Raw genomic sequence first — 227107 nt, 5'->3', positions numbered from 1 at the left:
GTGTGTGTGCTGCTGCTAATCTCATGCACAAAACAGCAGGGTGCTCTGCTCGAAACATTTATCAGATCAGACAGTCAGTAGACCAGAACAAAATTAGACTCGCACACATACACACACGCGCGCACAGGACTGATTACAATTGATTAATCTGATGATGATGACGTCGCCGCCGCCTGTAAAAACACATCAGTGTTTTTGTCAGAACGCGTCGATAGTTCCTTTGAAGAGACAGAGGTGGTGGTGACAGCTACACCACAGCTCCTGGTTGGTCCTCCGCCCCCCACCCCCCAAAAAGCTGTGGTGAGAACTTCATCCACACGTGCTCATTAGGGTTTGGGGCGTCGGCCACAAAGTCCTTATATAGACGTGACTTCCTGTGCTGCCGAAAAACACCCATTCATCAAGCGGACACATCGACCACAACGCCATTGTTCCCCGTTGTGACTCACATTCACTTGTGTCCTGTTTTGTTCTTATTGTTTGACATCTCAACTGGGACTCTTTGCTCCATTTGTGAATTTCTCTGCTGCTGTTTTAGTGTCTAATTTTTAATTTTTCTATTTTTTTTTTTTTTTTTTTTTGTGGCTTGACTCCGACCCGACGCATGAGCTAAAAAAAAATCGCTCTTGGAAAATATTTGGAAAAAACTTGGCAGGTGATTGGACGAGACATCTCTGGATCACGTACAGCACAGCCGATTGGAAAATCGAACTCTCGCTGAGGTCAGCAGGGGGAAGAGCAGAAACATATTTTCCATCATCACTTTTGCTCAATGAAATACACTCTTTTTCAAACCAGCTAGAGTCGCATCTATGCTAACCTGGTCACTGGCAGTTCCTCTTTGGACACTGATTTTGGACACTGTTTGGTGAATTCCATGGATTCTTGCATGAGCTTGTCTTTGGTCCATCACTTTAGTCCAGACAGAATTATCTGAACAAATATTGGACAGACTGCCATGAAATGTCATGCCCCCCTGAGGATGAACCCAGTGAAATATCTCAACATCTACTACATGGATTGGCTCAAAATGTTTGTAGTAACGTCCATGGTTCCCAGATGTTGTATTCTAATGTCTTTTAGCACCAAAATGAGGTGGACATTTATGTTTTGTACTAAAACATCTCAACAACTGTTCAATAGATGTTTGACTTGAGATTTTAGTACAGACATTCATGGTACCCAGAGGATGAGCCCTTCCAATTTTGATGATTTCTTGACTTTAATCTTTAGCAGCACCTTGAGGTTGACATTTACAATTCTTGCTAAATTGTCTCAATAACTCTCAGATAGGTTGTCGTGAAATTTCGTACAGACATTCATGGTATCCAGAGGATCAACCCTACTGACTTTGACTTTTCTTTAAGAACTACAGTGAGGTTGAAATTTGTGTTTGTCACTCAAATATCTTCACAACTGTGGGACGGATTGCTGATATTTTGTTCAAACATTCATGGTCCCCAGAGGATACATCCCACTCACTTAGGTCATTTCTTGACTTTTCCCGTTGCACCACTTACAGGTTGTTTTTGTTTCACGATGAAATGTCTGAACAACTCTGGGATTGCCATTCAATTGTATACAGACATTTATATTTTCCAAGGGATAAATACAGTCCAGATGTTTCTTTCAGTGCTAGTGTGCTTGACATTTTTGTTTTTATTGAAACACGACAACTCTTGGATGGATTGCCATGGATTTTTTAGAACAAAGAGTCATGATCCTCAGAGGATGATTGATTACTTTGAAATATTTAAAGCGCAAGATAAAAAAAATCAGGGGTCCAATTTGTCCTAAATTTTGGATTATGACCAAATACTTTGACAACTTGCGATACTCCCTTAGCAACATTTAATGCTAATTAGCAAATGCAATGAAATCTAAAATAAAGGTGAACATGATAAACATTTCCCTGCTGGACATAAACATGCTACAGCAGCTGATAGGACAGCGAGTCCTGCTAGCATACAGGAGGTCACATCAGGGGCCCATCAGTCAATATGAAGCCGACAGCTAGAACATGCCTCCTTCATGCCCTCTACCTCCTCCTCTTCATCACCCTCCCATGTCTGTTTACCCAAACAACCCTCCAGGCCTGTCATTAGCGCCAGATAAGCAACAGAAACACACAAGCAAGGACATAAAGGCAATCATTTCACATGGATTAGGAAAGAAAACCAGCCTTCGAAACATCTTATCTGAACACAAACAGACACACACGCAAGTCGCCAACTCCTGCATGCAACAGCGTCCCATCCTCCACATACTTCCCCTAATTATCCCGCGATAAAAACTCCCAATAGGGAACGATTTTGAAACTGCTGACAGAACTGTCTGCTCATCTTCGGTAAACACACCTCGGTGGCTGCGCTGAAGGTTGTTCAGCATTTACATGTCTGCGGGAAACACCCTTCCAAATTACCACGTGTCAATGTCTCACGCTCACACAGTCAGGAAACGTAATCACTGCACAACTCCTTGAAAACACCAAATTAACACTGCGGTCTGGAGCTGTTACTATAAGTGCAGCATGTGGGCTTTTGTCTGTGTCTGAGGAAGACAATGTGCCAACGTACTGGGGAGCGAGTCGGGTATAGAATTAGAAAGATGATCCACAATGGAGGCTTCCAGGAGGAACATCGGGCCACCAGTGTGCTTCAGAAAGGCAACTTCAAGAGCTTACAAGGCCCTTTTTCAAATGATACTAAATATAAATGATGTTTAACCATGAGTTCAATACAGTTTTACATCTGTTTCTGGATTCATGTGAGCAGATATAAAATATAAACCAAGATTTAACTGCACAGTGAAACAAAAGAATTGATTGTGTTTAAAAAAAAAAAAGAAAAGTTTATAACAAACTGTAATGTAGTTATAAAAAAAATATGAAGACAGTTTTAAAGGAACAGTTCACCCAAAATGAACAATTAAATATTTATCAGCTCACCATCATGCTGATGGAAAGTGAAAGTGAGTTTCACAGCAAAAACAGTGTTGCAGTATGCTCCTAAATAACTGAAGTAGATATGGACTGTGTAAGACCCCATACTGATTTAAACAACATGTTATTAACATCCTTTTTTAAGCAGAAATCTGTTTGCATCAATGTCTTCTCAAATTCAATTTGGGGTCTCTGGTTTTCTGGAGACTTTTGTTGGACAAGCTGAATGGATCCATTTTATGTTTTTTTTTTTTTTTTTCCAGTCGATTTTTACTTTATTTCAAGTCCACATCTACTTCTGTCAAGCTGCAACACTCTTTTGCTGTGAAACTCCAGAAATGTTTTGTGGACGACGAAACTTCCCTCAACTTTCCATCAGCGTGAGGGTCAAAGGATGATGACTGACTTTTCACTTTTGGGTGAACTGTTCCTTTAAACATTCTTTGTTGTTGTAATTTTACTACATAAATCCAATGTAAAGACTCACACATATGCAGAGTCTAAATGAAAAATGAATGCAGACTTTTTCCATTATGATGTGGAACTTCTACATTAACATAAACTGTTAATATTCAATTATACATGAAAGTAATGCATTTCAAATGGGTTATTCTGTCTCCTGAGATAAATCACACATCCAGTTATTTAATTTATTCACACCGACTCAACATGACAGAGAAACTTTGCATTAAATGTGACCTTTTACACAGAATTAGATGCATTTAAAACACTTTTCTAGGGCTCTTTAGAAACATCTGATATTTATCCTTGATTATATCATCTCCTCAAAGACACATTTTATATAACAGTAATGCCATATTTTTTGACAAACACATAGAAAACTGGATCGTCTGTGTGAATCGTCTCTCCGTTTGCATGCTCGCCTGCTCAAGACGTCCTTTAAGGAACAAAGAATGTATTTTGAGTTGAGGTGTGACTGTTTGTGTATCAACATGTGTTACTGTTGATCTGCCCAGGATGTATCCTATGTCCTGGGATGGGTATGTGCAGCAAAGCTGTTTCAGAAAATCCCCACAGTGACCTTTTCAGTCGCTCCCGTTACTATAGGTGAGGTCGTTTTCTGCTCCAGCGCCTTGACGAAACTACAATATGACGATTCAGTTAATGAGACAAGAACAAAGTGTTTGATTAAGAGCGCTTCAATTAAATTAGACCTTTATTCCACAGTTTTGACAAAAAAAAACAAAAACACAGACAGTGATAGGCCAAGAGAAATAAAAACTAAATTTACACTCATTCATTTTCCCACTACAATACCCGGGGAGGAGAAAAGACACTTGACTTGACTGAATAATGTGCAGGACACGCCGACGGAGGCAGTTCTCTTTAATACATTAATGTTAGGTAGTTTCGTTTATTTGCCAACATAGATGTGGAGTCCCAAGATTAAAATATTGCCATGCAATCGCTGATAAAATGAAGGCTTTTTTTTTTTTTTTTAAAGTCCAAAGATGGCTTGGATTCATTTTGTTCTTTCTGCAGCACAACAAACGCCAAAACAGACACAGAAACCTGACTGTTGTTCCATCAAACCATCAAAACCCTTCAGAAACACACAAGTACAGAGGACCGAATCTGCCAAAATCAAGAATATATATATATATATATATATATATATATATATATATATATATATATATATATATATATATATATATATATATATATATATATATATATATACTGTACTCAGGACACATTAAAATGCACCAAAAATAATACTAAAAATAAATTTAGGCATTAATCCTTTTTTAAAATGTGCTTTTCCATTTTATTTATTAATTTCTTGATGATTTGTTATTTGCTGGCGAGCCTGAGAGTTGATCTATGAACTTTGATCGATCAACCAATAGGTGACTTTGAGTGACAGCCCCATCGTCTGCATAAAGAAGCAGGAATGTCAAGAGAAAGTGAGGAAATAAATAAGCTTCAGGAAATAAATAAATAAAAGAGGGATAAGCCAGAAAGAATAATTACAACCTGACTGATGCGATAACTGGCCGATTTTGGTCTAGCAACACAAATATGAAGACAAACACTTTTGTTTTATGACTGCAATGCAGAAAAAGTCACTCAAGAGTAATTATTATTTATTAAAGTCCGGGCAAAGTTTACTGTTAGAGTGCGTTGATGTCATCTCAGACAATAAAGTTTATTGTTAAAATGTAAAACATCCCGCCTCTGTTACAAACGTTTATAAAATGGAAACTTAAATGTGATTTTTTTTGTCACATTTAACAAATTAATTAATACCCACATTCATTTCAAAATTATTTCTTTGTGCATTTAATTAAATTTTTATTTATTGAGTCTCTAATTCAGTTGTGTGTGTATATTTTGGTTTTGGCTGTCTCGGTCCTCCGTATATCACGGGTATGAAGACTTGTAAAGATTGTGCAGTCTTTGTAAACAGTCACGTGGGACAGTGCTTTACAGCAAGTGCATTCTTTGTATATCGTATATGTGCTTTTGTGTGTACGGTGGCAACAAGGTGGAAGTCAGTTGTTTATTTATTTTTTTCCCTGTCGGTCCAGTAAAGCCTTAAAAAGCAGAGAAACATTCTGCTCCACAGTTTCCAGAAACAGGGCAGCACTTCTGGGTAATGTAGTCCTTTTTATCCTGCATGTTCACAGTTTAGTGGTCCACGCGTGTCGGACACGCCCGGAGAGAAAGACTCTCAGTCCACACGAGGAATCGTTTCATTCAGTGTTTGTAAAAGTCTACCGCGCCGTGACCATCCACAGGCCCAGAGCCACGTTGGCTGCCAGCAGGGCGCTGCCCGCCAGCAGCAGGAAGAAACCAATCAGCTCGCGCTTCTGTCGGTCCGTTACCACGGTGACCAGCGTGGCCTCCAGCAGGGCGTTCAGCATCCACTGACCGTCGAGAGCGAAGCACGGCACTGAGTTTACTACTGCCAACGCCCCGGAGAGGGACACCACATACCTGGGAGGCAGGAGGTTAAAGAGAATATTGATTACACACATCACACACACACACACACACACTTTACTGATCACCCATCGACTTAGAGCTCATTCACACACGTTTTCTGCTGAAACAAAAACATCAGGCAGAATCAGGCGACTGGTATCGATGAGTGAGTACAATCTGATTCCTTGTCTGTCAGGCTTCACACTGGATTAGGGCTTGATTGAATTAAAGGGGGACTGTTGGGCCTTGGTGGAGGTATGCACTCTACTGGATGCCACTGTAGTTATACATTAGCGGGTATTAGGGCCGTCAGGATATCAGTTTCACTACACGATTTGTCAAATGAAATCAATCTCTAACGATGATTGCTGTGTGTTACGTTGCATTCAGTGACTTTTTTCTGTATCAGTACTGTTTTCTTTTTGCCTTGTGATTGAAAAAGAATCTAGTACCAATTTTCAAATGTTATCTATTATTGCCTTAAAGTCTTCTTAGTAAACCGTTTATCGTTTGGACCAGCCGATCACAAACTCTTGTGGGGCCCATCCAAACGTTTAAGGACACTCTTGACCCCGTCACTGATGCGGAGTAAGATGTGTGTTGACTTTTGTGTCAGAGTCGTCCTCCTGTTAGTATTGCGCCTCCCAGAATAACCTTTAGCTGCACCACAGGATGCAGGTGAAGGTCAGTATAAAGTGTCAACACAACACCAGAAGACAAAACGGGTCAGACCAACGAAGGAAAACACAAATTAACTACCTTGTTCCATCAGCTCTGATCACAAGGTGAGTGGAGATAGAGTTCATCAGCTGATACATACACAGTCTCACCCTAAAATGTAACTTTGTTTGCTTAAATCCTTAATAAATGACTTTGACAGAAGACCAGCGTTCATTTGTAATTCCTCACTCCGTCATCTGATCACAACCGGAGCCCTTTAACCATGAAAGGATACTTGCAGAAGGTCTCTAAGAAGATGGGCAGATCCAGGTGGAGGAAACCAAGACGGGGCACGAAGTTGGTGAGACTCACTGGGGAGAGAACAAAAAACACAGGAGGTGTCAGAGTCACACTGCAGGGATTCATTACGAACATTGTGTGGTTGTGCGGTTCATCATTGTAGACAGATAACTGTCGAATCAGCAGCAGACACGACAACAAGCCTCTTCCTGCACATTTATCGTACGTCAGTGAGGACTGGAGAGTCAGCTCGACACTGTAAACAGTAATTATATGAATAATCCCAGGGGGGAGCTGCTGCAACTCACTGAAATTATGTGCAGTTTTTGCTTTAATATTTCCAAAAAAGAAATAATACGAACATTATTTCTGACTTTATAGGAAAAATTAGGATTCTTTTACAGTCATTCAAATCAAATTTACCTCAAAATGCCTGATAAACTTCTGCTTCAGCGTGCGTTTTCTTTCATTTTCAAATTTCTCAACAACAATAAACACTGATGCGAACACAGAACCACGACATCCCGTACGTACCAGAGTACTGAAGGTGAGGCGGGTAACCCACAAACAGCATGTGGGTGTTGGGCGGGTGCGTGACCCGGATGAAGCGAGTCTGGTTCTCCAGAGACGGCGTGACGCAAACGCTGGGCGCGTTGGAGTGCGCGGCGCAGTCGGCGTCGCTGCGACACACTCGCGTCCCCGTCACCATCTTGCGCACCGGCATACAGGCGTACTGCGGCCCGGAGGGAAAGGAGAAGTCAGAAACAGGAAGCAGTTTATAGTTTCAGATGTTGTTTTCTTTTTTGTTTTTGCCTCCTTGTCCATCCATCTCTTTGTTCCTTGAGGATTTGCGTTATCTTGTTTTCTTTTTCATGCAACTTTATTCATGATAACCCACTTTTAATGTCGCACTTGTTATTCTTGTGTCCATTTGTGACGTCGGTTATCTTGCCGGCTTGTCTTTTTTTCTACGACCCTGACCCGTTCCCAAAGCCATACAAACAAATACATCTATAAAAGACTAATAAAATAAATTATCAACTGTAAAGAGAAATAAATAAAATGAGAAAATAAAAAACATAATACTAAGTAAAATGTGAAAAGCAAGAGAGATGAAACAAATATCATTTTATAAAAATAAGTATATCAAAGTATTTTCAATGCAAAATAAAAAAATAACCATGTTTTTAAAAATATATGTAAACAGACAAATAAATAAATGCATGCAAAAACAAAAGGGAAATGCATTAAATTATTATTTATTGTTCTTTGTCTTCATATTTCAACATTTTCTAATTTACTTGTTTTTTTCTTTTCTTTTTTCCTGTATATTTCCACATTTGTGTTATTCTGTACACATTTATTATTTCTTAATGGCACTTCAATGCCTCCATAAAATGGACAATGATGAGCGTGCGTGCGTGCGTGCGTGCGTGTGTGTGTCACCTCTCTCTCTCTGCCGTTCCTGCTCTGTGGTTTCATGTAGGAGAAGCAGAGGTCTGTCAGGCTGTTGTTGCTGCAGCAGTCCATTGTTCCATCCAGACGCTTGAAAGCTTTGAAAGATAAAATTAAAAAGAGGACACAGAGTCACCGGGTGATTAGATTTGTGTGTGTCAGGCTGGAACAAAGAGTATCACAAAAAGACAACTCGCGTCACGTCGGACACATGAAGACGGATCACGCTGAGGTTTAATCGTTTGACTCTCAGCTGGTGAATCTACTCGCACGATTAGACAAAGAACGGCGTATCAGACGGTTTATGACATAACGGAGGTGATCCTGCTGACTCCTCGTACGTCACCAGGACCTCCGGCTGTGGACTCACACAACTCTGCTGTTTATATATTAATGTGCACAAAAAATTAGTGTGCAGCAAATCCTGAGAAGTTAATGAAATTATATCAATTTGGTAGTTGCTGTGGTGAAAATGCTTAACGTGGTGAGGTAATGAAGGGAAGATGAGAGATTCTGTCTTTAATTTAGTTCAGCAAAATATGTCATTTCTACCTCACGGGGTCTTGGAAACATTTAGGATAATGCAGGCACACAAATCAACAATATATAAAACAATGGTCTGCTCGTTTTAGACATTTTAATGCAGAAACTATACGCATTATACCTTTAAGATCAAATCAGGGCTGCAGCTCATTATATAACACATAACACAAGTTCTGCTCTCAATGTTGTATCAATTATTCCCCTGTGGTATTGAACACTGTCTCAAATATCAAAAATAAATATTTTTTAAGTATTTTTTTGTCATTAGAACCACTTTGAACCCACAGCACTCGATGTATATTGTCACTTTGTTTATTTTAACAAAAGACTTTTGGTTTACATGAGTGATTGTGTAGATTAATAACTACAAAATGTTAAAATCAAGCTTTTTTTTTTTTTTTAGGAATATATTCGCATTCAAGCATTTTCTTAATCTTGAAAAGAAAACGGTTCAAATTCAGGCTTAAAACATACCTGGTAATAATAATAATTAGTCCGATGTGCCACTGGAATAATTACAGAGCACATAGAAGCAACAGGAGCTCTGATTGGCCAGCTGTTGCTCTCACCTCACACATCATTAACTCAGTTAACAGCTGGCCAATCACAGCCCCCGTTGCAGCTCTGTTGGTTTGACCTGATTTCATTTTAAGGTGGTAACCAATTAAATGTTGAAGCAGGGCAGAGGGTAATTGATTTTGACAGTGAGATTTTAATGAATTAATCAATGAAAAGTATCAATTTATGAGCTGATTATGATGCACACGGCTGAGTCTTGATTGAACTTGGAGAATAATCAGTGGGTGTCGTCGATGAAGCGCCCTCACCTCGCCCGTGGGCCCAGCTGGGCTGCAGGCTGGACACTGGGACACAGTAACCCGTCTGTGGGGTGTGAGAGAGGTGAGACAGGCAGCTGCTCCAGTCCTCCACCCCCCTGACGGGACAATCCTCCAGCCCCGTCACGATGTCTCCGACTGACAGACCCCGCTGACCGTCGGCCGCTGAGCCCTGCGCCAAAGACAAAAGATATTAAAGACGAGGATATTAAAGATAAATAATTGGTCTTGCTCCGGGTGGAGACGTAGATTGAGAAAAACACTTCCCCTCACCAGCTACAGCCAACGAGTTCACACCAAACTACTTCAGCGACCAATCGTAGCTGATTTACTACAATGATGACAAATCATTTCATGCCCTGTCGAACCAGGGCGGATAAATAAAGTCATTTATTACGACATTGGAAAAAATGCTGCAGTGACTTCCATAATGACAGATAAGAGTCAATCTGAAATTAAATGTTCCTCCACAAACACACACACACACACATATATATATACACGGATGAACAAGATGCAAAGCAAACTCTGAGATCAAAACTGAGATCATTTGAATATCGCAATGATTGTAATGATATCAATACACCTGCGTCACTGACCTGGACGACCTCGGTGACCAGCGCGCCGGCACCGGTGTAGTAAACAGGAAACAGCAGGATGGGCAGCAGGAAGAGGAAGGCCAGCGCTGCCACACACAGAACAAAGTTGTGCCAAACTCCTACAGAGAGGAAACAGAAACATCACTTCCTTTTACAATATTACATTTAACTAATTTACACTCATGATGTGAAATTAACTAATGAACCTAAGAAAACACACACTGTTCATTGAGTACTAAGTATTAATCATTAACTATCTAGTCTGCACAGCCTCAATAGATCGGCCAGTGCCTTCAGTGGAAAAATATTATTCCTTAAATGTACAAATATTTGGAGGACTGAAAGAAAAACATTAATCAATATGTCATTGAATGCACCTAGAATATTCAAAAAAATATTGTTGCTTTACTTAACTTATAAAATGGGACTTAACTGATATTTCTGTTTTAATCTGCTTCTGTATTTATTCATTTTTTTATTTTCCCACTGAACTTTCTGCTAAACTTCTTCTTGTATTACCTTATTTTTGCATTTTTCTCCATATTCATTTATTTCTGGGTCGTCGTTTTACATTTCACATCCTGTTTTCTACCTACTGTGCACTCTAACATCTGATAGCAACAAGCTAATGTTTTTTTAATGGCGACTCGGGGTGTCACAGTACTCTGGTATTGACAGTACCTGTGATATTTAAAAATAAAACACTATTGTCATGTAAATAATACATCCCCGCTTTGTCTTAGTAGGTGGTGGTAATGCACCTTAACGCTGGTTGCCATGAAACTTAAGTGTAATTGTGCTTTTTGTACGTTACTTATTTATTATTTTTGATTTTGACAGTGTCAGTCCTCCATACAAACAAAAGCTTCAAATGTCACAAATATAACTCTGAAAACTTTAAAAAGCATGAACCTTTCCAACGTGTAAGACTGAATCTACTGAAACAATCTTGTTTTCCACATGTCGTAGGAGTGTAGGATGTCGTGGCAGAGCAGAAACCACGGCTGACTAAAAATAACTCTCTATACCATCCGTCTCACAAAAACCACATGAGGAAAATGTCTCATTCCTTGATGAGGCCAAGGCACAACTTTAAGGTCCTATTTTTCCTGAAACTTAAAAAAAAACAAAAACAAAAAAAAAACAAGCACAGCCATCCATCAAACGTGGCGACAGCAGCATCAAGAGACAGGAAACATGAAAATGAATAGCTGAAGTTTCGAGGAAATTTTTTTTCTCTTGGGAAAAAAAATGTGACGTCTGAAAAAGTGTCGGCATTACTGGTTACTACGTCCACATTAAAGTGAGGAAAACGTCTCTAATTTTAGGCCTGGAGGGTGCGTACGTTTCCCAATCGGACTTAATTCGGTAAACAAACTATTAAAAGTTTGCGTCACCTCCCTCTGCAGGAATAAATAATAAACATGTTATGTGAGAGAAACCTGCTGCGACCTCCACTGTGGGGAGAGAGAGAGGCAGATAAATAAACACAGCATGCTCTTATGTCACCTCTCCCCTGATGGGAACAGCATCTCTCTCTACCCCCCCTCACTCTCTCTCTCTCTCGTCTGAGCAGCTGATTGGACGTCTGAGTTCGCTGCCTGCCGTCGCCCACTCCCGTAATTTTCTCGTCACATTCAGAAGAGGAGGAATTTTTTTAACCTGGTCAAGATATAATACTGTATATGTTGTTTGTTTTGTTTTTTTACAGCAGCTCTTTGCTGCCCTCTAAAGGCTCCCAGGCAGAAGAACCTTTCAGTGTACGTTCATGCTCTCACACACTTTGACAGCTGATGAACACATTAGTACGAGTCGGGAGTTTAGCCACCAAATCGTCCTGACATCAACCTGTTTTTTGCATTTCCCCCTTTCATGGCTGTTACCCAGCTTCTCATCAACAGAAACATTAATAGACCAAAATTAGCAGCTCAATGGAGGATTTTTAAACTGTTTTTTATAGCTTTTACTTTAGTCTCACTTCAAATTCAACTCCTACTGAATGATGTCTGAGTGATGCTTGAATAGAAAACTAATTCCGCTTTGATGTAAAAAAAAAAGTGGCAAAAATTAGTTTTGCTTTTCCATCTTTCATGAGCTGAAGCCGAAAAAAAACCCAAAAAACTCCTGACTGCTGAAGAGTCATTTGACCAGGAAGTGAATGCCCATCGTATCTTTTCTCACTGAAGGCAAATCCAGATGTTAGGTGTGGATTTTGCTGTCTGGTGTGAAAGGGGTAGTGTTAAAGAAAAAAAAAACAGTATTGGAGGCAAATGACTACAAAAATCATCAACTGACTACAAAAGCAGACCACTGAAAGTCATTAGCAACAGTAAAACTGACAGAAATCAGTAAAAACAACATCACACCAGCTTAAATGATCTTGATCTGATGTCTACGCAGCATGTTGGTTCTTGTCACGGTTCATTTCATCGCACTATTACACCAAACCCCAGCAAATAAGTGCTAAATGTGCACCTGCTGTGATAATATAACTTCCTCTGTAATTACTCAGAGAAAGAGAGAAACTGTCTCTTTTCTCTAAATGATCTTAATAATAATAATAATAATATTGTTTCAGCACCAACTCATATCATGAAGCATTTCTCTGCTGCCCTCTCGACCGCTTTCTAATAAAAAAACAAAAACAAAACTGAACATTCTTCTCGCACAGACCGCGCTGAAAAATAATCAGGCTTTAGCTGGCTCCCTACGGTGGCTCGCAGGAGACATCAGTCACATTCATGCGTGAATAGCTGCTGGCTCCACCATCAATTCATTAAAATCTAATTTTCTTAATTGCAGAGTGAAATGATTTGATGTGAAGCAGCTGTCTGGCGTTCAGATATAAAAGACTTTAGAGTGACCTTTACTGACAAAACACAAACACAGTATTTAACGAAAACGCTTGAAATAACTGTGATTAATAGCGGTGATCACATTAGCCGGCAAAATAATCAGGATTACGATCTTACCGGCGCAGAAGATGCGGAGCTGCTGAGTGGGTGAAATGAGGTTGAGGTGTGTGGTGAAGAGGTCCACGAACGCACCGGGATACACCACGAACACAAACATGCCGAAGCCGTTCACTCTCACCTGCTCCCTGCCAGGAGCAGAAAAACATGACAAGAGGTCAAAGACGTCAGAGAGAGAGATATTAAAAACTTATTTTCCCAGTGAGCGTCTTACTGTTGGGGTCCTGAATGAACACATCGTGTTTGGTTTGTATTTCACAACAGAGTGATGAAGGAGGTCAAAGTCAATTAGTTTTTTTAATGGATTTTTTTTCAGTTGAGTGCCTGAAAGAAGGTCTGAGTTCACCACAGGCTTAAGAGATTTACACATTTTGTTCTACAACATAAAATAAGTCATTAAATTTCCCACAATTTGATGATTAAGCACTTACATGTCTTAAAAATGGCAGTTGCTAACAAGAGTCTACATGAGACGACGTTAAACCGCTCTATATAAAGATTTATTTCACTGTGCTCTTCTGACTGGTTTGTACTTAATGTTACAGATATATCAGAAGCTGTTTGTGCTGTTCTAGGCCCCCAACCGAAGACTACCCTCACTGTGGATTAATTAATTATTTCCACCACCACTGAATCCCTTTATTGGTCTATAAAGTGTCAGAAAATGGTGAAAAATGTCATTTAAAAAGCTGTGAGTCAGAGAGGTTTCACTTTTTTTCCTCTTAAAAATACTTTACACACTGCAGTCTTCTCACTGGTTTGTAGTGTGTGGTGTAGTTAATGTTCTTAGAGATATTAGAAGCCACCTTATTGGTCAGTTACAGCCACTCAAACTCAGATAAAACACCTGTCTTAAGCTTAATAAAGAACAAACAGGAGGAGCGAGATGAGATGGAAACCCGTTAACCTCCTTGTGAGTTTACATGAGCTCGCGTCGGTTGCCTCCCACTTTTCCTCCTGTCTGAACAGCCATTGGATGCTCTTCGCTCTGCCGGTTGTCATGGTAACAGATGTGTGTTATGGCAACGTGCGTTTCGTCTCACCTCAATGCTGCCACGGCGTGGCCCAGCTCATGTATAACTCCGCTGAGCAGCAGGGCGCTGAAGAAGTAGGCCAGCTGACTGGTGGGCAGATTGACACCAGGGACCTGACGACAGAAAAAAGAGGAGCAACCACTGAAACAGCAACACAACCGGGTGTCATATCAGCTGGTTTATCCCTATTTTAATCCTGTTTTAGGTGAAAATGTCAGTAAACTGTGGTGTAATAAATCTGTGCCTCGCATTTCTCACTGAGATGTATCCGAAACCTCCTCCCTGCTCTTTTCTTTTTTTGTTTCCTTCCTCGTGTCGATTGCTTCACGTTCTGCTGAGGCGGTGCTTTTCTGTGTGGTCCGTTTGCTGCGTGATGCATTTTGTGCCGCTCCAGGCTGAATACGCAGTTATAAATGGCCCCCTAATAGCTTCCCATGAATCACCTGCAGTGGTCCACTGGGGATAGCGCTCACATTAATGCACGGCTATCTGACACCTCAATGAATAAAAAAGGAACAGGAGAAAAATGCTAAATAAGAGCCCTTCTCGTAATGAGAGGACGTTTGTTGACCCTCATTTGAATAACAAAGGTTTTGTATGAACTTTCAAGGACATTTATGCTCCCAACTCGATTTAATCTCCAACCCTGTGTAACAACAAGATACACAGTACTTTAAATCTAATTTAATGGAATATTTAAGTGAATACTTGATTTATCTCACATCAGGAGTCTGAAACACATTTCAATGTTGTCAAGGACACTGAAACTTGAAGAAAAATCATCCTTAATCTGTGTAATTCCCCCTGCTGTGAATTTCATTATAAAAGCTCCCAAGTTCGGTGTGTACGTACCACCACCTGCAGGGTCTGCTGACCTCCCATCCGAGGGTTGTCTGTGGTCATCTGCGCGAGCGTCTGCTGCAGCGTCTTGACAAGCAGCACCACAGATCCCAGCATGGCAACTATACCGAACACTAGGCCACTGCTGAACCTGCGAGAGATCACGTCGATACCACAGAGAAATCATTTTCAAGCGAGGAGGTTTGGCCCTACTTTGTGATGAAAAACGGCACAGTGTGACAGCCTAACTGTGGTGAAAGGATAAATCAAGATTTTGGACCACTTGCCCACTTGTCCATTAAGTAATGAGAACAGGCCCACAAAAAAATCCTCACTTCAGCAAACATTATGTTGAGTGATGGCTGAATACTGACAATTTGTCATAGTTGAGGAAATTAACGTTGGAGCAGCTCTACAGTTAATCGCAAAGTGATATTTCAAGAAGTGTAATTTCAACTGGGAAATTGTCTTTGACAGCTGGGAACCAATCAAATCATGTCGGTAAAGGTACTTTTGGCATTGATCCTGGTTCTAAAGTAATATTTACAGAGAGCAGGGACATGTAAGGCTGAGTGAGGAAAGTACAGTTAATTAATTAATATAACATTAGTTCTCACCACAGGTAGAGGGCTCGGGGGTTGATGCGGGCGCAGTATGCAAACAGTCGGTTGAACATGGTGGTCTGCCATCTCAAGTGGAACGGAGACAACATGAGCCCTCGACTCGCCAGCCATGACTCGTAGCTGATCCGATGTGTCACTGATGTCTGTGGGAGTCAACGGAGGAGATGAGGCAAGTAATAAACCGTGTTTTTACTTCTGATAATACCAATACTGATATTTGTGGGTATATAATAGCAACAACATTCATTCTATTCACACATTTTTGCTCAGAATCTATTAAATCTGGTTGTTAAAGGATAGTGACAAAGATGTTGGCCTGGGAGATGAAATGATGGCGATTAGTATCGGCAATAGATAATGTAATTGATAGGAAAAAGAAAATGGTCCATCACATCCCTTGATAATGGAGCGAGCTACAAGTGACATGCAAAACAGCTGCGACAGCCAACTGTCATACATGATCCAAACACTAATTTGTAGACTAACAGATCATGGACCATTACACAGTACAACATTAATTGTGGAAACCTGGCTGAGTCATGGCCTTTCTGTGAAGTTTGCATGTTCTTCCCTGGTACTCCGACTTCCTCCCACGATCCAAAGACATGCAAAAAAGTTAATTGGTTACTCTAAATTATCCGTGTAAATGCGAGTGTGAATGGTTGTTTGTCTCTATATGTCAGCCCTGTGACTTATCCAGGGTGTACTCTGCCATCACTCAATATCAGCTGGGATCACCTACAGCCCCCCTGTGACCCTGAAAATGATAAGCAGTTTCAGATAATGAATGGATGGATGGATGGAAGTCAAAACTGGCCATATTTCTTATTTACGTTTTTCTTCTTCTCCTTGTTCTTCTTGAATATGAGTCCAATTTCATCTATTTGCTGTAACTGATATTATTTTCCAAAGCGATTATTGGTCCAGTCAAAAAGCAGGGAAATGCACAGATTTATACTACAGACTTCAAAATGTTGACGATGGATGGATGGATGGGGGCATGACCTCAGTATTTCTAAAATCCTGGCTGCAACCCTGGTTTGGACTTATTTCATATACAAATTACTGAAGTATACTTTTTATGGAAATTTAGTGTAGATCTTTCACTCGTGATATTTGTTTCTTGCACTTATTTTGCATGGAAAGAAAATGTCACAAACTGGACAGTTAAGCGAGGCTAATTATACTACTTTTTTATCCAATATATCTATTTTACATTCCATTCCAACAAGTCTTTGTCTTATTATTTATCCAATACTGCTGCACAGATTCACACCTGCTACTCAGGTCTTTTACAGATGTGGTAAGCTAGCTACACAGCTAAACACGTCCAGTGGTGTTCAGCTGTGTAGCTAGCTGTAGTTTTGTGCCTCTCATGGATCACTTACACCGTTAAATTGTGAGCCACAACAACTGCAGGAACAAAGAGGGAGTATCAGCCTCCATCAACACGTCGTGATGTTGTTATGGTGCACCGAGCTAACTGCTAGCTAACATAACGGTGTTTCTAAGTCTGTTAACGTTCATTTATCGCCACATGTGAGCAGACATCTGACTAAACACCAAGTGAAAGGAGCATATATTTACCCTGAGCAGTGTGTCGGCGAGATAGACAGCACACCAGGCTGCCATCACACACACCAGAAGAGGCACAGGGATCATGGTGCTGCATCAACAGACCCTCCGGGGACAGAATGAAGCTAAGTGCGCCGCCTCCATCACTCCGTCCGCCGGCTGTTTATCACGCAGCTAGCCGCAAGTGTGACCCATGAGCAACACTATAAAAATCTAAATGTTATTTAGAAAATATGAAGAGGTGACGGGTTGGTTTCAGAAATGATGTGAGTGAAACGAATCGTCAGCACTGTGCGACACACTTCCGGGTTGCTCTTCTTCGTCGTCTTTATTTAAGGTCAGACGAACGGAGCACTTCCGCCGCCACGTGTTGAACTTGAGAACTTCATTTCTTTGGCTGGCTCAAAAAGTTTTATAGTAATCTTATTTAATGTATTCACTTATTAAAACAAGCAGTTAGATAAAATACGCTATGTTCAATTTTTAATCTAATTTTCAAAGACGTTTATTAGCATAGAAAAATACGTTTACATATACACATTTCAAAGTAAATGAAAGAAACAATAACAAAGACAAAAAGTACATTGCCAAAATCAGTGAAAATTAAAAAATAAAAATATATATTGCCACATATAAGCGTTAATAAATTGAAATGTATGTTGCCAAATGTAAGTGTAAAAAAAAGGAAAACACAAAAATATACATGATCAGAAGAAATGTGGTTTCATTCTGAAAAATATGTGAAGGCTACATGACAGACATAACAATTTGCATTAATGCTTTCCCACTAAATACATATAAATTCTAATTGTCACGTTTATTTTATTAATCAGGCATATTCAGCTGCACCAGAGCTGTCAAGTATGCTATGTTCAATTGCTATGGGAAATGTGATAACTATGACTTGAAAGCTGAAGATTCTTCTTCTGCAATATTTTGTCCTCCATGATGCATGTGATATAAAGCATGATCATCAAGGTATAATCCCAATATAAAATTCAAGAAGGCTAAGTTGATCTACATGCCTTTGTGGAGAGATAAATCTCTGTGGTGTGCATTTAAAATGTCAAGTTTGGTAAATTAAATTATATTACACTGCATTTAAGGGGCCCTGTGAAGCTGTGAAGACAATGCTTGAACAATATCTATAAGAAGAAAATGCTAAAATGAAAAGGAGAATCTGAGACACAAAGTGTGAGTGAAACAGTTAAAATGTAGGAATCAAATATATGAAATAAGAAAGAAAGAAATCTTTGCGACAGGACCTCCAAAGAGAACATTAAAGCAGCACCAGCCCCGTAAATGGAGCACTGAAAAATCGATAGCGGCTCGCGGAGCTGCTTTAGATGAGCTGCGGCAATAAAAAATGAAAGTGTGAGTCTGGATATTCGATTTCCTCCTACCCAAAAGGTCAGGAAAGTAAATGGACACCAATAAATGTCGATGGCCTGACTCAGACGCAACAAGGAAACCAGCTCCCGGTCTGACTCATTAAGCCATAAATGTGACCGAGGGAACATTAAACTACTTGTGGTGGAGGGAAGCCTTGTCTGAGGATGTTTCTCACATCGATATCTCTACAGTTCAGAGCCTCCAGCCTCTCAGTATAAATGTTTTGTTTCAGTTATGTGAAGGGAGATTCACTGAAAGTGAAAGACACCAAAACCAAGTTACTCAAATCAGTCAATCAGGAAAATGCTCACAACAAAAGTCAAATATTTGTGTCTGTTCTCTGCTGCTGTGCTGTGACAACATGAGCAGCTTGTGCAGACAATCAGGACAGATGCCCTGATCTACATACAGCCGTCATTTTCCCCTTTTCCTGCCAACTGAAAAGCTGCTTCTATCATCTGAATGATCATCACACAGCAGAAGGAGCGCTGGTCAGTCAGCTGACTTCATTCACTACTTTTCTGACTCTTCTTAATTCTATAGATATCCAAAAATGAAAACTTAAAAACACAGATTGTAAAAAAGAAATGGTTTAAAATGTCCTCAGTGAGGGGAAGTCTATGTAGAAAATGAAAAGACAGAAAGAAACATGGACAACGTGTGTAAAAATGAGAATGATTCCATTTAAAATCAAAATAAATAAGATTAAAAGTGAATTTTCAATTAAACGCAGGGATGAAACCAGTAGAGAAAAATATATATATATATATATACATATACATTTCCTTAGGTGGAGTGCACTTATTGTATATATACTAAGATTATTTTTCCTCAAGGTTTTTCTGTTATTGAATTATTTATTCTGATTTTGACATTACTCTCTCCTCTGTTCGGGGAGCCACCTGACTTTTTATCGGACCGTACCAACTTCGATCTAGCAGAGGTCTCAAACCCAGTGTGAGTTTCAATGGATTTAATGCTCATTGTGGGACAGATGTTGCTCTGTGTTGTAGTTTCATTATCTATACATTGTAAACTTACATAACTTTTACATCATTTTTTGTAGTTGTTGTTTTGTTTTCTTTTATTTTGGGTCCATTTTGGCAGATTCTGCCGTGTTTACCATCCCATGTTTGTACCCAGGCATCATGTACAATGTACAGACTACACGTGTGTTTCATTATACTTTGTCCTCATCCTTCCTTATAGATTAACTGCCAGTTCACATCTGTACATCATGAGGAAGTGCACATAAAAACATCTCCCACACACACCTACCTTTAAACTTCAATGCAGCCTCGCCTTCACATCTATGAAGTTTGGCCTCTTCGTACTGCAGAACATCAGCGTGATATTCATCCTCCATCATGCTGTTAAACACAATAAACACACTCGGTGATGAAGGTGTTTATCAGTAATAGGTAAAGGGCTGCCCTTGCTAACAGGTGAGGCCAGTGTGTGCCTGTGGGTTGTATTTGCATAGTCAGAAATATAAAACAAGCCCCATAGTTTGTGTCTGTTCATTTTACTGCCTGCACCCAAAGTAAAATTAGTTTCACAGGTGGGACTGGTTGCTGTAAGCAGCTGAGGCGGACGACTCCATGTGAGGAAAAGGTGAGCTGAAGCATATAAAAACACACCTATATACAGAAACACTCACTCACACATACAGAGAGAGAGAGAGAGAGGCTGAAAACTCATTCTACTGCTCTAATGATGGGTCGGATTCTGCCATGGGAGGAGTTTTATGTGTCTCCGAGCCAATCAGGACGAGCGGAAACAGGTCAGGTAGCCGAAGAGGACCTCAGAGAGAGCGCAGGCAGGGCAGAGCAGCCACGCACGGCAGGAGGTAAGACAGCACACACACATTTACACACACACATGCACACACACACCTTTAACTCTCAGAGATCACACTTCCCCTCAGGGCCTGTGGATGTGCATCGGCGTATAAATGTAGATATACCAGCCTTACGACTGTGTATGTGTGTGTGTAAGGGGGTGTGTGTGAGTTTGAGTGAGTGTCAGAGCAGAAATAGGCCAGAGCCATTTTAGTGACTAAGATTAGAAGGAGTGTTTTGAGGACTCAAGTGTCAGAGTTTGATGAAGATGCACCAAAAGTGACCTTATTTGGCGTTCTAAACATCTGTGAATGTCATATACGTAGGCAGGCTTCAGCTGGAGTGAGTCATGCTTAAATGTTCAACTTTTTGAATGAAGTTTGGTCTTGCAGGTAAACTATTTCCTTTGCTGAAACATTTTATTATAATTATAGATGAAAAACTTTAATAATATGTTGAAATTCAGGAGGAAACTTCTTATTATAAACATTTGTGGATATTGTACATGCAGACAGTTTTGTGCTTAAATGTTAATTTTTTTGAATGAAGTTTGGTCTTGCAGGTAAATCATTAACTTTGCTGCAACATCTTACTTTAATTAAAGCTGACAAACCTTAAAATATATTTAAATCAGGGACTGTCCTTAGCATTATAAATACTTGTTATTATCATATATTTAGACAGATTACAGCATGAGAGTGTGTAGAGTGTTTCAGGCTTAAATGGACAATTTTTTGAATGAAGTTTGGTGCTGTAGGTAAATCATTTTCTCTAACATTTAAATGTAATTTTAGCCTAAAAACCTTTATGAAGATGTTGAAATCAGGGAACATACTTATCATTATTAATGTTTGTGAATATCATCTGAGCAGATAGGTTTGTGTTTGAGTGGGTCACTCTTAAATGCTCAATTTTCTGAATGAGGTTTGGTCTTGCATGTGAGTTATTTTCTTTACTGGAGAATTTTACTGTTTTTATAGCCTAAAAACCTTAAAGCAATATTTTAAATAAGGGACCACTCTTCATTATAAATATTTGTGAATACAATATAAGCAGACTGTTTTGAGCTGGACTGCTTCTTGCTTAAATGTGCAGAATTTTGAATGAAGTTTGGTGCTGAGGAAATAATTTCACTCACTTGCAGATTTTACTGTAATTATCGCTGAAAAGATGTGATAATAAACTTTTCATCATAGACATTTGTCAATATAATACGTGCAGACACTTTTGTGTTACATGATTAAATGTTGTATTTTTGGAATGAGGTTTGGTCTTGCAGTTATTTTAGTAATAACATTTTGCTGTATTTCTAGTGTAAAAATCTTTAAAAGGTGCTGCTGTTTGACAATGTTTTGGTCCGTCACTGTGTGTGTGTGTGTGTGTGTGTGTGTGTGTGTGTGTGTGTGTGTGTGTGTGTGTGTGTGTCCATGTGCTTCTATAAGAGTGTGTGTGAGAGTGTGTGTGGATAGAAAGCAGGTCCCTTCTGTGTATCACTCTTCTATTTATAGTGAGAACAAATCCCAGATATGAGAGGAATCCTTCTACCACTTACGAGGCGTGAGAGAGAGAAAGAAAGAGGGCGGAGAGGAGAGTGGAAAGAGAAAGAAAAAGAAAAGAGATGGACAGTCGTGAGGGAAACAAGTGTGTGACAGATGAATAGAAAGTTTAAGTGAACCAAAAAGAGACGTCGAATTGTGCTTAGATCCGAGCAGTAGGCGATAAACAGAAGCGCGTCAACAACAGGTACGTTACGTCTGATTTATGTTTGCGTAGGTGTGTTTTTAATAGCAGGTATCTTGAAGCATTACTGTAGTTTTATTCCTCTTTGTACAAAAAGTAACTTTAATTCTTAAAGTTGGCCGGTACTTCTGTATGTCCTTCTCTTGTCTGTGGGACTCAGTCCCAGCGCTCACTGGTTCCTGAAGAGTAAATATTTAAGGATATTGTTAGCCTAGCATAGCACACTGTGGCAATGCTTGGCTTCCAGGATATACATTTATAAAACCACAACTTGTTTTCAGACTAAACTAAGGAGATAAAACATGTTAATACAGTGCCAGCTGTTTCCCGCTCTTTCCATTCTTTATGCTAAGCTAAGCTAAGCTAATCGTCTGCTGGCTGTATTCTCATACTTAAGAGTTGTATCAATATTGTCATCTAAATTTGGCAAGACAGAAAAAAAGGTTATAAGGCCTTGGCTATACAATTACCCTTGTTAGCTGCTATGAGAAGCTGTGCTGAAAATAGATGCTAGCATGTGAACATGCTAATGTTTAGCAGAATATATTACATTTTTACAACCATTTTTTAGCCTGTTAGCATGCTAACATGCACGTTTTAACAATAACACCAACTACTAGGCTACAGCTGAGGCTAATTGTTTTTAGTTTACCAAAACACATCGAAACATTGACTGAATAATGTTGCTGGATAAAAATTTAAAGCTTGCGTTGTTGTTGTTTTAGCTAATTTCCCGTCCTGGTTGGATAAAGTTGGCTATCTAACACTGATATTTATAAGAAAATATATCAGAGCAGCTTTAAGTCAAGATGTTTCACTCCGAACCAAAAATATCAACCTCATGGTGGCGCCAGAGAAAAGATCAAAGTCAGTAGGTTTCATCCTCTGAGTGCCATCTGTGTAAAAACTAAATTTAAATGCAATCCCTCCAACAGATTATGAGATATTCTGAGCTGACAGCTGCCTATTTGTTTTAGATTCAAGCTACTGTACATGCAGCTGCAGCTCTCTAAACAGCCCTGTGTCAGAAGTACAGTAATAATTAACACACACACACACACACACACACACACACACACACAGGACCATAATCACAGGTACAATAATTCCTCATGCTTTAAATAATTCAAATCTTGAAACATCAAAACATTCAGCGCAGACACCATACAAAAAGGCCCTTTGAGGTACAGAGTGTGTGTGTGTGTGTGTGTGTGTGTGTGTGTGTGTGTGTGTGTGTGTGTGTGTGTGTGTGTGTGTGTGTGCGCGAGCTCATACAGAATGTGTGAAACTGAAAGGGCTCGTCAGGCTTTGCAAGTGTGGCGTCAGAGGGCAGCTGCTTCTCGTGGCCAACATAAATATCATCTCCCCAGTGTAAGCATGAGCCTGTGTGTGTGTGTGTGTGTGTGTGTGTGTGTGTGTGTGTGTGTGTGTGTGTGTGTGTGTGTGTGTATTTTAGGGTGTCCAGGCTTTTGCTCTTATGTCAAGGACAGCAGAGCTCTCACTGTGTGTTGTTGCACAAACAGCACCCTGGAAACGGTGCGTAAGCGCTGCCATCGATGGCGGCGGCAGCAGCAGCAGCAGGCGGAGGGCCGGGGACTCACTCTCTGGTCTCCTCCACTCTGAGCCACTCGTAGATAAGATAAATAGGCCATGGAAACTTCTACGATTAGCAAACCACTTGGGTCAGTGTTGATCTGCGAAACGGCAAAAGGGGACAGAGGAAGTCGAAAAATAAAACACAAGAGGCTGAGATGAAACGAGGAGAAACCCACAGAATACAGACATCAGAAACACAGCAGAGATTCTACTCACCGTTGTTTATCATTTTTGGAACAACTGGTTGTTAAATTCAGACAGAGGAGGACAAAATCAGGCTTCACATGTAGCCAGGAACCTTTGATTTTGCAGAAGAAACTTTGAAAACCAACCTTGAAGTTAATTTTATCAGAAAATGATCATGTGAAATGCTGAAGTAAAACATTTGTAGTTGTAAAAAACATCACTGAATTGGTGAAAGACGACATGAGGACAAGATATTAAGGGGAACAGACAGGAGATTTGAGTGAGATGTGGTCAGCTATCATATATTTCAGTTTAATTCGAATGTTACCAGGGAAAAAATGAAACACTGTCTCTGGCTGACCTTTTAATATCCCCTTCAGACCCTTTTTAAAACAAGCATGTTGTAGCATCGGTCTTAAATACGCTCTTGATGGTCACATTTTGTGATAACACGAAGTTTTATGTCCCATGTGAAGAGTCAGACATTCACATGACAACATTTATATCTTCTTATATCTGTCTCCTCTAGAAATTATGTTTTTTTTTTTTTTTTTTGTTAATCTAATTGGGTTGTAGTGACTCGTGTAATCGCTCCCCGTGGCTCTGCCAGAAGTTTCTTCCATTTATTTCCTTTTAAAAGTTGTTTGTTTTTAACCAGAATCAAGGTGCTGAGGACAGAGGGTGTGTTTATGACGTACAGATCATAATTCGACTCAAGTTGAGCTCAATGTGAACATTTTTCACCACAAACAATACATTATTTAACAGCGTCTCCTCATTATATTGAGTTAAAAACGAACTCATTTGCATTTCCTTCAAAACACATTTTCTGTAACAAATGAGTTGAATGCGAATATCGTTTCTCGAGCCCGGGGTGATATTTTTCTTATTGTCAACAGATCCCATAAACAAATACATAATTTAATTTAAAAATATCAAAAAATGACACTCAAAAATCTATTTTTCTAACAAACAGCCCCTTCAAATAACTAAATAAAATGTATACCGCACTCCTCTAACAAAGATGTTGTTGACGTTCTGTTTGGTGACTGAGCCTTTATATTGTTAAATCAAACTATATATTTGTGACCCAGCTTTTAAAGGTTCTGGTCTTAAGGTGGAATCACTGGTCTTAATTCACATTTCCTTCCAGCTTCACACACTTTGCTGCAAATTAAGGGTGCTTTTATTTTGACGGTCCAGGCTGGACCATCTCTCTGCCTCCCTCTCATGAATGATTCAGAGCACAGTTCCTCTACCTGCTTCTTCTCTGTGCGAGTCGCTAAGCAACTGAAATGCTACCCCGGGCCTGCAAAACCACAGAAACAGAGTCCCAGTGCCCCCAATGTGCACACACACACACACACACACACACACTGAACTACACACAGCTGAATGTGTGTGATCTGTGCTTCCTGCAGGTCAGTGGACTCACCGGGGGGATTATGTCCAAGCCTTCGTCCAACGTTAAGGCCCTTCAGGTAAAAGAAAAAAAGCTTTAAACTTTATTTGACTCCTTTAAAAACATCAGGTTGAAGTTTTGTGACTGTACTGCTGCGACAGTAACGCTGCCAGGAGTTTGATTTCCAACCCGGACAGCCACATAAACAAGAATAACTCCAGACTACAGACGACAGGTGTTTCCACATTTAAGTATTTATTGGCAAAGGCAGATACAGACTGTGCATATACAGTATCAAGGCGTTTGTTAGTGCAGAGTTGTAGCGAGGCAAAGGATGAGGAGTCGTCTGTATCACTGTGTGTGTGTGTGTGTTTCAGGTATAATGGCTTCGTGAGTGCATGTCAGAGAGGGTTTTTTCCTCCATCGTCTCTTCTTCATTGTGCTCATTGTCATGTCTAACCATGGGATAGGCATCTGGACGGAGGAGTTTGTTTTAAAACACCAGTACAGTACAAACGTGAGGTTCTCCATTTCGTCTCCCCGTCTCAACATGGCGTCAGCACTTTAAATTATCACAAACAAACAGCAGCAGCGCGGCTATACATCGTAAATAATCTACATTTTCATTTTTAAAAAAAACTCATAAGTTTCACGTCAGCAGGCCAATTTGTATTTGTTCCACGTTTTCTGTCTCACAGGCCGTCTTCATCACACAAACAATCATACAGGTTGACTGTGAAAGCAGCTTGTTACGACCCAAAGTTATGTTTCTTGTTAGGCAGCGACCTCTAGTGGCTGCAGTAGTTATTGTAGCAGCAAAGCAGGAAGTCGTGTGAAGTAATATAAACATGTCCACATAGGGAGAAGGCGGTGTTCAGTGTGACCAAAAATCAATGGTGTGTAGGGAAGTTACATCACATATGTAAATACAGTAAATACAGTAGTTATTTTAACACCAACCACATTGTTTTTCTAAACCTAACCACTTTCATGTTTTGCCTAAACCTGAGCCAACTTCAAGCGTTTCGCCAAAAGGTGTCTTGTTTTGGAAATCACTGGCGATCGACCTGTTCTGTCATTTAGGTGTCAGAATGTGTTGCTTGGTTAAGTTGAGTTTTTATCATCCAGACAGCTGTAGACCTCCATTTAATCACTACAAAGTAAAAGTAAACCCTCCCTGTCTGTGTTTAATGTAGCTGCAAAATACAATTATTAACATTAACATTTTTAACAGCTGTTTCCATCAAGCAAGGAGATTATAACGACCCATTTTTAAGTTTCCTGTTGGGCAGCGACCTGTTGTGGTTGAAGTAATTATGACGGGAGCAAAGGAGGAAGTCAGGTGACAAAGCATTAAAAAGTGTCTCTATATTGGGGAGGTCAGGGTGAATGTTTGAGTCATGTGTGAAACCAGAACTTAACATGAACTTGAAATTACATATTTAAGTTATAGTAAATCAGGGACACAACGTAACTGATGTTAGCATATCTATTTTTACATTTTACAAGTTATTTTTTATTTTATTTTGGCCCTAAACTTAAACAAACTGCAATTTTACAATCTTAACCACAGAATTATGAAGGTCCGGTTCGCCTGTCACTGGTCTTCCTGTTCCTTTCTGTATTATGTCATTTAGGTATGAGGAAGTTTTGGTTTTGTGGGTTTTCCACACTGATTGTATCAGGAGCTGGCTGATGTTCAAATACTGGATGCTGCTGTGTTCGTAACAGCATCATGAAGTGCACCACGCAGCAACAATTGGACAATATGTACATGCTTATTATACAGATATGAAACTACACACCAGGAATGATATCAGTATTTTGTAATGTGAGAGTCAGATTCTACTCTTTACTCCCTTTTAAATGACGTGTATTTACTTAATTTTGGCTTTGTGAGGCAGGAGAGTACAACATTAGCTCTAGTGGGTGGAAGTACAGGTGCTGATAAGGGACATTAAACATGAATATTACATTTTTCAAGAAATGCATGTCTGGAGAGTAGGAAACTAATTAAAAACTGACTTTCTGACTTGTGGTTACATTTTGCACAAACACCAACATGGACCTTTAAAAACAAATGATCTGTTTCTGGCCACAGAGGATAATCGCTCCCATGATACAGGACGTTGTGTTTTATACCCAACAACTATAAAATATGAAAACCACAAACCGGATAGTGTCGCTGCTGTAATGGACCAAACCAACACGGTTAATGATCGAAGGTGTTCGGAGTCTCACGTCTCAGACATAAAAGTGATCAGGAGACCCTGCTGACCGTGAAGTTTTTAGTCTTCCGTCCTTATCAAGCTTTAAAGAATAAGTTCACCTTCAACGTACAACCAGTCGCACCCTGTTGCTCCATCTCCTTCTGTTATAGCTCCAAAAATCTAATACAAATGTCTCCGAACAGCTTGTGCAGCACAATTGAAGCATTTTGAGTCCAAATGTTTCCTGTATGGGTCCAATATTTACATCTCTAATGCAAATCTGTCAGTCATATTGCTCCGGCTGCATACTTTGTGCTGCCAGTGTAGGAAAGCAGGGTTTTATTATCCTTATATTATGTTATTATATCGCTAAAATATTAGTTTGCTTTAGCATTGGAAAGCGTAAAGATGATAAATAAGTACATTTTAGGCCCTCCGTGCGGATGTTTGTGCTGCACGGGCTGTTTGGAGAAGATTATGTAGACTTTATAGCTGCTTGAGACATTTAAAAGTCGATTTTTCCACCGTTTCATCCATTTGTTTCCATTCATGTCAGACTCTGAATGAGTTATCCATCGAGTCTGCAAACATTCTCGTCAGAGTCACACGATCTTCCAGTTTTACTTTGCATTTAAAGGGGCTCTCTGTAACCATTTGTACTCCTTTATCACGTCCTTTATCAGCCATATGTGGGCGGATTGTTATGTAACGTGAAAGAATGAGACCTTCCCCCGTCTCTCTCTCTCTTAGTCGCCTGTGGACAATTTGTTTAAGTTGTTTAGAGCTGCTGGATTTTTTTTGGATGTGACACCTCGTCCTAGAGCCTCTCTCTCCGTTAGCGACAGCAGCTAACAATGTTCCACAGAGCCCTTTAACATTTACAGTAGCATATTTTCCCAGACTTTATAGTGCAACACTGTAGAATAACTAAAGCTTGCAGAAACACCGGTATGGCCCTTTAATCACGGCTCATGTGGTGTTCAGGGGCTGTTTCAGTGTGCGTGTCTTTTTCTGTAAATCGACTTTGAACAGAGTCATAGGAAGAGTTCAGCTCGCCTGGTTTTGTCTGATTAAACGCACAAGTAGGATTTCATAAAACCTCGGATGGACAAAACAGTTTCGTACTGCTTTAATTTGTCTCTATGTGGCGGACGCTGCCATTTTTCTAGCTTCAAACTGGGTTGTTCTGGGGCCTTATTTTCCTTGTTTATTAATTTATGGAAGAAATAAATATTTTTACCTCAAATTCTGAGGTTGAATTTCTTCTACAAAACCACACAACGCCCCTTTAACAGACAGCTATGAGAGCGGTATCAGTTTTTTTCATCTTAACGACACTAAAGCGAGTTAGCCTGTTCCCTGAAATGTCAAACAATGATTGAATTTTCAATTGATAGTGAAATATTCCTTTAACCTTTGGGTGGAATGTCAGAAGATGATTGCTAACAGCACGCCAAGCATAAGACGGTAAACAACAATCTCCAGCCAAAGCAACAGTACAGTGATACAAAATCGGAGCAAACATGCTGCGAATGAGGCGATTTTTCTCCCAGAAACACATCTCGCCCCGTCTTTAACACTTCGTCTGCGGGGGGAAATAAATAAAATAAATAAAACCGATCTTCTGTGACACACACACCACACTCCCTCTCTGTACAGCTGTACAATATGAGCATATATACAATACATTACAGTACGGTACAATGCAAAAACACATCAAATCCAAAGTGACAGGACGTCGGAGGGCAGGCAGCGGTAGAACATCGAGTTAGCAGGCAGATCTCTGAGCTCCGTGTGTGTGTGTGTGTGTGTGTGTGTGTGTGTGTGTGTGTGTGTGTGTGTGTGTGCGTCCCAATTTTCATAAAGACACACCGCTCTTTCAGGGAAGTGGAGACAACCAGGAAGTAGAGGTCATAATCAAAACAAGGGGTTTTTGAGGAAACATGAGTCGATACTAACAACCGCACACTCACACACACACACACACACACACGTGTAGAGACACAGAGAGAGGAAACTTAATTTGTTGTGAGTGTTGAAAGTATCTGATTGGCTGTTCTCACTGTCCGTCAGGCTAATTTGAACATCCCGATGGGAGCTCTGCGTCCAGGGGCGGGACATCCTGTCAAGAGGAGAGAGGAGACAGTAGAAACAGAAGAGGTAAGACACAAACAAACAAGCACTTCTACTCATAGCACCTATTAGCGTAGCTTAGCATAGAGCCGGGAAGCAGGTGGAGGCGGCTAACTTGGCTAAGTCCAGTGTTTAAAACGTGTCATGTACGGATCAAACGAACAAGTATGACACATTAATTACAGAGTTTTTAAAAGGTGCTTATTAAAATGAAATATTGATATAAAATTTTAATATAAAATATTAAAACTTTGGACGAAGTCATGCTAGCTGCTCTTCTGAAGGAATGATACTGCCCCACGAAAGAGTAGTGATTGATTAGCTAGTTTAACTAGCTCGCTAAATTTAGCTTAGCTGCTCTTTGCTTTTTTGTTCTACATCATGGTTAACATCGTTTATCTAGACCTACTCCTCATTCATAATTCACATGGGATGATTAGCTTCATAACTAAACTGTTGGATGATAGAAACTGATTTTTCAACTGAAGTAAACTGGTAGAAAAGAGCGGGAAAATATAGTTTAACAAAGGCTAGTTGTGGCTATCTGACCAGCTAGCTTTGTGTTTGTTAGCCGTATGCGTCGTCGCTTTGTTTTGTTGTTTCCAAAACTCGAATTTACTCAATAATTATACAATTTTACGGCATAATTATATTTTATTAGGGTAAAACAAATGTCACAAAGTCAGATTTAGGCCACTTTTGACTCCAATCTGACTGAATGTGTAGCAGTTGTAGCTAGCTGCTTAGTGGGGAGGAACTTTATGTTGCTAAAATTACTTTTGATTAACTTAAAAACATTTTTCACATGGTCAAAGAAGACTAATCCCCACGTGGCTCGCACACAGGTTCTACCTCTGTTCGTATTATTGTTATTTTCAGGCTCAGTCACCGGTTCAGCCGTGTGCTGCAGCCCAGACGCCGGAGGAGAAGAAGGCGTTGCCGGGCGCGGTGAAGCTGCCCGGCCCTGCTGTCAACCTATCAGAGCTGCAGAACGTCAAGAGCGAACTACGATGGGTCACCAAGGATTAACATGTAGGTGACCACCAGTCGTATGAACACCCCAGAATATCCTCCTCCTCATTGTTTTGGGGTGTCATTTCTGTTCCTTTAAAACACAAACTTTAAGAAGCACATCCTTCCCTTCCCTTGGCTACAAACTGAGCTTGCAAATTATCATAAAGCGTCGTTATTTTACAGTGAATTAGTAAATATTTTAATAAATTTCTCATGTGTTGTGCTATATAGGACCTTTATTTATGTTTCAGGCCAGCTGTACCCCACAGCGGTCTAAATTTCTGTTAAATGTCTTATGAACCATACATAAAAAAATCAAATCTTAGTTATAAAGTATTAAACAAATGTTAAAAAAACGTTGTCTGTCTTTGCAGCTGTCCAAAAAGAGAAATTTGGGCTCGAATGAAAAGAATTTTAGACATAAACAGGAGAAAAACATGTTGAATTTCTTGTTCTTGGTTAAGTAACGGACATCAGAACATATTAACTTAACACTAGTGTTATTCCCGGATGTGCTGCTGTATTTCATTTGCCTGCGTCGAGTCAGCAGGTATTTTGAAAGTCTTATTTGAACACACCAAACGTTCCACACCGACCTCCTGTCACAACAACTCTTGTGACTGTCGTGCAGCGCGGACGTAGTCGGGAATAAAGGGTCCAAAGACAAAAATTCAAATCAGAATCAAAGTGTGATGTGAAAGCAAAATGAAAGTTGGGCTTTTCAAACTGAGTCACCGGGTCCCTGTGAATGATGCAAATTTGTTTAACCCTACAAATGTGGGTCAGTGTATACAAATGAAGCTTTTGTGCTGCTGCGGAGGAGCTACAGGTGAACTGCATCCGTGTGTCGGTGGCATTTTATGGTTGTAGTTGTAGTTTTTGTTGTATGTTAGACATCTCAGGCAACGAATAACTGGTAAATATTTTCATAATTGTAAGTGATTAAATTAATTTTTCCAAATTAACATGCCAAATATTTGATATTTATAATATTTATCCGTCAGGATAAATGTGGCAGAAGATTGAGGATCTTTGGGGTTTGGACTGTTCGTGGGATGAAAGTTACCAAAACAGATCAACTTGGGCTGGATTTTTCACAATTTCGGGACATTTAACAGACAAAACAATGAATGGATTAATGGAGAAGGTGTTAGTTGCCGTACCAGATTAAGCAGTTTGCTGTAGCTAACATGAGTTTTAGAAGTATTTAGAGCCGTGTGTTCACAGTTTTGTCTATAAACATGAGAGCGAAACAAGCTTGTATGTTGAATTCTGGTGGCGTGAGAACAAAAAGATCCTAGAAAGTCCTTCTGTTCATGAATATAAGACATGATAAAGTCTTAAAACTGTTGGAAAAAAGAGCAGTGACTTTTACTTTGTGTTTCCAGAAGAATATTTACAGTAAGTTAAAATATATCTCTGTTATTTTGCTAAAAACATGCAGAAGAGGTGTTTCATCCCCACAAACTCTCCAGCAGTCTCTCGGTACCTTGTTTGCGGTCTTGCACTCAAAACTCGGGGCTTCAATAACGTGACAAAACACTCACTGCTGCTCGGCGAAAGCAACTCAGACGAGTGTGTCGACATTTTTACAGTCAGAGCCTTTGTCATGAGAGATTTATCTCTTCTAGTTTCTAGTTCTCAGATCTGAGTCACTTTGACTTTATTACTCAAAACAATGAGCCGACACGTGGAGCTGAAAACAGGAACACCGACTTCATTTCTACGTCTGTATATTTCACTTAAAGTTTATCTCTTCCTGTAACATCTCTCAAAAGACACAAGAATCAATCAAAGACAAAAAAATTAAACAGTGATGCAAACACATCAAATCATCAAGTATCAGATAATCTTAAACAGAGGAAACTAAAATACTCAGCTTAACATTATTATGAGCACAATAACCAATTTTATCCTAATTTTCTCATTTTCCAGATCGCCTGGAGTAAAAGCTGACAACTATTAGTGTGCAACAGGAGACGCTGCTGGATTTTTAAAAAGCTTTGAGAAGAAATGAATTGAAAATGTTGACCTGCACTGAATTGGGGCGGCAGCCGAAATCTTAATCCTGTGGCGTTGTTTTATTTGTGCCTCAACCCCGCAGCATAATGTGATGGCAGATTCTGAGTAATTTAGTTTGAGCCGATGGAAATCAAGTTTATGAAGTTTTTTGTCCATTTATTTGAATACATTCAGTCAGCGCAAACTTGATTTTCTAAATGATTCTCTGCATGATAATAACATCTCTCAAAGCTTTAAGTCATGAAGTTGGAAAAAGTATTTTTCTGTGACCACGATTAAAAACACAAACTGCATAAAAACCAGGACAAATTGGACCAAAATCGGAAGCCTACATGTGTTTCAGTCGTTCAATAAGTCCCTAAAATTAACGGTGTTAATAAAATGCTGAGATTTTCCTTGTAATGACTGATGAGGCTGCAGTGGCGGCAGCTCACCACTGGGGGTCAGTGTGTGCTGCACGCTCTCTGTTTAGGTCAAGCGGCTGTGTGTGTTGATGCGTCTGTGTGTGTGTGTGTGTGTGTGTGTGTGTGTGTGTGTGTGTGTGTGGGCTGGAGAGGTTGAGTCAGGCTCTATATTTATACTCTATGAAAGTGTGTGTGTTTGCAGAAAGTGTGTGTGAGCGTTGAGGGGCAGTCTGTGCTGTGACTTTCTCAGCGGGACGCAAAAAAAAAAAAACAAAACATGAAATCCAAACACAGTGAAGCGCTGCTCCGCCCTGCCCGAAACAATGTGGGTGAGTTGTGTAGGAGATGAACCAGAGAGAGGAGAAGAAGAAGCTGGTTTGACGTTGGGTTACGTAGACGTTTCTGTGATACTACGTGATGTTTCTGAGCAGGTTCAGAGTGTTCACGTCGGGAAAGTGACAAAATAACTCAGCAGCAGCTGACCACAGCCGTCTGACCTTTGATCGACACTCTTTGTCCCACAATGCAATGCAGAAGGAAAACAAAAACACATTCGTACACTGCATGTACCTGAGACATTAATTAACCCCTCAAAGTGTCCCATTGGTTGAGTTCACTGTGCTTCAACATATCAACACTGACTTACAGAAGAAAACATAACGATAACGTTCAGGCAGTTGGCGCAAAAATTACAAAAAATAACAGCCATCATATTTTTATACTTCAGCAGACTGATTCGCGGAATCTTTACTAATATTTAGGCCCCATTGAAACCCTGACAGCAACAAGCTGAAGGAATATTTTGGTTTCTTAAAAGCAGTTCAGACTAAAGCTGCATTTCTAAGAAAGAAAAGCTCTATTACTCTTAACAACACACGTGTAGCAGTTTATTACAGCGAAGAAATTAATGAAAGGCTGCAGGTAGCAAGACAGAAGCCTGCTGCAAAAGCAGGAAGTGGAATCACACTTCAGAGCTGAGGACGAGACGACTGGTTGTTCCGTCTGGCCAATCAGAGGGCTGCAGTGATTAACTCCTGGATCAGTGGCACCTCAACAGAAAGGTGACTGTATAAACTCACTCACAGGCTTGATGCCGCCAAGTGTTTGAAACCTCGCTGCAGAGATTTTGTTGGGTCCAACATGTTGGTTGGTCCCAAATATGTTGAACGGAGTTGAGGTTAGGGCTCCGTGCAGGCCAGTCAAGTCCTTCACCAACAAACTGGGAAATATTTATTACTATAATTAATTAACGGACCTGAGTCTGTGTAAGCTCGTCTCATGAATTATTCTTTGTTGTAGCATTAATAGATCATAACGAGGTCCAGCCCGAACGATGACATAGATAAAAAGTAACGCGTGAGAGAGGAGTTTATTTATTTATGGTTTTTTTTCAATGCAAAGTCCTCTTCTTCATTTTATTAGCTTCTCTCTGATCTCTCTCACTTTTACTTTTACTTCAGTGTAACATCACTTAACCAGCAACGACCGCAGCTCCGCGCCTCCATCCACTGATGGTTAACCTGAAGCCCGAACAGAAGTGCTTGTGTGACTAAAACTCGAGTCTTTGAGATGGAAATAAACAGGAAAAAAAAAAAAAGTGTCAGGCTGAGAAGAAGATCAAGACACAGAGAGAGGCAGAAATGGGAAAAGGTCAAGAGAGAGATAAGTGCGTGGAGAAAACGGGTGATGGATCAATCACAGCCGATATTTCCTCACGGTGAACGCGGTGACCCGGCCTTCTCCTCGTCGTCCTGGCCTCTCCTGAGCCGCTGATAGCACGCGGTGAAAATCCCTCACAGGTTCTTTATCTGTCTTTCTTTCTTTCTTTCTCTCTTATTTTTTTCTCCCTGCAGGATCCCGAGCCAGACGGAGAGGAAGGCAGATAATCTTCACACACACAGACTCGCCCACTGCCACCGACAACTCGCACAAACAACAGTCCAGTCCCGAAACGTTCGGAGACATTAACCGCTTTCTGTGAAGCCAACGTCCAACCACCAGGAAACACAGGCGACCATAAACTCTCTCTCAGTCAGAACTCTAATAGAAACACTGGTCAGGTCTATATTTATCTTGCCATGTCAGTCAAGATTGATCTCTCTTTAAATCCAAATCATAATTTGTACAAAAAAAAAAGTTAAACACTGTTGAGATTAAGTGTTCTGACTTGTTCCTGCTGCAGATAAAACTCCACTTTACTTGGACTTTTAGAAGTAAACGAGTTGTATTTTTCTTTTGCTTTCTTTTATTTTAAGTCTGAAATCGCTGGTTCAGAGGGATTTTTTTTTTTTTTCGCTGACGACTCTCCATCGTGACCAACTTGAAGACACGTCTTTTCCATTCTGTCAAGACTCGAACGATTGAGCACTGATTTATACCGATGCTTTCTATTTAATGATTCGTTTTTCGATGGCGTCTACGTTGGACTGTGTGAGCCTCTTTTCTTCTTCGGGTGGGGGGGGGGGGGTTGTAATGTTTTTGTTGTTTCATTGTTTTAATTCCCAGAAACTCTTCAGAAAAATGTTGCAATAAATCAAGATGGTTCTAAAAACGGCAGACTGTTTGTATTTATTACTGAATGCTGTTAAAGAAACGCAGAAGAGTGGTTGGATAGTTTTAATTTTGACCGAATCATCCTCCCGCTGTTACAAAAATGACAGGCTGCCAGTAGCGCTGCCATCTTGGCGTGGGTTGCGGTGGGGTATCAAGTTCCCGCCCAAACACCCGCCTGATTCAATGACTGGCAGAGCTCATGTCTCGAACATTTTCTCACACCAGCTTTTTATAGCATCAAAAAACATTTAGTGTGATTCAGCGTGATGACAGCAACCTCAAATATCAGAAACCATCTTTGGGAGAAAAGTATTTGATGTTTTTTTTGTTTGGCCCGTGTAGCATTACATCGTCACGTGACGCAATGTGGCCCAAAAATACTTTTTCCCGTAAGCTAACTGTGTGAAAAAATTGTTTTTGAGTGTCACAACCCCTAAAATTATTCATATTCATTAGTCATAAATGAAGCAATTCGGTCCAATAACATTTGGAAATTAGAAGAGTTGCAAGATTAAATAATTTCAACCCTACTCAAGTTAGCTGGGCGCTAAAGGTAAGTTAGCCGATTTTGTTGGCAGAAGTTTCTCGAGCGCTGACTCTATGGGCCTCTCAAGACAGAACATCCGGTATTTTAGAGCTATTTACGCGTCAAAACGCCACTGAGCAGCTTTGAACCGACACTGAATCCAGATTTAATCGAACATCTTTACATCCAGTCAATGGGACAGCCATGTTGTTCAGTTGGTTGGTCCACCACTTTGGTCCAGACTGACATATCTCAACAATGATGGTATAGGTTACGAGGACCAATGTCAGTGGTTAGGTCCGGCAACACCAAAAGGTCAAACTTGCCATCTATCAAGTGTAATATCTCAACATCTACAAGATGAAGAGATTCATGCTTCCTGGATGATGTATCCTGAATTTTGAATTCATCGTAGCGCTGGATAGGATATCGCTCAAAAAACTCCCAGTTGGAGAAACGCTACTGTGCATATAACCAGGAAGTTAACCAGAATCTGGGGAACATTTTGGGCTAATGTGCTGAAGTCATTTGGTTATCATGGTAAACATTATTCCTGTTAAAGATCAACATGATTGCTTTTTCACTGCCAGCGCGTTAGCATGCTATTGTTAGCCTTTAGCTCAAAGCACCTCTGTGCTTTACATTGACAGAATCACTGTGACCTTGTGCTGACAACAGCACCATGAAATTGGTCAACTTTATATATCTGTTGTTATTTTTATCCATAACTTTAACATTTAAAGATATACAGTGAAATACGGGGGTCTGACCTATATTTCATGTAGCATGTTGCTTTGCTAGCATCTTTGGTATCCTCCCAACAGCGACTTCTTGGACTAACTGGCACTTTAGTGAAAATGTCCGCCAAAACATGCAGAAATTAGATGCATGTACATTATGTATAAGCTAGAGTGTTTGTTTTTGTAAACATACACTGTTTTCCTTGTCATGTTTTTGTCCCCTCTTGCTGGTGAAGTCAACAGTCGGCTGTGTCAGACTCCCCAAATTAGACGGCGGGGCGTGACTGTTCAGTTTTTGAGGTGACACGTTGAAACGCAGAGACTTTCCTCCTCTCCTGAGGGCGTCAGGAGACTGACAGGAAACAGAGCGCGACATAATGTATGCGCTGATCGAAAAAAAAAAAAAACCCACTCCTGAGTACTCTGACAAAAGCTAATTAAAAGTGTGTGTTCGCTGTGATGGAAAACTTAACTCGGAGACTCACTTAGTGTCAGTTTTCACACGACTGATCCCCGATCAATCTGGCTGTTACGATCTCGTGTTCCACGCATATTCAATGAGAATCACCGGGTCTTAGGTTCGGAGTCAGGGGGCGTCACTTTGATCCGGACCTAAACCTCCAAATCCAAACCCCCTCTACATTACAACACAGATCCATCACATCACCACATCACATGTCCTCTTGCACACACACACACACACACACACACACACACAGAGCAGCTGTAGCTAAGTTTAGCCTCCATCAGGTCACGGAGGAATATTCAGCCTCGAGAGAAACACTGCTGGTGTTTTAACAACCATACGGGAGGATTTGACATCGTGTGGGTACAGATTAAAAAACACTCTCCGGTTTCCAAAAAGGCGTGAGTCTGTTTTTTGTTTCTTTTTTTTTTTTTTTTGCGAGTAGCCTGTGAGATGAATTCTGAACTAGTGTAACTCTAAAACAAACACACCCACACACACAAACGCACGCACACACACTTATCTCTGAGTGCGAGCCAGCATCCTCTCGGAGATCATAACTCACTGCAAAATGCGGAGAATGCTGCAAGAACTTGTAAGGGCGCAATAAAGCGGTGCTGTTTGCATATTGATGTGTGTGTGTGTGTGTGTCAGGCAGACAGTAGCGCTCGACATTAATCAGACGCCTGTAAACACGTCCGACAACTCGGAGCCTGATACCGAAAACAAATCCTCTCCTTTTATTATTTCTCTCTCGCCCACGCCGCCTCCTCCTATCTCTGCATAAAAATAATAACGTGACATCAATCTGCATGATTTTGAAGCAGGTCGCTACGAGGTTAACTGCCTCCCAAAAGGGCACGGCTCGCTGCTTAGCTCCTGCTTTTGACACTTGTAACATCTTTGACAGCTTGGCAAAACTTCCTCGGGTTTGACACGAACCTCCGCTGTGTCTGTGTTTCTATTCTCGGACACAGATAGGTGCCCTGGAATCTTGAATCGCAGACTATAGCAGCTGTATTTACCCATGAGTTCATCCGCCGGGATAGACACTGAAAAGCCCTGCCAGGCTGGCCCGGTCGGTGCGCGTGGATGTTGGATGCATATATTTGGGTAATACTCCCTCCCGGACGGAGGGAGGGAAAGGGCAGCCGACTAACACAAAGCCAGGACATCATAGGAACAGACAGGAGGCTTGGATGGAGCAAGGGCCAAAAAAAAAAGGGGGGGGAGGTTCAGGGGAATGTGAGTGTGTGTGGATGGATGTCGGGGGGTGGTTGTTAACCTTCCTGTCGTCCTGTCACATGCAGACAGAGCAGGACAACAACACAGATGGACAGACCACGACTGAGGACGCACTTTACTCTTCTTCTCACTTAGTTTCCTGCTTCTGTCATCGTCTTCTCTGACTCTACTTGTCAAACGTTCTCTTGTGCACCTTGTTCGTTTTTACTTCCTGCCTCGCTGCTGGTTCATCGCAGCTTGCCGACAAAGCTTTTTTTTCTCTGCAGCTAATCCTCTTTCCTTTTCTCTTCAATCTCCTGTCTTCTCCCTCTTATCTTTTGGATGGATACCTACTCGCTCCTCTACAGTTCCTCCCAGAGAACTGGACTTCTCTCTGGCTTCCAGCGGCTGCGCTCCCAGAGAAAGATGTGTGATGTCGTCCTCGAGGCCGGCGGCGTATCCTTCCCGTGTCATCGCGCCCTTTTGGCCAGCTCCAGCGAGTATTTTTGGGCTCTGTTCGGAGAGACTACCGTGGAGAGATCAGCAGACTCCATTAGCCTTCCGGCGCTAACACCTGAGGGTTTAGATGCCATTCTGGACTTCCTGTATTCGGGCTGGCTCAGCGTGTCACCGCAGACACTTCCTGTCGTCTTGGAGGCAGCGAGGTACTTGCAGGTGGAGCCGGCTGTGTCGATATGCGAGCAGTTTATCACTGATGGTTTGAGCGCCGAGAACTGCTGTTGCTACGCTAACCTAGCCGAGCATCACGCCCTCGCAGACGCACTTGAAGCTGCCAATCAAACCATCGGCATGGAGATGGGGACGCTGCTACAAGAGAGCAGGGACGACCTCCTCAGGCTGAATATCCAGTCACTGATGGCGGTGCTCGATGCTGACGAGATACCAGGTATCAAGGAGGTGCAGCTCATAAAGCTGGCTCTGGATTGGCTCAATGAGAACGGGCCCCTCCCTCTCCTGAAATCAAATCTTCTACTGAGTCGTCTGCGGTTCGGATTGGTCGCCCCGTCGGACCTCGCAGATCTCAGTCGCGCCCACAAAGCCATGGCCACACCTCTGATCAGAAGTCAGCTGACACGAGCGCTGGAGTACCACGAACTGGGTTCAGCTCAGCCAATCAGACAGAGCAGACAGACCACGCTCAGGGCGTCGCCCAATCGTGTGCTGCTCGTTGGCGGAGGATCCAGCCCTGATTGGCCCGAACAGCAGATGCTGGCGTTTGATCCTCGGAGCAGAAAGTTTTCATCCCTGTGCTCGAGTCTCCCGCTGCGACTGAGAAATCACTGCGTGTGCTCAGTGGGAGGTTTCCTCTTTGTGATCGGAGGCGAACAAGTAAAAGACGGAGAGGAGGACGGGAAAAAGTCTGTCACCGTTGAAACGTCCAACCAGGTGTGGCGATACGATCCTCGCTTCAACTGCTGGGTGAAGGTGGAGTCCATGCTGGAGAGGCGGGCGCAGTTCACCTGCTGCGTGGTCGAGGACGTCATTTACGCCATCGGGGGTCGACACGCACGAAAAGACACCAACACACAAACCTCTGTAGCTTCTGTTGAGTTTTACGACATGGCGTCAGCAGCGTGGAGGAGAGGAGCGACGATGCCTCACCCTCTTTACGGCCACGCTTCAACCATGCTTGACAACAACATCTATGTGTCCGGAGGTCTGCCAGGAAACATCCACGAAAGTAACCAAAGTGAAAACCAGGGTGACCGCAGACAGAGCAGCAGGGAAGTCATATCCTGGGATCTGAAAGGAAGAGCGTGGGAAAAGCGAGCGTCCATGTCCATCGCCAGGTTCAGCCACCGCCTCGCAACCGCCCACGGACACATCTACGCCCTGTTGGGAATGTTCGAGCCCTTCTGCGACATCGAACGGTACGACTCACGGGCAGACCACTGGACCCGCCTTCGACCCCTTCTCACCGGCTCCTTCAACTACGCGATGGCGTCAATGCCGTCTGGGAATCTGTTGACCTTCGGAGGGAGGAGATGGAGCGACGGGCAGGAAGTGATAGTGAAGAGCGTGTTGGAGTACGATACGAAACGAGATCGCTGGAGGGAGATCTGTCAGCTCCCCAGACCTCTCACCGGGACGGAGTGCACTCTGCTGCCTCTGCCCGACTAAAGGGCACCTATTTTAAGAAAGTCTTGACATGAGTGAGACAATTTCACAATAGAGTCTCAGAATAGTTGATGGCGTGACAACATCGTGAATTGCACCCCTCGATTTTAACGTGTTTGTCACATAAACAAATGTTAAGTTTAGGAGTCTAACACTTTTGGATTCAGCCATGAAAGACGAAAAAGGAGGAAAACAACCATCCCAGTATAAAGCTTTTCCTTTTAGAATTGTTCCTTTTAGATGGAGCCAAGCTAGCTGTTTACCCTGTTTCCAGTCTTTATGCTAAGCTAAGCTAATGTGCCAGTGGTTCTAGCTGACGGAGAGAGTGGTGGAGATCTACTCATCTAAGTCTTGGCAAGAAAGTGAAAAAGCAAAGTGACAAAAGGTTGGAAAATTCATTAAGAAACTCATCTAAACAAAACTACACAGGTTAAAAGGGTTTTTAATTGTTTTTGTTGTAGTTTTTTTTGAGTATTTGATCAAAAACACCTACAGATTGTTGAAAAGAATGGACAAAGAAAAAGATTTAGTCTTCAATTTTTGGTAAAACATTTGGCAAGCCGGTTGTTACGTGATAACAGTAGAATAAGCTTAAAGTCCCATTACCACTTGTGAGAGGTGAGATATGTGGCGTTTTGTGATTGATATGCCTGTGACCGAATGTGGCAAAAGAGGAGAAATCAAACAAGAGCTAAGGACGGAGATAAAAAAAAAAAAAGGGGGGGGATTTTTGAGAACAAGTAGAGGAGCGGTAAAGAGATTTAGTGGGCAGAAGGTAATTCCTGCGCAGATTAAATTTGGTGAAGAGGCTGAGCCAGACTGTGGAGGAGGCTATCACACATAAGAGGGAACAGAGAAGAGGTCGAAACAGGAGATAAGGTGAGGAAGATGGAGGAGGACATCTTTCAGAACGAAAAACAAAAGAAAAGCCAAGTTTAATATTTCATAGAAGTTGTAGGTAAAAGTTCGATGCATGTGACATTCCTGTTGATCGACTAGCGATGAATAATTTAAGTATTCTAAAAGATAGAGAAACAGAAGCAACCCAAAGACACTGAGTGACCTTTTACTTGTCTTGTTTTTTCTTGTTTCATCCATTTTCATCCGCGCTGACAACCAAATGGAGAAAATAGGTTGGAGCTGCTGCATAGTAGAAGAAGCATTAGCAGGAAATCATATGCATGATTTGTGGGTAATAGCGAGGTAACCGGCTAGGAGTTCATTATTCATGGACTACTTCCATTTAATCCTGAATGCGTCCTTGTGCTGTTGGCATACACATTATTTATTTAACAGGTTTGGAGCTGATGTGGGATTTAAAATTAATTGGGTGTCTCACTATATCCGGAAGTGATTTCTTGTTCTGGTCTCGGGAAGAACAGAAGTTATACGTACAGATCAGGCACCTTCAGATAGCTTATATACAAATCAAACAGTTTCTCAGTTGACTATTATTGTAAAAGCACTGATTGATTTTTTTGCAGCAGCAGCAGTTTACAATTAAACATTCCGATTGGTATGTATGTATCACAAATTTTGAACATGAACCACTGAAAACAATTCTGATAATGCATTTATTCAATTGTTATTAGAAACCAATAAAACTAAACTGTTAAAGTGATTAGCGCTGGTGTCTTTTTACCTGATCGACATTTGTATAATTGAAACAAAATAGAATCTAGCTCAAGTTTTCTGTGTTACTTTACGAGCTGCTTTATCATGGAAAAGGACAGAATTCGGTTAGCTTACGTTAGCTAACGTTTATGATGTTTAGATTAGCTAAGACAAGGTAACCATGCTGCTGCATTAGGCCTGTGTGTGTTTTGATGACAATGTAAGTCTTTGAGATCACATTTAATTAATTCCCACTGCTTCTCTCCACATTTCATTTGATCTTTTCTAGAATAGAACTCATCAATCATAAATGTCTTGTGTTAAACGTCACTAACATCAATATGGCCGCCAACTCTGCACAGAAAAGGAGGACATGATGATTCAAAACAACGTAGAAAACGTGATAAAAAATTGCCTTTTCCACGTGTTTCATGTATGAATTTAGGGGAACGATACGGCCTCCTTGTTGCTCCATATGGATCAGATGCCATTTATGTTCACGCTGCTTACTCAGGAAATCTGTTTGCGTTGTTGTGTTTTGGTTTTTATCCACCTCAGCCGAGTGGAAACAACAAATTCAATGTGTTTCTGAATTTACAGTGTTTCCGATCCGCTGTTATTTTAAAGTGGGAACTGGAAATGTGCATAAAACAGGTGGATGTAAAACACCAAATGTGACAAACGCTGCAACAGAAAAAAAGACCCGACTGAAACCAACTGCAGCTGTCAGATTATCCTCCTGCAGGAGAGTTGTTTGAGTTTTTCCTCAGCTGTGACTGTAGCGTGAAGGCACACGGGCAGGGATTAGAACCGGTCAGCTGGGAGACGGAACGTGGACTGTCTCTGTTGACAGAGACGGTGCTGCAGCTGTTACCGGCGCTCATCATCCCTCCCCGTCCCATCAGCCTCGTCTCCTCTCTCCCCACCGAAAAAAACAAACCAAAAAAAAAAACCACAAACACACCTTCATCCAAATGACCACACTTTATTGATCCAACCCCCTCTGTCTTCCGAAAACAGAACACACAGAATGATCACGTAAAATAAATACCGTCATTTTTGTTAATAACCATAATTTATAGATCGAACATTAAACAATCTTTACTCCAAAAAAAAAAGGGAAAAAACCTGATAGAATTAGAGAACATTATCCGAGACACTTAGTATGCACTCTGTAAAGAGAGATCTACTGTATCTAAAGATTTTCAAACACAAAAACAGAAAAAAGGAATATTGTGTTTATCTACAACAAAGACATGCTACTACAACCAACCACGGGCGGCAGCATAGAAAGAGCATCCAAAAACTGTGTTTGCTGTTCGGTGTTTATTGGTCGTGTGTGCGTGTGTGTGTGTCTGTATCTGTGTGTACGATTGCTTTCATAGATTTGTGCAGTGTGTCTCTGAGTATTAAGTCATTTGCCAGCAGCGTACAAATAACAAACTAATATATCTTTATTAGATCCATATTTCAAATCTTATGTAAATATTTCCTCATATTCTCTATGTGGCATGCAGGATACAGAGAGCCTCCGAGGGAAGAATCCACCCCGAGAAAACTTTTAACACCGTTTTCATAAAAGGTAATCAATCAAGGACGTTCGGGGAGAGTTGTTGTGTGGAGCCTCTCTCTCTCTCTCTCTCTCTCTCTCTCTCTCTCTCTCTCTATGAGGACCAGAACAACCTTTACTGTAGTTGCCATGGCGACCAGGTGACTGCGAGTAAAAGTCAAAGGGGGGGAAAATGGAAAACAGGTGAAGAAACAGAAGTATGGAGGGCCGTGAGTGCCAAAAATTAAGAATAAATAAATAAATAAATGAATGAATTGCTCCATAAATAAATGACAAGCTGTTAAAAGCACAAAAAATTATGATAATAGTAAATGTAGGCATACATTAATTTATAAAACGTGACATTATGTGATAATTCTGTTTTGATTTGATTCTGTATTTGCCTTTGAATCTATTTATTGCCCCATTTTATTCATACATCTATCGATTCATTTACTTATGTATTCATTTCTAGTTAGTTTTGTATTTTTTTCGATGTCACATGTGAGTAAATATGTAAATACATATGCAAATAGATACAAATTAATAAATTGTAAAACAAATTAAATAAATAGGGGGAATGAAAAAAAGGTAAACAGATACAGAGGCATATTAAAAAACAGACATATGTATTAATGCCACATTTTGTCAATGCCTACATTTATTTTCAGTATTCTTTGGTGCATTTAATGGCGTTTAAACTGCGAGACAAGAGTCCGACAGTAGTACGGATGTTGTCTCCTGGTGAAAATGAAGTAAGGACATGACAGAGAAACTCAGTTTTGTGCAAATATAACAAAAAAAATACCACAACCTGGGCTCGCTATAGCTGTTTGAAAACAGTGTTAAAGTCTTTTTTTTAGGGTGGACTTTTCCTTTAAACCGGTCCTGTATTCCAGGTGTGTGCATGCTTCAGGTCCAGCCCAGCACAGTACGTAATTCTACCAAACCAGCACGAACAAAAGTCTCTAAAACTAGATAGAAACTGAGACTAGTTGTGTTTAAAAAAAAAAAAAAAAAAAAAAAAAAGACTTGTGCTAATTGTTCTCTGCTGTAACACCAACTGTACAGAAAATATCATCATAGACATCAAGTATAAGGCTTGATAGGATACAATATGTTGGCTATTAGGCTGTCTATGAGACACTGTGCAGTCAGTATAAACATGGCACAACAAGCAGGATGAGATGCTGTTAATGAAGATACTATTCTGAGACCTCTGTCCATGTGACGGAGGGAGCACGCTGATGTCCGACGGAGGTTTTGTGGCGTATCAAAGAGCACAAAAGCTGACATGTAATACTTAAGAATCGGAGCATCGTCCGCCCCCGAGCCCGCTGGAGTGGCATAACCAATCGGCTCGTAGATCGATGTGACATGATAGCCACAGCGGGCATCTCCTCAGAAAGCTGTCACGTTGCACTTGTACACAGCGGCTGCTGAAAGCGTTATCGGGATGAGGAGTCAAGTCGTCCATCACTGATCGCAACCGACTCTTTCCTAGAACCAGGAGAGCAACTTAAGCGTGTGTGTGAGTGAGTGAGTGACTGAGTGAGCGATTGAGAGTGTGTTTTCGTCAGACGTGGGTCTCGATGTAGGAGTGTGTGTGAGAGAGCGAGGGGGTGAGGGGGGGCGGGCCGGGGTCGGGTTCAGAGGTCGAGTCTGGCTCCTGAGAGAACAGCTCCTGATAGGCTCTTTTCCACTCCTGGAAGTCTGCCGACGACAGCTGGGGATTGGCCAACAGCCTGTCAATCAGCGCTAGCTCCCCCTCCCTGTCCTATGAGGGATGCAGAAACACAGGAGGGTCTCCGTCACTTCTTTAGTTATTTTTTTTTTATTTTTTTAGAAATTTTAAACAACTAAGCTTTCAGGACGCAGACACACGAGAAGCAAGACACACACTTAAGGGGATACACTAAGTTTTTTGGGGGAGAGATTTCACTCCTGTCGTTGTTCCTGGTGGATTATTTGTTCCGGTTTTTAAGACATAAATCAAACAGGTTGACTCTTACAACTTCTCTAACACTTAATTTTAAGTAAGGACACTTTTATAAAGGGTTCAGAAGTAGTAGCACATGGCATTATGAAGATATGAAGCATTAATACGAACAATGTTGGGTTGCCAGGTTGTAAAAAATGCCCTTGGGTGTTCGAGCAAAGACTGTTTGATCTCATTCTGGAAAACGGCCAAAAGCCATTAAAATGTTAAATGGACTGAATTTATGCAGCACTTTCTTGGTCTTATCGACTGCTCAGAGTGCTTTACAACACGACACGACTGTTAACAACACACAAACATTTAGAAATAATTTGATTGACTTACTAAACCTTTGAGCCTTTATTAAAATATTTTGTTAAGAAATGCTACATCTTGCCCGCTAATCAACTCTAAAAATTCCACATTTGGGGATTTGGATTCTTTTTTTTTTAATAATAAAAGTTTATTTTGTGGGTTCCTAAATGTACTTAACTATTCAAAACTGAAACTAAAACAGGGCTGCTCTCTGGAACATGACAAACTGACATTTTGGAGATACAAACATGGTTTTCACAGGACAGCAGATAGTCAAGACTTATAAAAGCCTATTTCCACCAATGTGATCAGAGAAGAAACAAATATTTTTAGAAACTAAGTCATTAATTTGAGTTCAAATTTGAGATACTAGGTCATAATTTTGGCACACTAAATTATTATGCTGAGATACATAAAACAACATTTTAGGGATAGTAAGTCATTAATTTGAGAAACTTAGCCCTTATGTTTAGATACTAACGCGTCATTCTGGATACTTGTTGGAACTCGTTATTTTGAGACAGAAAGTCATTAATTTTTGGGGATATGAAGTCATTGATTTAAGAAAGTAAGTCATTATTCTGAGATAGAAAGTCATTAATGTGGGATGCTAATCATTTTGATGAACAGCATCCTGTTTTTTAGATATTTTGTCAAAAAAATCATTATTTCAATACAAAGTCATTATTTTAAAATACTAAGTATTTAGTATAATAATAAGTATATGATGATAAGTCATAAGTCAATATAGTATAATAATAAGTCATTTATTTCAAGAAACTTTCTCATCCTAATAATTAACATGATATTTTTTTTTAGTCATCACATTGGCACAAATGGGCTTCCATACAGATCGTATGGGTTGTTAGGTAGTAAGAAACACACTGTTAATTAATGACTTACTATAAGTGCAGACTTGATGGCTTGAGTTGTTCTTCATGGCTTATTATTGATCTATGAAGCATAAGTAAGAATTAGCAAATTATAAAACTGACCATTAATAATTATAAACAGTGTCTTAAGAGTGAAGTTGAATATGAAATATGTCCTTTATTTTCTCGAGAACTGAGAGTTAATGTGACATCTCTGTCTGAAACAGTCAGATTTACACTATTGATATTTCAAGGCTGCATTATGTGAAAAATCAATACGCTTGGACTAATAAAATGTGAGTTTTCTAACTTTGAGAAGCTAATTGGTCTTATTGGATCGACCAAAAATAAAAATGATTTAATATGCTGCATCGGGCAAATTCTGCATCGCCACTGCTGATAAAGAGCTCGGTACACGTCTACGTTTGTCGTCTCGGCTGTGGCTCGTTTCAGAACAATTCTGATGCATAAAGATACAGAGGAAATATCAGTGTCTTTGTTGTTTCCACAGCAACCGCTGCAGATGAGTCGCTGCTGCCTGAACTCAAACACAAATACAACCTGATTTAAGGTCCACCGAGGTCACGGGGATGGATTTGATGTCTACTGAGTGCTCTCATGTTTTGACAGAGAGGTACATTCCATCCAAACCCCACCCCCTCCCCAAAAAAAGAAAATAAAACCTGGTGTATTCCTTTAAGTAAGACGCCAGACAGAGAACAAACATGTAAGCTCCTCCACCAAATCTGTAAACCAGCAGACACGGGCAGCCAAAAGCCAACAAGACCTTTTTTTTTCCGATAACAAGCTAGAAGAAGCGACCCCGACGCCCTCGCCAACCATCCCCGCCCACCAACACGGAGGAAGCAACAAAGATACAAACTCCAAAGAGACAAAAACAAAAACAAAAACAAAAACAGCCACAGCAAAAGAGCCATTCACAGGCGACCAGCCCAGAGACATAACCACTGCTCACACAGCGAACAGCCACAGATGGCTGCTTAACAGAGCTCAAACCAAAACCGAGGAGACAGACTGGGACAGATGACGGCACTCAAACTAACAAGACAGAGACAGTTTTCCAAGCGTGTGTGTGTGTGTGTGTGTGTGTATGTGTTTATGATTTCAAGGTGTATCGGAGTGAAAAGATGTTCAAAGTCTCCCTCCGGAAAAATAATTAGCAGTTAACGTTTCATCCATTTCACCCGCGCTCACCTTTAATGTGGCGAGGGGGCATTCATGTGTGGATGTGATTATTGTAACCCAATGGGCCAAGACAAAAAAATACACCGTGAGAAAGGTCATTCTTTCAGTCCACGGCGGACGAGAAGAAACTAGAGGATTTTCATCTGAAAAAGTGGCGTTCGGCAAATGTTAGCAACACCAAGTGAAGCTGTACGAGAAAATGCCAACCTCATCCAGACTAAAGCATTTATTACTCTAAAGGTTGGACGAATGGTTTGTGAAAATTGCACCACGTTGGTCTAAAAGAATGAGTACAGCAGCGTGATATCAGAGTTATGACTCAGGTATACTGCGATTTAAAGTTACAGTCCTTAATATTTTCATGAAATCAAGTCCTGTTTTTGTTTTCTGTGGTAGGCGTTGACCAGAGTGGCTTTTTCAGAGATGATACCGATAAAGATGATTGGAAATCAAGACGACTGAAAACATATTTGGGATTGATATTTGTTTGCTGTAAAAATGAAAATCTTAGTGTCAAAATATCTGTGTTTATAGGCTATCAATGGTAACGTGTTATCCGATCAGACTGTGTTGTGGGCAGGACGTTGTGTGAGAGGATGCTGACAGATCACTGCTGCAGTCGGGCTGATAAACAGGAGTGAAGATAAATCCACATTTTATTCCCAAAAGTTAAAAAGTCATCTCTGAGCTCCGGCTTCATATCAGAGGAGGATTTGATGGGACGATGTTTTTTGTTTTGTTTTGATAGAGAGCCCCATGGTGGCAGAAGTTAGATATTAGAGTAAATTTAAATAAACAGGAGATCTAAAGCGTTAAAAAGAAGGCCATTTTTCATTTCATCTTGATTTTATAAGCGTCAATCTGGTGAAACATGATTGTTTTCTGTCCAAAGAACTCAGGAATTGCTTTATATTTGTTGCCAAGGCTGGCGCTGACAGCAATTGTTCATCCAAAATTGTGTCTACGAAGCTCGACAACTATGATTTACTGCTCAGCTTTGAATATTAAAGCAGGTAATGAAAGAAGAAGGAGCCGCCACTTCCAACTCATCCTCCTGTTAGCGCGTCCTTCGCTTGTCATCATTTTTGACCGGCTTCTTTATTTTAAAAAAAAGTATGTTTGTTTTGCTGAATTATGATACACCAGCTGCTCGTCTATGTCTGACAAGAGCTTTGCTGTAGTTTGAAACCTCACTTGGTGTCACCAAATCATCCAGGACGAAAATGTTGAGGATTATAACTTTGACAAAAAAACAAACAAATTTGCAATGAAAAATGTGCTGAAATGCGCATGTGTCATATCGATGTGTATGTGCTTTTATGTGCTCACATTTATGCCGACATTTTTCCTCTATGTGCGTCTCTGTGTGGACAAACCTTCAGCGTGGACGTCAGTATGCGGAGGCGGTGCAGGCGGTCGTTGAGCTGAGGGTCGGCGGCCCGTCGCAGGAAGGACTGCCTGAACTCGGACTGATCTTTGCCCTCCGACCCGCGGCCGAGAGGACACACCCCGCCCTGCTCGCAGGCCCGGAACAGGTCGCCCAGAGACGCACCCTCGCTGCCACCTTCACACAGCCGGGGAGAAAACACAGTCGCGCAGTTAATGATGATTTAAAACCCTCGTACACTCTGAAGATATGAAGTAAAAGAGCTGTCAGACAGTTGAGTTACCACTGGAGGACAGCAGCGCACACACCTCAACACGTGTGCGATACCGGATAATGACTCCTATTAGTCACAAGGAGATTATTAATGATGATAAAGTCCTGCTCGCTCTTTCCTGTCAGCCCCGGGGAAACTTCTCCACTCTGGCAGTTTTATTTCCTTCCGACGAAATTAAAAGAGAACTGACGTGATGATTATTCTCACACTTCATTGTTGGACGTCTTTGTCTATCCCTCTCTTGTTTACTATTTCAGTTTGTCACTTTCCTGTCTGGACACCGCTGGGCTCACCTTGGCAACCAGCGCACCACATCGTCTCATTAGCCTCATTTGACGACTGTTCAGCTGGAGTGTGTGTGTGTGTGTATGTGTGTGTGTGTGTGAGAGACTTTTAACCGCCGATGACTTAAATGGAAATGTGTCTGCCTGAGAGCGTTTTTTTATTTCTGGCACATGTACTGACGTCAACGTCTTCACCTCGAACGGAGACAATCTTTTTTTATTTTTTGTATTCTGGTCTCTGGTGGCTGTCATTCAGTGTGAGCCACATTTCTTCCTCCCTGCTCTTACCTAACATCCAACATCCATCCATCCACCCACCCACGCACACACACACACACACATCACAATGCAACATGTATCCGCTGCTCTGCGCCGTTTCACCTCTCGCCCGTGTCCACGTGTTTTCTTCACGCGTGTTCCTGGCTTGAAACTCACCGTTGCGTGTTTGCTGTTCTTCTTTCGCAGGGGGCGTGAGGAGTGTGTGTAGGTTGCTGTCTCGTGGCAGTGTGAAGCTGCGGGGTTTCCCTCCCTGGGTTGCCATAGGAATCAGCCTCTGCATCGCCATGGGCAACGGGACATTCCTCTGAGCAGGAAGAGTGTAGACGGCACCGGCCATCATGGTACCGCCGCCTGGACCGGGCTCGGCGAAGACGGCGTCCTCTGTAGCGATGAGAGAGCGCAAGACGAGGGAGAACAAACATCTGGTGACTTCAATACATCACTCATTTTAACAGATCATCAAGATATTCAGCGTCCAACCTCTCCAGCAACTATGATTGGTCTTTAACTGCCAATTATTATTATTATTATTTTGATATTTGTCTCATATTTCCTGATTCCAGCATCTTAAATTTAAAGATTTGTGTTTCTTTATCCCTTATAAATACAAAAGAAGAGTTACTTTTACATTTTATAGTTGCATCACTTTGTTTGGAAACATCTTCACAAAAGTGGTAAAAACTGTGAAACAATCTGAGCTCCTCGCAGAGTATTCATGTAAAAAAAACTGTGGTTCTGTGTCCGATTCGCTGTCTGTTACCGAGTGGTCCGGTTTGAAGGTAGTGCAGTCCGGCCTCGGTCAGCGGTGTCTCGATCAGGTCCTGCCAGGAGCGTCTCTGCGACGAGGAAGAGCGTCCAGGAGACCCCGTCTCACTACTGCCCCCCGCAGGACTGGAGCGGTACTACAGGTGACAACATACGACAAAACAGAAGCATCTTTCAGCAAAATCACTCTTTCGTTTATGGTTTTTTGGAGGGTGAACAAAGGAGAGAAGAGCCTTAGCCATCCTCAGAAAGTAAAACATCTCCTGGCCTGACAGATATGAGTTGTAAATGCTCAGGCCTGTGACAGCTGACCAGTCAGAGCAGACTGGGCTTATCAAGAAGGGGGATTTTAAGAGACCAGCAAAATTAACATAACACAGTATAATTGGACCTTTAGTTGTTGAGATATCTTGCTTTGAACTGACACTTACCTCCACAGGATCACATCTGTACTGCACGTCACTGCTGCTGCTGCCCCCTGGCTTCCTCCCGCTGTGCGTGGTGCCTCCCCCTAGAGGACCGGGGTGGTACTGCGGCTCCGCGGCCACCATAGGGGGGTCGCCACAGAGGAAGTCCTCCTGGGATGAGCGAGAGCGAGATGTCTCCGTAGAGGACAGACGAGTGGTCCGGCCCTCCATGTAGGCACTCATCTGACAGGGAGAGGAGAGAGTGAAAGCCTGGCAGACGTGGAACTGATCTACCGGTCTCATACTGAGGTGACTGCTGAATAAAGATGTGAGAGAAAAGGAAGAAGAAGAGTGTTCGGGAACGAGTGTTCGTCGAAAACACAGGAGACTCTTCATTACGAGGACTATTATCTTAACAAGTTAGCAGCCTGAGAAAGGTGTTGTACAAGCTGTTGTTGTTCTCGCTTTTTCATCTCTATCAAAGACAAAGACATTTAATGTGGAGCAAAGCAGCATGAGGGACGATTATAGCATCAATTATACCAATTTTAGCCCGGCCGCTCCCTGTAGGCTAAATTGGCGATAACTTTAACTGCTGAAATGGACTGCGGAGGAGCACACAGCATGATTCTCTGCCTTCATGAGTGTGTGATACAGTCATGTGTGTGTGTGTGTGAGTGTGACTCACTGATGGAGGCCGTGGGTAGGTATCGTATGGAGGTGGGGGACTGTCCTGTTTGGGGCTGGAGGTCGTGTCATCCTCATGCTCACTCTCACTCCAGTAATCTGCAGGAAACCCACACAGAGACGGTCAGAAACCACTGAATCTATCTATGAATACAAAAAGGAACGTGAATGTCAGCACGTTCGGTAATCGGAGGATAATAGTCTCCCGGCAAACCGCTCACCCTGCTCTTGGCGTATCCTCTCTCGCTCGGCGTAGCCCACGGCGGCCATGTTGAGACGACTCAGCCATCTAGCAGGAGGGGAGGATTCGTATTTATGGTTTCACGACATTAAACACAAAACAAGTGGAGAAAAAAAAGGAAAGGAATGAAGACACGCACAGCAACACAAATGAACCACGCACTCCCTCCAGATATCACGACCGACCCGAAGGAAATACATAATGAAAAAACAGCACGACATCACCGCTGAGCACATTAAGGGAAAATGTCTTGAATTCACAGATTTGATTGCACTCCTACGAATTTATCAGTCACCGTGGACAGATACAAAGAAATAATTAATGAAAATTAATGCAGAGGAACCGGAGATACCATTTTTCCTCCCTGTCAAAACCTGGTGCCTACATTACCCACAATGCACCTCACCCCACAACAGTTCCATTGAAGATTTAGTGTAAATTGTGCGAGTAGCGGCTAATGTAGCCTCAAGCTGTTAAGACACAGAGATGCGGCATCAGGTCAGGAAGGTTTTGTTAAGGTAACTTCTTTCTATTTCCACAATGACAGATGTTTTTTTTTATTTTAAACTTGTAGTACTCAGCCACAGAGTGATGTGTCACCGAAAGCTAAGCTGACGAAGCGTCCAGTGTCCACATTTGTAACCAGCATACAAGCAGGCAGTTTCATGTTATCAGTACAAAAACAATCCTCGCTGCCCACGGATCATAATCCACGCTCTCGTTGTAAATCCGCGCACAAACAACCTGGACTGTTTAAATCGCGTCAATCTGTGTCCAGTCTCATTTGTGTGATCATGTAGCGCGTGACGCCCTGTCGCTGATCAGCCATGTAGTGTGGAAGCCACGACAGCAAGACTCCCGAATACAAGACAGGAAGTTGAGACGCCTGAACAGTACAGCGATCCGACAACTCTGAAAGTCGTGTAGTGTGACCGAGGCACAAGGCTTTGTGTGTCACCATCGCTGTGTGTTACAGGTTTTACTTTTCTTTTCAACACCTCAATCAAAAATTGGGAAAATTAGATTATTTGCTGCCTTGCAAAGAGTTAGATGACAAGATTGATACCACTGTTATCTGTCTAGCTTAGCTTAGCTTAGCATAAAAGCTAGACAACATGTACTAGCCTGGCTCTGTGTGAAGGTGATATCTTGTTAATCACCTCTGCCGAGGTCACTGTTTGTTTGTTCGTCAACAGGATTACACAAAAACTATGGAACGGATTTCCATGAAACTTGAGTAGAGGATGAGTCTTAGTCCAGAATAGACTCCATTAACTAATTCATCTTTCTCTGATGTCAGTCTTCATGCTAAGCTAAGCTAACTGGCTGCATCTTCGCATTCAACTCTTGGCAATTTTTCCCCCAAATTCTCAAACGCATTCCTTCATAAGTATTTAAGAAAATGTCATAAGGACTTATTTCTTCTTTTTGCCACTTCAATACAAACAATTACAGGATATCTTAATATTTTCATGATTTCAACTCATTACAAGTGAAATCATCTATATCAAAGGGATGATTATGTGAAGAACAACTCAGCTTGAGGAGCCTTCGCACAGGTTGAAATTGAAACCACGACAGAAATATCTCACAAATGATGTTCTTCCTTCGCATCACTTTGCCAGATAAAAGCAGGCCTTTCTCTGTCTTATCACATAAAAACATATTTGTTTTGTGCCTGGGGACAATAAACAGGAAGCTGCACTCTCGCCACCCAACAGGGAGCTTGCCCTCCTGCATAACCTTCATCAGTGTTGAGCACACGCTGCTTTACCTGTTCATGTCATCCACTCCATCTGCCGCGAAGTAGAAACTCTTGACCTTGGGGTGACACGCTTTGAAAGCACTACAGATACACGAGGGGGAAACAGAGGGAGTTATTTTTGCAGCCAAACATTTATTCGCGAGAGCATCTACGCCGCACATGCATGAGCTTCCACACATAAACGTGCAATAGGCTGCTTTCGTCGTGCACTTACTACTTCTTGCGACATTCACTGGCCCGGTCGATCTTAAACTCTGGAAGACTGACGAATCCTTCCGCCTTCTCATCCTGAAAGGAAAGACAAACAATATCATGAGCTAATGAAAACTGCTGGAATGGAAAATGTTGGTTTATTTCAGTCTGGTGTATTTCCCGTAAATGTGTCTGCTGTGACTCTTACTGTGTTCCAAATAAACATCATATCAAACATCCTTTGTTTTTGCTGTATTAAACCAAACTTTAAAGTGTGAAATCGAAGCCCAGGTAAGTGCGCCTGGAGATTTGTCATAGCAGGTAAATTGTGACATAACTTCATGTAACACACACTGGCCCAAAAGAAGTATTTCGCCCATAAACATTGTGAAAGAATCGTCTGTAAAAATAGTGAATAAATTTTTTTCAGGACCACAAAATGACTCTCAGCATTTGAGCCACTGGGTCAAAAAAAACATCTGTAAAGTCAAGAGGAGCCACACGATTAAATTGTTTTATCCCCGTTCAAGTTAGACGAAGGCTAAACTGGAAGCTGGGAGCTCACCAGCTGGAAGTCTCCAGTGCACACGCTCTGTGGGCGGCACAATGTGGAAGCTACGTGGAACATCTGGGTACTTTTATAACCTCTAAGCAGAACTTTGTTTGTCTTCATGCACCACTGAGCAGCTTTTATAGGAATTAAAGGGCCCAGGCTCGCTGCTATGACAACATCATCATCCAAAATCATGTCAGAGATGAAGGATGAGAGTGAGACACCATAACATAATATACTGTGACAGAACGCGCAGGTTAAATCATCCCAATGGTCACCATCTTAGTTTAGCGGGTTAACATGCTAACATCTTCTCAATGAGCACTAAAGACAAATTTCAACAGTAAAGAATTGACATTAGCTGTTTGCCAAACCAACATCACTGAATCAGTTTTATTAGCGTGGATAAAAACTATGAAGTTCTTTGAGGACTTTAAAATACTCCAAAGACACAGAAGTCTCATCAGTCCAACTGGGAAAATCAGACACACCTCACCAACCCTGACTGCAAAATCAAGGATGCTCCACTTGTTTATATGTGTGCATTTGTTGTCATCAAGTTGCATTGCTAACAGCTAACCTGGCATCTGATTTTGTTGCTATGGAATGACGACAGCTCTGGTACTGTGATGCTCCAGCTCCAATTTCTGAGGTAAATGGTATGTACAATTATTTTATATAATTTTAAGCTTCCTGTCCGTGATATTGTTGCACAAAGCTCGACTTCCACACAGCGTTTCTCTCCCTTTGCCTTTGTCTCTGTAGCAGAGTTATTTCAGAGCTCCCTTTAAATCGCATCCAGAACTGATTATGTTAAATTTCCTCATTTGTTTTCCGACTTCTACTTTACGGCTTCTTAAACACTATGAAATATGTTACACATTTTGGTAAACTGCCACTTGAAATACTTTCACATAATTTCAGATTAGGAGGCTGGAAAATTAAGACGACAAGAATAGAAAGCGACTCGCCTCCTCGTTGATGTACCAGTACAGGCAGTTGTCCTTCAGAACGAACCAGTATTTCTTCCACTTCTGAGAAAAGTAACCCTTCGCATCTCTCTTTCTCCACAGCCAGCCCTCGCAGTCTCCTCTGCCCAACGCCTTGCAGGAAACACGCCTCCGACTCAGGGAGGCCAAACTCCGTCCTGGAACGACACGAAAGAAACATGAAGGCGGTGTTGACAAACAGAGAATATAAATCAGAAGAGCTGAAGGAAAGTTGGGTGGAAAACAAGAAGAGCTGTCAGTCAGACGGCGGAGCCTCGTGCTAATGCCGCTTGTAAGCGCTCACTCTTTCATCATAGTGTGAAATAAAAGCGTTCACAAAGTGCCACATCCTGATGTAGCAATAATTCTTGGCGGGAGTTCAGCCTCCGGATTTGACAGAACGCTGCAGCACTGCAGTAAAGGTAAGGGGTGTTTAATAAAGATTCCCTTTTATTTATTTTTTTTTTTTTCCCCCCTTCCTTCTGGCATAAAAAGCCCCGTAACATTTTCACAGCAGGCTCCTCATTAGAGATTACCAGGCAAACTTTAGCTCCCAGTCGAGGGACCGCCAAGAAACTTCTTTTGTGCTGCATCAAAAGTCTGGCAACTTTAAAGACGCGGATAAAATTCAATATTCCATTTATGCAGTGCAGTCTTTCTTTAAACGAAACATCTTTCTTCCACTGAACAAGAAAACTACAGTTCAAACATGCAGCGTGAGAAAGGTCTGAAAATATCCTGAAAATCTGTAAGAACTGAGCTCAAATGTTATATAAATTAATGACCAATTATAACTGAGAAACATGTTAAAATGAAGTCATAAACAGCCTCAGTCCTCATTCAAAAAGTGACCATTTAGTTTGATGTTTCTTGTTAGGCAGTGACCTCTAGTGGCCATAGCAGTTATTACAGTGGCAAAGGAGGAAGTCAGGTTGAAAGATATAAAGAGCAACAAAATCAGAATAAGGAGGAAGCTTTGGTGAACGGTTGGGTTACACAAACACAGGACTTTCACGTAGGCCAGGGCGATAAAAAGAAGGCAATATGTATCGGCAATAGATGCTTTCTTAATCCCCGAAGGAAAATTAGGTTAAACAACAATAACAGTCTAAAACCACGCTTGATGCTAACGACACCATGCTAACACATACAGATTTCTTCATATAGCTAAATCTGTACAACTGAAGCTAAAAGGATGTTTAAGTCAATAAATTGTTGATTGGTTTAATGTGTCACTCTCTGCTCTCGTAACGTAACGTAACATAACGTAAATTAAGAACATTATCACCTGTGTACAACAAGATGAGACAGAAGACCAGAGCCTCGGCTTTTCTCTTCCTATGATGGATTTTATTTTACTTTGACTGTACATATAGTTTGGCAGAGAGGACATTTTACATCCTGAAGTTCGCTCCTTTTACTTTTAATTTAATTTCTCAGCAGCAGCTCCACTGAACGGCCTGATACCATCACCAATTTGAGTTCTGGCTTCAGGACGGACCCGTAACTAATACTTCATTAGGTCTCTGATGAGGCTGCAGAGCTTTTAGAAAGTCATTACATAATTTTAGTACCAGAATAATTCTTGGTTTTCTTTAAATGTGAGACTGAAATTGTGGGAGTCTGCTTTCCTTTTAACCTGTTATTGATTATGGAGATGAAGGCAAGAGATTAAAAATGAAAATGACTCATTATTATCGCATTCATTTTCAAACTTTGGTTTAATTGCGGTAAACAAACAAAGCCTGAGAGAAAGTGCAGACGGAGCTTAAGCTTTTTTTCAGAGCCTTGCGCGATGGCAGATGGTGAAAGGAGCGACAGAATCACTTCCAACATGTTGATCCTCGTTAGTGTGGTGAGAGGAAGAGAGAAGCTTCGGTCAAAGAGGAGGACAAACTGATACCAGAGAGACACAGAGAGTGCAATCATCTGAACCAGAGGAAAACAAAAGGATTTTTAAGGATATATGATGTAGCTTTTAACTTTATAATACACTCTTAATGCCATTTTAAGTCGTTTTCAGCTCTACTGTCCTGTCCTATATAAAGAAGTGCTGAATCACTGCATTTCCATATGTAAATGTTGATGTGGACTAAGTGCAGAGTGTATAGCTAACAGACTGGAAACTGCCTCGCCTGCAGTCCAGTCCGAAAATCTGCAAAATCATCATGATGTGTTAAAATGCAAATACAGTCGTCTCTCGGCACAAGACGGGAGGAAATGTGTTTTTTTAAACCTACTGTTTGTGGGGACTCGGCTTCAAGCAGCTGTTAATTTGGCAACTCCAGTCGGATAAATTCCCAATGTACAGAAGAGATGGGTTATATATTTATATATTGACAGATGAAGTAAACAAGAGGAAGATGTGGGTTTGATTGGGTGACCGAACGGCATCTTTTCACTGACACAGCATAAATATCAATAAATGACCAACACAGCACTGAAACGACTGCTAATCTCAAAAATGTATATTAAAAAAATGGATAAAAATCATTATTTTCAGGCTGAATCTTGAAAATACGTGACAAATAGAATCATCACTTACTTCAGTAAAAAGTTAAAAGTTAATATTCACCTTATTTTCAGCGATTGTTTTCAACCTAACTTTCAGATCAGCAGGTTTGAGGGGATGTCAGGGATGAGACTGAGACTGTGTTTTGACATTTGTAAGCATGAAACAACTCAGATTTTTGAGACAAACTCGTGTTTGTGGCAAGAAAACCAGCTGTTCACAGCAGAACCTCCTGACATTTTCAGCCCCTTTTGTGGCGACCAAAACAGGTGTTTTAAAACAAATCACGATCTTTTTCTAAACCTAGCCAAGTGGATTATTTGTGCCAAAAACCTAGACAGAGCATAAGCACAGTGTTTTTACCACAGAAAAAGTAAACAAAGCACAAAGAAATGCTTAGTTTCAACATATTTCTCTCTTTTTTAATGCAGAAACATACCAATATGTATTCTGTGCTTTTCCAGATAAATTCATAGGAAAGTTCCTGGAAAGGAAATGATGCAGCCGCTGTGTTCAGCGATGCTTCTCTAATTATTTGCTCCTAATTAGCTGCGACCATTAGAGAGTCCTCTCTGAGTGCACAGCAGCTGCTAATATAAAAATATTAAGGTTTCCTGCTACTTCACAGGGAAGCTTGAGCATCACTGTGCAGAGTTTCACGCTGATGTTGATGCAGATTCTGATCACGGTGCTGCGGCTGGACGATTCTGATGATGTCTTATAAATTCAGAGTGTTCTGCCGGTTGTACTTTATTCAAGGTGATGGCAGGATAGTCAGAATTGTATTGTTTGTGTTTCTGTCCTGATGATTATGCTTGTTGTCGCGTGATGCTACGCCTTTAAGCCTACAGTTTGTACCCTATGTTCGATGAAGAGAGGAAAGTTTCTCTCTCTCGCCTTTAATCTCAGTTTTAAGACATACGAGACGGTTTTGTATCATCACAGCTAGTTTGTGAGCCAGTCATGCGGCTCCACATGCCGTGTGGAAACTTTTAAAAACCTGCGGCGCACATCCAGTGAAAATGGGCTTTTCATCGAGGTGGAAGATATCCTGCTGTCTGCAGAGATGAAATGAAACAATATCTGCATAATTCTGAGCACAGAAATCATATCAGCCTCAAATGATGACACAAACGAGAATGTTGTGTTGTCTTGAATCTCGTCTAGAAGGGAAATCCCTCCACAGGTGAGCATAGAATTGGTTATCGAGTGTGTTTGTGTTGTTATTTCATTAATTTCCTGATCTTTCTGTACTGGCCTTGTTTAAATTCGTTGTTGTTGTTGTTGTTTTGTGACTGACAGTGACTAAACACCCCGGGAAGACTAGCAACTGCTCTGTGAAACCTAATTCAGTTCCATTAAAGATTCATTTGGGTGAAAATTGATGGAAATTGCTCTGAAAATGACAAACTGTCTGTAAACACAACCTAACTAATTAAAGTCTCACCATTTTGTTTCTATTCTAATGAAAAATACATGTTCTTTGCGTAGATTTTCAAGGATATTGTCAGCCGATTATAGACCTGCAAATTAAAGTGTAACTGAGATAATGGGTTCGATGGAAGCAGCAGCTGTTCTCGCGTTTTTGTACACCGTCCATTAGCTTGACGTCCCTCAGAGAGCGAGGGAACGAATGAACGGCCGCGGCAGGGCGAGTGTGACGGCAGCTCCTGCCGGAAAAAAACAAAACAAAATTTGAAGAGGTGGCGTCTCTGCTTACCTCGATTCTTCTTCCTGGTCTTTGACTGCAGAGAGGAGGACTGTTGGTATGTCTGAGAGCATGTTGGAAACCAAAAAAAAAGGAAAGAGAAGGAGAGGGAGGGTGAGCAGGCTGTCAGGATGAATCAGTGGCCTTTTGTTTGCTGCAAAGAATCCTGGGATATAAAAGATGACAGATCACAGGGAGCAGAGCAGTGGAGGCGGCAGGCGCACGGATTCGGAGGGAAACTCGCTCATTATCTCTTTCTCACACGCCGGGTTGGAAAAGTCAACCTCGTGGAGGACTTCAGCAGCGATCACACCTCTAAACATAGAACAGAGGGACAGGATGGGAAGGGAGGGAGCGGTGGCACAATAGGACGTCCAGGTGACGAGGAAGTGAGGGGAAAATAGAGCGCAGGTGCCTCGTGGGATTAAACTGAATCTTCAGTAAGCAAAACATGAAGGACAAACATCTAGCAGAGAGGTTTCAAGGTCTGATGCTCAGTCTGTTAGTTAGCTGTGAACTACAAAGCCTGCGTTTGTTTACATGTTGGTGACTGACACCTTTGACAGTAACGCCGAATTAATCATCAGCACTTCCTGTTTGAAATGCAGCCACTGATGTACAGACATCTGTCACTGGATCACTGGGATGCTGACGAAAACGTAAAAACATGATTTTTCTAAGGCAAGTTCTGCAGTCATGGGACGCATCTTTTCTTTTCTACAGTTTCCAGAAGGGGGACGAAGCTGATTACATTCACTGAAGTCGTGTACATAGGCACACATTTGAGGTACTTGAGAATCTTCTTCAAAAGCCACTTCGCAGATTCAGACTTCTGAACACAAAACATATAAAAATGTACAAAAAACAGCTAATACAGTTAAGACCTGTGCTCCAAAATTGCCGCGGAGTAAGTACGCGTCCATGTTGTGAGCTTTGGAGGTTTGTTTGACTATTCAGAGCAAACGTAGTTTATTAAAACAGGATGATAATACAGACCGATTCACAAGAAGACCATTGATCATGATCTTGTCTGAATATCTGCAGATCCAGGTGAAATAGTACTTTTAAACATGTAGACTGGACCTTAGAACATAAATCAGCAGCTCAATCCATTATAATATTAATCATTAGTTGCAGTCCAGAAAAACACGCAAATAGCTCAAAATTATCTCCACTTCCACCAACTTCAACAATAAAATCCTGCTTTTACATTAATGCATGAGTAATAAAAACTCTAATGGTATAATATATAATAGTAAAAAAGTTACACAGGACATTTTTCTGCATTTAGTACTTTTACTTGTACTACTTTCAGCACATTTTCCTGATTAATTCAGCACATTTTGACTTAAAGCTACAGGAGGGCTCAGAGGATATGTGCTGTTGTTGATTTTGGCGACCCCTGTGGACAGAAGTGGTAGTGTTTCCACCGTTAGAGCACAAAATATAATCGTTAATCTACTCACCCGTGTTCTTTTTTGTCTATGTAGATCATAAGAGGCATCGTTATTCAATTGAGACTGATTCACAACCAGTTAAAACTCTGATCCAAACACTGACACTAATGATTTCCGAGCTGATTTATGGGTGTTTATTTCAAGATCGCAGTACTTTCACCTCGTGTTCGCTCCACCTTAAACCTCTCACAAAACCTCTGAGCTACATCATTCACCTCCGGCCAGCATATGTGATGAGATGTGACCTCTGTCGACAGGTCAGACGGGGCCGACACACCGGCTCTGATGTCACGATATTACACATGTCAGAGCCTGGAGCTCGGCCACTCACAGCCCCACGCTCAGCAAGACAGATGACATGGTCCCGCCCACACCCACTGACACGCCATCTGCCATCGCAGCAGCCATGCACACTGTAAACACTCGCGCAAACACAGGCATGCACACACACACACACACACACACACACATGCAAACACATTTAATTTACAAAGAGACGCTGTCAGGACGTATAAGGTCGCCGCCGGCCAGGCCGACTGTCTGGACGTGCGAGCGGCGAGCTCAGACGGACAGCCAGGGCAGACAGATGTCATGGAAGTGACAGGGGGGTAATAAGGAGTCAGCATTCGCTCGGATCACACTCCACTGCTGCGCTTTTTCACCAGGGGGTTGAAGCTCAAATGGTTTCTCTTTTCCCCTCAAATCTCTGAGTATCAAAACAAATCAGAGAGGAGGCTCATCGTTACGTCATTCGACTTGTCTTCACTCTGAGGAGGCAGCTGAGGGGAGATGTCAAGAAGACGAGTTTCATAACCTGGTTTGATCACAATTATGCAACTACATAACGCAATGTGGAAGCTAAAACCTGCAACTACAGGCAGAATTAACTTCAACTTTCAAATGCTGGAACTTCTGTCTTTATCGGCTTTAGCAACATGGATGCTAAGACCTCACTGCTGTGCATTTAAAAACACACTAAAACACCAAAACTTATCTTAAAAGCTAGTTTGACAGTTTGCTTTCTTGGCAAGAATTAGATGAAAAGATTGATACCGCTCTTACATTTGTGATGCAGCAATAAACCTGAAAAAGCTGCCGTTAGCTTAGCATATCTTGGTTAGGCTTAACGACTGGGAATAGAAAGGAGCAGATTGCTACCAATATTATATCAGTATTCTTGAAAGATGGAAAAGCAGCTGTTAGCTTATCTTAGCTTAGCTTGGCCCAAAGACTGGAAACAGGGAAGAACAGCTGTCCTTAGTTCACTTAACATATTTAATCTGACAAATCATGATCAAATCATAATGTCTGCTTACGTTAGCTGTTGTTTCACTGTCACTCCAATGCTAACGACTCATTCAATATATTGATTTAGGTTAGCATACATTAGCTAACAAAAGCTAATTAATCAGGATGCTGTAACCTGATGATTTGTCAGATTAAATACAAAAAAAATGTCCGTCATGTGAACATTAATTGACTCACATGATAAATGGAGGCGGGATCTCTCGGCGGAGAATCTCTCTGACTCGTCTGGAGGACATAGTGGGAGGGGCTTTGGCTGTGGTGGCTCCGCCTCTTGGCGCGTTTGGCCGTGTCATTGGACCGTTTGCCCGGGCGAGCTGTGTGGGAGGAGTAGTCGTCAGGGCCGGTCCGGTCGTCAATGGTGGACAGTCCCACGTAACGCATCAGTGATGCTTCTGTAGAATATATAAACACATTCAAAATGATGTTTTTTTCTACAGCATTGATCTTAATCTCAGTGCTACAGAAGTTTTTTTTAATGTCGTTTAGGTTTTTCTTGGGTTTATATGAGACTAAAATTAAGAAATATATTCCTATAAAACACAAGGCAAAAAGGTCACTTCACTCAAAGATTCATTCAAATCAGACCAGTGGTGTTAAAAATAATATATAGTCATTAAGTTACAGACTTTGACCTTTAATCACAGCATCATTATTGAACTAATCAGTCATTAGGAGCAAGTAAGCATGGACACAATCACGAAATAATTGAAAATATTTTGAAAATCATAATAAATGTTTTTAATATAACTTTTGTTTGTGAAACAGTGACACACTCTACATACACACACAGAAAGTATGCTGCTAGCTAGTTAGCCCAGTTTGTGTCAGCTCATGTGTTAGCCGAGCATACATTCAGTTCAGTTCGGTTTAAAAAGAATTCTGTCTGCTGAATGCTTAAAAAGCTTTTAAACACTTTTCCCCAAACGAAACTCTAGAAGTTCTGATAGTAAAATGAGAGACCTAAACTAACGTTGAATCCACTGGTTGGTTGCAGAATGAAGTCCGATTGGATGTAGGCTTATGAGAAAACAACCCTTCTTCCAACTTGATTTATTACCTCAGTGAACAGTTTAATAATGCGTTTATGGTCTTAATCTCTGTGTTCAAGTCGTCTTCAACACAGCATGATGTCCATTTTGTAAATTATAGCTAACATCCATTATACTGAATATCCTCCCCAGCGCTGTGTTGCGTTCTTGCTCAATCGTGAAAACTCACAACGCCATGTCAGCTCCATCCAATATTTATCACACAGCCTCTAAATTGACTGACAGACGTATTCCAGCACCTTCTGTTACGGCGTCCAGGACAATAACCTAGTTTTGGGGGGGTTTTTTGTGAGTGTGTTTATTGGATTAGTTCAGGTTCACGCTCTCGGCATCTCTTCCCACCAACTTCCTCTTTTGTACCGCTCCACCTCGGGAGGAAACTCAGGTCTCACTCCCTTCTCCTCCGCCCTTGTCCTCCCCTGGTTGCTAGGCAGCGGCCGGAGGAAAGTGAGACACCGAGAAGAGCTGCTGTCAGCGTCGCCATGGCAACTGCGTGAGTGATTCAGGTGGAGGTCAGGGAGAATAGTCTTTTTTTTCTCTCTCTCTCTCTCTCTCTCCCTGCTCCTCCCTCCTCCTCCTCCTCCCTCCCTCCCTCCTCTCTTCCTCTCCTTTCCAACGCTTTTATTCTTCCTCCCTTTCATTTTCTCTGCCTTTGTGCCAACTGTCTACCTTTTTTTTTTTTTTTCTCCCCCTCTCATCCCCTCTTATTTCGTTTCTCTGTGATGCTAATCAGAGAGAGAATTACAGAAAAGGAATGGAGGCGCATTGATCTCTCTCTCTCTCTCGCACACACACACACACACACACACTCCAACACACACTGATCTGGTCTTAATACAGAGCGAAGGGAACATTTAACTGAATCTAACAGGCTCTTCGGGAGGTGCGCACACACACATATGCACTCCACACGCCGGCACTCACCTCTGCGGCTTTCTCTGTTAAGCTTGGCTGGGTCTTCATAGTCGCCCACCCAGTTACACTCCACAGGCATGGAGATGGGCCTCAGCCTGCCTACAAGTACAAACACACACACATAATTATAAAACTTAATATTCTCCTTGGAGAGGATTAGGTTTTGCTGGCTCCATTTTTAGCCTCTGAAATGTGAGATTTAGGGATTGTTGCACAGTTTTTGTTTACTTCATCCATGATTTATAGAGTTCCATTAATAGCAATAACAAAACGGTGCATTGGTTTCACCGTATTGCGTTAAATGAACACCGTGAATGCACTTAATGGACACACACACACACACACAGACTGGCTCATAAACAACCTGTCAAATTTTAGAGCTGCAACACTTAATCAGTTATTAAATTACTCTCCAGCTTTTTTAATATGAAATAGTCAGAAACAGGTGCTAAGGTGGGAAAACAGACAGTAGGTCTCATGCCTACACAATCAGTTTTCCGCTGTTGTGGGCTCTATAGGTCACAGGTTGATGACAGTCTTAGTATCCATTAAATCTCTATTAATAACAATAAGAAATGTGTTTATCAGTTTTATTTTATTGCGTTTAATGAGCACCATAACAGACCCATATAAAAAGCCCATCAAGTCCAGATTTGCCACAATGAATTCACAAGTAGTCAGCAATTAAATTCACCTCCATTCCAGCTTGTGGCATCAGAAAAGTAGTGCACAACTTGAGGAACTTGGTAATAAAAAGGACAAATTAGCTGGCAAGTATGGCAGAAAAAATAAATAAATAGATATTTCATATTTTTCCTCCTACCTGTAGTGCTGTTTATCTTCTAGATTGTGAGTTGCTGAGTTTTAGAGATAACGGCCACAGAGATGTCTGACTTCTCTTGAACATAATGGAACTAGACTACACTCAGCTTGTGGTGCTGAAAGGAGCAGAAACTACTTGAGAAAAACTCAACAGGAATGTCTTTTCTCATAAAATCATGACCTGTTTACTCAAGATAATCCACTTTTATCACCAGTAAATTTAATTGTAGTTGAGTAATACTTCAGTAATGTAACTGTACTCGTACTTGAGTACGGACTTTCAGTACTCTTTCCATCATTGGTCATTCGATTAGCAGGTGTAGTTCGATGGAGAGAAAATAGTTCCTACATGAAACTACTCACAACAAGTGATGATTTCTGCAAAGAGACACTGCTATCGAGTTTTTCAAATGCTTTCTTTGAAACTCTGAGCACCAGAAACCGAGAGCCATCCAGCTCCATTATATTCAGGAGGAGGCAGACGTCACCACGGCTGATATCTCCAAAACTCTGCAACTCACACCAAAACAATCTGGAAACATAAATAGCAGGAGAGAGGTGGAATATGTTGCGTTGATTTTAGGGTGAACTCGCACTTATTTTATCGCTTCAGGCACTTCAGCTTTCCAGAGGCTTGCCACATGAAGTCAGTCACGACCTACATCTGACTCACAGAGAGCCAATGATAGAGAGGTTCAATTATTACCTGTGTGTTTTTAATGAATAAAGTTGTTAAATTCAGCCTTTTTTTTTCCCAGAGTTGCAATAAAAACAGGTCATTACACGTATTAATATGGACTCAAATGAAATCTTTCATCTGTATACATTCTTCAGCTCTATCACCGAGCTCTCCTCCATCACCCTCTAAAACTTTTCTATCAGCAGCCTTGGGGCGGCAGGTGGACTCTCAGGCCCCTGATTGTTTTTTGTGAAGTGGTTCAATACAACAGAATGAGACTGAACTCAGTTCTCCCCCTTATTTCCTCTCACACACACACACACACACACACACACACACTTTAATCACAATGGCGTACCATATGTCGGCGTGGTGCAGTACACGGACTCGTCCTCTTCTCGCCGGTGAGACTCTTGATCCAGGAAGGAGTTTGGTGACTCAGAGCGCTTAGCGACGCTGACGCCACCGTGGTTACGTGATGCCTCATCTCCAGACAAGGCTCCTGTCTCATCCCTATGGCAACAGCAGAGGCGGCAAACGAATAGTCGTCAAGAGTCAGAGCCCCTCTTTGCTGTCACCAGTTTTTACTTTTCTTATCAGCTACCAGTTTTTGTTTTTTTTTTCCCCCAAAGGAAGACACTGTACCTGGGTGTGTATGGCTCAGCAGGTGGAGGGGGGATGTGGAGGTCCTGGAGGGCGGAGTTCTTGGTGGGTGTGCCTGAGGGTGTGGCCGAGCCGCTGCCAGGACTTCTGGTTGGCTGAAGAAAGGATCAGGTACGGACAGCTTTTAAATACATACTTTTTTTTTTTTTACAGGTTTCTGACATCTTTTAGAAATAATCCCATGTATTTGCCATCACTTGTTGGTTGTTGTAGGCTCTAGGGTGGGCATAGAAGCTCTGTCTGGTCAAGTGAGGTGTCAATCCATATTTCACAGGTTGCAGACTATCTTAGTATTACTCATACTAATGGATAATGCCGTTACAGAGTGGAAAGAGCTGTTTGTTGGCTGTTGTAGGCTCTTGGGTGGGCATAGAAGCTCACGTCTGGTCAAATGAGATATCAAACAAAAGCTCAGCAGTCAGTGTTCATCTTAGTATTACTTATACTACTGAATAAAGGCATTATAGAGTGCGATGGAAGGAGTTTTGGACAGAAAAATGGATAGGTTGGGGCATTGGTCACTATTTCTGGATGTAATAATGTGATTTTGCGATCCCACCATTACATGAGCTGTCATTTGAGGAAGTATTCACTCTCTTTTAGCTCGTTTTTTGGTCTCCTCCACTGACAAAATCTGTGCAAAAATGTGACTGGAACATCTGTTGCAGGTCAACATATCTGCAGGCAGGAATTACATTTCCAAAGACTATTAAAAGCAAATTAGTTATATAGCCCGTAGACATGATTTCTAGTCATAACTTTAAGTGTTCCCCTAAAATCAACACAGTGATGGAGGGAAGAGAAAGCTGTTTTGCTTTGTGCTTCCTCCTGATTGTGGAGATAATCAGTGTTAATTAGGGAGATGTATTTCATAATTTGCTGGAGCAGTGGGAATGTGGGTGGATGGTGCCATCAATTCTCCCTTCCAGTCATTCCAGTTTGTCTCAGCTGGCAAACAAAACCCTGCTGAGCCACAGTACCCTGACCTAATTATACGCTTTGGCTGCAGTCGTGGAGGGAGTGTGGGAATGCCGTGGGGAATTATGTGGGCCAGTGCAGTGTTTTAATAAAGTCTATAAAAGGTAGAGCCGGTCCCACCTGCAGAGCGAGGGGTTTCCAGCGCATGTTCTTCAGCAGAGCGGGGGCGGAGCTGAGCGTGCTCTGGGGACGCTTCTTCAGGGTCAGGGACACGACACCTTTATCGGCCCTCAGCGAGCCGACCAGGTTACGTAACTGCCAGCCCACCTGTGGACGAGAGACGCCAGAGGGTCAGAGTGTCCGCTGACCCGCTGGTGTGTTATCATCATCTGTTTAATGAACAATCAGTGCATCACATTTATATTCAGCCCGTAGTTTGAATTCGGTCCACGTCGTGATTGGACCTCGCTTGTTGAGCCTTCTGTGCAAAGGCAAGTGGGTGTGGAGGTGGTAAGTCTATCTATAGAGCTTTCATGTGATGTAACCTGCCCTCAATTTCAAAACAAATGCATCTTATCATACATCTCGCTACATTTTTAGCCACTGTTTTTCACAAAACTCTGCCAGGACATTTGTGAACACAAACGGCTACTATCCGCTCACCAGAACTTTATTTTCTCTTGTTGCTCGAGCCTCTTTTCCTCTGTGCTCATTTTCTAATTAAGGCAAACACACTATCTTAATTGCATTTAGTGGATTGACCTGAGATCTGATCGTAATGCAAGAGGAGGTGCAGGATCTGATTACACTAATTGCGATGCAAGCTGCGTTCATTTTGCACCTTGTAAAAGTGTTGCACAGTCTGCAGTAAGGTTGTAAACAGACGGGTCGTCCTGCTACTAAGATTCAAGACACATAATTACAACTGGCTTGAACTCCTAATTCAATTGAGAGGTCTTATAATATTAGCCACACCCAGTGTAAACATGATGGTGAATCCCACTGGGCTTCTCCTGATGTCAAGTCAAATTAATGCAGTTTTAATTATAAAGCCCTAAATCACAAATCACATTGCTTCAGTGGGATTTATAATCTGTACAGAGTATAACACCTTCTGTCCTCAGACCCTCGATTAAAGTGAGGAAAAACAACACAAATTAAGCTTAAGATAAACACAAAATCATACTGAAAAGTTACTGTTCATACTGTTTTTTTGGTGACTTGTATCCTCATATTTCCATTTTTAAGTTGGCATGGCAAACTTGTTACTGACATTACAAATATAGGTCAAGTAAAAAATCTCTTTTTGCTCTGTTTTTGGTCTCTACCACCTTATGCACAAACTTTGGAATTTGCAGTTTATCTGTCTTCTCTATTAAATGCTCCACTATATTCACCAGCTAGATACTGTCTGTCTGATGTTTGGTGCTGAGCAGGTAGAGTACAGTTGGGTTTTCCAAGCTGTTTTTGTATTTTCTTTGCTTTAAACAGCAGAAAATGTTGCAGCAACATGAGTGGTGAGACTGGACCAGAACTGTAAAGTTGCAAGTCAATCACTTAAGTTAAAGTTTTAAAGTTCTGCAAACCAAATTTCTTTGTGTTGCAACTTTAAGCTTGTTTGAGTTTGTTTGTGTCCAAAACACACTTGGTTAGGGTTCGAAAAAAAAGATGTTGTTTTTGTTTTAAACACCTGCTTTGGTCGCCAAATCACATCTGGAAACTGTTTCCAACTTCTCTCCCAAAAAAAAAAAAAAAGGCTGTTGTTATTGCTACAAACAAAGCTAGAAAATATCCCAAGACCTCCTTAAAAATATTCAGTTGTTTCACACCTACAAATACTGAAACACCTGGGTGGAGGGTGGAGGTGGAGTGGGGGTGGAGTCACCTGGGACTGTATAACCACCCTCCACATATGAAAGTCAGCTAATAACTTTTAATGTGAACCTGATGACTGGATTTGGGCCTGACAGTCAAAACAATGAGCTGAAAGAGCCTGAAATAATCAGAAGAGCTGATCTGTGGATTCATCGCCATGAGTAACCTCTTCCATATCAAACATTGTCATCTGATCTATCTTTATCTCAAAAATTCTAGTTGTTTTAAATGTTTGTTTACATCTATGATTTCAATTTCATATTATTAAATCATTTTAGAAATGTGCAAAATAAAATTTTTAGTTATATAAGGTTGCTACACAGGGTTTAAAAAAACAAACTGGTGCTTTAACATGCATTCTAACCAATCCAGTTCAGAAATTTGAAATCACTCTTAATTTAGACTAATTTCAAGAAGATATAAGTACATTTTCCCGCTCTCACACACAAAATCTATATATAAACACCTGAATACACACAAGACGATATATTTAGCACATATAGAAAAGCACACACACACACACGCAGACAGAGTAAGAAACCCACCACAGTCTGGTGATTGACTTGAATGACTTCATCTCCTGCATGGATCTTCTTACAGCGGTCAGCTGGAGACTACAGAGACAGCGAAGAAGAGACAGAAAGAAAAACAGAAGACTATGAATTGATCTGAGTTTATCGACCGCCTGTACACCGGTGCAGGCGAGTGGTCCAGCAAACTGTACGCGAATACAAAGGGAGAGTCGTGCGGAGTCATCCCTACGGAATCGGATACTCTGCTATAGATCTGTTGTGTTCTGAGTAAGGGCTTTTTCTTTAACCCACACCGCTCGGCTACAATTTAGTGTGTGAATGCTCGGAAATGATTTTTACCCCTTCAGTTGTTCCAGTGATCACATGTAGGCCGTCGTAGGTCGACTTGATGTACATTCCCTGATGGAGAGAGGGAAGGAAAAAAAGTCAGTTTCAAATCCAGTAATGCTTTTCAACAACAGCAAGTGACTAAAAAACTACAACTCCCATGAGTCTTATCACCTTTTTTTTGGCTGATAAGTCAGAAACACTACAGTTTTCACTGGCAGCCTAATTAATGTTGATAACCTGAAAATGGGATGAGCAGCAGAATATGTGAAATGTTAATTAAATTAAATCTGTCACTTTAAACTAAAAGCTGTAGCCGTCTGTATATCAGGAGCTTCTTACTCCCCTCATTCACAAAAATTAAGAAAATGTCGAAAATGACTCGAGGTCACAAAAATCTTTTGGCAGAGCACAGGCACCAGATGCACCGAGCACAATAACCAGACAGCAAGCCAAACTTTGCTTGAGACGGTCTAAAAATGTTAATGTCATAATTCTGGTCTCTCGCAGCAGCCTGACAGCAGAGAGCGAGAGCGTGACTGATAGACGAGCTCCAGTAATGTGGCTTTTTGAATTCTGTTTAAATGGCTTTCACTTTAACGACACAAAAGGCTTCAGGGATGAAGACTCTCTCATCTTTAAATTGTCTCCAAACTTTCCCCTCATGATTGATGAAATGTCTTCAAAGAGTCGTTTTCAAAAAAACAGCTGTAGAAGAAAAGAGACTCGTTTTACAATCAGGCTGAAAGGATACTTCAGACCCGGGTAATATGCATGTAATCGTTATGAGTGGAGGGAGAGCACAGAGGTTTTATTTAAGTATCGAGTGCAGAGCCGGATCTCCTGGAGGAATTAACACCCAGAGTCACACTCAGAGAGAGAGAGAGAGAGCTCAGAGGTTTTTCTAAACATTAGCGATTAAAACAGTGGATTTATCTTCACTCCTGTTTATCAACCTGACTGCAGCAGCAATGTTTTTAGTTTGTGTTAAATTTAGGCTCGTTCGCTGACTTCACTATCCTGCAAGTAGCGACAGGTGACCGAATGAGACTTAAGGATTCAGCTTTGGAAACTGGAAAAGTGTTTTTGGGAACCAATCCCCAAGAAAATCACAAATTGAAAAAAACATTCTGCCCCCCCAACAAAGTGTTTTCCTCTCAGTCTCACACTTGAAAAAACACATTCCTTCTCCTGCAAAAAACATGTTTTTACAGATTATTCTGGCAAAACTGTTTCCTCACCAGTTCTCAATCATTACTCTTCCAACACTGAAGCGAAAACAACTTAGATTAGATCTCATTTGTCATTTGTCCCTCTGGGCTTCCGTATTTCACTGTTTATAGCAGCATAAAATGAGCTAGTACCTCAAAACTGCACTGTACCTGAGTAGATGTACTGAGCTAGAAATCATACCGCTGTACAAGTTGAAAGATTTCCAGAACGACTGACACTTCAACCTCACATACACCCATGCACACAAACAAAAGAACAGGTACCAACACACACACACAGAGTCATTACCAGGCCTTCAGAGGGTTTGATGTTGGTGAGGTGAACCAGCTCGAGGTGGGCCGACTGAGATACCAGCGGGTCCGATGACACACAAACAATGTGCTCACACACCTCCGACAGAGTTTTGCACTACAGAGAGAAAAACGGGAGAGGACGAATAATAACACACACACAGCTTTTATAGAGCAGGTTCACCTGTGGAAGCACAGAAAACAGATGAAACCAAAAGAGAAAACAACCCGCGCTCCGTGTGTGTCAGCTTTGTGCTGCTGCTTTTGTCTTTTATTAGAGCTTTTTCAGTAAGAAAACCAACAGATTTCCCCTCCAGATGTTTAATAGTACGGTTCAGAACGGACGTCGTTAGAAGCTGCAAACGTTAACACACCTCTGTGGCTTCCTGACTCACTTTAAAGGGTCAGTTCACATAAATGACTACTAGAGAACATATTAGCTCACTCACCTCAGGGAGCGTCCATGCAGATCATTTTTTGGTTTATTTGTCGAGGGTCTCTAAACGATCTGCCTCCACACCGATATAATGGAGGTGGTGAATTTAATTTGTGGGTCCACAGCTTTCACAAATTCAATTAAAAAGTGAATGGAGGGCAGCAAGAACAGAAGACTCCAGGCAACACGCCATCAACAGTTTTAGCGGGGAGAAAATAATACTAAAAGCATGTTTTCTGGACGTCTACTGAACATTTACAGAAGACGTAAAGATTCCTGCTTCACATTCTGACAGCATGAGAAGCGTCAACGTATTTTGTCAGACCTGGAGAGCACTTTTCTTTCACGGAGGACATTTCCACATGTCATAGCAGGTAAAGCACAGGTGGAACTAATAACATTAATGTCACTGAAAGCTGCGTTCCAGCAATTACTGCGATGGCGTGCAGCAATTAGCAGATGTATTAGCAACACTCGTGTTTGACAAGTCAAAATCGCCTGCTGGGAAAACGGTCAATTAAACCGTAGCAGCCCTTCAGTTCGGGAGCAGCTGATCCAGATCTTTTTTCTTTTTTTTTCTGGAAGGAGATGTTGCTGCTGAATTATTAATTTTCTTTGGATGCTGTGAGCACATTGGAAGTAAATTGGACCAACCTTTTTAAAAGGATCTTTCCAAGAGTTGGATGAAAAGATTACAACTCCTCTCATGTCTGTGACCTCAGTGAACCATTATTACAAGCAAAAAAAAACCATTAACATCAACCTCCAAGTTGTAATTAGGAGTCAGAGAGTCTCTGACAGAACATCACTGGTGCTGTGGCTGCATTTATATTCATGTTTAACTGTTTTTATTAGGAGCATTTTAGATTTTGAAACTTCTTGGTGAACGATATGAATTGTTGATGACTCATCCTGTACTCGGAGGCGTATGATAATTTTTTGTTCAATAAATGTTATTTTAATCTTTATAACGCTGCCGTGGATGAATAAAGAGAAGGACATGGGGTTCATTTCATGCATTACTATGCAAAAAAAAACACTATCAGCTTGTAGAAAGTCAAGCTCTTGTGTTGAATAATAGGCCAGAACATTTTTTGCAGGATATCATGGCAGTTATTGTTTGAATTCTTGAGTAATGGACTGAAATGTGTTTTGTGAGGTCACAGTGACCTTGACCTCTGATACTTAATTCTATTCTGATATTTGAGGAGCTGAAAGCAGGAAATTTTGCACATCTTTGCTTGAAAAGGGCCGATTAATGGATTATCAAAATAGTTATTCTCGGCCTGACGACTAATCATTGCAGCTCCATTGCGTTGACACTCCCAAGTCAGAATAACAGGTAGTTTTTCCTTTTCCTCCCCGGGTGAACATGGTGTGAACGCAGCATGTAAGTATGGAGCTTGAGGCAGGATGCAACTAGCCTAGCTTAGCATAAAGACTGGAAGACTGCTAGCCTACCAGCACCTGTACAGGTTTGAAATGGACACATATTTTGTTTTTATTACTCAGTACACAAACAAAAAACAAACAAAAATGGAAAAACATCATTTTTGGTGTCGGGATGTTACTGTGCTTTGCTGAAATTTGTGTTTTTGAACTTTGGACAGAGCCAGGTGAGTTGTTTCATTTGCCTCCTGTCTTTATGCTAAAATATGCTAATCACTTGTTGGCTGGCAGCTTTGTATTCAACAGACAGATATCTTTTCATCTCTTGGCAAGAACGCAACATGCACACTTACAAACATATTGCAGGATGTGCTGTGGTGATTTATTATTATCATCCTTTAATTTCTGTGTTTGTGGAGCAGTGTGTGAGCTCAATGAAGGGATAAAGACACACACACAAAAAAAAAGGATGCTACCCATCAATACAGAACAAATACGCGACAGCTGGACGAGGGAAGCAGGACTCACCACATGAAGGATTTTGTTCTCCGTCTCAAACACCGTACAGTCCTGAGGGAGAAGCAGAATTTAATGTAGCGCGAGCAGAACATCCTGTCTTGCAAAAAAATAAATAAATAAATAAACTCAAAAAAACACACACAGCATTCCCAGTGTCTGGGCCTCACATTACTGAACCCAGCACCTGCAACAGCGTATATACCCTCGCAGATATGAAGCACGCCAACGCATGCAGACACATTTATCTTTTATTTACACACACATCAGTCATACAGAAGACAGACTGTAAGGACGCAAATAGCAAAGAAATCGAGTCTCGCTCAAAGACGCAGAGAGCAGAGTTGCTGCATCCCACCCACACACACACACACACACAGTTTCTTAGGGGGATATGACAACCATGGCAGAAAACAAGCTTTCACATAAACACACACACACGCAAACAATTCAACACACCTGCTGTACAATGGTGGTGAGCTCCAGGCAGAGCTGAATGACATTATTTCGGGTTACTGAGTAGTCTGCCACTGCAGCAAAGGGAGACCTGGGAGGAACAGATAACACACAGCGGCACGTCTTAAAATGTTCCTGCTGCATTAGATAATGTACAGAGGAGATGGACAGCAGCATTGTTACAGACACAGACACTGTGTGTGTGTGTGTGTGTGTGTGTGTGTGTGTGTGTGTGTACACAGGTAAAAACATTTTCAGGAAGCACGTTCGAGGCTCAATCTGCAGTATAACGTATATAATTTGTGTGGAGTGACACAAAAATGATGGTAATGTAATTTCCGTTTAGATTTGTATTGTTTTTGTATTGTTTTTTGCTCATAAAACAGGTGACCACATAAAACAATTTACATCATCTTAATATCTATTTCCAGCCAACAACACAACAATCTTAAAGAGCAGAATAAAAAAATGCTATGAAGCTGAGAAATATGATTAAAAAAACTCTATTTTTATGGTTAATGAAGCAGGCGATCCATATAGAGCTGATTGTTTTACATTATCTATCAATTAATATTGCTCTGATTGATTGTTTACTCTGTCAATATGTCAGTAAAGGTGAAAATCCTTGTCAGACATTCCCAGTAGGGTCTTTGTTTTTTCCATCCATCGGTTGTCACAGCAACAGGTTGTAATCTGTCACTGATTGGTTGCTAAATGCCAAGAAGGCGGGTCTCATCTTACAGATCATAACCCTGTTCCCTGAAGTATGTTTGATTTAGTGTCTCAGGTAAATCCATGTAAATCACAGCGTGTACCGTCCCTTATCTACAATATTGATTCTTACTGAAATTAAAAAGAATAAAGCATCTACTCAACCAATCAATGATTATCTATCTGTTAAAATCTGTTTGTAAACACAAATCAATTGAAATCAATGCCGATCTTTTCTTGTTGCCACCCCGAGGCATTTAGATGTCGCCGTCTGTGCTGTGACATTGAGGGTATTCAATTTCCAGACATGCACTGCAGCTCTGGGTTCATCCAGAGTTTACCCAGAGGAGCCGTGAGCGTGAAAACAAACATCTGCATTATTGGCCTCAGATTCTACCCTGCCAGCTCCCCAGTCCTAAATCCAGGTGAGCCACATGTGTGTGAATAGAGCCGACAACTGTGCTGGTGCAGGTTTAATAAGCTGTTACACAAACAAAAATGGCATTTAAAGTGCTCATCATCAAAGTTTTGAGAAACATCAGCCCAGAAGATTTCCCCGCTGGTATCTCGGTTCTAGGACTGGAGCTGCTTCTCTACGTGCCTGTATCGTTCTCTTCACCGTTTAATATGATACAACTGATATCAGCGCAAAAACAGTCTGTAGCCTCCTACCCTGCCTCGCCCTAACCATACAGATCATTACCATCATGTGTGAACATGGACAATCTCCTGATCTGTTTCTTTATATATTGTCCAGAGCTCATGTTGAACGGGTCCGTGTTTGGACCGTGTCTGATCCACCACGGCAGTCCGGACCCGGATTCTGTTATCATCGTAGGAACTCCTCTGTCTTGCAACTCTAGCCGTCCGGTAGCACTACGCCGTACTGCACTCAAAACACAGTCGGTGTTTCGAGGAAGCACAAAGCAAAACCACAGCAGAGCCGTTCCGCAACGCACATGCAAAACCAGTGGCATTCCGCTGTAAGTGTGCAGACTTTCTGAAAAGTTGTTACTGACTGATCAACTGTGAAAGTCCAAACACCTCTCAAATCCAGGCATTAAAGCATCCTGTAGTTAATTTTGCAGAGAGAGGGAGAAAGAGAACGGTTTGTTGTTCTGCAAGGTTGAGAACTGGCTCAGAAAGAAGAAAACACTGTGTACGGACACAAACTAGCTCAGAAATCCAAACCAGTACAGGTGCGTTCAGGGGACGCTGGAGAAAACTTGCCCATGACGTCAGGCTTCCTTAATATACATCTCCACAGAGGAAAGAGCTCACAGCTCCAGTGGACGGATGAATGAAGCTGCGTTAGAGAACAAGGTAAATAGGCCATTGTGCTCCGAGTGCACCAGTTTACACACCGCACACCGACTACTTGTCATTTCAGTCCAGGCTCAACAAACAAACGGAGAGAAAAGGCAGTTTAAAGCTTGTTGTTCTCTTAAAACAACTGTGTGAGGAGGGTTATTAGACCACTGTGGGTTTATTATGCCACCGCAATCAAGTCTCCCACATGTTTTTGTGCATAATCAGAGTTTCCACAGAAATGAGCTCATTCTGCTGTCAAGTTTGTTTTATGAAAGCCTTTATTTTCAGTGAGGAGAGGGTCTTTAAAGCCCCTTTTGTGCAAACACAATGTTTATAAATGAGGCCCGCGGTGTACTGTAACATAACGGACTGCTCAGGTGTGAACGAGGTGTTGATGATGATGAGGAACATGCTGCAGCTAATGGGGTGCTAATGACTGCAGACAGACACAAAGAGAGACCCGAACCACCGCTCACATACAGCAAAGTCATTATAATAACGTGCACACACACGCCATTACTTCGCTTCATTGTTCTAAAGACCCAGATTAAAATCCGGCCACAGCCTCTAGTGGATGATGTATCTGTGGTGTGTGTGTGATTTGGGTCATCAGTATTGAGGCTGTGTGCTATATATACGCAGCACCTAAGGCTACACAGACTGTTTGCTAACCGTCAGGCTCCAACACTCAAACGACGCTCACGAAACATTTTTTTTTTCAAGCTCAGACTCAAATTGTGGCAATTAAGAAAGTTTAAGGCGCTAACAACTTCTCAGAGTTATAATTCAGTCAAACGTGACGACACAGACGTGAGACAGATATTTTTAGATTCAGTCTGACTTAGAATTTCTTGAGAAACAACAACATTACAAGATAACTCAAACGGACAAACAGATCGAGGCAATGGTAAACAGCCAAATGCTCTGCAACGTTAAATTAATGTTTTTGTCAATGGAGTCTGGTGGATGCCTGGTGCAAAGTGATTTCAATGTATGTAAGCTTATGAGAAAATGACCCTACGTCTTACTCGCTTTATCGCCACAGCTAAGTTGGTAAAGAAGATTTTACGGTCTCAATATGTAAATTAAATTCTTCCTCAACTCAGCATGATGCTCATTTTGTAAATGATGTTTCCATTTAGAGTAAAATCGCAGAGAAGGAGGGGTATGCTTAAGGGCATGGCTACACAAAAACTAAGTGCCTGAGGCAGCTGTAGACCAGCAACAAGTGGTCTTGGAGGTAAACGTCTACTCATTCACTCCTTTGGTTAAAAATAGAAATGCAACAGAAGGAAAGACTCACCACTGCGTTTTTAGGCTATCAGCAAAATACATCACATAAACTGTGGTCTCTGAGGCCGTTTTATTAATTCATGGGTAAGGTACTTCCAAATGTGCATATAAAGAGGAAATGAGGAGTTCAAAGAGGGAGAAATACTGCAAATTTCAGTGACCGTTGGATAATAATTTCCCTTTTTTTTTTTCCCCACTGACAGATTCAAAGGGGAATAGCTCAGCTCCTGTGCCATGTGTCAGTGTGATGAAAATGGTGTTTGTCGCCTCAGACAAAGAGAAAAGTGTTGTCGGAGGCAGGAAAAAAAAGATGATCCATGCCGAACCCACGCTGAAAAGGTTGCAGATTTGTCTTCACAAGTCGTTTACAGAGGAAAACTACAAAGTGCTTTACATTTGCTGCCTGAGCGCTGAACCGATGTTGCGCTACTCCTCCGTCGCCAAGAGGTCTAATAACTCACAACCCAAGTTCAGTTCTTAACATGATTCATGCTAATTTGGAAACCTTTTAGGTAAGGAGTCATCTGGCGGGTACGAGTACAAGACAGAGCGAAGCCAAACACCGCTCGGGAAACGTAACCTTTTCCACATCGTTAGGGTCTACTAATGAATTCAACACATCATCCACCACGCAGCCTGTTTTTACACGCTCATTTGTTATTCAGACGACGATATTTCCCTGAAATAAAAGCTCTACTGGGATCATATGCATGTCAAATTTATCAGCGTGGCCTCACACAACTGGAAAATGGCTCTTTCTTTCATGTCGGCTGTGCAGGATAAAGGCATGAAAGGGAGTGTTTGACAATGCCTCAACGCCGAGTTATGTCTCGAAGACGGAGAATATAGAGAGCGTGAAGCGCCCGGCTCTGCTGAGTCTATCCCTTCCTCAATGTCGCTTTGCCATTTACAGTTGCATCATCGCGCGTGGGCGAACGTGCTTTGCATAAGTGTGTGTGTGTCAGTGCGTGCGGACGTGGGCGTGTGTCTGCCAGTGTGTGTTTGTGCGAGCGCGTGGGCGTTCTCTACGGGTCTGAGCTCTATATGCTTCGGCGTGTCTGGATGGCCTCGGGACAGATGTGGGTGGCCGGCATTTTCAAAGACGCGCATGTCAGAGACCTTCGGTTGCGTCTTGTGATGTGTGTTTGTGTCGTGTGCGGGAGATCGAGTCGAGTCATGAATAAGTGAAGTGACAGGGAGGACAAGAGAGCGAGAGGCGGCGAAACATTGACATTATCCCGCTGGAAAAAAAAAACAAAACACAGATTTCTGAAAAGATGGCGACGACCGACGGCTGCGGCAAAGAGAACGGTTTGCAGATTGGAGCTTCTGTTCTGCAAAATGGAGAAAAATAGAAAAGAAAACATTTACAGGCGACTATTTTATCAGTCTCACCTGTCTGATGTGTCTGAGGTGCTCATCTTCTCTACTTTTGTTGCTATCCTGCCATCTTTGTTATCTAAGCTACGGCGACATCTCGGTCTGACTGCTAGTTTGGATTAAACTCTTGTTTGTCTTCATGTTTTATGTTTCTTGCCCTCCTGCACAATTTCACTGCACATTTTATCTGAGGTGCACTAACGTTGATCTCTCTCTTCTCCTCAAGTGTTAAATGTTCTAAAACATTAAGAAAAGAGCCAGAAGGGGCCGAGGCGACCTTCACTCAGACTTAACCTCTTAAACATTTTAAAGCGTCTGTTGTTTCATGTTTTGTGGCTTTATTTCAGGTTTATAAAACTTTCCATCTGAAGTTGTTGCTTTTTAACTTCCCAATTAATATGTACTGAATGTATTCTCTTTCTTTCTTTTGATCTACTGTGTATTTTTTTTACCCTTATGTTCAATAAATAAAAGAAACCAAAAATTAATTGCCGTCATTTTCTTCACTCCGTGCACCAACAGGTACATTCGGCCTCTGAACTAATGTTAGTGAAGTTGTTGAATCAGATATAAAAGCATCAGACATGTGTGAGATGAATCAGATGTACACAAAAAAGAAACATCATTAAAAAACAACAATTAAAGCCTAATGGCGGAGTTTTCTCCACAGAAGTTACTGTAGGCGACACTGTTTCCCACACATATACTTACACTTAGGTATATTCACAGCCAAGCACATTTGGCAAGCCCATTTTAGCACTTTATACTTATACCAAGAGAAAGATGCCATCGACAGTCGACTGACTAAGTGACAGTCTGTCCTCGCTCTTCCCCTCCCGTCACCTGTCAATCACGCGTTCTGCAGCGATAGACTCGCTCTCAGGTGTGACATCCCTCCTGTTAACACAGTGATTCTGATGCAACCGCTCTTATTTAATGGAGGCCTACTTGTGTCTATAATTTTAGGTGTTTTTCCTGAAAAAAAAATAGACTTGAACGATGTCATTCTTACAGTTTACTTCCGACAGTTGAGTTGAGTTTTGAGTTTAATTTGCTTTTGTGCAGTTTCTTTTTTCTATTTCTCTTTATATCTTTTGTTTTTTATGTACTTCTGACTAGTTATAACTTTTCTTTATTCATCTGTATAGATGTCTGTTTTTGTAAATGAAGCCTTATTGTATCTTCAGTGATTAATTAATGATTGCAAAATTGTTGCCAAAACATTTCACCATTCATATTCACTTTTGTTAATTGACTGTTATATTTATATGTAATCAAATACACATATTAAGACTAATACATCTAATTTAGCTCATTTAACAGAAGATGACAACTGTTTATATCTGGTTTCACTTGTTAATGACCCATCTCAGAATATAAAAAAACAAGAAGGAGCTCGGTCAGTCTGTTCTGATACGACTGAAATAACTCTGTGTCAGACCAGCGGGAGGTCTTCGTGTCCCTCGTTTCTGAACGCAGCCGATGATTTCTTCCTGTAATTATTTGTTCCTGTAATCGGTCTTTTCTCACGGAAGACATTTTGTCATGTCACAGTCGAGACAGTCACACAGAGAAACAGAGAGCATCTCAGAGGAAGAGAGTCGGAGGGCTGAACACATTACCTGTCCAGCCAGGCGAGCAGGCTCTTGGCGGCTGTGATGAGGTCGACCACGGAGGTCAGCAGGTCATTGGGGAGCCGCCGCGAGGACCTGCTCTCTGACTGGCTGCTGCGGCGCCGGCCGGAAATGAAGTTCTGCAGGTTCTTGGCCGAGGCGCCGAGTTTGTGCGCCAGAGTCCGGACGCTCTCCGTCTCCAGACCTGAGTTCTGCACACACACACACACACACACACACACACACACACAGAGGTAAACAAAGATTAGCCCACAGACGGTGAAACACCATGAATACTAAACAGCATCTTAATTGTCAACGTGTTTATCAGATTTTCGTGAAGGACTCTGGTGTATGTTAATTAATCATGTCACAGGGTTGGTTGAGAGAAGATCATCAAGCTGTTTGAACGCCTTGACTGTTCATTATTTATTCATAGGGTTAAGGTTTATTCATTAAATCCCTTTTTAAGAGTTTGAAGTTAAATTAAAGGACTTTTACAGCTCGTCCTCATCAGGAAAAAAACAAATAAAGGTCCGACTGTGCAAGCATTATTATTATGAGCAATACTTGTGTTTTTTGTTAGGCAGCGACCTCTAGTGGCCATAGTATAATTACCGTAGCAAAGGAGGAAGTCAGGTAAAGTAGCATAAAGAGTCCACATTTGGTGAATGTTTTGGTGAGAACAGCACACGACTTTAATCCATCCATTGTTTGTTGCTGAGGTTATGTAGGAAATGTAGTTATTTCAACGCAAAATTAGGGTTTAAAACATTATTGTTTACTGCGGCTCTATAACGAAAACACAACTATTTTAGGTCCAGGTGATTATACTCTAAATAAACCATAACTATGAATATCATATTACATTTCTGCCTGTAAATTTCTACACTCTACCTCTAAAGTGTTTCCCTATTTGAGAAGTTGCATTCTTACATTTCAACCGAGACCTTTAATTTCCTTTCGTTTACATTTCTTATATTCCCCAGAGTTACACGCAATTAAGACTTGATTCAATTATCTTTAATCCCAAACCAAGTGCTTTTGTTTTATGAGCGAGGGAAAACAATAAATCACATTCAGCAAATATTCAACTTTATGCGACGGGGTGTAGTTTGTTTACGCTCCGACAGTCGCCAATAACTCTTCTTCTGTCTCCCTGCAGACCATTTAGTCATTTCAACTTCACGGTGCCAGCCACTTAAGGAATTTAAGAAGTGTCTTTCATAATACTTCTGTTATTACAACTGGAGAGAGATTTAAAGTGCCATTTTGAAACTACTTTCTTACTTTGTGACTGTGACAAGGCCACGAAGATGAGATGAGATGAGATGCAGCGAAGTGACAATTTACTGCATATCTATTATATTGTGCACCGGAGCGGAACATGAATACATTAACAGCTGCAGTCGTAACGACGGCTGATGAGAGTCTAGCACCACACACAAACACACACACACACACACACACACACACACACAGACTCACCAGAGCACAGAGCAAGTCCACAGCCTCCAGAATGAGCTCCTGGTGCCCGATGCGAGAAACTCCCAGCTCCTCCAGCTCGGCGTGGCTAATCCTCAGCAGCCTCTCGCCGCACACACCTCCGCGCTCAAACACACACACGTATTGCTGCAAGCAGTCGTCCAGACCTGCAGCAAACACACACATATTATGAGGGTTACTCACAGTAAATAATCTCAGAGTGAAGAATCGTTTTTTTTTTCTTTCTTCTTCGGGGGCTGTGTGTACAGTGCACTGGGTAGATGCTTCATCATCAACATTTATCCTCACAGCAAACATTTAACAAGTTATTCCATCTATAATGTAGTTAAAACATATTTTCAGTTTTCAAGACATGCTGAAGGACAACTGTCAAAAAAATTAAGTCTTTGGCTGCTGATTTAGAATCAAGAAAATACTTTGAAACACCTTTTTTCATTCCTTAACTGGCAGGTTTCAAGAAAATAACACTTTAAATCTGTTAATACTTCAGATTTTTGCCAATCTGGGGAGGAAAGAGACGATCTTAGAACACAACACTGGACTGCTATCACCACTTACTCTAAGTTAACGTGTTGTTTACACATCCAGCAACATTAGCATTAATTTAGCATTTGGTTTGTGTCCACTGGATGAATATAAGTCCAGTATTCGCTCTCTTTTAGCTCTGGTTTTGGTCTCCACCAACTCCATGATGCATTAAGTAACTAAATCAGGGCTGAAGAGAAGCGACATCCCATTTTCCTGTGGAGGACAGCAAAAGACTCTGTGACACTAATTTTCTGGATTTACATGGTGTAACTATCACTCAAGCATCTTATGCTGTTTTCATAGCTGCTTTCACTGGCTGGCTAGTTAATACAAGCTAGTGTCTTTTCCTTGATAATGCTACATTGTGAGCAACAACTCTGTGTATGAAACAACAGGAGGAGAGCAAGTTAGCTGTTCGCAGCCAGCTGGGAAGGTGTGTTAGGCTAATGGAGCTAACAGCTAACAGAACCACTTTTGTTGTTCTGGTAAAAATGAGGGACTTTTGGGAGTAACTGACAATCGACCTACGAGAGCTCGTTTGATGTCCTGCTGTTTGGCTAACAGAGCTAACAGCTAACGGAACTACCTCACAGCGGAGCTAAGGTCCGTGATGTCATTTTGGCGCTCAACCTATTCAGTCGTCTCGGTATGCAGATGTGTTGACATTTTCTCTATTTCGTCTGATTGTTGACCAACATACAATAACGGTAAAAAGTCCTGCGGTGCATTTAGGTAGCTGAGCTAACAGCTAACAGAGCTATCTCACTTGTGACCCCTTTTACGTTGCGTGTAGCCATTTGAATTATTGCTAATGTAGAAATATTAAGTGGCGCGGCTTTAAGGACAAAAACAAACGACTTAGAAATGGAGATTAACTGCAGCAAACTTATTTGTCAGCAAACTTTATCTCATACTATCTTTTAAGAGTCATTCAGTACCATGAGGGATTTCTTTTATTATTGCACCGCTAAATCAAGGTAAACTGTTGGTGGAAGGTGTTAATCTTCATACCGCTTCTAATCATATCTGTTTTTTTATGGCAGCTATGAAAGTATACACAAGGTAGAAAGAAATAATTAGACCCCGGGCACAGGAGGAGAATTTCATCCCAACAGCACCATCACTCCTCCTGACCTGTCCACCGCCAACACTCTCTTCAACGCGCTCAGTCCACTGATCGATGACCGCAAACGACCCTTATCGAAATTATAGGTATCGGGCTGCACTCCAGAAGAACTAATTAGCTTTCCTCGTCATACTTTTCACCGGCGGTTTCCCCCCCTCTTCAAAGTCAGCCTATAGGGAGAACAGATTTCTTTTTTTAGTCTGCACAGGGGGAAAAAAATGCAAAACACATTTTTACTTATTCCTGTTTGTCTCGGATAATCCCACGGCTGCTGTGTTGCGTTTTTCCAGACGTTGCCGCTTGTTTGCAGTTTATGTAGAATTCAGCACGACGTTTCAAAAACCCTCGGTAGCGTACAAGTACAAAACACAGTTTGTTTTGAGAGAGACGACTGAGGGCCAACGAGGAATTCAGGTGTCGTGTTTTTTTCCCTTTTGCATATTTTTTTTTGACATAAGGCAGAAAACATTTTGTTTCCATCCATTTGTGAGCTAAATGTTCGACCCCGTGACCTGTTTCTGCATGAAATGAGTGTGAATAGAGAGGAAAATTTAAAAAAAGAAAAGACAGACTGTTTTTCTCTCTCCTACGGTGTGAAAGGGAGAGATGATCAACAATATCTGGACTTGTATCGCGGCCAGAAAGCGCTTCAACCCACAAGTGTAACAAAGCTCTCAGCACCACTTCAGAGGAGCGTGCCAGCGTGTTTTGCGAATTTTAGCACATAGCTGCAAAATCGTGTGTTTCTCGACACCGTTTTCAAACTGGTTTACACGATGGACAAGCACTGTATTTTTTCAACACGGGGAAATCAACTTGTGGTGCTCTTGTAAATCCACTGCAGTCAACAATCCGCTGGCAGTAAACGTGTCGAGCTTTTTATTGTCATTGCATGCTAAGTGAGAGCTCTGCATTGCATTACCTTTTGAACAACGATGTTAAGTACACTGGGATGGATTACACATGCTGATTATTCTTTACTCTGGGGACAAATGAGTGTCCTCAAAAGTGAACAACAAAACCTGTTGCTTGTCAGAGAGCTGAAGAATCGACCGCACGGGACGGAAAAACTTTGTATGGTGGTGAACACAGAGAGACAAATAATCTTTCATGACATACATGTGATGTTTGTCAATTTAAAAGATAAACTTTCACGTCAATAAAGTAACAGTTTGTCATAAAACCAATGAAATGTAAGTGAAAATAGGTAATTAAGAAGACTTAACAGCCAACAGACACATTGGTGACGTCGTCTCGTTGAACGGTCGCCAAATCCGTGGAATAAACCTTGTAGAGATGCTCACAAACCTGACGAACGACCCTTTCACATAACTTTATTTGTCAATATGATCAGTTTTATTGTGATCTTGATCTGCTTAAGCACCTTTTCCGTGCCGTGTTGGCGGCCATGTTGGTGTGACAATGTACTTAACAGACGGTTTGACACAAAACAACGTGATATTTTAACTGTGACTTTCTTGACTTGCAAAATGATCTTTTATATTGACCAAAATATGTGAATCATGCCACGATTAAAATGAGAAGAAAAAAAAAAATCACTCTCCGTTCACAATCTCTGATATAAATGTCCCATGCGCTCTTTATAAAGTACGTTAGCTTCCGTCCAGCACTCTCCAGACAGCTCGCTGCTGGTAAATGGCACAAATGTGTGGGTCACAGTCCACCACGGCAGAACTCAGCATGAAAGATTAGTGTAAAATCTACTCTCCAAAGGACCTAATACAAACTCTGTTACCTGAAACAAGAGTCAAGAGACTGGAATGAAGGAGGTAATGGATGGGCAATCAAGCAGCCACCCAGGTAAAACTTCAGCCTCTGCTGGATTGTGTAACGTCTGTGTTGTGAGTGGGACGGTCTCTCTAGATCTGAGTGTGTGAGCGTACGAGTGGGTGGGTGCGTGCATTGTTAATGTGTGTGTGTGTGTGTGTGTGTGTGTGTGTGTGTGTGTGTGTGTGTGTGTGTGTGTGTGCGCGTGCTGTCTGGCCTGGCCGGGTTTGCTGAGTCAAAGGAAAGCAGATCAAGACAGAGCTGCTCAGCTGCAGCCCCTGGCTCCCAAAACAATGAATGTATCCAGCTTCTAACCTCTTAACAAACAGCCAACTGGCAAACACACACTCCAAGCACACACACACACACACACACACACACCTCTGAGGAATGGGCATTGATTTCCCCCGCTTCAAGTCCCAGCGTTATAATACACTCATCTATCATAACCACACCAACAAAGATGGGGAGAAGAAGGAAAAAAAAAAGAAACAAAGGATGGGAAGAGTGCGGAGGAGGAAAAGAGGAAGAAGGCAAAGGGACCTCATGAGCCAGCTGCTAAATTGCATTCGAACTATTTAAAACACGCTCACACACACACACACACACACACACACACACACACTAATTCCGTCTCTAGTCATTGACGAGCAAACAGCATTTGTCGCTTTCTGCACCCTCGCGTTGCTTCCTCCCCTCCCTCACCCGCTACGTCTAAGTCTAAAAGAAGCGTTCGGCTCCAAAATTGCCATAAATCCAGCGTGGAAAAATAAGACGTGCGTAACAATTTTAACACATCAATTAATCATCTAAAACTTAAATAAACAAGTCTAAATTAAATACAAGTGCTAATTTCTAAAGAGGAGGAGGCGTCGTCTTTTTAACCGTTATCTGATGTCGGAGGGGGGAAACCAGACAAATTGATTCCACTATCTGGACCCCAAAACACTTCAAGTCGATGAGCGATATCTCGCCTCACAGCTTCCACTCACAGGCATGAAAGGACTCGATAAGAATAAAAAGACATCAACACGTTCAGATGTGATTTGTGTGGACTTTGTCCGCAGGAGGTCTCTTAGGGACACAGATGGATCTTGGGTCTTTGTCGAGAGGACACACGCACATGTACAGCACGTCCACTTTATGTTGGTAGGGATTAATAACAACACGACACACAATCACATGCTTAAAGAAATGTGGAAGAGGCTGACAGGCCTGTACAGAGATTCCTGACTTCCACCCACTCTAACACCCACCGTGAGCCTCATCACCCAGCATCAATGGCCGACTCCCCTGTAAAAGCTCTCATGGCTGAATGGGATCAAGTCCCAGCAGCCAGGTTACAAAATTTTATCACCGGGAGCCTGAGTCGGTGGCGGCTACAGCAGCAGATAACACTCACGGTTTTGGAGTAAGACGTTCGGCAGTCACATACTGACAGCAATTTCCAGCGAGCGCGGCGTATTTTTACATCGTGGCGTCGCTATTTTTACCCACCACTCCCTCCAACAGGGAAAAACTTGCGTTCTTTTAATGAGTGTTAATAGCAGCTGATTTTTTATTTTTTTTTCTTTTTCTAATAGACGCGAAGCCGATTAAAACAATGTTGGCTCTCGCGGGCAAAGTGTTACTATTGCCGAGAGAGAGCGAGAGAGAGGGAGGCACAGAAGCAGAAGGGGGGGAGATGAACACTGTGCAGCGAAAGTTCACTGATAATCAGCGCCGCTTATCACTGGCAGTGAGGGAGAGCGTGAATGCCCTGAATACTGATGAGTCAAATTGTTAGTGACATCAGTGAAGCGCGCACACACACCCCCGCAGACTGAAAGACAAACTCAAAACAGCGCTATACACTTCATATACATGTACAGTATAATGACTGCGGTGCTGGATTCACTCCTCTCCTGCAGAGGATGGCAAACTTTTCTAAAAATAATCCTGTACAGCCCCGTTAGAGAGACTGTAACACCACTTATCCGCCACTGTTAGCTAACTATTTCAACCATTTACCTCAGCTAACTATCACTGTTTGTGAATTTTAGCTATTCCAACTTTATCTTTAAGCTAACCAGCATTTTAGGCTATTACATTTAGTTAACGTTTCCCATTATTAGCAAGGTATTAACCAATGTTCAGCTGTTTCATTTCTAGCTTTAATCATTTAAACTATTTATCAATTACTCTGAAATAACTATTTGAACTGTTACTCCAATACTTTTTCAACTGTTAAGCGAACTAGCCAACAGTTTAAACAGTTTATCTTTTAGCTAACTGCCATTTATTGACTACTCTAAGCTTAGTATTAATTGTTAGCAAGTACTTTTAGCTAACTATTTAAACTGTTCCATCCGTAACTTCGCTGACTAGCCAACACAATTAAGCTAACTACCTTTTAGGCTATTAATTACTTATAGTTAAGCTGTTGACCACTTCCACAGTTAGCTGCTCAGTGTTTAACTGTTTCGACCATTTCAAAGTTTAGCGACTCTAACCATTTATCCTTTAATTGAATAACTATTTTAACTCTTGATTCAGTCATTTCAGCTGTTTCAATAACTAGCCAACATCAGTTATATTTCAACCACATCTTTTAGCTAACTATCTCTTGGGCAACTGAAAACTAAGTATTAACAGATTACCTATTACTTTTATCTAACTGTTTAAACAGTTTATCTGCTAATCAGCTAACTAGCCTTAAGCTTCAACCATTTATCTTTTAGCTAACTAGGATTACTAATTAATTTGAGCAAACCGTTCCCCTTTAACCTCCCTACACTACTTGAATATGCTAACCTTTTCAACCGTTTATCTTTTTCTTCTAGCTGTTCTTCAAAACTGTTTTTCAATTACCTCTGGGTAACTTTTAAAACTCGTCTCCTCGCTTGCCCGGTTTCCACACAGGAATCTCTAAACTGCTCACAGTATTTTGCTTTTCAAAAAATTATAATTCCTCTTTTTTATTTTTTTTTTTGTAATTATAGTCCTACCGCTAGCAGCTACCCTGTGGCAACTGCAGGAGTGCCGTCTCGGGAGCAAGCACCCCTGTTTTGTATTCAGTATTCTGCATATCCAATAAAAATGCTAAAATGTACCTGCTCACGTTTTTTTCTTTTCTATTTTTTTTTTTTTTCTATAAATTGACTGTCACATGCTCGGTGTAAATGCCTGCGTGGGTTTGCTGTACAATGGTGTCTAATCTGTATAATCACGCACTCATAGCTCTGTGTACAGTATGTGCTCGTGTGCGATGGAGAGCTTGTGTGTGCGCATGTGCTCGAGCGATACAGAAAAGAAGTGTGATTCATGGCTGACTCACACACTTAACTCCCACAGAGGCACACTTTTCACAACAGCAGGCGAGCCAAACTCCCACAAACACCCTCTTTCTCTCTGTCACACACACGCACGTCTAATAAAACTAGATTTTTTTTTTTTTTTTTTTTTTTTGCGGTGACTACTGGGATGTTTGAGAGTCCTATAAAAGATCCAGCACTCCCAGTCGAGTTGTGTGTCATCTGTTCCAAGAACTGTGTAGCTTTTGGTAACAATAAAAAAAGTTTGAGGGAAACGTTCGCTGTGTTCCTGGGATTTGCAAATGCAGGATGTCTGAAAGCCCAGCGGTTATCAGGAGCGAGTTTATTGCCGGTAGGTCGCCAGTGTAAATCCCAGTGTCGACTGAGAGGATTTTGCATGGGAGGAATAAAACAGGAAACTATTCCTACATTAATAACAGTCGTGAGGTTTTTTATCTGTATTTTCATCCTAGAGATGTGAACTGTTAGTGTTCCCCAACTTCTAAACTAAAAGGCTGTCTGTATTTTTTTCCTCTCCCTGTCAGTCTTATTCTGACATAAACAGGCAAAACAAAAACATAGTCATAAGAAATGTTGGCCCAGGGACTGCAAATAAATGTGCAACTGAGTTTTCTTCTTGGAAGTTCGGATACCTGAATTAGTCATAAAAAAAACAAAACAATTTATGTCAGGAAAGATTAAACCCTAGTGCCCGTAAATCTCTGCTCCCGTTTGGTATTTAACTGGAAAAATGTACATTACCAAGCCATGGACACACAAACCCTTTAATGGATCTGATTGTAAAATATTAAAGACCAGTTAAAATGGATGTGGCTAATTTTAAAAACAGCTAATGAGAGACTGAAATAGCATGTTTTTTTTAAACCCTGAAATGGCAAAACATCAGTATTTCTCAGTTCCTTTGAATAAAAACAACAAACATTTTTGACTATTTGTGATGTGAACATGATGAACAGTTCCTGTCCACTATGTGGTGTGTTTTAGCGACTTTAAGCTAATTGTTTTGGGGTCACGATTTTACTGTTTTGTTTTAGTCTCGCTGTTCTTTGAATCACATTTTGCTCTACTACAGCAGGCAGCTTTATGCACCAACGAGACAGCAGACAGTCACAGGAAGCAACAAGTTGAGTGGAGAATTTGGCAACTGAAGAGCCAGATATGCCCGTCAGGAGTTGGTGGAGACCAAACACTGAGCTAAAATAGTGTGAATAACGGTCTGAAGGTCATCGGGTAGCCAGAAACATGACTCTAAATGAACGAATGTTTGTTCTGTGCACCATTGATTGAAAATGCAGAAAATTACCAGAAAATGTCCATCAGAAAAGTCTATAAATCATCTAGATACTGTAACAGGCCTCTTTCAGAGGCTGCTTATTAGGAAGCTACTGGTTAGCAGCAGTTAGCAGTTGCCTGAGCAAAATATAAAGCTAACTGTCCAGGCATGCAGCAAAACAACAGACCAGCATATGTTGTGTTTTGGTGCTGGTCTGTGCTGTTTTTTTCAGCAGGGGAGAGCTTTTATTGGATGAAACATGAATACACGCCTCCAAGTGCAGGATGAGTCATCAACATTTTTATCTTTTTCCAGGAAGTTACAAACTCTAAACACCACTGAGAATATCTACAAAATGACTTTATTTTTTTTTTTTGCCATTTTTGTGTCTGAACCTGGTGTGTAGGTGAAATAAAGAGTGATAAAAAAACATTTAAACATAATTTTGACTTCACAGGAACTTTAATAGCATAATTGAATCCACTTGTCTGTTATAAGACGACTTTTTAAGCCTCTTACCTCGACTCTAATAATTCTTCCCGTTATATAAAAGTGTCGTGTTGGACATTAACTGATGCATTTAAAAAACGCTGAGCTTCATCACTGCAGTATGTAAATGCCTTAAGCCAGCGCTGTGTCACGCCGGAGTGACTTTTACAGGCCCGCTTGGACTCTTCGGCCTCCGAATGACCGAACCTAATTCCCCCCCTGCGTAACACTTGTTCACTCAGCGCACACAAATCTGACATTTCTGATGCAAACTGGAGAATGTTTAGAGCAATCTTAACATTCATGAGCCAAAAAGAGGGAGTCTAAACAGATCAAGCCCCCCAAAATCCCTCTGATCCTAAAGGCTGTGACTATCACCCCGGCAGCAAGTGGTGTCATCAGATGTGCTCCCATGCTGCCACCGCCGCCGCCGCCGCCGCCACCTCGCCAATTTTCATTGCTGATTTTCCAGCCCGGCAATCAAATCCATGCAAGGGAAATGAGGTAAAATTATGCCCTTTTCCGAGTGGAAATGTGACAAGAAGGGGCTCACTGCAGCATTCACATCATCACTCCCAGCGACGCGCGGTGAGTTCTCACATTACCATTGAAGTGCACCACTCCCGTATTGTTTTAGCCTCGGACGTGCCAGTGCAAGTCAACAGAGCTCAGACCTTTTGGCCTCGAATACGCCTGGAGGCATATGTGGTGTGTATATGTTATTGTGCACACACACACACACACACACACACACACACACACACACACACTCACACACACACACAAAAATACAGTATATCATATTTCCCTCTGTTGCCAGCGACACGCCCAAGAGACCCAGCGTGAACGGAATACCACACTAAGGCATGCCACGTGTGTTGTGTGTGTGCATGAATGTGTGTTTTTCTGTGTGTGTGTGTGTGTGTGTGTGTGTGTGTGTGTGTGTGTGTGTGTGTGTGTGTGTGTGAGCGCAAATGTCCGAGGGCCCGGGTGGAGCCTTCTGTTCAGAGCCGGCGTGTGTGTGTGTATGCGTGTGTGTGAGTCTGTCAGCTGTTCTGCACAGACGGTCTGAGACGAACAAGTCACCATCCACCCACCCACACACACACACACACACACACACACACCGACTACACACACCACATAGACACACATACACAAGGTGCACACGTAAACACACACGCCATATGCACACCGGGCCAGAACCCCGTCCAATGATGAGGCCTCCGAGAGGCCGACACGGCGCATCATGTAAATAAAATCTCTGTCACGATCTCCGCGTGAGTCAATAAAAAAAAAAAAAAAATCCCTGACCTGCTTTTTATGCACTGAAGAGATGGAATGAATAACAAAGATCGCTAATATCAGTGTTTGTTAGTCATGTTTCTCAGTTTTTATCCGGAGAGAGGGAGGGAGGGAGAGGACGGGTCGATGAAATGCAGAGCGATGATGCATCTTTGGCGCTGCGATCCAGCATGAGAACAAATGTCAGTGATTGTGTTAAAGGGCAAAAACTTGTCATTTAGCGGTTGGTAGTGGTTGAAATTAAATCACAATAAACACAAAGATGAGACGTTTTTTTTAATTGTTTAAGAGCTGTGGTTACTTGTTATTTCCAAAAATAAATTAAGATTTTAATTATAAAACACACATTATGATCCGTGGATAAAATAGGATCCCATAGGTCGGCTGTGAGTGTGTCTTCGCAGGCGGCGACCTCTAGTGGCCGAAGTGATTATTACAGCAGCGGAGGAGGAAGTTTCTGAGCGTCTGTTGTTGACAAGCTGCGAGGATGTGGTTACAGTTTTTCTCATTTTGAGATTTGCTCTCGCGTCAAGTTTTACTTTCTACTTCCTGTCCTCCTCCCTTCCCCGGGTGTATTTAAGTCCTTGTTTTGTTCCCAGAGTCTCTTTGTCGCTCCTCCAGTTTTCTGCCATCGTGTTCCTTGAGTTTCTGGTTTGTACTTGTTTCGTTTGTTTCTCATTTCTCTTTGGGTCTTTTTGGATTGGCTCCTGCCTGTTACTGTCACTTTTGTCGCTTGTCATTTTGGATTCTTAATAATAAGAAATAAGTACTGTGATAATTAACTAGTGGTATAAGTTTAGCATCCATGCTCCACCGTGACTAATTTTACTTTTAATACTTTAGGTACATTTTCTTGCTAATACTGGTAGCACAGTTTTTAATGCAGGGCCTTTAATTCTTTAATTGTAATAATTCTGTGGCATTGTTCTTTTACTTGAGTGAATTATTTGAGTATTTCTTCCACCAGCAGTAGGTGGCAGTACCCCGACTGGCCTGATGGGGGCGCTATGATTCAAGGTCATTCAGAAGGGTTTTACTGCAAAAAACAACTAGTTAGAAACAGCTGAACCTTTTGAAACTAGCAAAATATCCTCCCAATTAGTTTTACCTCTACTTTATTACAATTTTATCGCTAAATGAGACGATAATTTCGTTGAGGAATTTGTTGTGCACCATATTTTGTTGGTTATGATCCAGAAATAAACAAGGGATCATATCTGGATATTAACAATGTGGTCGTCTGGACGTGGTTTACTCAATTAGTTTAAAGGGCGCAGCGGCAACAAACTATGTCAGGAATGTGAGAAGCAACAGCAGAACACCATGTTTTCATCCTCTCCAGCTTCCAGTCGAGCAGGTGGAGAGCCAGAAATGCCGTGAAGGGGAGAGTTCAACAGCTGATGTGATGTCGGAAACAACCACACACGTGTCTTAACGAACTCTCCTTAATATATTCAGAGACGTGTTCTTTAAGACAATATATTATCGTACACAGGAGGGAATTATTCTCTTCTCTCTTTCACTATTGGAGCCTCAACCCTCCAAAAACTATAAACTTTTCACGACCACCTATTTGGCCCATAAGCGACCGAGTGTTTATTGCTAAAAATAGAGATCTTGGGTGGTGTTAAACTTTATTGTTACGATTCCTCATATTGTGTTTGTGCCCAATAACGCCTCCAAAATCCAATAAATGTGCTTGAAACTCAACGGTGAGGTGTGCTGAGTTTTGAAAACACCAACAGCTGGGAAACTGAGAGGAAAAGTCAAGACATCAGCTGCCACCAAAATCAAGATTATTATATTTATTCAAGCACAAAATAACGTTTCAAACTGGAACGATTGAACGGAAAGTTCTTCACGACCTTCACTTTTGGCCGAACTGCACATATATTTCCTTTTTAATGCAACTTGCACTTACAGATTTGGCATCACAGCTCAAAACTCCCGCTGTTAATTTTGACTAAATTAGGTTTGATCATAAATCTCATTAATAGACCCATCTCTCCTTGTGGCAGCTCTCCTTTTTTTTTTTTGGCAGGTGGTTTTTTGGGGAGGCCTGCATGTCGAGCCAAACATTGAGCCGTTACCAACCGGACTGACTGTCAGAAGCACGTCAGCAGCAAATCATACTGAACGTTTGCCGTGCTTAGAAAGAAAGAGGTAAAAAAAAAAAAGATGGCAATCGAGCAAAATGCAGGAAATGCGGAGAGAACATCATAATTGTCGACGCTGGATCATTATAGAGCACGAAATCTCTGCCAGACATCAGCGTGGAAGCCGGAGAGCTCGACGTATCTGCGAGGGCCGATTCTGTTTTTCTTTTTTTTTTATGTGTGAGAGAGTTTCACAGTGTTCACACAGGCTCCTGGGTACAGACCTAATCAGCCTGCCTCCTGAATTATGCATGACTGTAATCTCCAGTCTGATCGCTGCAACGACTCACAAGCGCTCATGTAAACAAAACTCAATTACATTTCCAGATAAATACTCATTTAGGGATTCTTTTTGTGTTTTAAATTGATGTCTTGTCTTTAAAAGGCTCCGCTGGAGTGCTCCTCAATCCCCAGTATCTCAGCCTGACAGCTCTTCACATGACATTATTTGACATCTTTTACGACTATTGTCAGACTACAAGGACGAGTGATTTGAGCTTAATCCCGTCGGTTAGTCCTCAGAAGTCAAGAGTCTCTCTGAGAGCCACCGGCGCGGCTTGGCCTCCCTGGAATCTGATTACCTCCCCGCATAATGAACACGGAGAGACACAACATCACAGCCGGGCAGCCAGAGTGAAATGACGGCGTTGTACATTTCTGTGCACAATAGATACGTTACATGTCCGGCATTTCTGAAGTGACGTTCTTCAGATTATACGTATTTGAGTTGTATGGTGAGGAGGAGATGGAGGATGGAGGTGGCGTGACAGGTAGCAGACCACCAATCAAGTCTGACGAACAGCTGGATATGTTTTAAAGAGACATGTTTGTGGTCTTTAAAGCCAAAACATGATCTTTTTCCCAACCCTAACAGAAGGGTTTTTGTGTCTAAACCTTACCAGACTATAAGCAGAAGGGTTTTCCTGACATAAAATTAAAAATGTAATTGAATTACAGGTACAATGCCAAAATAACAACCACAAATGACCACAAAATAAAGCAAACTGGCCCAAGTGGGCCAATGTCGGGGCCGTCAGTGGCCATAGTTGTTGCATGTGTCAGCTCGGGCTTCACGACATTGGAAAAAAGTGTCATTTTTTTAGTCATGAAAAATAAGAACTGTGCATATTTTGCTTGGTATCAAGCAGCGAACAAGCCAAAGCACGTTGTGTTTGAGTTTCCTGAATCAATGCAGAAACGATATATTGTTCAGTCCTGTAGTCTGCAAGTTTTTGGCCATTTCAGTGAGTATTCTGATTGGCGGTTCAGATTAACCAATCAGGGAACAAGAATAGAAACAGTAAAAAAAAAAAAAAAAGGGAAAGCATCCATGATTTCAACCATTTAGCTCAATTTCTCCTTATCTTGCCTTCGTCTTCTCGACCTTTCTCAATATGAAGCGGTTACTTTAGCAGGAGTGGTTTCAAAAAACGGAACGTACGGGCCAGTTATCCATCAGCTGTAGTCTCTGTGATGTGTTCAAGTGCAGACACAAGCAACTTGAGGCAATCGGGCTTCGTTGCCACTACTTCTTTGACATCAGTTTGGACCAAGGATGTCATGAAATCTGGACTCCAGCAGTCCGAGACGGCTTAACTTGTATGGGGATGAAATAAGTTAATCATGCAGCTCTGCTAGACTTTTCAAATTCTATTGGACCGAATGGCTCAAATAATGACAGTGAAACGAGTCGTGATGCTCAAACACATGTGTCCACTGTTGTAAGTATGCTTCTTTCCCAGTGTTAGCTTATGGAGAAAAGTCATTTTGGGGCCTGGTGCATCACGTGACGATGTAATTACTCGGTCTGACCACTATGAAAACTGACTTCAGCACCCCGCGCTCTTCCTGGAGGCTTGGTCTGGGCCATGAGAGACACAAGACGATTCGGTCACGTCACTGAGAAACAGGATGAAAGATGTTTTGTGCCTCTTCCAGTCGGGGTGTCTTACTCAGATGTTGGAGAGGGTTCAGGGGCAACTTGTCTCCAGATCTGACTGAGGATGTAGGATGCTTTAAGTCACAAGTACCAGCTGTTTATCTGGCGTCATTTCTTACACTGAATAAAACATGTTATACTAATAACGTCACTCTGTTAACCCCCCCGGGAACCCTCACATCTCCCCCCCACACTGTCCACAGAGTCTCTCAGCCCGGCCCTGCTGTCAGTGGTGAAGTTTGAAGTTCTCCTCCTGTCACTCACGCATTACATCATCTCCCACTGAGCATCAGGTGCCAGGATGATGCATGGACCCGACACACACACACACACACACACACACACACCTCCCACGCATCACCATCACATCTCTCCAGCCTCTGTCTCCCCCTGCACCGATCACACCAGTCGTGATCACTCACCGTGTGTGTGCGTGTGTGTGTCGGTGCGCAGCCAGGTGAGATTTTTTTTTTTTCCTCGTCTATAAATTGATCAGGTGCTGAAGCCGGTGTGTGTGTGTGTGTGTGTGTGTGTGTGTGTGTGTGTGTGTGTGTGTGTGTGTGTGTGTGTGTCCTCACCTTTCATCCAGTCCACCACCTGGCTCGTGCTCCATTTGCTCACCGGCTCCATCACCAGCGCCATCGAGGAAACTTTGCGCCGACTCTCCGTTGCGCGCAAGCGGTGTTGTCACCCCTCCAAAAAAACAAAAGATCTGTTCCCCCCCCCACCCCGCGACCCTCCCGCCCTCCTCCCTCCCTCCCTCCCTCCTTCCTTCTTTCCCTCCTTCCTTCCTTCCGCGCAGCCAGGTGACTCCTCTCCTCTCCTCTCCCCCCTTCACACTATCCCGGTCCGGTGCTCCAGCCTGGTGTCGCGTCCCGTTAGCGCAGCGCAGCCCTCAGTGCGGGGCAGCAGCGGGATCCGGTACATTCCCCTGCGCGATCCGGTCTGACATGTGTCTCTTTCCTCCTCTCTTCCCTCCCTTATTCTTCCTCCTCTTCTTCTTCCTCTTCCTCTTCTTCTTCTTCTTCTTCCCAGTGCGCCACTCCGGTCCTCCCGGTGTGTGTGTGCGCGTGTGAGTGAGAGAGGAGTGTGTGTAGGTGTGTGCGCAGCCGGTCCGTTACCGACAGCAGCAGAGTAGGATAGATAAGTCACACCGGACTCAACACCCGACAGCATCTCTCTCTCTCTCTCTCTCTCTCTCTCTCTCTCTCCCCCCCCCCCCACAGATATGATTAACCCGCGCACGCGCTCCGTGGGTGGCTCCGCGCGCACATGTCGGCGTATTTCCCTGCGGAGCGACAGAAACGCGCACCAATGATGATGGGGGGAAGGATATAGTCCCAGAGGATGTTTAATCAGGCCGTCTGTGTGTGCGTGCGCGTGTGTGTGTGTGTGTGTGTGTGTGTGTCCTCTGCGTACAGAGAAACATAGGGTACCCACGCGCGCGCACGCACACACACACACACACGGTGCGTCCTCCACCATGAGAGGAAATTAAATGAATCCTCAGTCCTCCTCTCCACCCTCAAACCATCTCCTTCCTTCCTTGGTTTACTTCACTGTTGCCTCATTAGTCAGCTCATTTAAAAGTTGACTTCTACCTGTTTTCCCACAATGCAACCCCTTTTTTTCTTCCGCTTTTGGCCACTTGGGGGCAGCGACACTGACCCACCTGAATAATGCAGGTTACGCTTTTCAGCACATCGGTTCCCTCGTCTCAAAGTCTGTGAGGTTTTTTCTTTAAATTGGTTGTTGATTAAATGCCGGAAACAACATAAAATACATCATTTGATATCCCACGTGTCTTAAATAACAGCAGTTGCTACGGTAACAAGTGGCTAAATGAGACGACAGAGACGCGATATGAATTCGTCAGATTGCCTTCGTTTGTGTGAGTGTGACGTCAGAGGAAAATAGGACCTAATGAAGAAGAGAGCCAGATGTTAGCGGGCGTTCGTGGGTTTTCTTGAAAGGAGTTTTTGTCCAGTGTTCGCCCTCTTTTTGCTCTGTTTTTGGTCTCCACCACACTCGTGCAGAAAATATGAGCCTCTTCAGCAGCTAAATGCTCCACGGTGTCCACCAGCTCGCCTCTAACCGTGTCCGTCTGCTGTGCGGCGATAAGCAGGTACTGTACTGTCGGATTTTAAGAGCTTGTTTGCTGAAAACGGCTGCCTGCTGAGGCCGATCACGACATTAAGGGATCAGCGAGAGTGAGAAACCGGTAAAGTCGTGGACCAGACGGACAAACAATGAGCTGAAACTCTCTTTAAAGCTCTGCAGAGCTGAGGGGAGCTGCTGATTCAGGTGATAAAAAACTTCACCCGGCTGCAAATGTATGTTTATATACTTCTGCTGCGAGGTTTATTCTTCGTCCAGACCGAAGCTATTAAATGAGTTGCAATAAAATAAAAATGTATCCGTCGAAAAGTTCACCCGACTCTGAGCTTTACAGCCTCACAGAGCCACTGATGCGGCTGCAGACGAGTCTTATTAGATCACCTTTGCAGCATTAGACATTATAGTTTCACTCCTTCGTTTAAGTTTCAGACATTTTCGTCTCGCTGCACTCAACTTTTCATTTTGTAATATCATGTTGTTTGTCTTGTTTCTTCCTGGCTTGCACTAACGAACAAACTTGGAGGGATTCGTGCCCCGCCAAGCCAAACAAGCGCACCGACTGTGAGTCACATAAAAAAATGTCTGCGGAGGAAAAAAAATAACTCTCTTGTCGTCTCAGAAGACAAAGTTCAGCCGCGTCTGGCAGCCGAGTGAGACGCACAGTCCAATGCAACAGGCCGCTGTCGATGTTTTGACGTGTTATAATAGGAAAAGTCACAGGTGTTCCCAGTGTGACAGTTTGACAGCAGCCTGAAAGTGAAGCGGCTAAATGAATTCCACCGTTGTGCATTTCATTATTTACACTTACCCGACTGCGATGTGTCAAAATACAGCTATCCATAAGCAATTATTTGATCTGTAAAGGAGCTGATTGGCTGCAGGGTGTCGGGCAAAAAAAGCCTCTGGAACATGGTCTGCTCACGGTTCTGAATCAGCGAGCCTGAATTTGAAATGAGTGGCAGCGGCATCAGCTGGCTGCAGACACCTTGACGTGAGAAATACACTGAACATGAGTATCTTATTTACAGCGCTACATGTACTCCTTCAGTATAGCATCCTCCGAACAACACAAGATGGCAGCGGCAAAACACAAGCTGACTTAACGTGTGTTTTACTGTCCTACTGCACCGTCCCTCTGAGCTCCCTGACATCAGGCGATCATCTCGTCTCCGTGTCCCGTTTATTATCTTCTTATCAAAGACACTCGGTTAAATTTGTGGCAGCAGTGTTTCTTGTCCCGCGGGCCGCTATTTCCTCTCAGTCGTGCCGTTATAAACACTGTTCTCTTAGCTTAGCTTCCTTGGCTACTCGACCAACGAGTCTATGTTGCGGACATGTGGTGGGGAGACGAGGGCAATTTTAATCCTGGCTTTTAAACGTCGGTCGTAACAGTTGGAAACAGCGGCGGCTACATTGAGCTAATACACAACTGCTGCCTTACGACAACACTGATTGTACACGCTGCCTCGAATTCACGAACGTCCATCACAGTGTTTCACTTTAGACATCGTCATGTGCTAATTCGGCAGCCAACCCTAATTAAAATGTCTCCCATGACCATTAGATTATTATTCAAGCCCAGTTAATCTAAGAGCAGAATTTTACCATTGCAGATGTTTGAGATGCAGCTGCAGCTGTTTTCATTATGGATTAATCAGCTTAGATTAGTTTGTCCTTCGTTGATTTGAATTTAAAACTCAATTAATTAATTAAAAAAAATCTAATTCTAATTTGTGAAGCTGGAACAACTCCTATTTATTAACATTCCCATTTTGAACATTCACAAAACTACTCCACAGGTCAGTTCATCAGGGAAATTAATATTAATGTTGTTTCCTTTCACTCATGCATCTGTAACTGCAGCTCTTCACTGTAACATCTCCTGTATGACTGTGTTAATAAAACTCCTCCACGTCTCTCTGTTCAAATCTTATACATATTAATGTTTACCGGTGGGACGTTAAGCTAACACGCTGCAGTAAATTGAGTTAGCGTGATCGTATAATGAAGGTATGATTAGGACATTATTCAACTTAATCAAATCATTAAAGATTCATTGCCTGCTCTGCATGAGTATGTGCAGGGTGTGTGTGTGTGTGTGTGTGTGTGTGTGTGTGTGTGTGTGTGTGTGTGTGTGTTTTGGATGAAAACCTACTCACCTTCACATTTCTCACACACGTGGATGTTCACACGGTTCAGAAATAACAAAGGAAGAGACGAGATGTGCTGGCGGTAAAATCAGCGGTGGTTTCTTTTGATTTGCTTCACTGCAGCGTCGCCTCCTCTGTAGGAGGATGTGTGCACGTACAGTACAGAGGGCCACAATCGTTTCACACAAGAGACCTCTGCTGGTGACAAGCTGCAGTTGTACTTGAGTTTCTGACACTTTTATTGTTTCATATTTTATTGCAGGGACTTGAGAATTGTTCAGTTTTCTGTCTCTATTAGGACACGATCTTAAGTTATGTGAGAGGTTGTTTTTTTGTGGGGTCGAGAGGTAAAAATTGCTTTAAAAAATATTAAATGCCTTTTTTTTTAGAGCACGCCCGGACATAAAAACCGTCTGACCTTTGCTTCCAACAGGTGAAGATGAAGCCTCAGTACTCTTGAATAGATTGCCATGACATTCTGTACAGATATTCATGCTGCCAGGAGGTTCTTTATGAATTTAAAGATATAATATGTAACATGGCCACATTAAAATCTCTAAAAAATGACCAGAGAAAACACTGAAAAGTCAAGTGGATACCACTAAGATGTCTGTATGCTAGCCGAAGAATGAAGCTAACAGCAGGGGCTAGTTAGCTTAGCCACACACAAAGGCTGTAAACGGACAGGAACAGCTGGATTGGCTAAATTGTGTACGTAATATGTACAAAAGCCAAAGTAAAGAGACAAGTATTTCTTAGGCTCAGGCTACAACTCTGTCCAACACACGAAGCCAACCAACAGCCGATTAGCTTTAGCTTAGCACAAAGAACAGGCTGACGAGAAAACCCAGACCCAGACCTGTGTGATATTATCACTAGACGAAACAGGTCACTGTCCACACTGCAGAACCAGAGCGTTTTTCCTATATCGTACTTCCCTCTTCAAACGCCACATCCTTTCTTAGTTAGTTTCAACTCATGACCAACTCATGTTCTTCAATTTTTGGTGTAAACTTGTTTCATACTGTACATGATGTCCAAATAGGACTGTAATGGAATTCAAGAACAACACATTTCCTTGCGGAAGCAGAGTTTTTAGTTTCAGATTTCAAGAGAACTAGTCCGTCTTTGTGGGGTTATTGTATCATTATGGCCATTTCCCACCAAAGGTTACACAAAATTGCATAGCTGGAAAACAATAGCACCATCACAGGTCACTAAATCAGGGCTGAACAAAGTGGCAATCTGTAAGGTTCAATTTGGCCTGTGAGACGTTTTCAAGCAATTAAAAAGTTTGATTTAAAAATTGCAATAATGGCTACTGGAGTGAGGTGAAATGTGTTGAATCTCTAATTATAATTTTAGCTTCCATAATTTGAGCACAGCCGGAAGAGTGACAATGACATGTTCCATTGTTATTTAAATGCTAAGAGGATGTTATTTGGCGACTGTCAGGGAACAGTCGAGATGTTCTGGTAACGTTTAGGGAACCATTATTACAGGACGTTCCCTCTCGCTCTCTACACTACATTCATACAACGTCTGCAGCTAGAAATTGAAAGTTCCCAGAACAATTCCAGAAGAATCTGAGAATGAAGGTATAAAGGACACCACCTTGTAATGTTCCCTGAGCGTTCCCAGTCACGATGCAGAGTTCTTTGGAGGGTAGGAAGATGTTACTTGGCAACTTTCAGGGAACATTCAGAACGTTCTGGTAACATTTAGGGGACCATTATTACACGATGTTCCCTCTAGGTTTCTACATAACATATCCATAATGTTTGCAGCTAGATTTGTATGTTCCCATAACATTCTGAGAAAGTCCCCGTTGGAAAAGAAGACGCTGGCTTGTAATGTTCCCTGAATGTTCCCATATGGTCACGATGCAGAGTACTTTAAAGGTTATGGGGATGTTATTTGGTGACTTTCAGGGAACATTCAGAACATTCTGTAAAGGTCAAAGTAACATTTTAGGGACCATTATTACATGATGTTCCCTCTAGGTTTCTATGTTATGTTCCCATAATGTTCGCAGCTAGATTTGTATGTTCCCATAACAGTCTGAGAAAGTCCCCGTTGGAAAAGAAGACATTGCCTTGTAATGTTCCCTGAATGTTCCCATACGGATATGATGCAGAGTACTTTAAAAGGTAAGGGGATGTTATTTGGTAGCTTTCAGGGAACATTCAGAACATTCTGTAAAGTTTTAGGGGGGCATTATTACAAAATGTTCCCTCTGAGTAATGTCTGCAGCTAAAAACTGTACGTCCCCAGAACATTCTGAGAACGTACCCACTGGTATAAAAGATATCAGCTTGAAATGTTCCAAGACAGTCAAGATGTAGAGTTCCTCCAATGGTATGGGGATGTTATCTGGTGACTTTGAGGGAACATTCGAGACCTTCTTGGGAACATTATTGTAGGACGTTCCCTCTAGGTCTCTATACTACCTTCCCCTAACATCAGAGTATAATGCTTTGAGAAAAGGGCCCGAGGCAGGGCAAGTTTCAAAGTTTTAAAGAGTCTTAAACAGTCTTGTGAGTTTACATAGACTATAGATGGGGAAGTGAAAAGGGGATCTGATGATACGTAAACTTTAATGAATTGCAAATTTCTCACACCGAGGTGATTTTTATAAGCTACAAATAGAAAGTGGTTTAACTTCCGCAATTAACTACATTTGATCTGGTCACACAACATGACAACATATCATATAAAACATGATTTGTTGATGCATCTGGATTATTATATTACACACTGAGAAAGGAACTACCTGCGGCACAACAAATACATGGTTGATTAGTTATGAAAGTGTAACAGAAAATAAAAATACTCAGACAACGGACCTAAAAACCACCAGTTCTCTTTTTAGTTATTTCAACCAGATTCAGGCTCAAAACTGAAACTTTTAGCTGACTGTGCAGAGACGGATGTTCCCCAAACAGAAAGAAAGTAAAAGTCTGTTTTGTCTTGATGATGAGGAGGTTGAGACACTGTTGTTAGACATTAATCATCCAAACAGAGAGGTTAAATGATCCTTCAATGACAACAATGGTATTTTGAAATACTGTGCATATATTACACCAACCAGCCATGTGACTTTATATCTACAATTGGAAGTAAAACCAATGACTCAAGACTTGGTGAGTGTTGAGATATTCTGGAAATGCCATTTTCAGCTCATACCAACTGAATAAAAAGGTTTTTTTTCTTATTTAAGAAGGATCAAACTCTAAAAGTTTCTATCTGGTGACCAGGCTGGATTTTCCCCCAAAATGAACGTCAAATTACAGCACTAAGGAAACGCGTTTGCGAGTGCACAATCAAAACAGACATGGTTTGCCCCGGTCGTTATGCCAAGAGAACACTGGAACAACAGGAATAACTTGACACTCTGCACTGCGAAGGAAGAATAACACCTGCTGATGAAGGGCAAAGAACATATTGAGAGTGAGATGTAGAGTAATTGACAGGTAAAGTCTTTGATTTTAAACCTTACCGCTCGGACTTGAGGCAGTTCAACATTGGCATCCTTTCAACTAGATAAGTAAGTAACAAGCCCTGCTCTCTTAACATTACAGCCAAGTGTTTTAAGCTGCCTTGTCATGGCTCTGAGATCACTAATGTTAGCCATGTTGCTAACTCTGTGTTTGCTACAGCGAACTGGCCACTGGTGTCAGCAGGAAGGAGACATATTATCCTTTCCGTTTTTTTCCCCATTTCCTGTAGTGTTTTTACATTCTTGCACATAAAAGAAATCTTGAAAATAAAAAAGGTCAACATCCACATCAACAGAAGCTCCTAAAACTAGACTAGACTAAAAACTAAATTTGCACAGAAGAATTGGTTTAGCACCGCTGCTCTGTTGTTTGCGTTGCTGGGTCAGGCGTGTGTGAGCCGACCAATCAGCGCAGACTGGGTATTCAGTCTTAAAGAGACATGAGCTAAAACAGAGCACTTCAGGCAGAGGGGGAATGAAGTGTGAGAAGATGTATTGTTTTAGGTCTCAAGTGCGTAAACCTATTCTAGTAGTAACCCAAAATAAAATTATGAACCTGAAAAAGGGGATATTCTATCTACGTATGTGTGCCACCACTGGTTACTAGGACCAAATATGGATTTTAAAAGGCTGATTTGAAAACAATGGTCATTAGACTACATCCAAGATCTTCAATTAGAAAAGTAGATCACTGTTCAACTCACAGTAATTGATTAATATGTTAAATAAGACCAAACTCAAATTAATGGGATAGGAGCTATTTTCATTGTGCTGAAATTGGCATGTACTCCAAAACTAGCAATTTTGCTGTTTTGTTTTTCTTTTTTTGCAGAGATTTAGCCATGTTAATGCCAGGGCTGCCTCCCAACACATGTTAAATACCACCCAATACAATTGTTATTGGTTTAAATTGCATCCCCCAGCATTAACACAGTTTAATAACAACTGATGTAGTTATCCACACTTCGTCTACTTCCTCACCTGTTAACTCATAAACCACATCTCAACTTGATGTTTGCTTTAATGAATTTGAGAAGTAAGATGTCCCAACAGTCCAGACTCGGACAGCAGAGAAGAGGAAGTTTCGATGTTGTCTCACTTTATTTGCATCATTTAGTTACAGAGGAAATGAGAAAAACCACAAACACCCTCAACCCCACATGACATGACAAAAAAAAGTTTAAAAGATATTAATTACATTTTAGTATTTATTTATCTTTAGTATATTGGTATTGTGATGGTGAATTCAGCATCCTGAAAGAATAAACTTTCTCTTTATTTTCCTGAAATTCTTATTTTCATTGAAACCGGGGCGCTTACTGTAAAATCCAAAGTCAAGATGCTGCTGATAAAAAGAAACATCCACGCCCCGCCCAGCCATTTACTCTCACTTCCCCTCTCGACCCATGAAAAAGAGGACAGAGACAGCTAGCAGAGGAACAGTGTTCGGACATTGTGTTTGAAGAAAGGAAGATGATCAGACTGCAAGATTCTGGATGATTAATCGGCTCTTCTTTATGTGACACAGTAAGTGTGAGAAACAATTACTGGTCATGTGTCCTAACTCAACTAGTCTGTTTTTTTGTTTATAATAAGGAATGTTAAGAGCTCAGGTTTTGTGTTTTTCCTGTTTCCATAGTAACAAATTGTCAGAGCCTGATAGATATCAGTTGGTCAGAGAAAAAGGTTAGGTAAATTAAATTTATTACATGTCCAGTAAAGTTTACTCTGTAAGTGCACTAATACAATCCTGGACAACACATTTCATTGTAACAATTTATGATTTAATGTGTTAAATAATCTGTCAGGATTTGGGTCACTGTATCATGAGGTATCGTGAAAATCATCTTTACCTCTGTTTACTGTGTATTTCAGATAATTTGGGGCAAATAACGTACATTTGATATACGAGTACAGGGGGGTAGAGGGTCAGTAACCATAACTGCAAAAAAATTGTAAAAAAAAAAAAAAAAAAAGTCTGATATTTTCTACCATTTTTTCCGATTAGCATATCAGTGCGTGTTTTATGAATAATTTAACTAAAAAATGAAGCTATAAAAGCACATATAGTGGAGTAAAAGTACAATATTGGCCTCCAAAATGCAGCGGAATGGAAGTATAAAATAACAGAATATGGAAATATTCAAGTAAAGTGCAAATACCAAAAACGTATACCAAAGTGCAATAGTTGGATGAATGTATTTAGTTATTTTCCATCACATTATCATATGTATATTATTAGCACATATCAATATGTCATTTTTAATTTCACAGATATTGTCAGTACTGTTCAATTTTGACACAAACATATTAATATGCATTTATCGTCCAAATATCGCCATCAGCATAACTCCCAAAAATTCAGTATGAGTCAGACTCTATTGCTCCGACATCAGGTGATCATTTACTACTTTGAGGATTTGCTGATTGTTACATTTGTTGTCTGTTGTTATTCTTTAATTCTTGTTTTTTTGTTCTACTGGATGTTTAGGATCACCTTCTGCAGTTTTATTCACCTTGTGGACTTAACGTGGAGGAACCGAAGTTTAAAAATGGGTCCTGGAGTAAAGGAGGATAAAACCAGACCAAAAGGAGGACCAGAATGCATCAAACTAAGTATTATCTTCCTCTTGTTGAATATCAACCATTTTGTCGCTCCGGTCACAGGATATTCACTGAGAAATTGCCGAATCAGTCAGGGAAAGGCCTTATGTACCAAGAACAGGCAACAAGTCACGGAAGTTCCTCAGGATATTCCCTCAACAGTGGAAGGTATTGACTTGTCGTCCAACAAAATTTCTAAAATACACGTTTCGGATTTCAAATTTTTTCCCGTTTTGACAACCTTGGACCTTAATTCCAACAGAATTACGCAGATAGATACTGGTGCATTTGCGAATCTGACTTCCCTCAAAAAGTTCAATCTAAATAATAACAGACTTGATGCACTTGGAGATAATCTTTTTTACGGTCTGAGCAACCTCGCAGAGCTGAGAATCCATGGCAATAAAATCAAATCAGTAGCATCCACTTCCTTTAAGTCCTTGAGGAGCTTGACGTTTTTGGATATCTCTAACAACAAACTGCATCAACTGAATAATGTTCATCTTATAATAAAGCACCTGCCAAATCTACAAGTTCTGTATCTGCAATATAATGACATCAATTACTTTAATTCCTGGGAACTGACAAACAGCTCACTTGGACTGACGTCACTTGATTTATCTCAAAATGGCCTTAAGGTGTTTAACATCACTGCAGATATTTTTCCAAATCTCACCTGGTTTAACATTGGCCAATTTTCATCGAAGAAAACGGTAAAATGGGATGTGCACAACAAAACCTTTCTCAGTCGAGTGTCTACTCTTGATATTAGTAGACTCCACTTGAAAATGGATGACATGAAAGCGTTACTCGAGAGTGTCAACTCCTCTCTGAGTACTCTGAGGATGACCGAAATGAAACATAACCTTTTATTGACGCTAATCAACATTTCCTGCACCATCCCAACGATGTCCAAACTCCAACTCAGACATAACCAACTCAGTGTTATCCAGTCCCATTTCTTTCAGTTGTGTGTTAACGTAACAGAATTAGATTTATCATACAATCAAATTCAAAACATCGAAGACGGGGCCTTCAGATCTACTCAGGGTATAAAGATCTTGACTTTGAGTCATAACAGACTTTCATCCGTTCCAACTCCCGTAAGGAATCTATCTAATCTCACTGAGCTGGACCTCAGCAGTAATGAAATCACCAAACTTGAGTGTCAAAATTTTGCCAACATGACAAAGCTCCGACATCTCCACCTTAGTAATAATTCATTCCCAGCTCTACAAGACTGTCTTTTCAAGGATTTAATACAACTGCAAGATTTAAAGCTGCAGAACAACTCCATCTCTGACTTGAAATCTGCTCTCAAAAAGTCCCTGCCAAATCTCAGACAGCTGCATTTGAATCAGAATAAACTCACCGCCATTAAACATGGGGACTTTATGGGCTTGCGATCCCTCCAGAACTTGTCGTTACATGAAAATCAGATAAGGAAACTTGACAAAGGATGTTTTATTGGATTGACGAATCTTACAAATCTTCAGCTGCAAGCAAATAGCCTTGAAGAAGACTCCATAAGACATGGTACTTTTAATAATCTGAAAAATTTAAGAAAATTGGACTTGAGTAACAATCATATTAGATATAAAAAAAGTTCAGCTTTGCATCCTCCACCATTTTCTAACCTGTCCCGTCTGGAGACGCTGGCTTTTTATGTACAACGCCGCAGGGAGAGAGCCTATCTGCCTTGCAACATCCTGCAAGGTTTGACAAATCTTTTGGTTTTCGATATGAGGAACCTTCACCTTCCATCCTTTCCCAAAGACGTGTTTAAATACACTCCTCAACTACAAACACTTGACATAAGATCGAATGAACTTTCAGATCTCTCTCCGGACTTGTTTTCCCCGATTCAAAGCCTCGAAAAACTCTACATATCAACAACAAACCTTCGGTCTCTAGATTTCCTTATTGATGCCAACCTTACTAAGCTGAAGTTCATTGAGGCGAAAAAGAACCAACTTCATGTTATCAGAAAGGAAATAATCAATTCTCTACCAGCTCTTGTTTATCTGGATCTCGAAGGCAACAGTTTCACCTGTGACTGCGATAATGTTTGGTTCCTTCTGTGGGTAAAAAAGAGCAACCAAACGCAAGTTTTTGATGCCTACAACTTTGAGTGCAACTATCCTGCAGTCATGAGAGGTAGGAAACTGATGGACTTTGACCCCCAGTCCTGCAAAGATAATATCGACTTCATCTGCTTCATCTCCACCACGTCTACGATCCTCCTCCTCATGGTGGTGTCCTACACCTACCATTTCCTGAGGTGGCAGCTGGCTTACGCCTACTACTTCTTCTTGGCTTTGCTCTTTGATGCAAAGAATAAAAACAGGCAAACTCACAATCAGTATGACGCCTTTATCTCCTACAATGCCCATGATGAGCCATGGGTCATCAGACAGCTGCTGCCAAAACTGGAAGATGAGCAGGGCTGGAGATTGTGTCTGCACCATCGAGACTTTGAGCCAGGTAAGACTGCCCTTCACACCTGGCATTGAACTAATGATTTTCTCTGTCTAGCTGAGCTTTAACGGGCAGGTTTTAACTCAAAATGGGGTCTGGAGAAGTTTTCAAACTGTTTCAATCATGCTAGTGGATTGGCTTTTGGGATGGAATTGTCTGTTGGCTAAGCTGACCAGAATGGAATGCAGGTGTGAAGCCATTCAATTCTGACATCCATAGATATCCTACTGACTTTACCTTACACTCCACCAGGGGGTGTCATTATCAGCTTTTAATGATATGTCTTGACAGCTAGGGTGGATAGATAGATGTTGGATTAATGGATGGGTGGATGGATGCATGGTTGGACAGATAGATGTTGGATGGATGGATGGATAGATAGACCTTGGATGGGCGGATGTTGCATAGATGGATGACAATGACAACATTCATCAACACATATTACTATCAATAAGATCATTCTGTCATGTTTTCTAGAAGGTGTCCTGATTTATCTGATAAAAGTGGACTCAGTATTCCGTCACCTTTAAACTGATAATGTTCTGTAGATAGTTAAAAGCTAAAAACACACAACAAGAAATCTGGCACTTTTGAGTCCATTGGTAGTAAAAGAAATAAAGTATATTTCATACACAAGTTTAAAGGCAAGTCAGCAAAAGTCCCCAAATGTGTGTGTTCACACTAGCAAGCTAATCAATAGCACACTTAGCTGCATGGTACTTATACAGTATGCATATGAGCAGTTGTTGTGTACTTTCATCTATACTCCAGAAGGTGTCATCATTGTGTTTCTTTTCTGCATTATTAAAGGGAACTGAGGAGGAAACAGATCTGGAATTCACTCTTTCCTTTTGGTTTCCTGTTCCTCAGGTAAACCCATCATAGACAACATCACAGACGCCATCTACGGCAGCAGGAAGACCATCTGCGTCATCAGTCGCAGATACCTGGAGAGCGAGTGGTGCTCCAGAGAGATCCAGGTGGCCAGGTAATAGATACACAGGGCTGAGACACATGACCTCATTTTAATGCCAAGCAATTGGAAAAAAAGAAGAAAAAGAAAAAGGTCTCTGTCTCTCTGACTCTGACACAGGACAAAGAAATAATGTTTCACCAGATTTCCCCAAGAATCTACATATGAAAATATATATGTGTGGGTGTGTGTATGTGTGTGTGTGTGTAGTGGATGTTTCCATCCACTGCTATGAATTTGAATATCAGGAGTTGGCTCATGGAGATAGACAGCCACATGCATTTGATGCAGAAAATAAACTAGCGCCGTTGTGTTACGTAATGAGTTGTGAAAAATGATGAAACAGGATCTAAAGTATTCAAGCAAAAAGCTGGTTGATTTTCTACAGTAGATATTCAAAGACTTAAGCAAAGTACTAACATCCTCAATTTGTTCCAATATCTCACACTGTCATACAGTATATATATATATATATATATATATATATATATATATATATATATATATATATATATATATATATATATATATATATGCACTTTTGTAACTTTTTTTCTTCTTTTTGGTGCAGCTGACTTTACTTAAAATAAGATCTAGGAATTTTTCACATTTTTAGAACAAAATATGTTGCTGTTTAATAAAAAATAAAAAAAAGTGTCATAGTCAAATGTCAAGTTGAGTCCAGGCAAAAAATCTTGATGGCTGTCTCGAGTGGCGTCCTCCTTCTCATCCTTCTTTTTGTCTGTCCTCTGTCCAGCTTCCGTCTGTTCGATGAGCAGAAGGACGTGCTGATCCTCGTGTTTCTGGAGGACATTCCCAGCTATCAGCTCTCTCCTTACTACCGCATGAGGAAGCTCCTGAAGAAGAAGTCCTACCTGAGCTGGCCTCGAGCCGGCGAGCACACCAATCTGTTCTGGGAGAAACTCCGCCAGGCTCTGAAGACCAGCGAACATCCCGAGGACGACAAGTTCCAACTAACTGTGGTGGACAGACCGTGACTGTGAGGGACATACAAGCCTCTCTGTGAGGTTCACTGAACTTTTTTTCTTTTTGAACATCTAATTCCCCCGTGACAAGATCAGCTGCTCTTACTGACCAAAGTTAAATTGAAAATATACCAAGTTATGACTAGGTATAAGTGACATTGTTATTAGACTGGTGAGTATGTGTCTGAGCAGGAGTCTGCCTGTGACTCCTCTGATGGGGAGGTGAAGTCATAAAGACAGTTAATAATTGGACGACAGAGAGTCTGATAGAAAAACTATGTAGTATATAAGAACAACAACTGGTCCAGACACTCTTTGTTAGTCACTCAACAGCTACATAACTGTGGTTTCAGAGTCAATATCTCTTTAGAGTCCAACTGTACTTTTAAGTGACCCGATAAGATGTAATGGTTACATATATTGTTATGTTATATATTGTAGGTGATGCTTCTCCAGGAGCTGAGCTGAGCTCATGAATAACTTGAGGTGGTTATTCTCAGAGTGGTGTTGTAACATTATATAACCGCCGTTAGTAGTGAAATATAAGAGTCTGTGTCATATATTGATGTTTTATTCAGTATCTAAAAATGAAGCAGCTTTCAGGAAAACAGTACAATTATAAAATGATATATGTGTGACGTTTGTGTTGGAAAGTGTTATTTTAACAACCAAAAAGCTATTATTTTATGACATGCATCTACTTTTTGTTGTAACTTTTTTGGACCTTTTCATTATGAGCACAAGCTTTTCTAGTTTTTTCGAGTTGCGGCCTTATTATGTGACTTTTGACCCACTTAACAATTGCTGTAAAGTAAGATAGAATCCTACATATTGTATACAATAATGTATGATTATGTGACATTTATGGTTTTTATTCTATGTTATTTTATCTATACAGATAAAATCAAATGCTGAAGTATCATGTTCAAGTGTTTTATAAATGTCACAAGTGTTCAAGTTGTATAAAAGGTGTGAAAGGACCTGTGTGTGGACAGAACGGACACATGTATAAATAAATATCTGTTTTAATAAATTCTTTGACAACAATCAGTTACAATTAAATCTTATCATGTTGTGTTTTTTTATAGTTAATCCTCAAAATGTCAGAAAAACATCAACACAACGTTTACAAAAATCTTGCAATACTTTTCAAAAGAAAGTTTTCTTTTTCTTACTCTGTCGATGCATTGTATCAATATTTTACAGTTTGTTACATATTAAACATACCACGTGTTCGTAAAACAGAACAAATATAAGACTACAACAATTACATGGTAGTCCCTGATGAAGAAATCTAAGTATAGATGGTCTACTGCTACTTTGAAATAAATATATTTCTGACTGGCAGATTAAGGGATGAATAAAACTAAATCGTGTGCAGCAGATATTTGTGGAGTCTATGCTGACGTGGTGTTGGCTTGGGTTGTCTCCTCAATGATCTCAGCCATCTTCCTCCTCCTTTCACTACAAATAAAAATGGAAACGCAGCATGAGTTGAGCTCAGTGTTTGGTTAAAACACCAAATTAATATAACGTAAATTAAAAACACTGTGCAAAGACATGAGCATACTCACTCCAAACATGCCATCCCTCTCTGGGTCCAGCTCTGGCTAGGGTTGGCACACACAAACCTTCCTGGAAGGTGGAAGCTGTGGGATTCAGGAAACATTGAAGAAATGATTACACACATGAATGAATGTCAAACTCCTTCCCTGTGGTCTCATTCCAGTGTATCATTAACCTCAGGAATGTCCCGTGTACCTCACACAGAGTCACCCTGTCTACACTAGTCACACAGGTCTTTATGGTTGATTTTTGGTGATATGTCTGAGCATCAGCATTTATTTGTAAATTATTTTTTTTTTACGTCTGGCAAATTGTTACAGATCTCGATTGATATTTACAACAATGGTGTTGCACTCATAAACTGTGGTGCTATTCTAATTTAGACATGATGTTGCTTTTAAATGCACAATTTGTCATTTCTGCCATTAGGGGTTTCTGTTAAAACAAAAAAGAAAATGATGTTTAAAGAGCGTCTTGTGGGCATAGCAGAGAGACACACTTTCTGGAGGAATAAACACCCAAAACCACTGATCCACAAAAGGAGAGCTCAGATATTACCTCTAAACTTTTGGGATTGAAAACTGGATTTGTCTTCCCTCTATTACCCCTTATAAGTTTTACCATAGCTTGCAGCATTGCACTGTAACATGAGTTGAAAATATGTACTCACATAATAGCTTCAATGTCGCAGGCATTGTTGATGGTCTGGATGGTGTAGCCCACCATCGGTCTGCATGGTATTGGACGCCTCACGTACCTCAGGCAGCAGCTTGCTGTAAAGACAGTACGGACAACCTTTAAGTTTTGATGCCAGAAACACAAAATTCAACTTCGATTGCAACAACTTTCCTCTCACAGTCCTGATTTATGTTATTACTTTACCTTATTTATTCAGTTTTACATTAAAATAAGCTGTCACATTCTTTGTATGTTTACACATACTTAACACATTTTGGTTATATTTCTGAACATGAACATGTTTTGTTAACCATGGGAAATCATGCATCCTCCCTCATCCTTTCCTGCACTTGTCACAAAAATGCACAAAAGTCCTGGTAGTTGCTGACAGACTCACCCGACTGTGTGTTGTCGATAAAGGCGGTGAGGACGAGGAGGGAGAACAGAGCAGTCAGGAGAAAATCTTTCTGGCTTGCCATGGTTCTGTGGTTGTGTGTTGTCCTGGAGTGGTAGTAGTTAGCTTGAGTGGTGTCAAGTGCCTGGAGGCTGAGTCAGTGAGAGTGTGACAGAGGCTGCTGCGCTCCGTCCTTAAGTACAGAGTCTCTGGGATTTTCCCTTGTTAGGTGGCGTTGCGTAATGCCATGATTGTTTTAACAATGGAACGGAGCCAGGAAAAGTGACACTTTGATATATCAGTTTACAGGGCGGGTATTTGTTAGGATAATTACAACCCAAATCTGTAGCTCACCTCAGCTTTTTTACAGAGCTGTAGCATCTGTTTCAGCTGTCCAGATCCCAACAGTACCATTTTGACTCTAACTGCTCTCATGGCATTGTTTCTGCCACAACAGGCAGCTGTTTTAGAGGAAAAGCTCTAGAAGCTAATTTTATACAAAATCTGCTCAGTACCAGAGAGAAGACAGGCACAGTCAGAGATGATGAGGAGTCAGATGCCAGATTTCTATCAGGAGTTGGTGGAGACCAAAAAAGTGCCAAAAGAGAGAGAATATTGGACTTAAATCAGTTGCACATAAACACGACTCGAAATGAAAATATCTTGTGGCACCTGTGTAAATTAACAACTCTTTGCTACCAGGTTTGCCATATCAACTTAAAACATGTGGTGTTTGTCGCTGCTGCCCTCAAGTGGCCAAAAAGCACTAATATGGGGACAGTCCAATCGGTTGGTGTGTTTACCGGGGAAACTACATCTCAATCTGCAGATGAAACCAACTGTCAAGTCAAGTTCAGTTCGTCGCTTTTCTTGTTTTCTTCTGTTAAAAAAAAACAAACAACTCAGATGTAGAATTGTGGCAGGTTGTGTTTTTTCTTTGCAAGAAATCTGGTGGGATCCAAAATAACGCTGCTAAATTTAGTTGAAAATGACGATATTTTGGAGAGTAGTGAACAAAATGGTACTTCAAGTGAATGTTGGGCTTAGCACTTAGCACAAAAAGTTTGTATGTGTGTGTTTTCCCAGGAGTGAACGCCCTTGTGGATAGAATGTGTGTTCTGTGCACGTAGGCAAACAACATGTGAAGATGTTCATCACAGTTCGTCAAATGTTTTACCTCCCCAAACACGTTGTTCAGTAACTACGTGGCATGAGGCATGAGAATGGAATTTCATCATCATGTTTGTTGGTGCAGATGAGTCGCTACACCTATCAACTTTCCAAGAAGCTCTGAACGCACTGATGAAGACACAATACTATCTGAGGATAAAAAACAAACAAACAAAAAACCTCACCATGGCAGTAGTCATGACTGCATGTTAATGTCTGCTATGATTTTGGAAAAAGCAAACTTGGAGATGCATATACTTCATCTCCGCATTTGAATGGAATGAAAGCGATAACGAGTGGGATTATCTCAGATAAACATGCCTGAGTAAAAAGATAAAAAAGAGGATTTTGTTGAGTAGAAAGTCCCTGTGCCACCTTGCGGGTTTTCATTTATTTTTTGTCAGCTACGTGTGAGAAGGCCTATTTTTTAGCAATTTAGTGAAGTCAGCCGTGTAACCATCCATTTTTAGATGCATGAAGATCTACATACCGATTTTCACTGCATCAACTCTGAAAACATAGTTTGTACCTGAAATCAGATGTGGTTGCGATTGTTAGTGTTATGTAGTGACTTGATCAGCGTGTTGCACAGGAACATGGCATTTCACTGGGAGATTGATAAATATTTCAGAGAAAAAAGCCTGTGTGAGTTGTGCATTTAAAATGAGGTGGAAAGTGAATGTTGTACAAATTATTACAAAACTATAAAGTGCCCATTTAAAGATGTCATACATTGAAATGTCAACAAACTAGACCTTTATATATATTTTTGGAGAGCTGTGTAGCCAAATGAGACTCTTTGTAACGTGAATAAAACTAAAACTTTACCGTTGTAGATTTTCATCAGTAATGGTGGTTGTTTAATGGTCATTTTACCACCAGCGAAGTAGGTTGGACCACAGGATCATTTGCGGGTATTTTTGCATTAATCTTACAAGTTTTTATTTTCCCAAAACTGTCATATGACTATGTTGTTCTATTCTTTTCATCTCTCCTCTATGTAATGTCATTTATGAAGTAAAGTACATTTCCCTTTCAGCTTCAATCAGCAGTCAACATTACAGAACATCAACGCACAAAAATGGACGTCCCCTCTGCAGATCACTGCTGCGGTCAGGTTGATAAACAGGAGTGAGGATAAAACAACTTCTCAATCCCAGAAGTTACGTGGTAATCTCTGAGCTCTGCAAACAGCTGTGGATCAGAGTGTTTATTCCCACAGAAGTTTGCAGCAGATGGCACATTTGACCTAATCCATCCGCCTTCTCCTTCGCCAACCTAATAGCTCTTTATACCTCATCATCTGACTTCTTTCTTCTGACATAAAACGACTGTTTTTCAGAAACAAACAGTAATGATAACAAACCCATACACAATACAAGAGGTGGGATATGAAAGGTCATCAACGGGCCCCCTAAAGCCGTATACTGGCATGATTCAGCCCTGATGTTTAGTCAGGGACGGCAGTGATGTCACTGTCTGACGTTTCTGCTTTTATACACCTGCTTAAATTGGCACTCACACCACATAATTATCATGTTATTACAGGGTGGATTCAGCTTCATTGTCTGCTTTCTGAAGAAAATAACTGACAGTTTCGCAGTGATTTATAGGATAAATCAGCTGATGACTCAAACAACCTGAGGTGGAATTCCAAATTCCAGAGAGCTTAATTTTGCATTGTAGTCATTATGAAATGACGAAAGAGGGAGATTGTAGCAAGAGCCACATTGTCTTTATAGCAGCTGCCTTTTATCAACAGTAGGTTGTTGCTCAAGCCTCTTTGTTTTAAAGCCTCATGAGCTGGTGAACTAAAAAAAGAACACGTCTATGAGAAGACAAAAGTAGATCCAGCCAAAAAGACACTGCAGCTGTGGTTATGTGCAATGTGTGTGGAATATTAGCAAGTAAATTACAGTTGCTAAACTTTAGAGGTTGAAGCTAACGATGAAGCCCTGTTGTAAATACACAACTAGACATAGTAATGAAAAGAAATCTTGTGTTTTTAGCTCGCTACAGGCATTTTGTTAGCATTTCAGCTCTTTGTCGCGTATCGCGCCGCAACTGTTATCCCATCCGGTGAGCGTGGTTTTCAGTGTACGATGAAACGTGCTTTGTCCCAACAGAGTATTTTTTTTATGAGACTTGCAAAGATGAACGTCACTTGTATGTTTTTTGAAGTGTAACCTTAATACTAAGTCTAGTCTTTGAATGGCATAATGATTTTAATGTCCCATAAAACCTCTGTAGTCTTGTTAGCAACCACCATGTTTGGGACATGTAAATATTTATAAATCAAACGTGGGATATTTATTGTTGGCACAAGTCTTAGGTTTGTGTTCACCCAAGACCTTATTTCAGCCATTTCCCTGAAAACCCATTTAAATAACTCAGTAACTTGGAGACGAGAGAACCACAAGTTCAAAAATGATGACCAATGTCACAATTTTAGGACTCATTTCTTGGCAAAATTGGTCTTAATAGGGAAATATCTGATCAAAAAAACAAATGGAGGGAGATAAGGAACATGAACCTCATTTTGATTCTTGGTACAACTGACATGTTTTGGCTATTATGCCAATTTGGCATGCTAGTAAGCTAGCTTGCAAGCATTGTGTAAATCAGAAGATCTGTTTTTTTGTTTTTATCTCGGAGAAGCACATACGAAAATGGGATACCGTAAACTACAATAATCTCTTCCTCCACAGCCGTTTATACACATTCATGGGCCTCTGCTGCATTTCTTTTATGTTGCTTATTTTGTGGAGCCAAAAGTAGTTCTTCCTCTTAGGAGTGCCGAACCGAGAGATGGCAGCCAAACTCAACTCAACAAACCAAAATTTGGAAATATGTGTGAGCGGATCTGCAGCACGTAATACTCCTGTACAACACTCCTTTTGTAAATCACTCGCTGCTCAACTCCACCCTAAACGTCATCCTTCATTCTCTATTTTCACAGCACGTCACTATATAAATAAGTTATATAAACAATCAGTACTTCCTGAATTATTATCTGTCTGATATTTTTTTTCAAATGGGGAAATTGGACCTAAATATGGCTTCATGTACACCAAATTTCCCTATTTTACATGTCAATCCATAGATGCATAAAAGGTCAAAATCACCAGACAAATAACAATTTAATACCCAATGAAGAATCATTTCATGATATTTTCTTTTTTCATTAACCTAGAGGTTTCATTGATGCCACCGCAGACACAATCAGAAAGAATGAAAAATAATATTTGTACATTCGGGTCTGCAGATCGCTTGAACTCTTCTTGTGTGAGGTCACTCAAGAGTTCAAATCTATTTTTATACCACCACCGTGTGGAGCTAAAAATAGCAGGTGATAAAAATAGTAACGTAAGCAAAGTTGGACTCTCCAGGAATGTGAACGCGTGTTTACAAGTCTGTGTTCAACCATTTCCTTGTTTCCATATTGGAGAGAGATTACAGTGCTGCCGTAAAACAAACCCAGGTTGAAAGGTATTATGGGTTTATGTGTCACTTTGAGGTTTACATGCACTTCAGTGGAGTGGGGAAAAGCACCTTCCCTACAACAAGTACATTTGTATTAACTCCTGACCAGATCACGTTTAGCAAACTCTCAAGTTTCATTCAACAGTGGAAGTAACCTTATCGCTTGGTTGCAAGATAAGTAGCCGCGTAATCTTATCAGTAGAGAAAGTCTGACAATGAGCTTGACATTGTGGGGCTGCACCTCTGCAGTAGCTCACAAAACTCATTAACACAACCTCAAATGAAAGCCACAGCTGCACACAAAGCCGATTAAGCTGTACAAACTTAGCTCAAACCAGCAAACCAAACATTTCCAAAAAAGTAACTAATTTATCAGGCTGGAGCAGATGCTTACTTTGGGTCCCACTGACATGACATCAGTGTTCGCTTCCATTTTAGAAAAGTTGCACGTTTTACGATGTTGTGAAAACGATCCGTGTGCACACAGAAACGTACTTTTTCTAAAAGCTTATGGATACGGACAAACTCCAGTAGTTGTGGGAAGCGGTGTTCGGTAAAAGCGTGGCTGATCGTTCAAGCGAGATGCGGCCACAGGACAAAAGGAAAGGGTAAAAAAAAAAAGGCAGAAATTTTCAAGAAGTTGTACGAAGCCCCCAAAAAGAGAACCATGGATAATCAGCCCCTTGACTTCATCATACCAAAACATAACATTGGGGTGTTGTGTTTGAATATTTCACTCATTGTAAAAGTTTATAGTTTCAATCATGTGCGAGGGCTGTAGAGTCGAATTCTTAAGTATTGGCACATAACTTGTTTTGATATCAGTTTATCAGCTCAGTTCATCGGCTTACAGTAGATAAGGGAAAGCTCTGACGCAGAAGCTTTGATCAACAATGGCAAGGTTACTCACAACACATCAGGTGCTACTGAGGCCGTAAAAGTATTTGATCCTCACCACAGTAACTGTTGGCTGACTGTCAGCGTGAGCAAGTGAATAAATGAAGTTTCTGGTGTAATGTTTGTCCAGGTTTTTTATTGTGCAATTTGAAACAGTCTTTGCTGCTATTGCATCAAAATACAATATAATCGCTTCCTCTTGTGTAGGACGTTAAGCCTGCTCAGTCCTCTCACAGTCATGGTGGGTCAGTAGTGCTACACTGTGGAAAAATAATACTGCCAAATTCAGGGAAACTACCTGTTGTGCCAGGTAAGTTAATACATGTTCATCCAAAAAGTCCCGTTAGACCCGCCCTCCAAGATCTCTATTCCCGATAAAGGGTTATTCTGCTTCACCTTCATACTGTAAATCCTTTAGCAACATCTATAAACGTCTTGTCCCTGGAGAAATGAGGCTGCTTCCTTTTCTCACACTGGCTCCGTGTCGGCTGGCGGTCATGGTTCAGGCAGCAGGTAAGTTGTTGTTTGCAGAACACATTGTTTACCTGATTCATCTCATGTTCCCAAACGCCTCGCAAAACTGTACGCTTGACTTGACTTGAATCAACTTCATGGTTAATGTACTTTCATGATGGGGAGGCTGCAGAATGGAAGATTGCGTGATGGTTTACAAAAAAGGGCCAAAATGCAAAATCCCAACAAGAAACAAAAAGCAAGTTTTATTAACGAAGCTGAACACAAGAAACACAATAGGAAGGCAAGTAAAGCAAGAATCCAAGAGCAAAAATAAAAACAAGTCCAAACAAGAAAGACACAAGGAACACAAGCAAAGGCGGAATAGGAGGAGCCTAACCAGAACTGGGGGAGGACGTGAGGGACGAGGACTGACTTAAATCCACTTGTCGCGGGGAAAATGTCATGTCATTGTCCGAACCACTTATCCCTTTCCATGGGGTTGCAGGGTGTTGCTGCTGGAGCCAATCCCAGCCTTGTCTCAGGGCGAAGGCAGGATACTCCCTGGATAAGTCGCCAGCTCACTGCAGGGCCCTCACTAGTGAGCAATGTCAGGTTCAGTGTCTCGCTCAAGGACACTTCGACATGCAGCTCAGCCCTGCCCAGAGCTGGGATTTGAACCAGTGACCTTCCGATCACTAGTCGACCTGCTCTACCCGCTGAGCTACAGCCGGTCCCCATAACATCTACCTGCAAATTTTGCTGATATTCAGTGATTGTGAATGCACAAAAAACACATTTAATACCTTGCATGCATCAAATTCCTTCAGTCTGCGCCACATATATCAATTTCACTGAATATGTATTTTGTAATCACGACACAAGAAGGCCCTGACAATACGTTACACAATCCACATGGTGTCTAACTAAACCCCATTAAAGTTTCCACAGCCAACAAACCCTCAGTGCTGAATGTTTTCATTCAGGTATCAGATGACTATTCTGTTGGTGCGTGTCTTTGTGCAGAGCAGGATGGTTGCTGTGCAGCTTTTTCCAAAGTCTGTGCTGTGAAATTCAACGTCAAATGTGGAAGGATGGTGTAGCGCCGGCGGCAGAGAATCACAGAAGGGTACCATATTAATGCAAAGTAAGATTATGTTTCCTTCTTTGTGCTTTATTTTTTTCCCCCTGTCTCTTTGTGTTATACAGTATGATTCCTCTAATCACACCATTTTTTTCCCCCCATTCATGCCCTGAGCTTCTTTTCAAGATGACCCATTTACAAGTTTTCCCACCATCACGCCCCATTTTTACCATACTAACAATGATCTGACCCTTATTGTCTCTGTTTCTCATAAGTGTATTGAAGTGGAAACGTTGCATGCTTGGACCCAACACCTCGAAAGATGCAAAACCTTCTCGCAACTTTGTGGCAACATACACATCAAACATAACAGATGAAAAGTGACAAAACCTTTCTGGAACTATTTAATAATTCCTGATATCTATTTTTACCTTATTTGGATCTCAGCACCTCACAACATTGCTGTTTAACACTTAACCACTCTGGAGTACCTTTAGTGTTTCCAAAACTAACAAACACAAAGACAACGGCCACGTCCACATGTACCAACATGATCTTTTTTTCCTCCTCGGCATCATTTCAAGAATATTTGCATCCAAACAGATCCACTGAAAACAACTCAAAATGCTGTATTTCATATTCCAGGCCTATAGGTGGTGCTTGAAATTCACCAAAAATGGGGAAAGAAGAGATGGAGCATGCACATAAAACTTGTGCAATATATACAAACGGAGAAACCGAAAACAACAAAGAAGAAGATGAAAATGGCTAGCGCAAGGAAACCAGAATTGTTTGTGTGGACTGATAAAGAGGTCGAACTGCTGCTGCAAGTCACACTCGACTACAGAGTGAGTAAGTTGAAAGAAACACGAACACAAGCAGTAGTCCACCATTGCTGTTGTGCAACGTCACAGGGTTCAGAGGTCAAGGTGTGTGGCGATGGTGTCATCAATACGGAAAGTATGCAGATTCGCCGTGCACACAAAAACGCGAGGGCTGCGTTTTCGGATTTTTCCACCCTGAGACCCGGTTTTTCAAAAAAGTGCGTTTTCAGGCTCTGTGTGGACGATCAGCCAAAACAATTCATAACATGTGCACTGACAATAAAGAGCGTTTCCGTATGGAAGGGGCCAAAATCTCATGATCATCTGCTCTAACATAGCCTGACATGCTAATGATTATAGCTTAACTATCTCATTAGTGACAACAGGAATCACATTTTACTTCCAAGGCCAAGGAGCAAATCATGCACTGATTATCTACTTTAAAGATGTTGTTGAAACTAAGTGCAATGGACAGTAAAGAAACAGGGGGTACTAGTTCAAGCTGGGAAATAATTAATTTACCGAAAACACACCGGTCTCCAAAAGAAAATGCAGCCTGTAGCTCAGTCACTCAGCCATTCAGCCCACTGGCACCAGCAGCACTTTTATATCAACAGGCCTGAGTGGCAAGTAGGATCAGGTGTGAACGAGGGCGACGCCTGAGTGGAAGCGCAACACAAAAACACAACACAAACATGGCCACAACAGTCGGGCTGTAACAGGCAGGCATTTTTCTTAAACGCAAGAATGTTCTTATCTACACACACGTTAGGAAACTAAGAAAAAAATGCAAGTTTGTCATGTATACAAAATACAGATTAGAACAGACAGTGTGGTTGGTGGTGTGGTTATCTGTGCAGATGAACCCACATTCAAAAAACTTTCCAAACATATTTCCACTGTCTGTTGTTTCTGCGCTCATCCTGATAGTCGCCTGTATCTTTCCAGTGCCCATGAAAATTCACTGTGACCGCAAGTTGTAAATAACGCTGCAAGCTGAAAACTCCTCCCCTCCGTCACGTAGAGCAGGCTCACCTGGTTTTCATTTTTTTCCATCTGGCAGCAACAGCAAAGCCTGGCGGGCAGATGGAAACCGAGGACGCCTTCCCAGTGGAACACCTTCACCACAAACTGACATCCAGCCGTGAAAAAAAACTGATTCTGAACTAGAGATTAACGTTTCCTAGTGGAAAGACGTGTTGATCGGTGACATTTAGAGGCACTGGGCTACACGAGGTCAAAAAGCTGACAGATGGGAGGTTGGCATCAAACTCGTGTTTTGTTTATTTATTTATTTTAGATAGTAAAGGCTGACAAGAGAGAAAATGACAGGCCTCAACAACCCCATTTCCCATTTGTACCCCTACCCACAGTTTCCCCTTGCCCCTCAGAACAGGCGTAGTTGTTGAAATATCCCACTATGACTTGGAAACAACCCGTGAAGACGCAGCACGGACGCTTGCAATTAGTTCACAACTTGGCGGCACCAATCAAGTCATCAAATAAAAACAAAACTCCTTCATCACCACTAACGTTAGCGGCGCTTTAAAGGCTAAAATTAGCACGCCGTGTCATTAGAGGAGTGTAGGAATTAGAAGTGCAGTAACGCTGATTCTAGATTAGAGTTAAATTTTGAGCGCCACATGATGGGAAAGAGGGGAAATGCAAGACTGAAAGACGTCAACAAAATAGGAATGATTCAGCAGTAAGAACGTAGCATTAGCTAGCTAATTAGTTAAGATACACCAGCAATCTAGTCACGATTGTTTTATATTTGTTACTATGAAAGGGAGGTCTCATAGCCCTCACAAGCCCTCTGACAAATCCTTCGTTTGGAGGGCCGTGTAGTCCCAACACTTCACTCTATACTTAGACACGAACACATGGAGGGGTTACAGCAAGGAATTGGAATTGTTGGGTCATGGTTTGCACTCTAGTGTGACGAAGGAAACATGCTCTTTGATTGGACATATTTTTCAAAAACCTTTGGGTAATCTATTTCAAAAGTGTATTATTTTATAGCAAAATATACATGTTTTCTCTGTAATTCTGTGCTATTTGTGTAGATAAACGTGTTATTTAAACTTAAAAGCAAACTACAAGCTGTTATCTTCTCAACAGCTATTCAAACGCTTATGGCATTTTTTTTTCTCCTGTCAGTTTCCTCATTCCTCTGCCATGATGAAATAAACCTGTTGGGTTAGTAGACGTGTGCATGTTGTCACTTATTTGCTGACACAACTGCTCAGGGTCAATGTCTGCTTTCCTTTTCAAACTAGGCCAGCCGATGACCAGGTTTTATAGGCTGTTGAAGGTTAAAGCAAAGGGATTACAATTGCAAGTTTCTGTAGGAAATCTTAGGGAAAGAAAAGTGTCAGATGTTTGGTCCAACACATTGACTGAGACTAAAATATCTCAATAATTATTGGTCTGATTGGCATGAAATTTGGTACAGACATTCCTGGTGCCCAGATAAAGAAATCTAAAGACTGTGGTGTTCATTTATTTAGCACCACCATGATGTTCACAATTGTTTTTTTTAAGTGAATGTCTGTAATTCAACTGGAGGCCCAAAGATCCCAAAGGTACAAGAGTCTTCATCTACTTAAAGTGGTTGCATCCATTTCCATTTGCATGACGGTGAGCAGACTGAACTTTCAGTGACCCTGTTCTTCCATCAACACCTTCACGTCACGTAATAATTTAGCCTGAAGCGCTGCTGTGCCTGAATATAGCCTCACAAAACTGTTACCATTTCTGATACTTATAGTGTGAACTGAAACCCACAGTTAGATAATTCAATAAATCAAGAGCTAAGTGAGGAGTTGATGACACATCGGAGGCCTCAAGCAGGCAGGTAGAAACAGGTTTCAGGCAGGTGAATGGAAAATGGAAAAGTGAAAGGAAGGACTGTAGGAAAGATTAAAACAAGGCTGGCATGTGGGCGACAATCCGGATAAGAACAACAGTTGAAGTTTGTGTCAACTGCCAGTCGGATACTATTTTCCAAGGACTCTGTATCGTCTACTTTAAAAGGCTGAAAATGACAATTTTTTCAGAACTGACCTAAAAAAAAATGGGCTACACATTCATTATTTCCAGTTTTATTGCAGTTGTAAAGCAATTCTTAAGTAGACAGGCACGTACATAACAGTTGGAATAAAAAAAAAACAAAAACATTTAAATACAGGTACACGCAGAGGAGGAAAGTAACTTCAGTAGGAATATCAAGGAAATCTTAATAAGTTACATGCGTACAAATGTATAAAGCAGTGACGTGTCGGCAGTCGGGATTTCAATAAATCATCTCAGTGTGGTCGGTCTGGAGATCTTGGAGTACACACGAGTTGTTTTGGACGACGGACGATTCATATGACTAATAAAACGTTACATTACAGATGGAGAGTTTAAGGTGGCTTTTCTTGGGTACGATGTAAAAACATTCACAGAAACTCCTGCAGCACAATCAACTCTCTGCTGTCCGTCTGAACATCAGGTGGAGCAGTTCTGACTCGGTTTGGGTCTCGAACTCTCAGACTTTTGAGCCTACGGTCTGATTAACACTGGTATTCCCAAGAACTGATTCACGTTGATTCGATTGCTGCTGAAGTTTGGTATGTGACAGCACATCTCTCAATATTGAGGCACCAGCGTCTTTATGTAATAATTTAGCTATTGTCGGAAAAAAACTGGGCGTTTTTCACTTTCTTCGGATTCATTTTTAACAACGTTAGACGAAACATCATCTAAAATTCCTAACCGATGTGCTCTTTGATATGCTAAAACAATATGTGAGGTCCAAAACCTTGTTATGAAACCAATAGTATGTGAATTTAATACTATTTAAGGGTAATTATTACTTCATGTGATATAACAGATAATACCCATGTTTCTTTTTCTTATCAAGCAGCACCACGTATTGCTGCCCCTCTACAGTTTGTTGTTCATGCTTCTTCAGACAGATTTATATTATATTCATATTTTTTTAAGCAATCCGATACTGTGCTGATGTTCCAACACTGTCGACACTTCAGTCCAGTTATGCAGGTTGAGTAAAATGCACTTTTCCTTGAAATGGCCTCTTCTGTTAAAGCGATGCTGGTTATATTTGGTGACTTATTTTTGACATCTGAAATGATATTTTTGTCATAAGTAAAGTAGTTTTTGAAAGAAACCTGGGTATGGGTAGTGAATTTAAAGCACCTTTACTGGTATCCGTTCAAATACCCAACCGAAGTTCTGAACAACGGCAGAACAAGACGAGGGCTCAAAGTCATGATTGATGAGAAGATGCAACCACATGTTGACAAAATTATGAGAATTCAAATGGACAGCACTGAACAGATTATGCAACAGGAGCAGTTTAAGGAGTTTATACAGCATTTTGATCCAAAATTATTAATTTTATGTGTCTCTTGGTGGAGTAAAACTGAAAAAAAAAACTGCGTCCGTGTTCCTTTCAAAATCCTCGAGCACGAGCACGTTGTGTCACACATACACATTTAAATGCACATACAGATACATACAGTAGTGCCTGCACTAAGGCGCTTTGGTCACGTGTGACACTTGTACGGAGATTCGGTCGGTCCTGTACGTACAGAGACTACGACATGAAAAGGCACGGTGGAAAGAGAGAGAGAGGGAGAAAGAGAAGAAGTGGCCATGCAAGGGCTGGTAGTGTTTTCCTCCCGTCATCCTTCGTCCTCGGAGCGTTCGTTCCTCCTCTGCCTCTCTCGCTCTCGGTGCCGCTGGATGGCCCGCCAGATACGGCAGAGGACTCCACCCCTGAGGTAAAAAGAAGCGTTGGTCATGATAGTTCGATGTACGACGGCGTCAAACTTTCAGAGAGGCGAGAAAAAACAACTTCCAGATTTAAACTCTCCAAATGGTTTCATGTCTTGGAAGGTAAAAGAGACAATGATGCACCTCACAACTGGTAGAAACTGAACACATGTGCACACAAAATGTTAAGAGAATCAACTATTATTGACAAAGCTGATCACAGTTTGTTGTTTGAGTAGATACCGTAGACGTAGACAGCGGAGGTCGTCTTTGGTGACGTCATTGAGGATGTCGGTCAGTGTGTATTCCTCCAGCACAAACTAAAACACAACGCAGCCATCAGTTAAAAAAATGTGTTTGTGGGCGTACAGGAAGAATCTCGAGTGCCACCAGATACTCGACCTTATCTACGGTGTCGGCGTCTGCCCCCTGCTCTTTCAGCCAATCGGTGAGCTGCTTGTCTGGCTCGTGGTCCGCAGGGATGCGAAAGATGGAAGGAGGTGAAACGTCTGTTTTTAAAAAAGAGAAATAAAGTGAGAGAAGCTCAAACGGAGGAATAATCGATTCACGGATCAATCGGCGTGTCTACCTGGTGGTCTGTGCCGGACTTTGACCAGCTCCAGGTCGTGTGTTCTCTGCTGCAGTGTGGCCTTCAGGACCTGCTGGTACTCCTTCTCCTTCTGCAGCAGGTCCTCCAGCAGCCTGCAGGGGGCGCCACAGAGGTAGCTGTTAATACTACATTAAGCATGGCGAGTCATTGAGTTTATAACAGTGAGGTGACAGCTGACAGAAGTGGAGTCAGGCTGTAGTATGTAGCATGACTGGTTACCTGTCAGTCTTCATGTTCTCCTGGAAATGTCATGTCTGGTGTCAAACTTTATTTTTTCATCACAAAGCTTACTCACAGTCCGTACATGACGAAAGAGACGCAACTTAAGCAGACACGTCCTCATAACTGGATCCACACCTGGAGGATTGACGCTCGTAACCCTCCAGGTAGAAAATAAAATTCAACTAAACTCTTCCGCGTGTTTATCCAGAACAAAGATAACAAATGCAGCCTTTTTATTAACAACAACTGACCAGGTAACACATCTGCATCCTCTGTTTTTAAGTGACGTCGTCCAATAACACAATATCTTTCCCATGAACGAAACTATAACTATGCATGTCTGTATGAAAACATACTGTGAAAAAAGGACAAAAAAGAAGGCAGTGGTTTAATGCACTGTTGAGTTTAACAATGCATGACTGACACCTGTGAGTTTTGGCTAAACGTCTTCGTCAGAGGACAAAGGGTTGAAAAGAAACAGTTAAAATACACAATTCATACTGTCGGCCATTAGACAGTTTTCACACAGTGACCATTTGCCTCTGATGCTTGGCGATGCTCAGGCTGAAGCTGAAAGTCAGCTGAAAAGATGACGGATCGTAAACTTCAGGAGCAACAGCGGGCTGTGTTTCAAGGTAAAATAATGTCTGTTTTTTTACCTTTCTGGGTTACATAAAAGTTCATATTTTAAAATAATAATAATTCATGCCTTTTCTTCTGCATTGTATCAAACAGAGATATTAGCTAGGAAGGTGTTTTTTAACCTGCGAACACGCTGACGACATTTTGTCGAAACTCACTCGCTCACAGGCACACTTAAACTCTGTTTTGACTCAACAGTGCGTCAAATCCCTGTCTCATACCTTCTTTTTGTTCTTTTGTTTAAAGATGTCACGGTCTGTGGCTTCCTTCTTTGGTAAAACGCATAGTTAAAGTTTCATTCATGGGAAAATGGAACCAATACAAAGTGATGCTTGTGCTGTCATTGTGCTGTTTAAACTTGTCATGGTCGATGAATGTCGATGATACTCTGTCACGGAGAACCAGTCGTCTTCTGTATTGGGCCACACCCGTCAAGTCAGTAGTGCCAGAGTGTCCAACATCATCAGTAACATTTGTATTAGCTTGTCAGTTTTTTTGTTTGTTTTTTAATGCACTGTTACTGCGAAACAGCTCTTGACAAAATAAAGTTTAGAGAAGAAAAAAAAGAGGATCTGAATTTGCTGTGTAGGCTTTTTTTGCGAAGTGAAAGTGCATTTTCAAATGTTGGATCCCGAGTTAATAATTATGTTTTATGGTCTGAACACAGCAGGAAGAGTGACACTTATAAAAATAAGCCGTTAAGTTCACGTTTGGACCTTCAAGGGGAGAAAAGTTTGGGCTCCTCTGGTCCTGAGTTTCTGTGGCAAGTTTTAACACAAATGGCCAGATATTTTTGCACCAATAAAATGGATCCATCCATCCAGTGAAAATGTCAAACTCTTACGTCAAATCTGGTCTGATTTCTGCAGCTAGGAAACTCCCGATGATCCAAACAGTGACACACAGGAGGTAGAAGTATGATCAATCTATTTGAAGTGACTCAAGCAGAAACAGAAGAGGTGATGCATCAGAGGTTCATGCAAGTCACATCTGAAAACTTCCTTTTTTTAAGCTCAACATCATGAAATGATATTTATCTGGAAGCTACAGCGACAGGCGGCGACGCAATGAATCATTGAGTTGCACGATAAAATAACTGGACACAATATGCAACAAAGGTCGAAGTATTTTTAGACAATTTGATTTGCAAATGTTAAAAAGTCGCAATTAGTCACTTTTGCTGCTAAAGTTCAACAATTATTAGTCAAGTATAAAACCACAGATGCTTGTGCAGACATTTCATATAACATTTTCTAAATGTTGAATAATCTTTTGCATTGTAGTTCGCTGTTGTATTTATTGCTATGCGGCTGTTTTTGTACTGCTTGTCTTGTCTAAAAAAAAAGGAAATTTAACTTAACTTTAACTTAAAAAAGGTGCAATCACACAAAACACATTCAGTTTTCCATTTTTTTCCTAATTATTGATGGTTCAGATCACATCAGGGTTAAATATGTCAAAGGTCGGTTGAGGTTTGACTCTGATCTCACTGCCGTATACTGTTACTGCTGCGTGGCATCACATGAAGCCCCGGAGGTGTTGCATTCGTGACATTTTTGTTTGTGCGTGCGTGTGTTCGGTTTGGGTGTGTGTCTGTGTGTGACTGCACACATTCTTTCACACCTCCTGTTCGGAGAGATAAGAAGTGGTGATTTCCATTCACGACATGTGAGCCTGTCAATGTGTTTCCTGTAGTTTTTGAACAAGCTTCTATACGTGCGTGTGTTTTTATTTTGTTTTTTTTTTATCGTACCTGCTGGTCTCCTGTTTGAGCCGCCCCAGCTGTGCGCCCAGCTGATGATGCGAGCGCTGATGCTCCTGCGACTGGGCGCAGTGTAGCGGGCTGACCGCAGACTGGACCGGGTCAGCCGTCACCCCGGAGTCGTCAGCCTGTGGAGCTAAAACGGGACCGAACTCCACTTCCTCCTCGTCCACCTCATCTTCCTTCTCTGCTCCCTCGCACTCTGACGCCGGGCCGAAGTGGGTCTGCAGCTCTGCAGTTTGAGGGTCAAAGGTCAAAACTGTGATACATGATTGTATTTCAACTGTAGGTTTTCAGATAAACGAGCATATGCTAAAAGTTATAATACAAGTCATTCTCATGCCATCTTATATTTATTTGACCCTGTTTTTTCTTGGGAGGACATAAAGTTGAACGTGAATTGAGCATTTAGTCCACTAGATGGCGGCAGAGGCTCACGACGGGCTGCAGCCACCTGAAGTTGCCCACCTGGGATGAGGATGGTGATGGCGGCCTGAACGGCTCGGCGGATGATGTTATCCATCGCAAACATCCAGTGAGGTTTGATGTGATGATTCCTCAGGACTTTGTTCACCTGGAAAACAAAGATGTGGTGAAATCTCTTTAACCACTGATGTTAAATTCCACACTTGTTAGAGATACTTTTACATGTCTGGAAGCTCTAATCAGTGCAGTTATTATGTAATTAATAAATCTGACAAACTGGTGAAACAACAGTCATCATTTTTGGTCAAATCATCCGGACAATTTTCCTACAAAATTGATTTTCTGTGTTGTTTTACATCAAACTGCACCTGTTTACGATGTTTGTTGGATTTGCACATTAAGTTGTAAGAATACTGGATTGGATGAAACAATATATATATGATTTGATATTTTTCACAGTGTTTCTCATCCAAAATCACCTGCATATTAATTTCTGCTTGGATTAATTTCACACATTTAACTACTTGCATTAGCCTACATTACAAAAAAAAACAAAACAAAATCCTCTCATGGGTTCGGTTGTGTGTGCTGACCGAGTCCTGGAAGCCGAAGAGCACCAGCTGTATCTGGTTGATGGAGGTGGAGTCGAAGTCCAGGTCCAGCTTGAGCTTGGAGATGGTGGCCGCCATGACGCGCCGCTCAGGGGAATGGATGAAGTCTCGGAGGATGCAGATGATCTGCTTGATGTGTTCGGCGGACAGCTGGAGCTCCTCACTGCCCTGAAAACAGACACACACAACACATTTACACACACTTACACACAATCTAGTAGTGATTAATTTGGTACTGAACAGATATTTTCAGAACACTTCCTGGAAATATGATGTATCATTCCGGAAATTAAACTAATAAAAACAATGTAAAACCTCTATAAAGTTTGTGATCACAGTGTCTCTTATTTATAGGAGTGTAATACATTTGACTCTTGTTCCCCCTAGTGGTAAAATCAGAAAAGTAGACTCCTTTTCTCACATGCTTAGTTTGAAATAAAAGGCCTTGTAGCTGCAGTTTACTAATAAATAAGATGCTTGACTATTTCCTGTTATCTATAACTGACTTAAGATCATCATATCTAGGATCTGCATCAAATTGTGCTCACTCATGGATAAACATGGCCTATTTTGATCCAAATGTTGACAAATCGGCCTATTTCACGATGTTAAAGAAAGTGAGATTTAGTCAGATCTGCACCAAAAGTTAAAAGGACTCTATTCTGGGCTGAGACGCGTCATCCATCCAAGTTTCAAGGAAGTCTGTTTACTAGTTTTTATGTGATCCTGCTTACAAACCAACAAACGAATGGACACGGGCGAAAATTAAACCACCTTCATCAGAGTCCACCTGATATGTATTCTTAGTTTTTTATTCATTCATGTTGATATATTTTGTTTCTCTTTGCACATTTGTCTGATCTTTAAATTTGTCTCTTTGTGAAACAGCAACCATCCGGCCGTGGTAACCTGCAATGATGCCCCGATGTTCAGAAAGAGAAAGAAACCCTGTAAAATACCCTCATGGCTGTACCTGTGGTAAAGCAAACATGACACAGGTGCATCTATGTGGCTCTAAGTGGTTGAGTAGTTCGTAGATCACTGAGTGTTTTTGTTTCACAGGTGAGTCACAAAATACATTTCTTTTTGTCTCAACCTGGGAACTAAACTACACGTACGTATCACCCCTGCCACTGAGAGGAAGACGAGTGTCTTCCGTTTTATTCTTTGTCTCTTGGTGCTGAGAGGATCATCATTATTGAATACACACACACACACACACACACACACCTGGATGCAGTTCTCCCTCAGGTTGGAGATGACCTTCGCCTGGTCGTCGTTGAGGACTTTGAACAGGATGGCCCGTCTCTCGCTGTCCTTCTTCAGCAGGAACAGACCGCTGTCCCTGTCCTCGGGGGAGGGGGGGGCGCTGCGGTCCTCCGAAACCGAACCCTCATCTGGAACACTGCAGCACACACACACACACAAACACACACACACGGGATGATCTCACTGCAATATAAAAAAAGACTGATTTATAACAGTGTGTGACGCACCGCTGGGTTTATTTACAGATACAAGCCTCTCCTGGCTACTATGTGTGCCGACCAAAGTGCAGAGGCAGCGTGAGTCAGCGCGGCGGGAACGTGCGCGTGCGTACACACACACTCGCAGGAGTCCGTGCACGTGCAGATGTGCGCGTGCTCAGCCGCTAAGCTGACGCTCATAAAGTGATCAGAGCTCGTTATATCAGCGTTGTAAAAGGCAGCAGAGCGCAGTGTGAGCACAGCAAGACCACCTGCCACCCCAACACACACACACACACACACACACACACACACACTCACATCTTCTCAACATGATCTGTGCCGTTCCAGCGAGGTTGTGTCTGCGATGACACGCAGATTTATGATCGTGAGAGTAGCTAATATATGCAGAATAACCACGGCTTCTACAAAAAAAGATGATTCTGTTTCTATCCAAGTCGGAGGTTGCAGGTTAATGTCAGTTTTTCTCACGTCTGGAGTTCAGATCTCGGAGTGACTTCCTGTCATTTCATTTAATCTCCTCTTCACTTCTTGTTTATTTTGTAGGTTTTACGCTCATTTGTCACGTTTTCCTCTGCACTTCCTGTCTTTGTCTTGCTCCCATCTGTTTTCTGTGTGCACTAGTGTTTCATCTGTAAATAAGATCCCGTGTGTTGGAGTCAGTTTGTTTCCCCTCCCCCTCTTCAGCTTCATTTTATTTCAGCACGCCTTCTGTTTTTCCAGCTGTCTGCTTCAGTAAATCATCACATAAACTTTTTAAACATGCACCAGCTCACCAGAGTGTCCTTATCGTCAGCCTTCATACACAGAAAACAGATAGTGGTGTTATTCATATGAGAATTATCCGATTATTAAGATGATTAATTATCTAATTTGCTTCAAGTTCTGAGGCTGTTCTGAAAATAGCTTTCTAATAAATGATAGAAATAGAATCAGCGGCGTCCCAGAAGAGGCAGTTAAACAACGGAACGGCATCCGGTCGATTTTCAAAATAATACACCTGGTGCTAATTATTTTATATCAGCAAGTCGACAACATCAGGCAGACATGATGCTCCTGACGTACCCGGTGGGATCAAGGGATGATACTCACCTCAGGTAGTTGGAGTTGGGGGGTTTGAGGAGGTTCTCGGAGCCAGAGTTCTTCTTCTTCTGGAAGAAAACGTCGTGCTTGGAGTCGCAGTCGGGGCTCACAGAACCGTGTTCGCTGCTGCTGCTCCCGGTGGCCTCGCACTGCAGCTGCACCGGCAGGGAAACGTTGTGGATGTAGTCTGAAGGAGCATCATTATCACATGGAAAGGAATAAATGTAAGCCTCTTTTCCATCAGAACAAGCCACCTAATCGGTCTGGCAAAGTAGCTCATTAGGGATCACCTGGAGAGAGTCTTAATGATCTTGTTATTCCACACCGCCACCACCAGTTTGCCAAAGACATGCACGTGTGTGTTTGTGTGTTAACCTGATGGTTTGAAGGCGATCTTGCTCTTCTTGCCCTTAGTGTTGTGCCTGACAAAAGTGTCTCTGAGGAGGTCCGAGGCGATGGCTCTCTTGTGAGGGTCCGGCTCAAAGCAGCGCAGGATGAACGACTTGGCCTCCAGGGACAAGGACTCGGGGATCTCCGGGTGGATCTTAAACATGCCCACCTGGAACATAAAAACACAAGAAACTGTCCCACAGACATCTTGGACAACAACTGCAGCAAAACCAGGAATTTGTTTCGCTTGGTCATGATTCTTCTTACATTTGAATGTGGTTTGTCCGACTGGTGTTGCCATACCTGGCCGTTAAGCAAAACATGCACACGGAAACCTACCTTAAACATGGCCGCCTGTGGCTCCCCCAGCTCATGAAAGGGGGGTTTCCCGGTGGCCATTTCTATAATGGTGCATCCCAGGGACCAGATGTCAGCCGGGGCCCCGTACCCTCGAGGGCCCTTATCAATGATTTCTGGCGCCATGTACTGAAGAGTGCCTGCAAGACAGAGGCGCAGATCGTAACGTGGACAAACATTTCTAAAATCTGAGGAGAGGCAGTGGAGTCATTCAGCATCAATACTAGCGTGTATACTTGTTTTAAGCTTTTACTTTTGTTATAGTCTTTGTTATTTTAGATCTAAAGATTCAGGCAAAATGGTTTTGCACAAAATATGCTTTTTTGAGCATGAAAGAAATCACATTTTTGCGTTATATCTAATGGCAATTAACAAAGAAAGACCGAAGACTGAAGAAAAAAAGCGAGTTCAGAAGAATTTGCAGGTCATATTTTCTCTTATCTGGAGTATTTAGTCTGCAGTCAGTAATTCTGAGCAGACTTGGCATTTGTGGTCTGCTCTGCATGCTGATGTAAACACTGAGGGACAGAGAGAGCTATAAAAAGACGGAGTCAGAGGAGAGCGAGGGAGGCAGCAGAGGAGAAACAGATAAGGACACACACACACACACACACACACACACACACCTGCTAATGAAAGGTAAACACCCTTCTGCCTCTGCTTGATTAGCTAATCTAATTACGCACCTCGCTGGCTGCTGGAGGCCAGATGGCCGATGAATTTGTATGTTCGTTTGTGCGCACACGCACATTCGTGCGCGCCCGTGTGTCCGGGTGTTTCCATAGCGGCTGATAGTGGCTCTTGACATTTTGAGGGTCATTTGATATTTACACCCACAGTCTGCAGCATTTCTATGACTCCATTAATGCTGAGTTACCGTCTTGTGATACGTGCAGTTTCTTTTCTCCGAAAGTCGTTTATTCACCAGTTGTTTATGGAGCTTCACACGGGTGTTATTTTTGCGATGATTTAGTCGACTATCAATAATTTTATGCTTGCAGTGTTTATAATTTGGCTTTTAAAATGTTCATCTAAAGATTTCGGGTGACAGCTGAAACAGCTGTGTGTTTTCATGGAGAAGATATTAGCGGGATATTTACTGTGGGAAGAAGTAAAGAAGTTACCGGTGAACGTCTCCGTACAGGGGTTGACTCCCGCCAACCTCTTGGAGGTCCCAAAGTCTGAGATCTTCAAGACGCCACTGTAAGTGTTCACCAACACATTATCTCCCTGATGGAGAAAGACACAGAGAGATACAGGGTTTAAATACATTTAGGATCAATTTACGAATACTTATAATTCTAAAGAAGCCAAAAATTGTTTATGCATTATCACTGGGTAAAATATGTAGCCTCACATGCTGTCCAGTGATTCATCCTCCACTAAACACCAATTTATTTTCAATCTACATATTTTATCAATATGTTTTCTGAAGTTTTTAAGGAGTAATTTGTAAGATTTGACCAGAATTTAAGTTTAAAACATAAAACAATGAGGTGACAGTATGAACAGAGCGTGTCAGAGATATACTATATACTGATCTGTATACTGTGTTGGTGACCGAAGTTAGCATGCTAACCAGCTAGCCCCGGCCCGCCCTGTCTTGAAATACCAGTTTGTGCCTCAAGAAGGTCTGACAGTGTGATAGCCCCTTTTGTTTGAACTGTACACTCTGTACTGAATGTAAAACTTGACTTTTCAAAGTAAGATGTGAAAACATTGCAGCTCTACGCTCCATGTTCACCCTTTTGCTGATGACTCCTGACTCTCCGTCACTAATCTTCTGCTGCTCGCCTCTCCTGTCTCTCCGTCTTCTCGTCCACAGAGTCGTAGTCGTGGTCAGAGTTGCTCTAAGTTACATTCTGTATTTCAACACCTTTAACTAGCAAGAGCAGCAGTTGTTGGTTACTCTGGTGATTATGATGCCTTCTATGTTTCTGGAGCTTCCATCAGATTCTGGCCATATTTTATAAATGACACTTATAATGGTAAAAACTACTGACACAAATGTTTGGGTATGGTGCCCTCTATCGATGGGCTTCGGTGTACCTTGATATCTCGGTGGACAATCTGGTTCTCGTGCAGGTACCGGAGCCCCTCCAGGATCTGTCTGGTGTAGAAGATGATGGTCGCCTCCTTCAGCGGACCCCATTTAGACCGCAGCAATGCGGACAGGCTTCCTGGAGAAAGGAGAGAAGGAGTGTCCAAAACCTATCATGAAATGGGAAGACGACCAAGCAGTTAGAGAGACCGCCCAGCAACCCAGAGGTCACAAGCATCGATCTCTGAAACAGACAGATCCTCCAATCCCAGTTTCTCAGGACTGAAGGGTTTTTTTTTTTTTACGAAACAAAAGACAGCAGCGTAATTGTTTTACCATCTTTCTCTCTCTCACACAAACACACCTCCAGGCACTTGTTCCATGAAGATCTTGATGTATCCGTTCTCAGAAACGGAGCCCAGGTACTGAACAATGTTTCTATGCTTCAGGTACTTGTGAAGGGCGATCTCCTCATGGAGGGGCTGGGAGTACCTGAGTCACACACAGAGAAGAAGAGCCACAGAGAAATACGTCTTCCTCTTTATTCTTAAAGTTTGTTTGTCATTTATTTGCTCTTAAAATCACATTTTACAAACAGGAATGCCACAGGAATTTTGTTGAATAGGACACTCGTAAACACAGGTCCAATATTCCAAACATTGGGTGTGAAGTTACTCTTAAACTCTTTTAAAGATTAGGACTTTTAGCGTGATTATTATGTATGTATGGAAAGCATTTTGGCCAACATTAGCTTAATTAGCTAGCTAGAATGAGTTTTCCTTTTTGGTGCGGGAAGATTTCAACCTCCACAACAAATGAGAGAAACTCTGTTGAATGTTATCTGTTTATTGAGCTTAAAAACTTGTTCAGAGACCGCGGATTTCACGCATCACCAACCCAGAACATCAGTATTGAACCTTCCTAGCTCCCTTCAGCCTATAAAATCTGCCAGGTGCAGTTTTTATTTCAGTTTACAGAATTGATTGGTCAGATTCGCAACAAGAGAGCTGATTTTTTTTTTCTATTTCTAGCTAAAATCTAAAGACACATTGTCTTAAAAACAGTAACTCAGGATTTTGAGTCATAAACAGTCATTTCTGTGATATTAAACAACAGAAAATAGGGGAAAAAAAATATTTTCTACACCTTTTTTGTGTTAAACGAGGCAAACTTTGACCGACCTGCTGTCCCTCTCTGGGATTTCTTTGATGGCGATTCGGACCTGGTTGCTCAGGTCTCTCCCAGCGTACACCACTCCGTACGTGCCCCGCCCCAACACCACCCTGTCGCCTGTCTCGTTGGTGTCATACTCATACTGGAACACACACAAACACACACATATACTCCTCACATAATCATCACCTGGAGCAGGTGAGGCAGATATTTACTGCAAAGACTTCAGCTGACCTCCAGTGTATCTCCGTCTCCCTCCCCCTCCAGCTCCACTGCGTTCCCCGTCCCATCAGATATCATCTCTTTCACCATGGAGCAGAACCTGAAACACACACACACACACACACACACACACACACACACACACAACCAGACACAAACATTATAACATTATTACTTACACATCGAGGCCATCGGGTCATGTTTCTGTACAATCTCACGCACGTACTGTACGAACACAAACGCAGACAAACACACACACCTACACAGACACATCTAGAGGTGTGTCCTCACCGACCGCACTGTTCCTCCGTGGAGAAGTAGATCTGGAAGTCGTCGGAGTTGTCGTGGACGTAGAGGAAGCAGCAGCGCTCGTCGAACTTACTGATACTTCAGACAGAAGGATTAAAACAGGTGAAAGCTCAGATTAAGTTTCATTAGTTCCAAAATTAAGAGCGAAAAATGTAATTTGCACAGAGTTTGGCAACTTTTGCATTCAGATTTAATTCACCTCCGACTTTTCTTTCTTACCTGATGCCTTTGATGGACATCGCAGTGAAGTTCCACTCGTGGATCCCTTTCTGTAATAAAAGGATTTCATTTTTTACATTTACAGACATGTTGAATGCATCATCACTCGCCCAAAGTAAGGTGATAGGAGATATAAAGTACACAACCAGACGATGTAACAAAAGGAGCAGTACTAAATCCTCAAACTTGACCCTTTTCCACCCACATGGAGGCGGTTCTGTTCTCTTTCACACACCTAATTTTGAATGAAATAAATTGGATCTGAACAAGAAAGGTTGGTATTCTGGCAAGTAATTAGACGAATATACTTGGTAGAAAAGTGATGATTAAAATATGTAATTTATGTAACTAATTTCCATCTCTTTCAGTAAAGCTTGAGGGATATTTAAGTTACGTGCTTTATGTACTTTAATGTGTTTTCACACACCAACTTTTCCATCTCCAGCAGGCGTAACAATGTTGTATTTCATTCTCACCGTCTCTGCAGGAGAAACGTGCCAGATGGAGACGTTCTTCTCTTCAGCCTCGTTGTTAATGGACACGTAGGAGGGCTGGTAAATCTTAGTCGGCTCCAGAATCAACACCTGTCACCAGAAAAAAGACGTGTGAGTGTGCCAAAAGCTGAATATCTGGTCATGCGTGTTTGAGTGTTTGTGTCTTTGTGTGTCTGTACGGGAAATCTCAGCCGGTTGGTCGTGCCCTGCGTGGCCTCCACGATGATGTCCATCCAGAAGTTGAGCCTCTCTCGTTGGGGAGAATGTTCCACCGCCTGCTTCTTAAACCTCTGGATCAGCTGCAGGTTCTGCACCACCGACCGCAAATACCTGGAGGGAGATATACAGAAGCAAAGTCATCTGTTGTATGAATATAAAAGTAACGGACAAGGTCTCAGAAATACACTGAATTTTCTAAGCTTGGATTAATTGTAAATAAAAATATTCTGAAAGACGAGCTTAAAACAGAGTGCTTCTTTCAGACCATAAATTGTTCAAACAGCTCTGTGAATACTTTAAAATTAACTTTATTGAAATACATTTGGACTTTCATGATGCGTATGTCGATACCAGAGAGGTGGCTTAAGTTTGAAGAGCTTCTCGGCAGCCTGAGTAGCTTTGGGGATGTCGTTAGCGAGCATGCTAACGGTGAAGAACTGGCCCACGTCCCAGTAGTTATTCATTTTCTCCAGGGAACCTTTGCGTCCCAGCAGACTGTTCAACCTCACACCTACAACACCAGATGTAGAATATTTATAACCAAAATAAAATGCTTTTCTTACACATGGCTACTTTTAAAACACATGAGGTTTGCAGAGGCAGTCGGTGGAGTAAACAAGAAGACACTGAAAGCAACTGATGCATTTGAGGTGTCCTGGTTTGTGTGCTGGCTCGTCAGGTTCAGGATCATTTTACCTATTTTCCTCAGTTCCATGGAGCTCTCAAACTGCTGGCCGGCGACCATCAGGAGGACGGCCAGGTTGATGCCGGAGTAGAGAGTCGGCTGCAGCTCGAATCCCTTTCTGTACCTGCAGGTGGGCAGTGAACACAGATGACAGCATGTAGCAAGGAAAAGGAATGTTCCTGTAAGTTAAACAAGTGCACATTAAAGTTGCAGTGTGTCCTCACCACTGTAGAGCGTTGTCCCTGTTCTTGGTGTCTTTGCAGTCCGAGTCCAGGAAGATGTCCTTGTATATCCGCCCGCAGAGGCAGAACATGTCCGGAGCCGGATGTTCACACGACTGCAACACCTGCAGCATCACTCTGAGAGCCTGCTCTCTGTCGCCGGGACTGTTCCTCCTGCACAAACACACAGTTATACGTGAAGGTGAGGCAGGTAGTCGTGTGTTGAACTAAGCATTATTTCTGTGGTTGAGTCAAGAAAACAGGGTAGTATTTATTCCACTGGAGTCAAAGAGCTGTCATTGCAGTTATTGCTACTCTGCTAGCTTGTACAGTTTTAGCGTTCGCTGGGTTTTCTGTCCACCATGACTGAATTTAACCACTCAGTTATATTAAATAATAAACTAACAAAGATCTTAGTTGATCAAAGAGGGTATTTTTCTTTTTTTTTTGTAAATAAGTGAATACAAGTTAGCCCAGCTAGCTAACACATGCTTCATCTCTCCTGCTAGTTGTCCAGTTCTGTCTTTTTAAGACCATTTTTAACAGAAATTACAGATTTCTATGACATATTAATTTAATCTATAGTCAAACAGATGCCATGAATTCAGATTATGATCTTTAATATGTTGCTAGTTTTAGCCTTTCAGGAGTAAAATCCTGGGAATCAGGAATCAATACAATTCATCCAGCGTTATCTTATATGATTTTTTTTTCTTTTACAGCTATCCAGAGTCTTGAAGGTTATGTTAAACGTACAATATCAATGAATCAAGCTAAAACCACCGGAGGCAAATTTTCTTGCAAACGAAGAATGAATGGATTCCTGATTTTGAATCCACCTGCTGTGTACCTGTTGAGGGCGAAGGCGTAGTGGAACTGGATCATGGGCTGAGTTGCCAGATCGCATGTAGGCAGCATCTCCAGAGTCTGCACCAGCTTCACCATGGCGTCGTAGTCCTGGTGGTCACACACAGGGAAGTTATTTCTTGCCTCTCAATACAAATACGATGCATGTATGTGTGTGTGTACGATTGTGTGTTTGTAGGCGACCTGTATGTCTCTGTAAGAAAACAGCAGGTTCATGACGATGTCCTGGGTGAGGACCTCTGTGTTGTCGATCCGAAGTTTGATTCGGGAAAGCTCCTTGGCCAACTCCTCTCCCTGGTACTTCTCTCGGGCCTTCCGGATGTCATTCAGCAGGGTGTCCTTAAAGGAAGCGCTGCAGGAGACGGACAAATGTAAAAAAAAAAAAAGGAAATGCTTGTGTTTGTTCACTGTCAAACGTGTCTCACCAGGACGTGACGTGGATGTCCTTCAGCAGGCTGGTGAAGCGGTCCGTCAGGGGGACGCACAGCGGCCCCAGCAGGTTGTCCCAGCTGGGCTGCATGTACTCGCTGGCCCTGCGCTGGGCGTCGCTCTCACAGCACATGTACTCATGGTTCGGAGTCACGATGTAGGGGATGAAGTAGTAGTTACCACTGGAGGCCTGGAAGAAAGAATAAAAAATATCTGATGTCTGAGTACCGGAGGTGCTTCTAAATATCATGATATCAGATAAACACACATGCCGGATGATGATGATGATGACGATGATAAGGCAAAGAGGAAGGGGGGACGGGGATTAACGAGGAGGATCAGTTAACCGCCGAGATCGTTTCACAGCATCATGACCACATCGGCAAAGGTTAGAACAAGTAATAAAGCTCACATGCTTGCAAATACACACCACAACACTGTTAGTGTTTTCTTTCTCCTTCTCCTGCCTCCTCGCTCTCAGTCTCTCATGTGTCATTTCCAGAGAGACGTGTCCTTCCATCCCCCCCCCCAAAAAAGTCAATCGTGTATTTAATACCGGGAGAGATATCAGCTATCAGATTTCGCTGTTGCACACGCAAGCGAGTTCAGGGCAATTACAATAAATCCTGTGCTGCTGCAGAAGGACTTCTAATAAGCATGGAAGCTGAGGATTTAACTCTAATGAACAGGATTACCCAGACAGGTGAGGCTAATCAAACACTGGACTTTAAACCACTCCAGTGCTCTGGAGGGGTGAGCTGGCAGTGTCACGTCAGCGGCCGAGTGATCATTAAAAGTGAAGCTCTGACTCTCCTCACTCAGTCAGATGGCAGCCTGGTCTTGTTGGCACGCAACTGCAAAGATGGCTGCCATGTTCATGCTTGTGACTGATGTGGTCACGCTGGAGAGAAGACAGTGACTGCAGAGTTTCAACATTTGTAAGCGTGATGCTGCGTCCATGGCAACGACAAACCCTCCTGCCGTGTTTGTGGCCAAAAACAGGTAATTTTGAGACAAAACATGATCTTTCCTAACACGAGCTACGTAGCTTTTGTGTTGTGTTGTAACAAAAAGGTTCCAACACATCTGTGGCTTTGCAGAAATGCACATTACCAACAATTATTCTGGTGAGCTGCAGATTCAGGAGCTGGCGACCTTGTTGATGCTGTCACATGGTTTTTCACATTGTCATTTTATACTCTGCTGTCAAACAATAGCTGCTTTAAAAAAAACAAAGCAAAACAATGTTCCCCATTAGCTTCTCGTGAAGATAACGTGTTATGTAACGGCTGGATATTTTTAGACCGGCCACACACACACGACTCGCCCAGAAGAAGCAGAAGATGAGCAGCTTGTTCTGAATGCAGGATATCTGATCGTGTAACTTTTTATGATATCATCTCAGAAGGAGTTGGTCGACGTGAGACACGCTGCGGTTTAAATCAAGACATCATCATGTTTGAAACACAAGCTGCAGCGTGTCAGAATCTCCCTCCATCCTTCTCTGGCTTTGTGAGTCACAGGCTGTTAGAGCTTTTTAATTTGCTATCACACAACTTCCCATGTGGAGGTCAGGTGTTGTTCAGCCCCCTCCTCCATGTTTGTTATTGGTATTATTAGTCAGTGAGGGAAAAAATCTCCCATCATGCCCTGCTGCTGCTGCTGCTGCAGCATGGTACCTACTTTATTGCGCAGTCCAGAGCCTCTGTACTCTGGAGGCAACTGAACCCACGGAAAACCTAGCGCTGGTGGACGTGTGGCCTTTCTCCACACACACGCACACACACACACACACACAGAGAAACACAACACACATACACACACACAGAAACACGACACACATAGAAACACAACACACATATTAAAAATGAGTTATTAAATGAATATTTGTGTAGCAGTTTATTTCAGAAGGCTGCCACGCATGTTTTTGCTCATGTGTGTCTGTCTATGTTTGTGTGTGTCTGTCTATGTGTGTGTGTGTGTGTGTGTGTGTGTGTGTGTGTGTGTGTGTGTTTGTGTGTCCGTGTGTGTGTGTGATAGAGAGCGAGAGCATGCAGATATTCATTCCTGCATGTGTTCGTGTGTGGAAGGCACTTGAGATGAATTATGATCCCACAAATAACATGAGAGAGTGTGTGCTTAAATCTGAAACACACACACTGGCACACACCGCACACACACACACACACACACACACAGAAACTTACTGTGTTTTTCTGCGCCACCATGTCCTGTAAGGAGATAAAACAAAGAATGTGAGACTGGAAATAAGAGCCGGAGTGTTTGTGTGCTCTCTTTAAACAGCTGTTTCACCCTGGCAACACACTGTAGGACAGACTGTACTGGACACACACACACAAACACACACAGAACAGTATGCATGCACACACACACACACACACACACACACACACACACTCATATTAGTCTGTAAATAACTTAACGGATCACTTTGTTCTGAGGAGGTGCGAAGGAATGGCATCCAGGAACTCTAGTACTCTGACCGCAGATTCAAATAGGTGTGTGTGTGTGTGTGTGTGTGTGTGTGTGTGTGTGTGTGTGTGTGTGTGTGTGTACCTTCAGTGACTGGGCAGTGTCAGGGTCAGTGTCGTGGTACAGGATGACGTTGTTGGCCATGTCGAAGCTCTCCCTCACGCCCAGGTGGTAAAACAAGGATGGCTGCCGGAACACATCACTCATGTCGACGACCGCGATGTCTAGAAAGGAGGAGGAGGAGGAGGAGGAGGAGGAGGAGGAGGAGGAGGAAGAGGAGGAGATGACCATGATGATGGTGACAACTTAAACACATGTCTTGAAGCTCATAATTTGGTAGAGGCGACCTTCCCTCAACCACATGTTGAAATCCATCTCCAACCTCATTAAACGTGTGGTTGCAGAAAACATTTCAGTACTATTAAAACACATTTCTTGTGTTATTGGTGCCTTCTGATCCACGTGAACCAACAGCGAGGATGAAGGCTCTCAGTCACGGTAATTCTAAGTGCTGTATCGTAGGTAACTGGACTTGTTTCTGTTCCTTGTAGACGTTTCAGCTCTCATCCAAGAGGCTTCTTCAGTTCTAACTAACTGGAGGGGAGTTGCAGGGTTTTAGACTCTGTGTGGGTGAAACCTCACAGAGTCATTCAAGGACACGTGTGAGCTCAGGAGTGGATGGTTGTTAAGCTGCCTGGGGAGGGAAACTCGGTTCCAGTTTGACATAAACTACATGATTCGACGTAAACACAAACAAAAGAGCAAGAAGTCAAGAGCAGCACGGAGCTTCTAATTGTCTTTCTTGTTGAGAAGCTCTTTGTTCCCCGCTGCCATGTTCATGGATTAAATTGAGGGGTGAATGTAATCCTCGCCTCGGGCTGAGGGTTTTCCAGATCTGCACATTCCACAGCAGAGAGACAACACTCAGCGGAGATGCCTCAAGCGTACCAAATCTTAAGTCTGTATGTAGAAGACAAGAAGGGACTAGTGTGCAGTCTACAGTCAGGTACCGCACGAGTGCTTCTTGCATGAGCGAAATAAAAAAAAAACTAATGTGAGTACAGATTTTTTTATTTCATTTTCTAAAAAACTGTGTTTTCTTGTAGCATCACATTACCAACAGCTCCAGAGGAAGCTGCATGTGATCTGATAAACTCCCACTCACTTGCATTGTGGGTAATGTAGGCACCAGGTTTGGTAAAGTAGATGTCTCTGGTTCTGCTGTATTGGTTTCAATCATTTGTTTAACTAACTGTCCATAATAAGTCCAATATTGTTGCCGGGTTCAATGCTAGACCAGTGGACTACTTTTCAAAACCTGGTGCTTACATTACCCACGATGCAACTCAGCCACTGGGTGACATTAATGCAGGCATGTATGTTACCACCAGTGCTCATCTTATTGTTGCACCAGTGGCCAACCCTCAAGACACCAAAGTTACAGCTGCAGCGGCTTCAACACTTTTGCAACGCGGTCTTAACCAAAAATATTCTGCCTTCACTCCCAAACTTGACGAAGAATACTTGCAACAGGAAAACATTCTCTTCCTGGAGTCAGAGCTCGAGTTTTTCACAATCGTCCGAAAGAAATGAACATAAATGAACCGTTCTGCCTGGAAATGAATGGAAACCTGGTCAGAGTTGTAACAAGGACACAAGTTGCAGTTGTATTAGCGACTATTTCAACATCCAGTCAGGACTTTACATGCTGGTGAAACAATTTTTGTGCAACTTTTGTGAATAAAGTGTTTCAGTGTTGTGGTTTGTTTTGTCACTCTTGCTTTCTTGCCTCACTCCGTCATTTGGGGAGTACTTTGCGTATTTTGGGGGATAATAAACTTACTTTGTGCATGAAATTTGGTGTGTGCACAGGGCACAAGATTATTCACAAGGGCAGTAAATGTCAATTCTCTATGACGTCTGTATGACGTTGAGTTTGCACCCTGTTTTCTTGCCTTATCCCAACAATGTCATTCTTAGAATAGTTTGCGTATTTTGGGCAGCACATCCGATAGAAAGTTGGAAAGTTTCCAAACCTCCATCATTACAGACCAACAACACGCGGTGTCCCTGTCACCCACCTGCATCGTAGAAACTGTCCAGCACCGACGTTTCTCCGAAGTCCAGCCGTCCGAAGGTGACGGTGGTGAGCAGCGCGCTCTCGGAGTCGCAGGCTCTCTGCAGACACTGCAGCGCTCCGGACTCCGGGCTGCTGGCCATCACCGCCTTCAGCCCATCGTTCAGCACATACACCGCCCGCAGGGAGCGCTGCTTGGCCGGGGGGCTCGGGCTGGCCACCTCGCCTCTCTCCCGGTCCCGCTCCAGGAGGCACACCCCGGCGGAGTGCTCCCCTGCCATGTCGGCGACCTGCGCGCTCTGCCCGGTGTCCATAGCGCGAACCTGGGGGGTGTTTCTGCTTTGTCTCCGGTCTCTGTCCACCTCTCCTCTGCCCTCTGCCCCGTCTTCTCCTCTCGCTCACTCTTTGCGCACCTGTCCTCGCTGGAGCGCAGCGCGTCTGAGTTTGTCCCCCCGCATCTCCGCCTCATTAACTCACATCAGCTGCCGATTATCTCGCACCAAGAAGCCCGACTGGATCCGACCAGATCCAGGAGAGACAGAGGAGGAAGTGTAGGGAGAGGAGGGGGAGGAGAGGGAAACGCATCCAGAAGTTAAGGTGTTCTCCTTTTCCGTCCGGTTTGGAGGTTGTTTCTTGGCCTCCTGCAGGACACAATCAGCTGTCCACAGTATGAAACCCTGTCACCGTCTCTCTGCTTGTCTAAATATAAAACAGTGTGTCCTCCTGGTTCACTCCTCCACACAGCAGCCAAGTTATTCTCAGTTGTTTAACACACAGTCAGAAGATCCAGCGCAGGGCTGCCATGAGGTGATCCAGTGTTTGTTATGATCTCTTATCTTGTCTGGGAGGGAAGAAAAGGTTACTGGCTGGCAAAAGTCCCTGCAATCATCGTCAGGACACAAAGAAGCCGACAACACTAACATAAAATAAGATTACCAATGTAGTACTCTGTGTGCATATGTCCTCAAAACTGGGTCAAAAGTCCTTCACTGACTGAAAAGTTTTTAATGTTAATGTTCCTCACTGAACTCTTTATCATTGTTTTTATGTTGTTTAAGTGTAAAATGGCTCCACTGAGCTGCATTAAGGGAAAAAAGGGGATTATTTAGGTTGTCTGATTTTAAAGGTGCAATATGTAAGAATTGTTCATCTGTCGAATTCATATGCAAAACAAACTAGGGAGCAGAATATCAAAAGATATAACTGTAGCCTGTATTAACTTGTTAGCTTAGTTAGCCGTGCAGCTAGCAGCAGCTGCCACATGAGTTTCGGACCGTGACCATGATCCTCCAGTGATGTCACCAAGGTGCATTGTGGATAATATATTTGCCAGGTTTTTGGAAAAGTTCCTTTAACATCGTTGCACTTAAACTTGAACCAGAATTTGGGCATTCTTCTTAGTTTTTATAACCTGGGTCACACCTGGATTACCCACAATGCAACTGAACCACCAAGTGACATCACTGTAGGCATTATCAGAGTACATGCAGCTTCCACAAGAGACTCTATACTACATTTTTCACATGTGCAGGAGTATTCCCCAAGACCTGTTAACACACTTTAACAGGTAAAATTGGTGGATTTACCCTTTAAGTGAATAAAGCCCAGTTGTCGTGATATCAGTGAATCTGAAACTCCATAAAAAGAAAGAATTATAGTTTTGGGAGGCAGTACTGTTCCAGATCTATGGCTGTTGATTGAGTGTTTTTTATTGGTTGCTGCTTGTTCCACCAATCATGTACAGCTATTTATTATTGATTGAGTCAGTGAATTCTACTGTATAAAAGTTATATTGGAAAGTTTGTATTTGGGACATAATTTGAATGAAATTTCTTGGTGTGCGGTCCATCGTGTGCAAACGCAAGAAAAGTAAGTAATGGCCTTGAATTGTTAATCTCCAGTTGAGGTTAAACATCATGTTACAAGCTTCTAATTTCATAAAAATCAACATTACAACATTAATCAGGGTTTGTCATGAAACTCAAACACACTATGATTTCATAAGATCTTTGTATTTGTTAATCCCCCCCCCCCAAAAAAAACCTGAAAAAACTTGTGAACACATTACTGACCTATTATTAATTTTAGGAGTTGTGTTTGTGTCCACCTGATGAGATGAGGTCCTAGATTCGCTCTGTTTTAGCTCTGGTTTTGGGCTCCACCATCTACCTGCTATGTTCCCAAACACAAAAGGGTTAACAGAGGTGCTGCAGGGATGCACAGTTTGAGAAAAATAAGTCTTTTTAAGTATGTGTATGTCGTCTGAAGTCCTAGTTTGACCTTTGTTCATCAGCACATTCAAAAATGGTCCGGTGTTTGTTGCGCTTGTTCATAAATTTCTGCTAAAGATTCACTCATGTTGTTCTGCAGCTGCTGGCATTTAATACAGCTGTGAAAACATAAAACACCAGATCTACTGTCTCCTGCAGTTATGACATGGATCGACGTCGTGTCCTGTTACACACATCCTGAGATTTAACTCATTTTTTCTCAGTTAGTTAGTTAGTTGTGAGTCATCTAAATAGTGCTGTTGCAGATGTTCTGCAGTGGTTTCAGTGCCTATTTAGTCTGAATCAGTGACTTTCACTTCTCTTTTTTGTTCACACAGACCATCAGTGACACGAGAATGTGTCCAGTTTATCTTTCACTCACACTCACACACACACACACACACACACACACACACACACACACACTGCTCTGTAACAGTAATCCATGCAGCAGAACCAACTGTTTGAATAAACAGACAATTTAAACACGTTTTGGATCATTTTTAAAAACAATAAAATGCACACGTACAGTACATAATAGCATCTTTATTACACTGAAATATAAAAGTATATATATTTATCACTATCCTGGAGAGAAAGGACCAAGTCAAGAAAACAACTTGTAGCCTCAGTTGTAGCAGTTTTCTCATTGTCATACGAAAGAAAGAAAGAAAGAAAGAAAGAAAGAAAGAAAGAAAGAAAGAAAGAAAGAAAGAGAAGAAAGAAAGATTTGGAGTCATTAACAGGAAGGCCACAGTGACGGGTTGCCATAGATTCTGTGCACATATAAGGAAGGGAGGCAAACAGCCGTACATGCTACCACACATACATGCACACACACATTTTTGTCTTCCCTAACCTGTGAGGTCCTTTTTACCGACTACATTCCTCAAACCCTGTCCTCGACTTTACCCTTCATCTGCTGCCAAAAGACCACCAGAAACATCACGATGGATCGCACGTTTCGCTTTTTGTGGGGTGTGATGCGAGCAGCACAGCCGTTCTCTTGAAGTTTCTGGAGATGTGGGTCAAAAGTGCAATAACTCAAAAAAAAAGAAAAAGGTAAAATAATACGTTTTTAGTCCAGAAACCAATACTCTTGATCATAGATAGGCGTGTTCATGCAGTGACCTGTACTTTTCCTTTGCATACACTTCTCATCTGCAGCCAAATATCTCGGGGCAGTTTTCGATCGTGTGAGAGGAATCGTTTGACATCGAGGTAAATACAGTTCTCTGGTTCCTTGCTGAGAGTTAGATGAGAAGACTGATATCACCTCTAAGCCGTTAGCTTATCTTAACATAAAAACTGTAAACAAGGGGTAACGGCTAGTCAGGTTCAGTGAAAACTAAGGGCCTACCAGCATCTGTATAGCTCAACAATGAACAATTGCCCTATTTTACGTGTACAAAAGCCAACAGTAATTATAGTTAAGACAAACAAATAAAGGCCAGGAGAAAATAACAATGGTAGACAAACTATCTGGGCCTCGTAATGTGCATGCAAACCTCACTGTATGTTCTGTATATTTACATTGCTTTAATTCAATAGATTCAATAACACAATTATGTTATTTTTAACATGATATTGTCATCTAGTGTATAGTCACTGCACATGTTAATGTCTCGGACAAATTATGTTTCGAAGTAACATTAAAGTGCCACAAGATGGCAGTAGCTTGATTTCAAGTGGAACTGTACTTAAATGTGACAAAATGTACGTATCAAACAGAGGGAATTAGATATAAAAACCTGCTTGGTCCCCTCTGCAAGCTGTATATAAATAAAGATCCTAGCAGCTATTTGAGGAAACAAAGTGTAACAGTGATGATTTGTGGTTGTACAGATTATTTCTTGACCACAAGCATTGGCTTTTTTAAGTCTTGCGGTCATCATACAACTCCAATCTGATCTTTTCACAGCTTTTTATATGTAAACAACTTACATCCATTTACATTTGGCTGCCTTCACATTTAAAAAAAACCTGATTTAAAATACTAATTTGGGTTTAAAAGTAGCATAAGTGAGCTCTAGAGGTGCTGGCAGGCAGATTTAATTACTTAGATTACATCAGTTTCCCCCATTTCCAGTATTAATGCTGAAATAAGCCAATTGGCTGCAAGCTTTAGCTTCATATTTAGACTAAGAGTTCCTTATCTAACTCCAGCTAGAAAGCAAATGAATGTACTTTTGCAAAACTTTTCTTTTAAGTAGCACCTACGGTATCGCTTGTCATGTTGGTTTGATTAATTTCATTGATGGGGGGAGGGGAGTCGTTATGTGCTTAAAACTCTCACCTTCCAACAGGTGGAATATCTGGCTGCAAACTGAACATTCAATTTCAATTTAAACTACAAATTTGACTTTTAAGACTGAAGTATTTACTACGCTAAGAAGAAAAAGGGTTGGGTGGGGGGGTAAACAGTATGTCCAAATGTGAGAGCCGTTAATAGCCGATGCTTCAGAATCACCCGCCTGCAGTGTACCATAGAAACATCAAGCTCGGTGTGTCGAACAACCCGAATGCTAATGATGTGCCTCAAAGTATGGGCTTTGATTCTAACCTTAATCTAGCCCCGATGAAGAAGTCAGGACCGGCCAACCTCACTTTACGAAAATGTCCCTATTTTGTAGGTCCAAAACCTAAGTCCTCACATTGATGGATAATAAGAACACACTCACACACACACACACAGATAAGAAGGCCGCAGAGTGGACACAGAACAGCACAGAGGTCGTCTGAACCAACCGGGCTACGAAGTTCCAAGTCTCCTTCACATGTTAGAAACAAAACAAACAAACAAAACAAAAAAAAAACAGTACCGGCACAGCAGCCGCAGCTCTGTTGTTCGGTCAGTACCGGTGGCACAGCAAGCTTCGACAAGAGAGCAGTAAACTGAACAGAGAAGCCTCTTTAAACAGGAGAATAAAGAAGTAAACACAGGATAAGGCGGCGTCAGGGGAGGGAGGTGGCTGATTCCATGGTACTGTAACGTTGCTGATGTTGATCGTGATGATCATTTGGCACAAACTTTGTTTTGGCTGAAGTGTCTCGGGGGGCCAACAGTGATAATGTTTCCATGTGCTGGCCTCTGATGCAGACATCAGAGATAAGGATGATGTAGTCTTCATTTCAACAGGCTCTTCTTTATCTGCTCTACTTCCATCTGCAAAACAACAACAACAACAGATATATGGTGATGTAAATGGTCTTACGTCTACTTTTCACATCATTCTAAAATAGTAACTTTCCAATGTCGACTGAAATGACGGCATTCGTCTCGACTAAACACAGACAAACACAGCATCATATCTTTAATACACAAAGACCAGAGTTGGCCCATTATAATGTTATATTTGGTCAATTTTTCAAAAAGAAAGTTAAAATTAGATTGAGAAGATAATTTTTACACAGTTTTATCTTTTGAGCGGTAGAAATGCTCTTCAGCCCTTTGAACAATAGAAGCAGTCTACCAGTGGTATTTTTGATTTTGAGACATAATTTCTTGAATTATCTTAAAATACTTCACATTCCTAAAATCTGCAGAATCTAAGCTAAAAGGTTATATAAGTAAATAAACCTAAATAATTGATTAAAGTATTTAAATTATGCCATGAATAAAAAAAAAAAAGCTTAAGTCAGACAGATAAATGAACACAAAAAAACACTGATAACAAACATTTCTGAATGCAGAAACATGAACTAAGTATTTCTTGAACACTTCATATGTTATTCAAACTATCAACATGAATTCACTTTTGATATAGGATAAAATTAATTAGAGCCGAGGTATTCTAAACTCTATTCCAACTCTGCATTGGTATTTTTGTTTATTGTGATGTTATTTTTGAGATTACCATAAAACGCTTCACATCTGGAAAATCAGCACAATCTGAGCTAAAAGGCAAAATAATGTAATTAGTGATAAAATGTTTGCGGGCAGACTCAAACTGACTCGGGAGCTGTTTGAGGTCCTTTAAACATGACACTTTGTTCAGGAAGTCAGTCAATTAAGGAAACTTGGGATCCTAGAACTATTTGCATCTGAACAACACAACAGGTGTGTGATTATGGTCCATGACCTCACCTGTAAACCGATTCGAATCCTCTTCTCTTCATCCAGCGTGTTTGAAAGCTGCTTCATCTCCTGCCTGAAACACATGAACACAACAGCGTCATGACTCTGATACACCTGCCTCTAAACATACACACACATCCAGGTGCGTACTATATAGACGATGTACCTGTGCTGGCTCTTCAGCAGTTCTACGGAGGACCTCAGGTCTCTCAGCTGGTTCCTGAGTTCCTCCAGTGTCGGGGGGGTCAGAGGTGAATGCCGGAGCTCGGGGGAGGGGGTCAGACCCGAGGAGGAAGACGGGGAGGAGGGGCGATGGCTGGAGGTAGGCGGGGTCAGGACAGAGGGCTTGACAGGCAGCGGTGCTTTACTGTCAGGTACCTGGAGGGAAACACAAACACTAATCAGTGATTCTACAATTTCTTGTATTCATTAATACATTTTTAACTATAATTCTGTTTCTCTTTGCATTTTTCATCCAAATACTTCTCGAGACATTTCTGCTTCATTAGAAAATAAATAAATTAAACTGACTTAAATTGACAAAATATTGCATAGATTTATGTTATTTTTTATTTTTTTATTTTTTGTTATTTTGTCATTTCTGTATTTCATTCTAATTTTGGCAATGTCGGCCCTCCATACAACTGACGTTGAGGTGATACTGTTTTGCCAGCTGAAACACATCAACCTTTTAAAACTCAAATTGTGCTAAAAGTACTACAAAACTCAAGAAGAAATAGCATTTCTCAGCAATTATCAATCGTTAATTAACACCTTTGTGATTTTCGAACGTGTTAGGCATTAAACATAAACTTAACATTACTAAAACATAATAGACTGTGCTATTTAACATAACAAGTATCATCTCAAGTGTTCATGGGGAACAACAAATAAGATTTAAAACTGCTCAAACATTAAATCTGTGTTGTGCTGCCCTCTGCTGGATGGACTGAACAGTGCGAGGCGGTGCAGTGAGGTTGGTCTTACAGAGACGGTGGGAATTCCTTTTCTCAGGGAAACGTCTATGGATCTGGAGAAAGTCTCCGGCTCCTCCTTCACTCTGTCCTTCTCCTTCCTGTCCTCCACTGCAGGGGCGTCCAGATCGGCCGTGGACAGGGAAGACTGTGAGAGAGAGACGGACAGAAACAGGAAGATCGTGACTGTGACGGTGGACTGTTAGATAGAACTCAGGATCATGACAGTCTGACAACAAACTCTCACTGCTGTGATGATCTGCGAGCGAGGCCGGCGGTCTGTGACTCGAGGCCGCAACGCCGTTGGATGACTCAGCTTCTCTGTTGATGCGACGACGGCGTCCAGGTCCACGTCTGCACACACCAGAAACACAAAAACACACGTTTAAAGGTTTGAATGCAGACAGAGACAAAAAGGAGACGCTCTGACTGTCACTGAGGCACCACATCTTCATCTCATTGGTCGATGCTCGCGTCAGTCAGACTCACCGGCGTCATGTGACCTGTCAAGGGCAGAATCTGGTGTCGAAGCCCCGCCCTCAGACTTGGGGCTTTCACACCTGAGCAGGTAAACCATATGACAACGTTAGGCTGTGTGTTCTCGGGGATGTATAGGATGTGTGTGTCTGCGTGTGAGCGTGTACTGACGCTAGAGTGGGCGGTCTCTCGGGACGCCGCGGGGGATGGGAGGAAGAGGAGGAGGAGGAGCTTGTCTTTGGGGGGAGGGGTTTCTTAGGAAGGAGAGATGGGAGGGAGGGCTTGGGGATGTCTCCGACCTTCAACTCTTCACCTACACACGCACACAAAATCACACAAACACACACGGATGTTCACAAATAATTAAAAACAAAACAGACTGCACAACCATAAAAAGACACATGGAGAGGTGACATGCATATTTAGGTGACGGTGAAGTAGGAGTGCGATGAAGATGAGGAGTAAAAGGCAGCGACTGAGGAGGAGCCAAAGAGAGTTAAAGGGTAAAAAACGGGAGGTGAAGTAAGGTCTGGAGGCGCCCGAAGCTGCAAGAACAGGAGGGAAAAATAAAAGAAGGCGAAAAAGTCAAAAAACATTGCGTCCTGAACAGTTTTCCTCAACCTCGATGGAAACGTCAACAAGGTCAAGGAAAGATGGGAAGCAGAATGCATGAGGAAAGAATAAGAGAAGGGAGGAATTAAAGCACGTTTCCTTTGCGTTTAGAAAGTTCAAACAGCTCTTAAATACTTAATTTCTCTCAGTTTGGATGCTTCATCAGCAAAAAAACAGACTATTCGACTGCAGCCAAAGAGGATTAGGATGATCAGGTGTCAGAGTGGTGGCAGGAAGGAGATTATGTTCTCGTCTGTGGCTGCTCGTCTGTTTGTTGTTTAGTCAGTTTGTCAGCAGGATTACACAAAAACTGCTGAACGGATTTCCAGAAAACGTGGATGGAGGATGAGTCTCAGCCCCAAAAATAATTTTTCTCAGTTTCTGATTAATTTTCACCATCTCAGGTATCAGTATGTTCAATTCTCTTACGAGGTGTAAGAAAGCATTTGTACATGATCATCATGATAAAATAAACCACACTTACAATATATTCACAACTCAATAGTGTATATTTTGATAATCTATCTGTATTTTTACCTTTATTGCCTTCTGTACATTTTGCAAATAACTTTTACTTACTATGAGTAAACAGGAGATGTACTTGCATTCAGGTATTTTTACATTGTTTTGTTAATTTTACTCCCACTGCTTGGGACGGGGATCAAATACTGTCTGAGAGGCATTTCAAATAAGTCAATTTGTCAAGTTAATTCTATTTTTTTTTAATTAAAAATGTAATGATGTAGGTTAGATTGGAGCTGTGGGGCAGCATGTACTGAGACAAGTGTAGAGATAATAGGAGGCTTGTGTGTCGGTGCCAGTGTTTGTCAAGATCAAAACCACAGCGCCCAGAGCTTCCTGTTGCACACAAAATGATGTTGACACCATTTCTTCAATCGGAGCTCTGTTCCCTTCGCTTCACAGAGGAGGACGAACACACTGTGATGTGCTGGTACTTCAGCATCCAGCCTTGACGGAGACCTGCTGCACGTTCGGCTCCATTTACAGATTAAAACCGTCCAAAGTGTCCAGTTTCACACCGACATTAATCATAACAGATTCATGTGGCTTCAGAATAATCACAGAAATTCGGTTGAAGTCAAAAGAAAAACTCAGAAAGCCTGTGAAAATGTTGGCACACCATTTTGCTGACATTGAGGTTATATAAGCGGAAACACGGCAGATTAAAGTGAAAGTTTGATTAGTTACAAAGGTTATTTATTAGCAATAACTCTGATAACAAGTCAGTTAAAACAATATTTTAGTAAAATGTATTTAATTACAGTTTAAATGGATCTTCAAAATGACGTCCTCCTACGTCTTGTTTTGTCTGCAACCCAAAAATATTCTGTTTAGCGTCATAATGAAGTAAAGAAACTAGAAAGCGTTCACAATTTAGTAGCTGAAAGTAGAAAACTTGCAGAGTGTTGCCTATGTATTGTAGACTTTAATCAACCATATTAAGTGTAGTTTTTGGTGAAAATCTATAATCCTGGTGAGTAACTGACCGACAGAGCCGTTCGACACATGGTGCAGTCATAGTTAAAGTATGAAAGTTAGGGCCTAAAATGAGATTTGTGAGGTCACCTTTTGACTTTAACCTTTGAACTTCAACCACCAAATTCCAATAAATTCGTCCTTGAGTCCAAGCGAACATTGGTGACTTATTGGAGAAGAATCCCTCGAGGCATTCCTGAGATATCAGTGTTTGCTGAGATGGGACGGACAACCCGATAACATAATGCCTCTGGTCACAGATATGTCAAGCGTGGAGCCATAAACACTTTGCAGAAACAGGAATCGATTGCCAAAATAGTTGACAGCTAATTGGTGCAGCTCTTCAAGTGTGTGTGTTGTTTTTATTTTAAATCTTGGGAGCACCTGAGGATGCATCGTGACTCCCTCTGGATGCTGGATTAGTCGTATTAAGCGTGTTAGTTAGAGATCTGTCGGCTGAACAGATCAGAAGGAGCGGAAAGTTTAGAGCTGCTGCAGGAGCTGCAGGCTGAAGGCGGTCTGAAGAGGACCGAAGTGGTCTGGACTGTACCTCGATCCTGGTCTCTCTGAGGCAGGTGCTCAGGTCGCTCGGGAGGAACCCTCTTGACCTCCGACTTTTTCTCTACAGGTCAGAGTTCACAGGCTTTTTATTTTCTCTCTCAGAACATAAAAACATACGCGGAGAAGTAGAAGAAGAAGACGGCGGTGTGAGTGTACCTGTGGTGTGTTTGGCTGACGGCGCGCTGGGAGGAGGAGGTTTCTTTGGTCTCTGAGAACACAAACAGATGCAGAAACACAGCAAGAATGTGTCAGGTCTTTGAGACTCTCTCAGCTTCGCACCTCACAGCAAACAGATATCTTTCTGCCGGTGTGTCCTCGCGCTGAACTCACCTCTTTCTCCACTTCTAGCAGCTTGACAAAGTTGTCTGGGAAGACGCCTTGCCTTCCTCCGATCTCCCCCATCCACCAGCCGGCGTCTGCACACTCCTGAACAGAAGAGCCACAGCAGAGCGCTTGCAAAACGATTCATAATGTATTTTGTGTGCACCTGGATGCAAATTGTGTTTTCAAGCAAATCAAATGATGCAAATGTGTGAGAATGAAGTCATAAAACCGGTTTACCTTCGTGATGATGTTGACGATCTCTCCCTCTTTGATCGACAGCTCGTCTTCATTTTGTGCTTCATAAGGAAAGAGGACTTTACACTGCTCCCGCCCTGCCAGACACATTCAGATCAAATCAAACTACGAAGCAAAGACACACGTAAACAGAGGAGGAGATATTGATCTAGAATTAAAAGTAAGACATGCCCTGCAAAAGATGTTGCATTGTTTTTTTATTGTTTCCACTTGGAAAGATTGTTTTGGACACAGATTTTTCCTGCCTATTAAGAAAAGTTCTTGTGTTTCCTGATAATGTCAAACAGCTCGGAAAACTTTCCTTCCTCTCTTAGTAGAAACAGCCGATCAGCCATGTTAAAGAGTTGCATTTCATAGAAAAACACGTTTCCACATTTAGTCTTTTCCAAAATAGGAAAATCAAAAACTACTGTGGGCATAAAAATGTATTTTGCACATTCTCCATCAACCTTTTCTGATGCAGTACTTTTAACATGCACATAAACGTACATTGACGGAAACATGGCTGACCATGAAACCGTATCTTCTCACCTTTGGCTTTGCTGTCTGGTTCGGTCTTCATGGCTTCCGGAGTGACGTTTGCTGCTTTCCCCTCGCTGGCCTGGGTTAGTTGAAAAATAAATGGAAGAACACTTTTAGTTGTGATGCAAAACTTGCAGATACGTTTACATCTACAGTAGATATAATCATTTTCAAGCGGTTCTATGTTGCATGTTTGGTTTAACCGCTCTGATTTGGTTTGCGACTTCCTGCCTAATGTGGTGAGATTCACCAACCTCTCTGGAGGGATATTGTGACCTGGTTTGATCCAGCTGTACGTTGGCGTGATGGTGAAGATAACACTGTCATATTCATGCAGAAACTAAAATCTTGCTGCTGAATGTTGCCACGAAATTGTTTTAACTAGAAATTTCCAGAAATGTATGCAGATAATGCAGAATTAATATTTTCATGTTTCAACACAGCCCCGATTTATTTTATTTTTTTTACAAAAATACAATTTTTAACTACATTTCCAGAAACCAGAACAAGAAACAGTCACAATTTTCATAAACAGGATTAAAAAAATGTAGTTGTTGCGTAAAATATTTAATATTTATAATTAATAAAAGCAGTGAAAATTGTCAAAAGGACTTTCTGGGTTTCTCAAAGATCACTGGGTATTTATTTTTCTGCTGGAGTAAACACTACATAAAAAAAAAATTAGCCCATTATGCCACAAGCTTATTCACTATTATTCACTTTATTTAGATCCTCATGAGCGTCCATGAAGATGTTGCTGGTCTTCAAACTATAAACATAAATGATAAAAATAAAAATTACGAGAAATTACTCAAAGTCATATTAGCCACATTAGCTGCTCTGTTTGACACTTTGCCACACTATACATCTAAACTGGCAAATGAGGTAATGAGCTAAATGCTAATTGTTTTCCTGGTTTAATGTCAAACCTTGTTCAACATCTTATTCTAGTGTGCTAGCATGCTAACATCTGCTAATTAGCGCTAAAAGCAAAGTGCGGCTGCAGCTATCTGGTTAGAAAAAATGAAGAATTTGACAGATTTGATGTTATTATTGTCATGTCACTTTAGTCATGGAGCCAGTTTAGGTTCAGAAGTTATTATATTTCATTGTGTGGGGAACATTAATGTCTGAACCAAAGTTCATGACAAATGTTACAGAGGTTGCTGAGACATTTTACTCTCAACCAAAGTGCTAAGTTAACATTTCCACCAAGAAATGCAGAGAAATGTCGCTAGAATGACGTGGAATCACACATTAAACTGGTAGCAGCAAATAAGAATCATACCTTGAAAGATAAAAATAAACAACAATTAAATTGAAATAATCACTTCTCTCCAGCGAACAGAGCTGCCCCACAGCTCCAATCTAACCAGCTAATTAGAGAGGACGAGATCGGATTTAGAGCGTGTGTGTGTGTGTGTATGAGTGTATGTATGAGTGTGTGTGCAGCGCAGGCTGTTAAAGAAGCCGTTGTTTTCCGGCTGGAGTGGATCCCTCGACCGTGTTTGTGGAACCAGGGTGGCTCTTCCACAGGAAAACACACACACACGCACACTCATTCACAAGACCCGGTCTGTCCCGAACACACACACGGCTCTGTTCTGTTCAGCTCAGAGAAAAAAAAACCCCACACGGCCTCCCCCGCCAGCTTCACTCCTCTCTCTACACCCTTCCCCTTCTCTGTAACGAGACCCATGTGGTGCCACAAGCACTGAGACATCATGACGTCACGGAGACGGTTTCACGTCCGAGGATCTGAAGTAGCCGGACTTCAAAAAGTAAAAGAAGTAATAGTTTTCTCATTGAGCGCTGGCGCATCCTCACATGACCCTGAAGCTGCGTTCACTGTACATCTTACTGTTTCACAGCTGCATCTCTGTAAACCAAATCTCCACCTGCAGAACAAAGTGTGAACGGAGGCAGGAAATGCAAAGTCCTGCATGGTTTCATTTTAGCTGCTCTGGTTCGGGTTTCTCAAGGAAAGCGTGAAACAACATCCTGTAAACACAATGCAGACACACGATACTCGGATTGTCACCACAGGCACACAAAAATATCAGCATCATAACATACCCAAAGTACAAGAGGTAAAAATACACATTATGTAGAACAGCCCATTTCAGAATAATGTAAATGCTGCTCTTTACTAGCTATCCTTGGCTGTATAGCTACCTTTAGCTAATTAGCTGATGACTCAGTAAACTGTGGAGCCAGTGGCCCTAGAGTTTGTCCAAACCAGGACCTTGGATCACAGGAGGAGTCACCACAGGTGACGGGGATCAGCTCAACTGGATTCAGTAGCCGAACGTGAACACTGCTGGACATGTTAGCCACTTTATGTTTGCAGTGCAACTCTTTGCCACATTAAAGTCTAAAAGCTAAACTAGCTAATAAGCTAAATGCCTCTGTAAGCACACTTAGATTATCACAGTTACTTAGCTATCACGGTGATGCTTCCAGGTTAAAGTTTACCATGTTCACTATCTTAGTTTAGCTTGTTAGGAGGCTAACATTTGCTACTTAGCGCTACAAACAAAGTGCAGCAGCAGATATTTGGTCATAATCTGAAGAACTGGACAAGTTTGACCTTGAAAAGTACATCAATGTGTGGACCAAATTTCATGACAATTACTACAAATCCCTACTGTAGCTAGTCAAGTTAGCCGATTAGCTCATGGCTCAGTCTGGACCAGACCTTGGGTCACGTAAACGCAGCTGAACACTGAAACACGACTGAACACAGCCTCCAAGAACGACTGAGGTCAGTTTGATGTCAAGGGGAAAAGTACAGAGGCGATTTACAGCATTTTAAACCCAAATTCTCACATATATCACCTTTAAAAGGCAAAAAAAACCTGACTGATAAATGTTAATTGTTAGGAAATAATACATTTTTGTCCAAGTTAAACTAATCCATAACAAAATGATTCTAGTAACTCAAACTAGAGAGTGATTTGATGATGCTTGGGAAGTGATTATAGTTCCCTTGCAGGACAGAAAACTTCCCAACCCTGAATAGAAAGACAAAAAGAAACGCATATTGGGCTTTTCTCTGTTAGCTTCTGCGATCCCACATCACAGGCAACTCAAAAAGATCTAAACATGGATTAAAACATGCTTATTTTACAATTTCATTCATCCCTTACAACACATCTTTATGCAAATTCTTCATTTTGTCCTACCACAGAAGAGCCTGTCGGATGACCCTGCCCTTGAATCAACTTCCTCTCCCAATGTTCAAACTGTAGACGCTTGTTTTACACTGAAGGCTCAGCTGATCGCATGACCGACTGACTTTGACTCACCGCAACGAGGAAAAAAAAAAAAAAAACCCACTAGAACTTCCCCTTCTTCTGGCACAAACGCCAGATGTTGAAGACTGCCACAAAAGCCAGCCAGCAAAATGAGCCCTGAAACACACCTAAACTAGCACACCATCATTGTGTATCCACGCGGCGGGCGATGCCGCACTGCTGCAAACGCATACAAGCATCCGACCTTCCTGTTCACGTCTGAAGTTGACGTGGCTTCACATGACTCAGCGTCCCCCCCATCCCGGACGGATACTCTCTGCTGTCACCTCCTCCGGAGCCTCATTAGAGAGCAGGGAGACTCGTCTCACTCATAAAGCAACGTAACAGCCTCCCACTCAGCAGGACCGGCTGACAAACATCCTCCAGAACAAACACAGCAGCGCACTCTTCATGCTGCACATCTGCAGGAGCTACAGGACGCTCCGACCGACAGATAAAAGCCTTTTCACATCCAGGTTTTTGTTCTCTTCACCCACCTAACTCATCTTATGTCAGTCTGTGTCTCTGATTATTTTCCTTTCATTATCTCAGCTCTTCTCTCTGGTTCAGTTGACTTTAGGTTTGCTGATAAATCAAGAAGACAGCAGGAAGAGTTTTACATCTTTTTTACACAGTAAAAATGTGCTTTAAAAGGTACTTTCTCCCTGCCAAGACTTGTGTTTTGACAGAGGCACTCAAGAAAATGGTCAAGTTTATGCAGAGGGCATTAAAGGGTCACTTCACCAAAATAACAAAAACCCACATTCTCTTCCTCTTGGTGGTTTCTGGACATGCAGATTCTTTCGGTTTTACTAAGAGAGCTTTCCAGACAGAGCTGCACAATCTGTCTGTTATTTTCTCGATCAATCGATCCAAAAAATTACAGAAAAATGTCAGTCAGTGTTTCCAAAAGCCGCAGATGACATCATCAACTGGCCATGAACCAACAGATATTTAGCGTACTGTCATAAATCTGAAAATACTCATATTTTAAAAGCCGAAGCAAGATTTTTTTGTTACTTTTTTTTTCTTAAAAACAACCTCAACCAATTAATTGATTATCAAAATTGTTGGCAATTCATTTAACAGTGATCCTTTAATTCCATGTCCATAAACATTATTATTTTCATGACTCAAAAACTATTTTTGTTCCCCCCAAAAAACTTTAATCTTGGCAGTCTGAGACAGCCTTTGAAATTGTATCTAGACAGACAAATAACTCTTCACAAAAACACAGACGTATCCAGTTTCTGCAATATTTGGTTGTTTAAATAGAAAAACTGTACAAAACAAATCCAACTTGTTTTTCTGCATGTTTATCTGTAGATTTAACTCCACCGACTCCACCAAAACTTCTTGAGTGACCAAAACAGCATGATCTCACATAAAACGGAGCACATTAAGCAAAAAGAAGAAGAAGAAGAGCTGAGGATAAAGAGACGAAGAAGAAGAAGAAGAAGAAACATGAGAGAGACGAACAATGAAAAACAAAAATCTAAAAACTGAAAAGAGAGGAACAGAAACAGAAGCTGACCCTACCGTCCTCTCTCCTCTGGTTGCAGTTAAACACAGACAGACGGACGGAGCTCCGGCAGCAGGAGACAGCGTGTGTGTGTGTGTGTGTGTGTGTGTGTGTGTGTCTGTGTGTGTGTGTGTGTGTGTGTGTGTGTGTGTGTGTGTCTGTGTGTGTGTGTGTGTGGATATGAAAACGTCAGTGCACCGCTGTATTACCTCCCCGACGCTCTCTCTCCCTCTCTGTCTGTCTGCCCCCGTGGAGCTCTCACTTCTGCTTTGCTTGTCAAATCACTGCAGGATGTGTGTGTGTGTGTGTGTGTGTGTGTGTGTGTGTGTGTGTGTGTGTGTGAGAACGTTAACACCATTTCCTGTGCTGTAAAACTGAAACAGAGGAAGGGGAGGAGCCAAGACTGGGGACTTCCTTCCCCTCGATACTTACTAATACAATGATCATAGTATCAAAAAATGTTGGAATAGTTGCGCCCATGTTACAATGTGCATCTGTTCAAGTGTGTGTGTGTGTGTGTGTGTGTGTGTGTGTGTGTGTGTGTGTGTGTGTGTGTGTGTGTGTGTCTCTCTCTCACCTTGTCCACCTCTGACTCCACATCCATCGATCGAGGTCTGAGCTTGATGGGCTGGTCTTTGAAGATGTCACCAAAGCCGAACCCTCGGATCTAAAGAGGCGAAGGAACGTTGGGATTTTTTTTTTAAAAAAAGGGACAATGCACCCAAAAATATATATCACGGTTTGAGTCTCAAACACTGACACTCTGTTAGCTTTAAAAAGGTCAGGTGGAACAGAGACAGAGTCAGCGTCATAGCTGCTGCAGCATTATCTCACTTCTCCACTGTTTCTCTCTACGTTCCAGACGCTCATGTTGTTCCCAAAATACGTCTGATAAACAGCTTCCGTCTGACCTTTTCATGGTCAGCAGATTACATTTGTGACCTTGTAGAAGATGTAAACCATGAGCTGCACAAACACAAGCTGTGAATTTAGCCACATTGTCAGCATAGGCGTAGTTTGCGGGGGAGGCAGGAGTGGTGGGAAAAATGTCCCTACACTGAGTTTCTTTTATCTCTCAGTTTATATTTATATTCTTTTGGTAATAAGGTCATTTTTGAGCAGTCATGTGTCATGGCTCGCTGTGAAGAGCGATGTGAGTGTCGAGTTCCCTCCGAAACGTCCTTGGTTCCCTCTCTTGTTGCAGTCAGCGATTCAGTAAGCTACCTTTTCTATTGCACAACAAGCAGAGTCTGCATAGTGCGACTACTAAGGAAAGTCAAAGCCTCACAGACCCGACACCAGTTGATAATTCACTTTTTACAACAAACTTTACAGTTGTGAGTGTACGCCAACAGATACTCCTTTAAATATCACTTCATTTGTCCCCTGAGTCGCACACAGAGCACAGTTGCAGGAGTGGGTTGAGTTTCGATGGACGTTTCAATAACTCTGCTCTCGCTGTGAATCTGACAACGCCTGCTGTCCCAGTGGTAATTGTTCAAAATGAACTCATTCAATAGTTACAGGTGTTTTCAGCATTAGAGTTATAGCTGTGAGCCGGTGACCTCTGTGTCGATGACTTCACAGCAGCATGTGGCTTTGTTTTTCAAGTTTTGTTATGGAAAAACAGTCATCTTCCTGTTTTTGTGTTAAAAGGGAACCCTGCTCCATTTTCAACCAAATCTGCGCCTCACAGTGGGAGGAGGAAGTATTCAGAAAAAGTCCTTATAGTTACTGTTATGTAAATATAAAGGACTATCATCACTATTTTGATGATTGTCTCTCTTACAGGTGACATTTTGCTACATCGTGTACTTTTACTTTTATTATTTGAAGTAAGTTTTCCCGATTTTATGTACATACTTTTACTTAAAGTGTAACTCCACCAATTGTGCTCATTAAAGTGTGTTTACAGTGCTACTGTATATGTGTAAAGAAAAGTATAAACCCTATTGTGGCTCTGGAAGACACTCCATTGCATCGTGGGTAATGTAGGCACCAGGGGGTTTTTATGTACATACTTTAACGAAAAAAGGTAACTCCAGGTAAGTATATTTGTCTAATTTCTAATGAAACATTCCCCTTACACTAAATATAAAACACAATCACCTCAAAAGTGACATTTCTGTGAGGTAGAGGGACAAGTTTCACTTTCACTTGTTCAATCCATTACAGGGAAAAACACCTGGTACTCATTCTTTACCTCCGAAAGTGGCGTGAAAATAAAAAGACAAGTTAAGTGGAAGTGCCTCAAATTTGTACAGTACTTTCCACCAACAATTACAAGGAAGTCTGGTGTTTTACAGCACTATAAATGGTGGTAACATTGTGATACGGTTATAATGAAGTGTGAAGACTAGCTGTTCTGTAGTCGCGGATGATTGATGACTCTCAGACGTCACTGATTACCTTCTTCGGCTGGATTTCTCCCGACCCTGTTTCTGACCGACTGTCTCCTCCATCACTTTCACTGCCCGGGCTGTCTTTACCTGAACACACACACACACACACACACACAGAGAGAACAGACAACAACGTTTACTGCCACATAAATATAAATAGCCGGAGTCATTTTGTTGTGTTTCCCCTATGTGGTGTTCCTGTCGTCTGATTGGCTGAGACTCACTGGTGCGGCCGCTGCGTAGATCCTCCTGCGAGGTGGGCGTGTCTAAAGAGGGCGTGTCCGACTCATTCAGGATCTCTTTAGTGAAGTTGGAGGGAAACATTCCAGTCTTCCCGTTCAGAAACCCTTCCCACCAGCCCTCCTCCACCTGGGAAAATAGGAATCACACATGTCTTTTTTTTTTTTCCTTTTCCTGGTTTTCAAGCACAAAATACACGTGTGATCTGCTGCGACATCATGAGCCGTTGAGATCTGGTCTCAGGTTCCTTCACTGTCTCCAGAGTTCAGACTTAATAAGGAGAAGTGGAGTTCAATTTCTGCGCCACACACAGATGGTGCGAACTCCCAGAAGACTAGAGGTCAACTCCGACTCTTGGTTCCTTTAAATAAAGCCGACTATTTCAGCACTATCTACGAAACCACACCCAACACTTTTGTTTTTTGTTTTTTTTTTTGCTCCCATTTTGTTAATTAAATCCACGTCAATAAGAACTTAAAAGATCATAAAAGGTGTGGTGCTGTTGTAACGCACCTGAGGACCACCGCTCCGGCATGTATCTTTCTGTGAGGAAGCGAGGAAATGACATGTTCACAGTTTGTATAATCCCCCATGAAAATCATATACATTTATATGTGTGACTTAAGATCAGATCATCACTAAAGCGCCTCTCATGTAAGGGAACCATAAAAATAAAAACAGAAAGAAAAGATGATGTCATAGTGACAAAAAAGAGTAACGATGAAACGCCTTTCATTTTTTTGTAAGTTACTACTTAATAAGTGTTAATCAATTCTGTCAAAACAGATTATATGGTGGACTTGATGAGGTCAGTCAATCATTTAATCATTAGATAATTTATAATTGACTCATGTATATAATTGCCACTGTCAAAATGGCGGTTACTTGGCTTTCGAAACGGATCCCTGTGTGTGCACATGTACCTAAACAAACAGCACCGACACCCCCAGCAGAGAATAATCCATCCACCTTACAGGTGTGACGTATGAAGATGCTGAAACAGCATGATTAATGCACAGGTGTGTTTTGGACTTCTGCCTGTAAAAGGCTCAAATGTGCATAATACCACAGGTGTCGTAAGTTTGATGGAGCATGCGGTTGCTCGTTAATTGAATCTGGATGGATGGATTTTATCAAATTTGTGCTCAAAATCTGAGAGAAATAATTGTTTTGTGTCTACAGAAAAAGTCTTATATCAATGGCTTCAACTCTGCGAAAATGGGAACAAAAACAAAAGTGTTGTGTGATTCAATTAAAAGAAATCTTGTTTATACTTTCCTTTATACATCAGTTTGTGTTTCACCTTTTATTTCTTGTTTTAATGTCTGTATGAATAAAAACACAGGTGTGACTGTAACTGAAAACCAAGAAAACTCAAATAATAACTTAAATTATTAATCAACTCTCAAAATGGTTAACTAATGGATTAGTTATTTCTGCGCTAAATAAAGAATAACAGCCAAAAAGTAAAGTTGTCATCGCCCTCTGGTGGACAAACTCTGTCACTGCTCTGTTTCTTCACAACATACACATTTTTTTCACATCTCTTTTCATATATTTGTTATCTAATAGTTTCGCCTACATGTCTCATTATAAATGAAATAAAACATGAGCTTAAAATACGTCTCAAATCTCCATCAGGACTCCAGTCAGCTGTCGTCAGTCTCACCTCTGCTATGATCTCAATGACGTCCCCTATTTTCAGCTCCAGCTCATCTTCATGCTGAGGCACGTAGCTGAACGCCGCTTTACACCTCCGCTTACGGATTTGCTCACCTGCAGCACACACACATATATGCAAATACATTTTAGGTTTACATGTGACTTAATAAGCTTCCTCTGTAATCCATGTCTTGCAGAAAGTGAGCAGGTGTTCACTGACTTATGAACAAAAAGCCCTCACGGCTGAAGGCTGACACCGCCGACCTTTGACCTTTCCACTAAGAGGACAGTCTTACTAACCAGCGGAGACACCAAACGCTTCACACTGGCCTTCAGTTGTTTGTCTTACACTCATTAGCCTCCTCATTTGTCCTGACTCATTCCACACCAGCTGGGGCATTAAGACTTCTCCCTGCGATTCCTCGCTTGTCCACAAGGTGTCCCTCCTCCTCTTGTTTCATTTAAAGCTGCTGCATGTCAGGGTGTGTTCTCATGCAGAGGTGGAGGAAGTATTAAGATCCTTGAATTCAGTAAAAGCGCTAATACAACCATTAGTCCAGTATTTAGACTGTTGGAGGAAGTATTCAGATCTGCGGTGATGTGTAGTTTCAATGTTACTGAAAGGGAGGTGTGTCAGTATGATAAGGAAAAGGTAAAATATTTATTGCAATATACTGTATCTTTTGATTATTATTACTCAGGCGTGAACTTGTAACTGGTTAGGGAACTTTGGATAATTCATATTTAGTAAAATTACAGTTAAGTTTACTGTTGCTGCATCTAAATTCAGGGTCTGCATCCTTCGAAGGACCCGGTCTTTGCGGTCTTCGAAGGCGAGTCCTTCAGAGAGACCTTGTTAACCACGACAGCAGTTGTTAAATGGGTGGGTCTAGCCTTTGGAGCATTTCCTGGTGGCTTCACCGGTTGTTTTACCCTTACGTCACGATTTCTGCCGCCCAGGCCCGCGAAAGTGACGATCTACGCCACGCAATGTCGCCATTTTCTCTCTTTCTTTCTTCATTTTCGGGCACGCAAAGAATCTTGGGATATGTGAGGCCACGAAGGATCGTAGTGGTGCATCCTCCAAAAACACGGAAAGAAGGCCGCAATTGTGGGATGCATTTGAAGGAGCCTTTGAACTGGGGCAGCCTTCGCGTGGCGTTGTGATGTAATTGGCCTTCAAATGCGTCCTCCGAAGGATGCAGACCCTGAATTGAGACACAGCATGTGTCAGTGCTCTGACATCATACTAAAGTTTGTGTTTTTGTTGTTTTCCTGTAAAATGTCCTTCATCCTGCATCCAAATCAGGATGATGATGGCCAAAAAATGTGTATATATCAGCTGATACATTCTTAATGTCGCAGTCTTATTAGTCAAGCTCTAATCACGACTACACAGAGCCCAAAGTGAGTCCCAATGAACTGTTTAAACCTTCAAATCCACAAAAAATAAAGTGACAATCTGCAGCTGAAGTGATTTAGCATTAAAAAATGACTTACACGAACACCTTGCTAATCCTTGTTTGTCAATCCTTTCATTGTCAACAGAACATTTAAGCTGCTCTTGTACATTTTCATATGTTCAGTATAAATGCAGAGGTGATAGATATTTTTATATATATAAAGCAGCATGTTGAGAAGTTACATGTCACATTCCTCCACATATGTGTAAACATGTTGGAACGACGAGGAACGCTTGACCCAAATCCTTCCTCACGCTAATAGGATCTACGTTTGAGACTGAAGACTTAACACTGCTAATGACCACAATGTATGAATGTATGTGACTCCGTGTGTGTGTGTGTGTGTGTGTGTGTGCGCGAGTACCTTTCCTGCCCGGTCGTACTCCGGGGTCAGACACAGGACTGGCCCGTCCGTTGGAGAGCTCAGACTTTATCATGCTCGCCTGTCCTCCATCCCTCTTCGCCTCCTTCTTTATCTCCTGCAGAGAGAGAGAGAGGGAGAGGGGGAGGAGAGGAGGTGATGAGTGGAGGAGGTGAGGACGGATGGTGAGAGAGAGACGGGAGAAAATGGCTCAGGTGAGAAAATGTAGGTTACAGAAACAGAAACAGAAGGAGTAGAGAGTCGACACGGATCCATTCAAGTGCAAAACTAGAAATGATTACGAGGATGACGATCGATTACCTTCAGTGACGGATACACTGACATACAGTAAAGTCTGTTAAATTGGTCTAAATATCTGATTAAAGGGGCACTATGTAGTTTTGGAGAAGCATATTTACAATATTAATGAGGTAATAAAAGAAAAAAGACGCTGTTCTCAGAGGGAAATAATGTCCACAGAACAGGAAAGGTGCTTGAAAGGTGGCAGGGTCCGCCACGTATAAACGAAACCGTATGAAATACTCAGTTCATTCAATTCCTACATGACATTTCTTAATTTACATAAATAACGACAACAAAAAGAAGAGAGGGGCAACGTTTACCTGCAAAAACATGCTAATGTTTAGAATTTCTCTGTTAATATTGGACCATGAAAATAATGTATAAACAAAAGATACCCAACATCAAACTACCATGTAACGTAAAAACACATAAAAATCTCTTATGTCATGAGTAAAACACATCTTGCTGTCTGTGAATGAGTCGGACTAGGGTGAAAATCCCCACAAACATGACGGTTATGAGCTTATCTGTTATGCAATAAACTTGCTGATGTATTCAATAAATGCAAATAAGGTTTTGTCCCACAGTGTCTCAGCTCTGCTCTGCGCCGTGCTGCAGTGTAGCAGCAGTATCAGATGTCGGGAGCACCAGGTGAGCCTCTGCTGTTTACCTGCAGCTCGTGAGGCCATCAGACAAACACAAACACACAAGCAGAAGACTCTCGCCCCTCCTTTCCTTTCCTCTACTGCTGCAACGTTTCCTTCTGCTAACTCTCCGTCCACATGACTTTCACTCGCGTTAAGAAATCACGAGACGTCATGCGAAACCGATCAAGAGGACTGGAGAGGCAACAAACGAGGGAGGCACAGAGACCCGGAGAAACTGGACACGGCGGTTCACATCTCCGCGCCACATTCATCATGACACTGTTTCGTAAGCCCCTGGCCTGTGGCGAACGCAGCCCAGTGAAGCATACGGGCCCGGCTACACTGACTCACAGAATCCTAACCCCTCGCACACGCCCCGGTCATGTTTGGCCTGGTGTGGCGTGAAAGCCTTAATGAGCCTCTGAGATAAAAAAATAAATAAATAAATAAAAAATACAGACAAGAGGAGACATTTCCTAGACAACAGCTGAAGCTTCTTCTTCATCTTCAGAGCGAGAAAAAACATTGTAGTAAGAAAAAACACACTTGTCAACGGAAACCACAAATGTGGCACAAGATAGTCCCACACAGGAACAATTCACTCTGTCAACAGGAAGTTACTGATTATAACTGAAGGACAGAGCAGAAACTCTATAAGCATTCACCTGTATTCATGTTCGGTATTTCCCCCTGCTTCCAGTCTTCAGGCTAAGCTAAGCTAATCATCCCAGCATGATTTTTCACACTCAACAGAGATGGAGAAATATCATCATGTTTCTAATGTCAGTTCCTCCTTTTAGCTCTGCTTTGTTCTCCACCAACTCCTCAAAGGAAAATCTGGCTTGTTAGCTGCTAAACGCTCAATGGTTTCTTATTTTTGTCCGTCTGCTATTAGCAGTGATGGTTGAATGTGGCTCATTGTTACTTCAAATATACAGTCAATAACTTGGTATGTATAGGTGCTAGCAGTTTAAAATTATTCAAATAATAGTTGTTATAGGTAGGTAGTTGCTACATGTCTTTAGAAAACCTTGGAGTTAAGAAAAACACAAATAAATAACTTCAGAGTCACCAGGATGGGCTGGCTAGCACCTTAGGGTTTATCGTGAGATGCTAGCCAGCAGCTATAAAGACATGTAGCTTACAAGGACAACATTAGACTTCTTCACACATGCTAACCCTTCCACATTTCCTGCCACTCCGCCAGGCTAATGTCAAAAAGTTAATCTAGTTAATCTATGGGCCAGTCAACATTTTACAAGCAGAGGTGCCAACAATTCACTGGAGGCACCGACTCAAATCTGAATATGTTCTTGTTTTCTTATTCAACTAAACATCTTCAGTTGCTTGGACGAAGACATGATGGGAATCAGCTTTGTTCAAGCTTTAATGTTTCATGACTTCTGTTCTCTGACGTCAGCTCGGTCACACGGCTACTTTCTCTCACATTTGCTGTTTGCAGTTTGCTAAGTAGGCTAATGCGGCGTTAATGCAGAGCCAGGCAAAAGAAAAAGAGATTGATTTGTGCAGTCAGAGTGCAGATGGAGTCTAGATCCTGCGTGCCTTCATGCACTGCAAAAACAGATACTGACACACAGACACACACTGAGTCTCACAGGCACAGACACAAAGTCGAGTGGTGAAAAAAAAAAAAAAATCACTTTTAACTCAGAGACTCCACATCGCACAAGCCAACCTACACGTAACCTCACAGCGGCCATTAGTTGGGCTGGAGCTTCCCGTTTTTTATGAGTGGTGGAGCAGAGGCGGTGTTTAGTAGCTGTTTGGCTTTATGCTTCATGAAAAGCAACAGAACATAAATCCTACATCTGTTATCTATTTAGGATGTACTGTTCGAAGTCATTCCTGCATCTGAGTTTTAGAGCTGCAGACTAATGATGGCGTGGTTTTTCGTCAGAGCGTATTTCTACTGTTCTTGGAGGCCTTTTGTGTCGAGTTGGACCGCGTTCACGCTCTGCTGCAATTCCTCCCGTGGGGAAATGGAGGTAACCCAGAGTTAAAGGAAACCCAGCTGAAAAGAGGAGAGGAAGACAACATGATTCATCATATCTGAACAGGAAACACCTGCATTATTTAAACTGCAGTGGTAGCTCTGTGTGTGTGTGTGTGTGTGTGTGTGTGTGTGTGTGTGTGTGTGTGTGTGTCTGACAGCAGGAATGTAGTTTACACTGCACTGCTTTAATGCTAAACATTGCTTTTTGTGTGTGTGTGTGTGTGTGTGTATTTGTTTACATCCATCTCGCCTGACCTCTGACCACTTCCTCACAGTCGCAGATAATGCAAAACAATGCAGTGCAGCAGCTAGCGATGAGGACGCCTTAGCCTCGTTAGCGTGACGGATCCAAAAAAACCCCAAAAAAACGAGAGAGACATGGGAACAGAGAGAGAGCTCTGCTTGTGAAATGCACAAGGACGATGACGCAAAATATTATTTCCCCTCTTTTTATAAACCCCGTTATTACGCAAATCTATCCAGCGGTCAAACTGATACAGGAGGAAAACTCTTACACAAGTTAATATTGGCTAATAAGTTGAGTTTTTTTGTTTAAAGGTGTGTAACATTTAGACGGACATGGGAGGCGTTCAAGTAATTGATTGGCAAGTCAAACGTGAGGATTTGCTGCTTTTTTTTGTCCTTTTTTCAATCTTTGTAACTGAATGTATTCAGGTTTCACTCAGACAAAACACGCAATTTAAAGATGCTACATCGGACTCAGGATAAAGGTTATTTCTTTTAGTATTCTTTGGGATTTTATAGAGCTGTGACTTCCTTTAAATGCATTTTTGTTCGACAAGGAGCCGTCCATTTTCATTATTAAACCGCTTGTGAACTGCAAACAAAAAAACATCTGCGTGATTTTTGCCCGATTTGACAACTTATCAGACATCCGCAGCCACTTTGAAGTAAATCCGAGCAAATCCGCTTTTTTGCTCCGTGCAAAAATAAAAACAACAGTCAGCAGCAAAATCAAAACATGTGATTCTAATTTGCAACACCTGCTTGTTGAATCCACAGCGGTCATATGATCGCAGCGACTCTCAAAAGAAACACATGACAGCTTTCCGTAGACGTAGCCGTAGACGATAGACACAGAAAATATCCAGCAGATCAATTTAAGTAAAAAATAGTGATTGTGAGTTGTCAAAAGTTGTTTAAGGTGAAGTTAAAGTGATACTGGAGCTGGTTCTCAACAGATATTTAAAGATACCTCGTTAATGTCTTCATTTTCACAGCGAACAGCTTGGTTTTATGATAAAAATCAGTTTAGCTAATTGGTCACACAGCTAATAACTGCTCCAGGCTTTGTACAAATACAGAAATATGCGCAAGAGCCAAGGCTTCTTCAGCGAGCTCGCATTACAGTCTCGTGGTATCTGTGACATAGAGTCCAGAATTAGCATGTTGTTAACCCGAGCTGACCCTTCTGAAAAGAAAAAAACACAAACAGCCAAACGACTGAAAAAGTTAATTCAATGACCTTCACTTCAGTGCTCAAGTTATCTGTGCCGTGACAGCCATGACGGCTCCAGTGGAGAAGGAGGGGTGCTTGCATACCATCACTTCCTGTCCCCCTTCCAACCTGTCTGTCCACATCCCCCATTTCCTACTAACACACACACACACACACACACACACATTCATCGGCATTGCAAAAAGCTTAATGTCACTGATTCCCGTAACTGCAGTCTTGTGACAGACCAGTCTGGTATTACTGCATTACTCACAGCCTCCCTCCGTCTCTCTCTCTCTCTAACACACACACACATCAACACACATCAACACACACACACACACACCATCACTGAGCGTCCACAGGCCCATTGTCCGGCTGCCTGACAGTGAATGAGCGCTGTGACATTCAGTCAGCACAAATAAAGCCCGTCTGCGGTCTCCCACCTGACAATGGACGGACTTCTTCCGCGCTGTCAAAATGTGGACGCCGCTCTCTGACTGTCAGCCTTCACTTGTGGCTCCTGTTAACTTCCCCCCTCACAGCACAGTGAACAAAACACTTCCCCCTTCTCGTCACCGCAAACACAATGTTATGCTGTATATATATGTATATATTCATCAGAGGCTTTGACGAACTTTACTCGTGATTTGAATGTTTATCTCTATCAGCTACATGTCTCGTTTACTTTGAAGCACCCAGCTGACAGGAAGACAAAACAATGAGCCTGGAAGCATAGACAGCCAAACTCACGCCCCTTGTGGTTTCCCTCATGCAACCTTTATTTCAGAAAAAACTTTATCTGATAGTGAGCAGAGAGAGACATGTAAGTTTTGATCCTGTGTGAGTTGTGTCACCAATCACACATACGATGTTTGTCAACTTAAAAGATAATCTTTCAACTTGAGAAAGTCACTGTTTGTCATGAAACTAGTGAAATACACATATTTATATATTCACAAAAACCCATAACTTAACATTTGTACAGCGTTGAGTTCAGTGCACTATTGTAGAAAACAGAGAGAATCAACAAATATTCACACTTGAGAGGCTGGAACCAGATTTATATGAGAAGCTCCAAAATTTATGAGAGAAAGTTCTTTGATTGGAAGTGAACAAATATTACATTAGTTATTACGTCAGTCACCATAAGGAGACCACATAGACTAGACCAAATTTTTGTGATTTGGTTAAAGAGACAGTAACGAAATAAAGTAGTTTTGGGGGGAATTTTACAATTTTTCCCAGTTTCCCAAAGAAAGAAACTCTTGTTTTATTGTAGGTGGGAGTGTGAATGACAACAATTAAGGTTTAAATCAAGCCTAATATTAACATCTATAGCCCTGGGTCACATTTTAAACCATCCATAGATGGAATTAAATTAATGAAAATTTGGAAAAATGCCACATCTCTTTGTCCAGATCCACACCAGAAGTTGAGACCAATCCTCCGTCCAAGTTTCCTGGAAATACATTCAGTGGTTTTTGTGTAATCTCGCAGACAAACTCCAGTCAACTAACCAAAAACTGGACATGGTTGAAACCTCTTTGGTGGAGGTAATTACACGTTATTTTGCAGCTCGGTTTAAAACAACATACAGTGTTCTGCCTTCTGTGCAAAGCTTGGCAAAGAAAATCTAAATAAACCGGCAATAATTGAGGACAGTCTGGTATGTATCCCTTACATCCTCGTAGACAGAACAGCAAACGAACAAATGATCCTCATTCTCACTCTCAACTAGTTCACACGACAAACAAAGTCTGTTCTCCTCTTGATTGGCATCGAATAATAAAAAACATGACACCATAGGCATCCCAGGAAGGAAGCTCTTCTTTCAAGCTTTTTTTTTTTTTCCTGAGGGCAGGGTTTTCCAAACTGCCGCTATTCATTTATTGAAATGAATCATAAAAGAATAAACACAGCTACCCCGGTGTTTACAGCCTTATGTTTTTCGCAGCCTCGCCTTGAAGGCTGTGGGTGTAATCATGATGCATTCACACTTTTAGACAAAACACAATTAATTGGACGTATTTCGCTTGAGAGACAGAGACAGAATGAGGAAATCATGAGAGGTGTTGAATTAACAAATCCACCACACATTATTTTTAAAATACTCTTCAGTGTTGCCAGACAACTGCAGGCTAAAGATGGACTACCAACCGAGCCAGTCAAGAACTACTTGTTGGACAGAACTATTTGTCCCACTTTTGCATCTACAAATGAGGGCATCCCTGAGAGGAAGTCGCACAAAACCTTTCATTTCGAGCAAACCCTGGTTTTTAAGCCTCATCTGTATCTTTTGACCGCTGCTGTCGTCATCTAGAGTCTAAATTCTCACAAACTATGCTCTGTTTGCGTGGCCTTCATAGGAATGCAGACCACATGCATGCAACCATATATGGATAGGTGAGGTGAGCTTCACTTGTGTATTTGGCCTCTAACATCCAATCTTGGGACAAATTGAAATGAGTGGAGAAACACAACAAATGTGGACGCTTCAGTGAAGGATGAAAACAGCTCTCTAATACCATAATTACGTCCTAAAATCTGGATGTATTGTATGCTGTGTGTGAGTTTTTTTAAAAATAACAGTAAACCCACTAAAAATAGGGTATTGACTTCTGTTTTATTGACAGTAGACAAGGTAACCCTAACCCTAACCCTGCCCTGCGTTTTTGGTCTTCTACTTCTGTCTCTCTTTCAAACTCGACGCCAACTGGATGGAGAATGTAAAACTGTTTACGTGCCAGCATCCTGAACTTTAACGCACGTTATATCATTGCGCCAAAAGAAAAAAGGGCAAAAATTTGCATCCGCCATGAGCTTCCACGTTTGACACTGCGGGTAAAAGAGCTGCACGATATGGACAAAGAGTGATAATTAATTGTCATTAAAAAGCATGTAAAATCATAAAGATGTGGTGTTTCTCCTGGTCTCTGCCAAACAAACATGTTTTATTACGGAGAACAAGGGTTGCAGGCCAGAGCATCTCTGCAGCACTACAACAAACACTGTTTTGTGACACATTTTACTATTACGAATTAATTGCAGTTCTTGCGATTTTGATGTGCAAACCCAGTAGGTAGCCCTCTGGAGCCGATAAATAACTTATCTCCAAGTCATTTGACCTGGGAATAAATGTTGTTTCTAGATGTTAGTGGGTGCTGGTGGGTTTGTTTGCCCAGAGTAAAAGAGGTTTAAGACATTTTCTTTTGTTTTTCCAATATTTCGTCACCCATGTCTTCATTGTATTTGGATAAATGCCTTCAAACTAACCTAGTCTTAACCCAAAATAACCATGAATGTACACTCAACCGTAACGTGACTTTATCTCTTGGCGTGATCTGAATGTAATCCTCACACTCACCTAACAAAAGGTGAATGAGTTGCAGTTTCTGGCACTAAAATAGCGTCAGAAAAGACCCCGAGCGACGCACACTGCGGTGACACACTGGAATCTGCATGTTTACCCCCCGCTGCTATTTATGGACCGCCTCTTGTGGGTTTATGAAGCGAGTGAAAAGAGACAGAGGACGAGGGCAGAAGAAAGAGAGACAAATGAGGTGGAGGGGGGGGTTGATTCGCGATTACTCACCCTGACAAAGTTATCCGGGAACAGCCCCCTGCGTCCGCCCAGCTCGCCCTCCCACCATCCTCCATCGTCCCGCCGTATGTTCACGATGATGTCGCCCACCGTCAGGCTCAACTCATCGTCCTGCTGAGCCTCATAGTCGAACTCCACCACGGCCTCCACTGAGAGGGAGAGACGCACAGAGAATTAGAGAACACACAGACAGTGTTAACCACAAGAAAAGGTCAAACGCTACAGAGGTTTCACAGGATTCTATATTTATTCTCTGGCACAGTGTGGTTTGGATTTTCTGACAAGTGTGCTGTTTTATTTATTGATTCAAATGGGAAGTGAAAGAAGTACACAGGGCAGGCACGCACACACACACACACACACACACACACACACACACACACCTCAAATAAAACCTACTACTGAAAAAAATGGCCAACTCAACAACTCAGAAACAAATAAAAGGCCTGAAAAATTACCTGTCCTGACTCGAACAGTGAACGCAGCATAATGTACACTTCCACCACACTGCTGGAACAATACAGCTGTGTTTTAATCACCACTCTGCTGCTGAGTTTCACTTTCAAACAGGAAACTCTTCCCACTCACTGATTAAAGGTGTTCCAGAGAGGTCGACTTGTAAACAAATAAATTGTAGTCACAGCCGGCGTTTCTCACCGTAACAGTCTGGGTGTCTCTGTGGGGTTTGACAAACATTATGACTGCACTTCCCTCTTCTTAAAACCGGATGGTCCTTCCAAGAAGAAGACGGCCGCAGTGGCTTCGACCAGTTCCGCAAAAAACAGCATGCCTACGTTTAAGTAGTAGATTATAGAATGAGCTTGTGTCCAGGAGACGACTGTTCGCCAAGACTGGGTGATCTGAACTATGACCACGATCGCTCCTCGACCTTGACCACACCTTTATTATAAGCTGTGTTTACCTGGACCCTGACGGTCCTCATGTAAACACCTTAGTTGGAAGAGAGTGATCAGAAACAGTCTGATCTGAAATTGAATGAATGAATCCAATTGAAACAGATGAAATATTAACCATGTAATTGCATACGGACCTTTCTGAGCACCAGCTTTTTTAAATTGTTCCCAATAAGAAGCGATCCTCTGTGGCAGCAGGCGGCCGCCCAGAGAAAAGGTGCAGCGTCCTCTTCTTATTTCCATTTCAGAAAGACGCTTGTGGTGTCAACATCGCTCTTTTCCTTTTTCCTGGCCTTGACTATAATGTTCACACTCATCTTTGTGTCTCCTATAGATCATTCTATGCACCTACACCCTCCTTGTTCTGATGCTCTGATGTCAAATAAAACACAAATGGATGGTAAACCACAACGGGGAGGTGTCGATCAAGACATTGTTGTCATAGAGACAAGATTCACATGCAGTGTGTTTCCTTTCACACTTCATCTCAGCGCTTTTCAGCACACAGCCATCGACAGGACATGGACAACTATTCCAATCATTCTCTCTAGTTGGATCAATAAATGCTTTCCACACATACTCGCACCACGGGGGCGTAACGTCGTAGGTAACTGCGGGGGGGGGGGAGAACATGGCAGGAGCAAAACAGATCTGTGGCCGATACAACTTATCTGTTGGAGGTCTTAAAATAGTTCAAGGCTGTTTGAGGCTAAAAGTCAAAATGGCAGAAGTGGTTCTGACCCAGACTGATTCATGGATGGTTTAAAGGGAGAGTTATTATTGGCGAACATGACTTAGTTAGGTATGGACGTAGAGTTTGAGGATAAATCGCACTGAAGCTCCTGTTCCTCCTCAAGAGAACAGCTGCATTACTGGCAAGATCAATCTTTATAGCTAACGCTAAAGTCACAACATTAGTCAACATTAGCTCCATAAACATGAAGGTAGATGATATTTTACAATCTTCACGACAAACAGCGCCAAGACTTTCTTGCTCTCTCTCTTCGTGTGTGCTATCTGGATGCATCTTTTCTGCGCGATACTTAATGGGAAGGAGCTAGGTGCTAGAGGAAATACTTCTGAAAGAAAAAAAAAAAAAAAACGGGAAGAAATGTGAACATTTACATTAACATGTGTGAACTGAACTTTGAGCTAGTTCACATGAAAACCATCACAACACTGGCGGCAGGGCTGCTTTAATTAGAGTCAGCAGGGTGGTAGTCCGCAGGGAAGTTGGTCAAGGAACTGAGGTTTGCTGGTTCAAGGCCTGTTCAGACCATATAGGTCAATATGGTCAATACACTGACTGCTCCTGGTAGCTCATACAAGGCAGCCCACCGGTCTGTCCCCAAGGTATTGATAAAGTACGTCCTCTCCTAATTGATTTTTGACCCAGAATCAGACGGTCTGAACATTTTTATGCCGATGACTTTCATTAAATATCAAGGATCGTGGTTGTTGTACTTCCTGTGCCATGAACACAGCAATTAGACGGTGAAATTGAAAGAAAAAGGACAAAAATTTGAATAGAAATATCCAATAAAAACACAACATATATACACACCAATCATAAAAATAGCAAAGTAGAGGCGACAGGCATTAAGTGTCTGAATAAAAACTGTGTTTCTGTTCAAAAAGAGGAACAGCGTTGTGAGAGTGTACATTATGGTTAATATTCAAAGAAAGCAAAATCTGGAGATCGCCTTATAAGTTTAGTCAAATATACTATAAAACAGTCACAAACTGCTCTCTCTCCCTCTCTTCCTCTTGTCAACACGTACATTCACACATGAACACCACAAGACCGCTTGGCAGTTAACAACACTTGTGACAAACGTAGCAAAAGTGTCACATCACGTATAGCTTTCTTAACCCTAAAACCTTTGCACACACTCACAATCACACACATATTAGCCGCTGAGGCTTGATATAAACTGTGTATGCAGCTACAAGGCGAGTTGAAGGGGGGGTTTGGGGATGATGAGGGGGAGTTTCGGGGCTGGGGTAACCATGGGAACAACAGCATAAAGGGGTAGCTATGACTCAGACACACTGGCTTCCTCCCCAAAATGATCTCCCCCACTCACACACATACATGCACACTCGCCGTATAACGATGACACCAGCCAGAAGGAGCCACGGCTCTCGGGGGAAGCAGCTGAGCGAAGAGTGGAAGGTCAGAGTTTACGTGAAGGCGGAGGAGGACTTCTGAGACGTCAAGATCAGGCGCACAAAGCACACGACTGTGTCCAAGTTGGCCTGGTGCTCAGATGGGAAGGATATGATTCTGGCTTGAGATAACTGAAGAGATTAGCTGCAGACGAGACAGCGACGTGGCAAATGTACTTTTTTTTTTTCTCCTTTTCTCAGTTTTACTTTGTAGGGAAGTAGCAGAGGGTTCCTCAGTAAGGAGAAGTTCATACTGTATTTTGAATTTATAGCTCGTGGCAGTTGTCTTGCAACCGTCACACCGTTACAGTACATGTGAGTGGCAGAACGAGACGACACACTGCTATCCACCCACCGAGCCACGTCAGTCAACGACACACACACCACTGAAGAAGAAGAAGATGAAGAAGAAGAAGACGACAGCTTGAGGCTCTGCACAAGAACGCAAGTCACAGAGTGCAAAGACGGGCGCAAGTTAAAAGTGACGTGAAGTTAACGCCGAACGGGTCCAGGAGGAGCGGAGCTCTGTCTGGTGTGAAGCCGAGACTTGTTATACGTCAACACCGGAAATTATGTTATGAAACGAAAACAGCCTTCATTTATTGTCTTGATGTATAAAACAGCATGAGGGGGAAAAACACACTTATTATTATCTAATTGTATCCTATTAAATAAGACATTAGCTTTCATCCATGTGTCAAAGTGGACAAGTGTGCAAAATTGCATCCACAAGAATGAGACAGATGGACAACCTGAAAGCTTGATGCCTCCAGCCAGTTTGGCTCAATCCCATTTCCAATTTTTACTCCTACCCCTTATTTTTGTGTGTCCTGTTTCCCCTCAGAACAGACATAGAAGAAGTAGTGGCTGAAATCTCCCCCTATAGATGAGACAACAGTTCAAAACCCTCATGCATTATCATTTGTCGGCGATAGCGGCTACGTAATCAGACGGGATCAAATTGAGGCCTAACGTGCCATCAAAGGGGGAAATGCAACACTGAAATACGTCAAAATGCAGGACTGTCAGGCACAAATCAGCAATAACAATGCCACATTAGCTAGCTAGCTAGTTAGCTACTGAGACGTTAGCCATCAGACCAAAATACGTTGAAATGACAGTTTGAAGTGTGCCTGTGTAAAACATAAACTTGGAGGGCCGTGTCGCCCTAACACTTCAGCCTACCCCTTTATCACAACAAGAATCAGGACACCCTCCTCTAGATCAGAACGTGAAACATACCAGTCCACGTAGCAAGTTCTAAAAATGTAGAGAATCTGATATAATCTTTAAAATAGTTATCATTAAACTACCATCCGATCGGTCAGCAAGGGAAAAGATGATGGATAGTGAAAATCTGGAGGGACGTTATGTAACACTGATGCTAACGTTCCTCTAACATCAGAATACCTGTGAACACGGTGGTACGACATTTGAGCTTCTCCACGCTGAGCCTGACGTCAGAGGAAAATGGCCGCCGTGTGAAGATATGGGTCGACATACGCTGTCCTGCTGTTGCAAATACTCCCTCGAGCACCGAATCCGAGGCTGAAATTAGCTCCCATCAAATAAATAATTCACTAGTGTTGCCAAAAAAAAAACAAAAAAAAAAGGGGGTCACTCATAGACAACATTTACATCTGGTATGACTATGAACACGCTCCCTCAGCAAAGAATAAATAAGTCTTCGCAGTAGCTTCCCTTCCTGTGACCTGAGATGCCGCGCAGCATTGCATATAAATATCACAGCGTGGGTGAAATTAAATTTGTGATTTCACGACTTCCGTATTTTGCTGTAGCTTTATCGTTCAGTCTCTGATGATGCTTTCCTCTATTTTAGTAGACAGCGAGGTTAGCTCACATCAGATAAGTTTAAAGCTTTATTTGTGTCTCTGACTTGTCACTTTATGTTTTTGCAGTAATTATAGCAACAGGCCTCCAAATTAAACATTCTGGATAACGTAAGTACACAGTGCAACAAAAGATAGCACAAAGGCATTGTCATGTGTAATGCAGATATGTCACATATTCTATATTTAACTGTCTGAACGGAAAACAGTTAAATGTTTGTTTGCTAACGCACTTTCCCATCAAAACATCCAACCGTAGCCACAGAGCTAGCTAGCTTAGTTTCTAGAAAATCTACACATACAAGGAGTTAAATTTCAGTGGAAACTAGATCTACGTTTACAACTAGTGTTCAACAAACACAATGCCAAACCAAACTTAGCTTATAGATGCTGCAATAAATTAGGCCAGTCGCTGAAAGAAATGAACCTGCAACTATTTTCCTAATTGATTATTCTCAATGCTAGTTCATATTTGTCACTTTCCAACCAGAAATTACACGCATTTGTTGGTTCCAGCTCCTTAAATATTGGGGTTTTCTCTTTTTTTGTCATATATAACGGTAAATTAAGAAGTTCAATGGTATTTTCAAGTGGTTTAACGACATTGCTGGGCTTTGGGAAGTTGACATACTTGTTTTACCACTACTTTTTTAACTTTCTTTCATAAACTAAACGACGAGTCAATACAATAATCTGCATATTAATTGATACTAAAAATAACTGTCAGTTGTGGCCATACTTGCTTGCACTCATAAGCATCTCTTGCGTCTGCGAGGCTAAATATGACAAGGTGATGAGATGTTAACAGACAGAATATTTAAAAGTCTGCAGACAAAACAAAACTCCCACTCAAGTGGTCAAGAAAACACACACATGCAGGAACTGAGCGTCCCGTGAACAGCTGCAGTGAGTTTAGATAAGAGGAAACTGCACATACATCCACGCTGAACTCCAGAAAACCCCAACGCTGACGTTCCTCTGGTTTACAGCGGACCTGTGTTTAGATGTGGGTATGTTTCAGAGCTGTTGCTGATGATGTCAATAACAGCTGCCTGGTTCTGTCTGTAAAACATTTGCGCTGGACTGCAGCCCACTGGGAGCCAAAGCCACCCACTCCAACTGTGGATCAGATCACAGACTTCAGCAAATTCTCCCACATTAAAGAAAAATTCCAACCATTCTGCGCTCATTATGCCGTTGCCTCGCAGTTATTTTGTGATTTACTACACTCACTGGATCTGCATTGTCTATTTCTAATTCCCAGCACTCCCCTTCGCCCCTCCCCAGAATGCCTTTCGACAACCCCCAGATAGGAACTCTGTGCAGGGTTTTTCGACGTAGGTAGAGGGAGAAATGGTGGCAGCAAAGCAAAAGCGAGAATAGGAGTGAGAGTTTTTCAGTTCCAGGTGCGGCAAGTGCCACGAGACTTTCAGTTGCCTTGTATTATTTTCTGCTGAGACCGCTGATGGCAGAGAAACCAACCTCTTGTACAACTGACTTCTCTTTGTGTCTGAATAACAGTCGAGTCCTTGTGCAGATGTCTTGAAAATACCTTTGGCTTCACTCATGAAAGAGTGAAGGTCACAGCCTTTAGATGATAAACCCAATACTTCATCCTTGAAAACTGCAGCAATAGCAGAATTCCAGGAAGTTATCTGCTAGAAGTGTGATGTCTTGTCTTCTTTATTATTTCAGTGCGTCGAGTGAAGAAATAACCGAAACAACTCAATGGGCCCAAGAGTGCAAGGTCCATTACCACAAGCTGTTTATAGTGCTGCATTTTCAAACCATTTTAAAGTGAAAAAAATGACGGCCTTAATGGCTTTCAGTTATGGTTTTCTTGCACTGCAGATGATTGCAGTCAGCGGCTACTTAATTAGGTACCATCTAACACAGTCAAACACAAGTGTTCTGCCATAAAGTTACACTGTGCCTCTTTATATACAGATAATGAAGGCAACTTGGCAACTTACTCTTCCTCTACAAATGTCGTGGACAAATCAACCCACTTGGGGTTCCTTGAGCAGATATCATCCGAGGACACCCACAATCACCACCCCCGTCTTCCTGTGCATTTGTGAATTCATCTGACATCTTCAATTGTCAATAGAAAACTTTTTCCTTTAACATATCATTACTGACTGCAAGGTGTAATGGCTGCACAGGTAGGTTCCCCAGGAAGAGGCATTTTCCCTGGTCGCTGTCCCCAGGTTACGGTGGGACAACTGGAGCAACTGTGGAAATGCTACACTGCAAAGGAAAAATACCCCCTGTGCTGGAGGGTGAAGAGTGAGAGTGATAGAAACTGAGGTAAAACAGGTTTAGGATTCTTAACTACTTGGTTCGGTTCAGACTAAAGAACTTCTTGTTAAGGTTTAGACCTCCAAAATTTCTTGATTCGGTTTAGGATCCTGAACATCTTTGTTAGGTTTAGACTCTGAAACTTTGCGGTTAGGTTTAGAAATTTGGAAATTTGAAAAGCAGACTGACTCACGACCATCCCTGACTCTGACTTTCAAACTTGAAGCACCCACTCTACTTGCCCTTTTCATAGCACTGAGGTCAGAGTTTCACAGTCAGATAGGAATTCTTACGTTTGTTGTTTTGCTTTGGACATTTGTCAGGCTAGCTCGTCTTCACGACAGCGGAACCAACAAGGACAAAACGCTCGTTGGGTGGATTATTGAAAACCCTACAGATTTATAAAAGCGTATGCACCCTGTGAATGCAGCAGTCAAAGGTGTGACACAGAGCTTATTTTCTTTTCTTGCCAATGTGCAGGACGTGTTTAGAGCCCCTTGTAATTCCCATTTCGGCTAATTAGTGGCGCACATTACAACCAATTTAGCAGTTCATTAAAGTACCACAGAACGAACACACAGTCGGTGAATCTGGGCACTTTGGGGAAGCTGCCTATTGTGTTTTTTTTTCCCTCCAGCTTTGACATGTGTGTATAACTCAGTGTTTCCCTTGTGCATTGTTTGTTTACATGCAGCAGAGGCCCAGTAGGAAGCCATGCATGCAAGAGGAATAGAAGAAGAAGTGTTGGGTCGTTCATTTCATTTGCAAAATGTCAAGTTTTAAAGCATGACAAGGAGAAGTTTCCCCTCCAGCCTTGCACGGTATCTGTGAGATAATCAGCAGTTTTTCCACATGCACTTAATTGATCTAGCACTCATCAGGCCAAACCTGCAATCAGTTAATCTTTATGCATTGTGTGCAACAGCGCAGTGCTGTGGGAAATGATGGCGATGAGGAGGAGGAGGAGGAGGAGGAGGAGGAATGTCACAGTCAGGCCTGTTTCATCCGCACAGACGGGGAGCTGGAGAGAGTCAAACACTGTGTAACACAATAGGCACACAGACAGAGAGACTGAATGTAAACGTGTCAACATCTGCAACTCATCAATGTGACCGGCTGCTTTCCTCTAGAAAAAAAAAAAAAGAAACGCACCGCTGCACACCCACTCGCTGCTTTCTAATCATGAATAAAGAAAAGCCTTGGAAACACCAAAACGCCGTATGGTCACTTACAAACAGCTCTGCGACGTCAGGGGAGGTGAGGAAGGAAGGGAGAGAGAGAGAGAGACAGAGAGAGAGAGAGGGGGGAGAGGCTGAACCCAGCGCGCATCTGGACCGGGCGTTGATTTCCAGCCCTCATCCAGATGCGCAGAGAGCGCCGGAGGCTATTTTTGGAGCATTTTTGCGCAAAGAAAAGGGAGAAAAGGCGTCGCATCTCACCCATTTATGTGTCCCGGTGTGCTGGTGGCGCTCCTGCAGGCTGGGTTAGTAAGAAGGTGATCGTGGTCAGGTAGAGGAAGAGGGGGTTTGTGCCGGACCGAGCCCCTGCCAGCCTCCTGCTCGTACTAGAGATCCGCTACAGCAGCGCTGAAACGGGAGGAGCGTCAGATGAAACCATATTCCTTCCTCTTTTTTTTCTCTCTCTCTCTCTCTGTCTCTCGCTCGCTCTCTCTCCGGTGACACGACAGAGGAGGCAGAGCGAGGAGCCAGAAAACGGAAAAGCGCTGATGAACAAATCTCTCTCTCTCTCTCGTTGCCTTCAGGTGCACCGCGTAAATCCCGGCTTCGCTGTAACAACTCATCACATTGTAGACGCGCTGTGACGCAATCCCGTTGCACCATGCGTGATGCACTCAGAGCAGATGGTGGTGACACAATTGCTCTGTGTGGTGGGAAAAGCAGATCCCCACACTCCAAAAAAAAATGAGACTTTCAACACCATTTCTGCTCCCTCAAACACATCCTCACTGATGTCTCAACTCACATCATAATTCACTTCATAGTCTTCTATCTTTATCATATTAAACTGAAGTAATTTGATGGCATATGCATTTCATAGCCAACCTATATCCTAGAATCAGTTTGCATTTTTGCACTCCCTCGTCTCAAAGTCTAAGATTTATTGACTGGTTTTCATTTAAATGTCTGAAATAAGGTCTGTGGTTACCACAGGCCGAAAGATATTTACATTTTTACATAAATTACATCATTAAACATCCCACAGTTTAATCATAAAGAGCTTACGTGTTGCTAACAAGCGGCTAAATGAGACTACAGATGTTGACGGGGACATTAAGCCTGGCATTAGCTTTTCACCTCTAGAGATTTAATACACAAAAATCCAAAATCCAATCTCATAGATCTCATAGGCACTTTGACGAGGGGAACCAAAATGGTATTTTGCTGGCATTAGCAAGGAAGCTAATGTTAGCTGACAATATCATGATATATGTCACATGCTTTGCAGATTTAGCAGCTCTAGATTGTGGGTGTGGGTCATTTTGTGATGTTAGCAAACTCCATTTCTTGGCTAATGTTAGCCATCCTAAGTCTTTTACATGGCAATAAACTGAAAAAATACAGTCAGAAAATTATTATGAGGTACAAGGTATCCTTTGTTACAATCTGTAACACCGAGCATTTAAGTAATTAGATGTAATACTGTATTGTAATATAGAGTTTATTGTGCTCTCTATTATTAAAACATTTAAAACAAACTTGAAAATTCAATCTAAGTAACTTTCCTTAAAAATGCCAATATTTCCAACAGTCTTTGAAGGCAGCATCTGTTTAATCTCAAACCCTGCACCTGTGCTGCCCAAAGTCTTAATGAGCTGTATGCCTCAACATTTCACTGTGTGAGCGCAGTAATCTGGTGGTCTGATTGTTGTAGGTAAACCTCATTAAAGATGTCTTTTCAAATGTGCAGTACAGATACACACTCTTTAACACATGCACACACACACACACAGCATGCTTAGCCCTGCAGTGTTGTCGTCCCCTCTGTCCCCGAGTATAGTGACAGAACAAGTTGCTGTGCAGACAAGATCTAACACGATAAACTATAGCACAGTTCAGAAATGGCATTCATATAACCGGGGATGCATCTCAGGTATCTGTGACGCACAGGAGACGTGTAACCTTGACTGGAAATGATTTTATGGACGGTACTGCATGTTAATATCTGCCGTATCTGCTGTTTAGAGTGTCTTATTGCATGATTTACCTACATATTTAGTCCGAAACTGTCAGAAATATAAAATATAGCCCTCTCCTGTTGGTGTGACAGTGTGTAAAAACCACAATTTATAGGGCACATCCATCATATTCGGTGCCAAAGTAACAGATAGCAAGAGCTGGAGCCGCTGTGTGCATGCCAAACAGTCTTTGCATAATGAAACGGTCACCTGTTGTAGGTCTGATGAGAAGATATACTTCTCTCTTATCTGGAGGCCATGATGAATGTAAAGCTAGCAGTGGATTAGCTTTGCTTGGAGGAAACAGCTTTGGTCAACCGTGTAGAAATGGTGGTTGTTTATTGTAAACAAATTAAATGTGATGTGTTGATTTGTCAACTGCAGGGAGAATTGTATTTATTGGTTTTAGCATTTAGCACAATCAGGGGCGTTAGCATTCGTGGCCACTGGTGAGTAAAACGCGAAGTGTTCTGCTGCTGAACATATTGCACCCATATTAGGCTACTCATATTCTGTGAATCACAGCCTCAGGAGAATATTCTTCGAATTGCAGCAGTGAAAGTCGCTGCATCTGTTTCAGATTAATGCACGGCTGCACAGGCTGGACTCGTGAGGAGAGCACGATGACACCAAAATGTGTCAGGCTACTGGGAAGTAAGGCGAACTACCTCCTCAGTGGCGGGAGCCCGCTTTGAAATGTTAAAGAGAAAATTAACAAGATGCAACACTGGACAAATATCCTCTCACATAGATGCTGTCTGTGCTGCTGTATGTGTGGTTTCTCGTCAGAGAGGCAAATTGTTTCCCCGTCCAGAGATGGAGGTTAATTCTCTCCAGAGAGGAGAGGTCATTTTTAACACGAAGCACTAAGGTGACACCATCTGGGACGGCGATGCTACTGCACGGTGCGCTTGGCCCCAATTAGATTTTGCCACCTACTGTACATGTGGAAACACACACACACACACACACACACACACAGAGCGAGAAGTCTCAGCAGAGCAGACACTATTTCCAGCACCTCCATGCCTCCCTCGCTGTTTGGTGGCAGCATTTGCTTCATTTAAGTTGGTTATGATTGAGGAACATTACGTTTGACTTAATAAAAAACAAGACCCTCTCATTGGTCCTAAATATGTGATTCAAATCTACAAATCTGAGGCATGAGAAGAATTAGGGACCCCCTTTCTAATCTCCCTTACTCTTATTTATACTATCTCCTAGTTACAGTTTTGGGCTTGAATGCCTCTATAGGCCACATTTAAAGTGTTACACGGGAGTCTTGCTGTGCAGCAGTTTGCACCAACAGATGGCTGGTAAGAAAACCATGTGTGATACCACTGCAGCGAGATCATATTACTGTAAATCTCTTCCCCCGCAGGATGTGGTGACTACATCTCTGTCATTTGTCATCTGTGGCGATTATTGATGATAAAACAATGGCAGCGTCTCCATTACCGTCTGTTATTGTAGTAGAAAATCTTGAATGAAACGCTATTGTTAACCCTTTTGTAGTGTTATTAATAATGTTAATCAGCATGTCAAAAAGACTTGAATATACCTAAAAATGAAGTCTTATCACAAAGACTTTAATATACAGGGTTACCAGATAATGATTTGTAAGAACATGTCAGGAAAGAAAAGACAGGCTGTTGGGAGGGCCCCATGTTTTAAAAGGGGAGCTCCCTTTAGTAACAAACTACTGTAAGTTTGTCAACAACAAAGTCATCCAAATAAGATTCTATGTGAGAGCAATGAAAACAAAATCTAATCCTTATACTAACTGTCCAAACATAGGAAAATATTGCCTAAGTTTCCTCTGCCATGTTTTTTAAATTTTTTAAAAAAATTTTCAGGGATAATGATTCAGAGAAAGATGCTTTGGTCGATTTATACTTTCTACAGTTCCAGTGAAGTTTATTGTTTTAGGGAACTGATGCCAGTTTGAACAACAGACATGTTGTAAAATATCCTGCCTCGTGTATATATCTGCTAATCAGTAATATGCATTATTATTGTTATTCCCTTGGGCTCTGAAATCAGCTGAGGGGCTGTTCCATTAACAATGTGATAGATGACAGTCTGCATTTTGAATATGTTAGTAGGCTATATATAGCATGCTTACATGCAAACAAAATTAGTTGAGGACCTGAAACTTGAATGTGGTCAGCCAGTATCCATCTTACTCATATAGGGCAAAGATCAGCACTGTGACAGGTATAGTAAGCCACACAGGATTAAACAACGTGATAACAATTCAGTTCAGTTATCTTAACTTGAAGAATTATTGCCATAAGAACAGCTTATGTTTGATCGTTGTCTTCAGCTCCACCCACTGAACAAACTGTATTTCTGAGCTCAGGAGGCCACAGCAGAGTCAAGGTTAGAAAGTTGGTTGGAGCCTCTCATGTATAAAATAATTTCTGAAACCATAGGATTGATTTATTTCTTGAAGGTGTAACATTCGAACATTTTGTAGTTTTCACTGATTACTGAGGATTGACAGAAATATCCAATAAAATGGATGTAGTGCTGTAAAGGTGTGTAGTTGGGTTTTTGTTTCTAGATATTTCATAAATATATATATATGAGAGAGAGAGTGAGTGTGTGTGTGAGAGAGAGAGAGAGGGAAAAACACATATATATGTTTACATTATTATGATTATGTTTTATTTGTTTTTATTTATTCCTATGTTCCTCTTCTTAGAATTGTATTTTATTATTATTGTTGATGATTTTTGTATTTATTCAAATTATTTTGTATTATAGTTATAACAACCTGGAAGCATTTATAATAAAATATTTTGGTATTGCTTTATTTTATAACTATTCATTTATTTACATAATTTTAGAATATTGTTTACATTTTTTGACTTCCTGGAAGCACAGTGTTGTATTAATAAATAAAATAATGAATAAGTTAATTAATTAATTAATTAATTAATTAAAATCTATTTTACTATTTTGATATCATTTATTGAATTAATTTTTTATTATAAGAGCCTGGACATTCTTATTTATTTATATATTTTACCTATTTTTTTATTGTATCATCATTTATTAAATTTTAAAAAATGCATGGCTTTATGTATTTTTTTCCTATATCTATATATGTTTTTATTATGATTATTTTATTATCTGTTACGTTTGAAAACAATTTATTTTATTATCTTACTAGCCTGGAGGCATGACGTCAGTCGTTCCGTGATGACGTAAGGCGGAAGTCCTCCATCGTCGGCTCGTAAAGGCAGAAGGACAGCAGCTCCGGGAGGACGAGAGGCGTTTCTGAGCGGCGGTAAGGTGAGCTCACCCACGCTGAATTACTCTTCATTCATTTGCTTCTTATAAAGTCCACTTGTTGATTAACTGCTCTGGTTTTTATACGTTAATTCTTCGCTCCTCTGGAAACAGAGGACAGCAGACGTGAAGCTAACTAGCTTAACATTACTCATCAAATGATGCCGCGGAGCTACAACCTGTCCTCTGTCCTCTGTGGCAGGAGACAGAGGAGCCTCTCCCCTCGATGTTAATCAATATATCAGTTATCAATCGACTAATGTTGTTCTGTTTGATGTTTTTAATGCGAAATCCTTGTCTGTTGGTCCATTTCCTGGTTTTCCAGTGTGGGAATTGTATGGAAGACTGTCCATGCCCTCAAACATTGAATTGTCCTCTTAAAAAAGAAAAAAAAAAAAAATGTTAAGATGTCTAAACACTGAATATAAACTACAAATTTTGTCTAAAAGAAGTGTTATATCTTTATATTCTAACCTGTTTTTTAATGACATGAGATTTTAAAAAGCTTAACCAACTAATCAGGTAAAATATCTGGCAGGTTAGTCGATATTAAAAGATAATTGTTGGTTGCAGTGGGACATAAAATAGTTGAAAAATAGAATGATTTAGAGCTTTAACAATTAAGTCTATTATTTGATTGTCAAAACACATATCGGTATGTATTCCTGATTTTATTTCAATTTTTGCGGCTTCTGGAGTCTCAGAAAGTGAGAATTTGCTTCTTTTATGCATTTTTTAATATAGTTTTGATGTGAATGCTTTAAGATTTTAGACTGTGATTTCTTTCCTCTTTTTATAAATCTGCAGATTGTTCTCTGGGTTAACTGATTAATCACTCCATTCTAAAAAAAATCTGAGAAATTTGTGGAAAAAAGCATATTTTTATAAAAGTCTAAAACCCAAAGACATTCAGTTCATGAGAACTGAAACCTGCAAATGTTGCAGTTCACATTAATCGAAGCTTACTGTTGAGAAATCATATACAGGTATCTAAAGCTGAGAAGTGATTAATCAATTACTTGGTCATCAGAAAGGTCTGCAACCATTCTAATAATCGATTATGACATTTTATCCTTCAGTTTCAGTCTTTTAAATGTGAGAATTTCTTTATTTTCTTTTGTTTTGTAGGTTTTAGAATGTAATATCTTTAAGCAAAATAAATCTGCATACTCTGAATAAGTATTATCTTTTAAGAAACAGTCGGTTACGTCCTCCTTCTGTGCAGTTATGAGGAAGTTGATTGATTAACCGGCAGGCTTACAGATTGTTGCATCAGTCTATGAGGAAGAAGATGTAAAAGAAACGGGGGATTTTTTGTCTTGTTGTCAGTTGGAACAGACACTTGTTCTTAATCTCCACTGGCGACTGAGTGCAGTCTGCGTCTGACATGTTTAGAAACTGAACAAAGCTCACCACGGAGGTGTTATGATGTGGAAACAATACCTGAAGGTCACATTTTCTAGCCGTCGTCTGTGTGTCCCCGTGTTTCCATGTCTGAGTGTGTAAATGGAAAGTTAAACTGGTTCTTCGATGACATTTGAAACGACTCAAATTTAGCTCTGGGACAGGAACCCTGAGTCACAATGACCACAGTGCTCATTATCGATTAAACGTCTTCCTTTAGTCAATCGTCAGCTGCTCATCTGGTCGATACAGAGTGTGTGGAATGATGAGAAAATCCAGAATGATAGAAGAAATGTTATCTGCAGCAAAACTGACTCACACAGATTTTATGTGGTCATATAATGGAGAGAGCAAGCAAATGTTAGCATGTCTAAAACTGTGACTAACGTTTCTTTCTTTTTTTTGTCTTACAAATTGCTGACATGACTCACAGCTGTCTGAATCTGTTGTTTTATTAAACAAATGAAATCATTCATATAATAATCAGGGGTTACGCTCATCACGGATTGTGACTCATTCTTTGATCGGTTCAGTTGGTAGACTCATTTTTCAGATGTAATGCATAACAGTGGATAAATTCTACTTAATGCATTTAACATACATTTGATTTAGATTTGGCTTACATTTGCTGTATCATTACACAGTATCTATATCTTCATCGATCATGTGACTTATTTTGACTCGTCAGCTCTAATGATTACTGTCCCATAATGCAGGAAGAATAGTTTTGTTGTTGATTAATCTGCTGATTATATTCTCGACTAATCGTTTGGTCTGTAATTCCCTTAAGTCCACAGAAATCTTGTCAAACAGCTTCTTTTATCCTCAACAGTTTGGTTTCAGTTACACGTACGTTGATACCAAGACAAGCTGCAAATCCTCTCAGCTGAGAAGCTGGAACCTGGTTTGGCAGTTTTATCTAATATTGCTCAAAAATAGACTGTATTAGATTCATCATACGGCACATTACAAAAGAGTATTGGAGTCTGCAGTGACATCTAAACAGTCCTCAGCCCAAACATTTCACTTTAAAACAATAAAAAAAAACATTATATCAGAGAAAGAACAAAGTCTACAGTGATTAATCAAGTGTTGAAGTGATTAACAGTTTCAGCTTTGAGTCAATTATCAGAAAAACTGTTGTTTCATTTCGTGTCAGTCGACTGAATTAAATGATTGTGTCACTGTTTCAGCTGACATTTTCCATATATACAAAAAATATATATATAATTATTTTGCAACCATGTGTCCACTCGAGGAGTTCGTTTGTCACATTAGATACAGAAATAGTCTCATAACATTGTAGAATAGATGGATAGAGAACAGATTCTTTATTGTGATTGTTTCAGACAAAACAACAAAACACAGGTAGCAGCTCTTAGACTTTGACAAATAGATATGAAATATGAAATATAAAATATGGACAAGTACAAGCAGTAGTCTCATATCTCTCATAATACCCTCATAAACACATGCACTGTACTGTGTGTGTGTGTGTGTGTGTGTGTGTGTGTGTGTGTGTGTGTGTACATATAAATAATGTTTGTAATGCTGCTGGTCCTGTTCAGGTTTCAGCCTCAGTGAATAAATCAGCCTGTAAGCGTCGACTGAATAGCATCTCTGTTACAATCCTGACTCACCTTTTCTCCGTCCCTCGTGTTTCCTTCTGTTTTTCTCTCTGCATTCCTTTTCCTTCCTTTCCTGAACTGCCATAACTCACAACTTCGTCTTCTCCGTTTCTCTGATTATAGCAACATAACAACAGCAACGATGGATCGAATCAGGTCTGCGTTAAACAGCGTGGTGAGTGTTTGTCTCTCATATGTAGAATTTATATCTTCTTTTTTATTTAAAAGGAAATTGCTTGTTTTATTCACACATTTGTAGAAAACCCCAAATATAATCAGTTTACTGTCCCAAAAGACAAAGAAACACATTGAATCCTCGCATTTGAGAGACCTAATATGACTCGAAATATAGGTCGACAAACTTTCTGTGCTGTTGAATATTATTTTGTATCTCTAGTGAACTATGTCGAGGTGCCGTGCTCCTCTTCGCATTCTTAGACATTTGCTTCCCCTTTGCTCTCATAGTTTTCTCCTCTTATCTTCCTCCCTCTAGATAAAGAACGAGCGGTACAGCAGGTTCACTCTGCAGCCGGCGGAGGACGGAGAGAGACACGTCGAGGTCAAACTGTCCGATGATGCCACGGATGACGCCACGGAGGCCGAGGGTCAGGCGGGGGGGTCTCTGAGCTTCAGGCCAGCACTACCGTATCAAAACCGGCGTAACCTTTGCTACCTGATCCTGGGAACTCTGCTGATATTTGTCACAGGTAGGCCACACTTTCTTCCATCAGTACGCCCCTCTTTGATATCTGGGCTGAAACTAGCTTTAATTTGCAACTCCACATCCACATTCTGCGGAAAGGTTGTAAAATTTTAAAGTAGTCGTCTCTTGGAGCCAAACCACTATGCAGTCATCGCCTCTCAGGTGAAAACACTCTGCAGTAGTAAGACCAGAACATTTTGCTTCCACAAAGCAGCCGCCCGGAGGCGATTCACAGCCTAATTGCTTAACTGGTTATATAAAGAAGCATATGACTGCATTAATCTTATCTATTGTACTTGCATGTTTTTTTTTTTAGACACTTCCTGCGTGTGCTGTGTGGTTTTGTTTTCTGTCATTGTGCACGCTGATTTTAGATGAGTTAAGTCTATAAAATATGAGGCTCCTGCTGTTTATCATCTGATATTTGTTTGGTCTATCTGAAGAGAAGATCAGAGAGGAAAAAAAAGGAGGCAGTTTCTTTACGAACAGCTAAAATGCCACAGTGTGCTTCAGGGCTCGAGACTAATCCACTCATTCCTGTGTCCCATCTTCATTTAGTTTGAAACATATTTCTTTTAATCAGTTAAAGCAAATATAATTTGATTTCCTTTTTTCAAAGGGGCAATATGTATGACCAGGCCGTCTTGAAATCATACCCCACTCAAACAGGGGCAGCACATCATTAGAGCAACTGCTAAATGCTGCTAATTGTATTCTTTTTACACATGCATGTCTGTAGCTTCTGTAAATTTGTTAGCTCAGTTAGCTCTGCAGCTAGCTGTACTACCAGGGGAGTGATGGTGTTTACACCTGTAAGGAGCTAGCAGGAGGCCCGGGGCTAGCTGGTTAGCATGCAGATTTCAGTGGATATCTGAAACTCTGTGAATAAACCGTAGTATTTGAAAATCCCTGGAAACCAGTGCAGAAGGTTTTAAGGTCTGGTGGGATGTGGTCCGCTACTTTGGTCTGAGTAAAGTTAAAAAGCTGTTAAGTCTTCACACCATTTTAAACCAGTTCTATTGTCTCTGCATTGTTTCTTCTCCAGGCTACCTGATTGGCTATGTCAGCCACCGTAAACCTCAGACGACGACGTTGAACTGTGATGCTGGAGTTGAGCTGGAAGCGCAAAATCAGCAGGACGCAACTCAAGCTGTCGTAGCACCGGTTTCTGACCCTCAGCTCAACTGGAAGGACGTCACCAAACTCCTGAAGCAGAAACTCACCAGCCAGGGCTTTGAAAAAATTCTGAGGTACGCTGTTCATGTTTAGATCACACCTTACCCACACAAATACCCGATAATCAAACAAACCTGCTGCCACTTCATTAATAAGTAAATGATTCCAGTTAAGAAGAATAGAACATCCTTCCAAAGTAAATCATTGTTAGAATAGAAATATATTATACAGGACAAGTTGAATTTTAGTCCAAGGCTCTTTTGAGAGGGAAAGAACACAATAAATCTGAATGAACTAGAAGAGAGGGAACAATTTATTTTTAGGGTATTATGCTGCAGACAGAATACAAATGAGACCAGGGAAGGTTACAGGGAGTGCGATTATGTAAGGGATTATACCCAACAAGTTCAGTGATTGTAAAGCTGCCTTAAAGAACCGCACAGACACGAGCAGGGATCGAAATAACATTTTCTGCGTACTCGCTTACCAACCTTTGTTCCATTTTCTTTTATATATTAACACAAATTACTCCATATGCTCCGACAAGCACTTCTTTCTCGTCACTGTTTACTCCCACTCCTCCTGAGAGAAGCTAAATATTTGATTACGTGCCTAATTTATGTGCATTTGTTTTCCTTTCGGCTCAGCGTGAGAGTCTTCACTGGGGTTTGCTGTAATTAATGGTCGCAGTAGTTTCTCTCCTCTGCTCTGTGTTTGACCGAGGGCGGGGCTGCACACACACTCACACATAGCAGAGCAAAGAGACTGGTTACGTTACTACGAGAAATTATTTGTTAATGTAATTTGTCTAAAACCAAAGATGTGCAGAAATTAGCTCAACCAAAGCTTGTTAGCCAGTAAGCCAGCTCTCAAAGCCTGAATCCAAACTCAGACTTCACCCTTGCAGACCTTTTTTAAAGGGGAATTCTGAAAATGTTGTGTGTTTTTTAAACCCACAAATCATCCAGTCCACAAGGTGACTTTGCAGATATGATTTCCAACGGCTATCTCCACTGTAGTTTTTCCCCATTTCTGTCTAAACAAAAGGATAAAAGTATTATAAATGTGTAAAACAGTTACTTTAAAAAAACAACATAAGTAATGTCGCCTGAAATAATACTCACTCATAACATGATACAGAAACATGTAGAAGTAAAGGCACTAGAGGTAATTAAAAAATAGCCTGAAGTCTTTCCCTCTCAGATTTGATGTCATGATGCCGAACACGTCACAGTTTGTACGACTGAAATCAATGTGGACTCAGTCCACAAGTGAAGACATTAGGATTCAGCCAAAGAGTTGCCAGTTAGCATGCCAGCTAACACTTAAATCTGTTTCTGTTTGTCTCTGGTTCTCTTTTCAGTCGAGGGTTTACACAGTCGCTGAACACTCGTGCTGCTGCCGCTTGTCATAGCTGATACTATCCCACTGTTTCCTCTGTCTGACTCACAGGTTTTATTTACCACCCAAGTCACCCAAGAGTAAACACTGATGTTTGAGATCTTTTTCTTGTGTGACAAATTTCTTCCTGCTAAATGCAACAACTTTTATTAGAAACCTCCGTCATCATTGGCGTCAATTTGACAGTATTTCTCCCTAAGAATTTAATCTTAAGCTCGGTAATTGTTTGTAACAGAGTTTGTGAGTCATCAGTCGGAACTCTTTCCTCAGAAGTCATTTGAGCTGTTTTGTGAAGTATTAATCTCAAAAGACTGAACTTTTCCTCTGCAGGGACTTCGATATGCCCCGACGTTCTGCAGGAAGTGAGGAAGATAAGAGTCTGGCAAACCGCATCTACGGGGAATTCAGGAAACAAGATATGGCTCCCTGGACGGACATCCACTATGTTCAGCTGCAGATGCCAGACAGGTTGATATGATACTTTAATTTTTTATTTATTTTTTTTACTTCACTTCATTCAGATTGTTTTGTTTGAGGGACATTTTCCTAAAATGTCACAGTTTGGTGCCAGGATGCTGTTTCTTTGTTGGGGGCTTTTTGTCATCATCTAAACTTTAGTTTAACAATGTCCTTAAACATCTCATATTAAAGAACATTTCAGTGTGGTATTAATTACAAGAAAAATGTATTGGAGATGGATGCAGTACAGGCACATACCAACCTCTTCTACTAAATATTAGATAAATATTTGCTTGGGTTTAAATGAACCAGATTCATTTATTCTTTCAAGAAAAAATCAGTAGGAAAACATTAGAAAATGTTGGGGATTTATAGATGAGGGCCTTGTTTCAGTAAGCGTCTTAATGTTTAATATTAATGGATCTTAAACGCCATCTTACAAACACTGTTGAGCAAAAGAAATGTTCTTAAAAGCATCGTAACAAAGAGACGCTCTTGGAAATGATTGTAGATGAACGAGCGGCTCCTGGCCACTCGTCGGAGGCTGAGAACATTCAAGTCTTTGTTTATTTTTTAAGTCTATCCTTTTAAAATGATCTGTTATTCATTCCAGTTACTGACAACATAGTCTTCCTCTACATTTTCTTGCCTTCTCCTCCATGTGTTGTGTTTTCTTTTTACATATGGTGGAGATGTTGTTTGCCTCGTCAGTGAAATCAGATCTTATTTTCTTGAAACGTGTTCCAGCGAGAAACATGTATTATAAAAGGCGCCAAGCTAAAAGGTGCTTCCTGCACATCAAGATTTGTTTTCTTAAAGAACAATTCCAAATATTGAACATTTCTTTTTCTTATGTAAACACTGCACATGGCAGTGTTCACATAATACGCTCTGAACTTCTAAGACCTATTGTGATTGTAACTTGTAAAATATATTGTTGACAATATGAAAAATGGATGATATTCTAACAACTCTTTGTACTCTTGTTGACAGCGAGCTTCCAAATCAGGTCCTTTTTGGTTCAGATGTCTTCAAGCCAACAGGTTATCTAGCCTACAGTGCACCTGGGAAAGTTCAGGTCAGTTTAAAATTTAGAAGTGAAGTCATATTAACAGTGATTTGTTGTTTTTTAGCTGTGTTGAATGTAGTGGCCTGTCTGAATTGTGTTTATCTTCGTAGGGGAAGCTGGTGTACGGTAACTACGGCCGTCAGGAGGACCTGGATGTTCTGCAGAAGAAGAACGTTGAGCTGAAAGGCAGCGTGATGCTGCTCCGAACTGGAAAGATCAGTTTTGCCGAGCAGGTATGTGTTGATCTCTTCATATGCCTCGATTACATCTCATGTTTTTTTTGTTTTTCAGGAACTTTAAGTCTTGTTTTCATGTTTCTGATCACGTCTCTTCAGGTGGATAATGCTGCCACAAAGGGCGCCTCTGCTGTTCTCATCTACCCCGACGTTGAAGATTACAAGTATCTAGCGAACACGCCGCTCTACGGACACGTACGTTTATACACGCAACTCTTCAAAAACAAAGTAGCATGTTGTTAAAGTAGCCAATTATGATGAAATTGTTTCTTTATTTTTGTTTTTGTGTCCCACTTCAGGTCCATCTGGGTTCTGGTGACCCTTACACTCCCGGGTTCCCCTCCTTCAACCACACCCAGTTCCCCCCAACTCAGTCGTCTGGCCTCCCTAAAATCCCAGCACAGACCATCACCGCCAACATGGCTTCAACTCTTCTACAGTAAGACACACACACACACACACACACACACACACACACACACACACACACAGAAGAGTTGCAGCTTTCTTTCTTTGACATTTAGAAAAAATGAGATGTAACACATGATTCAGGGCCAAAGTTTTGTACCATGTTTCTTCAGTAAACTTGGATAAAAGTTTGTATTACCTTCATTTTGTCACCTGTAGAATCATGTACTGTATATGTGTTTACGTATTTTGTTTAGGAAAGATTTCAGAATCATAACATAACCTGATTTAAATGTGGAAACTCACTATTTTCCATCCTTTCTGTGTCCTCTCCAGGAATATCGGCGGTCCTGAATCAGACGAGAGTTTTAAAGGCGGATTGACGAGACTGACATACAGACTGGGAGGCATCGAGAACGTCACGGTGGAGGTGAACAACGTTCTGGTCAACAAGGAGATCCACAACGTGTTCGGAGTCATCAAAGGATTCACTGATCCTGGTACAGCTCAGCTTTCTTCTCTTCCTCAGTAGGATTCTTCGTTGTACAGCTAGATATTCACAATGTTTTCTGGTGTCTGGATGTGATTTTACAGATCGTTACGTTGTGCTGGGAGCTCAGAGAGACGCCTGGGGGAAAGGATACGCCAAGGCGACTGTCGGTACCTCCGTTCTGTTAGAGCTGGCCAAGGCTGTTAAAGAGATGGTGGAGAAAGGTAACAGATATCAGACTGTTCATACTAAGAAAACAAAGGCTTAACAAGGCATTCTTTATTACACAGTGATGTAAATTGCTTCTGTTGTCCAACAAATGTCTGACATTTTTGCTTGAAAAATGTCTTGAAATGTTTATATAATCATCCAAACAGTTGGCAACTTATTTTCTGTCAAACGACAAATAGACTGATTAACTGTTGCAGCTCTATTTGTAACATAACTGCCATTCAAAGATAATTAATGTTAATATAATCTGGTCCTATGCAGAGGATTTCTTCCAAATTATTTTTTTTTTTAGTATAAAATCTTGTATTTTTTTGCCACCAGATCTCCACTGCTTAGCACTGAATCACTGTCCAGAGAAACAGAAAGTAGAGGGATTAAATTAAAGAGACTAATAGGAAGAGATCCACTTTATTTGACTGACTCATCCTGCTGAAGTCTGTCTGAATGTTATCTGCGGATATTTTAAAAACAAAACAAAATGAGGATTGTGGATTATAAATATGTCAGAGATCATTGAATGGTCTTTCTTCATGTGGATTTTATTCTCAACAGTCTCTACTGCAGTCAGAAACATAGTGACAGTAATTGTAGGTGTTGCAGTTTCTATTTTTTCTTACATTAGCATATTTCTTTTTTGTCAGATGGTTTCAGGCCCAAGAGAAGTCTGGTGTTTGCCAGCTGGAGTGCTGGAGAGTATGGAAGTGTTGGCGCCACCGAGTGGTTAGAGGTGAGAACTAAATTCCTTTGGAGTTGGATGTACAACAGTAAGAAGACTAAATCTCCCTTTTTCCCCCTTTAACATGTTTTTGTTTGTGTTTAGGGCTACATGTCCTCTATTGACAGAAGTGTCATCACCTACATCAGCCTGGATGGAGTGGTCATGGGTCAGTACAGTTCACAGCCTCAGTTTTTCTCAAGACTCTGATGTTTTTCAGTGAAAACATCAGCTGACTGAATTTATCTTCTCACAAGGTCGTGGGAGCTTTATGGCCTCGGCGAGTCCGCTGCTCTACAGCCTCCTGGAGAACACCATGAAGGAGGTAACGACACAAACGACAACAGCACAGATGATGCTGAAAACCAGCAGAGTTTTTATTGATTTGTCTCGACCACACAGGTGCAGAGTCCTCTTGGTTCTGGAACAATGTATGACATGATGGGAGCGATTAACTGGCAGAACAATGCGTAAGTACCTGAGAAGTTTGTGCTGCCAGGAAGCTCAAGTTGAATATTATGAATGTTTTAATGCTGTTGATGAAGGCTGTGCGTCACCCAGCTCATCCAGCGTATAACTGGACGTGTTTCAGTTTCTTGACGATGTTTCACCTCTCATCCAATAAACTTCTTCAGTTCTAATTAACTGGATGAAAGTTGCAGTGTTTAAACCCTGTGTGGGAGTGGCCTTACAGAGTTGTTGGTCATGTGTGAACTCAAGGGAAAAGCAAAGGAAAGCCTGTAATAGTTAATAAAAGATTTATGAAATACAAAAACCAAAGGCCATGGAAAACATCTTGAGTTTTGTCTTAAAAGTGTCAGTGGAGGTGGAACCTCTGAAAACTATTTCAGAGCTTTGGAGCTGCCATGGCAAATGGCCAAAAAAAAAAGTTTTTTAGTGATCAAAGCTAAAGATGGAGTAGGGAGACAAGTCCTAAAATGTATGGGGTTGCCAGACTATTTGTAGCTGTTGTTCATCTTCAATAACTTCACATCCCGTGTTTGCAGACTGAGGCCGATGTCAATGGACGACCCTTCATATCCCTTCCTGGCTTTCTCTGGGATTCCCGCTGTCTCTTTCCACTTCATATCACCCAACGTGAGTCCTGACACAAAAGACAATATTCACTGATAATATTCACCCGCAAGTAAAAATTGGAATGTTATCATAATTCAAATTTTCGACTTTCCTAATTACTGTGGTTTCCTTTTGTATGAACTGATTATAGACCAGCCGGTAAATAAACATAATTGTGCTGTTTGTTTTTCTGACCTGTACTCATGTCATGTGTGTTTTTATGTCTCCAGATTGAGGCCTACACTTACTACGGCACCAACCTGGACAGCATGGATCACCTCAACTACCAAACCAACCATCACACCAGTGAGATGACGGCGGTGGCGGCGCAGTTTGCCGGCCAGATGGCTCTGCGACTGATCCACGACCGCCTGCTCAACCTGGACGTGAGTCGTTACAGCAGCGTCATCGACAGTGCCGTGGGGCGGGTCTACAGACGAATCAGCCAGCTCAAATGGGTCGGTCTCATGCCTTTTTTTATGCTCTTGTTAACTAAACTTTTTTTTTTTTTTAAATTCATATTGATTGTTGGACGTTTTTGTTCTGCAGTCTGGTCAGCTGAAGGAAGTGAATTCTAATTGGCTGAATGGAGCACGCGGCTCCTTCCAGCGAGCTGCCGAAGCCCTGAACATCGCCATCACCAACACCGACTTAAACGACAAGGAGGCCTGTCGGATCCTCAACGACAGGATCTTGAGGGTAAGACTCAGACTTTCACACCTCCTTAGCTGCATATTTGAAAACTTCAGCAGAGCGCCACTAATTCATTGTTAAACACCTTTTTTTCCACCAAAATATCTTCACAATAAAAGCAGCAAGTGCAGGGAGAAATGTGGGAGAATTTATTTTTAAAAAAGCTCTCAGGTGTCCTGCTCAGTCTTGTTGAATTTCAGCACAGATGTATTAAAGTCTTCTATTTTTCATCTTAGGTGGAGCACACCCTCCTCTCTCCATTCGTGTCTCCCGTTGAGACCCCCTTCCGTCACCTCCTGCTGGGCCGAGGCTCCCACACGCTGGCATCCATCGCCGAGACCACCGACATGGAGCAGCTCCACACCCAGCTGGCCCTGGCCACCTCGAGCCTGCAGGGATGTGCCAACGCCATGGTGGGAGACATCTGGGACATCAATTAAGAAATCTGAAGAAGGGAGGACGGGGGAGGTGTGAGCGTGGGTGTCCTGTGTGTGTTTGTGTGTGTGTGTGTGTGTGTGTGTGTGTGTGTGTGTGTGTGTGTGTGTGTGTGTGTGTGTGTGTGTGTGTGCGTCAATGATGCGAAATGTGAGGTAGAGCAGAGGGAGGAGCTCCAATATCAGCACTAAAGCACAAGCTGTCAATCAGAGGTCTAAGTTCCGCCCTTATTTGGGGGAGGACTTTATCCCATAAAGATCCGGGAGGAGGTAGAAAATATCTATACCGCGTTCTCGTCAAATGAATACTTGAAGAAAAAAAAAAAAAAGAGCAACTACTGACTAATCTGTGTCCTCGCCAGCACGTCGGACCAGTTGAAGCCTTGGCTGTGACCTCTCGCCATCGAAACACTAAGAAACCTTATTTATACTTCAGTTTTTTTATCAGTGGCAGTGCCCACTATAAAGTTATTGTTTGTCTTTTTATACAACGTTATCGGAAGCAGTGCCTTCCATAATTATGACGGTTATACCGTCTGATCTAACGGCAGCATCTGCTACACAAATGACTCCTCCTCAACTGTTGCTGACAAAATGGAGCCCCTGATAAGGTGAGATTTGAACCTTTCACAACCTTCTTTCCTTCCATTTTATGTGGAGATCAATTCCAGTTGAGATGGTGCACATCTATGGCGCTTCACTCGGTCTTCAAAATGGATGTATTTAAAAGCATAAAAAGGGAGAAATGAAGGTTGAAGAAAAGTTTTTCCTGATCTAGTGTCAGTTAGGCTGGTCAAGAGAACTACTTTTTGTTGGACTAAATATACATCGCAACAAAAGATATTATTGTTTTATGCCACTGGTATAATAATGATGCATGTAAACTCTCTCAAAGGGCAACGAATTTTTGATTCTTGAGAATATTCAGACTTTGGAATTAGAATGTGAAACAAAACCAAAAAAAAAATCCTGAATAAAGAAAACAGAAATTAAACCAACTAAAATAATAGACAAAACGATTGCTTGTAACGTATTTATTGTGACGGGCCTGGTGTCAGTCAGTCTTTAAATTTGTTAAAAAAAAAAAAGTCCAGGAGCGTAGAGCAAACTGATATTTCTATTATAAACCACAAGCCCAGTCTGCTTGATGGCAGGATTAATGCTAAATGGCATAAACAAGGAAAAAAAGCTAAAAAAAAAAAAAAAAATATCCAGAAAATTAAGATATTATTAGCACCCCGTTTTTTGCGCTCATCAACTAAGCTGATTGGCTCCATAATTTGCGAGAAAGCCATTTATGTTGCACAGTCTACTTTGGAGATAAAGTTATCGGGAGCAGTGCCTTCCATAATTAAAACAAAAACCCATTATCGGGAGCAGTGCCTTCCATAATGACAAGCAGTGATGGTAGTTTTTACCTACCAGTGTGTGTTTGTGTGTATGTGTGTGTTATTTACATGTGTATTTATCGGGAGCAGTGTCTCTCATATTTCACTTCTGAAGGGTGGAACAACTTATCGGGAACAGTGTTTCCCAGAGTTTTATACTTATTTATTTGTTTTTGTGTCTTTATTTTTGGATTCTGCTGTGTTTTGTGCGTCTGTGTGTGTAGTCCTCCAGCTCAAATTTCTGTATCATGTTCTGAACTTGAGAATCAGTTGCATCTGTCAGGCTCACGCTACAGGAGTTTTGAGACGATTGAAGCCTGATTCGTTCCTCCCGACAATCGGAGGAAGAAATCTGGTGTGGATGCTTGGTTGAAGATTATCTGGCATTTAGGGTTCAAAATCTGGACAGTTGTGTCAGTATTTTTCAAGAAGGGACCACAATAGTTGCTATGAAAGACATCCCAGGAGAAGCTCACGGTGCAGCTCAGCAACTGTGAACATCCTAGCACTTTTAGGCTAACATTAGCTAGCGTTCCACTGTTGACAGATGATAAAACTGACAGCTAAATTCTCCCCTCCACTTCTCGCTGAATCCAGACTTGTTTCATCCAGTTTTGCTTTTTCTCACTGCAAGGTGTTATCGTTGCAACGGCAAGTTGTGGCGTCAGTCTCCATTTGTTTACATCTACTTCCCCAAAAGACTGCGTGAAGTGTTACATTGCTCCCTCGGCATGATAACTTTAATATTATCCTGTAGTGTGTGTGAGATGTGCTATTATTTTCAAATCTTTTAGTGTGTACAGGATCTGTGACATGGTTTTATAAAACTCCTGTCGTGTGAGCCCGATCTTACACTCCTGTGGCCAGATGCGTATAAGTTTTGCATAGATTCCTGATTAAAACTGTGTGTGCGCTCAAAAACAGACATATGCATTGTTTTCCTCACAGCTGTGTTCATCTGATTCAGTTTTTACAAATCTCAATCATTTGATCAACGATATCTTCACTCCAAGGTCACGTGTCTCGGCCTATACTTCATGTCTACATTTTATTCTGAGCGCCAGTTTATGCTTGAAGGGAAAAGGCAACTGTGTTTTTTCATATTCTGCGTACACATCCTTTAAACATTCGCCCCCTGGTGTGTCTGGTTGTCACCTTCAAACCTCTCCGGTGTTTCTTTCTGTCAGTGACTCTTAGAAATACACTCCAGATGCTTCAGCTTCATATAAAACAGCTCCACAAGCCACAACTCTCTGCATGTAGCATCGTATCCCTCTTCACTGCATGTTACTGTATTGCTTTACTGAGATGTAGCAGACTTGAATCATGTTACAAAAGTTCAAATTAGGGTTTCACAAATGTGTTTTTTTTTTTTTTTTTTAGACTCAAAATAAAGTTTTTGCTGGTGAGATTATATTTATTTGACAATTTTTCTGTCAAAATAAATCAGTTCAGTGGTTTTTCACGATATTCTCAGACGTCTGAACATGAAGGATCAGAAAAATTATGTTAAACTGATAACAAATTAGTGTATTTGTGCCCAGAATACAATGAATATGGATGCGTACAGAAAGTCTGTCAACCAAAATTGCAACCATTCCATCATCCATATTCTGGAAATCATTTGTTTCCTCGTGTCACGTCACATTTGATGCTGTTATATCCTGTTTTCCTGCATCTGTCACAAGAATTCAAAACAAGGATGCCTGATCCCGAGAGGGGAAATGTTTTTTTTCCGCTCACTGTGTAACTGAGATACTGTTCGGTATGCCGAGATGTGGTGTTTGAAGACCTCTTCAGTATGATTTCTGTACGTGACAAACATCTTGGAGTTTTGTTTCTGTGACGTTCAGCTGGAAAATGTAATAAACCCTTTTGGCTTATAGCATCCAGTAAATCTGTGTCTGAGTTTGAGTTTCTAAAATGGGAAAAACAGGAAAATCAAAGGATACAGTGGTTGTTTAGGCAGGTATAACTTTTTATGACTTTGCATATTTTTAGTTTTTTATCTTTCATCAAATGCCTTCCTCTGTAAAAATGTTCAGATAACAGAGAAGCTTGTAAGAAAATGATTTAGCCCTCAGCCATTCTTCATTCAAGCAACACATTTCTACACTTCCGGTAGTATGCTTTTCAGATTAAGAGCACCACTTGCACCCAGCTATGTCTTTTAACCAGGCAAATGGTACAACAGGCCAGACATTTGTTGTCATGTTTCCACGTTTTCCGCCAGGTATACTGTAGTTTTTTTTTTTCTTTCTTTCTTTTATCCACCAGTGCTGGGTTCAGTCACCTCCTGCATTAAAGCTAAACTAAATAAAATAAAACCCTTTTTGCACATTCCAGGTCATTAGACATTAGTCATTAGAAGCACTATCTGAACAAACTTAAACTTAAATAAATAGACTTTAACTGACAACCTGTTTGCAGTTATCAGCATTAAATGGCTGATGTAGTGTTGACAATGTGTGTTCTGGTAAATATGGCTGGTTTTACATTAACCATCATTGATGAAATTGTAAGAAATTACATTTTTCCTGTCAGTAATCAATGTGCTGTAAAGACAGGATCAGGATGTGAGAGGAGGAGGAGGGGAGAATGTCTTTTTGATTGAGGTGTCAGAAAGAAAGATTAGATCACATTTACTGTCCTTTGTAAAACAGCAAAGGGTCACTGTCCTGGGAAAGACATGATCAGCCCAAACAGCAAAGGGTCACTGTTTTGGGAAGAGATGATTGATGACTGCTGTAAATTAAGGTAACCTCCTCTCTGTTTGGTTTTTAAGTGGCGGATGGGAGCGAACACTCTTGTCTTCCCTCCACACAGCGTGTTATTAAAGAGACCCACCATTTCCACTGCAAAATGGGAAATTAAAGTTAATGTTTGTTTAGTAAACAGTGATATAACTTGTAATTTGAATCCCTGCTTGAAAACTAACAAATATATCTTACTTTTAAAAAAATAAATGTAAAGAAATTTATGTCGTCTTGTGAACTGAAATGTTAAAATAATGACTATCTTTTAATAATTAACTGATAAATTCACCTTAAAGGGCAACACGATTTCATATTGTTTTACTTTGTTTACATGTGGCAGACCCTGCCACCTTTTTAACATCAAACATTGTTGTGCCAGTTATTTTCCCCTAAGAACAGCTTGTTTACTCACTTATGGGAAGGGGAAAGAAAAAGAAGTATTATAACCTCATTTATATTGTAAATATTAAAATTCTGAGCATCTTCTTACAAATCTACATGACCTGTGCTTTTATTTTGAAGCCTAACGGTCCAAACAGGAAGTGCAACTGTAACGGTTATTCCGGGCCGGCTGCGCTTCATCTTGCGCGTGAGGTTACGCACAGTGACGCTTGTAAATCCCGGCAGCAGTCCGAGGAGAGTCCCGGAATTAACGGTGGGAAAGGAAAGAGAGAGAGAGAGATAACAGACTGGCTGGATTAAACCGAATACCGAGAAACGGCTTCGGTGACAGCTGAGAGCGGCGGACGGAGCTTCGGACTGACCGGAGGAAGGAGACTGGTCTCCCGCTAAGAGCCCGTCCTCACAGGTCGGTACTCCGGGGGGGAGGCTAATTTAATGGCAGCTCCGGTTTTATCCATCAGGAGGAGGATGAGACGTGTTGCTACACAACAAACTGCCGTAAATCAACACACACACACACACACACACACACACACAGAGTGAAACTGTTGTGATGCTGTGGCGGTGAGGTGTTCACCGACAGGTGGGAACTCAACGTGACGAGACAACAGCAGGTTAATCAGCTTTAACCGGAGCAGCAGATTGATCAATTAAAGCAGCTCTGCTTCATTTAGTAGAGAGGAGCAGCCTGCATCTCCTCCCCTCCATCCCGCTTCTGTCTTAATGTCCTTATTTTCTAGTTAAACTGTTTTTATATGTGTCAACATTAACGTGGTAAAGATCCCCTGCAGATACACAAACACTGGTCTTAGCCATGATGTTTATGTTTACTGCTGTGTACTGATATTTACTTTGTTGACAGCAAAATTCTTGTACATGTCTAACAGTGAGATGCAGTCAGATTTAAGTAAACAATACATATTAATTATGACTTAAGACCAGAAAATAGACACAATTTTACGGGTACAGAGTCCCAATCTCCACCCACAGATGATGTTTTAAATGTGTGCTATTTTAAAATTTACAATATTATTGAGGTAATAAACATTTTTTTTCCAAAACTGAATAAACAAGCTGTCCTCAGAGGAAAATAAGGTCCCAGAAAACAGTTTGAAGCTAGAAAGGTGGCAGGGTCCGCCACTTATAAACAAAGTAAAATAGTACGAAAATGTGTTGTACTTTAAGGTCAGTAGGTTTGTTCAGTTAATTCATCGAATCAATCAATAAAGCGTTTTTCTTCATAGTGAACGTTTAATAGAATGTTTTAAAGGGACATTATGTTGTTTTTGGAGAAGAAGTACAAGCACAGAATTTTAATATTTACAAATTTAATAAGATGAAAATACAATGTCAGAAATTGTTTCAATTCTGAGTCTGAATTTCCTCTCCAAAACGTTCAAAGTGCCCCTTTACGTAAAATGCAATTGAGTCAGTAGTTTAAAGTGTAAAGAGACATGCAGGTGTAAGTCGTCAGGAGCAAAGTAAAAAATGTTAACGAAACGATTAAATAAGGTTTGTTGCCAAGTAGGATTTCACATAAAAGGAATTTGCAGTTGGTATTCTGTTGCATAATACCACATAAACAGTAGTAAAAGAAGAGGAAAAAGTATTGCAAAAGTCAAGAAAAAATTAGGAAATCTCTGCTCATCCTTGAGTAACATCAGCAAAGTATGATGTTTCAACACATCTTTAAAAATAAGTTGATTTCTGACTCTGATGAGGACTGAAAACTTTTAAAAGACCACAGATCAGTCAGTGTGCTCCAGTCCTGTTATCCCTCATGAAAACAGAGGTGAACCCCTTTAAGGCTTTTTAAAACCTAAAATAAATGAAATAAAACACAGAAGACATCAGTTCCTTGGATTACAGCTGTGATTGAGGCCTCTGATATTTAGGCTGAAACATTAAAATCTCAAATTTTTAGATACTTAAAAACAGTAAAGCAAAAGTCCTGCAGCCCCTTCAAGGGATATCAAACAGAAAACACCAGAATAGAGAAGTACAGGAAGAAACATGGATGCATGATATTGTGTCTTGCTCACAGATAACAGCAGTGAGTTATAAATCAGTAGAAATTCAAGAATTTGAATCCATGTTGCATAAAAAGGGAAGTGTGTGGGCTCCTCCATCAAACTGTTTCTTCGTCTGTCTTCCTCGGTTTGCTTCAGTCTGTCATGGCTGTGAAAGACTCTGCCGTCTTCTGTTTGGAGACAGATGGAGCGCCAGTTTGCTCTGGCGTTTATTAATAATGAAAACAACAACATTTGTTGCTCTTGTGTCTGTTGTAATCTCAGTTCATTCAGATTCTCTGTGTCCTCATTTTGTGTGTGTGTGTGATTTCTGGAGGTGAATCTTTTCTGTGTGTGTGTGCAGATGTGGAGTCTCTCCACCCATGGCCTCCACCAGGTGACCTCTCCTGACTCCTGATCCACCTGAAGACGTCTGCAGGGTGAGACCAGTGTAACACCCAACACATGCACAGTGTTAGAGGAAGTACTCACATGTTGTACTTCAGTGACAGCAGTAGAAGTACAAGAACTCAAAATGTACTCAAACATGGTACTTAGTTTGTTTCTATCGCGGCCCCAAGTAGTATACAAAACAAACTTGAAGCTGACGTCTACATTTTTTCATGTTTCTACCCTCTGTGTTGATGAAATTAACAGGAATAAAAGCCTCTTCTTTGTTGTATGGATCAGAAATGTTGATGCGGCTGTAAGTGGTCTTTGCTGGGACCAGGACAGGCCTGATCCACACCCTCTCCAAAATCAACATGGACAGTTTAAAATGATCCTTAAGTGACACAGATAGAGTCTCTAACAACTGTTTTCAAATTTAGTGTTATAAACACACCCAGGTCATGCTCAGTTTTACAAACGTATGCTCAATATGACTGTAAAGCACACAAGGTAAGGGTAGTTATTTCAAAACAAAGAGAAAATGGGTGATAAGAGAAACACCGATTGGAGAAAGAACTGCCATGCATTAAATCAGAACAGAATTATTACATAATTGTCAGCTGGAATGATGATTATATTGATATAAACAGAGGCTTAGTCACGTCTCCCTCAGTGGACCTGCTCTGCGTGGGGATACTCGGCTCTCGCTCAGAGATGATATCACAGGCTGACGGTCTGGACAAGATGTTCTGTGATCTCTTATTTTAAGGTTAGAGTTCTGCCCTCGAGCCCGGCACCACACACCCAGTCGCGTGCTGACTTTTGGCTGAACCTTTCCAGCAGGTTGCAGTACGGCCATATAGAGACAGGGCAGCTTTATTCTGAAAATCTAGTTGAAGGTGCTATGTACAACATTCATTCAGTTAAAAGTTAATCTAGCTGATGTCCCCTTTGCCACATCTAGCTTTACCTGTCATCGCTGTTGCTGCTGCTTGAAGTGAAAGCTGCAGTAATCAGTTCTTAAATCAATTATTTGAATGATAGAAAGTTAAACGCTTTGAAAAAGGAGAATTACTTTCAATCGTCCAGCTTCTTAAATGTTAGGTTTTTCTTTTTTTCTTTGTCAAATATGAATATTTTAGGTTTCTCCGCTGCCTCTGACTGTCATCCAACTGTAAGTCTACTAAATTACAGGATCGCTGCTCTGAGAGCTGCTGTTTCTCTGGTGTCTGTAATTAGTCAGAGGTCAGTGATTCGAGGAAACTAAGAATAAAGCTGCACCATAAATTGTCCTCCGCGTCACACAGGATATCCATTCACAGTCCTGAGTGAATCTCAGGTGTTTTATGCTGAGATGAGAATAAAGTAAAGCAGCTCTGCTCACTCGTCATTTTAGTGTACGTATGCTAAATTTAGCTTCTCTATTTTTAGAGCGTCGCCCTCGATAAAAGTCGTGCACACCGAGATGAAAGCGCTGATTTTGTCCTCATTTAGGCCACAGATGCTCAAACACAAACAGTGGACGTTGATACTCTTTTAATTCACCAGTTAGCCGTCAGAGGTTGCTGATGGTGGGGATAGCTCGGTGGTAGCTGAGCTCAGTATGTTTTGATTTAAGCTCACAGGTTTAAGCAGATTGGATTTATGTGTACATTTTTATCTCTGTCAAAGCTCAGTGCACGCAGCGGATTAGCTTTTACCAAACACACTGACTGAATTAATGCCCTAATATCACTCACACATACCTCTGGCTATCTTATTTAAACTGATTGAGAGGGCACGCTGATGTTGGGTCGTCTGTGACAACCCGTGTGATTTAAATCAAGGACAAAAAGATTCAGGTTTATATTTCTTCACTACCTGTGGGTGTAAAAGATGTGGATGAGGAGGATATGAACCTGCCGACAGATATGCCTCATAAACTTTACCACCGCACATGTTAGAGAAGGCGTATGATCTCTGAAGGCCTCTAATGTTACACCTTTGTGTCGGTCTTTGTACGTTGCTCTCAAACTAACTGCTGGATGCTAATCAGTGTTATACACAGTCATTCCTGATCCCAACTTTTCCATTTTTTCTCGGTAAATTTCCATAAAGAGGCCTGAAAACGGTGGAAAATACCAACGTTATGTCTTAATGTTGCTTGTTTTGTGCAACCAACAACTCAAATCAAAACTCTTGAACCAGCCAAAATCAGCTCAGAGCAAAATGACCACATCATATTCCCATCCTTGAGAAGATGTTCTGCTTGATGTTGAGCTGACTGCTGCACCATCTGCACGTCAGCATCTATCAGATGCATGCTGGGAACCCTCTCCCTATTATTTCTCTTTGGCTTGACCATTCGTCCAATTACCCATCCATCTGTCCACCTATTTGTATCTACATTCTCTCCCCTCCTTCCTCCACCACCTCCTCCTCCTCCCTCCCTCCCTCCTCTTGTCAGTGCTGCTGAATTATTTAACATCAGACGGTGGGCTCGGCTGCTGAGCCAGAAGGAGATGGAGCGCTAGAGAGGGGGGGAAAGGATGCAGAGAGAAGGGGAGGTATGGAGGTGTCCGACACTGCAGGAAGCCGTGAGTCAGCAGGCAGAGAAACGAGCTGTGGGAGGGAAGACACAGAGAGTTTATAGATAGCTTTAGGTGATACGGCTGGAGAGAGCGCGGCGTCAAATGCCTCCCGGTGCGTTTGTGTGTGCGTGTGCATGCGCCTATCGATCGAGCAGAGAAGGTCACCGAGCTGAGAGGAGATTAGCAAACTAGACTCGGAGAGGCAGAGCTAACGCCTCCTCTGAATAGCAGCTAGACAGCAGGAGGAAAGGAAAAAAAAAAAAGGGAAGAGAGAGACGACTGCGAAGGACGAGAGGAGCTGCTACAGGATGGGGGAGAGCTATATGTACCAGCGACTCCCGTTCAGCAGGGGAGAGGAGGAGGGGGAGGAGGAGGACGAAGAGGAGAGAGACGGGAGGATCAGAGGAAGTGTCGGGGCACAAATGGTAAAGCCTCAAGTTGAGGTTGGACATGCAGTGATTCTTCTTCTGTCTCTGTAATTACAGTGTGTGTGTGTCTGTGTCTGTGTCTGTGTGTGAGATCATGTGTGTGTGTTGATGTGCTGCAACAACAGAGTGTGTGTTTTGATTTTAATTTGAATTAACCATTTAGTCCAATTTTTCACAACCAGTGGTTCTCAAAGTGAGGTTCAGGGACCTCCAGGGGACCTTGAGGAGGTTTGAGGGGGTCCAGAGTCAAAAAGAAATAGTCTATTTTCTTTATAATTCCATTCATAAGTATCACAATGACAGAATGTGTGGATATTTTGGTAACATGTTTAATAGATTTTCTTTATAACAGATTTTAAAAACTAAATTCTTGGTAGGTGTTGGACCCTGAAACTAAATCTTCCAAGGTCCAAGTCCACGGTCTAATTTATGTCAGTTTAAGGATCTTTTAAGTGAAAAAGTTTGAGAGCCACTGCTTTAAACAAAACAACCTTGATCATACTTCAGTCACCAAATTTTACCAATTTATATATGGCATATGGCAAATTGTCCTACAAATATGACAACAAGGTGCTGAATAGTAGTTGATAACGTTTATTGAAAGCAATGTTCAATGTAACAAAAAATTCTCAGGAAACATGTCTGATTATTACATTAAACAGCATTTCCATTAATTGTACACAATCGCAAAGCAAATGCTGTAAAAAGACAGAAATGTTTGTGTTTATGTTAAAAAAACAAGACTTAAACTCTCAAATATTAATATAAGTATTTGCCTCAAAAATCACAATATAATCACGTCTCTTTGCAGAGTTAGAAAGACGAACACACCCCTCGAAAGAAAGAATGACAGAAGAAATCCCACACGAACACAATGACAGCTTAAATAATGTGATTAATTTCTGACTCACTGACTGAACTGCTTCAACATCCACGATGTGACATGTTGAGATTCAGATGGTGAAAAAAGAAGACGCAAAGTTTGGCTTCCAAGGACTCGACATAAAGAAGTAGTTTGACATTTTGGGCAAATGTTAATTCGCTTTCTTGCACTTGGTTAGCTTAGCTTAGCATAAAGACTGGAATCAGGGGGAAACAGCTAGCCTGGCTCTGTCCCCACCAGCACCGCTACAACTCACACTGACACATGAAATCTTGTTTGTTCAGTCTGTATTATCTGTAGTTCTGTAGGGGGATATCAGGTGAGAATGTTTTTTTTTCAGGGATTTGTTTTTATTGAACGTATTAATGCACAGGCATCTGTAATTTAGAGTAGCTCCTCCATTTTCACCGCACATTACAGAGCGTCCATTAGCCTCACCCTGTAGTGATTACTGATGAGTTAAAAACACAGAATCAGGATCTTGTCTGCACCTCGGGCACCATGTTTTGTCACTGATGTGTCCTCACATGTGTAGTTAATCCAGGTGAATGTGTGTGTGTGCAGATGCAGTGTGAGGAGGGGACGGAGTGGCTGCTGGAGCTGCTGACGGATGTGCAGCTGCAGCAGTACTTCCTGCGCATCCGTGATGACCTCAACGTCACCAGACTCTCCCACTTCGACTACGTCAAGAATGAAGACCTGGAGAAGATCGGCATGGGACGCCCAGGTACGTCCTGTTTCCTGGTCCCAGTCTAGAAGCGTCCAGTTTATTTTATTTGTCTTTTCTTTTAAGAATTTTTCTGAAATGGTACTTCAGTGAAATATGCATATGAAACGTCTTCAGTGTGTTTGTTATTGTGTCGCTTCAGGTCAGAGGAGGCTTTGGGAGGCCGTCAAGAGGAGAAGAGCTCTTTACAAACGCAAGTCCTGGATGAGTAAGGTGCGGTACCACCCTGTACTGTAACACACACACACACACACACACACACACACACACACACACACACACACACACACACAGAAAAATATTCTGCTAGTTGTTAAAAATGTCCTCACAGGAACAGTTATCACATACTTTACATACTTTGTCTTGTATTTCACAATGTGTATTCTCTGACTCTTTAACCCAAACCTCTCACCACCAACTAAATACAATTTTGAATGCCAGTTGAGATAAGTTAGTCACACTTTTATTCAAATAATAAACATATTTTTTCTGCTAGATAACAAGACTGACAAACACACCCCCCCCACACACAAACACAAAGTTGCAGGATGACTGTGTATATTTATAGAAAGAAATCTTAAATGATGAGTAATATATTTTGTTAAGCTCTAGTAATAAGGGAAGACGTCGATGTGCTTAGAAGTAAACACAGCACTTTTATAACCTTTAATTGGAGCCGACTGACATCTGCAATGCTACAACGCTCAGTGAAACATGTTTATACAATTATTCAGAGCAACATATAGTGAGATGGCAGAGGTTTTAATATTTAACATCTAAGTTCCAAACACTTCTTCTGTTCCTGTAGGTGTTTCCGGTGAAACGACCTGACGCCGACCCCCAGCAGCCCCTCCCTCAGGGTGCGACGTCCAGCCCTGCACCAGCCAGTAGCGACGCTCCCGCCTCGCTCACCTGCCTGATCAGAGAGGCGGAGCTGCAGCTGTTCGAGCGGCTCGGAGACGGCACATTCGGGGTGGTGCGGCGAGGAGAGTGGACCGGACCCAACGGCCGAGTGGTGAGACGCAGTTTCTGCACTAACATGGAGTCAACTTGTGCTCATAACGTGCTGCTGAGTAAAAACCATAATACCATGAAATCCATAAAAAAAAGTAATATAAAATCAGTCACAAAGAGCTTTACAGTAGATCCCCATAATAAAAGTAAAGAAGATTTAAATGTTTATATTTACGGATATATTTAGATATTTATTACTTTATTCTTTACCCTTTACATCATGCAAAATAAAACGTAAATGTATAAATAAACACATTCAAAAATTAATTAATTTAGGTGCATTTAATGACATCTTTACAGAACCTCTAAACAGTCATCCTTTTCAGGTGATATTTACTTAGTTATTGAGCCATTTATTTATTGTTTTTAATTGCACTTCCAGTCCTCCATAGCTCAGACCTCTGAGGGAACCTCATAAAGAAGAGGAGCTTAAGATCCTATTTGCTTTACTCTGAATGACAGCAGTTTATTCTGTCGGTCGCCGTCTCTCCCTCTGTGTTTTCCTAGTTGTCAGTGGCGGTGAAGTGTCTGAAGGCCAGCGTGTTGGACTCAGACGGTCTGGACGATTTCATCAGAGAGGTCAACGCCATGCACTCACTGAGCCACCAGAACCTCATCCGGCTGTACGGCATCGTCCTCACACAGCCCATGAAGATGGTAAAACACGCAAAACACTTATTTTTTAGACACAAATGAGACGTGTTAAAGTAATGAGCTGAGTGTTTTATCTCCATCTTGTGTGTGTTTGTGTGTAGGTGGTCGAGCTGGCCCCTCTGGGTTCCCTGTTGGATCGTCTGAGAAAGCGTCAGGGTCACATCCTCATCTTGTCTCTGTGTAACTATGCCGTGCAGGTCAGTTAACACAAAAACAGATCAAACACACAAGAGGAAGTGGAAGTGGAAACCCTCTTGCACACTAAAAAGTACAATATTGGCCTCTGAGATGTAGTGGACTGGAGGTGTTATTAAGTAGTTCTGTCTGTGTTGGTGCGTAGGTGGCGTGTGGTATGGCCTATCTGGAGCAGAAGCGTTTCCTCCACAGGGACCTGGCGGCTCGCAATGTTCTGCTGTCCACCAACGACACGGTGAAGATCGGAGACTTTGGTCTGATGAGGGCGCTGCCAAAAAACACCGACCTATACATCATGGAGGAGGGCCACAAAATCCCTTTCCCATGGTGAGAACAGCATCCTGGCTGCACGTAATGAAGTTCTGTAGCCTGACTTCATATCTAATTCTTGTTCCAAATCTTTGTCTTCGTCCTCGTCTCGCTCCAGGTGTGCTCCGGAGTCTCTGAAGTCTCGTACTTTCTCCCATGCATCTGATACCTGGATGTTCGGGGTCACTCTGTGGGAGATGTTCACCCACGGACAGGAGCCGTGGCTGGGCCTTAATGGCAGCCAGGTGCAAGCACACACACAAACTTTCTAGCTAGTTCAAATTCATGTTTTGAATTAAAAAAAAGTAACTCTTCCACTGAATAAAAAACAGTTGCAGCCTCTCCCAATTTGATAAATTCTGCTGATAATAATCAGTATTCTGCATTTGTGTGTCCATTCTCAGATCCTCCACAAGGTGGACGTGGAGGCCGAGAGGCTGTGTAAACCAGAGGACTGTCCTCAGGACATCTACAACGTGATGCTGCAGTGCTGGAGCCCCAAACCTGAGGACAGACCGACTTTCATCGCCCTCAGAGACTTCCTTCTCGAGGTAACACAGCATTTTAAGTCGAATGTAATCATAAATTAGAAGTCAGAAACAGTAGCGACATCAAAATTTCTGTCTAATTTCTGTGTTTACTTGTAGCCGGACTGAGAGAAGCATATAAAACGATTTGTGTCACAACACTCCCCGCCTGCATTTCCTGTCTCTCTACAAAAGATGAAGAGAATGAAAAGTCAGCGTGACCTGAGACATGACCACTCGTCTCTAGTCCAAATAAGAGTCAACGCAGAAAGGAGCCTCCTGGATCAGCTTCTGTTGTCAGTGCTAAGACAGTAGTTTTGTAGTTTGCAAACTACAACAGCTTTATTTAAACTCAAAATTGAACTGTCTAAATATTGCAAATCAACATCCCTGTGGTCAAATCATTACCAGAAAGGATGAAATCTTATTTAGCATGCAGTTTAAATATTAGATACTCCAGAAGTGTCATAAAGTGTCGCACCGGACGAATAGAGGACAATAAAGGGAGAGCAAGTGGAAACAAATAAATCACCATTACACTAAATGAGATGACAGTAATGGTCCATTGTACCGTCGCTTTTTGCCTGTAACCGTGAGTGTGTTTGTCTTCTGCAGACCATGCCCACAGACATGAGAGCTCTGCAGGACTTTGAGGAGGAAGACAAGCTTCAGATTAAAATGAACGACGTCATCACCATCATAGAGGGAAGGTCAGTGTGTCACAGTCCTACACACACACACACACACACACACAGCAGTATTTTAATCAAATTACCGGTTTTGAAAGTCTTGCTTGTGTGTGTCAGTGCAGACTGGACACGACAACAAATGCATCTTTTGTTGATACTGGATTCCTTGCACTGTTGGAGATTATCATAATTACCGTCACGTTACTGGCTCATTCTAGTTGATTGTGGCATCTTTTGAATGGACAAACACACTTCTGTTCAGCCTAAATGAAAACCCCCAAGCTAACAAGATATTGCTTGATTTCCGTTGTCGCTTATACATTTAAATAAGTGTATTCATGTGACTGAGGAAACGGAATGTCCCGTTATTGTTGAATTTTATCCCTGTTAGTGCAATATGGGGACACAGATTCTACATTTCATACTGATGTGTTTGTTTCTGTCAATATGTTTTTTTCAGGGCAGAGCACTACTGGTGGCGAGGTCAGAACAGGGGGACGCTACGTGTCGGTCAGTTTCCTCGCCACGTGGTGACGTCGGTGGCCGGCCTGTCCGCCCACGACATCAGCCGACCGCTCAAACACTCGTTCATCCACACGGGACACGGAGACACGGACCCTCACAGGAGCTGGGGACACGCAGATCGTATAGACAGGTTGATAACACTCACAAACTGAAGCCAGAGGTTTAGTTTAAACATATAATGATATAATGAAATTAATTCAATAGTGGAATGTTTTATTCTTTTTGATTTGAAGACAAGATGTGTTTGTTTGTAAGTATCTTGTAAAGAAAAGTATCAAATAAATGTAGCCGAGTAAAAAAAGCACAGAATCTCCCTTTGGTGAGAGAAAAGAAAGACAGAGCAGTGTCAGATTTTGAATATTTGAGTTTTTCCTAACTGTTTCACTTGGGTAAAAGATGTGCTTCCATCTTTATCCACTGGAGAGCAGCAGAGCACCACCTCCAGTTCAACAACAGGCTATCTGCTTGTTCAGCTGTTTTAGATCAAATCCAGAGAACCCTCACAACTGCTGCAAAGACAAAAAGAGCCTCAAAGATAAACATTTTGACAGCAGCAACTCTGAAACAAATAATATTTATTAGCTTTGACAGATATAAAGTAGAGATTGTGAATAAAGAATAGGTCTGGTTGTTCTTTCGCCCACTTTGTGTGTCATATTTAAATGCTGAATGAATTTACAGACACAAATCACATGTGACTTTTCACGTCTGCTTCCTCTCAGCCTGTATTTGGGGAATCCCATGGACCCTCCTGATGTCCTCGGCATGGAATCGGGCATCGCGAGGCCGACCAAACTCCCCAATCGTGCCAAGAGTAAATTTATTCAAACATTCAAACACATACACAATATTTCATCTTCTTTTAATAGCTCTCAATCAAAACTCATTCTCCTCCAAGAGTCATTTAAAAAATGTGTAAAACTCTCTTTACCAGAGCAACCTCCTCCTCGTCCGCCCCAACCTGCTGTTCTTCTGAAGAGTAAGTTCTTCTCGTCTTGTCCTGTGCTGTCTGTAAATCCACAGTCTCACCTTTAAATACCTGCTGCTGCTATTTCCTGACTCATGTTGTTTTGCGCGTGTGTCCAGAGCCGTTCTACGACTCCGTGATGGACGATTACGACGACGATGACGATGCCAGTGCTTCGTCTGGCCTGAAGAGGCTGGGAGTGTCTCTGGGGCTGAAGCTCCGGCCGTGGGAGGGCTCCGGCGTGCGCTCGGCCAAAAGCGAGGTGTCGCTCATCGACTTCACTGACGACAGCTTCAGCTCGACCACGCCCTCGCCGCTCACCGAGAGCCGGCCGGATGAAGACACACTAAAGGTACAGTGAGAGAGTTAAAGTAGCCTGATAGAGTTAGTTAATTATTTTATTAATTCTGTGTCATGCCAATATCTGGCTCCTCATGTCACTATAATATCACCACAAATATATACAGCACATGAAATGAATTAATAGAAAATGACTATATCAATCAATTTCTTGCAAGGGGAAAAAGAAAAGAAAAACAACACATAAAATCTGAATTATATAAAACATAAACTCTGTGCCATGTTCAACTTTTATCATCCTAAACTTCCTCATCTTAACTCATATCACCAGCCCACTGCTCATTAAACCGAGTAAGCACAGATTCTCACAGACCTTTTCATTTTTAAGAAAAACTCCAACTGGTCCAGTGTTACTGAACAATGTATACACATCTCTTGACAAAGCCCAGTCATTTGTATATCCCTTGTAAATACCTTTTCCACGTCAGCCTATTCTCTTCCATATAAAGTAAACCTATACCATAGCTAGGTAATACATATCTCCCAGAGAGCCTCACACGGTTCCCAACCCATGTCCCCCACTTCAGCTAACTTTGGTGTGTATTTACGTCTGGGGGTGCTTTGTTTTGAACTGATTCAAACAGCGGGATATCTCGAAGGCCTCAAACCCCAGCAGAGTCATCAAGCACACCACAAAGTTTGTAAAAAGTTTTGTTTCTTTCAGAACTCATATCCTTCAGATTTCTCCTTTTACCAATGATTCCTCATAATTGTCTCATCACAGAAATGTGACATTAAATAATAAGATTAATTAGACACAAATTAAAACTCTCAAACCTGAAGCGCACAGTATACAGACATAAAGAAATGACTTGTAGCAAGCCAACCTTTCTCAATAATATAAAGTATACACTATACACTAACACTACGTCACTGAAGTGATGTATATGACAGTGAGGAAAGTTGTTTTCAGTGTCTGTTCACATGAGAGAAAGATCTTTATTGGCTGTTTCTCACATGTTTTCCCAGCTGATGTGATGGTTCAAGCCACCTTTTGACCTTTTGGGTTCTCTCGAAACAACCAGCAGCTCACACAGAAAGCGATTGTTCCGAGTCGTTTCAAAGATCTTAAACTCCTGTCGACCTCACATCAGCTTGTCTGTAGCGAGCAGTCCAGTTCAGTTCCGATTAGTTTGTTAGACGTATGAACGGGTTATATTTGTGTTCCCACCGGTCCGCCTGGTCTTTGGCTTAGTAATGTCCAGTATAATTTATTTTCTTTGATTGAGCCTGAGGCAGGTGCAGTGTGATGGCTGCGTACTCCTCGATGGCCTTGAACATAATTACAGTAACTTCTCCTCATCGTCTGGCTCCCTTTGGTCGTCTCCACTCAGCTGGGTTTAGAGTTTCAACATGCTGTTTACAACATTTAAAATGTAGCTGAAATGCAATTTATCATCTTAGTGGCTTTATGATTGTGTAAAAAATTAGAGTTGACATTTATCTTCATCAACTGTTTGGTTATTTTTGCTTCTATGGATGATGATGATGATGAGTTTCTCCACAACTGTCAGGTGGACTGCCATGAAATCTGACCAGATGTTTATGTCCCTCAGAAGATGACTAATGAGTCCTCACCAACAACAGAGATTCAGATAGCAATAAGATAAGATTATATATTTACAGTCATGAGGCAAGAATCTGTTCTACTTGCTTCTGTAACTCAGTGCGGTCTCTTATCTAGCGTGTAAAGAAATACGAAGCATGTGGTGGGGGTTTTTCCATATTCTAAGAAAAAGATGGCTTGGATTACAACACTCTGTTAGAAAATGACATCTTTGTGAGTTACAAAACAGAAATACTGAATAAACAGACATATCTTTCAAAAGCTACCATCCGTAGCCAGATACAGTAGATGGAGTGAGCAATACGACATCATGTTGAGAAAGATTCTGTTTCAAGACTGGATATTTAAGTTAACGGGGTAGTCCAGGGATCACTTTGTTTCTCTACATTAGCATCAACTTGTTTTAATACGTGAATAAACACCCCTCCGTACAGTTCAACCCGTGCAGGCTTTCCATGGCAGTCGATGTTCCCGGTGTTGAACCATCATTTTGTGTTTAAAAAAAAATCAATACTCTGTTTAGAAACTGCCGCAGGCGGCTAGTTTGTGCAGCAGTGGGGCCAGCAGCAGAGTCGCACAACACTGCAGTAGGAGTCACATTTGATGTTTAACACGCCGAGAATACAGAGCGTGTACTGACAAAATGATGGCAGAGGATTTGTTGTTAAAGCAATATGTCAGATTAAAGCCTGGTGCAAACAGGGAACCTGATAACGTTAATGAGGAAAAGTAGTGGGTCACCTTGTTGAGAAGTTGCAGGTGTGCAGCCTGTCACCTGGTCTTAAGCGTAACGTTACCATGGGGGCTCCACTTCCCTCTCATCCTCAGGACACTCCATCCATCCTGGACTGGCCTCTCCCACAGCCAGCTTATGACGAGGTTACTACCGAGATCGAGGACCAATCAGAGGACCAGGAGGTGCGGTCCATCAACAAGGGTTTTACTGAGGACACTGCGGCCACGCCGAGCGCTGGTATGGCGGGGAGGAGTGAGTCGCAGTCAGCTGACCTCTTCCAAGAGCTGCAGCGGGAGGTAGAGATCGTTCAATATATAGTTTCAGTTTCTAGATCTGTGTTCCATGCTAACTCTTCTTTCTGTCTCTGCGGGTGAAGGTGATGGTGAAGCTGCAGGTTCCCATGGCAACAGGCCGTTCCCTCCCATCCTCCCCGCTCCCCATGCCCCTGGCTCCTCTGGGCCCCCATCGACAGATCTACCTGCCTCCTCCCTCCCCCTCCTCCACTTCCACCTCCTCCTTCGCCTCCTGTTTCGAGGACCGGCCGGTGCTGCCCCCTCGCAGCCCCGTCCCCCCGCTGCGTCCCTCCAAACACAACATCTCCTCCAACCGCACCTCCAACCCGCAGTCGCGCTCCAGCTCCATCTCCCTGGGCGAGCCGGACGACACGCCTCCTCAAATCCCGCCCAGAGACCACGCCTTCTCTCAGCCGGGCTCCCGCTCCTCCTCTCCCCTCCCACTGGTGCCGCCGCTCTCCTCCTCCCCCGTGGCGCTGCCTCCTCCTCCCCTCTCGGTCTCTCCACGGCGGGCGTCTGGACTCCTGGGCCCTCTCCTCTCCTCCAACTCGTCAGCCTCCTCCCTGCCTCCAGTGGCATCACATTCCTCACAGTTCACAGCTCGCGGCTCCTCCTACTCGTCTGGCTCCTTATTGGATCCTCTCGCCTTCCGTGAGGGGCGTGGCCTGTCCTCGCTGATTGACGGCCCCCAGAGCTCTGCTCCCGCCCCGCTGCCTGATCGGCCAGCTTATCTGGAAAGGTCTGTTCCTCATATCAGACACTGTATAATGTCGTTCACTCTATAATACAAGGGCATTTTTTCAAGGAAAGTTTGGGGCAAAGTTACATTGGTCTATTCTTCTATTCTAAAGTAAAGTAAGTATTTATATTCCATTGTATTTGTATTTTTTATCGTTGTTTGTTGATACTGCGTCCCTGAAAACATTCACTCATACTTACTGTGATAAAACAGTCACCTTATTTTGTATCTGTGGTTTTCTGATCAGGTACGGAGCAGCCAACATGGCGGCAGTCAAACCCATGATTCAGCAGCCCGGCGGAGCCAAACCGAACTCCTCCTACAACAACAACAACGGGCGAACTGCAGCTCCCAGCATGCAGCAGGAGCAGAGCATCAAACAGGTAAGAGACAGAAAAATATTGTTTTATATTTTTGCCTGTTATGTGTACAAGAAGAGAATTCAGAGTAGGCTGACATTTATTAAACTCATTTTAACACATTATGACTGTACTGTGTAGAATACTGATGCACTGAAGATCAAACGTGAATCTCAGGACAACAAAAGGCCGCTGTTTGTCTGTTACATAGCCCATATTTATAAATTAAGTTACATTTGATCTTATATTCATTCATTCATTCTTCTGTGGTTCCAGACAAGTTTTCTATTAAGTTTCATCCTCAGTTGATTATAAGTTGACGATGTGTTGACAGGTCCAGGGTGCAGTGCACGGTGTCACGCTGGAGGAATGTAAGGCAGCTCTGCAGGGTCACAACTGGAACATCCCTCTGGCTGTCAATTATTTAAAGGTACACTCATGCATCTACATACTTTTATCTCTTTATAGCTTTTGTTAGGTTTGAAAACTGAACTCCAGCTTCTCTGCTCTGTAGTGGATGTTACCAGGTACTATGAAATAAAAACTAAAGTAACATTGGAGATGGAGAGATGGAGAAGAAGACATGACACGTTATTTATCTCTTTTTTTGTTTTATACAAATTCCCACAGACACACAAGCGCAAAAATCTGAGTGTTTCTCACATTCATTCAGGCATTTTGCCCCCATAAAAAGGAGAAAAAGTGAATACCGTGATCTCAATTTCCATTAATTAATCTCCACAAGCTGCACATGCCTCAGCGGCAGAACACTGGCCGAACAAAGACACTGTTGTCTGTTAGCAGAGACGACACAAATAAGCAATTGACACAGTTCAGACTTAAAGGTGTATTGCAGCAGTATGTATTTCAGTTTGGTGGTTATTTGGTGTTATGATTAAGACACAGAGTGTCCATGATGGCAGCAGGCCCCTACACAGATGTTAAAAAACATGCATGTTGGGGTACATGGTGGAGACATAATGTATAAAACAACAATCAAACAACCTGCCTTGTGTGTGGAAGGTGGAGCAGCTGTTCCGTCTGGGCCTCCGGTCGAGAACCGAGTGTGAGGAGCTTCTGCAGCGCTGCCAGTGGAACCTGGAGGAGTCCAGCACGCTCATGCTGGACTCGTACGGACCACATCGAAACATGTAAGAACAACTAAACTGGTTAAAAACTTCTTCTTCTGTAGTGACTCTGCAAAATGAAAACTATGCAAGTCAGTATTGTACAGCAGCTGTTTATGTCCATTCAATCCTAATTTAATTTGACTTTAATGTGAAGTTGTGTTTGTAAAAAAATTAAATAAATATGCAGCGATAGTTGGGTAACACAAGCACATATGGGATGAAGATGTCACTCCATCTGCTCTTCCTCCCTGGTCTGCCTGTCGGTCTGGTGCTCTTGTGACTGTTAAGACACCCAGTCTGAATGCTGACATGCTGTCAGAGCTTCCCTCAAAGGTTTTGGACTTTCAAACTGTGACTGGAACAAGAGGAACCAGAGTTAAAAGCACATCTCAAATCAGAAGACAAATAAATGAAGACAGTAAGAATATAAAGTGAAAATCAGTGATGGTAAAGTCTTAAAGCCTTGCAGCTATGGTATATCATTTAATAGACAAATAAAATAATGAAAATGTAAAATTAACCCAGGTCTTTAAAATAATTTGAGACGAGACACGTTTATTTATGTAGCACCATTCAGACATGAGACAACTCAACTTGCTTAAGAGAGAAGGATAAATGCTGTTAGATATTAACACATTAAGAACATATTTAAATTGCATTTAAAGTGAAAAGCAAGCGTATAAAAAGTTACAGATTCAAATTAAAAAGTTTGAGATACACCAGGGACTTGAAACATGAAGCATCAACTCAGCTGCATCACAGATTTTCTAACAAGCCTTCACATATGACGCCATCTCTCTCTCTCTCTCTCTCTCTCTCTCTCTCTCTCTCTCGCTCTGTGTATCTGTCTCTCTCTCAGGAAATGACAGCAGGACGACATCACCCACTGACGAGCCTCTGATGTCTGGATCGACACGCCATCACTGACCTGCTCGGATGACTCATCGCCGCGCGGACGCCAGACACAGCAACACTTCGTAATGAACGGAGGAAACATAAAGCAGGACGTGTGCCTCATTCTGTGTACTGTGAATATCTGCTTCTACCTGTGTCGCACACATGCATGCTCATTATCCGCCAAACGGAGCAGCTTGTCGAATGAGTCACTCTATTACTTGAACAGATGCTATTTATGTTTTGTTTTTTATTATTATATTATTATTATTATTACGTGAATAATGAGAGTTCATATCCTCGCTGGTAGCTACTGCAAACGTTTACTGGTTGTGAATTTAGCTGTGAATACGTGCATGTCAAGGTTTGTGCCCATGCCTTTACGCTGTAAATGAAGCGATATATAAAAATCAGGGAACTGTCAGCCGTCGTTTTTATGAAAATAGTTGAGACGCTGTATTGTATATGGCACTTTAATGGACGTGACGACACATTAACTGCTGGTCAGAAGATGGTAAACAATTTATCTAGTTAGTGAAGCGATGAGATACTGATATCATGTGTTATTAATGCATCGTTCGTGTCTTAAACGAAAGCTTTGTGGGCTTTGTAAAGGCGTGAATTGTGAACGGATCGAGAGATTTTTAGTTTTGTCTTCGGCAATAAGATGCCAAAACAGAAATGTGAAGATATCTACCGTCTCCTTATGAATACAGGGTATAAGAGTTGAACCTCCACACGTTAAATAGTAAAAGGTGGATGTTAGGTATTTCTTCGGATGATAACGACTGCTGTATGATAATCATAAACACACGCTGAAGTGCTTAACGAACATTTACCTGAATAAGTAGGACCTGCTACGTGAGAGTGTTTGCATGTGTGCTCGGTGCTGCAGTGCTGTATGGGTAATTACACGCAGCTAAACAGATAGATAGAAATAAGACACTTGTCGTTTTTTGCAGCTACGTCTCCAAGATATGATTTAGACAGATGTCTAAGTGTGTGTGTGTGTGTGTGTGTGTGTGTGTGTGCGTGTGTGTGACGTCCGTCCCTCTTGAGGCTCAGCTGTAAGCTCTTGTTGTCACACTGCCGTATGTGACGCTGACTGCATTATACTGTAAAAAAAAAAGAAAAAAGCAGCTTCTTAATGAGAAAATGCAAATATGGCCGCCACTGTTTTATAATAAAGTGAAATATGAGTCATTCTCTTTTCAAAAAAATCCAAACATCTGTGTTCAGTTTTTATTTTTAAAAAATAAGTGACTTAAAGAAACAGGCAACATTAACGTCTCCCATCAGTTGTACGCAGATAAAACAAAACATTTGTTTATTTTTTTTATTTTGTATTGTTTTTTATTTTTTTGTTATCCTCCTGTCTTTTCTTCTTTTCATCTCCTCTCTTTGTACGTCCACTCAGCAGTCAAAAAAACAGAGAATTACAGTACAAATCAGCTCAAATCCTCTTTTTATTAACAAAAGTTTAAAAATAAACTCTGTCCTCGCCTCAGATCCGGGTGTTTATTCCTCCAGAGGCTCCGCTCATGGCTGTTTCCTCTAGAGCTCGCCAGCGAAGTCTCAAAGTGGTCATGCTCATAATTATGTGTAACTTTTAGCATAAATATACATTAAACAGGCAAGTTATATAAAACTAATGAATGTGCAATGCCTGACAACTCAAGCCATCTGCCGCCTCAAAGTGCTCGCTGGCCAGCAGGGAGACGTATCAGCAGCCAGCTCGCTTCATTCAGCAAACAAAATAAATAAATAAATTCACAATTATAGAAGTCTGATGAATGCCATAATCATGACGTTCTACCCAGGATTATATGAGATTTCCTACAAATATTACAAAAAAATGCTTTGAGAAAAACGAAACCAACCTTTGTTTTATTTTAATTTTCTAGTTAACAGTGCAGTGAAATGATTTAGTT

At 41.6% G+C, this 227107-nt stretch overlaps 10 protein-coding genes and 1 long non-coding RNA gene across 21 annotated transcripts; 6 read left to right on the top strand and 5 right to left on the bottom strand.

Annotated features, from left to right (window-relative positions):
* Positions 1-4095: 4095 nt before the first annotated feature.
* On the bottom strand, positions 4096-17656 carry mbtps2 (membrane-bound transcription factor peptidase, site 2). The gene is made up of 11 exons (XM_037079368.1): positions 17343-17656; positions 15750-15898; positions 15145-15283; positions 14302-14405; positions 13259-13386; positions 10287-10405; positions 9679-9859; positions 8300-8406; positions 7388-7586; positions 6849-6924; positions 4096-5905 (listed from the first exon to the last, which is right to left on the bottom strand). Exons 1-11 carry the CDS (start codon positions 17415-17417, stop codon positions 5683-5685), a joined length of 1500 nt encoding a protein of 499 aa, XP_036935263.1. The 5' UTR covers positions 17418-17656; the 3' UTR covers positions 4096-5682.
* A 2829-nt stretch (positions 17657-20485) lies between these two features.
* On the top strand, positions 20486-35575 carry smpx (small muscle protein X-linked). 3 transcript variants are annotated; one of them, XM_037079738.1, is made up of 5 exons: positions 20486-20571; positions 25507-25566; positions 29771-29857; positions 30710-30862; positions 35124-35575. In XM_037079738.1, the coding sequence occupies exons 2-4, from the start codon at positions 25531-25533 to the stop codon at positions 30857-30859; spliced, it is 273 nt and encodes a 90-aa protein (XP_036935633.1). In that variant the 5' UTR covers positions 20486-20571; positions 25507-25530; the 3' UTR covers positions 30860-30862; positions 35124-35575. The 3 variants fall into 3 exon arrangements, with proteins under 3 accessions (XP_036935633.1, XP_036935634.1, XP_036935632.1); XM_037079739.1 differs by lacking the exon at positions 20486-20571 and adding an exon at positions 20796-20955; XM_037079737.1 differs by lacking the exon at positions 20486-20571 and adding an exon at positions 22123-22306.
* Positions 35576-38807: 3232 nt separating this feature from the next.
* On the top strand, positions 38808-42535 carry LOC119008910 (kelch-like protein 34). Its single transcript, XM_037079638.1, has one exon. It carries the CDS (start codon positions 39122-39124, stop codon positions 40919-40921), a length of 1800 nt encoding a protein of 599 aa, XP_036935533.1. The 5' UTR covers positions 38808-39121; the 3' UTR covers positions 40922-42535.
* Positions 42536-43501: 966 nt separating this feature from the next.
* Positions 43502-97808, bottom strand: cnksr2a (connector enhancer of kinase suppressor of Ras 2a). 2 transcript variants are annotated; one of them, XM_037079637.1, is made up of 25 exons: positions 97672-97808; positions 83158-83321; positions 81679-81881; positions 75365-75452; positions 74918-74959; positions 72563-72682; positions 71054-71113; positions 70727-70795; positions 68487-68633; positions 67371-67483; positions 67084-67238; positions 65234-65323; positions 63438-63652; positions 60508-60559; positions 56258-56433; positions 54756-54829; positions 54551-54622; positions 52757-52824; positions 52537-52634; positions 51873-52091; positions 51437-51578; positions 50833-51057; positions 49829-50016; positions 47278-47328; positions 45728-45858 (listed from the first exon to the last, which is right to left on the bottom strand). In XM_037079637.1, the coding sequence occupies exons 1-24, from the start codon at positions 97733-97735 to the stop codon at positions 47311-47313; spliced, it is 2862 nt and encodes a 953-aa protein (XP_036935532.1). In that variant the 5' UTR covers positions 97736-97808; the 3' UTR covers positions 45728-45858; positions 47278-47310. The 2 variants fall into 2 exon arrangements, with proteins under 2 accessions (XP_036935530.1, XP_036935532.1); XM_037079635.1 differs by lacking the exon at positions 47278-47328 and having other exon boundaries at positions 43502-45858.
* A 6878-nt stretch (positions 97809-104686) lies between these two features.
* On the top strand, positions 104687-112951 carry LOC119008944 (toll-like receptor 13). Of its 3 annotated transcripts, none has more exons than XM_037079718.1 (5): positions 104687-104908; positions 106276-106387; positions 107352-109948; positions 110813-110930; positions 111673-112951. In XM_037079718.1, exons 3-5 carry the CDS (start codon positions 107413-107415, stop codon positions 111911-111913), a joined length of 2895 nt encoding a protein of 964 aa, XP_036935613.1. In that variant the 5' UTR covers positions 104687-104908; positions 106276-106387; positions 107352-107412; the 3' UTR covers positions 111914-112951. The 3 variants fall into 3 exon arrangements, with proteins under 3 accessions (XP_036935613.1, XP_036935612.1, XP_036935611.1); XM_037079717.1 differs by having other exon boundaries at positions 106195-106387; XM_037079716.1 differs by having other exon boundaries at positions 104687-106387.
* On the bottom strand, positions 112911-114728 carry ccl20b (chemokine (C-C motif) ligand 20b). Its single transcript, XM_037079719.1, has 4 exons — positions 114543-114728; positions 114138-114240; positions 113476-113550; positions 112911-113365 (listed from the first exon to the last, which is right to left on the bottom strand). The coding sequence occupies exons 1-4, from the start codon at positions 114622-114624 to the stop codon at positions 113299-113301; spliced, it is 327 nt and encodes a 108-aa protein (XP_036935614.1). The 5' UTR covers positions 114625-114728; the 3' UTR covers positions 112911-113298.
* Positions 114729-125538: 10810 nt separating this feature from the next.
* On the bottom strand, positions 125539-147081 carry map3k15 (mitogen-activated protein kinase kinase kinase 15). Of its 2 annotated transcripts, XM_037079590.1 has the most exons (30): positions 146276-146585; positions 144279-144418; positions 143909-143932; positions 143385-143462; positions 141698-141891; positions 141456-141624; positions 141256-141362; positions 140409-140579; positions 140196-140308; positions 139851-140010; positions 139460-139610; positions 139263-139370; positions 138787-138836; positions 138550-138645; positions 138271-138358; positions 138045-138178; positions 137228-137355; positions 136872-137002; positions 135947-136052; positions 134805-134962; positions 134451-134634; positions 134085-134262; positions 132736-132910; positions 131488-131673; positions 130937-131042; positions 130460-130700; positions 127822-127934; positions 127635-127741; positions 127476-127552; positions 125539-127235 (listed from the first exon to the last, which is right to left on the bottom strand). In XM_037079590.1, the coding sequence occupies exons 1-30, from the start codon at positions 146583-146585 to the stop codon at positions 127142-127144; spliced, it is 4077 nt and encodes a 1358-aa protein (XP_036935485.1). In that variant the 3' UTR covers positions 125539-127141. The 2 variants fall into 2 exon arrangements, with proteins under 2 accessions (XP_036935485.1, XP_036935486.1); XM_037079591.1 differs by lacking the exon at positions 143385-143462 and having other exon boundaries at positions 146276-147081.
* On the top strand, positions 144512-145952 carry LOC119008877. Its single transcript, XR_005071582.1, has 2 exons — positions 144512-145248; positions 145609-145952. It is a non-coding gene; the product is annotated as an uncharacterized LOC119008877 (long non-coding RNA).
* Positions 147082-149067: 1986 nt separating the features above from the next.
* sh3kbp1 (SH3-domain kinase binding protein 1) lies at positions 149068-185719 on the bottom strand. Of its 4 annotated transcripts, none has more exons than XM_037079318.1 (20): positions 185488-185717; positions 176806-176963; positions 168791-168905; positions 166971-167077; positions 165815-165844; positions 165286-165430; positions 165069-165148; positions 163237-163326; positions 157851-157920; positions 157302-157396; positions 157071-157166; positions 156897-156948; positions 156730-156801; positions 154242-154383; positions 154083-154153; positions 153841-153947; positions 153607-153741; positions 152786-152997; positions 152629-152692; positions 149068-151707 (listed from the first exon to the last, which is right to left on the bottom strand). In XM_037079318.1, the coding sequence occupies exons 1-20, from the start codon at positions 185489-185491 to the stop codon at positions 151669-151671; spliced, it is 1884 nt and encodes a 627-aa protein (XP_036935213.1). In that variant the 5' UTR covers positions 185492-185717; the 3' UTR covers positions 149068-151668. The 4 variants fall into 4 exon arrangements, with proteins under 4 accessions (XP_036935213.1, XP_036935215.1, XP_036935214.1 ...); XM_037079320.1 differs by lacking the exon at positions 185488-185717 and adding an exon at positions 181308-181390; XM_037079319.1 differs by lacking the exon at positions 165815-165844 and having other exon boundaries at positions 185488-185716.
* Positions 185720-190444: 4725 nt separating this feature from the next.
* Positions 190445-205950, top strand: tfr1b (transferrin receptor 1b). Its single transcript, XM_037078796.1, has 19 exons — positions 190445-190544; positions 193697-193748; positions 194067-194280; positions 195322-195526; positions 197184-197321; positions 198306-198390; positions 198492-198614; positions 198717-198812; positions 198917-199056; positions 199362-199525; positions 199620-199739; positions 200388-200473; positions 200567-200630; positions 200719-200786; positions 200864-200931; positions 201469-201559; positions 201769-201996; positions 202088-202237; positions 202468-205950. Exons 2-19 carry the CDS (start codon positions 193716-193718, stop codon positions 202669-202671), a joined length of 2277 nt encoding a protein of 758 aa, XP_036934691.1. The 5' UTR covers positions 190445-190544; positions 193697-193715; the 3' UTR covers positions 202672-205950.
* Positions 205951-207371: 1421 nt separating this feature from the next.
* On the top strand, positions 207372-226402 carry tnk2a (tyrosine kinase, non-receptor, 2a). Of its 2 annotated transcripts, XM_037078795.1 has the most exons (21): positions 207372-207617; positions 209585-209660; positions 214056-214218; positions 214361-214431; positions 215027-215233; positions 215740-215889; positions 215988-216083; positions 216227-216408; positions 216509-216635; positions 216795-216941; positions 217533-217627; positions 218067-218261; positions 218854-218945; positions 219066-219110; positions 219218-219450; positions 221854-222057; positions 222138-222793; positions 223041-223176; positions 223487-223582; positions 224176-224303; positions 225142-226402. In XM_037078795.1, exons 3-21 carry the CDS (start codon positions 214056-214058, stop codon positions 225146-225148), a joined length of 3030 nt encoding a protein of 1009 aa, XP_036934690.1. In that variant the 5' UTR covers positions 207372-207617; positions 209585-209660; the 3' UTR covers positions 225149-226402. The 2 variants fall into 2 exon arrangements, with proteins under 2 accessions (XP_036934690.1, XP_036934689.1); XM_037078794.1 differs by lacking the exons at positions 207372-207617; positions 209585-209660 and adding an exon at positions 212078-212605.
* Positions 226403-227107: the final 705 nt, after the last annotated feature.

This window comes from Acanthopagrus latus, chromosome 19 (assembly GCF_904848185.1).
Source record: "Acanthopagrus latus isolate v.2019 chromosome 19, fAcaLat1.1, whole genome shotgun sequence".
Classification (NCBI taxonomy): domain Eukaryota; kingdom Metazoa; phylum Chordata; class Actinopteri; order Spariformes; family Sparidae; genus Acanthopagrus; species Acanthopagrus latus.
Note: the sequence above shows the minus strand (reverse complement) of the source record. Positions and strands in the feature narration are given on the sequence as shown.

Excerpts from the sequence above, each read along its gene's own strand:
- cnksr2a (XM_037079635.1), bottom strand. The coding sequence starts at position 97,735 with ATGGCGCTGGTGATGGAGCCGGTGAGCAAATGGAGCACGAGCCAGGTG. Across the intron at positions 72,683-74,917 it reads AGAACAAAATCCTTCATGTG|TGCAAAACTCTGTCGGAGGT; the intron begins GTGAGTCCTGCT and ends TTCTCTCTGTAG. Across the intron at positions 50,017-50,832 it reads AGAACAGCAAACACGCAACG|GTGGCAGCGAGGGTGCGTCT; the intron begins GTGAGTTTCAAG and ends GGCTGTGTGAAG.
- tfr1b (XM_037078796.1), top strand. The coding sequence starts at position 193,716 with ATGGATCGAATCAGGTCTGCGTTAAACAGCGTG. Across the intron at positions 199,057-199,361 it reads ATGGCTTCAACTCTTCTACA|GAATATCGGCGGTCCTGAAT; the intron begins GTAAGACACACA and ends TGTCCTCTCCAG. Across the intron at positions 200,787-200,863 it reads TGGAGAACACCATGAAGGAG|GTGCAGAGTCCTCTTGGTTC; the intron begins GTAACGACACAA and ends TCGACCACACAG.
- LOC119008944 (XM_037079718.1), top strand. The coding sequence starts at position 107,413 with ATGGGTCCTGGAGTAAAGGAGGATAAAACCAGACCAAAAGGAGGACCA. Across the intron at positions 109,949-110,812 it reads CCATCGAGACTTTGAGCCAG|GTAAACCCATCATAGACAAC; the intron begins GTAAGACTGCCC and ends CCTGTTCCTCAG. Across the intron at positions 110,931-111,672 it reads AGAGAGATCCAGGTGGCCAG|CTTCCGTCTGTTCGATGAGC; the intron begins GTAATAGATACA and ends TCCTCTGTCCAG.
- smpx (XM_037079738.1), top strand. The coding sequence starts at position 25,531 with ATGTCCAAGCCTTCGTCCAACGTTAAGGCCCTTCAG. Across the intron at positions 25,567-29,770 it reads CCAACGTTAAGGCCCTTCAG|GCTAATTTGAACATCCCGAT; the intron begins GTAAAAGAAAAA and ends ACTGTCCGTCAG. Across the intron at positions 29,858-30,709 it reads AGACAGTAGAAACAGAAGAG|GCTCAGTCACCGGTTCAGCC; the intron begins GTAAGACACAAA and ends TGTTATTTTCAG.
- mbtps2 (XM_037079368.1), bottom strand. The coding sequence starts at position 17,417 with ATGATCCCTGTGCCTCTTCTGGTGTGTGTGATGGCAGCCTGGTGTGCT. Across the intron at positions 15,284-15,749 it reads CCCCGAGCCCTCTACCTGTG|GTTCAGCAGTGGCCTAGTGT; the intron begins GTGAGAACTAAT and ends GATCTCTCGCAG. Across the intron at positions 8,407-9,678 it reads CAGCTGGGCCCACGGGCGAG|CTTTCAAGCGTCTGGATGGA; the intron begins GTGAGGGCGCTT and ends TATCTTTCAAAG.
- tnk2a (XM_037078794.1), top strand. The coding sequence starts at position 212,489 with ATGGGGGAGAGCTATATGTACCAGCGACTCCCGTTCAGCAGGGGAGAG. Across the intron at positions 219,111-219,217 it reads ACCTGCTGTTCTTCTGAAGA|AGCCGTTCTACGACTCCGTG; the intron begins GTAAGTTCTTCT and ends GCGTGTGTCCAG. Across the intron at positions 222,058-222,137 it reads TCCAAGAGCTGCAGCGGGAG|GTGATGGTGAAGCTGCAGGT; the intron begins GTAGAGATCGTT and ends CTGCGGGTGAAG.
- sh3kbp1 (XM_037079318.1), bottom strand. Across the intron at positions 157,167-157,301 it reads TCGTCAACATCATCACGAAG|GAGTGTGCAGACGCCGGCTG; the intron begins GTAAACCGGTTT and ends TCTTCTGTTCAG. Across the intron at positions 151,708-152,628 it reads GGATTCGAATCGGTTTACAG|ATGGAAGTAGAGCAGATAAA; the intron begins GTGAGGTCATGG and ends GTTGTTTTGCAG.
- map3k15 (XM_037079590.1), bottom strand. The coding sequence starts at position 146,585 with ATGGACACCGGGCAGAGCGCGCAGGTCGCCGACATGGCAGGGGAGCAC. Across the intron at positions 139,611-139,850 it reads AAACTTAAGCCACCTCTCTG|GTATTTGCGGTCGGTGGTGC; the intron begins GTATCGACATAC and ends ATCTCCCTCCAG. Across the intron at positions 137,003-137,227 it reads CATGGAACAAGTGCCTGGAG|GAAGCCTGTCCGCATTGCTG; the intron begins GTGTGTTTGTGT and ends TCCTTTCTCCAG.
- LOC119008910 (XM_037079638.1), top strand. The coding sequence starts at position 39,122 with ATGGATACCTACTCGCTCCTCTACAGTTCCTCCCAGAGAACTGGACTT.
- ccl20b (XM_037079719.1), bottom strand. The coding sequence starts at position 114,624 with ATGGCAAGCCAGAAAGATTTTCTCCTGACTGCTCTGTTCTCCCTCCTC. Across the intron at positions 113,551-114,137 it reads TGCGACATTGAAGCTATTAT|CTTCCACCTTCCAGGAAGGT; the intron begins GTGAGTACATAT and ends TGAATCCCACAG. Across the intron at positions 113,366-113,475 it reads AGAGGGATGGCATGTTTGGA|TGAAAGGAGGAGGAAGATGG; the intron begins GTGAGTATGCTC and ends TTTTATTTGTAG.